Source organism: Hemiscyllium ocellatum, chromosome 24 (genome assembly GCF_020745735.1).
Source record: "Hemiscyllium ocellatum isolate sHemOce1 chromosome 24, sHemOce1.pat.X.cur, whole genome shotgun sequence".
In the NCBI taxonomy this organism is placed as follows: domain Eukaryota; kingdom Metazoa; phylum Chordata; class Chondrichthyes; order Orectolobiformes; family Hemiscylliidae; genus Hemiscyllium; species Hemiscyllium ocellatum.
In genome coordinates, this window is record NC_083424.1 from 14,746,422 (window position 1) to 14,990,239 (window position 243,818).

General features: G+C 40.7%; 1 protein-coding gene across 1 annotated transcript; it reads left to right on the plus strand.

The window, feature by feature from the left end:
• Positions 1-15,478: 15,478 nt before the first annotated feature.
• Positions 15,479-234,445, plus strand: fam222aa (family with sequence similarity 222 member Aa). Its single transcript, XM_060843494.1, has 3 exons — positions 15,479-15,686; positions 153,883-154,013; positions 232,725-234,445. The coding sequence occupies exons 2-3, from the start codon at positions 153,932-153,934 to the stop codon at positions 233,987-233,989; spliced, it is 1,347 nt and encodes a 448-aa protein (XP_060699477.1). The 5' UTR covers positions 15,479-15,686; positions 153,883-153,931; the 3' UTR covers positions 233,990-234,445.
• The last annotated feature ends 9,373 nt before the right edge of the window (positions 234,446-243,818 follow it).

The window sequence follows — 243,818 nt, forward strand, 5'->3', positions numbered from 1 at the left end:
GTTAATAAGTCATATGGGCTTCCCAAATAGAAACTTTGAATACAAAAGTAGACAGAGGTTATGATGAGCCTTTTTATAGTTACAGTTATACAATGCACAGTGGCTCAGTGGTTAGCACTGCTGCCTCACAACTCCAGGGACCCAGATTTGATTCCTACGTCGGGCGACTGTCTGTTTGGAGTTTGCACATTGTCTGCGTGGGTCTCCTCCGGTTTCCTGACAGAGTCCAAAGATGTGCAGGTTAGGTGGATTGGCAATGCTAAATTGCCCACTGTGTTAGTCAATGATAAATACAGGGAGGGGAAGGTGTCTGGGTGTGTTACTCTTCAAAGGGCCAGTGTGGACTTGTTGGGCTGAAGGGCCTGTTTCAATACTATAGGGAATCTAATCTAATCTATAACATGTCCACGTCTGGGCATTGGAAAAGATGAGGCATTGGAGAGGGTGTGTGAATGATTCTGGGGTGAAACTTCAGTAAATAGGATGCAGTGGAGAAGCTGGAACTGTTCTCTTTAGAGAGAAGATTGGGGAAAGTTGCTAGAAGTCTTCAAAATTATATAGGAAGAGAAAGACACTGTTCCTTTTTGGTTCAGAGGTTGAGAACAAAGCTATACAGATTTAACGTGAATGGCAAATGAATCAAACAGAACATGAAGAAAAACCTTCTGCTGTAACTAATAGTTGGAATTTGGAGTATTTCTCCAAAGAGCTTCCACAGTTCGCCAATCATGTTATAGCCAGTTTGCGAGTGGGAATCACCAGGAAATGAATTAACCCCCCAGGGTAATGCAGAAGGAAGCAGGATATCAATAAAGTTAAGAGGTAAGGGAGGTGGGGGTGGGGGGTGGGGGGGGGGGGGCGGCGGTGAGGAAAGGAATGAAGGGATGGGGTACAGGGAAGGAGAAATGGTGAGATATGGAAAGATGAGGTGACAAACAACAAGAAAATAGGGTGAGACACAGGATGAGAGATGGAAAGAGTGGCAGAGGACAAGGCAGGATGCCAGGTGAGAGACATGGATATACAGGTGCGGGTGGGAAAGTTCTTAACTCTTTGAATAACATCTCTTTCTTTAAAATAAATGTAAATAGATCAGTAGAATTATTTCAATTATTACATTTTAGGAAGGATGTGACAGTACTGGACAGGGTCCAGAAAAACTAACTGATGGTTTGTTTCATACAAATGTCTAAACTAAAGAAGGTTAAAAATTGACTTATCGTTACTTTTTTTCCTCAAGGCAATTTGGACTTTACTGGCTAGATGAGCATTTATTGCCAACCAACTGCCCTAGAGAAGATGATTCTGTGCTACCTTCTTGAAGTGCTACAATCCTTTGAACACTCAAAATGCTGTTAAGGGAGTTGTCAAATTTTGATCCAGCTAAATGAAGAAACAATGATACAGTTCCAAGTTAGGGTGGTGTGTGACTTTGAGGGAAACATGGTGGAATTCCCATGCATCTGTTGCCTTTATCTTCTAGGGGTAGAGGTCATAGGTTCAAAAAATGCTATTAAAGGATAGGAGAGTTGTTGTAGTGCATTTTATAAATGGTACAAACCACGTTATTGTGCCTCAGTGTAAAGGAAACAAATATTTAAGATGATGAATGAGGTTCATGGAGCAGGTTTCTTTGTCCTAGATGGTATCAAGCTTCTTGAGTGTTGTTGGAGCTGTATCCCACCGGGTACAGGTTGTTCTGGTATAACGAACATTTCAACAATGATGATGGCTCGGCGGTTAGCACTGTTACCTCACAGTGCCAGGGACTCGGGTTCAATTCCTGCCTTGGGCAACTGTCTGTGTGGAGTTTGCACCTTCTCCTGAGTCTGCATGGGTTTCCTCTCCTGGCCCAAAGATACGCAGGTTAGGTGAAGTGGCCATGCTAAATTGCCCATAGTGTTTTGGGATGAATAGGTTAGGTGTATTAGTCAGGGGTAAATGTAGGGGAAATGGTGACTGTTCGGAGGGTCCGTGTGGACTTGCTGGGCCAAAGGGCCTGTTTCCAAACTGAAGGGATTCTATATCTATAATCATTTTGAGAAAGTTGGTAGCCTTACATCTTCTGAGGAGATGCAGAAAGTGCTTAACCATGGAGGGGGCCTATTTGTTCAGAAAAGTTGGCGACATCTGTTCTTAGTGTCAGTGAATCGGTGTAAATAAGTTGATAACATTTGTTTACTTGTGGAATGTGTGGCAGTACTTCTTTCTCACACCGGCGGCTAGAGGCCTGCATATTTCACAGCGGATGTAGGATAACTAAATTGCTGGTTTATATCAAAGACTCTTAACAAAACTCATACTCAGTAGGAAAAGAGCTTGTAATTTAATAAGCTGACTAGAATATGCTTGTAATAGAATAATCCTGATACATTTTCATGTATACCACACTGAGCAGATTTGAATTTATGAAACACAGCTTCTTCATCTTGACTGTTCTGGGAAGTGAATGTCTCATTACCTTTCCAGGCTAGGAAACACGAAGGCTGAAAGTTGGAAGATGTTCATGGGCGAGTGAGAGACACAGAGAGAGAGAGAGAGAGAGAGACACAGAGAGAGAGAGAGAGAGAGAGAGAGAGACACACACAGAGAGAGAGAGAGAGAGAGAAAAAGAGACAGACCGAGACATAGGACAGAAGCTGGTGGAAAAATGAACCCTTTATGGTCTGATTTGAGTGAATACTGGCTTGTCATGGATCGAATGCATGTCCTTCCCTGGAGCACGAGATCTGGGAACATTATGAGTTTAAGTTGCATTTTGGGAACCTAAGATGATTTTAAAAGAAACAGTCATTTTTGAGGACAATGATACTGGACATGTCATCTGAGCATCTAAACTTTCTACAAAGTTTAGACCAGACTCTCATTATGATGTACGAGCCAAAGCAATTGACTATTTACCTAGCTGGATTAATGTTTTCCACTTTGATGTGCACGTAGCTTAATTGGTCAAGCATACACAGACCTGTCAATGCGTTTCTTTTCCTCTGCAAACTTTTGTAATTTTATTGCTGCTTAAGGACATGTGGCGTTTTTGTAATTTTAATACCAAATTCTGTATAAAGACAGCTTGTTTGCAGCAATAAGGGGAGTAGCCTGAGAGAGCTCTTAGGTATAGAGCTGGCGCTGCTACGCTCCTAAAAGGTTTTAGAACGTTTGCTCAAACCTGGCTTATAGGTATCTATGTTATCATGTAACATTGACGCCATTGGTAAATAAAGGTAATAATTTAAACTAAACTGTGAGAGTTTTATATTCCAGACAACCACAGAGTACGACCTCCCCGATGAACCAAGAGAGGCTACAGGTTGAGTCCATCAGGGATTCCCTGAACCATCTCGAATAGCACTTTATAGGTATAGAATTGCTAATGTGAATTGGCTATAATATAATTGACAAATTGTGGAAGCTTTTTTTTGCATAACACGAACTTTCTCCTGAACAGGTATCACAATTTTCTATAGTGATCTTCTAAGCGATTTTCTATAGGGAGAGGTTGCAGAGGAACACAACTTTTGTTGTGTTATAGCAGAACAAACTGTAAGTTAAAGAGTGTTCCATTATACACTTGATTGTGACTTGTCAATGGACATTGACAGGCAAGATGGGAGTTACTCACTACAGAATTCTTGACCCATTCTTCTAGCCATAGTAGATATAACTAGTTCAGTTTAGTTTCTGGCCAATTATAACCTTTAGGATGTTGATGGGGAACATCCAGTGATAGTAATGCCATTGAAGTCAAGCAGGATTGGTTAAAGTCTCTCTTTTGTAGGGTCCATCATTCCTTGGTAATTTTGTGACATAAGTGCTACTTGCCACTTATCAGCCCAACCTGGATGTTGTCCAGGTCTTGCTGTCTATGAACAGGAGCTGCTTTAGTATCTGAAAAATCACAAAGGGCGCTAATCATTGGGCACTCATCAGCAAATATCCCTACTTCTGATTTTATCATGAGACAAGCTCATTGATGAAGCAGCTAACTGAATACTTTAAAAATTATTTTAAAGCTTGTTTTCCATTTTCACAAGCTTTATTCATTTATCTATTGCTTAGTAGGTAGGATGCTGTGTTGCCATCTTGTAATTTTGTCTGTGTGGAGTTTGCACATTCTCCCAGTGTCTAAGTGGGTTTCCTCCGGGTGCTTCAGTTTCCTCCCACAGCCCAAAGATGTGCAGTTTAGGTGAATTGGCCATGCAAAATTGCCCGTAGTGTTAGGTGCATTAGTTAGAGGACTGGGTCTGGGTGGGTTGCTCTTTGGAGGGTCGGTGTGGACTTGTTGGGCTGAAGGGCCTGTTTCCACACTGTAGGGAATCTAATCTAATCACTGTCAGTAATGAGTGCCATGCTATACTGACATTGTTTTACATGATGCTCATGGTACTATAGGATATTATGGAAGTTATACTTGCTATGATGATATTGTCTTGCATGTTAGTAATACTATTGGTATAACTGACAACCTTCTCTGCTTTCCAAACTCAGGCATAGGTCCATACGTATAGGAACAAGCATAGTCTGTTTAGCCCCTTGAGCTTCATTATGGCTGATGCAACATTCTTCATGTCCAGTTTCCTTCATTTTCACCATAACTCTTGAATTCCTGACTGATCAAGAATTTGTCTACCTATCTATCTCAGCCTTAAATATATTCCAGGATTCTACCCCCATAACTCTCTTTGGCAAGAAACTCCAAAGACTGTCAACCCTCAGGAGAAATTCCTTCTCATCTCATCCATAAGTTAGTGCATCTTTATTCCGAGGCTATGCCCGCTGGTCCTGAACTCTCCCAGGAGGGGAAATATCACTTCAGCATTTACCCTGTTGAGCCCTTTAAAAAAACCTATATGTTTTACAGAGATCATTATTGATCTTATTCTTCTAAACTCCAGTGAGTAAAGTCCCAAGCTTGTTAACCATTGCTCATAAGACAATATTGCATTTCAGGGAACACCTAGTGAACCTTCTCTGAATGGCCTCCAATGAAATGATATCTATCCTTAAATAAGGGGACCAAACTGCTCACAGTACTCCACATGTGGTTTCACTAGCACCTTGTACAGTTGCAATAAGACTTCCCTACTCTTATACTCCAACCCCCTTGAAGGTACAACCTTCCATTTGCCTTTTGATTATCTGCTGCACTTGTGTGCTAGCATTCTGTGTATCATGCACAGGAACCCCAAGGCCTTTTGTGTTTCAACTTTCTGTAGATTTTGTCCATTTAAATAATACTGTTCTTTTGTTCTCCATTCCAATTTGAACAACTTCATGTTTTCCCAAACTATATTCGAATTGCCAACTTTTTGCCCACTCCTTTAACCCATCAACATCTGTCTGTAAAGTTCGTATTCCTTTCGCAACCTATTTTTCCATCTATTTTTGTGTTGTCTGGACATTTGGCTGCAGCATATTTGTTTCTATCCTCCTGTTCATTAATATGTATTGTAAACCATTGCAGTTCCAGCACTTATCTCTGTGGAACCCCATTGTTCACAACTCAACAACCCAAAAAAAAACCTCTCGTGCCAGCTTGCTGTTTCCTGCCTATTAGCCAATTCTCTGTCCACACTAATCCAACAGAATGGGCTGTTATCTTATGTCTTAACCTATCGTGAGGTACCTTGTCAAACACCTTCTGGAAGTCCAAATACAACTCATGTACAGGTTCTCCTCTAACCACTTTGGTCAAGATTTCCTCAAAAACTCAATTAGTCAGATAAGATTTCCCTTTCATGATACCAAATGTTGACTTTCCAAATATGCTATTACTTCCTTAATATTTGATGCCAATATTTTTCCTACAGTAGATGTTAGGCTCATCAGACTACAGCTTTTTTGCATCTCTCTTTTTGAAAGGCTGTCATATTAGCAGTTTTGCAACCCTCTGGGTATATTCCAGAATCCAAAGCCTTTTGGAAAATTATAACCGATGCATCCACTATCTCTGTAGCTACTTCTTTTAGGATCCTAGGATTTAAGCCATCAGGGCAGAGGACTCATCATCCTTTAGTTTGATTAGTTTGTCTAATACTACTTCTAGAATTTACTCCTTCTTAGTTGTTGAATGAAGACTTTGAAGTCACTGCTTCGTCAAGAACTCTGCATGTAACGAGGCTACTAAAGTAATCAACATTGGCAGTCTCTTGCAGGAGGAGTCTGTAAGTGGCTGCACAGATCAATGCAGCTACTGCAGGCTCTTACATAGGGTAGGTGGTATTCACAGGAAGAAGTGGGTGGGGCGTCATTGTTGCAGCTCACACTTTTCCATGTTTTTGCTTGGCTTTCGCTTTTTGTCAATGGCAAGTCTCAAGATGCTCTATGCCTGGATGCTGCTCCTTCACTTTGGATGGTTTTCGGCCAGAGTGGGAATGCCATACTTCACCAGTGAGGCCTTAAGGGCATCAGTGAAGCACTTCCTCTGCCCACCTGGAGATGACCTGCTCTCGGAGCTGGGAGTAGAGTCGTCTCATGTTGGACAACATACCCAGCCCATCGCAGTCGATCAAAGGTAGTCAGCACTTTGATCCTGGGGATGTTGGCCTGGTCGAGGATGCTGGTGTTAACGTGTCTTTGTTGATACCCAGGATCTTGCACAGACAGCATTGGTGGTACTGCTCCAGTGCCCTGGTGTCTATAGGAGGGCAGGAACTACCACAGTTCTGTAAACCACGACCTTGGTGTCAGATCTGATGTTGCTGTCCTTGAACACATTTCCTCAGGCGGCTGAAGGCTGCACTAGCACATTGGAGGCATTGCTGGATCTCTTCTTCAATAGCTGATTTGGCCAACAGGATACTGCTGAGATATTGGAAATGGTCAACGATCTCTCAGGTCTCCCTGTGGATCTTGATGATCAGGGGTTATCTCCACAATGCCAAACCAGGTTGGTGGATGACCTTTATCTTGCAGATGTTCAGGGCGAGACAATCCATAAAAGATGGTGACGATGGTCTGATGTACATTCTCGGAGTGCACAACTGCATAATGAAGCTCGATGACACTGGCTGAGGTGACTTTGGTTTTGAGTTGAAGATGGAGTAAGTTAAATAATTTTCCACAGGTTCGCTAAGGTAGCTCCACTCCAGTGGGGAGCTTATCGGCAGTGAGGTGAAGCATTGCAGCGAGGTTTATAGAGAACAGCATTGGAGCGATGACACAGCCATGCTTGACACCAGTCTGAGTGGGAATGGGCTGGTGGTGGAGTCATTCGTCATTACCATGACTTCAATGTCATTGTGCAGGTGAAGGATGGTGAAAACTTCATGGTGCAACCAAAGCAGAGAAGGACACTCCATAATGCTTTCTGATTGACCGGGTCAAAGGCCTTTGTAAGGTTGAAGAAGGCAGCATACAGGGGTAGGTTCCTTCCTCTGCATTTCTCCTGCAGTTGTCATGTGGTGAAATCCTGTCCATTGTACCCTTCCATGGCCAAAAGCCACATTGCGACTCCAGGAAGAGTTCTTCAGCCACAGGGAGGAGATGGTTGAGTAGGACCTTGGCGATGCTATTAACCATTGGAACAGTCAGAGAGATTCTCCTGTAGTTACCACAGTCACACTTGTTCCCTTTTTTGAAAATATTATGACTGTGGCATCTGAGTTCACCCAGAATGCTCTCCTCCTTCCCCAGATAAAGGCAGACAAAGGCATGTCACTACAGCAGACGCTTTTTGCCTTCACACTTCAATGCCTCAGCAGGGACACCATCTGCCCAAACAAACAATCACTCATACCTACATATATACATCCTAGTTTGCTTTGTTTAAATTTAAATTCTAAATTTTTGAATTGGACCACTTCACTTTCTATCTCAATTAAGAATGAAGATATGACACTGGATAGGCAATGTTTAATATTTATGGAACAAATGCATGAATCACAACAGTTATACATTCCAGTCTGGCACAAAAACACCATGAAAAGTGGCCCAACCATGGCTAACAAAAGAAAGGATAGTAGATCCAAAGAGGATTCATTCAGAGTTCCTCAAAAATTGAGCAAGTCTGAAGATTGGGAGCAATTTAAAATTCAGCACAGGAGGACCAACAGATTGACTAAGAAGGAAAGAATAGAATACAAGGTTAAATGACATAAAAATGGACAGTATAAGCTTCCAGAAGTGTGTAAAGTGCAAATTGTTAATGATGACAAATGTCGATCCCTCAGAATTCAAAACTGGAAATTGATAGTGGAGAATAAGGAAATGTCTGTGCAGTTAAACAACTACTTTAGTTATTTCTTAATGGAAGAAGAAACAGATAACTTATCAGAAATACTAGGTAACCAAGGTGCGGGGAAGAAACAAATCAAAGGAAATTAGTATTATTAAAAAGTGTTTGAGAAATTACTTGTATTGGGAGCTGATAAATCCTCAGCGTCTGATAATCTACATCCCAAGGTATTATAAATCGCCATGAAAACAGTGAATGCATTGGTTGACAACTTCTAAAATTCTGTAGATTCTGTGACTGTCCTAGAGATTTGAAGTGTGGAAAATGTAACACCATTAATTAAAAAAAGGATGGAGCAAATAAGGAATTATGGACTGTTTAGCCTAACATCATTTGTAGGGAAAATGCTTGAATATATTAGAAGGGAAGTGATAACAGGGAATTGAGAAAATATCAATGGAATTAGACAAAGTCAATTTGGATTTATGTAAGGAAAATAATGTCTGACAAGCCTACAGGTGTTTTTAAAGGACATGACAACTGTAACAGATATGGGAGAACCAGTGAATGTGGTGCATTTGGATTTTAAGAAAATTTTTGAAGCTCCATGTGAGAGGTTAGTGTGCAACATTAAAGCACATGGGATTAGGAGTAATATACTGACATGGAATAGAATTGATTAGCCGACAGACAACAGAGAATAGAATAAATCAGCATTTTCTCAGTTTTTGTGCAGCATGACAATGCTGAGACCTTTGGGAGAATGTAGTAAGATTGGGAAATTTAGTTTGTGATGTTGAAAAGAAAGTCTGATTTTCTCCTCAATGTCTAAATGACATTCTGAACAGGATACATCTCAAGACTTTAAGCTTGCTTTCCTAGTGTTCATTCGCTGTGCTTACTTGAACACTGTTAGCATCACTGTCTTGCTTTGTCTTGCCTTTTGGTGCAGACAGAAATCTTGGTGACTTGTCATGGTTGCCAGTGGGAACAGTCCAATGGGTGGACATGTTGCTATGTCAATGTCACAGCTACAGCATGTCAGAATTTGGCAGCAGGTTCTGTAGTAATCACACTGCATGTGCTTCAACCTAATGGCCATATCTGACGATCTAAGGAAAGTAGCTCTTCGTCAAGTGAGTTGAGACTACAGTCAGTTATGAGGTACTGCCACACTCAATCAAGGGCTTTGTCCAGGGGATGACAATGGAAAGTCACACATTGGTGGGGTCGGGATTAGGGACCCCAAATCCTGGGATTGGGTCATATTCAATTTAACAAGCCAAGTCCAAATAATCCAGGGTTTTCAGGTAGGGCAGTAGGGGATCTGAACAGAAATTAATCAAGGGTTTGGAATGTCCTTAATTGAACGATGAATGATTTACTTATTGTCACTTACATTTTACAGTGAATAATACGGAAAACTACACTGAAAAGCTTCAATAGTCATCACAATCTGGCATTGAATAATTTAAGAATAATTTTGGATAATTTAAGAATAAAAAGGATAAAAGATATAACTTAAAAGAAATCACATCTGCACTGCCACCCCTGTTCCACCATCTCCCTGCTGCCTTCAATGGACACATCAACATAGGAGTCGAATCACCACTGCTTTTGGGCCCACTTTGCTGCCACTGCTGCTGATGCCAGGTCCCATGCTGAACTCAAATTCACGCCATAACCCTGGCTCCACTGCCACCTCGATAACGCTAGGAATCCCAGCTCTGGACATACCATGTGACCACCACTGCAGCCTGCACCTCGCCAAAGACAAGAGTCTTTACTACTATAACCAGGGGTGTCTGGCTCTGCTGCTAGACCAAGCTACTGCTACTGTCTTGCCAAAACTAAGAGTCCTGCTCTGGCCACTGTCTACGGAGATGATGCCTTGTCAGTACTGCCACTTGAAAAGTCAGCGGCTTCCACCACATTCGATTGCTGGAGAAACTTTGCTGCCACTGCTGCTGCAAGCCCCAAACAGAGGATGTTCCTGCTGCCACCACCACCTCCAGGTACTGTGATGTGGCATGTCCATTTTCACCTCTGACTGCAAGGAGTAGCTGCCATTCCATGTACAGCCCACATTAGCTGCCACACTGATTTTGCTGACTAATCTGCTGCAGAGGCTCCAAAGAAAAGAAAAACAAAACACAGATAAGAAAGAAAAAGAAAGCAAAAAAAAGTAAACATGCAAGAACGGATGAGCCCCTGGCAAGTGTCCACACGCAGGTCTGCTAGTCTGCTGCCACCTTGAAAAAAAAACTGGGATTATCCTCAATTCAATTCATGGTAGGTGGGGGTAGACAGCACTAACCTATTCAATCTTACCTCATACCTACAATTTTTAAGCCTTGAAACGGTTCTTGTAAATGTCCTCTGTTTTGTATCTACAGTAGTCATGTCTTTTGAATAGCTTAGTGCTGTCTACCCCCACCCTACCATGAACTGAATAGAGGATAATCCCAGTTTTTTTTCCAAGGTGGCAGCAGGCCTGCGTGTGGACTCTTGCCAGGGGCTCATCCGTTCTTGCATGTTTACTTTCTTTTTTTTGCTTGGAAAGGGTGGACGCTACGAAATTGTTTCTGAGAGGCGAGGAGACTAGGACCCATGGACACAGCCTTAGAATTAGAGGGGGTCAATTCAGAACAGAAATGCGAAGACATTTCTTCAGCCAGAGAGTGGTGGGCCTGTGGAATTCATTGCCGCAGAGTGCAGTGGAGGCCGGGACGCTAAATGTCTTCAAGGCAGAGATTGATAGATTCTTGATGTCACGAGGAATTAAGGGCTACAGGGAGAATGCGGGTAAGTGGAGTTGAAATGCCTATCAGCCATGATTGAATGGCAGAGTGGACTCAATGGGCCGAATGGCCTTACTTCCACTCCTACGTCTTATGATCTTATAGTCCTTCCCACAATGAAATGAGAATTATATAGCATTGGCTTAATAATGTCTTATATAATTTCAGTCCTAGGAAGTGTTGCTGAACAAAGAGACCTTGGAGTGCAGGTTCATAGCTCCTTGAGTCGTAGGTAGATAGGATAGTGAAGAAGGCGTTTGGTATGCTTTCTTTTATTGGTCAGAGTATTGAGTACAGGAGTTGAGGTCATGTTGCGGCTGAACAGGACATTGGTTAGGCCACTGTTGGAATACTGCATGCAATTCTGGTCTCCTTCCTGTTGGAAAGATGTTGTGCAACTGGAAAGGGTTCAGAAAAGATTTACAAGGATGTTGCCAAGATTGGTGGATTTGAGCTATAAGGAGAGGCTGAACAGGCTGGGGCTGTTTCCCCTGGAGGGTCGGAGGTTTACAAAATTATGAGAGGCATAGATAGGGTAAATAGGCAAAGTCTTTTCCCTAGGGTCGGGGAGTACAGAACTAGAAGGCATAGGTTTAGGGTGAGAGGGGAAAAGATATAAAAGAGACCTAAGGGGCAACTTTTTCACGCAGAGGGTGGTACATGTATGGAACGAGCTGCCAGAGGAAGTGATGGAGGCTGGTACAATTGCAACATTTAAGAGGCATTTGGATGGGTATACGAATAGGAAGTGTTTGGAGGGATATGGGCCGGGTGCTGGCAGATGGGGCTAGATTTGGTTGGGATATCTGGTCGGCATGGACAGGTTGGACCGAATGGTTTGTTTCCATGCTGTACATCTCTATGACTCTGTCTCTACTCTTTAATTCAAGAGAGGGAAGCATCCCATTTGCCACCTTTTACATCTTTTTTACCTAACCTACCACCTTCAGAGAGCTGTGACATGATCTCTCACTTCTTCTAAAAGATTTTCAATACATTCACATTTATTGTGTATTCCCTTGATTTTTTCTTTATTCTCCCCAAATTGTGACCTCACTTCTCCAGATTGATTTTTTTTTAAAAGATTCCCTACAGTGTGGAAACAGGCCCTTCGGCCCAACAAGTCCATTCCGACCCTCTGAAGAGCAACTCACCCAGGCCCATTCTCCTACATTTACCTCTGACTAATGCACCTAACATTACGGGCAAATTAGCTTGGCCAATTCACCTAACCTGCATATCTTTGGACTGTGGGAGGAAACCGTAGCGCCTGGAGGAAACTCACGCAGACATGGGGAGAATGTGCAAACTTCACACAGACAGTCGCCCGAGACTGGAATCGAACCTGGGACCCTGGTGCTGTGAGGCAGCAGTGCTAACAACTGAGCCACTGTGCTGCTTCTATTTGCCATTTTCTGCCCACTCAAACAAACCAACAAGGATGTCAAGGAGGCCAGATTCAATAATTATTGAGATGAGCAGTGAAAGATTGTGTCAGGAAAATCACCTTAACTTGTGAAAGGAAGCCTTATTTGAAGTTGTCACAGCCAAAACGTGGGAAGATTCAGTCTAATAATTATTTTTCAGAGTGCAAGATGGTAACTAATGGGGTACAACAGGGATCAGTGGTTGGCCACAGCTGTTCAAGTATATAATCAATGATTTGGATGAAAGAATCAAAAAAGTTAATATTTTGCTGATGACATGAAGCTGGGTGGAATTAAGTGGCAGTATGGTGTTAAGACAACGAATCAGCCATGATCATATTGTTAATTTGGCCTGAACTAATATTCTCAATTCACATGCGAGCTTCTTAAATCTTAATGACCTATTCCTACTTCTATTTTGTACATTTTTAGATTTTACTGAGCTCAAGGTTCTCGGGATTAGATCATTTACGGGAGAGGTTTGGCCTCTCAACAACTCAGGCAAGCATTTGGCATCCTTACTAAAGTGTTAACCACCTCCTACCAGTGTATCAGCGATTGTTGCCTTACTTTCACACAGTCATTTGGACGATATACCTTTCTTAGCAAAATCGTATGGTATTTCTGCCAGTTAGTAGCTTGGGAGATGATTCCATGTCAGCCTCGAGAAATTTAGCTCAGATTGACAATAAGGTAAGATTCGAGTCTTTCTTTGTCTCTTGACTGTCTGAATGTGTCTTCCTATAATCCCTGACCGTCATGCACTGTGATGATGATGAATCCATATTTTCAGCTAACTCCTTAAATCCTTTGGAAGCAAATTGACTTCCATTGTGACATCATTCTTTCAGGAATTCTTTGCTCAGAAACAAACTCGCATTGCTGCTCTGATTGTAGGTCTCAAATCTTTTACCTTTCAGATGAGTGGGAAGTTTGAGTGAAAGTCTGCATCTATGAAATGTTATTATTAGTTGATAGTAAATAAATTGACTACCACAGAATGCCATGATCTAGTGGGATTTCATCTCCATTTGCTGTTGCATTTTATACCTCTGGGCATACATTGTGAGTGGATCATGTTCTTTTAATGTTTTGTAAAAGCTACCAAGTATTCAGCTAATTTGGCCTGAACTAATATTTCTCAATTCACATGAGCTTCTTAGATCTTCTAGAGAAGTTCAGTCTGCTCCATGTTGAGTATGATGACAATGCTGATGATGATTCTGGATTTTGGGCAGCAGAACATTGCCTTCTAGAAACATTTTCATAGAATTCCTAGAATTGCTATAGTGTGGAAACAGGCCATTTGGCCCAACAAGTCCTTACCGGCACTTCAAAGATGTATCGATGCTACCATATTGCTGTTTGTTTGCTTTATTTTGTTGAGCCTTGCCAGAGTCACTTACTGAGAGAGCATCCATAAATTAGAGACAGTAAAGATTAAAAGTTAAGTTTTGGTTGTGCAAAATGCTTCTTTAGATTTTTTTTATCTTGAGTTGCTCATGTGATAATCACGATAGAACATCTGCTAGCTCCACAACCTTCTGGTTTTCATTTCCTTGAATCATTACTGTGAAGACAGAAGAATGAAGAATTATCGCTGCAGTCTTGCTAGAGCCCTACATAGAATTTTGTTGTAAATCTGCACAAGGAGACAATAATCAACCTCAATAATGCACTCTCTCTCACAAAAGTGTATATGGATTTTTCACAAGAGTAACTACAACCAAATGCTCGGTTTCTCTGTAAGCATAGAGTCAGAGATGTACAGCATGGAAACAGACCCTTTGATCCCACTTGACCACATATCCTATCTAACCTCGTGCCATTTGCCAGTACTTCACCCATATCCCTGTAAACTCTTCCTATTCATATACCCATACAGCTGTTTTTTAAAATACCACAATTGTACCATTGTCCACCACCTCTGGCAGCTCATTCCAAAAACACACCACTGTGTGAAAACGTTGCCCGTTAAAGCCCTTTTCTATCTTTCCCCTCTCGCCCTAAACCTATATCCCTCTAGTTCTTGACTGCCTCACCCCAAGGAAAAGACCTTGTCTGTTTATCCTATCCATGCCCCTCATGATTTTATAAACCTCTATAAAGGTCATCCCTCAGCCTCCGAAGCTTCAGGGAAAATAGCCCCAGCTTATTCAACCTCTCCCTATAGCTCAAATCCTCCAACCCTGGCAACATCCTTGTAAATCTCTTTTGAACCCTTTCAAGCTTCATAGTATCCTTCAGATAGGAAGGCTAGAGTTGCTCACGATATTCCAAAAGTGGCCTAACCAATGTCCTGTACAGCTCCCAACTCCTGTACTCAATGCTCTGACCACTGAAGGAAAGTAAACCAAAACCCCTTCTTCACTATCCTATCTATAAGAATAGGTCAATAGGAATAGGAATGGCTAAAGTTTTTTCTGTTTTTTTAAATATGTGAATGTCAGAGATTAGATTAGATTCCCAACAGTGCGGAAAAAGGCTCTTCGGCCCAACAAGTCCACACCAACCCTCTGAACAGTAAGCCACCCAGACGTATTTCCCTCTGACTAATGCACCTAGCACTATGGGCAATTTAGCATAGCCAATTCCTTTGACCTGCTCATCTTTGGACTGTGGGAGGAAACACTAGCACCCGGAGGAAACCCACGCAGACACGGGGAGAATGTGCAAACTCCCCACACAATCGAATCTGGGACCCTGGTGCTATGAGGCAGCAGTGCTATCCACTGAGCCACCGTGCTGTTAGAGAGAAGAAAAGATTGTATACAGGGAAGATAGGGTATGTATAAGAGGAGATGCAGGAGAATAGAGAAACGGGGGGGGGGGGAGAGCGTGAAGGTAAACGAGGGGCGTAGGAAAAACGTCTGAAGACCTTGGAGATGGCTATTACCAGGCGACTTTCAAAAGTATTTCTCTACCTGCATCATTTTGTTCAAAAAAGTCTCTTCACTTTTCTACACACCATTGAATCTCGGGATATAAGTTAAGACTTCAAAGTCTACACACATACCTCCTCCACACCTGCAAATGCCCCTCAGCCGATTACAGCTTCCTCCTCTCGCGAGAGTGACCGCTCAGTCCCCGAAATAAATGCCGCAAGCCTGGGTTCCGGTGGCTTTGCGCAGGCGTAAATCAATTCTCAGCAGCGGCGCTTCATGAATGTGTGCTCTTCACTTGGCTGCGCTACGCTCAATGCAATGGGCAGCACCAAAAAGTGTCCGCGCTGCTCACCTCGCACAGCTGCCGATTCGGCGCCGCAACAAAGATTCAAGAGAGCAGGTGAGCGCGGAGCTGTTATTTCCTTCTTGTTGCTGTTTGAGCGTGCCAGTCTGGCAATGGCAGATGGGGGTTAAAGGTGTTTGACAACTGATCATCCCCATCGTCGGAGGAGGATGGCTCCTCTCCTATACTCCGGTTGGGAGAAAGTGAGAGCGATCGGAGGAGGAGAGGGGTGGGAGCAGCTTTGTGAGATGGTGCGGCGCAGGGGTAGCGCGAGCGGAGGCGGTTGTGGGGAGGGGAAGGTGGTGAGCGCGAGCGGCCGAGGCTGGTAGGGGCTGGGGGACACGCTCGAGCTGATTGCTTCAGTGAATAGGCCGGGCGGAGAGGGCAGCGCGAGCTGGAGGTGGCGGTTGGCAGGAGCCACGGGGGGAAAGCGCGAGTCAGAGTGGGAGAGTCGGTTGGGTTTGTTGAAAGGCGGGGGTGCTGGTGGTCGCTATTCGCGCGAGCCGGTTGCTGAGGTGTGTGTGGGGGGGGGTGTGGGGGTTGGGGGGGGGGGGGGGGGAGGGTTGCTGCAGCAATTGCGAAGGCGGCCCACCGGCTGGGGCTAGGAGAGATGGATGGATGGGGGAGTCCGTGCAAGTTCTCCGATTCGTAGCTCTAGCAGTTGCGGCTTGTGGAAGGGCTAAGATGTAGAGAGAGAGAGGTGAGGCTGTCAGCGAACAACTGGGTGGAATGGTTTCTTTGCATAAAATTGGAATAATAAGCGAGCACATACACAGACCTGAAACCTCCTGTCAGTTTGCACTCTTACTCCGCAATCCTTTTCAGCCCCGAGTGCTTCCATGTCTATCATGGACTTGTTGTTTCATCTAATGCATCTATGTAAGTGGGTCCGTCTTTCTCTACAACGATAGGGAGCTGTCCAGAATTAATAATAATTATTAATCTGGATGCCTTTCACTGGTGTTGGCGGCTTCATGGGCACCAAGTCGGAATCCAGAAGGAGGCAAACTGTAATTGCATTTCTTTTTATTGAATATTTTCCTCCTGAATGCTTTCGTCATGTCAGAAACCAGATGCAAAGTTTAATGGGTTTCCTTCTCCGGGTGAATGTCAAAAAAGACGAAAATTCCTCCTCTCTCTCCTTCTCCTCTCCCCTCCCTCCACCCCAAACTTAGAAGTAAGACGCTTTTTGTGAAGGTGTCTAGCATGAAAGAGACGTTTTGTTGTTTTCATACTGACAAAAACATAATTAGACATTTTTTCACATTCACACGTAACTGCATATCGGGAGACGGAAATGGTATAATTGCTAAATAAGGTTACTATCCTTTCCATTCTTGCGAATTTTTCTTTCCGCGAGGTCAATATTGATTTGATCGATGGGTGAAAGGCGGTGATTTCAGTGAAGCGTTTCTGAATCATTTTGTAAATATATTTTATGCGGCGATCGAGACCTTTCGCCATGAATGGCCAATAATGCGGACAGTTGTTTATTCTTCTTAAACGTACTTTAATTTCTATCCACATCATATTGTGTTTATTTTACCACTTTTGTCAGTAGATTTGCTGGGTTGGTGTGTCTCACTTCGGCTGAGTTTCTTATTCTCTCGGCTTTCATGTATATTTACCCCGAGAGAAAGATTTTAAAATATATATAATGCCACTGTTACGTGACGATCCGTTCTTTTGATCTAACCATTTGACTCTTGAAAAAATATTAGTTAAATATTCAAATAGATTTGTATCTTTAGAAATTAATTAATTTGCTGCATTTTCCGTTGATATCATCTTTAATCCAAGCTTACTAAATGGTTATAACTTTTTTACAGTAAAGTGTCTGTCCACATGAAAGAGGAGTTAGTTAGAAGATTTTGACCTCAGATTTTTAATTTAAGGGACAAGCTGCTTCAAAATAGCCAAGCTAAAGAATGATGAACTTTTTTTGGCACAATGTTTAGTGACTATTCTTACTATACCTTTATTTTAAAGCTATGTGAAGAATACCACAAAATACATTGTAGCATGGAATAAACATTTTTCTAAACATCTTTAGAAACATCTTTAGGATTACAGTCTGTTTATCACCTCAGTTAGTCATCTGCACAGAGCTGTTTTTGATGTAATGGATGTGCCTTCCAAGGGCAATTAGTTAGAACAGATATTAATAAGTGTCATTGACCAGATTGCATTAGGTGCTTTAAAGGGGACCTGTTGTTTCTTTCATTATTAATGAGATTTTGTAATTTTGTAAACTCTTTTCTTAAGAAAACCAAACTTTTATGACTGAGAAATTCTTACAGTTATTAATGCCACAGTGTCTTAGAAAATAATGACTTTGCAGTAGTTTTTTTATTCACTGATTTTTAATACTATCTTTAAGTTTTATTTAGGTTTATTTTCACTTTTTTTATTGAGACTGAATTATTTATTTAATCAGGCACCTGGGACTGAGTGAAATGCTGTAATTTTATCTCTGGGTTTGTTTGCTAAATGTGAACCACAAATACTATTTGCTTTTCAACTGCAGAATAGCTCATAGCGATAGTTCATGAATTCAACAGTAAACATGAATAAATGTGTCTGTATTTAATGTAGCTTAACCTTCACTTAATAATATATTTTGACCAGTAAGGTTGTGGTTTAATCTTGATTATCTACAAACCCCTCAGCTGATTTTAAGATTAAAATCATTTTGTTATTTCAGATATAAATATTTAAAATTTTCATGAATTATGGAAACCATTCCAAAGTAATAGGAATGTGCACTGTATATAACCATAAAGTATTTGCATTATTTAATCTTGGTGTTCTACCCCTACTTCAGTATAATGTTCAGTTATTCAGCTCCGAACATTAACTGGTTGGTTAGAATGTCAGCGTATTATTGAAAATCCATCTATGCCAGGAGAGCCCTCATGGAACTACATTACTGTATGTGTGGGTAGAAATGATTAAATGCCTAATAGGATATACAATATTACAAAGGTTGGAAGGTGTGTGTGCCATCTGAAGTTTCTTTGGGGTGATATGGCAGAAGTGATACATCTACCAACAACAGTTTAATTGAATGTTTTGAGAAGTCAATTTTTATCCCTTGCACTTGTTCTGAAACATTGCTTACATATTCCTACCTATTTGCAATGAAATAGTGCAACTTTTTTTCTAAAGTCCACTTTTCAGTTTTTGCATCTCAATGTAAAATGTTTATATTTTTGTCTTTGCTGTAGTCTTGACTTCACCATTAGTTGGATGGAATCATTTTTAAAAAATATATGGAGTTCAAATTTATTTTCTGTTATCATTTTAAATTAAACTCCAGAGTCAAACCTCAATGTAAACCTAAATAAAAATAACCTCCCCCACCCTGCAATTTGTTCATGGGTTTCATGTCCACTCCATGAAAATATTGAATGGAATTCATGTTTTAAGAATAATGTGGCTGCAGGCAGTGAGAGGTGGAAGAAAAGTTGGGTGGGGAATTGTGTTCATGGAATGCAGATGTGTCTCAATTTATGTCACTTAATTGATTATCTGCTGTGAAAGTTGTGCAGTATTTTTGGCGTCTCACTTAGGTAGTATGCTGGAAATCAACCCCTGCTATTATTTGGAGTCGTTTCAAAGGTTAAGACTTCATAAAAGCATGCAAAATTCCCCAATTTACCTGTGCTTTAGATCTAGGTTGATTGATTCCTCCCAATTGGATTTTTCAGCAAAAATTAGTAGCTATTACAAATAAATATTTTCTAGCTATACATAAACAATTTATGAACTGTCAGCCTCAAACTCTGTATACATATGCAGTCAGACAAAAAAACAAAACTCTGCTGTTTTGGGTAGAGAGCAAGAATAGGAAGACAGATAAATGTCCATCTCTATAGCATTTGCTGAGACTATCCTTTTGGCTTGTCAGGATCTACTGCTCCTGATCTTCCTTCACCAGGTTCCCTCACTTGCTTACAGGTGATACAGGATGACTGATTCACACAACTTACAGCAACTGACGAGGGAAATTTAACTGGCTTTCTTCAGATTTGAGGTGTTAATGAGTGACCATGAATTTTAGAGGGTTTACTTTTAAAATGTGCAGTTACCCTTTCTATAATCCTTGCTTTTTAAAATAGAGCTCTTCCTGTTTTAGTCCACAGTCAAAAATACAGAAAAGTAAAAGATAGTCTTCACAATTTATTGATCTGCACCAACAGTTCCTCTTTTTTTATTTATTCAGGGATATGGACTTCAATGTTGGTCCAGAATATCTTGCTGTTGTCCTTTGAAAGATGGTGATAAACCTGCCACTTTGAATGACTACAGTTCATTTGATGTAGGTACCTCTACTGTGTAGTTTGAGGGGGAGTCCTAGGAACTAAAAGAAAAAGTGTGCAAGCAAACAAAGTAGCACCTATCCTGACAGTTGGGATAGACACAAGAACCAACAAAGGGAGACAAAACAGGTTAAGAGTTCTAAAAATACAGCATGAAGACTTGCAAGGGATAGCAATGTAAACACCAAATATTTTTTAATTATAGAATGAGGGATCAGGAACAATACGGGCCTCTTCACACTGGCAGCCACTATGTGTGGGTGAGAGTAAGAAAATGGCGGAGCGTTAACTGAGTCAGAACATAGGAAATCCCTCGGCAATGAATGTTGAATCTGGGACTGACGAAAATGAATAAAAGCAAAGTAACTAACAACTGTGAGAAAAAAAAACACGCTAGTGTGATTTCAGCCCCCTAAAATTAAAGGAAGTAGGTGAGATTATTTCCGACATAACTTTTTCCAAATTCTTAGTTCAGATACCATCCCTTTGGATTGGAAAACGTATGCTAAATGCTGGCAAATGGAACTAGATTAATTTCGGATATCTGGTTGGCATGGACAAGTTGGACCAAAGGGTATGTTTCTGTGCTGTATATCTGATTCTGTAACACTTTAAGCATTTCACAGTATGGATGATCTGTACATCATGCTGAAATAATTCACATTTCTTAGACTTCTGTGTATTTCAGTGTCATGTGGACTTGTTTTGATAATTTCACTGATATTAGTTGCTCTGTGTTTTTAATTAAAATTTGTCACTGGACTAGTAATCCAGAGACTCTGGTTGAAGCTCTAAGGACATTAGGAGGGCAAAGAGAAGCCGTGATGTATCTTTGGCGGATAGAATTAAGGAAAACTGTAAGACATTTTATAAAGTGAAAAATCACACAACACCAGGTTATAGTCCAACAGGTTTATTTGGAAGCACTAGCTTTCGGAGAGCTGCTCCTTAATCAGGAGATTGTGGAGAATAAGAATGTAAGACACAGAATTTATAACAAAAGTTTACAGTATGATGTAACTGAAATTATTTGTTGAAAAATACCCAGATTGTTTAAGTCTCATCTTTTAGAATGACCATGTTGGTTTTGGTTCTTTCATATGTAAATTGCAAAACCTTTTTTTAAAAGTTACATTCTCAAGTGCACTTTAACTGTCCAGATGAGGAGGAAGGTGACAGTCACTTGAAAGTACAGAGGGATGCTCTCATAAGAACAGGGTACGATGCTCAACTCATCGACCGCCAGTTCTGACGTGCTACAGCGAGGAACCGTAATGACCTCAGACAGACACGAGCTGCAAAACACAGGGTACCCTTTGTTGTCCATACTTCCCAAGAGCTGAAAAGCTACGTAATTCGCAGCATGCAACGCATCCTCAATGAGGATGAGCACCTCGCCAAGACCTTCCTCACACCTCCACCTCTCGTCATGAAACAGCCACCAAACCTCAAATAGATCAGGTTTGTAGCAAAATGCCCAGCTTTCAGGACAATACCATACGCTACAAGATGTGTCAGAATGTCGACACGCATACCACCATTACGCATGAAGACACCTCCTCCCACCATGTACGTGGCAGGTACTCATGCAACTCAGCCAATGTTCTCTATCTCATACTGCAGGCAAGGATGTCCTAAGGCATGGCACATTGGCGAGATCAAACAGGTTACGGCAATGGGGATGAATGAACACCGCAGATCAATCAACAGATAGGAGTATTCCCTCCCAGTCGGAGAACGCTTCAGCGGTCCGGGACGTTTGACCTTTGACCTTCGGGTGACTGTCCTCCAAGGCGGACTTTGGGACAGGCAACAACGAAAAGCGGCCGAGCAGATGCTGATAGCCAATTTTGGTATCCACAGGGATGGCCTCAACTGGGACCTTGAGTTCATGTCACACTACAGGTGACCCCATTGCACTATACACTGACAGATGGACACAGACAGAGACACACTCAGGCCCTCTCTCATTCACTCACACTTACACTCCCACACACAGACTTAAACCTTTTTTTGCACTCACTCACACAAACACTCATATTCATTCACTCACTCACTCATAATTTGTACTTGCAGAATTGCATTTTACTTTGCTCAAAAACTGCATGAAATCATGTAAGATTCTGTAAATCTGTTTTTTTAGATTAGAATCAGTCTGACCATTGTAGCACAGAGAGCCTCACAGGGAGTTAACCCCTTCAATACTTTTTCTAGGCTGACATGACACCAATTAGATGAGAATTCCTATGGTGTGGAGACAGGCCCTTTGGCCCAACAAGTCCACACTGACCCCCCCGAAGAGTAAACCTACCCTAACCCATTCCCCTATCCTATATTTACCTCTGACTAATGCACCTAACCAACATATTCCTGAATACTGTGGGCAATTTAACATGGCCAATTCACCTAACTGACACATCTTTGGATTGTGGAAGGAAACCGGAGCACCCAGAGGAAACCCACGCAGACATGGGCAGAATGTGCAAACTCCACACAGTCGCTCAAGCCGGGAATCAAACCCGGGCCCCTGGTGTTGTGAGGCAACAGTGCTAACCGCTGAGCCACTGTGCCGCCCCAATTGTTAAAGTTCACTTGACAATGTAACTTTTAAAAAAGGTTTTGTGATTTACATATGAAAGAACTGAAACCAACATGGTAATTCTAAAAGACGCAAGACTTAACAAACAATCCAGGTCTTTTTCAATATATAATTTCAGTTATATCACTATGTAAACGTTTGCTATAAATTCTGTAACTTACAATCTTATTCTCCACAATCACCTGATGAAGGAGCAGTGCTCCGAAAGCTAGTGCTTCCAAATAAACCTGTTGGATTATAACCTGGTGTTGTGATTTTAACTTTGTACACCCCAGTCCAACACCAGCGACTCCAAATCAAGATATTTTATAAGTATATTAAGAGGAAGAGAATTACCAGGGAAAGAGGGGGGCATATTAGAGATGAATAGGACAACCTGTGTGTGGAGTCAGAGACATATATGGATTTAGATGAATATTTCTCATCTGTATTCTGAGGAGAAAGACATTATAGCAAGGGGTTTCATTTGGAGTGATGAAGTTCTAGAACATGTTAAGATTAAGGAAGAGGAGATATCAGACATCTTAGCAGACAGACAAGTGCATAAAATCCCCAAGGAGGCAAGAGATGAATTGTTGAGGCTATGGCAGATATATTCAATACTTCACTGACCACAAGGGATGTGCCAGATGTCTGGAACCTAACTAATGTGGTTCCTTTGCAAGAGTGACAGCAAGGATAGGCCAGGTATCCGAGATCAGTGGTAGGGAAATTATGGGAAAATATTCTGAGGGATAGGATTAAATCAAGACTTGGAAAAGCAAAGATTGACCCAGGATAGAGCGTGGATTTTATTAGAAAGAGACCCTGCCTGATTAATTTAATTGAGCTACTTGCAAAGGTGACTAAATATATTGTGGGTGGTACAGTTGATGTGGTCTACACAGACTTCAGTAAGGCCTTTGACAAGATCCCACATGTAGGTTGGTGCCAAAGATAAGAACCCATGGAATCCAAGGCAAGTTAGCAAACTGGACCCAAAATTGGCTTGCAAACAGGAGGTGAAAGGTGATGGTAGATGGTTGTTTTTTTTTGGACTGGAGTCCTGTGACTAGCTGTGTTCTGCAGGGATCGGTGCTGGGTTTGTCTTTTATAGAAAACAATTTAGATGTGAATATAGAAAACCTGGTTAGCAAGTTTGTGGATGACACCAGAATTGTTGGTATAATGAACTGTGAAGGTTATTTTAGGTTACAAAGATCAATTGGGCCAATGGACTGAGGAGTAGCAGAAGGAGTTTAATTTGGATAAATGTGAGGTGTTGCATTTTGGTCAAATGAACAATGGCAGGATTTGTACAGTTAATGGCAGGCCCCTGGGGAGTGTTATTGAACAGAGATCTAGGGGTTCAGGTACATAGTTATTTGAAAGTTGTCACAAGTAGAGCGGGTGGTTAAAAAGGCATTTGGCATGCTTGACTTCATCGCTCACGTTATTATTAAGTATAATAAGTTTGTACATTCTGTTGCATGCAAGATGTTGAGGCCACTTTGAGTACTTTGTACAGTCTGGTTGCCCTACTATATGATGGATATTAAATTGAAGATGGTGCAAAAAAGATTTAAGGGTATATTGCTGGAATTGCAAGGCTTGATGTTATAACGAAAGGCTGGATAGGCTAGGACTTTTTTCACTGGAGCTTTGGGTTTGAGGGTTGACCTTTTTAGAGGTTTATGAAATCATGAGGGGTGTTGATAAAGTGAACAGCAAAGGCCCTTTTCCCTAGGGGTAGGGGAGTTCAAAACTAGAGGGCAAATTCTTACAGAGAGAGGAGCAAGATTTAAAAGGGACCGTAGGGTCACCTTTTTCAGAGTGGTTCATTTGGGAAACTTACTGCCAGAGGAAGTGGTGGTTGCAGGTACTGTTAAACATTTAAAAGACATTTGGACAGGTATGTGAATAGGAAAGGTTTATAGGGATTTGGGTCAAATGTAGGCAAGTGGGATTAGCTTAGTTTGGGAAATTTGGTCAGCGAGTTGGAGGAGTTGAACTGAAAGGTCTGTTTCATAGAGATGTACAGCATGGAAACACTATAGTCCAACCTGTCCATGCCAACCAGATATCCTAGCCTAATCTAGTGCCATGGGCCCATATCCCTCTTAAACCCTTCCTTTTCATATACTCATGCAAATGCCTTTTAAATGCTGTAATTGTACCAGCCTCCACCACTTCTTCCTCTGGCAGCTCATTCCATGCACTCACCACCCTGTGTGAAAAAGTTGCCCCTTGGGTCCCTTTTAGATCTTTCCCCTATCACCATAAACATATATGCCATCTAGTTCTGAACTCCCCACCCAGGGAAAAAAACCTTGTCTATTTATCCTATCCATGCCCCTCATGATTTTTATAAACCTCTATAAGATCTATCGACTTTCAATGCTCCGGGAAAACAGCCCCAGTCTATTCAGCCTCTACCTATAGCTCAAACCCTCCAACACTGGCAACATGCCTGTAAATCTTTTCTGAAGCATTTCAAGTTCCACAACATCCTTCTGAAAGGAGGGAGACCAGAATTGCATGCAGTATTCCAAACTTGTACTGGAGAGGAGGTTCACCAGGATAATGTCTGCGTTTGATATGTGGAGACTGGACAGGTTGGATTTACTCTCCTTTTTTGAGCAGAGAAGGCTGAGGGGAAGGGATCTGATTGAGGTAGATTGTGAGAGTCTTTTGCCTGTGGCATGAGTTTAAATGAGGAGTAAATGGTTTAGAGGCGATCTGAGTGAAATATATTTCACCCAGCGGGTGGTGGAAATAAGAAATATGCTGCCTGAGAGGGTGGTGGAGGCAGATACTTCTGCAACATTTGAGATTCATTTGAATGAGTTTTAAAAATGCCAGGAAATAGTAGGTGATGGATCAAGTGCAGGTACGTGATTTGTATAGTTTAGTGTGGGCCTGTTTCTATGCTGTATGACTTTGACCTGAGTTCAAAGTCCATTTCAGCAGCTAGTGAAATTTGGATTAAGTTAATAAGTCGGAAACATTCCACAGTGACCGTGAAATTATCATTGAACTGTTCATTGCGGTCCTTTGAGGAAAGGTAATTCTGCTATGTGACTCCAGACCCACAAATATTTAACTTTTAACTAGTTACTGAAATAGCCTAAGAAGCCTTCCAGTTCAAGGGCACTTGAGGATGGGAAACAAAAGCTGGCCTTATCAATGATACCCACGTTCCATGAGAATTTAATACAAATTTATGAATTATCCTATTTGTCTGCTTTCCCTAAATTTGACCTTCCTTTCAGTTTATCTCATCAAATGTTTCTGCAACATCTTCCTATCTTCTATCTCCACTCACAACTCCCAGCCAGTAAATCAAACTATGTCTCCCATCCCTCTGTTCCATTTTTCTTGACAGAACCTTTTGGCTGCCATGCTAGGAACTCGAGGAATCTCTCTCCAGTTTTAAAAATGCTAATTTTAAATCAAGTTTCTCCCTTGGTCTCATGCTTTATCCATTGTAAATGATCTGCAAGCTTTTTCAGGTGAAGGTGTTTCAAAAGCCGAATGTTCAAGTCAGTCTGTTGTGCTTGTGTCAGCTCTTTGGTAGTGCTGCTCAATTAATCCCACTTATTTTTCGCCCTCTTAACTTTGTAACTTTATTTCTTTTTGCTATGTTGCTATTGAATCTGTTTTGCCACCTTTCAGGAAGTGCATTCCAGGTGATGCGTTTTTAGAAGATGTTTCCACATGTTGCCTCAAATTTGTGTACTCTGGTTGCTGACATTTATACCATCAGAAATGGTTTATTTCATCTGTATCAAAGCTATTCTTGAGTTTTGAATACATCTATTTTAAGAATCTTTTTAGCTTTCTTTGTTAGAACAATAGCTGCATCTTCGTAACTGAAATGTTTGCGTGTGCGCGCGCGTGTGTAATTTCAAAGTTTGCCGGTAACGTTGAATTCTGAATGGCTTCTTCCTTGTTTATTGCCGCCACAATAATAGGCTGCAGGAGCATGTAAACTAGTCAAGTGTGTAGACAAATAGCAAATTAAAATTTTAACCCAGTGAAGTGATTCATTTGGTAGAGAGAATGAGTGATTAAAATAATGTTACAGTGTGTGTTTTTTTTCTGAAGGTGTAGTGAAAAAAAGCCTGGGGTTGAATGCATATAAGCCTTTGGAAAATGCAGGACAGGTTGAGAAGGCCACTCTAAAAATACCTTAAATAAAGACAAAAGTAGGACATGGTCTGGCTGAAGTATTGACTCTTTAGGGAAGATAGAGATTTTGAGGGTGCAGAGGTGATTTACTAGTGTTTGAAATGAAAAACCTAGTTGCACAGAGGAACTTGGGGGTTGCTGTTAAAGCAGAAGAGATTAGGTGTTTTTAAGGATGTTTAACACTGACTTCTTGGGTATGGTCAGTGCATTGCTTCTTCCTTTTCACAAAAGACAAAGGGATATGTTGTGATCTGTCTTTGGGATGTATGGCTACAAATCTTGCATCACATCGAGAAGTAAACCAGTAAATGGTCAGTTTTGTGTTGACTAGAGTCATGGTTGAATATATATATATTATATATGTATATGTACAAAGGGACCTAGTTACCTGTGTCAACAAGTTACAAAAGATTAGCATGCGGGTACAGCAAGTTATTAGAAAGGGCTAATAGTACTCCAAGAGGATTTGAGTGCAGCAGTAGTGAAAACCTGGTTTAGTTGTAAAGGAGCTTGGTTAGACCACAACTGGAATATTGTGTGCGCTTTGGCCCCCATATGTAGGAAATATGTTACCGTAGAGGGAACGCAACAAAGGTCGATCAGCTTTGTTCCTAGGACAGGTCAACCGTCCTATGAAAAGAGGCCCAGATTGTCCAGTCTATGTTCTCTAGGGTTTCAAAGAATGGGTGATCTAATTGACACTACAAAATACTTAGTGGTAGACTGGGTAGATGCAGATAACATTTATCTTTTTGGGGAGCCTAGAACCAAATTACATTGTATCTCTAGTACAATTAAAAATAAGCAGGAATGCCACTTGGGTGTCTTTTTGTGATTTTTTTTTTTAAATTCTGAGGGTTGCAAAGTTTTTGGAATTCTCAACCACTTGTGTGTTTAAGGTAGAGATTGATTGATTGATTGATTGATTTTTCTGATAACCAGTGGCATACAGGATAATTGGGGATGGGTGGGTAAAAAGCATTGACGTGTTTGATCAGCCATGATTGTAATAAAATGGGAGGTTGGCTTAATGGATTGAATGGCTGACTATATTCCTATATTCTAGGCGGGTTTAGGGTTTAAAATTTAAACAAAAATGGTCTATTTAACTTCTGTCATTAACATTAGTGGATGCATTTTCTATGACAATACTTATACCAATTAGGAGAAAGTGAGGACTACAGATGCTGGAGACCTCATGCTCCCACGAGGAGGTTGAACAGTTCATCCACTTTACTAACACCTTCCACCCCGACCTCAAATTTACCTGGACCGTCTCAGACTCCTCCCTCCCCTTCCTAGACCTCTCCATTTCTATCTTGAGTGACCGACTCACCACAGACAGTTACTACAAACCGACCGACTCCCACGGCTACCTAGGTTACACCTCCTCCCACCCTGTCCCCTATAAAAACGCCATCCCATATTCCCAATTCCTTCGCCTCCGCTGCATCTGCTCCCAGGAGGACCAATTCCACTACTGAACAACCCAAATGGCCTCCTCCTCCTTCAAAGACTGCAATTTCCCCTCCAAAGTGGTCGATGTGCTCTCCACTGCATCTCCTCCACTTCCTGCACCTCCTCCCTTGAACCCCGTCCCTCCAATCGCCAGCAGGACAGAACCCCACTGGTCCTCACGTTCCACCACAAACCTCTGGATACATCGTATCATCCTCCATCATTTCCGCCAGCTCCAAACAGACCACACCACCAGGGATACATTTCCCTCCCCACCACTATCAGCGTTCTGGAAAGATCACTCCCTCTGCAATTCCCTCGTCAGGTCCACGTCCCCCACCAACCCAACCTCCACTCCCATACCTTCCCCTGCAACCGTAAGAAGTGCAAAACTTGTGCCCACACCTCTCCCTTCACCTCCCTCCAAGGCCCCAATGGATCCTCCCATATCTGTTGCAAATTCACCTGCACCTCTACCTCATCATTTACTGTATCCGTTGCATCCGATGTGGTCTTCTCTACATTGGGGAGACTGGCCGCCTACTTGCGGAACGTTTCAGGGAACACCTCTGGGACACCTGCACCAACCAACCCAACCGTCCTGTGGCTGAACACTTTAACACCCCCTCCCACTCCACCAAGGACATGTAGGTCCTTGGCCTCCTCCATCGCCAGACCCTGACCACACAACGCCTGGAGGAAGAGCACCTCATCTTCGGCTGAGGAACCCTCCAACCACACGGGATGAATGTAGATTTCTCCACCTTCCTCATTTTCCCCTCCCCCCACCTTATCTCAGTCCCAACCCCCGGATTTAGCACCGCACTCTTGACCTGGAATCTTCTTCCCGACCCCTCCACCCCCACCCTCTCTCAGGCCTATCACCCTTACCCTCCCGTCCTTCCACCTATCGTATTCCCAGCGTCCCTCCCCCAAATTCCCTACCCACTACCTTTTATCTCAGTCCGCCTGGCACACCGGCCTCATTCCTGAAGAAGGACTTATGCCCGAAACGTCGATTCTCCTGTTCCTCAGATGCTGCCTGGCCTGCTGTGTTTTTCCAGCACCACATTTTTCAATACTTATACCAACCAGAGTCCACTTGCCAACACATCCAGCCTCTCTTCTAAATCCATGTTAATGTTAGTTTGTCCCTTTTTTAATCTGCTTTCTTGCGAAAAGTCCTGATGAGTGCTGGTGTAAAGCTTCGGCAAAATGTCATTTTCCAATAACCTCTAAAGTGATTATCTTTATTGGTGAAAGTGGTTATTTTTTATTCAGTACAAGTAAAACATGTTGATATCTGAACAGCAATATTAAAGTACAACAGCACTACAATTACACTCCGTGTGGATCAGGCTTCTATCCACTCACTGGCCTCTTTAGTACAGCACATTAATGTGAGTTTTCTGCATAATCCTTTGAGTCATATCATAGACTTCCTATAGTTGCCCCTTAGGTTCCTTTTTATATCTTTCCCCTCTCCCCCTAAACATATATCCTCTAGTTCTGGACTCCTCCACACCAGAGAAAATACCTTGTCTATTTAAGACCATAAGGCCATAAGACATAGGAGTGGAAGTAAGGCTATTCGGCCCATCGAGTCCGCTCCGCCATTCAATCATGGCTGATGGGCATTTCAACTCCACTTACCTGCATTCTCCCCGTAGTCCTTAATTCCTCGAGACATCAAGAATCTATCAATCTCTGCCTTGAAGACATTTAGCGTCCCGGCCTCCACTGCACTCTGCAGCAATGAATTCCACAGGCCTACCACTCTCTGGCTGAAGAAATGTCTTCGCATTTCTGTTCTGAATTGACCCCCCTCTATTTCTAAGGCTGTGTCCACGGGTCCTAGTCTCCTCGCATAACGGAAAACATTTCCTAGCGTCCACCCTTTCCAAGCCATGTATTATCTTTGTAAGTTTCTATTAAGTCTCCCCTTAATCTTCTAAACTCCAATTAATACAATCCCAGGATCCTCAGCCGTTCCTCATATGTTAAACCAACCATTCCAGGGATCATCCGTGTGAATCTCCGCTGGACACGTTCGAGTGCCAGTATGCCCTTCCTGAGGTGTGGGGACCAAAACTGGACACAGTACTCCAAATGGGGCCTAACCAGAGCTTTATAAATTCTCAGTAGCACAACAGTGCTTTTATATTCCAACCCTCTTGAGATAAATGACAACATTGCATTCGCATTCTTAATCACGGATTCAACCTGCATGTTTACCTTTAGAGAATCCTCGACTAGCACTCCCAGATCCCTTTGTACTTTGGCTTTACAAATTTTCCCACCGTTTAGAAAGTAGTCTATGCTTGTATTCTTTTTTCCAAAGTGCAAGACCTCACATTTGCTCACGTTGAATTCCATCAGCCATTTCCTGGACCACTCTCCCAAACTGTCTAGATCCTTCTGCAGCCTCCCCACTTCCTCAGTACTACCTGCCTCTCCACCTAACTTCGTATCATCAGCAAACTTGGCTAGAAGTTTTTCTCTATCCATGCCCCTCAATTTTATAAACCTCTGTAAGGTCACCTCTCATCCTCTGCTCCAGGGAAAACAGCCCCAGCCTACTGAAAGTCAAATCCTCCTACCCTGGCAACATCCTTGTAAATTGTTTCTGAACCCTTTTCAAGTTTTACAACATCTTTCCTTCCAATAGGAACGAGACCAGAATTCCACACAGTATTCCAAAAGTGGCCTAAGCAATATCCTGAAAGGACGCAACATAACCATCCAACTCCTGTACTCCATACTCTGACCAATAAAGGAAAGCATACCAAACACCTTCTCCATCCTATCTACCTGTGACTCTACTTTCAAGGAGCTGTGAACCTGCACTCTAAGGTCTCTTTGTTCAGCAATACTCCATAGGGCCTTACCATTAAATGTATAAGTCCTGCTAAGATTTGCTTTTCCAAAATGCAGCACCTTGCATTTATCTAAATTTCAACTCCATGTGCCACTCCTTAGCCTGTTGGCCCATCTGATCAAGATCCTGTTGTAGTGGACAACAAAGAAGGTTACCTCTGATTACATCTCCAATTTTGGTGTCATCTAACTATACCTCGTATGCTCACATCCAAATCATTTATGTGAATGATGAAAAGTAGTGGACCCAGCACCAATCCTTGTGGCACTCTGCTGGTCACAGGCCTCCAAGCTGAAAAACAACCCTCCACCACTACCATCACTCTCTGTCTTCTACCTTTGAGCCAGTTCTGTATCCAAATTTAGTACTTGAGCAGATATCAGAAAGTCATAAAAATGACAGTACTCTGGCCATGAGGCCCATCATATTTGTCCATGCACTGTATGAAATAATAACATTTGTTTATGAATGTTCTCTATTCCTGCAAGTTGGTTCCCTCCCTAATAGAGTATGCTAGGAAAAGAAAATCCTGTTATGCTCACATCTAAATCATGATGATGAAAAGTAGTGGATCCAGTCCCAATCCTTGTGGCACTCCACTGGTCACAGGCCTCCAGTCTGAAAAACAACCCTCCACCACCACTCTTTGTCTTCTACCTTTTTGAGTCCGTTCTGTATTCAAATGGCTAGTTCTCCCTGTATTCCATGAGATCTAACCTTGCTAACCAGTCCCCCATGAAGAAACATCTCAAACGCCTGACTGAAGTCCATATAGATCGTGTCTACTGCTCTGCCCTCATCAGTCCTCTTTGTTACTGCTTCAAAAATCTCTATCACATTTGTGAGACGTGATTTCCCATGCACAAAGCTATTTGCATTGTAAACACCATATAGAAACATTTTAAAAATATTTTCTCAAATGCAAATTTCAGGTATGTGGTTAATACAAAGTAGAGGGGACATCTTTTGAAGGCGTGGCACTGCTTGTCTTTTAAAAATCAGCAATATTTAAAGCCTTCTCCTTTGGAATTGAATTATGGGTCTATATGGCACTGGAGTATTTAAATTCTACTATGTTGTGGTTCTGTCCGCCAAGCTGGGAATTTGTGTTGCAGACGTTTCGTCCCCTGTCTAGGTGACATCCTCAGTGCTTGGGAGCCTCCTGTGAAGCACTTCTGTGATGTTTCTAGCCACGTTACTATGCATCAAGAACATTTCTGAACTGATAGCCAGACTACTATGACCACTAGGACTCATAACAGCGCACAAACCAACAGCCACTCTCCGTCAACAACTCACCAGGTCAAAGGACCCGACACCCAGCATGAGCAAAACCAACCTATTGTACAAAATCCCATGCAAGGACTGCACAAAACATTACATAGGACAAACCGAAAGACGCTAACGATCCGCATCCATGAACACCAACTAGCCACGAAATGACACGACCAGCTATCCTTAGTAGCCACACACTCTGATGTCAAGCAACATGAGTTCAACTGGGACAACACTACTATTTGGCTCATCACTTTTTTTTTTATTTTTGACTGATTTATACAACAGCAAACCTTAGTGTTTTTCTGTGTTCTACTGCAAGCAAAGAGTTGTTGATTCCATTACCCAGGCATTAGCTGAAAATTCAAGTTTGATAACATTTTTGCAGCAATACAGTAAAATGGTCGCCAGAATTTCTAAGTGTTTAAAGACTTAACAGCAATCAAGGTTTGTTCAATACATCGCATCAGTTGTATTACGCTTTGATCTCTTACTATAAATTCTGTGTCCTATGATCCTGCTCCACTAGCTACCTGATTAAGGAGCAGTGCTTTCAAAGCTTGTACTCCCAAATAAACTTGTTGGAGTATAACCTGGTGTTGTGATTTTTAACTGTCACCAGAGGTATGCAAGAATGGCTGATTTGAATGATATGTCATATTTTAATATTGGAAATGGGGGCTTTTTGTTTTGTAAAGTACTGAGGCATTCACTTTTTCCTTTTAATTAGCACTGTCCTTTATGCCAGTGTTAACCTGCTGGATAATTCACAACAGTCTTTAATAGAAAGCTGTGCCTCCGGTCATAATATGCTCAATCCCTGGCAGTGCACTGACTGAGTCTCTTAATTAAGTTTTTAAGAAGCATTATTTCCAATTTCACTAAAAGCGAACAGTCTTTGTTTCACAAAAAAAATGTTATGACCCTTTCAAGCAGGGGTAAGTTGTACTGCAGAATGAGGAAGCTGAAAATGCAGCAGCACTTCAATTTGAATTGAAGAAATGTGATAATCCTTTCAAATGTGGTATCCTATTTGACCCTGAGCTGAGCTTCTGACCTCAGTATGTCTCCATCGCAAAGGCTACCCACACCCATCATTAGTGATATTCCAGACTCCACTGTTCCCCTGATCACATGGTACCAAAACCATCATCCATTGTCTTTTTTTTTAGAAAAAAACATATTGTTCTTACCTCTACACTTGAATATTACTAATACACATTTGGCCCTGCCACCCAACATCCACCCTCCCTAAACTTGAGCTCAGACAAAATTCTTTTTTGTTCTGTATTCTAACTTAATCCTTTAACTTTGATCAAATCAGATTCACTCACACTCTGTGCTCTCTGACCTCCACTATTCCATTATTTCACTTCCTCCAGTTTAAAAACCACCTTCACATCTCCCATTTCAATCTCCAAGTTGTTCAGCTTGTGTCTCTCACTTGCTCTTTCTAATTACATTGCTTGAAGTCACAACTGACAATAATTCAGATTGTTGCTTTTTTTTTCACTTTTTTAAAAATCCTGCGTTATCAGCTCTGGGAATTTGTAGACACAGCACTTTTTTTTTGAAAGAAAAATCTGAAAGCTTAATCGGCTACTTAGCCATTTGTAGAATGCTTTTTTAGATTAGACTTAGTGTGGAAACAGGCCCTTCGGCCCAACAAGTCCACACCGACCCGCCGAAGCGCAACCCACCCATACCCCTACATATTACCCCTTACCTAACACTACGAGCAATTTAGCTTGGCCAATTCACCTGACCCGCACATCTTTGGACTGTGGGAGGAAACCGGAGCACCCGGAGGAAACCCACGCAGACACGGGGAGAACGTGCAAACTCCACACAGTCAGTCGCCTGAGTCGGGAATTGAACCCGGGTCTACAGGCGCTGTGAGGCAGCAGTGCTAACCACTGTGCCACCGTGCCGCCCACAATAATAGTGCGCTTTGTTTAATCATATTATAAATTTGTCAGAGCAGATTTTTGAAAGATAAATAGTTTGACAAATTTGTTATATGTTGATTGTTTGGTAAGATTTCTGAAAAGCATTTAATAAAATGCTGTGCGTAAGGTTAATATTCATTGGGGGATGATACACTGGCATGGATTTGGGGTAGTTTCATGTTGTCTGGGATCTTGGGGATAAGTATTTGTGTCTCGGGTACTTACAGTCCATACTGATGACTTGGATTGGAGCACTGGGTGTCACATACCAAAGTTTGTTAATGACATAAAGCTAGGTGAAAAGGTGAGTGAAACTGCAGAGGAATGTATTGTAAGTCAACATTTGAAGCCACTATCCCTCCAACAATGTGGGTCAATTAAGAATAATTCTTTGTTAAATTTAAATTTTCTTCATTTTTCTAAACAACCTGTTCAGAGATATTACACATCTCTGGAGTAGGTGGGACTTAATTAAGACCATAAGACATAGGAGTGGAAGTAAGGTCATTCGGCCCATCGAGTCCACTCCATCATTCAATCGTGGCTGATGGGCATTTCAACTCCACTTACCAGCATTCTCCCCGTAGCCCTTAATTCCTCGTGACATCAAGAATCTATCAATCTCTGCCTTGAAGACATTTAGCAACCCGGCCTCCACTGCACTCTGCGGCAATGAATTCCACAGACCCACCACTCTCTGGCTGAAGAAATGTCTCCGCATTTCTGTTCTGAATTGACCCCCTCTAATTCTAAGGCTGTGCCCACGGGTCCTAGTCTCCTTGCCTAATGGAAACAATTTCCTAGTGTCCACCCTTTCCAAGCCATGTATTGTACGTTTCTATTAAATCTGCCCTTAACCTCCCCTTAATCTTCTAAACTCCAATGAATACAATCCCAGGATCCTCAGCCATTCCTCGTATGTTAGACCAACCATTCCAGGGATCATCCGTGTGAATCTCCGCTGGACACGTTCCAGTGCCAGTATGTCCTTCCTGAGGTGTGGGGACCAAAACTGGACACAGTACTCCAAATGGGGCCTAACCAGAGCTTTATAAAGTCGCAACGGTGCTTTTATATTCCAACCCTCTTGAGATAAATGACAACATTGCATTCGCATTCTTAATCACGGACTCAATCTGCATAATTACTTTCAGAGAATTCTTGACCAGCACTCCCAGATCTCTTTGTAATTTCGCTTTATGAATTTTCTCATCATTTAGAAAGTAGTCTATGCTTGTATTCTTTTTGCCAAAGTGCAAGACCTCTCATTTGCTCACATTGAATTCCATCAGCCATTTCCTGGACCACTCTCCCAAACTGTCTAGATCCTTTTGCAGCCTCCCCACTTCCTCAGTACTACCTGCCTGTCCACCTAACTTCGTATCATTGGCAAACTTCGCTAGAATGCCCCCAGTCCCTACATCCAGATCATTGATATATAATGTGAACAGCTGCGGCCCCAACACTGAACCCTGCGGGACTCTGCTTGTCACCGGCTGCCATTCCAAAAAAGAACCTTTTATCCCAACTCTCTGCCTTCTGTCAGACAGCCAATCCTCAATCCATACCAGTAGCTCGCCTTGAACACCATGGGCCCTCACCTTGCTCAGCAGCCTCCCGTGTGGCACCTTATCAAAGGCCTTTTGGAAGTCTAGATAGACCACATCCACTGGGGTTTCCCTGGTCTAACCTACTTGTCACCTCTTCAAAGAATTCCAACAGGTTTGTCAGGCACGACCTCTCCTTATTAAAACCATGTTGACTTGTTCTAATCAGACTCTGCTCTTTCAAGAATTTAGAAACCTCATCCTTAATGATGGATTCTAGAATTTTACCAACAACCGAGGTTAAGCTAATTGGCCTATAATTTTCCATCTTTTGTCTTGATCCTTTCTTGAACAAGGGGGTTACAACAGCCATCTTCCAATCATCCGGAACTTTCCCTGACTCTAGTGACTTTTGAAAGATCTCAACAAATGCCTCCGCTATTTCCTCAGCCACCTGTCTCAGAACTGTAGGATGTATCCCATCGGGGCCAGGAGATTTATCAATTTTAAGACCTTTTTAGCATTTCTAGCACTTTCTCTTTTGTAATGGCAATCACACTCAACTCAGCCCCCTGACTCCCTTTAATTGTTGGGATATTACTCATGTCTTCCACTGTGAAGACTGACGCAAAGTACTTGTTAAGTTCTCCTGCTATTTCCTTATCTCCCATCACTAGGCTTCCAGCATCAGTTTGAAGTGGCCCAATGTCTACTTTTGCCTGTTGTTTGTTTCTTATGTATTGAAAGAAACTTTTACTATCATTTCTAATATTACTGGCTAGTAATATTTGATCCTCTCCTTCCTTATTACTCTCTTTGGTATCCTCTGTTCGTTTTTGTAGCCTTCCCAATCTTCTGATTTCCCACTACTCTTGGCCACTTTATAGGATGTCTCTTTTTTCTTTGATACATTTCCTGACTTCCTTTGTCAGCCATGGCTGTCTAATCCCTCCCTGGATAATCTTTCTTTTCTTGGGGATGAACCTCTGTACAGTTTCCTCAATTATACCCACAAACCCCTGCCATTTTTGCTTTACTGTCTTCCCCGCTAGGCTCTGCTTCCAGTCTATTTTTGTCGGTTCCTCTCTCATGCCCTCATAATTACCTTTGTTTAACTGTAACATCATTACATCCGATTTTACCTTCTTTCTTTCAAACTGCTTCCTAAGGGTTCCCTTACTTTAAGATCTTTTATAAAGTCTGGTTCATTACATAGCATTAGGTCCAGAATAGCCTGCTCCCTTGTGGGCTCCATGACAAAGCTGTTCCAAAAAGCCATCCTGCAAGCATTCCATGAATTTCCTTTCTTTGGATCCACAGGCAACATTATTTACCCAGTCCACCTGCATATTGAAATCTCCCATGAACACCGTGACCTTGCCTTTCTGACATGCCTTCTCTATTTCCTGGTACATGTTGCTTCCCTGGTCCTGACCACTGTTAGGAGGTCTGTACATAACTCCCATTATGGTTTTTTTGCCTTTGTGGTTCCTCAATTCCACCCACACAGATTCCACATCGTCCGACGTTATGTCATTCAGTGCCATAGGTTTAATTTTGTTCTTAACTAACAAGGCAACCCCACCCCCTCTGCCCACCTCCCCGTCTTTTCGATAGGTTGAAAATCCTTGGAGGTTTAACTGCCAGTCCTGACCCCCCTGTAACCATGTCTCTGTGATGCATAGCACATCATAATCACTCACTATGATCTGTGCCATTAGTTCATCTGCTTTATTATGAATGCTACGAGCATTCGGGTAAAGTGCCTTTATGCTAACCTTTATCATTAGAGATATTGGAAGTTCTTTTTGCTGCATTCCCAGTCTGCCTTGAGTTTAAATCCGCCTGCACATATGCTATCCTGTTGCTTGTCTTCCCATTTAACTCCATACTCTCTGTCGCTTTCACTTTCCCTTCTTCCCCCCCCCCCCCCCCCCAACTTGGAAGTTTAAAGTCCTACTGACCACCCTATTTATCCTCTTCGCTAGAACATTGGTGCCTGATCGGTTAAGGCACCAGACTGTCCCAACAGTACAGAGCCGCCCCCCCCCACCGTTCCAAGACTGATGCCATTGCTCCATGAAGTGGAATCCCTCTTTCCCACACCAATCCCTTAGCCACGTGTTTACTTCCCTAATTTTCTTATCCCTATGCCAATTGGCACGTGGCTCGGGCAGTAATCTGGAGATTATGACCCTTGAGGACCTGTACTTCAATTTCCTTCCTAGTGCTTCATAATCCCCAAACAGGTCCTCCACCCTAGTTTTGCCTATGTTGTTAGTACCAACGTGGACCACAACAACTGGATCCTCCCCCTCCCGCTCCAATCTCCTTTCAAGCCAGTCGGAGATGTCCCGCACCCTGGCACCGGGCAGGCAACACACCATGCGAGACACCCGATCCAGCTTGCAAAGGATACTATCTGTCCCCCTAATTATAGAATCCCCTATAACCACTATTTGTCTATTTGCTCCCCACTCTTGAGTGGCCTTCTGCACCATGGTGCCGTGGTCAGCTAGCTCATCCTGTCCAGAGCCTTTTTCCTCATCCGTACAGGGAGCAAGAATCTCATACCTGTTGGACAAGGTCAAGGGCTGAGGCTCCTCCACTCCTGAACTCCGGTTCCCCCTGCCTGCCTCAGTTACAGTCACACTCTGTGCCTGATCACTAGCTGAAGGTGAATTACTTAATCTCCCAGGTGTGACTGCCTCCTGAAACAAAGCATCCAGGTAACTCTTCCCCCTCCTGAATGTGCTGCAGTGTTTGAAGCTCAGATTCCAGATCATCAACTCTGATCCGGACTTCTTCCAGCAACTAACACTTGCTGCAGATGTGGTCACTGCCATTCACAATGGGATCAGCCGGCTCCCACATCATACAGCTACAGCACATCACCTGCCCAGCCATCTCTGCTTAGTTAACTACTTTGTTACTTTGTACAGGTTTGAGTTAAAATACTTACTGATACCTCTCTGCTATAGTCTTTTCCTAAAAAAGAATTAATAGATGTACAAAAAGTAAATTTTTAACCAGTCACTGGTAAAGAAATAGAAAAGCCGCCTTCCTGATTTATATACTCACTGCTTTCCTTCCCGGCTGCCCCTCTGGTCGTCGTCACTTCCCCCTACTTCTCCCGCTCTTTCTGTGAAGAGAGAGAAAAAAAAACCCACCACTGCCCGCTACCGGTAAGTAATTTTAAACAAACTGTTTTACCTCAGCTGTAGTCTTCCGGGTTCATTTAAACTCAGCCGCTGCTCACACTCAAAATGACTTGAACCCTGTCCTCCAGGTCCAGGGGTAGCGACACTCCCTCTGTACCACAGGAGGCCCCTGTGGGTCAACTTGTATACTGTGGATAAAAATAAACTACTGATATGGGTCATCACTATTTTGAAATGTCCAAGTTCCAATGTCAAAGGTGGGCAGGTCTTAATCTCCCAAGCATGTTCGCAATGCAGCCTGTAGAACCTGTTTGGGCCTTCCCAGCTAAAAGGCATTGGTGCTTGAAGCATGTATTTGTGGTGTTAAAAATAAAGGTTGAATGCTAATGTAAATATAGAATGTTGTAGTTGAAAAGTGGGGCACATGTACTTTTTATATCAAAGGCATTATTTTTGGTGTTGACTTGTACACTGCAATTATGGTAGTCTAGTTTGAAGCTGGCACGAAAGTGGCTGATTTATAATGTGGGGAGTGTAAAGTTATCCTAATTTGGAAGAAAAAATGAAAAGCAGATTTATATGAATCTGGGTATCCTTGCTGTTTGAAGAGAAATTTGAGCTAGTGAGTAGTCTAAGGCTTATTCCTTTTTAATACCTCTTACTGGGAGCGTGATTCATTTGGAAATATTTATGTAGGAAGTTATTTATATCAACACATCTGTTATATGAATGGACAATGGAAATAAATTGGTATTTGTAAGAGCAGTCGTTTGTTTCTTTTTCACTCCCACCTCTCTTTTTTTAAAAGCAGGTGACTTGTGTTTTACTGCTGAGAATAGAAGTTGGGTTTTTGTCTCTACCTCTGGGCCAGAAGTTCAAAGTCATCTCCCACATGTCACATGTGCAGACATGCTACGGCACAGGTTGATTTAGTGTGTATTTTAATGAGCTCTGAATTAAATCTGAAGGCATGACCATTTTTACCCTTAATTTTGATATTAATTTTCCACCTATGTTTTATGTAAAGATTTCAAACAACGCCTCTGTGTCACCAAAATTTGGTACTTACTACATCAACTGGTCTCTTGGAGAAATTGAATTCATAATTATTTAATTTATGGTCATCCTGCTTCCGGTTAGAGCACATTTTACTCAGGATTTTAAAAAGTGTGGGAAAAAAAAGCAACCCATCTGATTTATTGTTATTCCGGTTATAATTCTTTGTGAAATTTCACAAGTATGGCGATGCTGTTTTCTAGATGGTAAATGGGTTTCTAGAGCAACTGCTGTTACGGAAGTCAGTGATCATGTAAACCAATACGATGGTAAACTTGTTGACATTTTAATCCCACACTTTGAGGCATTTTTTGAAGAAACCTATTTAGAGGCACTACTGCCAGGCTATTGACTCCATTATTTCTAAATTCATAGCAGCAGCATAAAACTGGGATGAATCCAGCAAAAACATAATTATCATTGTCTGTCTTACAAAATTGATGACAATACCTTACTGAAAGAAGGTGAAAGGTAATGGTGGAGGAGTGTAAAAGTCCCATGAAATTATAACACAATTTATGACAAAAGTCAGGCACTTCAAAACTTCCTAATTTTGTGCTATGCAAGTGTTCCTGTTTAATGTAAAGGTGCTGCTACAGATGTGTATTTCCTGAGAAAGTTTGTGCATTGATTCTAGGCTTCATGCTGTAAGTGTCACTCACCATTATGGCAGCCAGTATTACCAATATTTTCATAGATTTCCTCAAAGAAAGATGTGAAAGTATATTGAACAGTAGATGTGATCTATATGGACTTTGACAAGGTTCCCCACGGGAGACTGGTGAGCAAGGTTAGATCTCATGGAATACAGGAAGAACTAGCCATTTGGATACAGACCTAGCTCGAAGATAGACAGAGGGTGATGGTGGAGGGTTGTTTTTCAGACTGGAGGCCTGTGACCAGTGGAGTGCCACAAGATCTGTGCTGGGTCCACTACTTTTCATTATTTATATAAATGATTTGGATTTGCACTTAAGAGGTATAGTTAGTAAGTTTGCAGATGACACCAAAATTGGAGGTGTAATGCACAGCGAAAAGGGTTATTTCAAATTACAACGGTGGCAAAGTAGTTAGCACTGCTACCTCACAGCGCCAGAGACCCGGGTTCAATTCCCACCTCAGGCAACTCTCTGTGTGGAGTTTGCACATTCTCCCCGTGTCTGCGTGGGTTTCCTCCGGGTGCTCCGGTTTCCTTCCACAGTCCAAAAATGTGCAGGTTAGGTGAATTGGCCATGTAAATTGCCCGTAGTGTTAGGTGAAGGGGTAAATGTAGAGGAATGGTCTGGGTGGGTTGTGCTTCGGCAGGTTGGTGTGGACTTGTTGGGTCGAAGGGCCTGTTTCCACACTAAGTAGTCTAATCTAATCTATATTAAATTTGTGATTTTTGGTTATAAATCTGTATTATATACCCTGTTACCATGACATTCCAGTTGCATTTCAATTTATAAACAACAAGATTATGACAAAATAGATTACATTTCAGCAATTTGAATGCTTAGTAATCTCAGTTTAAACCCTATATGCGCTGGGTATCTAAAAATGGGCATTACTCTTGGGCCAGTAAACAACTCCTTGAGACTAGATGAAATTGTGTATCAGATGTGGGCTGCCTTATTCTTATGATTAAACACTTTTGTAGTTACCTTTTAGTGTGTTTTTAAATTATTTGCTCATAAGATGAGCGTCTCGCACCTCTAATTGACCAGTCACATCTAGACCAGATCAGATATGATGGCAGTGTCATTCCCTAAAGTAGACAGACAGGAAGTTGGAAGAACACAGCAAGCCAGGCAGCATCAGAAGGTGTAAAGTCGACATTTCGGGTGTAACCCTTCAGTGCTGGGGTTGGTTGTGGGGGAAGCTGCAGGTAAAGGGGAAGGCAGGGATAGGATGGTGAAGTGGGGATAGGTGAAGACAGGTGGATGGTACAACCTGGTTGGTCAATGGAAGGAATGGATCTGGTTGATGGCAGGGAGTTTCCTCAAATATTTAGGATTCTTTCTATTTCAAGCCTGTTTTCTTAAATTGATAGTATCCAATATACTTTTTTTGTATCCAATCGTCATTTCTCCTTTAAATTTATATCACCTCTATTGTGGCATTACCAGAGTTCTCTTTAATGTAAACCTATGCAAAGTACTCCTTTAGAACCTTAGCCATGCCTCCTGCTTTCACAAGGAAATCTCCTAATTGGCCCGTAGTTGGCCCATGTTTCTTTCAATGACCCTGTATTTTTGGGGGTGAGGTGTGGAGGAAGAGTCGAAGTATTGACAGCAAAAATAAAGTTTTCTTCACTGGTTTGTGTAATATTTGAAGAGAAACAAGTGCCATCTTTTGTGTATTTACAAAGAGCTCAAATTTGGACACTTTTTTTTAATAAGGTGTTTTTGTACAATGTAATTTCACCAAAAGTGATTAGAAAGCCAGCTTTAATTTTTCTGAAGGAATGATAGAGTAGTGAGAAGTAGTGGTTGAATAGCCTAGAAGAAGAACATAGATTATATGATTAAATGGAAGAATTTTGAGACAGAGCAGAAGAAATTATCTTTTTGCACAAATAATTGAGCTTATGGAAAGCACAACAGGAGTTGATCATTGAAACAAAAACCATTTCAACATTTTAAGAATAGATCAGATAAGTAAAATAAAAAGGATGCTGGATAATCCAAGATGGAGGACAGGAAAAAATTCTGGCTGTAACATCTCCTCCTCTCTTTTTTGAGGTATTTTAGGTGTTTGGAGGTGATTTCATCGAATTCCAGGAGCAGCAATTACTGTTTTATATGCTGTTGCATTGTTTTGGAACTTTGGAAAAAAAAGTCAAAACAGCACTTTTAAAAGGGAGAAGAACAAAGAAAGCACCTGGTGAAGTAATTGCAGGAGAGAGAGAGAGAGAAAGAAACCCACATTGCTAACTGACCGAGTTAGCACTTATTGCCTTTGCTGTTGAATTCATGCATTGCTGGACACTGGGAAAATTAAAAATAAACAGTGAAATTCACAACTGATCTTGGAGGAACCTGTTGAGAGAGGTCACAGCACAGAAATAGAAAAGTGGATGTTTAAGTGTGGCCTTAAAATAAGTCTGCAGTAGTAAGTAGAGTGGGTTCTTTCTTGATTTCTATTTTCTATTGAGCTATGTCTCTTGATTAAACTTAAAATATAAGACATAAATATTAATTTAACTAGGAGCAGCATTTTTGTAGAGGAATAAGGGTGCTATTTTCTGGGTCTGTAGATTGAAAGAAGCAAAAATGGCTCTTTAGTAGAGTGATATGCTCCTCTTGTCGGATGTGGTAGTTTAGGTAGAGTTTACGGGTTACTGAGGATTATATCTGCAATAAACGCCGTTGATTGTGAATCCTATCAGATCCAATGGGTCAGTTGAAGAGACAGTTAGAGGCAATGAGGAATTTACAAGAGCAAGGAGGTGTCTTGACTGGCAGTTATTGGAAGGGGTGAAAGACTCAGACACAGTCACATAGATGGGTTAACTCGAGGAAAGGTAAGAGAGGTAGGCAGGTAGTACAGGAGTCTTCTGTGGCTATCCCCATTTCAAACAAGTATGCTGTTTTGGAAAATGTAGGGGTGATGGATTCCTAGGGTAACGTAGCACGAACAGCCAAGTTTCTGGTATTGAGACTGTTTCTAACGTAATGAGAGGTATGTCAAATACCAAGCAATCGATTGTGTTAGGGGACTCTCTAGTCCGAGGTACAGACAGATGTTTCTGTGGCAAAGTTAAAAATCACAACACCAAGTTATAGTCCAACAGGTTTAATTGGAAGCATACTAGCTTTTGGAGCAACGCTCCTTCATCAGGTGATTGTGGAGGGTTCGATTGTAACACAGAATTTATAGCAAAAATTTGCAGTGTGATGTAACTGAAATTATACATTGAAAAATTGATTGTCTGTTAAGCTTTTCATCTGTTAGAATACAGTGATAGTTTCACTTCTTTCATGTGTAAATCACAAAACCCTTCTTTTTAAAGTTGCATTCTCTGGTTAGCTGCTAATAATGGTGATAGCTAGACAATATGTTGAAGGTGTTATCCCCCTGTGTTCTCTGTCTGTGACCTGATGTTTAGATTGATTCTAATCTAATAAGTGAGATAACAGTGTTTTACATAAATTCATGCAGTTTTTGAGCTCAGAGTTCTACATGAATGTATGCAGTTTTTGAGCAAAGTGTAATGTAACTGTGCAATACAAATTCAGCACACAAAATATGTGTGCATGTGGCTCTTTGTCTGTCTGTGTGTCGGTCTGGGGTGGGGGTTATGAGTGTGAGAAAGTGTGTGTGTCATGCAATGGTGGTCACCTGTAATGTGACATGAACCCAAGGTCCCAGTTGCGGCCCTCCCTATGGGTACCGAACTTAGCTATCAGCCTCTGCTCGGACACTTTCCTCTGCTGCCTGTCCCGAAGTCCACCTTGGAGGATAGTCACCTGAAGGTCCGAGGCTGAATGTCCTGGACCACTGAAGTGTTCCCCAACTGGGAGGGAACCCTCCTGTCTGTTGATTGTGGGCACCGCACAATTCATCCGTTGTCGTAGCCTTTGCTCGGTCTCCCCAATGTACCATGCCTCCGGGCATCCTTGCCTGCAACGTATAAGATAGACAACGTTGGCTGAGTCACATGCGTACCTGCCATGTACAAGGTGGGAGGCGTTCCCAGCGTAATAGTGGTATCTATGTCCACAATCTGACACGTCTTGCAGTGTCCGCAAATCATGGTTTCTGTGGCCAGCAGCGAAAAAATCAGAATGGTGTGTTGCTTCCCTGGTGCCAGGATCAAGGATATCTCATAGAGGGTGTAGAATGCTCTCAAGGGGGAGAGGGGCCAGCAGGAGGTCATTATACAAATTGGAACCAACGGCATAGGAAGGGAAAAGATTGAGATTCTGAAGGGTGATTACAGAGAGTTAGGCAAGAATTTAAAAAGGAGGTCCTCGAGTAGTAATATCTGGATTATACTCAGTGCTACGAGCTAATGAGGGCAGGAATAGGAGGACAGTGTAGATGAATGCATGGCTGAGGAGCTGGTGTACGGGACAAGGATTCACTGTTTTGGATCATTAGAAGCTGTTTCGGGGTAGTGACCTGTACAAGAAGGACTGATTGCACCTAAATTGGAAGGGGACTAATATACTGGCAGGGAGATTTGCTAGAGCTGCTCGGGAGGATATAAACTAGTAAGTGTTGGGGGGAGATGGGACCCAGGGCAATAGTGAGGAAAGATTTCAATCAGACTGGTACAGTTGAGAACAAAGATGAGTCAAACAGTCAGGGCAGCAGGGATAAAGTAGAGAACAAGGTAGGACTGATAAATTAAACTGCATCTCTTTCAATGCAAGAGGCCTAACAGGGAAGGCAGATGAACTCAGGGCATGGTTAGGAACATGGAACTGGGATATCATAGCAATTACAGAAACCTGGCTCAGGGATGGACAGGACTGGCACCTTTAATGTTCCAGGATACAAATGCTACAGGAAGGATAGAAAGGGAGGAAAGAGAGGAGGGGGAGTGGCATTTTTGATCAGGGATAGCATTACAGCTGTAGTGAGGGAGGATATTCTCGGAAATACATCCAGGGAAGTTATTTGGGTGGAACTGAGAAATAAGAAAGGGATGATCACCTTATTGCAATTGTATAATAGACCCCCTAATAGTCAGAGGGAAATTGAGAAACAAATTTATAAGGAGATCTCAGCTATCTGTAAGAATAATAGGGTGGTTATGGTAGGGGATTTTAACTTTCCAAACATCGACTGGGACTGCCATAGTGTTGAGGGTTTAGATGGAGAGGAATTTAAGTTTGTACAAGAAAATTTTCTGATTCAATATGTGGATGTACCTACTAGAGAACCTTGTAAAACCTGACCTCCTTTTGGAAAATAAGGCGGGGCAAGTGACCATAATTCTATTCATTTTAAAATAGTGATGGAAAAGGATGGACCAGATCTAAAAATTGAAGTTCTAAATTGGAGGAATGCCAATTTTGCTGGTATTAGGCAAGAACTTTTGAAAGCTGATTGGGGGCAGATGTTCGCAGGTAAAGGGATGGCTAGAAAATGGGAAGCCTTCAGAAATGAGATAACGAGAATCAAGAGAAAGTATATTCCTGTCAGGGTAAAAGGAAAGGCTGGTAGGTATAGAGAATGCTGGATGACTAAAGAAATTGAGGGTTTAGTTAAGAAAAAGAAGGAACCATATGTCAAGTATAGACAGGATAGATCAAGTGATTCCTTCGAAGATCAAGGCAGTAGAAATATACTTGAGGGAAATCAGGAGGGCAAAAAGGGTACTTGAGAGAGCTTTGGAAAATAGTGTTAAGGAGAATCCAAAGCATTTTTCCAAATACATTAAGGACTGAAGGATAACTAGGGAGAGAACAGGGCTCCTCAAAGATCAGTAAGGCAGCCTTTGTGTGGAACTGCAGGAGATGATGAAGATACTAAATGAGTATTTTGCATCATTATTTACTATGGAAAAGGACATGCAAGATATAAAATGTAGGGAAATATATGATGACATCTTGAAAAAAGTCCATATTACAGAGGACCAAGTGCTGGATGTTTTGAAATGCATAAAAGTGGATAAGTCCTCAGGACCTGATCAGGTGTATGCTAGAACTCTGTGGGAAGCTAGGAAAGTGATTTCTGGGCCTCTTACTGAGATATTTGTATCATCGATAGTTGCAGGTGAGGTGCCAGAAAACTGGAGGTTGGCTAATATGGTGCCACTGTTTAAGAAAGTGGTAAGGACAAGCCAGGGAACTATTGACCAGTGAGCCTGACATTGGTAGTGGGAAAGTTGGAGGGAATCCTGAGGGACAGGATGTACATGTATTTGGAAAGGCACGGACTGGTTAGGGATAGTCGACATGGCTTTGTACATGGGAAATCATGTCTCACAAACTTGATTTGAGGTTTTTTGAAGAAGTAACAAAGAGGATGAGGGCAGAACAGTAGGTCTGATCTATATGGACTTCAGTAAGGCATTTGACAAGGTTCCCCATGGGAGGCTGGTAAGTAAGGGTTAGATCTCTTGGAATATAGGGAAAACTAGCCATTTGGATACAGAACTGGCACAAAGGTAGAAGACAGAGGGTGGTGGTGGTGGTGGAGAGTTGTTTTTTTAGACTGGAGGCCTGTGACCAGTAGGGTGCCACGAGGATTGGTGGTGGGTCCACTACATTTCTTCATTTATGCTCCCATCCAAATCATTTATGTAAGAGATATAGTTAATAAGTTTGCGGATGATACCAAAATTGGAGGTGTAGTAGACAGTGAAGAAGGTTATCTCTGATTACAATGTGATCTTGATCAAATGGACCAATGGGCTGAAGAAGTGACAGATGGAGTTTAATTTAGATAGATGTGAGGTGCTTCATTTTGGGAAAGCAAATCTTAGCAGGACTTATACACTTAATGGTAAGGTCTTCGGGAGTGTTGCTGAACAAAGAGACCTTGGAGTGCATGTTCATAGCTCCATGAAAGTGGAGTCGCATGTAGATAGGATAGTGAAGAAGACATTTGGTATGCTTTTCTTTATTGGTCAGAGTATTGAGTACAGGTGTTGGGAGGTCATGTTGCGGCTGTACAGGACACTTGGTTAGGCCACTTTTGGAATATTGCATGTGATTTTGGTCTCCTTCGATAAGCCTCTCCACCAAAATCATTGAATCTGCTTTTGGAGTCATGTGACTGTTTGTTTGTGTTCAAATCTAACAGCTTTACTATACACACAACAGCCAGAGTCTACCTGCTTGGAGGAGCAGTCCTCTCTTTCTGTGCCACTCCTTTTTGATCACGCAAACCTGCTAGAACATCTCAGCACCAAAAGTGGAGTTTTCCTAAAGAGAAATGTGAAATCTACGTACAATCTCCAGAAAGGTGCATTTAGCCAGCCATAACTAAACAAGAAATACACCAGCTTGTTTGCAAAGTGACTTCAGCCATAGACCATCATTTTGGACAATTATTTTACCTGAATTTAACTGTTAGTTGTTTATGTATTTTTAAGATGACACCTAGTCAGGGTTTTATTTCCAGACTTAGGAGAGTGGGTGCATGCATGCTATTCTTCAAGAAGGGTAATTTTACACTTCCAATTTTAAAACTTTTTGTCTCTTCTTTGTTCAAACAATCATCTGATGTGCTGCACTTTTGTATTAACTTGTTTTAATTTTCACAACTGACCATGGATGCTTCATCATTTTTCATATTAAGACATAATAGACTTTTAGTTTCCCTGAATCAATGGATATTGGGAGCAGGCAGCAATATGGAGTTAGTTGGAAAATCAGTTGTGTATTGATAGGACAGGACAGGTTTGACAGGCTGTATGGTCTACTCTTGCTCCTATTTCTTATGTTTGACAGTGAACTTTTCCTTGTGTCTCAAAGAATGAATATTTAGTTTATTGCCATAATATAGGGCCTTTTCCTGTGTTCTGCTCTAACTGCAAGCATAGCACTGTTGTAATTCAAAAGAATGAAGCTTAGTTTGCTTATGACACATCACCTGAATTAAATCTTGTTTTTCTTCCCTCCATATACTTGATATTTTGGATTAATATGTATATTAAAATTTAATTACATTTTGCAGTTAGCAAATAGAGTTTTTTTTATTGTGGTAGGTCCAGATTACTATAATATTCTGTTTGTTATTAAATGATCCCTATTTAAAAAGTTCAAAATTGTTGTCTGCTTTTCCTGATTTTTAGCCCTCATCTACAGTCCTATCTATTGAGTGTCAGCTAGCTCAGATGGCAGAATGTGATGCAGAATGATGCCAGCAGCATAGGTTCAATTCCTGAATCAAGAAGGTCTGTCTCATTCACAACCTCACCACACCACAGCTGAGGAGAGATAGTCAGGTTTAATAAATTGAGAACAGCCTGATTTTGGTCCAGTAGAACTATGGTGACTTTCCATTGACTTGTCAAAGGTTTCTATTTCTGTACTCACTTTGACCACTCATTCCTACCTCCAAGCATTTAAAGTTATTTGCTTTCATTGTTCAAGTTTGTTAGTTAAGCATGGTTATTATGAAACTTTTACCTGGGCTATGTAACCGCGTGGTAACACGAAAAGCATGTAATTTGCTTCTGACGTTTCCAAGTTTGGCAAGAGTAATTTGGCCCAAGTTTTTATTCCTGATTTGCTTTTCATCTTTGGCTGTTAGGAGTGTAATGTGAGGGTACTAAGCAAAGTTAGGATTGGATTTAAGCCAAAGTACTAAATCTTGTTGACAATCATAATCTAAGTTCATGTCAGTTAGGAGCACATGGTATGAGGTGTATGGTGTCTGGGACTTCAAATAGGAGTCAATACATTTAGGTGAGATGGAAAAGAAAATTGTCTGGGACAGTATGGAGTGAGATGGTCATAAGACCACAGAAATTGAGCCATTCGGCCCATCGAATCTGCTCCACCATTCAATCGTGGCTGACCAAGTTTTTCAACCCCATTCTTCTGCTTTTCTCCCCATAACCCTTGATCCCCTTGATACTCGAGAACCTATCTATCTCTGTTTTAAACATATTCAGTGACCTGGCTTCCATAACCTTCTGTGGCAATGACTTCCATAGATTTGTCACTCTGGCTGAAGACATTTCTCCTCATCTCCATTCTAAAAGGTCTTCTCTTTATCCTAAAGCTATGCCAATAAGGTCCTAGTCTCTCCTGCCAAGGGAAACACCTTCCCAATATCTATTCTGTCCAGGCCATTCAGTATTCTGTATGTTTCAGTTAGATCCCACCCTGGCCAAACCTTCTAAATTCCACCAAGTATAGACCAAGACTCCTCAAACATTCCACATTTTAAGCTTTTCATTCCTGGGACCATTCTCGTGAATTTCCTCTGAACACACTCCAGGGGCAGTACATCCTTTCTGAGATATGGCATCCAGAAATGCACACAATATTCCAAACCTGATCTGACAAGAGCCTTTTAGAGCCTCAGAAGTACATCCCTGCTTTTATATTCAAGTCCTCTTAAAATAAATGGTATCATTGCATTTGCCTTCCTAACTACTGATTCAACCTGCAAGTTCACCCTAAGTGAATCCTGGACTAGAACTCCCAAGTCGCATTGCATTTCAGATTTCTGAATTTTCTTTTAGAAAATAGTCCATCCCTTTTTATTCTTCTTACCAATGTGCATGGCCTCACACTTTCCCGCGTTGTGCTCCATCTGCCACTTCTTTGCCCACACTCCTAACCTGTCCAAATCCTTCTGCAGCCTCCCCACTTCCTAAATCTTACCTTTCCTCTACCTATCTTTGCATTGTCTGGAAGGAATAAGAAGGAATATCTTAAAAAGGATTGGAAAAGAGATTGGATCCATTGGAATATGGAATGAGAAGTGATCTTACTAAAACATGTAAGATCATGAGGAGACTTGACAGGGTAGATGCTGAAAGAACATTCTTCATTGTGAAAGAGGCTAGAACTATAAAAGTTTTAAATTTAAGGTGTCACTCAATTAAGGCTGAGATGACAATTTGTCTTAGGTCATGAGCCTATGGAACTCTGTTCCTCCAAGAAGAGTGGATGCAAGATCACTGAATATTTGTTAGTCAAGAATCTATTTCTATATGACAAAAATGCAGGATATTAGGAGGAGGCAGGAAAATTGACTTGAGATTGCATCCAGATCAGCCTTAATCTTATTGAATGGCAGAGCTGGCTTGAACGGCTGAATGCCTACTGTTCCTAGTTTCCTTATTCATACAGGAGAAAGTGAGGACTGCAGATGCTGGAGATCAGAGCTGAAAATGTGTTGCTGGAAAAGCGCAGCAGGTCAGGCAGCATCCAAGGAGCAGGAGAATCGACGTTTTGGGCATGAGCTTTTCTTCAGGAATGAGGAAGGTGTGCCAAGCAGGCTAAGATAAAAGGTCGGGAGGAGGGGCTTGGGGGAGGGGCATTGGAAATGTGATAGGTGGAAGGAGGTTAAGGTGAGGGTGATAGGCTGGAGTCGGGGTGGGGGCAGAGAGGTCAAGAAGAAGATTGCAGGTTAGGAAGGCGGTGCTGAGTTCGAGGGTTTGGACTGAGACAAGGTGGGGCGAGGGGAAGTGAGGAAATTGGAGAAATGAGTTCATCCCTTGTGGTTGGAGGGTTCCTAGGCGGAAGATGAGGCGCTCTTCCTCCAACCGTCGTGAAGTTATGGTCTGGCAATGGAGGAGTCCAAGGACCTGCATGTCCTTTGGTGGAGTGGGAGGGGGAGTTGAAGTGTTGAGCCACGGGCTGGTTGGGTTGGTTGGTCCGGGTGTCCAGAGGTGTTCTCTGAAACGTTCCGCAAATAGACGGCCTGCCTCCCCAATATAGAGGAGGCCACATCGGGTGTAGCGGATGCAGTAAATGATGTGTGTGGAGGTGCAGGTGAATTTGTGGCGGATATGGAAGGATCCCTTGGGGCCTTGGAGGGAAGTAAGGGGGGAGGTGTGGGCGCAAGTTTTGCATTTCTTGTGGTTGCAGGGGAAGGTGCCAGGAGTGGAGGTTGGGTTGGTGGGGGGGTGTGGACCTGACAAAGGAGTCACGGAGGGAGTGGTCTTTTTGGAACGCTGATAGGGAGGGGAGGGAAGTATTTCCCTGGTGGTGGGGTCCATTTGGAGGTGGCGGAAATGACGACGGATAGTATGATGTATCTGGAGGTTGGTGGGGTGTTTATGGATTTCAGCAAAGCGTTCGATAAGGTTCCCCACAGTAGGCTATTGTACAAAATGCGGAGGAATGGGATTGTGGGAGATAATAGACAATAGGATCAGGAGTAGGTCATTCAGCCCTTTGAGCCTGCACCACCATTCAATATGATCATGGCTGATCATCCTTAATCAGTATCCTGTTCCTGCCTTATCTCCATATCCCTTGATTCCACAATCCTTGAGAGCTCTATTCAACTCTTTTTTTCTCTCTCTCAAATGAATCCAGAGACTGGGCCTCCACTGCCCTCTGGGGAAGAGCATTCCACACAGCCACCACTCTCTGGGTGAAGAAGTTTCTCGTCATCTCTGTCCTAAATGGTCTATCCCGTATTTTTAAGCTGTGTCCTCTGGTTCGGCACTCACCCATCAGCGGAAACATGTTTCCTGCCTCCAGAGTGTCCAAACCTTTAATAATCTTATGTCTCAATCAGATCACCTCTCAGTCTTCTAAATTCAAGGGTATACAAGCCCAGTCGCTCCAGTCTTTCAGTATAAGGTAATCCTGCCATTCCAGAATTGACTTGGTGAACCTATGCTGCACTCCCTCAATAGCCAAAATGTCTTTCCTCAAATTTGGAGACCAGAACTGCACACAGTATTCCAGGTGTGGTCTCATCAGGGCCCTGTACAGCTACAGAAGAACCTCTTTGCTTCTATACTCAATCCCTCTTGTTATGAAGGCCAGCATGCTATTAGCCTTATTAGATTAGATTGCTTATTAGATTAGATTGCTTACAGTGTGGAAACAGGCCCTTCGGCCCAACAAGTCCACACCGACCCGCCGAAGCGAAACCCACCCATACCCCTACCCTTGCATCTGCCCCTTACCTAACACTATGGGCAATTTAGCCTGGCCAATTCACCTGACCTGCACATTTTTGGACTGTGGGAAGAAACCAGAGCACCCGGAGGAAACCCACGCAGACACGGGGAGAATGTGCAAACTCCACACAGTCAGTCGCCTGAGGCGGGAATTGAACCCAGGTCTCTGGCGCTGTGAGGCAGCAGTGCTAACCACTGTGCCACCGTGCCACCCTACTTCACTACTTGCTGTACCTGTATGCTTACCTTCATTGACTGGTGTAGAAGAACACCCAGATCTCTCTGTACTGCCCCTTTACCTAAATTGATTCCATTTAGGTAGTAATCTGCCTTCCTGTTCTTGCCACCAAAGTGGATAACCATACATTTATCCACATTAAACTACATCTGCCATGCATCTGACCACTCACCTAACTTGTCCAGGTCACCCTGTAATCTCCTAACATCGTCATCACATTTCACCCTGCCACCCAGCTTAGTATCATCAGCAAATTTGCTAATGTTATTGCTAATACCATCTTCTATATCATTAACATATATTGTAAAAAGCTGCGATCCTAGTACTGATCCCTGCGGCACCCCACTGGTCACTGCCTGGCATTCCTAAATGGAGCCGCTTATCCCTGCTCTTTGTTTCCTATCAACCAAACAACTTTCAATCCAAGTTAGTACTTTGCCCCCAGTACCATGCGCCCTAATTTTGCTCACTAACAGTTTGGATCAGTAATTGGCTTGCTGAAAGAAGACAGAGGGTGGTGGTTGATGGGAAATGTTTATCCTGGAATCCAGTTACTAGTGGTGTACTGCAAGGGTCTGTGTTGGGTCCACTGCTGTTCGTCATTTTTATAAATGACCTGGATGAGGGCATAGAAGGGTGGGTTAGTAAAGTCACAGATGACACTAAGGTCGGTGGAGTTGTGGATAGTGACGAAGGATGTTGTAGGTTACAGCGACATAGATAAACTGCAGAGCTGGGCTGAGAGGTGGCAAATGGAGTTTAATGCGGACAAGTTTGAGATGATTAACTTTGGTCGGAGTAACTGGAATGCAAAGTACTGGGCTAATGGTAAGATTCTTGATAGTGTAGATGAGCAGAGATATCTCGGTGTCCATGTATACAGATCCTTGAAAGTTGCCACCCAGGTTGACAGAGTTGTTAAGAAGGTGTACAGTGCTTTAGCTTTTATTAATAGAGGGATCGAGTTCCGGAACCATGAGGTTATGCTGCAGCCACAAAACTCTGGTGCGGCCACACTTGGAGTATTGTGTACAATTCTGGTCACCACATTATTAGAAGGATGTGGAAGCTTCGGGAAGGGTGCAGAGGAGATTTACTAGGATGTTAGGAGAAAGTGAGGACTGCAGATGCTGAAGATCAGAGCTTAAAAATGTGTTGCTGGAAAAGCGCAGCAGGTCAGGCAGCATCAAAGGAATAGGAGAATCGACGTTTTGGGCATAAGTCCTTCTTCAGGAATCCTTCCTGCAGAAGGGCTTATGCCCAAAACGTCGATTCCCCTGTCCTTTGATGCTGCCTGACCTGCTGTGCTTTTTCAGCGACATATTTTTCAGCACTTACTAGGATGTTGTCTGGTATGGAGGTGAGGTCTTACAAGGAAAGGCTGAGGGACTTGAGGCTGTTTTCATTGGAGAGAAGAAGGTTGAGAGGTGACTTAATAGAAACACATAAGATAATCAGACAGTTAGGTAGGGTGGACCGGGAGACCCTTTTTCCTAGTATGGTGACGGCGAGCATGAGGGGGCATAGCTTTAAATTGAAGGCTGATCAATATAGGACAGAAGTCAGAGGTAGTTTCTTTACCCAGAGTAGTAAAGGTATGGAATGCTTTGCCTGCAACGGTAGTAGATTCGCCAACTTTAAGTGCATTCAAGTCATCATGGACCAACATATGGACATACATGGAATAGTGTAGGTTAGGTGGGCTTCAGATTGGTATGACTGGTCGGTGCAACATTGAGGGCCGAAGCGCATGTACTGCGCTGTTATGTTCTATAAATACCCTATTGCTGGTACGATAAATTAATAATCGCTGTGTAGAAAATCATTCAAAAATACTTTGCTACAAACTTCTAGAACATAAAATATTAGGCTAAATAACTGAAAAGCTTGGTGTCAGAAGGTTGGAGGACTGGGATAGGTTAGAGAAATTCAAGAAGGCCATGGAGAAACTTGAAATACTTAATAGAGGCGTACTGGACTGGAAGCCAATGTAGATAAGTCACCCGACTTTGTGTAAGTTAGGACTCGTGCATCAGAGATTTGAATCATTTCCAGTTTGTCAAGGTTGGGAACCGGTCAGGACAATTTTTGGGATAATTATAGAGTTAATAAAAGAATTGGAGGAATGTTTCAATAATAGGTGAAATAAGTAAGGAAGTGAAAATTGATGATCTTGGTGGTGGCATCAGTATGTAGTTGAAAGTTCAACTCAATCCTCCAATGAGTTTGCATGCAGCCTGCTTTTGGCCAGGGACAGGGTTGAACAGTGACTGAAGGGATTAAAGATGATGGCTTTATTCTTCCCAATCTTTATTGAAGAAAATGTCTTTTTGTACTGGATGTTGAACAAGCTATATTGTATGTTTGCATTTGTGAACTGGTTGAGAAAGGCAGTGGTGAGGTGGAGCTGTTTATCAGTATACATATAGAAATTGATGGTATGTTTTTAGATGATGTCACAGAGGAGCAGCATGGAAATAAGGAATAAGAAGAGTCCAAGGTTAGTTCCTTAGCTAATAGTGTAGGAGTGGAAAGGGAAACTGTTAGATAGCATTTTCTGGCCATGATTGGATAAAGAAGACTGGAGCTTTGTGTGTAATCCTATCCAGCTTGGTCGTAAGAATGATTGGAGGAGGATGGTCTAATCAACCATGTCAAAGACTGCATATGGACTGAAGAGTTCATCCCAGATGATAAAATGTCATTCACGTGACTTTTATTGAGACCTGTTTCAGTACCATGGCAGGAGAGACACTTGAATGCAGAAATTAAAACATGGAGTCACGGAAAAGAAAGGGCCAAATTTGGGAGGAGGCAGCAAATTCAAGGACTTTGGACAGGAAAGGATGGTTGACAATAAGGCAATAGTTTGAAAGAATGGAGATGTCAAGATTTGGTTTTTCTTTTAGCAAAGGAGTCATAATGGCAGATTTGACGAAGCAAACCGTTAACATGGGAAACCAGGAGAGGAATGAAAGTCGAAAATTCTCAGCTGATAAAGCTTCATCTGTTGCATTGACGAAGCCCACTGACTCCCAGACCTGCCTTGATGACACTCTCATTCCACTCCCTGGAAGGGCTTCATTCTGTTCTCCCAGGACATGTCTCCATCTCAGTTTGGTTCTAATGATAGCCTTTTGATATGGTCGTCTTTTCCCCTCAAAGTAAGATTCTATTTTCTCCACATCCCCCAAACCATGGCCCTTTGAGTCCTTCTCGTTTCCTGACCTCTGCTCACAGTCTTTTGATCAGTCCCTGATGCCCTTGCCTCCTGATTTGCCCTCTGCCAGTTCTATCATTTCTGCCATTTTGAATCATGCAACCACCAAACACACGTTTACTCCTGTGTCATTTCCCTTTTTCAGCCTTCTAAGGGGACTGATCACCAGAACAACCCTGTTGCATATATCAGACATGCAGCTCCCCACAAATCCATTTAACCCAGTGGTTCCGAGGCAGCCCTTTTGTAGAGCAGTTAAGTCAGCCCTTTTCCCTGCTTTATCCTCATGCCCTTGCAAATTTATTTCCCTCCAGTGCCCTTTTCACATTTAGTTTATAATAATTTGATTCCCCCCTGCTTTTGTCACCCTCATGAGTAGTGTTCCACTTCATTACCACTTCATTACCACTTACTCTTTATCTCTTAAAATGTTCTTCCCCTCAACCCATTCATCACCTGTTAAAAAGTTTATTTCTGTTGTCTCCTAATTCTTGCACATTCAACCAATGGGAATAGCTTTTTCTTGTCTACCTTTTCCAATCTGTCATAGTACTGTACACTTCTGTCAGATCTCCACTCAATCTCCTTTGTTGCACACCTTTTACTTATGTAACTTTTGTAGCTAAATCATAGAGTCATACAACATGAAAACAGACTGTTTGGTCTAACCAGTCCATGCTAACCATAATACCAAACTAAACTAGTCCCACCTGCCTGTGCTTTGCCTATACCACATCAAACCTTGCTTATTCCATGTAGTTATCTAAACATCTTAAATTTTAATTGTACCTGCATCCAGCACTTCCTCTGGAAGTTCATTCCACACACAAACCATGCTTTGTTTAGATTACTTACAGATTAGATTACTTAGTGTGGAAACAGGCCCTTCGGCCCAACAAGTCCACACCGACCCGCCGAAGCTCAACCCACCCATTACCCTACATTCCCCTTGTATTAAGAAAAAAGTTGCCTTTCGTGTCTTTTTTAAAAAATCCCTCATCCCTATAGCCACTCTGGTAAATTTTTCACTGCATGCTGTCAAGAAACCTCCCATTATCTCCAGTATGGTGACAAGAATTGGGTTTGATCTCTGCTAGTTGCTCAAATCATATTAATTTTTAAAGATCACTGACTGAAGCATTTGATTTTCTTTCTCCAAAGATGCTGCCTGATCTCCTGAGCATTTCCAAATTTTTCTGTTTTTTTTTATTTCAGACCTGCTTTTGTTTTGTTGAATGTGTTTAAATTTATTCAACCATTGTATATTCTTTGTTTTAATCACTGTTATAACTTTCATTTATTTCAGAGAAATCTAATGCATTTTGGCACAGTTCTATATTTTGACTATTAACTGAAATTTAGTTATAGAATTCTGCATATGATTCTTCCACAATCTGTTTGTTCTGAGAGACCTCTTGATTTATTGTATTGAATATATTATACAGGTGGTTCTGCTATAGCTCGTGTTTCCACAACGTGAATTGACTATAACACAATTGCTGAATTTAGACCGATATTTGTGGAACACTAACTTTCCTTACCTTTATTGATTTTATAACACTGTTCCAACCTCAGTAGTTTAAATGGTAATGGTAGTGCATAATCTTACTTTATAGAGAAAATCACATGGGAACTGAACTGTGGCATTAAGAACTCCTATAAAAGATTAGATTAGATTACTTACAGTGTGGAAACAGGCCCTTCGGCCCAACAAGTCCACACTGACCCGCCGAAGCGCAACCCACCCATACCCCTACATTTACCCCTTACCTAACACTACGGGCAATTTAGCATGGCCAATTCACCTGACCCGCACATCTTTGGACTGTGGGAGGAAACCAGAGCACCCAGAGGAAACCCACGCAGACACTGGGAGAACGTGCAAACTCCACACAGTCAGTCGCCTGAGTCGGGAATTGAACCCAGGTCTCAGGTGCTGTGAGACAGCAGTGCTAACCACTGTGCCACCGTGCCGCCCACCAAAAGTACAACCTTAAAGTGAAACAACTTTGACTCAAATTCTTTATGTATTTGCATTCAGTTCAACTTTTCTCATCTTAAAAAAAAGATCAAAACATTATATCCAACAAGTTCAAATACTGTTCAATTCTGAATTCCTATGTTTATAAATGAAATCACTAGTGATAATGAATTATGCTGACATGTTTATCCAAACTGCTTCCTGCAACCAACTCTTTCCATGTCACTTCCCTGCCCAACTCTCTTGCTTTGGTGTTCTTCAATCTTCACTGTGAGCAAGGCTTTGGACTGGTGGAAGCAGGGCTGAAGTGGAATGCAAGTGGGAGGGTTGCCAAGAAAACAGCCAACAGGCAAATGTCGGGGGGAAAGGTTATTCCAAGGTGGTGCTAATTGGTTAACTCGTGCTTCACCTCCCTGCTATGAAATGATGCTGAAGTGAAAGTCCTGATGCTAAGTGCACATAATAGCTCTAATTACACCTGCAAAGCTAAATTGGAACAATGCTGAATAAAGAACTTGAAACTGAGACTTGCTGTATTTTGGTTTCTGACTTCAGCTCATGGAAAGCCCTGCTGTCCGTATTCTGGTTTATGTTAAGTCCCATTCATTCATCTTCCACATGCTCACTGAGCTATGTTACCTTTATATTACCTTACCTCCACATGCAGTTTGGTTTCACATTTTTTTGTTTAATAATGGTGACATGAATTGGTGTTGTATAAACAAGTTTTTTTTTTAAGAGCAAGGGTGTCTGAAAATGCCAGTAATCCTTTTTGATGTATAAATTTGTTAGTATTGGAAGAGAATGGCAGCAGATGTGTTGCTCCAATATTGTCCTTTCTGCTTTTCACCTGCATCTTTAAACTGGTGGGTAACTGGACGAGCAAGATCAGATGTGTTTTTAAAAAGTCACCGTAATCAAATTGGTTTGTGGCAGTAACTGGTGATTTTTTTTGTAATACGTATAGTATCTATTGGATTTGTCTTTGTGTAGTTTGGCAAAAGTACATTTCTGCTTGTTATTGCTACACATTGAAACTGTCAGCTCTCCAATTATAGCTTTCAAATCTTTGCAAATAAAAACATTTGCTTTTTAGTTTTAAGCTCTTGAATGCCTCCTTTTGTGTGTTTTGAACTTTTTTAATGTCAATAAGTCACCTCCAACAGATGTAAGCTTTCTGATGGCTTATTTCTTGGTAACATTCTCTCATCACTTGAGTCAGAAGGTTCTGGGTTCAAATCCCACTTTAGGGTCTGAGCACAAAAAATGAGACTGACACTAAAATGCAGCACTGAGGGATTATTACACTGTCTAAGGTGCTTCCTTTCTGATGAGATACAATATTTAAACTGAGTCCCTGTCTCTCTTTTGGATAGAGATTGTATTTCAAAGAAGGGTAGTGGCATTATCTCTGGTGTCCTGGCTAATGCTTATCCTTCAGTTAACATTGCAAAAGCATATTATCTAGTTGCCATCACATTGCTGTTTGTGGGAGCTTGCTGTATGGAATGTGGCTGTATTAAATTTAAAAATATTTCAGTGGTTGTAAAACACTTTGGAATATCAGTATTTGAGAAAGAGACTCTACAAACATGAAAGGTTTTTTTTGGAAGGGTCAACAACCATCTCCAGTCATCCCATTCAAATATGCTCTTCTTCTGCTTTCACATTTTAATGACATTTTGCTCTTAATTACATAGAACATGTGTTTAAAGATGTGCAGAAATATAAACATATTTGAAGGGATCTAAAAGGACTTATGCCAAGAAATTAGTTTTGATTTGAATTCTACCATCTTCATTTATTATCTGTTTCAGCATTATGACTATGGATGTGTGTGTATGTAACTATATATGCTGGTATGGGGAAAGCAATACTTTTGTAATTTTAAAGAAGAGTTTGGGAGGCAAGTAGATCTGTTTTAATTGCTTAGTTCTGCATATAAACATTCTGTTGACAATCTTTGCTTATTCAGTTTGATATTCTGTAAATATTGCACTAGGGCTCTAGTATGTATGTTACACTTGCTGTATTCTCTGTGTGACTAGAATAACATGCACCATTTTAATCGTGAATTATCCTGGAGTCATGTGACAACGTTGTGTAGAAGCTTCCAACTAATATTCATGAAATGTAATTCAATAAGAGATTTCTATCTGCAAATGGCAGTAAGGGCTGTGCAGAATTGAAGCTGGCACACAAAGCCTCATTTTATTACCTCCTGCTTGCCTGAGAATTGCTTTTTTCCCTTGAGTGATCCTGCTAAAGCTGGCTTTATTGTGTTAACCTATTTACGTGTCAAGAGCCATTGTGCCTCTTTTTATCTGTTTGTATTTGGTAGTGCAGAGAAGGACAAGGTGAAAATGGATGGCTGGTCAGCTCTTTGCGCCTGGGGTAATGAGTGGTTGCTAAGCGATTTGCATGCGTGGTAATCAGTTTTATCTAGAAGATGTCATGTACAATTATAAGCCCGCTGACATCTTTTGAAATCAGCCTAATGGGTATTTTAATTTATTGTTGGGGAAGATTATTGCACTTCTTCAATTACAGGATGTGCCTTTTATTCCTGAGGCTGTGTGGAAAGGATTGCTACTGTGTACATAATCTCACAAGGAGAGGCTCTCAGTAGAGGTCATGGCAGGATTACTTGCTGTTGTAAAGTCGCTTCACTTCCACAGAGAGACACAGCTTTGAAAGTAGGACATTTTTGGGTTTTTTTCCCCCAAGCTCTCCCAAGTTGGCTCACTTGATGTCTATGTAAAAGGATGGACTTTTGTTGGTAGATTGTGTTGAATTCTTTATGGCAAAGAAGTGATACATTTTTCTTGTTAATCAGTTGCCACAACAACATTCAGTTTTTAAAATTGGATTTCTGCTTGGATTTTTAAATTATACAAAAGGAACATTCAATAGTTTAGAGAGATGATTACCTGCAGTATGGAAACGGGCCCTTCGGCCCAACAAGTCCACACCGACCCTTTGAAAAGTAACCCACCCAGACCCATTCCCCTATCCTATATTTACCCCTGACTAATACACCTAACAGTATGGGCAATTTAACATGGCCAATTCACTTGACCTGTGCATCTTTTTGGATTGTGGGAAGAAACCAGAGCACATAGAGGAAACCCGTGCAGACGTGGGGAGAATGTCTGTGTGGAGTTTGCATTCACCCCAGGCTGGAATCAAACCTGGGTACCTGTTGCTGTGAGGCTGCAGTGCTAACCACTGAGCCACCATGTCACCCCAGTTGTGGGTCAGTGAATCCTAGATTGCCATGTTAAAGATAAAAGATTGTGAATCCAAGTCTTTTCAGTGCTTTTAAGCCTGAATTTTAATTTCCTTGCTATCTGTTTACTGTATTTTTTGTTATAACAGACTGAAACCTACAGAACTTGAATTCACTCCTATTTCCCAAACCTTCATTACGGTTCTGTAGAAGTTTTTTGGTTCAGAAATTGAGATTTACAAATTGGCTCGCCATTTGCCAATCAAGACTTTAAACTTGTACTTTGAGCAATTAATGTTTTACTGATGTAAATTTAAGGGTCAGAATTTTTTAAAGGAATTTTATTTTCATCCCTCTCTAAAAGCTGTGATTTATGCATTACCTTGTTGACTGCCATTCTTGCATGGAGAGTGGTAGACTGACCCCATTGTGAAGGGAGGAGGAGAAAATAATCAAAGCAGAATCTGATCAAGTTGACAAACCAGTTCTTCTAACAAGGTCACAGAATAGTTCCAGGGCTTTGCTATACAGGATCATAAGTGGCATTTGTGTATTCTTACTGGGAGATGGTGATCTAATGACACTGTCAATGTAACAGTAATCCAGAAACCCAGGCTCTGGGGATATGGGTTTGGCATCATGGCAGATGAAATTTTGCCTTCAATTAATAAAGCTGGAATTACAAGTTAGGCTAATAGTAACCATGCAACAATCGTTGATCAATAATGGTTTTGTTAAGAAAAGCCAATCTGGTTCACTGATATCCTTTTCATGGAAAGAACATTTGCCATCCTAGTCTGATCTGGCCTACATAAGACTCCAGATGTACAGTAACGTATTTGAAGGCAGTTTGAGTCAAAATTTACTAGCAACCTACTCCATTTTAGTTTGAACCACTAATTTGTCAGACTTTTTAATGAAATTTGATGGCTCACCTCAGTATTGACCAAGGCATTGGAAAGGACATGAGCACACACCCCTGAAGATCCTATAAAGTCTCCCTTACTAATATCTAGGGACTCGTGCCAAAATTAGGAGTGCATTCCCACAGATAACAGACAGTGGCAGGTTATTGCTTGATAAGGTGTGGCAGTGTAAGACTATTTCCCAGGTACCACACTCTCCATCCTTGGTTAGGTCGTGTCCCACTGATGGGACAGTCAGATGTGGCTGCACAGTAAAGTTGTGACCCCACAAAGTCTTGTGGCATTACATCAGAAGTGGGCAAGGAGACCTCCTGACTATTATACTGTTATGCATATTTTCTTTCACTTCACTTCCATCCTCAGTGGGAGTGGGAGAGTGGTACTCGAGCACAATCCTGGTTGGAGTCATGCCTAGTACAAACCTAGTACAAAAGATGGTTTTGATTTATTGGAGGAGTGGTGTTCTAGGTCCAGACATCTTCAATAGGTTTCATCAATGATCTTCTGATTTTACTGATTGCATAGATGTTGAAGCAATCTGTGTGCAAATGTAGGAAGTACTGGATGACATGGCAATGCCTTTTCCAAGATGTGTGATCCAACCATTTGCCTCTTGACATGCAGTGATATTATCATTGCTGAATGCCAAACATCCTGGGGGTTACCATTGACCAAGAACAGAACTGGTTTAACCTTGTAGGATACAACTTCTCCAACGAATTATTCACTACCTGATTCTTCAAAGCCAGTCCACCATCAAGGCACCATTCAGGACTGTAATGGTATCTCTTGCCAGTTGCCTCCAAGGACAGCTCCAACAATGCTCAAGAAACTCCTCACTATTTGGTGGTTGGAGAAATTTGGAAAACCTAGAAGGTGTAATTACATGGGAATGAGAGCAGAGTTGGCTAGAGTGGACTGGATAGGGAGTTTAGCAGAAAAGAGTTGTGGAGCAATGGTAGGCTTTTAAGAAAATAATTCATGATTCACAACAAATGTATCCTACTGAGGAGGAAAGATTCTAGGAAGAGAATAAACTGATCATAGTTAACTGAAGAAGTTACAGGTACTGCCAAAGTGAAAGGAAAGAAAAGGTATGGGAAATAGTAAATCCAAAGAATGTGATAGCTTTAAAAGTGAACAAAAAATGAGAAAATAAACTGAAGGAAACTAGCAAGTAACATAATGCATGGCAAAGGTTACTTTAAATGCATGAAAAGGAGAATTAGGGCAATAGTGAGCATCGGTCCCTAGAAAATGAGCCTGGGTAAATACTAAAGGGGAGCCAGGAAATGGCATAGTTGAATAAACTCTTTTTTTCATTAGTCCTCACAGTGGAAAACACCCATAGCCTTCCCAAAATACTAAGTAGAGTGCTAAAGTGGCAAAGGAAATAAACAAAGTTATCCTTGAGGAAAAAAGTAGCAGAAGCTAAAGCCTGCTAGGTCCCCTGAACTGGATGGATTGCATCCTGGTTCTCTCATGTCTGTTAGGGAAGGAAACTGCCATCCTTACCTGGTCTGGCCTACATGTGACTCCAGGCCCATAGCAATGTGGTGGGCTCTCAACTATCCTCCTGGCAAATAGGGATGGGCAAATGAATGCTGTCCTCTCCAGCGATGCCCACGTCCTGTTCATGGAGTAAAGGATATTAAAAGGAAATAGCTGCCGTAATTAGCTGCACTGGTACCCATCTTCCAAGAATCCTTAGACTCTGGATAACTGCCAGTGTAGCACCCTTGTTCTCAAATAGAAGAAGACAAAAACACTATCTATAGGGCAGTTAGCTTATCATCTGGCAATTGGGAAAATGTTAGTGACTATTATAAAAGGATGTAATAGCTTGAATAGCATAATATTTTGAAACATAATCCAGAAAAGTCCGCATGATTTCATGAATGAAAAATCGTGCCTGACAAATTTATTGGTTCTTTGAAGATGGAATGAATAGGATAGATAGAAAGGAACCAGTCGATGCCTTTGAGAAATATTACAATCAATAGGATATTACATAGGCTCTTTTCTTAAGTAGCCTTATGTGGTCTTGTTAACATTGTCTAATCTATGTTAGCATTGATTGACTGACTAACTAATACAGTTTGGATAAGGGGCTGCTTTCTAGATGAATCCACCGACTACAGGTTAGTAATGTTTGAGACAACAACTTCTTACACTTCCATCATCCAAGTCATTCTTACATAATGAAGGCAAGATCACCAAGTTTACAGAAGATACAAAAAATTAGGTGGAAAGACAAGTGATGAGGTTAACACATGGAACCTACACAGGGATATAGACAGCCTAAGTAAGCAAGTTTTTAAAAAAAAAGGCAAGGAAACCTGCTGATGAATCTGTGGTACTCTATTTGAACAACACTTAGAGGAAACACTAAGGATGGCAAGACCACAAAATGTACTCTGGGTGAGGGATTTCAGTCTCTACCATCAAGAGTGGTTTTTGAAGCAGTACAACTGATTTGAGCTATTTGGGTCCTAAAGGACATAGCTGCTAGACTGGATCTGTGGCAGGTGGTGAGAGAATAACATACTTTACCTCATCCTTTCCAATTTGCAAAGCAGCTGACTGACCGTATCAGTAGGAGTGACCACGACACAGTCCTTGTGGAGACTAAGTCCTGCCTTCACATTGAGAATAACCTCCATAGTGTTGTGTGGCACTATCACCATGCTAAATGAGACAGACTTTGAACAGAGCTGGCAACTCCAGACTGGCATCTACAAGGCACTGTGGGTCATCAACTGCAGAGTTGTACTGCAGCACAATCTGTAACCTTATGACCCAGCATATCCCCGAATCAACCATTACCATCAAGGCAGAGGTCAACCCTGGTTCAATGGCATGCCAGGAGCAGCACCAGGCATATCTGAAGATGAGGGGTCAACCTGGTAAAGCCACTAAACAGGACTAATTGCATGCCAAACAGCATAAGCAGCAATTGGTAGACAGAGCCAAGCAATAGAAAGTTTTGACAAGATTTGTAGCTTAAGTTGAGGTTCTGGATGTAGGTTTGTTCGCTAAACCTTCCATCTAAATGATCCCCAACCAACAGATCAGACTTAAGCTCTGTAATTCTGCCACATCTAGTCATGAATGTTGGTGGATGATTAAGCAACTCACTGGAGGAGGTGTCTCCACAAATATCTCCATCGTCCATGATGGAAGAGCCCAGCACATCAATATTTTGTGCAACAATCTTCAGCCAAAAGTGCCAAGTGGATGATTAATCTGCCTCCTCCAGTGGTCCCCACCATTACAGATATCTGTCTTTTTGCCAATTTGATTCACTCCACATCATATCAAGAAACCATTGGAGACACTGGAAACTGCAAAGGCTGTAGGCCCTGAGAGTATTCTGGCAATAGTACCGAAGACTTGTGCTCCCGCACTTGCCACTCCCTTAATCAAACTGTTCCAGTACAATTACAACACTGGTATCTATCTGACAATGTGGAAAATTGCCCAGGTATGACCTCTACATAAAAAGACAAATCCAACCTGGCCAGTTACTCCCATCAGTCTACTGTATCATCAGTAAGGTGATGAAAGTGTCATCAACGATGCTACTGATCAGCACCTGTTCAGCAATAACTTACACAGTGGTACCCAGTTTGGATTCTGCCAGGGCCACTTGACTCCTGACCTTTATTACAGCCTTGGTTCAAACACTGACAATACAGCTGAATTCCAGAGGTGAGATGAGTAACAGCCCTTGACCTCAAGGCTGCATCAAGGAGCCCAAACAAAACTGGAATCAATGGGTATTGGAGCAAACTCTCCAGTGGTTGGAGTCATACCTGACACATAGGAAAATTGTTTGTGGTTGTTGGAGGGCAGACATTTCCACTCCAGGACATCTCTGCAGTTTTCCTTCTAGGCTCCACCATGTTTACCTGCTTAATCACTGACCTTCCCTCCATCACAAAAAGTCAGAAGTGAGGATGTTCACTGAGCAATGTTTTGCACCATTTGTGACTCTTCAACTACTGAAGCAGTCTAACAAGATCTGGGCAATATTCAGGCTTGGGCTGACTGGTAACATCTATGCCACACAAATGGGCTATGACCATCTCCAATAAGGAACAATGTAACCACTGCTCCTTGATATTCAATGGTGCTACTATCACTGAATCCTCCACTGTCAACATCCTGGGGGTCATCATTGACCAGAAACTCAACTGGATTTGCCACACAAATAGTGGGTATGTTAGAGAAAAATTGTAAAATTCTAGACCGAGGCTAGAAATACTACATCTAATAACTCCTCCTGACTCGCTAAAGCCTAACCACCATCTACAAGTGTGATGGAATACTGCCCACTTGCCTCTGAATGCAGCTCCAACAACACTCCAGAAGTTTGACACAATCAAAGACAAAGCAGCCAGCTTGATTGGCACCACATCCACAAGCATCCACTCCCTCTACTCCCATAGTGGCAGCAGTGTGTATTACCTACAAGATGCACTGCAGAAATTCACTTAAGATCCTCAGACAGCACCTTCCAAACGCACAACCACTTCTAGGAGGACAAAGGCAGCAGATATATGGGGACAACACCTGCAGGTTCCTCTCCAAGCCACTCACTTCCTTCATTGTCACTGGGTCAAAATCCTGGAATTCTTTCCCTAATAACTTTGCAGGTCAACCCACAGCAGGTGGACAGCAATTGTTCAAGGAAGCTCACCACTGCCTTCTCAAGGGTGCCTCTGGATTGGCAATAAATGCTGTCTAGTCAGCAATGCCCAAATCCCACAAATGAATTTTTAAAAACTCCATTTTATTGCCAAATTCTCATAACTTTATACTTTACCTTGAATCCCCTTTAATCAGATCAGCCATAAGTGCATTGTTGAAAAAGACCAGATGGACCAAATTGTTTACATCTGCTTCTTTTGTCTTACAGTATTATTTTCAGACTACATCAATGATGACTGATGGGGGCCAAATGTATGGTTTCTCCGTTTGCAGTTAACACAAACATTAATGGGATAGTAAGTTTTCAGGCAGAAGTAAAAGGTCTGCAAAGAGACATCAGTTAAGCCTGTTGGATTATATCAGAAAATGTGTCCACTTTGACAGAAAAATAGAAGTGTTATGTGAATGGAGAAAAAATGCAAAATTCTGTGTTACAGAAGGAACACGTATGACTGACAAAATTGGCATTGATTGCAAGAGGAACAGAATAATATACAATTGAATGTTTTTCACCACAGCTGTACAGGGCCTTTGATCAAGGTCACATCAAGAATATGAAGTACAGCAAACTCTGATATACACCATTGTGATAATGGCCAATATCTGGCTATATGTTATTTTTAGGGCTAAGTATTGGTCAGGGTATCAGGGATAATTCCTCAGCTGTTCAAATTAATGCCATTAGATCTTTTTGCATTTCACCTGAGAGGGCAGTCAGGGCCTCTCCTTCCAAATTATCTAAAAAAACAACTACTCCAACATTGCTATAGAAATATTTATTTTGTGAAGAGAACACTTAATATTCTGTCTGTTCAAATTAGCAGCACTAATGTGGAAAGTGCTCTCACTTGCCTACATCATGTACAGTTGGGTGAACCTAAGTTCCTTCGGGGGAAAAAACTGAGGATCTAGCTAATGATGCTTAACAATTTTTAGTATTCCGCTTGATGACAATTGCAAAAATTTACTGTTTTAGTTATTTGCATTTTTGAAAACAATACAAGATATTTGGATCAAGAACATTATTGCTTTTCACCAGAGTTTTTAAAAAATGTGATCTGCCAAGAAGAAAACTGAAATTTCAATAGATTAATTGTATTTTTAATTGTGTCCCTGGCATGTAGACAATCCTGGCACGGTAGTATTTTATTACCCATTCCAAATTGTGAAAAATGATAATGACTGGCTGTAATCTTTTGTAATCACACTGGATCTGCCATTTAATCCTTACTGCCACATGAAACATAGCTGTCAAAAAAAATTCATATTGCAGTGTCTATTTCCAACAAGACAGCATCAACTATTGCCACTTAATATTCAATTACATCATCACTGAATACCCCCACTGAACATCCTGGGGTTATCCTTGACCAGAGACTGAACAAGATCTCCACATATATACTGCAGCTACAAAAAGAGGTCAGAGGCTGGGAATTCTACGGCAAGTAACTGTCTCTTCCTTTCACCCAGTGACTGTCCATTATGTACATGGTACAAGTCAAAAAGTGATGGGATAGAGTTCCCTGGTGGATGCAGCTTCAGCAACACTCCATGTTGGACGCCAACCAGGACAAAATCTCCCATGCCTTCAACATCCACTATCTTCACCATCAATGCAAAGTGGCAGCAATGGGTACTATCTACAAGATATACTTGCAGTGAATCACCAAGGCTCCTCCGACAGCAGCTTCCCAACCAATGGGTTTACCAGCCAGGAGGACAAGGGCAGCGATGCATAGAAACACTACTACCTGAGAGTTTCTTCCCCCCTCCAAGCCATTCACCATTCTGACTTGGTACTGTTATGTATTATAATTGAGGTATGTTAGAATCATAGATTCTTGCAGTGTAGACACATACCCTTCATTCTACCATGTCTACTCTGAACAACAAACACCAAACTATACTAATCCCATTTACATGCACTTGGTCTATTACCTACAATGCTTTGACATCCTAAATACTCACCCAAATGCTTCTTAAAAGTTGCAATAGTAATCCTGGGGATTTATGCACCCGTATGTCTGCTAATACATCTAATACCATGTCCTTATTAATCTTAAGGTGTTCTCGGAACTCGCCATCCCAACTGAAATCCCTGGCTATAGTGTCTTTCTCCTCCTGAATATAGATAAGTCTTCGTTTAAGATCTCCCCTAATGTCCACTGGTTCCAGGCACTGGTTGCCTCTTGGTCTGTATTAGGTCCCCCATTCTTTCTCAGATAATTAACTTACTCTTCATATACTTGTTTAAAAAAAACCTTTTTGGTTTCCCTTCATCCCATCTGTCAAAGATACTTTGAAGCCCCTCTTTGCTTTACTAACTTCCTTTTTTAAGCAATCTCCTACACTGTCTAGACTTTTAAAGGGCCTCCTCAGTTTGTGCTGAATCTGGTATGTGCTTTCTTTATCAAACTGTCCTGTCACTTGAAGGGTTCCCTGGACTTGCTGTCCTTGCCTTCACTCTTAGGGACATGCTAGCCCTGAATTTTCACAATGCTACTTTTAAAAGACCTCTTTCCAAATAGAGCATTAACTTGCAGATAAGTCTATATCTGTTTGCCAGATCCTGTCTAATTATATTGAAATTGGTCTTCCCACAATTGAACTGCTGTACCAACCCTATCCTTTTCCAAAATAACTTTGGGAGTTTAGAGTTTGGGTCACTATCCCCAAAGTGCTTACCCACAAACTTCAATCACTTGAGCAGCTTCATCCCCTAGTATTAGGTCTAGCTCTGCCCCATATCTACTAAACTCTCTACACATTGGCACTAAAAAAACTCCTGGATGCACTTTAAAAATTCCACCCCACTGAATTCTTTCTACAAGGCAGCCCCAGTCAATGTTAGCAAAGTTGATGTCCCCTACAGCTATAACCCTGTTTCTTTCACACTTTGTGATTTGCCTCCATCTATGCTGACATTTTGGGAGCCCTGTAAATAGAATCCAAGCAAGGTAATTACCCTTGCTTTATTTTTAAGGTCTACCTGGATGGCCTCATTTCTAAGACATTCTACTTTATTAAAACAGTGATGGTTTCCTTATCAATAATGCAGTACCTCCACCTCTCATACCTGCACCCCAACCCTCACCACCACTTCAATTATGCCTGAAGTTTCTGTACCCTTGAATGTCGAGCTGTCAGTTCTGCCCTTCCATCATCCATGTCTCAGTAGTTGCAAAAATATTATTTCCCACTGGTCAATGCTCTAAGTTTATCTGCCTCACCTGTCAAGCCCCTTGCATTAAAATATATACAGTTCAGTTTTTTAGACATCTCATTTGCCTCATCTTGCACATGTCTTCACTGCTTGCTAGACAGTCCTAGCATTCCTTCTGTATCTGACTGGACCTTACTCCTGACTTTACATCTGCTGTGTGCCAAATTCTCTTGCCAAACTAGTTTAAAGCTCCCAGCAAGGATATTTGATCAACCCAATTCAGGTGCAACCTATCCAGCTTGTACAGATCCAACCTATCCCAAAAACATTTTTCCAATGATCCAAAAACCTACACCACTCCCTCTTCACTATCTCTTTAGCCATGCATTCATTTGGTCTATCTTCCTATTTTTATACTTGGCAGTGGGTGGCACCAGAGTAATCTGGAAATTACAACTTTAGTAGTCTTCCTCTTTACCAACCAACTGTCTCAATTCCTGCTGCAGGACCACAGAGGAAAGACCACAGAGGCCTCCTGTAGAGCCTGCCACACTTGCTCACCTTCCTGGTGGTCACCTAAAACACTTCTGCCTGTGTAGCGCTACTTGTAGCGTATCATAGAAATATCCATAACATCCTGACTATCACTAGTTAGTCCATCTGCAGTTTATGCTGCTCCATGAGTCAATCAAGAATTGCATACTGGAAGTGTCCCTGATTTTCCCACATATTGCAAGAGAAGCATTCCACATTCTCGTACCATTGTGAATTGTACCAACTACAAACCAACTAAGAACAAATTACACAACGTTGCCCACTACTCACTAGGTCCGATTTTTCTCTCTCTCACTTGCAGTCTTCATCATCATTTCTGTCTCTCTCATCCTAAGAAACTGTAAAACAATAATCGGGACTTTTACATTCTCTCCCTCCTGGTGCTACTTGCCCATTTTCTAAGGTTGGTTCCCAACCAGCCAATCCTCTTGCCCTAAATCACTTTTTGAAACCTGATCGTCCCTTGGGAGTTCTACCTCTGGATTCCGTTGAAGGTTCTACTTCCTACTGTCTTGCACTGACTGAGCTTGATCTGGTCCCCACTCCATAACGTTTTCATTTGGAAGCTCCAGAATTGCTGCTGCTGCTGCTTCAGCAGCAGCAAATGTTACTTTGGACAAATATTACTTTGGGGCAATGTCCCTTTTTATAATTGTGGCACAGACCGCCTCACACAGGGAAAATCGCACCTTTTAATCAGTGCTGACATGACACCAATTGTTAAAGTTCACTTGATAATGTAACTTAAAAAAAAGTTTTGCGATTTACATATAAAAACTGAAACCACATAGTCGTTCTAAAAGATGGGAGATTTAACAAACAATCCAGGTCTTTTTCAATATATAATTCCAGTTACATCACACTGTAAACTTTTGCTATAAATTATGTGTCTTACAATCTTATTCTCCAGAACCACTTTATGAAGGAGCAGCGCTCCGAAAGCTAATGCCTCCAAATAGCCTGTTGGACTATAACCTGGTGTTGTGATTTTTTTTTTAACTGCATACCCCAGTCCAACACCAGCGTCTCCAAATCATTCTTTACCGCATTGTGGTTGTCTGCGAATGACAAGGATGGCAACAGTTCAAGAAGGCTGCTCGTCACCAGTTCCAGGGTAATCAGAATGGACCGCAAATGCAGGCCAAGCCAACGGCCATAAATTTTTAAAACATTTTCTTGTATGTGACACTCACGGAAACCAAAGTTTTGTATGTGACCCCTTTTTTAAAATCCAGAGCTGTGAACACATGATAGATGTAAGAGGCTTAATTATATAGATTCATCAAGGGTGCAGTCGGTTTCTACAACTAAATTCAGCAGTCCTATATTAAAAAAAAATCCTGCTGCTTGTGGAAGAATATGATTACAGGCTGTTTTCTTTGATAAACGCACTGCTCCAGAGGAAGTATTTTAGAGGCTGTCTGCATGCTTTAATAAATGCAATTCACATTAAAAGTGCAATTACTTCGTCTTGTGGGTCGCAGAAACATAGTAATTAAATTTTCAAATGTGGCTTAATAAACAAAGTGGATTTACAATCTGCAAAGTGTACCTTTAAATAGATCTGACAGTTATTTGCTAATTTCTGCTCAATGGTTCAATTCACAGGAAACGTCTCTTTGCTAGAAATGTACAGTAAAACAAATGAGTAGTAACTGGCCATTTTCTCTTAAGCAAAATGGTTTCAGTTACTGTTTCTTAACTCTTGTTTTTTTCTCTCTATTCTTTGTGCTCATGCGCTCTCGCACATAGCCAGTTGGATGAGATATCAGACGTGTTATACTATAAACTGCACACTGCGGCATGGGCCAATATGAAAGTGAAGAGATTTTCTTTCTTTTATCATTCCTGTCCTAACATTGCTGGTTTCTGTAGACTAATTTGCAATTAGGTGTGTGGTTTGGTCAGTTTTGAAGTTGACTCTGCAATTGTGGGACGTACTTTTCTTGGTTTTAGAATAATTCCATAAATACAATAAGTGTGTAATAAAGCATTATGTAATTTATAACAAACAATCCACAGAACAAACCAGAATTGTTTGTGAATTGTTCCCAGAAGATGAATTAAAATGAAACATTGTAATGGGCTTTCTCTAATTCAGTCTGTATTCCATTATATATCAAATTTTCTGGATCTTTAGAAACAAGTTTTTGGTACTGCCTCAAGACTCCTTTTTTAAAAAAAACGTTTGTAATGTGCAACAAATCTGACTTTTAGGTTTCCTGATCAAACACTCTCCAGCCCAGATTCTCAAACCTCAATGGGTGATTACGAGTATTTTGATTCTGAAGTCAGAGGAGTGGTTGATTTTTCTCGTGGAGCAGTAGAATTGAAATTGAGATGATGCATTAGAAGCAGAATAAAAGAACTTTGGTTATATCTGGCATAAAAATACTTGCTGCAACTTCAGACATTTTTAAAAAAAGTTGCATTGTATATGGAGTTGTGATAATGAACCTGCATCTAGAATAGTGGTGCTGGAAGAGCATAGCAGTTCAGGCAGCATCCAACGAGCAGCGAAATCAATGTTTCGGGTAAAAGCCCTCTTTATTCCTGATGAAGGGCTTTTGCCCGAAACGTCGATTTTCGCTGCTCCTTGGATGCTGCCTGAACTGCTGTGCTCTTCCAGCACCACTATTCCAGAATCTGGTTTCCAGCATCTGCAGTCATTGTTTTTGCCACCATAATGAACCTGCAGTTGATTATAAACTAGTGTTAAAAGAAAATTAGCATTCATTTGTTCATTTAAATTACAGATTTAAAGATAGTGGTGCTAGAAAAGCATTTGCCTCCCAACTTTTATTCTCGTTTGTTGCAACTATTTTTTAAATAACTCTTCTGCTTGTTGTTTAAGTATTCTAAAACATCTATACATTGTGTTAATTTTTTTCAGTATATTTGATTTTTATCCATTTTGAATAAATAAACATGCAATTGCACCATGTGAGTGTCTATAAAGCTGTGTTAAAATACTGCTGAGTGCCAGAGCAAAATATTTCATGTATGTTTTCCCTATATTTCCGGATGAAATAGAATGAAATATTTCTCAATGCTTATGGTAAGAAGGCATGACTGTGATAAGCATTAAGAACACAAAAATAAACAATGCTTCCAGTTGAAAACCTAGCTTTTTTGACTCCATTCCTGACCATCTTACTAATAGCAATTAAAGTTCATTCTTCTGCCAAGATTTGCATCAATTCTGGATTCTCTCGCATAATGGATATTTATTAATTTCAGTTGTGATGAATTTTTGGTAAGACAAGTGATTGCATTTACACCACTGTTCAACGTCTGCTTTCTGCTTTATTGTACTGTTTGTTCATCAGCAACAGTTTGTGTAGTTCAACTAGCTTCTTAGGATGTGGCAGGGCATTGTTTATCTTGTCATAATTAGTAATAGACAACTGACTGGGGAAGGAAGCTCCACAAACATGCCCACCTTCAATGAAAGGGGAGCGCAATACAGTGCAAAAGAAAAACCTGAAGGACTTGCAACATCAGCCAGAAATGCCAAATGCATCATTTATTTCTGACTGTTTGACGACTCCACCATCACATCAGTCTTCAGCTCATTTGATTCACCCTATGTAATACATAATGGCTGAAGGCATTGGATACAGCAAAGGATTTGGACATAGACCAACAGTGTCCTCGTTACAACACAAACATATGAACCCAGGAATTAGGAGCAGGTGTAGGCAACTTGGCTCCATGAGCCTGCTATGCTATTCATTTTAAGGTCATGACTGATCTGATTAATTGATGCACATACCTCTGATAATCTCTTTGGTCTGTGCATATCAGTAATCTATCTATGTTTTGCCTTGAAATATTCTAGCTGACTACTACCTTCACTTTTGAGGAAGAGTTCCAAAGACTCATGACTCCCAAAAACTTTTCTTCTCATCTGCTTTAAATGGTTAACCCACGTTTTTGAATTGTGACACCTAGATCTAGATTCTAGAGGAAATATCCTTTCCACTTGCACCCTGGCAAGATCCCCTAAATCTTTTACATTTCAATCCAGTTGCTTCTCACTGTTCTAAACTCCAGCAGATACAGCCCTAGCCTGTCCAACATCCTTCCTAAAAATCACTTGCCTCATTCAGGTTTTAGTTTAGTAAACTTTCTCTGAACTGCTTCCAATACATTTACATACTTGTGTTATGATCCCAAGTTAAGTTCATCAGGAATAGGAACAGGAGTAGTCTGTTCAGCCCCTCCAGCCTTCTCTGTCATTCAATAGGATTGGGTGGCAGGGTGGCTGAGGTGGTTAGCACTACTGACTCACAGCATCAGGGACCTGGATTTGATTCCACCCTTCGGAGAATGTACAAACTCCACACGCTCTCTCCATGTCTGCATGGGTTTCCTCCGTGTGCTCTGGTTTCCACCCACAGTCCAAAGGTGTGCAGGTTAGGTGGGTTAGCTATAGGAAATGCACGTTACAGTGATCGGGTAGAGGGTTGGGTCTGGCGGAAATGCTATTTGGATGTGATAAGCCAAATGGCCTGCTTCCACACTGTAGGGATTCTATGATTGTCGGTGATCCAACATTTCTCTCATCCACTTTCCTGCACTTTCCCATAACACTTGATTACCCTGCTGATCAAGATTCTATCCCCGCTATTAATAATGAACAGGGATTCTGACCTTTCAGCTCTGTGATAAGGAGTACCAAGACACTCAACTTTCAGAAGAAATTCCTCCTCATCTGTTTTAAATTGGTGTCCCTTTAATCTGAGGTCATGCCTTCTGGTCTTAGCCCCTCCCAAGAGGGAAGCATCATCTCAGCATTTGCCCTTCAAGCCCCTTAAGAATCTTTTATGTTTCAATGAGATCACCTCTCATTCTTTTAAACTCCAGTGAGTAGAATCCCAACCTGTTCAGCCTTTGCTCACAACAGAATCCCTCCATACCAGGGATCATCCTAGTGAACCTCTTTTGAAATGCCTCCAATAAAATGACATTTTTCCTTTCAAATAAGAGAACCAAAACTGCTCACAGTCCTCCAGGTATGGTCTCACCTACATCTTATACAGCTGCAGTAAGATTTTCCCAACTTTTATATTCTAATTCCCTCAAAATAAGGGCCAACATTCTATTAGTCATCATTTTTTATCTGCTATACCTGTGTTAGCTTTGTTTTCTGGCAACATGGTGGCTCAGTGATGCTAGTGGTCCCTAGCATTGCTGCCTCACAGCACTAGGGACCTGGGTTCAATTTCACCTTGAGGTGACTTTATCTGTGTGGAGTTTGACATTCTCCATGTATCTGCTGGGTTTCCTCCGGGTGTTCTGGTTTTCTCCTCCCACAGACCAAAGAAGTGCAAGTGAGGTGGATTGGCCATGCTAAATTGTCCCTAGTGTCCTGGGATATGTAAGTTTAGGTGGATTTGCCATGGGAAATGCAGGGTTACAGGAATACGGACGAGGTAGGTAGGCTGCTGTTCTGAGGGCTGCTCATAGAGATGTACAGCACGGAAACAGACCCTTCGGTCCAACTCAATCTAGTCCCTCCTACCAGCACCCGGCCCATATCCCTCTGAACCCTTCCTATTCATATACCCATCCAGATGCCTTTTAAATATTGCAGTAGTACTAGCCTCCATCACTTCCTTTGGCAGCCCATTCCACACACACACACACACACACACACACACCATCCTTTGCGTGAAAAAGTTGTCCCTGAGGTTTTTTTTTAATCTTTCCATTCTCCCCTTCTCCCCCTAAACTTATGCCCTCTACTTCTGGACTCCCCCCACCCCCAGGGAAAATACTGTGTCTTTTACCCTATCCATGCCCCTCATGATTTCATAAACCTCTGAGGTCACCCCTCAGCCTCTGATGCCCCAGGGAAACCAGCCCCAGCCTATTCAGCCTCTCCCTGTAGCTCAAATCCTCCAACTTGGCAAGATCCTTATAAATCTTTTCTGAACCCTTTGAAGTTTCACAACATACTTCCAATTGGAAGGAACCAGAATTGCACTCAGTACTCCAACCTAATCAATGTCCTGTACAGCTGCAAATGACCTCCCAACTCCTGTACTACATACTCTGACCGATAAAAGGAAACATACCAAATGCCGCCTTCGCTATCCTATTGACCTGCAAGTCTACTTTCAAGGAGCTATGAACCTGCACTCCAAGGTCTCTCTTTATTCAGCAACACTCCCTAGGACCTTTACCATTAAATGTATATGGCCTGCTAAGATTTGTTTTCCTAAAACGCAGCACCTCACATTTATCTAAATTAAACTGCAATTGCCACTTCTTAGCCCATTGGCCCATCTGATCAAGATCAAGATCCTGTTGTAATCTGAATTAACCTTCTTTGCTGTTTACTGCACCTCCAATTTTGGTGTCAATTGCAAACATACTAACTATATATCTTATGCTCACATCCAAATCATCTATATAAATGATGAAAAGTAGTGGACCCAGCACCGATCCTTTTGGCACTCCATTGGTCACAGGCCTCCAGTCTGAAAAACAACCCTCCAGCTCCACCTTCTGTCTTCTACTTTTGAGCCAGTTCTGTATCCAAATGGCTAGTTTACCCTGTATTCCATGAGCTCAAACCCATGGAGAATCTTGTTGAATGCCTTACTGGATTCCATATAGATCACATCTACCACTCTGCCCTCATCAATCCTCTTTGTTACTACTTCAAAATGTGGACTCGATAGGCTGGATTGTAAGACCCCCAAGCCCCTTTTTTGTGTTGCTGCTTTCTGCACTTTACCTCCATTTTAAATATTCTGTTGTTCTTCCTTTTCAAAAATAAACAACTTTCACATTTTTCCCACATTTTATACTTGATTGCCAATTTTGTGTCCACTTATTTAATCTTTTTATCTTTAAACTGTTTCCCTCTTGCAACATGTTTTTGTCATCTGGAAATTTGGCTACACTACATTCACTTCCTACTTCCAAGTCATTAATATATTTTAAACATTTGTGGCCCCAGTGGAACCCCACTGCTCATGGTTTGCCAACCTGAAAAATAAACTCTTATCCCAAATTTGCTCTTTCATGAGCAAGTCAATTCTCTACCCATACCAATATGCTACCTCCTAACCCTGTGGGCTTTTATCTTCTGACTCAGCCTTTCATGACGTACCCAACAGTATAAACATCTTATCCAATAACAACACAGGGCTCTTACAGACACTTGACTGCAGTTCTATGTCCTTTTTGGAATTGATATACTTGGGTCCACTGTCCAATGAGTTTCTGACAGGTTTTCTTTAAATAAAACCTTCTCAGAACTAACTAAAATCCTTCCTTCTGCTACTATTTTGTAAATCAATTTTTTGAACTTGGATTTAATGTAATTGTAAATCTTTCATTGCTTTTAAATAAGGAGACTCTGTACTCCCAGATCTTGTCTCTCCAGTGTCCTGTACGACGAAGCATGCTCATCTATTTTTGTACTCCATTCCACACTCAATAAGAAATCACGTTCTGTTGGTGTTCCTAATTACTTGCTGGGTTTTGTTATGCTTTTGTAGATTAATACTGGACAAGCCAGATCCCAGAGTGAAACCTGGCATGATGGACATCAGTTTTATTTTTATTTTTGATTCCTATGAAGGTCAGTCACCAGAATGTATTCCCAAGAGGTTGCCAATTACTTTTTAACAAGCATCACAGTTTATTACGCAAAAGAAAATAAACTATATATTAAATGATACTCTTTTATAAGATCTCTTTGCAAGCAGAGTTTTTTTTTGTCCTTTTTTTAATTTTAATAATGTTGCAAACACCTAATGCTCAATGGAGTTTTACTGTTATTTCCATGTTCACGTTTCTTATTTATCTAACACAGCTATAATTTGCTGTAGGAAAATTTTCTGCTATTCATTCACATGAAGCTGTTTTCTTTAACTTTTCTCCTCAATAGCCTTAAATCAAGCTGCTATCTTTGCTCACTTTTATTACTTGGAATGGGTTCCTTTTTAACCTCCAGTATTTAACAGACACCGATGATATCTTTCTCTCTGACAACTTCACAGTCTTTTACTTCTGGAGATTTATTTCAATAATCTCAGGACTTCTATCCAGCCCTGGCCAATAGATTTAAAACTACTACTACCTCTACCTCTGCTAACATTGAGTTATAGAGATGTACAGCATGGAAGCAGACTCTTCGGTCCAACCCATCATGCTGACCAAACATCCCAACCCAATCTAGTCCCACCTGCCAGCACCCGGCCGATATCCCTCCAAACCCTTCCTATTCATATACCCATCCAAATGCCTTTTAAATATTGCAATTGTACCAGCTTCCATCACTTCCTCTGGCAGCTCATTCCATACACGTACCACCCTCTGCGTGAAAAAGTTGTCCCTGAGGTCTCTTTTATAACTTTCCCCTCTCACCTTAAAGCTATGCCCTCTAGTTCTGGACTCCCCCACCCCATGGAAAAGACTGTCTATTTACCCTATCTATGCACCTCATCATTTTTGTAAACCTCTATAAGGTCAACCCTCAGCCTCCATTGCTCCAGGGAAAACAGCCCATCTGTTCAGCGTCTCCCATTAGCTCAAATCCTCCAACCCTGGCAACATCCTTGTAAATCTTTTCTGAACCCTTTCAAGTTTCACAATATCTTTCTGATAGCAAGGAGACCAGAATTGCGTGCAATATTCCAACAGTGGCCTAACCAATGTCCTGTACAGCCGCAACATGACCTCCCAACTCCTGTACTCAATACTCTGACCAATAAAGGAAAGCATACCAAATGTCGTCTTCACAATCCTGCGACTCCACTTTCAAGGAGCTATGAACCTACGGCATGGTGGCACAGTGGTTAGCACTGCTGCCTCACAGCGCCAGGGACCTGGGTTCAATTCCCGCCTCAGGTGACTGTGTGGAGTTTGCACGTTCTCCCCGTGTCTGCGTGGGTTTCCTCCAGGTGCTCCGGTTTCCTCCCACAGTCCAAAGATGTGCGGGTCAGGTGAATTGGCCATGCTAAATTGCCCGTAGTGTTAGGTAAGGGGTAAATGTAGGGGTATGGGTGGGTTGCGCTTCGGCGGGTCGGTGTGGACTTGTTGGGCCAAAGGGCCTGTTTCCACACTGTAAGTAATCTAATCTAATCTACACTCCAAAGTCTCTTTGTTCAGCATTACCATTAAGGACCTTACCATTAAGTGTATAAGTCCTGCTAAGATTTGCTTTCCCAAAATGTAGCACCTCGCATTTATCGGAATTAAACTCCATCTGCCACCTCAGCCCATTGGCCCATCTGGTCAAGATCCTGTTGTAATCATGGATGACTTCCCTCTGGCTGAAATATCTTGTAGGTGTCCCTGTGGACACTGTGAAAATAAGTCCGCAAGCACGTTAGTATTTATCTCTAGGTGGCTTGCTGGTCATTTAGTTAAAATCACATGGCCTATTAAAAATGCTGTTTTAAGATCACCATTCAAAGTGATTTTCTGACCATCCTTTTATTGACAAAGTTGGATCTTCCCAGAACTGAGAACTAAAGTGCATTTTCCTTGACTTTAGAGCCATGTCCCCAAATAACAATGTTATGAACCTTCACAATCTGCAATTTAACCTTTTGTGATTCATCTACTCAGATACTCACATCTCTGCATCTTGGAGGTCTGCAATATGCCACCGTTTTAGATGTGTGTTTTTATTCTTGTGCCCAAATGGACAATTTATCATTTTCCCACATGACATGCCATTTACCATATCGTTGCCCACTTGCTTAACTTTTCCTCATGTCCTCTTTGCAGGAAAGTAAGCTTAACAACAAAAGCTTTGATCCCTTCACCCAAGGAATCTTTATAAATTGTAAGCAGTTCAGGTTCCAGCATGGATCCCTGTGTCACATAAGTAATTACATTGGTTGCCAACCAGAAAATGACCCATTTATGCCAACATTACCACCCTTACAGACGGTGTGTTCCAGATTTCCACCATGCTGTGGGCGAATTTTTTTCCCGCCAATTTTGTATAATCAACGAACTTGCTGATCAATCCTCCACCAAATAACTACTGTTTCCTATCACACAACCAATTTCATATCCATATTGCTACTGTTTTCCAAGAGCTATAACCTGGCTGCTAAATACCATACAGAGCACAACTGGGAAAGTGACCCACCATGGCTACCAAAAGAAATTAAGGAATGCGTTCAATTCAAAGAGTCTTTTACGTTGATATCAAAATTAGCAAGCCTGAGGATTGGGAACAATTTATTTTTGCTCTCTTAATCTCTTGATCCTTCTTTGCTGATTTTCAAAATTTGAAAGTAAGCTTGCAAGGAGCATTAAAAGATTTTGTTAGTGAGTTAAAAGGAAAAGATTTGTGAAGTCTGATATAGGCCACTTGCGATCCAAAACTGGTGAAATGACAGAGCAATTAAACAACTACTATGGTCTGTGCTCATTGAAGGAGACATCACTAATTTCCACAAATAAAAAGAAACCAAGGGCGCGAGAGGAGGTCTTGATTAATTTAGCATTAATGAAAAAAAATCCTCTTCTATAGAAAATGAGAATGGTATTGAAAATTGCTTGCAATTTTGGTTTTTTCTTTGTCTTTTGTACTTTCTGCCATTCCACACAATTAAGTTGATAACAGCAATGTAAAATGGTTGGGAAAGCATGAGAGACCCCTAGAAAAGTTACTTGTTTTTGAAATTTTCTTTTTTAATTTTGGAAGTGAATAATGTCCAGTTTCTCTCCTCTTGCTCTTGCGCGCACACAAACACACACATACTTCATCAGTTTTTCCATAAATTCTGATTCATTGTAGGAGTGACCGCATTGATAAATTACACATTTTTAAAACTTCTTTTTAACAAATGTTTCATTTTGTATCTGAATCTAAATTAAAGTATCTTCTGTGAGTTTAGACTTTAGCTGTGTTTTTTTACATGATTACTCCTAAGAGATATGATCATTTCTCGACAGTCTAGTTAGATCTTCATTGCAAGTACATTTATACCAGTAGCTGTCTTGCATTTGGATTCTACTGCTTACAGGTATATTTATGTATTACAAGTTTTAGTGCTATTTCTGTGAGACAACCTTCCAAAGCTGTTGCACAATTGTTCAGCTCTTGCAAAAACCTGATTTCTGGAACAGGTAGTGAATGCATGACCCTCACTGTTTCTATGCTAATGTAATCTCTAACTAGATCTTCAGTACTGTGCCTAAAATTGCTTTTTAGATTAACATTTAATTATTAACAACATTCCCCATAAAGCCTGCAGGTCATGAGCAGATTGCAGTTGCTAAGTACGCATAAAGTAAAGCTGATTGAGACATGTACCAAGTAAAGGGAATACAGGGGGAGAAGGTCATTTGGTGTGGTATGGTATCAACATGGTATTGTTTATTATTGCCTTTAGCAAGGTACAGAGAAACCTTGATATTAAAACAATCAGACTTTTTAATCTTGCAGCTTCACATTATTGAGCTTTTCTCTTCCAGTAAAGACATTGATGCAATGTTCATTTTGCACTATAATTTTGGAGGTCAAATCGAAATGAAGTTAGCTGAAAGCTGACTTAAATGGTGCTTGTTTAAATAAAATTAATTTGCGGTAATCTCATGCCAATCAGAAGTAGATTCATGAGCCAAAATACTATCCCCTGCATTGCTTTGTGCATATTATTTGACTTTAATGTTGAAGCTATGTAGATACTTAAAACAAATGTGTTTCTATGCCAAAAAATGATAAACAGAAGTTGTCATAATCACTTAAGGGGGAAAAAAAAGTGTGTTTTGAAAATACTGACCAATGGATGACAATATTCCTCCATATTGATGGTCAGTTAGGATCCATTTCCAGGAATTAATCAGTAATCAAGAAAATTTATGGAAGAAATGCAATGTTAAATACTGGTGACACTACAGCTTTTAGAAGCGAATGGTCATTAGCAAAGGTCTTCCGACCAGTTCACCTTGCCACTTTGCTGAAAAATCGCTTGAAAATCTGGGAATTTGCAAACCCCAGAAGGGACACACAGTGCAGCAAAATTCTCAAACTGACAAAGCCACTCCAATTAACCATAAAGTAGGCTGCTTTTTTTTTGTAAAACTGTGTCTGCACACAACACATAATCTGAACAAAAGAATTGGCCGATTGAATTCCGGTACTGATTTGGCACAAGTGTCTCAACTTTGGGTGAGGAGAAGCTGGGGATTTTAAGGTGGCCCTCTAACTGTTTTGATTATTGCAGTATGGAATATAATTTTTTTAATGTTTACAGTTTTGAAATCCTAGATTTAATGACATCCACCTCTGGATTGCCCCACCCCCAGACTGTAAGCATAGCGAGGTAATGAGCAGAAAATCTTTGTAGCTTGGTAGAAGGGAGTAATGGGTAGAAAATGAAAGTTTTAGAAAATATTTTAGCCCACCTTCTGTGCAATGAATTCACGCGAAACTTTTTTTATAGATATTTTTATTGGAAATTTAACATTTTTACAAGTTTACAAAAAATAAACAAAACTCTCAAGTACAAACATTGATATACAATTAAATCTTAAATAAATAATAACCAAAATTTAACAAAAGAAAAATACTGAGGGGAAAAAAAACTCCACTAACTACTAATCTAACCTACAACTAACCAGAGTGTATAATTAAGTCTCTTGCATTATTCAAATAAGAGGACAAAAAAACCAACGGATAAAACAGAAATTGGATAGTGAGATACATGCTCAGAATGTGTTAACATCAAATGTAACAAAACCCGTATTCGTGCGGGATTCCTCTCCCAAGGAGCCCCGGACCAGCCAGGTTCGCAATCTCAATTAAATAAAAGTCCTTGTTAGGATAGCCGAAATATCTGTATTTATATAATTCAAGAAGGGCTGCCATATTTTATGAAATAATTCGGTCTTTCGGTGCACCATATTTGTAAGGAAGTCAAGGGGAATACATTCCATAATTAATCTGTACCAATTTGAAAATCCAGGGGGACCCTCAGCCACCCAGTTTACAAAAATATTTTTCCTTGCACAGAAAGAGAGAATAGAAAATAATCTCTTCCCGTGCATATCCAGGGAGGGTAAGTTCGAAAAGCCCATTAGGAGAGATACAGGGTCCACTTTAATTTCCGTTCCTAAAATTTCTGTCAGGGTACTTGCTACATTAGTCCAGTATCTACGGATCTTATGACCGGTCCATAGGCAATGTACAAGAGTGCCCACCTCTATTTTACATTTGGGGCACATTGGAGATGCTCCTGCCTTAAATTTTGCCAATCGATCCGGTGCTATATGGGCCCTATGAAGTATCTTCAGCTGGATAGCCTGAGTTCTATTGCAGATGGTGATTCTTCCGGCGTTTTCCCAAATGTCATTCCACATTTCTATTGAGATTTCTAGTCCCAAATCCTGATCCCGTGTTTTCAGCAGATTGTCCATATCTCCCGATACTTCATCATGTAGTAAATGATAAATAGTACTGACGGAAGATACCGCCATTGGGCGTAGCACTCTACATTCTCTATCTGATTTATAAAGACTATCTAATAACGTAGTCGTCTTCTGTATATAATCTCGAATTTGGAAGTATCGAAAGAGGTCTCCATTAGGTAATCCAAATTTCTGATGCAGCTGTTCAAAAGACACCAGGTCCCCTAAACATGAGATACCCCTGGATCTCCAGAGTTTAAAAGTGGCATCTGTAACCCCTGGTTGAAATCCTCATGCTCTGACTATCGGAGCATAGGGGGATGTTTTATGTGAGTTGCCCTCTTTTTGCTGCATTATATTCCAAGCTTTAATTGTGTTTAGTATTATAGGGTTTTTACAGTGATGCATAATGATTTTCCTCTTGTCTGAAAATAAAAGGTTAATAAGTGGGCATTTTACTTGAGAAGCCTCGATGTCCAGCCAGATTGATTGCGGGTCAGAAAAGACCCAATCAGCTATGTAACTTAATAGGGAATTTCACAGATTTTAGGAAATATCAGTTAAGTCCAATCCTCCCCTTGCCTGTGGAAACTGTAGCAGCTTCAGCTTAATGAGGGGCCATCTATATGATTCCAGATCAAGGAACCCAACCAGCCATATAATTTATGTAGTGCCTGCCTCGGCAGCATCACCGGAAGCATTCTCATAGGGTATAGGAGACGGGGCAGGACATTCATTTTAATTGGTGCTATTCTACCCAGCCAGGAAATTGGAAGGTCTCCCCATTCCTGGAGGTCCTGCCTTATCCTTTCCAGTAAATGCACAAAGTTAGCCTTGTATAACTGACCAAATACTGGGGCAATAAAAATGCCTAAATATAAGAACCCTCCAGGGACCACCGAAAGGGAAAGTGGGATCCATCCACTAAGTGGGATATCAAAGCAAGGCCACCCATTGGCATAGCCTCCGATTTTGAGAAATTAATTTTATAGCCTGAGAATGCACTAAATGTATTAATAACTTGGATTAAGCGAGGCACGGACATCAGATTACTGAGGAATAGAAGAACATCATCTGCATAAAGGGTAATTTTATGTTTATCTGTACCAATCCTCGGTGCCATTATGTTAGGATCAGCCCGTATAGCTTCTGCTAGTGGTTCAATTATTAGCGTAAGTAACAATGGCGAGAGAGGACATCCCTGACAGCAGCCCCTATCCACACTGAAGCTATCCGAACCTAATCCATTGGTAACCACAACTGCTTTGGGATCACTATACAATGTTGAGACCCATTTGGTAAACACCTTTCCAATGCCAAACCTTTCCAATGTGTAAAACAAATATGACCATTCAACCCTATTGAATGCCTTTTCCGCGTCTAATGAGACTATTACTCCGGGTATCTTTCCCTGATGGCAAGCTTAAATCATATTCAAAACCCTTCTAATATTATTGGATGATCTACGGCCCTTAATAAACCCTGTCTGATCCTCCTTTATGATATGTGGCAATACCTTTTCTAGTCTCAATGTTAACGTTTTAGAAAGGATTTTTAAAATCTACATTTAGCAAAGATATTGGTCTGTATGACACGCAATCTTCTGGGTCCTTTCCTTTTTTAAGGATAAGAGAGATATTTGCCTCTTTCAACGAAGGTGGGAGACACCCGTGCCTGTATACGTATTATACGTGTCCATAAGTGGACCAGCCAATATTCCTGCAAATTCTTTACAGAATTCAGCTTGAAAGCCATCTGGGCCAGGTGCCTTACCGCTCTGAAGTTGCCTGTTTGCGTCAAGCATTTCTTGGACTGTTAGGGGAGCATTTTAAGACCGATACCTGTTCTGGAGTTAGGTCCAGAAAGGTCAAATTTTTAAAAAATGATTGTCTTCACAATCCTGTGATTAAATAAATCAGAATACAATTTTCTAAAGATTGCATTAATCCTTTTATGATCATGAGTCAAAATATCTGTACTTTCCTTGATAGACATGATAGTTTGAGGGGCCTTTTTTCTTTGCAAGAAATGCTAAGTATCTACCCGGTTTGTCGTCAAATTCATATAACCTTTGTTTTGCAAATAATATTTCCTCTTAGCCATTTGTGTAAGCATGGTGTTTAGAGCTGTCCTAAGGACCGTAATCCTTTGCAATTTGATAATAGAAGGTCAATCAGTGTATGCTGCTTCAGCTGCTTTTAAGCGAGCTTCGAGCAGACGCTGTTGTTCTCCCTTTAATTTTTTCTGGGTCGCTGAGTATGTGATGATCAAACCTCGCGCGTAAGCTTTGATGGTCTCCCACATCATTGATGGGTTGCTAGCCATACCTAAATTAATTTCTAAAAAAATTTTAAATTCTTCAGAAGTGCTTTACAAATTTCTCCCATATTCCTCTCCATTTATAAGGACTTTAATCAGAATATATCGTCCAGATTCATCTTTAATCTGATTTAGGATTTTGAAAGGGAAATTCTTCCGAATAAGAATAACAACTACCCTGTTTTTTGAGCTAAAAGAAGAAAAAAAAGCTTGATCAAATCCACCCTGTCATAATTTCAAGTGTTCTTTATCCACCAAGTGTGTCTCCTGTAGGAGAGCTATATCAACCCTTTCTTTCTTGAGATTTGATAATATTTTCTTCCTTTTTTGACTGGCGAATTACTCCCCTTGACATTCCAGGTGAACCACTTTAACCAACTGATCAACCATAATCGCCCGTCCGGGCAAATCCGAGACCCCTCTAGAGGGGAAACCCTATCCAAAACATCCCGAGCATAGAGCATATAAAATTCACAAAAATAAAGGCTCTCTAATACACTCACCACAGTATAATAAAAAAAACTATTTCTAAATTTTAAAAAAATATAAAACTTATTTAAATGGAGATTTTCCCCCTTGTTCCCAGGGGGTATCACTTCCTTTCCAAAGGTCCATCGTATCTTCTCCCAACCAGTGCCCCACCTTTGACCCAGGCGCTCCTCAATAGGATGAGGAAAAATACCGAGCCTGGGAAATTAAAACATATTATTTCTCTTCCCCTCTTTCTGTGTGGGTGAAAAAATAGTAAAAACCACGAAAGCTTAGAAAATTCCAACAAAACGAAGATCCATCAAAACAAATCTTGAAATGAATATTCCTGAAGTCAAAGGCACTGAGATGACTTAAATTAAATTGTAATCTGAATTTTTGGTCTTCAGAATTTTGTTTTGTCTGCATTTTCTCTTGCCCATAATACCTGTTAAACAGCCTGTCTTTTATATGTCTTAGTTTTTAATGAGTGTTTATGTAGTTGGGTTTAAGTTGCATAGTAGTAGATTTCTTTTTTGCCATTTGTTAGAATTCAGTGTGTTACTAGAAATAGTATTATTTTCTGTTAATGAAGAAACCTGACATGCATTGCTTTTACCCTGAGAAGCAGTCAGGCAGGCAAATTGGTCACCTTGGTGGCCTAACTGGGATTTTGTACATGGCTTATGAAACAGTGGGATGTGATCATCAATGCAGTCTACCTGGTTAGGTCATGACATTCTGAAGTTGGGGAAAACTTGTTTAGCAATAAATGTGGCATTTGGATGGTTTGAATTTTTGTCCTGTGATATTTTACCTGTAATGTTCATTGGTAGTAATTATTTGTTCTTTTTCAGTCACTCTCAACATTTTCCCTAACCATTCAAATTTTACCTTAACACAGTCATGAATATCTTGGCAGTGACTGGAGTTATCTGCACCCTTTCACAGATTAGATTTGTAATATGGACCTGAAAAACACAATCATGACTGAGACTTATCTAGGGCAATGAATATGCTAATTTCAATAGGCAGCCACTAATCTTCAATATGTTAAATTTGCAGCTGTGTATAATATTTTAGATTGTAAAACGTAGGAGCAAAAGTAGGCTATTTAGCCTATTGGTCTACTGTGCCATTGAGTGATCATGGCTGACCTGATAATCCTCAACCCCTCTTTCCTGCTTTTACTACATAACACTTGATTCCCTTACTGACTAAAAACTGTCTATCTAAGTCTTGAATATATTTAACAACTCAGCTTCTACAACTCTGTGGGGTAAAGAATTCAACATATGCTTCATCCTGTAAGGAAATTCCTCCTCGTCTATCTTCAATGGTTGACAGTTTACTCTAAAATTGTCTTCTGCTGCTCAACCTACCAATCTCTTCAGCTTCACTGAAGTATTCCCTCATTCTTCTAAACTCCAATGAAGTTTCAAAAACAGTTGACGTCAAAAATGTCTTTGAAAACAATACTGTTTTAAGGAATGATTTATTTATACGACTTTGGGCTCTTGCTTGCAGACTTGTTTCTATCAAAACCGGTTTTCAACTGTACTTATATAAAGTATGTTTTTTTTAAATTAGTCATTGACTTGCAGCCAGAAACTTGTATTTCACTTAAACTGCCCAAAGAACTCAACAACAGTTCATAACTTTCTCAATTAACCATTTTATCCATCTCCCAAGAATGAATCGAAACAAATTCTGGTCTTGCTAGCGATATTTTAAGAACAGTTGTGGATGCTGGAAAGTGGTGAATTGCTGCAACCAGTTTGATTGAAGGTGTGATTATGGAAATGCTCTATTTTTAATATTGTTTGGAAGACTTGTACTCTTGAAGTAATTTAAAAAAAGGTAATTTAGAAAAGTTCAGTGTTGCCTTTTAACAAGGTTTCCTAGAAGTTGCATGACTAAGATTAGTGACTGACTTTGAGAGATTCTTACACACCAGGAGAATTTAGATCTGGCAACACCAGTGGAAAGAGAAACTGCTACTTTTGCACCTGATACAAATTCTTCAGTTGACTTGAAGTAAGTGCATGGAGGCTGGTATCCTGTCACCAAATCACCCGTTATTTACATGTGCACAGTACACTAGCTGTGGCCAGCCAGCTTGAAGTCAGTTCCTGAAGTGAGGAGACTCTAAATCCCCTGTATCTGTGAGCCAGTGCTCCCTAATTTGGCCCAGGTTAACAACCCCAATCAAGGATCTTTTTGTCATTTAAGATCCACCTGGTTCCACTCACTGCAACTACAATGTTAATTCTGTTTCTTTCTGCACAGATGCTGCTATACCTGAGTTTCTCTAGCATTCTCTATTTGTTTCAGATTTCCAGTATCTGTTGTATTTGGCTTCCATTGGAGAGATTTTGTTTGATCTAGACCATTTGGCTGCCTGCCCAGAATGATTTGAGAAACTGATCGCTTCCATTTCTGAAAAGCAAAGCCTTGACAGCAGTTCAAGATGCAATTATTACTACTTTTAAGAGTGTTTGAGAACATCTCAAAATTGTATTCCTTTGACAAGCTGTGTCTGCAAGACAAACATGCATATTTATTGACTTGAATATACATGCCAGAACATCGCAGCAATAGACTCCGAAACATCCTACATTATATCCTTTTTTGCCTTCAAGAATACCCCATTGGCATTCTGGGGAGAAAAATGTTTTTGCCAATCTGTTAGAATTATATTTTGTTTTACCTGAAGATAGTGACAGTGACAGTTTCTGTGTCTTGGGACAACTTGATGACCATTTGTGAAAGTGAAATTCACCATAGTCCCAGAAGACGATAGGCAGCTCCCTAATTAAAGGGAGACAACTGGTGATTGGTTTAAACTGAGTTGCCTTGCCTCTGGCAAGGTTGAGAACGTGATATTAGCCAGTATGGGAATTGACCCCCCCTCTGGTGTCACTGTGCATTGCCAGCCATCCAGCCAACTAAACTAATTCTTCAATATTACTGATTATGCATTGTTTCAACCAGACCAAGGCATGGTTTCCAAACTTATTATAGTTCGGGACAGGATAGCCCAAATTGTCAAACTCCCATGTGAGGTTGGATGAATTTACTCCTTTCATTCACTTGCTCCCATGGTTGGTCACAAGAAGATTTAATTACAAAGGATCCCCTTCCTTGCTGATACCCTTTTTCATCCAAGCCAAAATGAATTTGTTTTAAAAGTAGCCAATTGAAGCAGGCTTGCTCAAGTTGAACAAAAGAATGAGTTTATTAGTTAATAAACACAAGACATAACACCACATAAATGCAATAGAAATCCTCCTTAAGTGCAAAAGAAATTTAAAAAAAACACTAATCACTTTGAGTCATTCATGAAGAATAGACGGTAGAATGCACCCATTATAGTAGATGATCCTAGTAACATTGATTTCATAGTTGAACATTTTTTTTGGATTCTTGACTTCATAGGCCAGTTGATGTTCTTTGTCCTTGTTTGTGTTGACAGTGGCTAGCCGGCAGCACTCAGTGAGAGTCTTTTCCCACTTTCCTGTGTTTTAATGGCTGTTTTCAAAGTTGTGACCTTCACAATACCTTCATCTAACACTGACATTAGTATACAGATGCTTACGCACATGAGTTGAAGCTTGTTTTTAACCTTTGTCCCTGTGTATTTAAAGGGAAAAATGCAAAACCTTCTGTGTTTTTTTAAAGCATCATGTTCACAGTCTGAGAAAATTCGCTTGATATTATGGTCAGTTTGTAAATCACTTCTCCCCTTTCAAGTCCATGCCTTTGATGCTTCCTTGACACCTTTTTGTCAGATGCAACATACTGGAGTATCTGTCTGTGTGCCCGTCTGCATATATATCTTATCTTGGATTAAGACAGTATATTAACAATTATTGCATCTTTAATGAATACATCTTTTGTTAAGCCCACAATTGTGTTTATTAAGATACCTGGTTGATAAACCATTTGTTTTGTTTAAAACTTGATTATCTTGGTAACTGGAAAAAGTGTTTTTTATTTTTATTGTAATATCTGCAGTAGTGGGGCTAGAGCAACTGCACTCCTGAAGTCCCTCTTGTAAGTCTACTCCCAGAGTGTTAATTTCCATTTTTATTTATTCATTGAAAGTGGGCATTACTGGCTGGATCAGCATTTATTGTCCATCCTTTAGCTCTTGAAGGTGGGGATGACCTGCTGCCTTGAACTGCTATAGCCCATTTGGTTTAGGGATAACCACAATGCCATTAGGGAAGGAGTTCTAGGAGTTTTGACACCAGCAGTACTGAAGGAACTGTGAGAATGGTGAGTTGCTTGGAGCAGAACATGTAGGTGATGGTTTTTCCTATGCATCTGCTGTATTGTCATCCTACATGATAGTGGTTGTGGGTTTGAAAGGTGCTATCAAAGAAGTCTTAGTGAATTTCTGCAGTGCATATTGTTGATGGTATGCAAAACTACTAAATAGTATTGGTGGAGGGAGTGAGTGGCACCACATCTACGCACAGTCAAGCAAGTTGCTTTTTCCAAGATGGTGTTAAGCCTCTTGAGTATTGTTGGAGCTGCATAGATCCAGGCAAGTTGGAAGTATTCCATGAGACTCCTGAGTTGTGCCTTGTAGACAATGGATTGGCTTTTGGGGAGTCGGGAGGTGAGTTACTTGCTGCAAGATTCCTAGCCTCTGACCTTCTCCTGTTTAAGTACTGTAGTTACAATGAGGAGAAAGTGAGGACTGCAGATGCTGGAGATCAGAGCTGAAAATGTGTTGCTGGAAAAGCATAGCAGGTCAGGCAGCATCCAAGGAACAGGAGATTCGACGTTTCGGGCATAAGCCCTTCTTCAGGAACGAGGAAAGTGTGTCCAGCAGGCTAAGATAAAAGGTAGGGAGGAGGGACTTGGGGGAGGGGCGTTGGAGATGCGATAAGTGGGAGGAGGTCAAGGTGAGGCTGATAGGCCGGAGTGGGGTGGGGGCGGAGAGGTCAGGAAGAAGATTGCGATGGAGCCAGACTATAACAACATGACGGTTGGAGGAAGAGCGCCTCATCTTCCGCCTAGGAACCCTCCAACCGCAAGGGATGAACTCAGATTTCTCCAGTTTCCTCATTTCCCCTCCCCCCACCTTGTCTCAGTCAAATCCCTCGAACTCAGCACTGCCTTCCTAACCTGCAATCTTCTTCCTGACCTCTCCGCCCCCACCCCACTCCGGCCTATCACCCTCACCTTGACCTCCTTCCACCTATCGCATTTCCAACGCCCCTTCCCCAAGTCCCTCCTCCCTATCTTTTTATCTTAGCCTGCTGGACACACTTTCCTCATTCCTGAAGAAATCCCCAACCTTTTTAAACGCTATCAGTTTTTTAATTTGAGTGTAACCCAGATATACCCTTAAAAAAAATGCGGAAGGGCTTATGCCCGAAACGTCGAATCTCCTGTTTTTGTAGTTACAACTAGTCAAGTTCAAGTTCTGGTCAATGGTAACTCCCAGGATATTAATAGTGGGGGATTTGGTGATGATTCCACTGAATGAGAAGGGCTGTTGGTTAGATTCTTTTGTGAGAGATGGTCATTGCCTCACACTTGTATGGTGCAAATGTTAATTGCCATTTGTCAGCCCAACATGACAGGATCTTGTTGCATTTGGGCATAGATAGCTTCAGTATCTGAGGAATGGGAAATAATGCTGAACGTTATGTTGTCATCAGCAAACATTTCCGCTTTTGAACTTTAGAGAGAGAAGGTAATTGTTGAAACAGCCAAGGACATAAGAGGAGCTCCTGCAGAGATGACTTGGAGCTGAGGTGATTAACTTTCAACAACCACAACCATCTTCCTTTTGCTGGTTAAAAGTCCTAACTGGCACAAGGAGTTCCCTCCCCCAACTTCTCATTGTGCAAGTTGTTCCAGGCTTTTGATCCAGTGATGAAGATGCTGGTGATTTATTTCCAAATCAAGATGGTGTGTGACTTGGAGATCAGTATGCATGCCTCCCTATCCTTCTCAGCAGTGGAGATCTTTGCAATTGAACTTTTCAGCACTTGCTACACGAAATTCATGTATAGCAGAAATCCCCAACCTTTTTAAACGCTATCAGTTTTTTAATTTGAGTGTAACCCAGATATACCCTTTAAAAAAAAATGTGGAATGAATAGCTTCTATTTGGTGCTACATAAATCTAAAATCAAGAATATATAATTATTCAATTTGTCATCCTACTCACCAAATCTATGTAACATTTGTGACTTCATTATCTGCCAGTGCATTGAAGTTTGGGTTATCATTTTGAGACTGCTAGTTGTGTACAGACTAGCAGTGTTTTGTAGGGATGGGTGCTCTGTCCACTTTGTTTGTCATTTAAGTAAACAATTTGGATATGGTTGAAGGATCTCCAGGTGGAAGATGAAGTGTTCATCCTCCAGTTGGTGGGTGGCTTTGATTTGGCAGTGGAGGAGGCCCAGGACTCCCATGTCCTTGGGGAGCATGGGATGGGGAGTTGAAGTGGTTGGCCACAGGGCAGAGGGTGGGGTTATATGGTGCGCATGTCCCAGAGATGTATCCTGAATTGCTCTGCAAGTTGACGTCCTAACTCCCTAGTTTAGAGGAGATCACATCGAGAGCAATGGACAGGAGACCACATCGAGAGCAGTGGATGAGGTGGGTGGATATGCAGGAAAATCTCTGCTGGATGCGAAAAGATCCTTTGGGGCCTTGGATGGAGGTGAAGGGGGAGGTGTGGGCACAGGTTTTACACGTCGTGCGGAAGCAAGGGTAGGTGTCAGGTGTGGAAGGTGGGTTGGTGAGGGGGACATGGACCTAACAAGGGAGTATTGGAGGGAATAGTTTCTGCGGATGACAGATAGGGCTGAGGAGGGAAATATATAATGTTTGGTGGTGGGGCCTGATGTAGGTGGCGGAAATGGTGGAGGATAATGCGCTATATCCAGAGATTAGTGGGGTGAAAGGTGAGGACCAGGGTGTTCTATCCTTGTTGCAGTTGGAGGGGTCGGGTTCGAGGATGGAGGTGCTGGAAGTGGAGGAGATGCACTGGAGGGCATTGTTGATCAGGTGGGAGGGGAAATTGCGGTCCCCGAAATAGGAGGACATCTGGGATGTCCTGGAGTGGAATTGCTACTCCTGGGAGCAGATCTGATGGAGGGGGAGGAATTGGGAGTATGGGAGTTGGGATGTTATGTTGTGATTGTACAGGATGTTGATGGTGCATCCTTTGGACTTCTGATCATCCAGTTATAGGAAATTTTCAGGAAATTAGAGAAGGTTCAGAAAATATTTACCAGGAAGTTGCTGAGTATGGAAGATTGAGTTATAGTGACAGGTGGGGACTTTTTTCACTGTAGCAGAGGATATTGAGGGGTGACCCTGTAGAAGTTTACAAAATCATGAGGGACATAGATAAGGTGAATAGCAAAGGTCTTCCCACAGGGTAGGGTGAATTCAGACCCTAGAGGCATGTTTTTAAGGTTAGAAGAGAAAGGCAACTTTTTCCCTCCAAGAGATTCATATGTGGAGTGAACTGCCAGACGAAGTGTAGATGCAGGTACAAGTACAACATTTAAGACATTTAATTAGGTACATGAATAGGAAAGGTTTAGAGGGATGTGGGCCAAATGCAGGCAAGTGGGACTAGTTTTTTTTTGGGAAACTTGATCAGCTTAGACGACTTGAACCAAAGGGTCTGTTTCTGTGCTTTATGGATCCAGAACTCTGATTCTAAATGGCTATCTATGAAGTCGGTGTGATACTTGAATTTGATCACCTTCATTTGGGAGAATTGTTGTTCTCACAGAAGTAGAAGTGCCAAAGTAAGCATTCATTTTATAAGCACAGAATGACAGAAGTGGATATTTTACCAAGTCCCCAAAATTCAGTCCTTTTGTTCTGACTTTTGGATCCACACTATTTTGCTTAGTAGTTATCTCCATATCCACTCCACTGCATTGTAAATTAATACACATGATGGAATTCGGTAGCCAAACCACCAATGTCTACTTGAACTGGTTTTGAGACAAATATGACCATTTGTTTCATAGCATCTAATTGCCTGTTGAATTCCTCTAGATTAGAGAAGTGCTGGAAAAGCACAGCAGGTCAGGCAGCATTCGAGGAGCAGTAAAATCGACATTTCTGGCAAAAATCCTTCATCAGGAATGAAGGCAAGGACTCTCCGGGGTGGAGAGAAAAAGGGGAGGGGGGTGGGGCTGGGGAGAAGGTAGCCAAAAGTACAATAGTTGGGGATGAAGGTGATAGGTCAGAGAGGAGGGTGGAGCGGATAGGTGGGAAGGACGATTGGCAGGTAGGACAGGTCATTAGGATGGTGCTGAGCTGGAAGGTTGGAATTGGAGTAAGGTGGGGGAGGGGAATTGAGGAAACTGGTGACGTCCACATTGATGCCCTGCGGTTGAAGTGTTCCAAGGTGGAAGATAAGGCGTTCTTCCTCCAGGCATCGGGTGGTAAGAGAGTGGCAGTGGAGGAAGCCCACACCCTGCGTGTCCTCTGCAGAGTGGGAGAGGGGGTTGAAATGTTGGGCCAAGGGGCGGTGGGGTTGATTGGTGTGGGTGTCCCGGAGGTGTCCTCTAAAGCGCTCTGCGAGAAGGTGTCCAGTCTCCCCAATGTAAAGAAGACTGCTTCGGGAGCAACGGATACAATAAATGACATTGGTGGATGTGCAGGTGGGGTTTGAGGGCAGAGGTGCGGGACATGGATGAGATGCATTGGAGGGCATCTTCACCCACGTGGGAAGGTAAATTGTGGCCTTTAAAGAAGGAGGCCATCTGTCCTCCAATGCATCACATCCACATCCCGTCCCTCTGCCCTCAAAACCACCCCTCCAACCACAACAAGGACAGAACCCCCTTGGTCCTCACCTTCCACCCTACCAACCTTCACATAAGCCGCATCATCTGCCGACATTTCTGCCACCTCCAAACAGACCCCACCACCAGGGATATATTTACTTCCCCACCCTTTTCCGCTTTCTGCAATGACTACCTGGTCAGGTCCACACCCCCCAATAACCCATTCTTCCCTCCTGGCACCTTCTCCTGCCACTGCAGGAATTGCAAAAACCTGCACCCACACCTCCTCTTCCCAACCCCCACCTCCATCCAAGGCCCCAAAGGAGCCTTCCACATCCATCAAAGTTTCATCTGCACATCCACCAATGTCATTTATTATATCCGTTGCTCCCGATGTGGTCTCCTTTACATTGGGGAGACTGGACACCTCCTCGCAGAGCGCTTTAGGGAACATCTCCGGGATACCCATACCAATCAACCCCACCGCCCCTTGGCCCAACATTTCAACTCCCTCTCCCACTCTACAGAGGACACGCAGGGTGTGGGCTTCCTCCACCGCCACTCCCTCACCACCCGATGCCTGGAGGAAGAACGCCTTATCTTACGCCTTGGAACACTTCAACCGCAGGGCATCAATGTGGACTTCACCAGTTTCCTCAATTCCCCTCCCCCACCTTACCCCAGTTCCAACCTTCCAGCTCAGCACCATCCTCATGACCTGTCCTACCTGCCAATCGTCCTTCCCATCTATCCACTCCACCCTCATCTCTGACCTATCACCTTCATCCTCACCTCCATCCACCTATTGTACTCTCGGCTACCTTCTCCCCAGTCCCATCCCCCTCCCATTTATCTCTCCACCTCAGAGGCTCCCTACTTTCATTTCTGATGAAGGGCTTTTGCCAGAAATGTCGATTTTTCTGCTCCTCGGATGCTGCCTGACCTGCTCTACTTTTCCAGCACCACTCTAATCTAGACTCTGATCTCCAGCATCTGCAGTCCTCACTTTTGCCTTGTTGAATTCCTCTACTTAATTTCTTAGATGTGCACTTGAGGTTTTTCAGGTGAAACAATTTCTTTGTCTTTTTAATTTATTTTTCTAGTCTTTTTCCTCAGACTCAGGAAATGTTGCAGCAATTTAGTTTTTAATTGGGAGGCTCTCCAGATGTGGTTTCAGTTTAAATGCATTCATAGTGCTGATCATATGTGCTAAGTTTTTGTTGCTTCCCTGAGGTCACAGGTAGGCTATTCAATTTTGACATCTTGCCTTTAGGGAACGAGAACTTGAGCAACCTCACTGAACAACTAATGTCTGATTTTTAAGAAAGATGATGAGTTTTTGCATTAGATCTAAAACCTTTGCAGGACTTTCCCTCAACTTGACCACATCAGTATGGAGGATTAGTCCACCACAGGTAGTGTTGCATTCATATTGTTAGCATTTAGTGAAGTGGTTGAAGGACTGTTAATCAAATTTAGGTTATGATCTTAGCATGAAAGTCCATAACTTTGCTTGCTATTACTTCTTCGTGCATTAAACAGTAGAAATTAACAGAAGAAGGAAAATCAGAATCATTTCTGCATAACTCCACAAAGCCCACATTTCCACCAAGCATGACTGGTGCACCATCAGTTATGATGGAAACTAATTTCTTGATTGGAATGTTTTTTCCCAAGCATGTAATTTTTGAATTCATTGTAGACATTTTCTCTCCTTTCTCTCCTTTCTCTTCTCTTTTTCTCTTTTTCTCTTTCTTCTCTCTCTCTCTCTCTCTCTCTCTCTCTCCTTTTCTTTCCTTCTTTCTTTCTTTCTTTCTTTCTTTCTTTCTTTCTTTCTTTCTCTCTCTCTCTCTCTCTCTCTCTCTCTCTCTCTCTCTCTCTCTCTCTCTCTCTCTCTCTCTCTCCCTCTCCCTCCCTCCCTCCCTCTCCCTCTCCCTCCCTCCCTCCCTCTCTCTCTCTCTCTCTCTCTCTCTCTCTCTCTCTCTCTCTCTCTCCCTCTCCCTCTCCCTCTCCCTCTCCCTCTCCCTCTCCCTCTCTCTCTCTCTCTCTCTCTCTCTCTCTCTCTCCCTCTCCCTCTCCCTCTCCCTCTCTCTCTCTCTCTCTCTCTCTCTCCCTCCCTCTCTCCCTCTTTCTCTTTCTCTCTAGTGAGCAAAAGGGGCTTCGATTGTTTATGTCCTTAAAAGCTACACATAAAATCAGTGGGGTTGTATCAGACATGTAATGGATTTGGCAAACTGCAGTGAGAAGCATTCACAATCCTTTAGATCCTGTTGCAATTGTTGTAAGATGCCTTTGAACCAAGGCTTATCTTGTCACTTGATGCTTCCACAGCGGTATGCTCTGGATTGCTGTTATTATTTCTTCTTTGCTCTTGAATAAAGTCTTTGAATAAAGAGTCAGTGGCCACAGTAATTACTTTATCATCTGTGAATGATTTCTTGTAGTTTTCCAGAAGCTGACAAATCTGAAGGGATGCTTCAGTGCAGGCCTTAACTTTGCTGCTCATTTAGAAAATTTACTGTTAAGTTTTTAAAATGGACTCCAGTTAGTCAACTTTATTCATCTGAAGCATGCTTTCCAAGGGAAAGCTCTCCTTGAAGTTACAGTATGTCATTGTGTGGTGTTATTCTAAATTCCTTTTTTCTTACAGTTTGAGATATAATAAATGAAACATCATTTCTCTTATGAACAGATTCATTTTCCCATTTATATATTGTTATTTATATGGTTCAAGTTGGTCATTATTATTATTATTTTTGCTTTATCTTGTAATTTATGATCCCATTGTGCTATTGATGACTCTTCGGGTCTGCCTCTGAAACACACAGAATTTTGTTGATGGCCGTCAAGTGTGGAGACACAAGAGGTCACTCCCATAATAGCAATTTGTTCCCAGGGTTCTTGGTCAGCTTTTCTTGCTCAGATATTGGATGTGGGGCACAGCAAATTTGCCCTTGATTTTTCTTTGTCCTGCGCAGACCTATTAAATAAGCAGTTGAAGAAAATGTAGGTCAACAGAGATCAGTCATCAATGATTTGCTCAGTGAGGGATTGTCTTGTGAGATTGACTTTCAGATGCACGCAGCAAGCTAACACGGGAGGCAAGACTGACTGACTGTCGAGACTGACTAATCAATCGCAATGTGTATTAGAAACCACGGTTGTGGAGGATACCCGTACTATAGACATGCCACGGTTGGAAAAACAACATTTGTAGAGGTGTTTGGAATTCTGAACAAACAGGCTGCTTTATTTTTCCTGGTGTTGAGCTTGGATGTTAAGTCTGCTTGTTATCTTAGTGCTGTAATCATCCAGGCAAGAGGAAAATATTCCATTACACTCTTGCCTATCAGCTACAAGGCACAGGTCAAGTTTTAGAGTCAGGAGATGAATTACTCGCAGCAGAATTTCCAACTGCTGACTTGCTGTTGTAGTTGCAGCATTTCTACGACTAGCACAATAACAATTTTGGCCCATGGTGTCCGGCAGGATGTTAATGGCAGGGCATTGAAAATGGTAATGCCGTTGGATGTCAAATGAAGGTGATTAGATTCCCTACAATGTGGAAACAAGCCCTTCGGCCCAACTAGTCTACACCGACTCTCTAATGAGTAACCCACCCAGACCCATTTCCCCAAACTAATGCATCTAACTCTACGGGCAATTCAGCATGACCAGTTCACCTAACCTGCAAGTCTTTGGACTGTGCAAGGAAACCCATGCAAACACTGGGAGAATATGCAAACTCCACACAGTCATTCACCCGAGGCTAGAATTGAACCCGGGTCCCTGGCGCTGAGAGACAGCAGTACTAATAACTGAGCCACCATGCTGCCCTTAAATTCTGCCTTGTTGGAAATGATATTTGTGTGACACAAATTTATTGCTACCAGTAACCCAACCATTATCCAGGCCTTCATGATATGCCTATTTACACCACCCACAGAGTTGTCAATGTACTGAATGTTGTAAAGTCATCAATCATATTTCTGTTAATCTGGAAGGAAAGTCATTGTTGAAAGCGCAAAAAATACTTAGCGTAGATTATTGCGCTGAGGAGTCTCTCTAAGAATGTCTTGGAATTGAGGTGATTGGCTTCTAACATCTGTCTCTTTTGTGCTACGTAGACTTCAGCTTGAGATGCATTCCCAACTGTGTGTATGTGTTTTCTTTCTTCTTGATGCCACATGGGATGTTGCCTCATTGTCACACACCACTGTGCCTCATCTCTGGAATTCAGCCATTTTGTCTCTGAGGCTGAAACTATGGAAGCTCTGTTATCCAAAAATGAATGTTCTTGAGTAGAATTTTGATGAGAATGCAGCTCAATACCACTGTTAAGGCTCCTTCCTCATTATAGTCAGTTACTGCGATAATGTCGTAGTTGCATTCTCACGCAATCCCGTGTTATTAAAAAAAATCACATAATAGCAGCACTAGTTAAACAGATGTGGTCAGAATCGCATTATGAGTAGTACACCCTTTTTTAAACGTTCACACTTCTGAAACAGTATCCCCAACTCATCAGTCGTGTTATAAAGAATTTGCATTAATGAAACAAGCATTGTAGCAGAATGCCTTTGATTTTAGAGTATACTAATAGGACATTAATGAGTTTAAAATTAAATTCATCCTACTTTGTGTGGATAGGACAAATCTGCTCTACGCAAGTGACAGTGTTGTAACTGTAGGAATAGCTTGGATAGAGGTGCTACTTGTTCTGGAGTCTTCAGCATTACATCCAAGATATTATCCAGGTTCATGGTCTTTGCAATATACAGTGTGCTGTCAATCTGTTTAGTGAATTCAATTGGCTGTGACCTACTTTAATAATGGTGAGGACCTTTAAAAGGAGACTGAGATTGATATTTTATTCACTCAGCACCACCAACTGAAGATTGTATCAAATGCTTTAGACTTGTCTTTTAGAACTTGCTTACTGAATTCTGCCGTTGTTGAAGATGGGGATGTTCATGGACCCTTCCTTATCCTACTCATTGTTCATTAATTCAGAAACTCCTGTGTGGAGTTTGCACGTTTTCTCCATGTCTGCGTGGGTTACCTCCAGGTGCTCCAGTTTCCTCCCACCATCCATAGATGTGCACATTAGGTGGATGGGCCATACTAACTTGCTCCATGGGGCCCAAGGATGTGCAGACTAGGTGGATTAGCCATGGGAGATGTAGAGATGGGGTTGGGGGGTGGGGATGCGTTTGGGTGTGATGTTCTTCAAAGGATCTGTGGCACCTCGATGAGCCAAATGGCCTGCTTCCACACTTTAGGGATTCTATGACTCGAAGGAAATTTGATCTGATCCATTGTGGAATTACTTAATCCATATAAATTTGCTTCCACTATTCAGTGGTATTCATACTAGGAAAGGAGTAGCCCATCAAGTCAGCTCAGCTGTTCAATTAAATTATAGCTGGTCATTGACTTCAATCTCACTCTCTTGCATGAACTCCATATCCCTTTCTCATTAGTCTCCAAAATTTACTGACCTTTTGTCTTGAACGTACTCAATGATTCATCTTCTGCAGCCCTTGAGCATAAGGAATTTCACCACTGTCTGAAGATATTCCTCTTTTCAATTATGGCAGCAAAAAGGACTTGAGATGTAAAGTAGAATTCTGAAATAGCTAAAAAATTATTCAATGATTGGATCAAAAAAACTAGTTTAATATGTTTGGGTCAACATGCTTTCATGACTTAAGTCATGTTCATCTAGCAACACCAGATAAATAGATGTCTCAACAAATTCATAGTTACCCTATTTGCCACATTTGTTAGATTACTTTGTCTTTGGAAACTGGCACCAAAGGCGTCTCAGTAGCTTTTAAGAATCAGGACTCAGTCTCTAGTATGGGGCTATGTTTGGAAACTGTTGCTCCCGTGACATTACTTTCTTAATGCACATTGGCTAAAAAGAAATCTTTATCCAGTCACCCCATGATTTTGATCGTCCACCTTTACAGAGGAAATTTACCAACCAATGCTGTCCATTCCACATTATACCTACTCCCATTCAAGGTTGCTTAAAGAGCTGTCTTTGTGTTTGTCAGCAACTTCATAAATTTCTTTGCACCTCTAGCAAGTATTTAGATAAGCAGGTAAAATCTTTTTTTTTCAAGCTGCTTCACTGTGTAATAGTATTGACTAGTTTTTCAATGAATTGTCTTATTCCCTTTTTTTATTATTACATCTGGTTCCTGCAATCTACCTCTCGTCTACTTGTTATTAGAACATCACCTCTATGTTTTCTTTGCTAATTGTTATCTTTCGATAAGAGGAAATTATGTTGCTAAAATGAATGTTTAGTCATCAAAGCTATTGGTTTTCATGTTAATTGCCAAGCTAATCATGGAACTGAAGTTTGAAAGTCATTAAAATCTGAACAATGTGGAAGCAGGCCATTCAGCCCAGCAAGTCCACACTGACCCTCAGAACAGCATATCTCCCAGACCCAACCCCCACTCTATCCCTGTAACCCTGCATTTCATGGCTAACCCACCTAGCCTGCACATCTCTGGACTCTGGGAAGAAACTGGAGCATCTGGACGAAACCCACACACACATCTGGGAGAATGTGCAAACTCCAAAGTGACAGTTGCTTGAGGGTAGAATCAAACCCCCCCAACTCCCTTACAGAATTCCAATAAAACTGTAGATGACCTGATTGAAGTGGTATATATCATATGGTTAGAGTTTCCTCTGACTCTTTATCATGGGATTTCTGTAGAAACTTATGGATGCATGGAAATCATTTTTAGTTTTTCCCTTTTGCACAGTCTGTGGGATTGAGTCAACAGCCACTGAACCAATTATTCCTAAGTAAAAGACTGTCGACAATATCTCAAAAGTAGAAAGCAGTCATTTTTTTTTTGAATAGCAATTGTCCCAAGCACCACAATGTTCGACCAAATCCTTTTTATAGCAGAAAAACACAAGAGGTCTGGTGTTTTTCAATGACTGTTTTCAGCCCTGGTAATATTGCTTGTATTCATCTCCAAAGTATTCTTGACCTTAAAGGTAAAGCCAAGAATCCCAGTTCCCTTTCGAGCGTTGTGATATCTGAATGTAATGCAAACTGTGTGGACTGTTAAAAATGATTTTAAACAGTGGTGTTTCTAGAATTTTGGTAAAATCTTCATGAAATTTTAATAAATATGTTCCTTTTTAGAATTGAGAGAAATTTAACTGCATAAATAGACAAATATTTGATTTTCAAAATATATTGTGTCTAAAAAGTATTTTCAGTTTTGAAACATTGGGGTGAAGTGTTGTTGTTTTCTGGCAAATTTGAGCAATTTAAGGTGAATTAGCAGAGTATACTCTGCACATTGGAATAAGATTGAACTGTTCTAGTTTGTGTTTTTGTTTAATATTGAGTAAATCTTGTGCTGAATAGGTTATTAATCAACTTATTTTTGACTTTGAATTGAAGAAAATTCCTAAATTTCAAAATAGTTAAGAATGGAGGATTTGTTCATCGGCTTGCTGTGCACCTCCTTGCTAACATTGTCCTACAGTGTTAAAGAGAACACTTCTCTATAAGCTTTCCTTTTGAACTTGCACTTGCGTTTTCACTAACAAAATGAGAAAAGTGCTAATATATCCCAATTGCCTAACAAAATAACATTGCTGTACTAGTTTTATTCTCTCATGTGACATGGGCATTTCTAACTGGCCAACATTTATTGCCCATCCATGATTGCCCTTGAGAATATGGTGGTGAGCTGCTGCCTTGACCTGCTGCATATGATTTATAAATCCTACAGTTGCATGAATGAAATTGGATGATTTTAGAATACATGTGCATGCCATTTACTAAATTGTATCTTTAACGATCTTGTGTAGGTCATTAAAAAGATCTCACTGTATGGCTATTAATTTTAAAAGTTAAATGTTGATCATAAGACACAGGAGCAGAAGTTAGGCCATTCAGCCCATTGAGTCTGCTCTGCCATTCAATCATGATTGAGAAGTTTCTCAACCTCATTCTCCCACTTTCTTCCTGTAACCCTTGATCCCCTTGATACTCAATAACCTATCTATCTCTGTCTTATCTATATTCAGTGACCTGGCCTCCACAGCTTTCTGTGGCAGCGAATTCCATTGATTCACCACTCTATGGCTGAAGACATTTCTCCTTATCTCCATTCTAAAAGGTCTTCTCTTTACTCCAAAGCTATGCCCAATGGAAGAACTTTCCTAACAGCTATTCTGAACAGGCCATTCAGTATTCTAAGTTTCAGTTAGATACCCTCCATCCTTCTAAACTCAAGTATAAAGCCAGAGTCCTCAAACATTCCTCATATGTTAAGGTTTTCATTCCTGGGACCATTCTCTTGAACCTTCTCTGAGCATGTTCTATGGCCAGAACATCCTTTCTGAGATGTGAGTGCCAAAACTGTGCATGTTACACAAATGTGATCTGACTATAACCTTATAGAGCCTCAGAAGTGCATCCCTGCTTTTATATTCAAGTCCCCTCAAAATTAATGGCATCATCGCATTTGCCGTCCTAACTACTGACTCAACCTGCAAGTTTACCTTGAGAGAGTCCTGAACAAGAACTCTCAAGTCTCTTCGCACTTCAGATTTCTGCATTTTCTCCCCAGAAAGAAAATAATCTGTGCCTCTCTTCTTCCTACCCAAATGCATGACCTCACACTTTCCCACATTGTACCCTATCAGCCACATCTTTACGTACTCTCCTCTCCTAATCTGTCCATATCCTTCTGCAACCTCCCCACTCCAATTAGCATTGCTAATCAGAGAGTGCATCACAGCTACAGAAACTAAGGTTGTTGAGGAAGGTTTGTCTACTGAGTCAGTATGGGTGGAAGTTAAGAACAGCAAGTGAGCAGCCACCTCATTGGAGGTTTTCTACAGGCCCCCAATAGCAGTAGGGAGATTGAAGAACTCATAGGCCGGCAGATTTTGGGAAAATGCAGATGTAGCAGCGTTGTTGTTATGGGTGACTTTAACTTTCCCAATATTGACTGCAACCTCCTTAGTGCAGATGGTTTGGATGGAGCCATTTTTGTCAGGTGTGTTCAGGAGGGTTTCCTTATTCTGTATGTAGACAGGCCAACAAGGGGAGCGGCCATTTTGGATTTGGTGCTCGGCAATGAGCCAGGGCAGGTGTCAGATCTCACAGTGGGAGAACACTTTGGTGACAGTGACTACAACTGCCTCACATTTACCAGACCCTTGGAGAAGGAAAGGAGCAGTTACCAAGGGAAGATATTTAATTGGGGAACAGGAAATTATGATGCAATCAGACAAGAGTTGAGAAGTACAGATTGGGAGCAGTATTTCCACAGAGAGGACACAACAGACTGTTTAAGGAGCAGTTGTTGGGAGTGATGCACAAATTTGTTCCTCTGAGACAGGCAAGAAAGGCTAACATTGAGGAGCCTTGGATGACGATAACAGAGGAGCTTCTCTTCAAAAACGAGAAGGCATCTTACATAAGGTGGAGGAAGCAAGGATCTAGCACAGCTTTCAAGGATTACAGGCTTCCTAGAAAGGAGCTCAGAAATGGACTGAGAAGAGCCAGGAGACGGCAAGAAAAAGGCTTGGCAGGAAGGATTAGGGAGAACCCAAAGGCATTTTACTCATGTGAGGAATAAGAAAGTGATCAAGGAGAAGGTAGGGCCAGTCAGGGATAGCATTGTGCGTGGAGTCTCAGGCATGTAGGGGAAGCCCTAAATGAATTTTTTGCTTCGGTTTTCACTAAGGAAAGGAACTTTGTTGTGAAGGAGAACTTTGAGGAGCTGGGAAACAGGCTTGAAGAGATCAAGATTGATGTGCTGGAAATTTTGGCAAACATTAAGATTGATAAGTCCCCAGGGCCAGACCAGATTGCTCCAGGAAGCAAGAAAGGAGGTTGCTAAGTCACTGGCGAAGATCTTCGCTACCTCATTCTCCACAGGAGTCATACCAGAGGATTGGAGGGAGGTGAATGTTGATCCTCTTTTCAAGAAGGAGAATAGGGAATTACAGAGCAGTCAGTCTTATGTCTGTGGTCAGCATGGTTTTGGAAATCATTCTCAGGGATAGGATTTATGACTATTTGGAAAAGAATAGCATAATTAAAAGTAGTCAGCATGGCTTTGTGAGGGGCAGGTCATCCCCCTCAAATCTTATTGAACTCTCTTTGAGGAGGTGACAAGAGGACGAAGGTTGAGCAGTGGATGTGGTGTATATGGACTTCAGCAAGCCATTTGTAAAGATTCCCCGTGGTAGGCTCATTCATAAAGTCAGGAGGTATGGAATACAGGGAGATTTGGCTGTCTGGATTCAGAATTGGTTGGCTTAAAGAAGAAGAGTGTGGTTGTAGATGGAAAATATTCTGCATGGAGGTCCGTGGTGTCCCGCAGGGCTGTGTTTTGGGCCTCTGCTCTTTGTAGTTTTTAATAAATTTTTAGATTACTTACAGTGTGAAAACAGGCCCTTTGGCCCAACAAGTCCACACCGACCCGCCGAAGTGCAACCCACCCATACCCCCACATTTACCTCTTACCTAACACTACGGGCAATTTAGCACAGCCAATTCACCTGATCCGCACATCTTTGGACAGTGGGAGGAAACTGGAGCACCTGGAGGAAACCCACGCAGACACTGGGACAACGTGCAAACTTCACACAGTCAGTCGCCTGAGGCAGGAATTGAACCCGGGCCTCTGGTGCTGTGAGGCAGCAGTGCTAACCACTGTGCCACCGTGCCGCCCACTTGGATAAGGAGGTTGAGGAGTGGGTTAATAAATTTGCAGATGACGCAGGTTGGAGGTGCCGTTTATAGTATCAAGGACTATTTGCAGGGTGCAGCGCAACATAGACAGAATGCAGGGCTGGGTTGAGAAATGGCAGATGGAGTTCACCCTGGATAAATACGAATTGATACATTTTGGACGGTTGAACTTGAATGCTGAATATAGGATTAAAGACAGGATTCTTGGCAGTGTGGAGGAACAGAAGCATCTTGGTGTTCAACTGCATAGATCCCTCAAAGTTGCCACCCAAGTGGTTCGGGTTGTTAAGAAAGCATATGGCGTTTTTGGCTTTCATTAACGGGGGATCAAGTTTGAGAGCCGCAAGGTTTTGCTGCAGCTCTACAAGTCCCTGGTGAGACCACACTTGGAATATTGTGTCCAGTTCTGGTCGCCCTATTATAGGAAAGATGTGGAGGCTTTGGAGAGGGAGCACAGAAGGTTTTATCAGAATGCTGTCTGGACTGAAGGGCTTGTCTTACGAAGAGAGGTTGACCGAGCTCGTACTTTACTTTCTGGATAGAAGGAGGAAGAGATGTGACCTGATCGAGGCATAGAACTTAATGATAGGCATGGATAGAGTCAATAGCCAGAGACTTTTCCCCAGGGCAGGATTGATTTGCACAAGGGATGATAGTTTTAAGATATTAGGAGAAAGGTATAGAGGGGATCTCAGAGGTAAGCTCTTTATGCAGAGAGTTGTGAATGCACGGAATGCGTTGCCAGTGGTGTTGGTGGAAGCAGAGTCATGAGGGGCATTTAAGCAACTGCTGGACATGCACATGGACAGTAGTGAATTGAGGGGTGCTTAGGTTAAATTATTTTATTTTAGATTAGGATTAATCCTCGGCACAACATCATAGGCCAAAGGGCCTGTTCTGTGCTGTATTTTTCTATGTTCTATCTCCTGCTCCCTGTCTCTCTACTTATCTTTGTATCATCTGCAAATTTAGCCAGAATGCCCTCAGTTCCTTGATCTAGATCATTTAATGTATAAACTGAAAAGTTGTAGTCCCAACACTGAGCCCTGCAGAACACCACTTGTCACCGACTGCCATCCTGAGAAGGCAGGATACTTTTATCCCCACTCTCTGCTTTTTGCCAGACAGCCAAGCTTCTGTTCATGCTAGCAACTTGCCTCTGACACCATGGGTTCTTTTCTTATTCAGAAACCTCCCGTGCATCACCTTGTCAAAGGCCTTCTTGAAGTCCAGGTAGATAACATCCATTGGCCCTCCTTGGTCTAACCTGCTCATTTACTTCCTCAAAAAATCTAGCAGATATGTCAGGCATGACCTCTCCTTGGTGAAACCACGCTGACTTTGCCCTATTTTATTATACACTTTCAAGTGTTCAGAAATGTCATTTTTCACAATGGATTCCAGGATCTTACCCACAACCGAGGTTCGGCTGATTGGTCTGTAATTTTCCATCTTTTGCCATACTCCCTTTTTAAAAGCGATTTTCCAGTCTCCTGAGACCCCCTTTGATTATAGCAATTCCTGAAAGATCATCACTAATGCCTTCTCTATCTCTTCTGCTGTGTCTCTTAGAACTCTGGATGTAGTTTATCTGGTCCAGGTGATTTAGCCACCTTCAGGCCATTCATTTTATCTAGCACCTTCTCCTTGATGATGGCCACCATACTCAGCTCTGCCCCATTACTCTCTTGATTTTCTTCTGTTATTACCTGTGTCTTCCACTGTGAAATCTGATACGAAGTAATTATTCAGTACTTCAGCCATTTCCTTCTTCCCCACTACAGTCTCTCCAGCGTCATTTTCCAGAGCACGAATGTCCACTTTTTTTTTGTTTCTCTTTTGCCCTTTATTTATCTAAATAAACTCTTATTGTATTCCTTTATATTATTGGCTAGCTTACCCTCATTTAATCTTCTCCCTCCTTTTATTTTTTGTTGCCGTCTGGTCTCTCACTGTTCTTCACAACATTTATATGCTTTCACTTTTGCTTTTATACTATCCCTGATTTCCCATGGTTGCCTCATCCTCCCTGTACCATGCTTCTTTTTTCCTCAGGATGAGTCTCTGCTGTGTCTCCTGAATTACTCCCAGAAACTCCTACCAAATCCTGTTCCACTATCTTTCCTGCTAGGTTCCTCTCCTGGTCAATTCTACCCTGCTCCTCCCTCATGCCTCTGTAGTTGCCTTTATTCACCTGTAATACCATTACCTCTGACTCTGTCTTCTCACTCTCAAATTGCAGAGTAAGTTCAGTCATTATGATCACTGCCTCCTAAGGATTCCTTCACAATAAGCTCCCTTATCAAGTTGTGCATGATTTATAGAAATTAGTGAACCTTCCTGCTTCATTTTATTTGTGTTCCAAAACTTTAATGTGTGGCTTATAATAGTGTTTGCCTCAAAAATTGATAATTAAGACCTCCAATTGGTATTATAAGGATTTGCTTAGTCTGATGGGTTGAAAGAATGTATAGAACTGTTGCAACACTGGGTAAACCCCTCTGCTAATTTAAAGCTGACACACAGAGAAGCTCACCTCACGCCATAATCTGTAATAGTTCAAGAGGCAAAGAACTATCCTAGATTTCACTATTTAAAGGAAAAATTAACAATTTTATTCTTTGTCCAACAGAGAACATTAAAACCACAACTATTTGCAACTATCTTTTACCCTCCATTCTACAATACTAGTCTGATAAATTCCATCTTAAATTTATAGCAAATCAATTTCAAACCCAGTTGTCGTCTTCGGATGTCAAACTTTTTTTCTGTAGCTTTCTCTAGGTCGGCTTAAGTCTTCTGCACAAATTTCTTATGGATAGGTACCTTTCAGAGAGCTATTCTGCTAGCAGTCTTTATTTGTGAGTGCTCTTTACTGTTCTCCCCCTAACTGTTCAATATGTCTGATTTTATACCTCAAAACATTGGATCATTTCATTGGTTTGATGTCATCCCAAACAGTAAAGTTCAAGTTCAATTGTATTTTGGTGTCTGAGGAATAATTTAAACTGGCCGAATATGAATTTGTTTTTGTTCTATGGCAACACAACTCCAGCTATTGTTTCAACCAAATGTTCCATTTTTAAGTTGTTCAGCACACTCTGTGCTTTCCGTCAGTCCATACCAGTTTCCTCTCTCACCTACACCTTCATAACACCTCTCCACTTAAGAAAAAAATGAACCACCATAATGAAAAGATGGCTTCACTTCTTTTTCTATTCCACAACTACATTACCATGGCATACAACTTAGATTAAAGTTCATCTTGATGTCTTCCCATTGAATAGATACTAATCTCATCTATACTTTATCGGCTAAATCTGTGATACTGCATCTCAATTACATTCTTACGACCCACAACATGTATGATTTTAAAAGTCTGTAACATATGACTCCAATGAAATAGTCTCATATTCTTGTCTTTAAAGTATTCCAAAAATGTCAGAGGACTATGATCCATGTACACAACCGTCTTCAACACATTGTTCATGGCATACACATTAAAATGTGGTAAGGCCAGTACAAAACTCAGTAGTTCTTTTTCAATCATGGAGTTATTTCCTCTGGTGGATGTTGAGTTTCTTCAATAAGTAACAAACTGGCAGTTCAGTCCCATCCGCAGCTTCCTGTAGCAGTACAACTCCCAACTCCTATGTCACTAGCATCGATGGTAACTTTGAAGGGTTTCAAAGTTTGTGGTAGCAAAAACTGGTGCAGTGGTTAATAATACTTTCAAATGGTCGAAAGCCTCCTGGCATTGTTCTATCCACCGAAACTTTGTGTTCTTCTTCAGCAAATCGGTTAATGGTGCCACTACACTGCTGAAGTTTGGAATAAACTTCTGATAGAATCCGCTAAGTCCTAAGAATCAAAGCACCTCTTTCTTCTAGGTTGATCGTGGAAATTACTTGATGGCCTTCATTGCCTTTCATGGAGGCAACCAACCTTCCATGGCTGATGTTATGTCCCAAGAACATCACCTCTGCTTTCGCAAAGTCAGTTTTGTTTAAGCTTATTACCAAATTTGCTTCTCGTAGTCGTTCAAAGTGCTCTGCCAAGTGATCTTTGCAGGATTTACTTAAGATCACTATATTATCCAAATAGACTGCACAATTTGTGAACCCAGCCTCTGTTCAAGAGTCTTTGGAATATGGCAAGTGCATTCTTCATTCCAAAGGGCATCACTTTGAATTGGTACAGCCCATTTGGGGTTACAAATGCAGAAACTTCTTTCACATCTCTGATAAAGATACCTGCCAGTAACCATACAGCAAGTTCAACTTGGTGACGTAACTGGCTTGTCCAACTTTCTCAATACAGTCCTCTAATTTTGGTATTGGATATGAGTCCGATTTTGTAACTGCGTTGACCTTCTGATAATCAACAAAATTGTTGAGTCCCATCCGGTTTGGGAACTAAGAAGATCAGTGAACTCCACCCGCTCTGGCTCGGATCAAAGATGTCCTCATTGAGCATGGCCTCCACCACCACCTGGACCTGTCTGGCTTTGGAAGGATTAAGCCAATAGGGGTGTAGTTTATTGGGACAGTATTCCCTACATCTATCTCATGCACAATAGTATGAGTTCTCCCATCTGATCCCTACGTATGTTCTCATACTGCAGTAACAAACTTTCAAACTGTGTTCTTTCTCCTGAGACAGATAGGTTAGTAACCTATCCTCAAACTCCTCTAAGACGTCCTCGTTTTTTAACATATTTTGACACACATCAAAATCCTCAGCTCCTGGATTTGATTCCTCGCTCTGCGGGGCAGTATCTAACACCTGTTTCTTTCTCTCTAGTATAATACGGTTTCAACATGTTCACATGATATGATATACCCAATACTGTTTGTTTTTTTTTAACTATCTGGTGTCTTTACTAGATAGTTCACCTGACTCAACTTTTTCTCAATCTGATCGGGACCACTAAACCTGGCTTTGAAGGGATCTCCTGTCACTGGTAACAGTATTAGCACGTAATCCCCTCAGGAAAATGTCCGAGTCTGAGTTTTTATCTACCACCTGCTTCATTCGATGCTGTACCATCTTTAGGTGCTATTTAGCTAACTCACCTACTTGATTTAATCTCTCCATGCCTCTGATACATAATCTAAGTGTGAGATCTCAGACTTTGGTCCTGTCAATTTCTCTTTGATTAATTTCAAAGGTCTTCTCACTTTTTCTTGTTCGAATATTAACTCGAAGGCAGTAAACTGAGGAGATTTGTTTGGGGCATCTCTAATAGCAAACAATATGAATGGGATACCTTTATTCGGGTAATCCTGACTGTGTGCTCTCAACATAGTCTTCACAGTCTGATGCCACCTTTCTAAAGATCCCTGGAATTCAGGATGATATGCACTTGATTTAAGGTGAGTGTACCTAAGCTATTCATGACCTCCTTAAATAGCTTAGTGATAAAATTCAACCCTTGGCCTGACTGACTCTCTCTGAAGAAAGCTACTGAGTCTTCTACCACCCTTTTTACCTTGATGCTCTGTAATGAAACTACCTCTGGAAATCTGGTAGACCCATCCATTATGATTAATAAGTACTGTTTCCCACTTTTAGTTCTCCGGAAGGGATCAACATGATCAATTTCAAGTCTGTGGTATGACATTATTGACAACTCTTTAGATTCTTTCATCCCCAACATTGATTACACTGGAGATATCAAGTCTTATCAGAAGTAGCTCCTCTGTTCCTTGTTACATTTGGTGTGAGCTGTTTGCTTGAAACAGGCTGTCCCCCAATTATGCCTTTATTTCAGGACATTCCTTCTGCAAGCAGTCTTAGTTTCCCATTTGTAATGAGACAGCGGGTTATCTCATCTAATCTTGTGTATTATATTCTCTGCACCCAATGTGGCCTACTTTACATTGGAGAAACCAAACACAGACCCAAATGAAAGGTTCTTCAAATGCAGGAGTTGACAATAAAGGTGCTGGTTTTATTACGCCTGTGGCTTACCTACCATTTGGTATGCATGCATGTACGGCAAAAGTTAACCACATCCTTGCACATTCTAGGCCAACAAAAATGTCTTTCATACACCCAAATGACCTCCTACAGGTAAGTCATGTGCTACTGGCAACACAATCTGGTGCACTTCAGTCCCCCATTTCTCCTCTGCACTAACCTGCCGTGGTCTCCATTTCTGTCTTAGGATCTATGTTCTATCTTTCAGGTCATAACCCTCAGGAATATTTTCTGCGTCCTTTTCGGAGTATGCATCCACATATATATTTTTTATCGTCTTGATTTCCTGTTGCAAGTTCCTTAAACACTTCTGTCTGACACTCTGCCTGTTCAGGTTTTTCCTGCACCAACACATCAAAGGGGGTGTCTGCTAACTGAACCTCAGCTCCTTCATCTTTCTCTTTTAGTTGTTGGTTCATGCTGTGACTTATGTTAGTGGGATTTTGTTACTACACAGTCTGGGAAAATACCAGGATATTTTTCTTTTAACTCCTCAGTTTCTTGGTCTTCCTTGGGCTTCTCCACAACAAGGGGTGTCACTCCCGCCTTGGACCCTGCTAAATCATACCCAAGAACAAACTGTGTATTCCTGGAACTGACACTCTGTCAATCACTCCCAGTGTAACTCCCCCAGTCTTGGGTTGGCACTGATCTTGCATAGGGGGAATGCTAACTTTTTGTCCATCTATCCTACAAATTACCACACTTTGGGTAACATCAGAAAAAGTGGAAATTTGCTCATGTCTTCCTATTTGACTCGTTACATCCTGTATCTCTCAAAATTATAACTTCTTTCCCTTCTCCCCCAATCTTTTTGAGTAAACTTCGCCCACAGAGGCAAATTCTTTGTAGAGATCAGACATTAACTCCATATCCAGCCCCTGCCAAGACTGCACTCTCCTGCAGTTCCTTTATTTTTCTTGGGGTTTCCTTTACTACTTTCACTAATGCCACTAGCTTAGCTTCTTTTACCGCATCTTTTCCCACAATGCTTTTCTTCAATGACCAGCACTGTGACTTTACATGTCCCACTTTACCATAGTGGAAACACCTGGGGCCTTTAACCTCCTTTCCACCCTCTTGGGCTTCTGTTTTAACCTGCGGTAAACATTTATCAATGTTCTCTACTCTTTCTTTCGTAGTTTAAGATCTCCCCTTCTCCTACTTTATCCCTCACAGGATGAAATTCTGTCTGGTCTTATGCACCAATATGTATTCATCTGCTAATTCTGCTGCCCTCTCACTTCCTGAACTTTCTGTTCATCCACGTGAATTCATACCATCTCTGGAGATGAGGTTTTAAGCTCCTCCAGCCGAGTAGACTGCCTTAGAGCCTCATAGGTCTTCTACATCTTTAAGGCTCGCATCCATCAATCAAAATGACAATGTTTAATTCTTTCAAACTCATCATAATTCTGAGCAGGTTCCTTCTTTATGAACCGCTGTCTATATGCTTCTGGTACCAATTTGTAAGCACTTAAAATAGCCTGTTTGACCTCTTCTTAATCTCTTGACCCCTCAGCATGGCAAATACCTCACCTACCAGTTTAGTCTGAACTAGCATTACCCATAAATCTTTAGAGCACCCCTTCTGTGATATATACCTTCTCTTTTAATCTCAAGTCCTGTAAACTTGACTTTGCTGACGAAGTTGCAACTTCACCAGTTTAAATTCTGATTCTCTCTCTCTCTCTCTCTTTCTCTTTCTTTCTCTCCCCCCCCCCCCCCACCATTTTCTTTCGTTTCTATCTCTTTCTGTCTGTTTTCTCTCTGTCTCTGTATGTCTCTCTCTCTCCCCCCCTCGTCTCCGCCTCTCCCTCTCCCTCAGTGTTTATAATCTGACTCCATTTTCCACAATTGTAACTTACATTTTTCTGTCTGTTTCGCTGACACCTCTTTGTGTTTGAGTAATTCCCCGACAATTACAGCTTTACTTTTGTCCTTGGTTAAACCACAATTCTAACCTCTTTGCTAATTCTAAGAGTATGTTTTTTTATCTTTTCTAAACTTTCTTTGCAAATTTGGGAGCTATCTTCAATTTCCAGAACCTCTTCAGCAATTTGAAGAGCCATTTCTCCACTTTTTTAATTTAACCAACCACAAGTAAATGAAATTAAACAAATTGTCTCACCTACATTTTATTTAAAGATCTAGGACACCAACTGGCAAGTGTTTAAATCTAGCGAGCTTTTTCCTTATCCCAAATCTTTTCGAATCTGTCCAAATCTCAGACTGGATCTGTGTAAGCAGATCACAAATCCAAGATTGAAACAGTTCAAATCCTGGCAACAAGCCCCCAGACTGTTACGACACTGGGTAAACCCCTCTGCTAATTTAAACCTGACATACAGAGAGCTCACGTCACGCAGTAATCTATTAGATTTTGCAAGGCAAAGAACTATCCCAGGTTTCTCTATTTTAAAGTAAAAATTAACAATTTTATTCTTTCAGTCCAACAGAGAACATTAAAACCAGAACCATGTACAACTCCTTTCTCTTTAAACCTATTTTTTTTACCTCCGGTTCTACAATACTGGTCCGATAAATTCCCTCTTAAGTTTACAGCAAATCAATTTCAAACCCAGTTGTTGACCTCAGGTCAAAATTTTTGTGTAAGTTTTTTCTAGGTCGGCTTTGGTCTTCTGCACAAATTTCTCATGAGTAGGTACCTTCCAGAGAGCTATTCTGCTGGCAGTCTTTACTTGTGGGTGCTCTTTGTTGTTCTCCTCCTACTGTTCAAAATGTCTGATTTTATACCCCAAAACATTGGATCATTTCATTAGTTTGTCGTATCAAACAGTCAAATTCAAATTCAATTCTATTTTGGTATCTGGACATAATTTAAACTGGCATAATTTGAATTTGTTTTTGTTCTATGGCAATGCAACTCCAGCTATTGTTTCAACCAAATGTTACATTTTTAGATTGCTCAGCACACTTTTCAGTTGGTCCATATCAGCTTCCCCTCTCTCTTAAAGGTACAGTACACCTACACCTTCATAACACACCCACGGTTGTGATTACTGCAGTGTACATTGCTTTTCGTTGATTGGAACTAATGTTCAGACTTATGGAATAAAATTGCGGATGTGCAAATCAAAGTTTTAAATTGTTATTAAACTGGAGTGTTCAAAAGCTTTAATTTCTTGCTATGGAATCTATTTCCTTCCTTTGACTGCAGAATTTGCAGCAGACTTCTACTTCAACTTAAATTTAATTTCACTTTTTGAAATATTATCCACACTCATCCTGTCTTCTACAAGCTATTGTCAAAAACTTTTCCATCTTTTGTCATCCTTAATGTCATCTACAAATATTGCATATTTTTATTTCCACCTTCTCTCTGCAGAATAGTTCAACTTTGTCATCCTCTGATTCTTTGACTCTTAAATATCTACACAGGCCAATAGCCCATCACCAAGTCAAACTTTACTTCCATGTACACTGAACAAGGACTGTAACCAGCCAGCTCAAAACCTGTCCTTAGACTGAGGAGACCTGCTAAATCTCATGTTCATATTTGTCAACCAGGGCTCCCTGACTAAGGTTGTTAACCTGCTCCAATCAAAAATCTCATAGCCAATGAAATCAACCTGGCCATGGTTCCAATTATTCCAAATCCCTCGTGCATGTGACCCTTACTCTGTATCACTATTTAATGGGGCATAGCCTACTATCCAGAATTCCTGCTTTAAACTCCATGTTTTGTAAGACTTTGTCATTTCTCCAAGGAAGGCTCAACATTCATTTATTTCTTCTTTTGCTGCAAAAATTTTTTTTTTCTCTTCTAATATAATATTGTGTTTAAATACAAGATGACAGAAGCTGGTGACTTTGGCTCCATGTACAAGCTCTGCTCCCTTGCTATCTATTGGCAACTGTTTTGAAGTTGAATAAATTAGTCGTGACATCTGCTGTGATACTCAACCTTTTGAGTTTTTAATCCCATCTCTCTATGGCACAACTAAAACTGGTGATTCTACCTCTATTTCATTGCCCTTCTCTGCCCACCTTATCCCTTCTGTTGAAACCCTCTGTCATGCTTCTTCATCACCTTCAGAGTTGACTATTCTAACTCTGTTCTGGCTAGCCCTCCAGATTCCAGTTTTTGTAAAGTTAAAGTATTCTTAAAAATTGGTGTTTTGTCTCCTAAATCTCACCAGACGTCATATCATTTGTGCTTGCAGATCTACACTGATTTCTGGATTAACGATGCCTCTATTTAATCATCCTTATTTTCAAAAACCTCCAAGGTCTTGCCTTCTCTCAATCTCTGTAATCTGCTTCAACCTTGTATCCCTCTGAAATGTCTGTGCTCTTCTAATTTCAATCTCTTAACCATCTCCGATTCTTCATTGTTGTATTGTTTTGGCTGTGTCCAGTCCACTAGGCACCAAGCTCTCGGAATATTTCCTTTTTTAAGACACTCTACTTAATTTCCTCTTTGATCAAATCATTCCTTATCTTCCCTAATATATCCTTATTTTGATTTTTTTTAAAAAGATCATTCATAGGATATGGGTATTGCTGGCTAGGTCAATGTTTATTGACCATCACTAATTGCCTGAAGAGTAGTTAAGAGTTTGTCACATTGTTGTGGGTCTAGAGCCATGTGTAGGCTAAGACACAAGTAAACCACGTGGGATATTAAAGCAAATGATAGTAGTACTGACACCCTTTTAAATTAGCTTTTCATTTCAGATTTTTATTGAATTCAAATTTCACTATTTGCCATTATGCAAGTTAAACGAACATTATTCTGGTGTTCTTTATCAATGACTTTATATCTCCTCTCCCCCCCCCCCCCCCCCCCCCCAACCAAAGCCCTGCCTTCCCATGTGTGACCATTTATTTTATTGTGTTAAAGGTCCTATGTAAAGACAAGTTGATTAGAGTTGGTTACATAACTAACAAAACTGGCAGCCTTCAACCTACCCACATATCTAATTGAACAGTAAAACAGTGTTGCTTTATTTATAAGCTAGCTAAATATGTGTTTAATTGTAATAATAAGTAATTTTAATTCTAATGAACTAACATGCTTGATAACATGTACATTCACTTAATGGATTGCAGTGCAAGCGAAGAGCTGCTTGGCCACTACTACAAGGACAAATCTAGAAACTTCTGATCCCTGTAATGAAAAAAAGACCTAGATTCTTTGGAATAAAAAAAATCAATAATTTGCATTCATGCAAGTCTGAACAAAAATGACAACTGGATGTAAATCCAAATCAGAATGTTAAAGAACAATAACAGGGGACTAGACAGGAGATGGAGGAGTCCAACAGGGAGACCAGATGAATATAGACAAATTTGAGGGTTTGAGGGCAACGTTGAAGGGGATAAATATAAGGGAAATGATAGAATAGGGGTAGAGATATTTCATTTTAGAAATAATGAAAAAAGGAGTGAGAATCTCAAATTAGGCGATTGGAAGAATAGGGGAAATGACCATAGCAGCAGCAGCAGCAGCATAGAAGAGTACTATCAAGAGAAGAAAAAATTAAGCAAACTTAGTCATGGGGAGAATGTGCACACTCCACAGAGTTAGTTGCTTAAGGGTGGAATAAAACCCAGGTTCCAGGTGCTGTGAGGCAGCAATGCTAACCACTGAGCCTTCATGCTGCCCAGCAGACTTTGATCATTTGAAGCATCAAACCTAACAGAAGTAACTGAAGACTTGGTCTCCAATGGAATTTTTTTTTTGAAAGATTTGAGGATGTAGCATGTTGTGCCACAAAATTGGAGCATGGAGATGTTTGAACATCAGAACGTGGCAAATGTGCGAGACTCTGGAAGGATTTGAAAACCTTGGAATGAGATATATTTAAAACAAAAAGATACCAGGACCAGCAATTTCTTCTCTCAAATGATTGATTCCCAGAATAGTAAAATAGTGGAAGGGAGTTGCAGGTGGTGGTGCTTCCATGTATCCTTGTCCTTCTGGTTGGTAAAGATTGCCAGGTTTGAAAGGTGCTGTTGAAGGAATAGGAGATGAAAAATAAAGTAAAATCCCAAGAGAATTTTAAGTTGAGCTAAAACGATTGCATGTGAATTAGAGTTAGATTGGGCATGTATGAGAGAAAATTGGATGTATGTTTATGTAGCTGTTTGGGAAGATGGGAAAGCATTTAATATGAGAGAAAAGTATGGAAGAGAATTGTGGAGCCCATTGCCTACGAGATTGATAGTAGAAACTCTACTTCAAAAAAAAATTGGATGGCTCCTTTAGAGGAAAAAAAATCATAAGAGTTACAGAAATGGAGTGGGAGAATGGGACTGACAGTGGTTTCCAACCGTCTCATTATTATGGCACACTTCAATGAGACAAACTGTTCCATGGCATACAATTTCTTTGTCTTGGCTGAATTGATTGTTCATAAATGTCACATTTACTTTCATTTAAAATGGTACATTTTTTCTTGAGATTCACAAGGATCAAATCCATTAATATTTCACATTTCATAATAACGCATTTTTTCTAAATCTGCTCAACTCAACTATTCAGGAATTTAGGAACAGGAGTATGCTATTTAGCCCTTGAGCCTGATCTGCCATTTAATGAAAACATGGCTGATCTATAGTCTAACTCCATACACCTGCCTTTGATCCATATCCTTTGATACTTACGCTTAACAAAAACTTATCTACCTCCAATTTTAAACTAACAACTGAATTAACATTAACTACTGTTTTATGGAAGAATGTTCTAAATCTCTATCACCCTTTGTGCTTCCTAACATTGCTGTTGAATGTCTTGGTCTAATTCTCAGACTGTCCATCCTTGTTCTAGTATCCTCAACCAGTAAAAATAATTTATTTACCCTGTCTTTTTCCTATTAATATTCTTGAAGACTTTGATCAGATCACCTTTAATCCTAGAGGAAATTGGCTAATTTGCATAATCACCCCTCCAGAGTCCAGGTACCATTTCTTGCAAACCGACATTGTATTCACTCTAAGGCCAATATATCATTCATAAGGTGCTGTGCCCAGACCTGTGCTCAGTACTCCAAGTGGGGTCTTACTAGGATTTTGTATCACTGTAGCATGACTTCTGCATCCTTATACTCCAGTCCTCTCAGTAGTTGTAGTCAGACTGCATGGAAACAAACCCCTTGGTCCAGCTCGTCCATGCCAACCAATTCCCAAACTAAGCTAATCCCATTTGCTTGTGTTTGGCCTATATTCCACAGACGAACCACCCTCTGAAAACATTGCCCCTCAAATCCCTTTTTAAAAATCTATCCTCTCCTATTTTTAAAAAAAAGCCCTCTAGTTTGGAACTCGCCCTATCCCAGGGAAAATATATTTCCTATTCATCTTATCCATGCCCCTCATCGTGACTTTAAAAACCTCAGTAAGGCCACTGCTCAACCTACTACGCTCCAGGAGAAAAATGTCCTAGCCTATCTAACCTCCTTCCATTTCAAACCCTCCAGTCCCAGTGACATCCTTGTAAATCTTTTCTGAACCCTCTCCAATTTAATAATATCATTCCTATAACAGGGTGACCAGAACTGTATGCAATACTCCAAGTGGCTTCACCAATGTCTTGTATAACCATAACATCATGTCTCCACTCCTGTACTCAGTGGTCTGAATAATGAAGGCAAGGGTGCTAAACACCACCTTAACCACTGTGTCTATCTTTGATGCAACTTTCAAAGAACTATGTACCTGAACCCCTCGTCTCTCTGTTCAACAACACTACCCAGAGCACCACCATTAACTGTGTAAGTCCTCCCTTTGTCTTATCAAACTGGTCATGGCACTAAATCTCTTCCCCACACTGCATTGAGCTAATATGTAATTGAAATCCAATGAATTGGAGCAAAACGCAAAATACAGTAAATTGCAATTTATGAGGTTAGTGAGAAACCTGGGCCTGCTGGTGTGGGCAGAACCTTGTGGTCTAAGGAAGAATTGATGAGAGGGCAATCTGTAATTCTCCACTGCAAATGGCTCCCTCTACTCATTAGCTTGATTTATCTCATTTCATCAAAAAGGTACACCAGTAAGGTAGTGAGCAATCATGAGGTCTTGATTTTTGCCATTTAGAATGTTCGCACATTTTAGAATCAAGAGACCAATACTTGACATCTAATTTGATTTAATTTTCATAAGCTTTCATTTAATTGTAGCTTTAGTTATTTCAGATGAAACTGAGAATTTGCTGACCCAAAAATTTTCATAGTATGCCAGTGTGCCGTGGCATATATGTTGAAAATGAATGTTCTGTGGTATAGTGACTCAGTATTTCTAAGTGCAAAAGTGCACATATGTGTGAGAGGAGTAAAGTATGCAAGACCGATGCATGAGAGAGAGAGAGAGAGAGATGTGTGCATATGTTTGTCAGAAGTAAAGTTTTAGGCTGACATATGTCACCTGAGAACAAGACGGCAAGTTTGAGAAAATGAGATGAGGGTATTTTTCCAAGGGATCAGGACTGCTTAAAATGGTGTAACATATCAAATTTGCTCTTTCTCAAGTTTATTCAGCTCCTCAAGTGTGACTAGTTAATGCAGTCACAGGAAACAGAATAGTGTAGAAAGGAAGGAGTAATTGAAAGAGACAAGTGTGGCAGGGAAGGCAAGAGAGAAAGCTGGGCCTGCAAGAAAACCGTGTACACAGCAGAAAAAAAGGAAGAATGTTTCCACTGAGAACAACATTACATATGGATTAAAGGTGTGTAGAAGTACATATGTAAAGGCTAACAGTCGAGTTGAGTAGGGCCCATATGAGAGCATCCGTTTGTAGTTTAATAAAAGTTGAGTAAGTGGGTGAGAGAGAGACAAAAGTTCAGAGAGATGTGCAGAAGCACAGAAAGGTTGTTGAATGAAGAGACCAAGTAATTTTGTTTGTGTTGATTCAGGATTACATGTTGGCCAACAGAGGATAGCTGCCCTACTGCTCTTTGAAAAAGTGCCATGGGATATTTTCACACCTACTTGAGAGACTAGATGGGAATGGGAACTAATACATTACTCCGTCTGTATTGCACTGGGGTGTTAGCTTTTACTGATGAGCTCAAAGTCCAGAAATGGGCTTTAAAGTTGGTTTGAGAGAGAGGTTACAAGAAGTAGAGGATGAATTGTGATCATTTCTGTCCTTTGTTTGTTTGGGATGGGGGTGTGGGGGGTTGCAGAATTCCCTGCAAGGTTTAATTGTATTTTTGGGTGATGCTGTTTGCATTGGTCAAACTATATAGTTTTCCCCAAACAGACAATGTAATAGTTTCAACAAAATGGTAGAAGCAATATTTAAGATTCTCAATGCCATCTTTTTTATGTCTCATAATACAAGCCAACTGTCAAACAATCAGCAGACCATCTGCCATGAAGATACTTGTAGCTAACTGAAAGTGGCCTATCAACACCCTATAGTGCTTTTGTAGCGAAGCTTTTCCTGAGTACTTTCCCTTCATGACACAGCCAATATTTACATCTGGAATATTTTAAAATGCTGCAAATTGCTTTTCAAAGCTGTAGTGTGTGTCACAATAGGACACTTTCAAGTGGAAATGATTCGCATAAAAATTCTGTGGTGGCATTAATCAACATTGTCTTCAGGTAAACAAAGTAAAACATCCCTTATGTACCTTCACTTTTGCATTTCAATTAACTGAGATTAAAATATAATTGTTATACAAATGCTCAGAATTACTTAAGCTTCGTTTTCTCTGGTCACCTTGAGTCTCAGTAAAGATTTTGGGTGAACAATAATTTTCTTCCTCTGTTCTGATTTCTATTTGTTAGCGCATTCAGGTGCATACCCTATTCACTGCAAATGTCTCATGTCTTGTAATCGGATCATGGGAGATTTTGTGCGCACTAAAAAATTCCCAAAACATACCCCTGATAAAGCACTGCTTATCTCAATCCTTGGGCATGGCAGAACATTGACTGCTGTGAAGTAATTACATTGTAAAGACATTGATGCAGAGGTTACTTAAGTTAAGGACTATACTATCAATACTTTGGTAAAGACTACTGTGTATAATGTTAAACTGTCTAGTGTGCATTGTTCCTGGAAGTTATGCAGACCTTGGGCTTCTCCTTTTCTTTCCCCCCTTATTTTTATAATTTTACTTATTGATTTTTTTTTGTTTCCGTCCCCAGTAAGCATTTACCCCATTTGGCTTATGTTCCTCAGACTGTTGCATGCTTTCTCTGAACTTCATTGTATCTGGCCAAGAATCAATGTTGGATGTTGACCAGGGACGTTCACATCAGAAACTGAACCACCCTCACTTGACGTAAACAGGAAAACAGGCCTTCAGCACCCCACATTGTGGGTGATTGATCCGGAGTGGTCAGTGTACCAGGGTAAACAGGAAAACTTTAACCAGGATTGCTGAATTGAAAGATTGAAACTGGCCAATGGGCAAGTCTTGACTTTCATTTGGTTAAAAAGATTGAACCATGCCACAGTAAGATTATCTATCTATATTGCACATTATACAAGCAGTCCCATCTGTTATGACATAGGGTAAACCACTCTGCTAAATTAAACATGCAACACAGAAAAGATTTATCCCGTGCAGTAATCTGTGAAAATTCGAGGGGCCAAGCACTATTTTAAGTAAAAATTAACAACTTTATTTCTTAAAGTATAAGAGAATAATTACTAACATCTATTTAAAAGTCCTTCTTCTAACCTATCTTTTACCTTCCCCTTCTACAATACTAGTCCGATAAAACTCCAGATTATGATGTACAAAACAAAACTACTTACCTCAAAACCAGTCAGCTTTCAGTTTTCTCTGTATTCCTGTCTTCTTTTTGAGGGTTCTGCTTCACAAGTTACTGATTGATAAAGATATGTTTTGAGAGCTATTTATCTAGGCAGTGTGCAGATGTCACACTGATGAAGGCCATTTGCCTGAAACGTCGATTTTCCTGCTCATTGGATGCTGCCTGACCAGCTGTGCTTTTCCAGCACCACTCTGATCTAAACTCTGGTTTTCAGCATCTGCAGTCCTCACTTTTGCCTAGTGTGCAGATGTCGTTGACTTGGCAGTTCTCCTCTCAACTGTTCAATTTTCCCCGGTCTTATACCCTCAAAAGTGTCAGATTGTGTCATTGGCTTTTAAAATTGTCAATATACTAAATTCAAACTGGATTAATTTTTTTTATTTTGAGGTATAATTTAAACTGATTGGCCTAATTCAAGAATGTTTTGTCATTTTCAGGCAACTAGCTACCTGAGTAGCTGGAGCACATGTTACATTGTATCTTTTTTTCAGAATGCTTGGTGTTGTCAGGTAGTTTTTGCTAGCGTTTAACACGCTCTCTCTTAAAGGTACAGTACACCCACATCTGCATAATATATCCATGTGATCTTAAATATGCAGTGGTATTCTTAGCTCGAGATGTGAATTTGTGCCAAATGTTGATTGCATCTATGACATCAAACATGTTGAGCTTCAGATCTGTTTTTTATAACCATACAACAGAAACCATACAACTTCCAAAGTATTTCCTTAGCTAAAGAAGTGTGTTCGCTCACCCTGAAATTATGAAATGTGATATTTTAGCAGTGGGATGTTTCCAGAACGCTGATCTTTGGCTAAAATCAAGACACCAATTCTTTCAACCATTGAAGTGCTAAAATCACATGGTTAATCAAGTGAATCCTCATTGTAAACAAACCAAACAGGAAAGGCTGCTTTGAGCCAAGTAAACTTGACAGGAACTATAGAGCCTGATGGTAAGAGGATATCTTGCAAATTGTGATAATGTTGACTTTTGTATGGAGTTTGAGGAAGGAAGGAGAAAATCACAAGCTACAGTTTAAATTGACCAATTTCTTCATTTACGTTAATGAGAAAATAAAATGTAAAAATAAGAAAGATTGAAAATCTGTTCTTTGTACATGCCGACATTTTAAAGCAATTGGAGTTAAATAATTAATAAAATGCAAAAAAACCAAAGACAAAGCTGAGATTTCATTTTGAAGTGTTTCAAAGAATGGAGATAGAATGTCATGGGATAGACAGATGAAATCAGTTCTACTCATTTTGACCAAATATTTTGTCTTTCGTATTGAAGAAAAAGTGACAATGGGGAAGAGTGGCCTATTGGAGAATGATGTAGGTGAGATTGCAGTGGATAATGAGGAAATAGCAAGTTTGGAATGTAAGTGAGTACTTTATACCGATAGAATGATAAAATACCAGTAGTATAAACTAATAATGAGTCCAGGGTCAAACTTGAGTAGATTTAGTATTTTGTTTAAGAGAAACAATAAATAATCAAAATTGTAATACCCAGCTCTGGGATCTAATAGTTTCTGCACACAGAATTTTATAAAAAGCAATTGAATTTGCAGATGCCAGAAGACTGGAGATTGGCTAATGTGGTACCACTATTTAAGAAAGGTGGTCAGGACAAGCCAGGGAATTATAAACCAGTGAGCCTGACATCAGTGATGGGCAAGTTGTTGGAGGGAATCCTGAGGGACAGGGTTTACATGTATTTGGAAAGGCAAAGACTGAATAGGAACAGTCAACATGGCGTTGTGTGTGAAAGATCATGTCTCATGAACTTGACAATCACCTGATGAAGGAGCATCAGTCCGAAAGCTAGTGTGCTTCCAATTAAACCTGTTGGACTATAACCTTGTGTTGTGATTTTTAAATTTGTACACCCCAGTCCAACACTGGCATCTCCAAATCGGAACTTGATTGAGTTTTTATAAGAAGTAACGAAGGGATTGGTGAGGGCAGAGCGGTGGACGTGATCGCCAGAGTAAACTCTCTATTATCCAAGCATTATTTCATTCGGATAATTGATTATTCAGTTAATTGATTTCCTCTGGGGCTCGGAGATTTTTGTGAAGTCTGTTCCCCATTCAGGAGACGCGGCAGCAACACACTGCTCGTGACACCCTGCCACCTGCCTGCCTCTGCCAACCATCCCCAACCCCATCCCGACTCCCTCCCTGACTGCCCCAAGCCCACCTCCGTCCACCCGCACCCAGTGTCCAACCCCCAGCTGCGCGGTCCGCCCCAGCCGCCTTTGTGGGGTAAGTCTCCAAACAGCGCACGCACACGCACACACCTTTTTAACCAACCTTTTTACAGGTTCCACTGCCCTGTACAGGACAATGTTGGAGGGATTATCTTGGGGAGAGGCCAGGAGGTAAGTCATTTGGAGACGGTGCCTCAACTGTACAGGACTGTTCTTGGCAGCATTTCAGTGAGCCGAGTTCATTTTTAATCATTGTAATCAAAAGATGCAATCAGGGTTGAAACAGCTCTTTGACGTAATGTTGCTATCGGGACCTTGAGATTTTCTTTGGATAATCCAATATTTAGATAATTGATATTCAGATAATCAAGGTCCCTCTGTATATGGACTTCAATAAGGCGGTCGCAAGGTTCCCCATGGGACACTGGTTGGCAAGGTTAAATCTCACGGAATACATGGAGAACTAGCCATTTGGATACAGAACTGGCTCAAAGGTAGAAGACAGAGGGTGGTGGTGGAGGGTTGTTTTTCAGACTGGGGGTCTATGACCAGTGGAGTGCTACAAGGATCGGTGCTGGGTCCACTACTTTTCATCATTTATATAAATGAGTTGGATGGCAGCATAAGAGGTCTAGTTAGTGAGCTTGCAGATGACACCAAAACTGGAGGTGTAGTGGACAATGAAGATGGTTACCTCTGATTACAATGGGATCTCAATCAGATGGGCCAGTGGGTTCAGGAGTGGCAGGTGGAATTTAATTTAGATAAATGCGAGGTGCTGCGTTTTGGGAAAGCAAATCTTAGCAGTATTTATACGCTTAATGGTAAGGTCCTAGGGAGTGTTGCGGAACAAAGAGACCTTGGAATGCAGGTTCATGGCTCCTTGAAAGTGGAGTCGCAGGAGAGTGAAGGCGGCATTTGGTATGCTTTCCTTTATTGGTCAGAGTATTGAGTACAGGAATTGGGAGGTCATGTTGCAGCTGTACAGGAAATTGGTTAGGCCAGTTTTGGAATATTGCATGCAATTCTGTTCTCCTTCCAATCGAAAGGCGGTTATGAAACTTGAAAGGGTTCAGAAAAGATTTGCAAGATTTGCCTGGTTTGAGGATTTGAGCTATAGGGAGAGGCTGAATATGGTGGGGCTGTTTTCCCTGAGGTATCAGAGGTTGAGGCGTGACTTTATAGAGGTTTATAAAATCATGAGGAGCATAGATAGGATAAATAGACAAGGTATTTTCCCTGGGTTGGGGGAGTTCAGAACTAGAGGGCATAGGGTTAGGATGAGAGGGGAAAGATATAGAGTCATAGAATCATAGAGATGTACAGCATGGAAACAGACCCTTCGGTCCAACCCGTCCATGCCGACGAGATATCCCAACCCAATCTGGTCCCACCTGCCAGCGCCCAGCCCATATCCCTCCAAACCCTTTCTATATATAAAAGAGACTTAAGGGGCAACTTTTTCACGCAGAGGGTGGTGCATGTATGGAATGAGCTACCAGAGGAAGTGGTGGAGGCTGGTACAATTTCAACATTTAAAAAGGCATCTGGATGGGTATATGAATAGGAAGGGTTCAGAGGGATATGGGCCAACTGCTAGCAATTGGGACTAGATTAGGTTGGGATATCTGGTTGCCATGGACAAGTTGGACCGAAAGGTCTGTTTCCAAGCTGTACATGTCTATGACTCTATATCTAAAGTCACAATGTTGTAAAGCTTGCTTGTTTCAGAAATTATACTTTTTAATTGGAAACTGTAAATATAACTCCACTATTTTAAGAAGTGATGGTGGTTAAAACTAGGTGGCTGTAGATTTCAGTTTAATCATACATATAGGGGAAATTATTAGGACAGACTTTGATGTTAAGTAAATATTAGTTTCTCAAGTAGCGTCAACATGAGTTTGTGAAGAGTGTGTCTAGTTTAATTAATCCATCAACCTAAGCACATTAAAACAGAAACTAGAAACAGGAGTAAGGCATATAATTCATTTAAGTGTTTCAGTAAGATCATGACTGAACATTTACACCAGCTACACTTTCTCACCTATTACCATATCCATTGATTCCCTTAGTGTCCAAACATTTGGCAACCTTCATTTTGAATGCACTCACCGACTTAACTGACCTAGTTCTCTTGGGAATAGAATTCCAAAGAAACTTCCCCTAAACTTAGTTCTGCAAAAACTGACTTCTTTATTGGTTCAATTATATCATCCCAATCTTTTAAGTTCCAGAGATTTTAGGCATTTCGTACTTGATCATTCCTCACAAAACAGACCTCTCTTCCCTTGACTGTTAAAGTGTGGCTGTAGTGTTTACCAGCACCTACAGGAAATACAGTAATGTCACTTAGTCTCTTGGGCAGCACCTCCCAAACACCTGATCTCTACCACCAAGAAAGAAAAGGGCAATTGATTCATCGGAATATCCTCACAATTCTCCGAGTCGTGCACCAATCATTGCTGAATAAAAGAACTGATACTTAATACATAATGTTTCAAGAATTACATCGGTTCCAGAGGAGAAGGTCAACACTGATTCGAGAACAACTAGGCGTTGGTAAAACATTTTACTTATGATCCTCATTTCCCTATCATGATAAAATATTTTGTAAAACTTGTACTCTTTTAATAAGTTTGCCATTTCCTTTTTATTAATTTAAGTTTCACTTTCAGTAGTTTTATGAGTCTTATGGACCCTTAATCATGACACTCTTTTTGAGGAACATATGAACATAGTGTTTATGGATGTTGACTGTAGATTTCATTAAACACTTAATAAAATGGCTGTAATGAATTAGAAGAATTTTTTCAGTTATTCAAAATTAAAAAGTATTTTGATAGAGTAGGTGGTAGGAAACTCGTTCACTTGCAGGAGGGAGCAACATTCAAGGTAATTCACAAACAAGCTAAGGGAAATGAGGACTTTTTAATGCAGCAAGTTATGATCTAGAACATATTGTCTTGGAAGCGGAGTGGAAATAGATTCATTTGTACTTGCAACAAGGATTGGATAAATGTCTGAAGGAGAAAAATTGCCAGGCTAGGAACAGAGGTGGGTGATAAATTGGTATAAACAATTGAGAACAAGAACAGGCCAGATGGCCTAAATAGTCTCTCTTGTGTTGTTCCAAGATATGATTATATTAACTGTGCAAAGTTTTGAGACACTGACATCTTTTGGGGAGCAGTACCTGTAATATTGATGAATGCCCACTATCCTCCGTCAACAATGGCCCACTGAAACTGTGGACATCCAGTTTTCCAAAACTAACTAACTGTCTATCCATCTCTTCTTTCCTTTACTTGAAAGATTTCCTCCTTATTTTCCTCATTAATTGTTAACTTTTTTTTTGTAAAATCATCATTACTGTTCATGTTTCTTTTGAGATTATCATGTGCATTTGTTTTTACAGAAGTTTTTTTGAAGTTTCAGGTCATAGTCATACAGCATGGAAGCAGACCCTTTGGTCCAACTAATCCATGCAGAATATAATCCCAAACTAAGCCAGTCCCATCTGCCTGCTCCTGACTCATTTCCCTCCAAAACTTTTCTATTTCTGTACTTGTCCAAATGTCATTTAAGCATTGTAACTGTACCTACATCCATAACTTCCTCAGGAAGGTCATTCCACGTGAACCACATTCTGTTTAAAAAAAAATGCCCCTTATTATTTTAAATCTGTCCTCTCACCTTGAAAATGTGCCCCTCCTCCAATCCCAGGAAAAAGACAACTTCCATTTTATCTATCTATATCCATCATTTTATAAATCTCTATAAGATCACCTGTCAACTTCCGACGTTCTAGTTAAGAAAGTCCCAGCCTTTCTTTATAATTCAGACCTGTCATACCCAGCAACATCCTGGTAAATCTCTTCCAGCTTGAGAATATTCTTCCTATAACAGAGACCAGAACTAGACACTGTATTCCAGAAGGGGCCTCACCAACATCCTGTACAATCTCAACATGAATTCCCAATTCCTGTACTCCAAAGGCCTGAGTAATGAAGACAAGCTTGCCAAGCACCTTTTTTAACCACCCATGACTGTGTGTGACACAAACTTCAAAGAATTATGAACCTGCGCCCCTGGTATTTCTGTTCTACACTACACAAGGCCCTGTCATGAATTGTATGCATCTACCCTTGTTTGTTGTACCAAAATGCAATACCTTGTATTTATCCACATTGAACTCCATCTGCCATTTTTCAGCCTGCTGACCTATTTGATCAAGATCCCTTTGTAATCTTAGAAACCTTCACTGTCCACAATGCCACCAGTTTTGGTGTCGTCTTACTAACATGCCTTCTATATTTTCATCCAAATTATTTAGAAATGACAAACATAAGAGGAACCAGAACCAATCCCTTTGGAACACCGCTGGTGACAGACCTCCAGTCTGAAAAGCAACCCTCCACCACCACTGTGTCGCTGTCTGTTAAGCCAATTATGTATCCAATTAGCAAGTTCACCCTGAATTCCATGTGACCTAACTTTACTAATTAGTCTATGTCGCAGAAGGCTTTAGTAAAGTCCAAGTTAACCACGCTTACTGTTCTGCCCTCATCAATCATTTTGGTAACTTCCTCAAAAAAACTCAACCAAGTTTGTGAGACATGATTTTCCTTGCACAAAAACATGCCTATTATCCCTAATAAATGTTTTCTTATCTAAATGTCCATAAATCCTATCTTTTAAAATCACCTTCAAGAATTTACCCACAACTGAAGTCAGACTCACAGTTCTATAGTTCAGCAATTTCTCCTTACAACCTTTCTCAAACAAAGGTACAATATTAGCCACCGTCCAGTCATCAAGCACCTCACCTGTAGTTGTAGATGATGCAAATATTTCTGCAAAGTGTCTCTCAATTTCTTCTCTTACTTCCCACGATGTGTTGGGATACATTACATCAGGTCCCAGAGCTTTTTCCACCTACATGTTCTCGAAGACCTCCCAAAATTCCTCTTCCGTACTGTGAACTGTTTTAAAACATCAATTTATTTCTCAGCATTCTCTAGACTCAATTTTATTCTCCACGGCAAAAACTGAAAAAAATATTCATTGTCATGTCCAATTAACTATTAACCCTTAATCATAGGATCCCTACAATGTAGAAACAGGCCATTTGACCCATTAAGTCCACACCAACCCTCCAAAGAGCATCCCAACCAGACCCACCTTCTCCCAGTAACCCAGCATTTCCCATGGCTAATCCATCAAACCTGCACTATCCTGGATACTATGGGCAATTTCATATATCTTTGGACTGTGAGGAGGGAAACTGGAGCACCCAGAGAAAACCCATGCAGACAGGAGGAGAATGTGCAAAGTCTACACAGACTGTGGAACCCAGGTCCCTGATGCTGTGATGCAGCAGTGCTAACCGTTGAGCCACGGTGCCATCCTGGAAGTGGTCTGGTTTTGGAAATCATTTTTAAGTGAAACAATACAGATGCTTATAGGTAGATTGCATGGTGATTGTGGGTGCCAGTAGTGATCTCTTTGAGGCCATGATTGGTCCAGCATTTCTGCTTTATTTAGACTAATAGTGAAGCCACAGGCATTTACTGCATCAGACAAACTTTGCAATGATCTTCATTGCCTGCTCCCATGAAGGGCACAGTTGTCAGAACAGAAGTTCCACGATACATTTTCTTGCGATTTTAGTTAGTGCCACAAGTCACTGCAGATGAAGAGACCTGCTTTCTCTTTAGAGGCTAAAGTATAAACTTTCCAGTTTTGTTAAGCTATGATAGTTTTCCTGCAAGCTTCACTTCTCGTGTCATCCCTTTCTGATAGGAATGAATGCAACATGATAATCCAATTTGTTTTTCATTATAATGCACTGCCCTGATCTGCAAAGTACAGTTGTAGCTTATGTGTGTTCAGAGAATCTGTTAGAGTGATATCTGTGATAACTTGGTTTCCCAGCATTACCAAGAACCTAGGAAAGAGATCACTGGGTTGTCTATTTTCTTTTCCTCCCCAGTATATTGCAGAGTTTTAGTTGGGACTGGTATTGTGTCACAGCGTTTTTACCCAGGTTGGGTGGTAATTGATGCATAATGGACTGAATCTCCAAAGAGACAAGGGACTAATAATGTTCTGCTTATTGTAGTGAGCTAGCCTTGCTCATGATATATGCTCAATCTTACCCACAATGGAATTCTTGATTATTGTAGCCTTTTGAGTTGCCAGCAGCTGGGTGAACTATTACTTAATGTATGTAAATCTGACTGTCTTCCTCTTTCTTTTGCCTTTTTTATCTTTTTGCTGGTGCTCCATCCACAGTTGGCATCGTCTTTGTGTTGCTTGCTTGGGCATTTTCAGATTTAATTTCATATATACTGTGATCGTAGTGTTGCTATTGTTGATTGCTTCCTATCTCTCTCTAGGTATCATTGTCTAAATAGTTTGCCTGTATTGCTGCCATATCCTTTAGTTTTGTTAGCCTATGTGTCACCTGTCCTGAACCTTTTCACCCTCTATTTAGTTAAAGACATCAGTCATAAAAACTGGTTACACTGACCGTGTCCCCCACTCTGGACATCGTTGATATGGATTTCCTGACCCTGAACTGCACAAGCAGATGGCTGAGCAGATCCAAGCACTTGGACTGAGATTGGATTCTGCCCTTGAATGACTATGATATGACCTCTGACTGATAACGGTCCCCTTGAAATCACAAATGTAATTGTGACAGTATAGCTTGCTCTGACTTTTATTTTGGGAATTGTCACTGTCTACTTTCTCTCCACCACATGAGAGAATAGCAAACTGCATAGGGGATTGGGTGAGAATATGTAACAATATGTTGATGAATGAAAATGGGCTTATTGCTGCTCAGTAGCAATACTCTTATCTCAATGTTCAAATGTACAAAATCAGACTTTTTCCTTCTGTTGAGAATCTTCTTCTTCCAATTTGTCCTCTTTTCCCAATTGACAACTATTACACACATCGTTCAGGGAGAAAGTGAGGACTGCAGATGCTGGAGATCAGAGCTGAAAATATGTTGCTGGAAAAGCTCAACAGGTCAGGCAGCATCCAAAGAGCAGGAGAATCGACGTTTCGGGCATGAGCCCTTCTTCCTGAAGAAGGGCTCATGCCCGAAACGTCGATTCTCCTGCTCTTTGGATGCTGCCTGACCTGCTGCGCTTTTCCAGCAACACATTTTCAGCACACATCATTCAGGGCCTGGGGATATTGCCCGAAATGTCACCTTCTCCTGCTCGTCGGATGCTGCCTGACCTGCTTTGCTTCTCCAGCACCACACTCCTCTGATCTCCAGCACCTCTGGCCCTCACTTTCTCCCCATTGTCTTTGGCAGCTTGTCTTTCTTCTGCTTAGCCTGGAATCATTGACATTGGTGTAAAATGTGGATAGAATAAAGTGTTATTCTCCTTTTGGACCTGCCCTTTGTGAACATTAAACTGAAACAGATTGCAAAATAAAATATATAACTTGTCACTTTAGTGATTGTGCTATCCTGAAGTTACTTTTTGGGTACAAAGAAAGAAACTAAAGTGGCACATTGAAATCAGTCATTAACTTTCAGGTAATGATTGACTCCAGTGTTCCCTCTAAATGTTCTTGTGCACACACTGTTTTTTGCATGATACAATTTTTCTACTGTACAGTTTGAAACATTGATTGCAAGGAATTGTTTCTAATCCAGCTCAATGATTGGTTTAGGATAATTTGCAACCAAGTTCCATCTGATGGATTTACTACTCAATTTAACAAATGCTTGTTTGAAGAAAAGTTACATGGGCAGGATCCTTTAGGTAGTGAATGATGCTTTACAAATCCACATAGTTCACAATCAAATGTGCTTAATTGGTTATAGTCACTGGAAACAAAGCAACACCCCTTAAAAAGTGTTGGATAATGGCCAAATTAGCTTCTCTTGGCCATGTTTAAGAGATAAATAATGGTCATAGCAGTGGAGAGAATTCCCTTTTTCTTCCAGCACTAATGCCATGCAGCCTTTCATATCCACCAGAAGGAAAATACCTTTTTCAAAAGTGAAAGGAATAGAGTCATTTGGCCCATATCCCTCTAAACCCTTCTGATTCATATACCAAGCCAGATGTCTTTTAAATGTTATTGTCCCAGCCTCCATCACTTCCTCTGGCAGCTCCTTCCATATGTACAGCACCCTCTGTGGAAAAGGTTGTCCCTCAAATTCTTTTAAAATCTTTTTCCCTCTCACTTTAAACCTATGCCCTCTAGTTTTGTAATACCCCACCATCAGAGAAAAAAAGCTTGCCTATTCACTCTATCTGTGCACCTCATGATTTTATAAACCTTTTAAGGTCACCCCTTCCAGCTCCTGACATTCCAGGAAATAGTGACCTAGCCCATTCACCCATTCCCTATCATTCAAATCCTCCAGTCCCAGAAATATTCTTGTAAATCTTTTCTGCATCCTCTCAAGTTTAACACCATCCTTCCATTTAGCCAACCATTTATGCTGGCTCCATTCCCTGTAGTTTGCTCACTTATTATTCTAAAGTGACCATAAAATCTCATTCTGAAAATGTTCATCATCACTGCTTCCACACCTTTTTTTTAGGCAGCGTGATCCAGGACATTTCAATCCACTGCATTGAAAAGTTGTTCGTGGAATAAAGTATATAGTGGAATTCTCTAAGATGCAATATTAGGATCACTGTTTTATTTTGATATATATGAATTACATGTGCTCTGCAAGACAAATTCAGAATTTGTACATGATGTGAAACTTTGAAATAAACAGTGAGGGAGCACATTTATGGGTTGGTGGAATGGGTGGGCATCGCGATAAAATTCAGCCCAGTGTAAGGGGCTGCAATTTTTAAAAATTCTTTCATATAATGTGGGCATTGCTGGCTAGGCCAGTATTTATTGTCCACCCCTAATTGCCCAGAAAACAGTTAAGCGTTAACTACACTACTGTGCACACACCAAGCCAGATAAGGACAACAGATTGAAAATGTGTTGCTGGAAAAGCACAGCAAGTCAGGCAGCATCCAAGGAGCAGGAGAGTTGACGTTTCGGGCATGAGCCCTTCTTCAGGAAAGGCTTATGCCCGAAACGTCAACTCGCCTGCTCCTTGGATGATGCTGCGTGACCTGCTATGCTTTTCCAGCAACACATTTTCAGGTCTGATCTCCAGCATCTGCAGACCTCACTTTCTCTTCCAAGGACAACAGATTCCCTTGTCTTTTGGGCATTAATGAACCAGATCGGTTTTTCAAGCAGTCAACAATGGCTGCTTGGTCATCATTAGACTCTTAATTCCAGACTTTTATTGAATTTAAATTTGAACCCAGGGCATGATGTGGTTCTCTGGATCAGTAATTTAATGGTAATACCACTAGGCCCTCCCATTCAGCAGGAAAAAGATGAGAGACCTTACGTACTAAGTGGTATAACTCTAAGAACGCACGAGAAGATAGGCCTGGAATTGTTAGTGCATAAATTGCTGAAGATGGCAACCTGAATAAAATACAATAATAAGCCATGTGATATTCCAGATTTCTTAAATAAAGGAATTGTGTACAAAAACCAGTAAGTTGGAAAGTATAAAAAATGTTAACTTTGCCTCAACTCAATTCTTGGTAATATACGTAAGGAGTTTATCAAGTCCTTGGAAAGGTGAAGAAGAGATCTATTTGAATGTTTCCATGTTTGGTAGATTTCAGTGCATGGATGCAAGTTGTTCGGAAGTGGAGACTGCACAGATGATAGATGGTACAGCTTTAAGTGTAAATAAATACAGAAAAATTGTTTTCAGTGGTTGAAAGTTTGACCTGAGGGCAGACGTAAGGTGGTTAGCGTAGAACCAAGATGCAACATAAGGCATAATGTTTTTATGCAGCAACAGATTGGAATTTGGAATGCAAAGTCTGAGTATTAACCTTGTAATGGGAATTGAATAGCTGAAGCAATCTCTTCTGTGTTTTGGTTTTCTGTAATCTCTTTTCATGTAGGTACAATAGTGGAAAGCCTTGAAATAGTTTCACTCCTTTCTTATCATTATCTTGCTTAAGGAAACAAACTGGCCCGTTCAATATACAGTTCCATTCCCATCGAACACTAAAATGATTTAGTAAAACATGACATGGAAGTCAGCAACAAAGGGTGGGGTTTTTTCTGTTTTAACTATAATAAGCTGTAAAATACAAAATAAGTCAAATAAGATTCTGGATCTCCAGCTTTTCAGCAATACCACAACTGCCAAGTAATATTGGGGAAGTAACATGTTTTAACTATTGTACTTAGATTGAGCATAGTTGAAATGAAAATCCATCCTTATTTCTCTATGGCATATGGTCCTTTAAATTTTTTTCTTAGCCTGGTAGTTGTTGTCTGAGTATGATTGCATAGCGCAAACTGCTCAGTATTAGCACTAAGTCAGCAATTCTGTTCAGAAGATCTCACTAATGATGGATTAATGGAGAAATTTCTCCTGGCATTTTTTAGGAGTTCTTTGATTTTTGGCTAAGTTCATTTTTGAGCAGAACAGAGGGAACTTTGTTCTCTAACTCCTCCTCAGGAGGAAAATGTGCTCATAAGCTTAGGCTTAGATGAAGCCAGAAAGGTGGAGGTTCATGTGGAGCATAAACTAGATGAACTAAAGTATTTGTTTTTTTTTGGGTTGTTTAATGTTACATAAATATCTGAATACAAATGCAGAAAATAGCTATTTTTGGGGTGACAGGTTTTAATTAGCAGGATACTACATGGTACAGTACTTGAGCCTGAGCCATTTGTGTTTTATTGATGATTTTGAATGAGGGCAGTGAGTGTAATTTATCAAAGTTTAGTGACTATATGGATTTGAATGGAAAAGTGAGTAGTGAGAATGCATAAGGATTATAGAGCACTTGGATGAGTGGTTAAGAATTTGGCAGATGAAATTCTGTCTATTGGTTTGTAAATCAATGATGAGACTAAAAACGTTTTGTTTTATTGGGATTTGAGTATCCTTGCTTATAAATCATCAAGCTGATATAGTAGGCAATGAGGAAGACCAGTGTTTGCTTTTGTTACAAAGGTATTGGGGCATAAGAGTAACTAAGTAATCATCTTATGCAGGGCATTGGTAAAGGTGTACCTGGAGCATTCCCTAAGGATGGACATACAGGTACTTGGCCTAGAGGGACTGCAAAGTTTTGCAGGACTTTTTGTAGAAGTAAAAATTGACTAGAGTATGTTTATATTTCCTGGAATTTAGAATGCGAAGTGATTCAAGTTTAAATTTTTTATGGGACTTGAAGGTTAGATGCTGTAAAATGTAGAATGTTGAGTCACAATCTCAATAAGGAATTGGCTGTTTAGGTCCGTGATGAGGAAAAATGGATGTAGGCTTGCCTGTTGAGCTGGAAGGTTCATTTTCAGACATTTCATCAGCATACTAGGTAACACCTTCGGTGAGCCTCTGAATAAAGCACTGCTGATGATTCCTGTTGTCTATTTATATGTTTGGGTTTCTTTGGGTTGGTGGTGTCATTTCCTGTGGTGATTTTCCCAGGATATGTGAACATCAACTAGCCACAAAATGACATGGCCTTTTCACTAGTACCCTTACATACAAATAAGGAAGGACACCACTTTGACTGGGATTGCTCACGCTCCTTCTGAATGATAGACCAAGCCTGAAGGATGAAGTACCTTGCTTCAGCTCCTATGTCTTATTTTTAAAATTTTTTCCTGTCATATGAACCGATTTTTAAATTTTATCATTTTGTGCATTGAGCTTTATTGGCAATCTATTTGATTCATATCTCTTTAGGGAAAATATTAAGAACTATATTAATTCTTTTCTCTATTCCTATTCTCAAATACCAATTAAAAGCCCTGTTGAGGGTATGGATTAATTCAAATTAATGTCAGTTGGCACCCTATTAAAACAAAAAATAATCACAAACAACCAGATATGTTTATATAAAATGGAGCTTTTGGCTTTGAAGGAAGCTGAGATAGACAGTCCGGTCTCTGGGATTCTCAGCTTTCTTATAATTCCAACTTTAATAAGAGTTGGTAAAAGCTTGCCAATGTGAGACTGACTAACTTAAATTTAAACTGAACAAGTCTGTGATTTGATCTGCCATGCTTGGCATATTTTCTTCAAGAAAAAAAAATGATTTTTTCTATTGTGATAGTATATGAATTATTTTTTAAGGTAACATATTGTCATTTATAATGTGAAACGCTAAGTGATTTTCTAACAGTTCCATGCTGAACTACATAATTAACTGAAACCAGAAAATAAGAAGTACTTAGGAGCTTAGGGACCATACATGGAAAGAGGATGGTATTGTTAATGTTTTAAGTCTGCGATATTTCTCTAATCAGATGTTGTATGAGAAGTTCTCAATTTCAGTTGGGGTTGCATTCCTGAAAGTCATAACATTTAAGTGAATCAGTGATCTAAAGGGGTGACATGGTGGGTCAGTGATTAGCACTGCTGTCTCACAGTGCCAGTAACACAGGTTCAATTCCAGCCTTGGATGATTTTCTACGTGGAGTTCACACATTCACCTTGTCTCTGCATAGGTTTCTGCCAGGTGCTCTAGTTTCCTCCAACAGTCTGGTTAGTTGGATTGGCCACGCTAAAATTACCCCATGGTGTGCAGGGATGCACAGATCAAGTGGATTAGTCATGGTAAATGCGGACTTATGGGGATAAGGTGAGTGACTGGGTCTGGGTCTGGGTTTGGCTTGTTGGCTTCTTCTAGCCTCCTGCTTGTTGACCTGGGATGCTGTTTGGCAGGTCAGTGCAGAGTTGGTGGGTCAAATGGCCTCTTTCTGCACTGTAAGGATTCTGAATTCTATGAATTGATGCTAAAACTGAAATTGGGTTCTGCAGGAAGAAAAAAATAAAATGTTTCCAACGGTCTCCTTTATGTTCAATTACAGCATTTTGGCTGGATTCTTAAGTTGATAAAGGAAATAACTGAAAAATAAAATTCTGTTTACATTTGCAAGTAATTACATTACATCCAGTGTAGTTTTGGGACACTGCTGCTGAGGTCTCCACTGATGACCTTTGCTCAGACTTTAGGCTATCGTCTGTATGCTGGCTAGGTTATGACCACATAGGATGATGGTGCTATTTCTTTCCAGCCTCCACAGTTCATTTTGGCCACCTTGTGTCAGCTGCTCGCCTCCTGCAGTGAAGACATCCCTCCCCACCCTTCCTCATTTTGTCCATTTAGAGAATGATGGGTACTTTAATGCAATTGAAGTTCAGCAGCTCCTTCAAGATGTTCATTTGACTATGAGCTGCTGAGACCTCTTGGTTCCCCCTTGAGCAGTGGTATGGCATATGAAGAGGCCACAGGTTGGAAGGCTCGGCACGGAATAGCGTCAAAGCATTGGGGATGTTCTAGAACCAAGATCTGGGGTACAGATTCATAGTTCCTTGAAAGTGGAGTCACAAGTCGACAAGATGGTGAAGAAGGCTTTCAGTATACTTGCTTTCATCAGTCAGAGCAGTGAGTATAGGAATTGCATTACCTTGCAGCTGGACAAGATGTTGGAGTTGGTAAGACCATATTTAGAGTATCGGGTGCAGTTCTGGTCACCCTACTATAGAAAGGATATAGTTAAACTAGAAAGATTGCAGAAAAGATTTACTATGATGGTACCTGGACTAAAAGGTTTGAGGGATGTAAGGAGAGGCTGGATAGGCTGGGACTTTGCTCCCTGGAGTGTAGGAAACTGAGGTGGACGGTGACCTTTAGAGGTTCATAAAATCATAAGAGGCATTGGTAAGGCTGGTAGCCAAAGCTTTTCCCCATGATAGGGCAGTCTAAAACTTGAGAGCATAGGTTTAAGGTGAGAGGGGAGAGATTCAAAAGGGTCGAGAGGGTCAGTCTTTTTCAGAGGGGTGGTGAATGTCTGGAATGGGCTGCCAGAGGTAGTGGTAGAGGTGAGTATAATTTTGTCATTTAAGAAACAGGTATGTGGATGGGATAGGTATGTAGGGATATGAACCAAATGCAGGCAAATGGGACTATACTAATAGCGAAAACTATTAGTAAGCAGTTTGAACAGGTTTGGCCAAAGGGTCTGTTTCCATGCTATAAAATTCTGACTAACTCAGACTCTCTGCCAAAATGACAACAGTCAGATCAGGTACCACAAACAACATTGAGTATCACGAGATTCATTTTAAGACTTCAGGTCCCAGTAACCTATTGATATTTGAAGCAAAACAACAATGCATGGAGCAATGTTGAACAAGGACAAATTTTTAACACTATCCTCCTCCTTTCCATAGATGTCATCTTAGCTGAGTGTATTTCAGCATTTTCTGTATTAATTATGGCTAAAATCTTGTTCTCTCTAAGTAGATCCAAGTTTTGTTCTACATTGCAACATAAAACAACATTCTTCCGCATGCATGTTATATGTGCATTCAAAATGTTATGTAACAGTTGACAGGCATTACAACTGGGTTATTAATCTGCACCATGAATGTTAAAATAACTTCCAGTATTCAATAAAAATGCCTAGATGTATGTAATACATCATATTGTTGAATTCAGTAATTTCAAGATGATGGTGCTTTTCTGCTTTGACTTTTGAAGTTGCAAAGAGCACTGGCCATAACCTCTTACTTGCAACATTATAGCTTGCTGCAAATGTAAGTAAAGGAGAAAGCTTAATTTCCGGGGTATTTGTTATGCAACGAGCAGGGAGGGATTAAAAAGGATTTTGTTGCTTTGACAAGAGTTCTTTTTGCATAAACAGGATTAGCTCTTTTTTATTTTGTCTGGTGCTGCTCACACAGCATTTGTGTGCTTTGACCTGGTCTTAACAATCAGACATTTTGTGGTAATTGACCAGCTGAAGATAACTGAACTCAGTTGGTTGACCAGAGTGACTGAAAATATAGGACTGGAGTTCAGTGGTTTAATTGCATATCATAAAATGATAGGAAATATTGAGTACTGATATTTTTATATGTCGTTCTGCTTTGAAGCTGAAGACTAATGAAAGAGTTAGCGTCTCTGTTTCTTTTTGAGTCAGATGATACAGGTAGTTCTTCCATAACGAGATGGTTGCATTCTTGTGCAACCGCGCACTATAGAAAAATTGTAATTTAGAAACTATGCTTAAAGTGTTGGCGATTGTAATCATGTAACAGCCAACACGTTTTAAAAGTTTGTGCTTTAGCAACAGTGTCCCCAATTCAGCAATCGTGTTTTAGCGAGTTTACGTTAATGAAATGTGCATTAAGGCAAAATGACCTGTGTGCTATTTTTGTTTGCCAGTTTAGAAACAATATATCTGTAATAGTCATAGAGCCATTAAGCACAGAAGCAGATCCTTCTGTCCAACTTGTCCATGCTGACCACGTTTCCCAAACAATACTAGTCTCACCTGTCTCCATTTGGCCTATAATCTTTCCCATTGACATATCTAACCAAATGTCTTTTAAATGTTGTAACTATATCTGCATCTACCACTTCCTCTGTCAGCTGTTTGCACAAACGAATCGCCGTCAGGTCCCCTTTAAATCTATCTTCTCTCACCGTAAAAAATATGCCCCTAGTTTTCAACTCCCCCACTCCAGATAAAGTACCTTTTGCTCTTCATCTTATCTATGCCCTTCATGATTTTACAAACCCCTTTAAAGGTTACCCGTCAACCTCCTATGCTCCAATGAAAAAGGTCCCAGACTCTCCTTATGACTCAAATCTCCAGTCCCAGCAACATCCTGGTAAATCTTTTCTGAACCTCCTCCAATTTAGTAATTTCCTTTCTATAGCAGGACAAGCAGTGCAATCAGAACTGTACACAGTACTCCAAAGGTGGCCTCACCATCCAGATTTGAATAATGGATCTTTGATGCCTAGCTTATACAATAAATAAAAATTAACAATTTATTATTAATACTATAACTTTAGCAGAGCAAACAACAACGTAATCCAATTAAGATCTATGCTTTAAACATAATCTTCTTTGCACCTCTACTCTCAAATGTAGACAGACACAGTTCAAGGGTAAATTTAAAGAAAATAAAGGAACTGTAATTTGCCAGTTCAATAATCATTTCAGCAAATGAGAACCACATCTTTATGGAGTCTTTAAACCATGCATTATATCACTGGTGCAAGGGATTGTATCTTGCTTGAATTCTGAAATCACTGGTTAATACAAACAGCCTGCAGCAGATACTGAGGAATATTCTCTTCACTTACTACTTTTAAATTGGGATAACTTTTTTTTCTGAATACCAGGTGAGGCTATGGATGATTTGAATACAAAGGTGAAAATATTAAAATAGAAATGCATTGCTGGACCATGAACCAGGTGAGGTCAAGAATATGTGGTCAGTGACTATTACAGACATGGTTGCCAGTTGCATAGTTGTGTGCAGCTGTGACACTATTTCCCTATTTCTGGTGCCCATCACCAGGCTCAATGTCCACCCTTTTTTTTACAGCAGCATCTTGTTGATATACGACATATTGCAGCATACATGCAAAATTATCTGACAACCAAAAGGACAAGTTGTACCCCTCACCTGACCCATGCTACATTCATTCATTTACCTTAAGCACTTATCTTCTCTTCATAACTGTCCAGGGGGCTTTGGCATCTTTTAAACTGTTTACTTACTGGGATACAGCAGTTAGTTCCATAAAAAGAAGGCTGGTTGTGAGTTGCTTCTGCAAAAGTTTTGACGTGCTGACAGTTTGCTGTATCTAGTCTGTTGGGATGAAACCTGCATCAGACGTTTGGCCCAAAACAACCTAGGCATATGTGGGTAACCTTTTTGTTGATTCAAGTAAAAAATAGAACTAAGACCTGTATCAGTAGATTTGGGATATTATTTTTATTTTACTTGCTGCAAAACATGTTAATAGTGCTAATCAACAACTCTATTGAGACATTTAAGAAACATTGAACATGTACAAGATGAAGTCAATATTAATTCTGGCTCTGCTTTTTATGTCAGTAGGTTGTATCAATGGGATGAACTGCATATTCAGTAGTGCTTGAATTTATCCAAATGATTGAAATATTGTGCCCAGGTGGTTGTAGCTACTTGCTACTCAGTTGGACCCAACTTTTGTTGTTTAATCATACACATTATGACTGATATTGGCTGCTGTGTCATTAAATCTTTATCATTTAAATTCCCCTATCTTTTTAATCCTATCAGAGCTTCCTTTTTCTGTTCTTCCTGCCCCCCCCCACCCCACCCCTTTTCACTGGCTTAAAATTGTTTTCTTTCTATCTGTCTTCAGTTCTGAATAATCACTCTACCTGAAACGTTTAATTATGCTTCTATCCATAGTTGTCACTTGACCTCAGTTTTTCCCCAGCATTCTTCATTTTCATGTCAAATTCTATAATCGCAGTATTATTTGACATTATTATTCCATTCAAGTAATAAATCATGAGGCATTTGGGTGAGAATTGTGGTAAAGGTGTATATTATGATGTTGGAAGTTTGGACTTGAAGTAAAAAAGATATGTGGTTTCAGTTCTGTAAAAGCTTTCCTAAAATAAAGGTCAAAATCATTTGGAGCAATGAATTATACATCATTATAATGTGTAGTGAAAACAGACCAAGGGCTACTAGGATTTGAGTTCAACTCACAAGGATCAGGTTTTCGGTGTGGCTGAATTGTTCCATCATTGCAGTTTTAGTTTATGAAGACTCCATATTGTCAGAGATTCTAAGGGAGTGCAAGTTGTCAGAATGGAAGAGGTTTAGGTCATCAGAACTAAAAGATGTACCTAGGGCATCAAACTTGAAAAGAGTCTGTTGAATAAGAAGTTATAGTTAAGATAGAAATGACACTCTACTGGGGTTGAATATCTGTAAAGGTATTCAAGGCCACAACCTCACCACCACAGCCCACTCCCCACCAAACCTTCTCAAATGCAATAAAAGGATGGTCAATTTAGTGTTGGGCCTAAGACACTACCCTGAGAAACTCCTGCAGTGATGTTCTGGAAATGAGATGATTGATTTCCACCAACCACTATTATTTTGCCTTTGTACTGTGTATGATTCCAATCTGCAGAGAACCTTTTTCCCTGATACTTATTGGCTTAATTTTACCAGGAGTCCTTGTCCCACACCTGGTTAAAACCTGCCTGGATGTCCAGAGCAGTCCCTTCTGGAGTTCAGTTCTTTTTGCTTATGATTGGACCTAAGCTGTAATGAGGACAAAGCCCAGATGTGCTCCGCAAATGAGTCATTAATGAGTCATTTTTTAAAAAAATCTATTTTATTGAAAAATAGATCTTTAAATATTACAACAAATACAAAACTATGCAATTCAAAACATTACAAAGAAACCCCCAAAAATGTTTAAAAAAAACCCAAACCGCCCTCAGTACAAATATATAAATATGTATTAAAAAAATTTTTAAAACCTCAACTAAGTACTTAAATAATAACTGACAAACTAATAAATAAAAATAATACAGCTCAGCCAAACAAAATACTAACTCTCTAATATCAAGAGTATTAATTTTCACCTATTCATACATCTGCAGTTCCCCCTGTCAGGATATTGGACTCATAAAACACAATCGTTATGGTTATATGAAAGCCCTTGTTTGTGTGGCAGACAAATCTGTATCAAGGTATTCCAAAAAGGGCTGCCATGTCCTATAGAAATTCTCAGTTTTGTGGTGTACCATACCTGTGAGAAAATCCAAGGGGGTATGCTCCATAACTATCTTAAGCTAACCCGACTGGCCCGGGGGATTTTTGGACACACAGCCTAACAAGATATTCTATCTTGTGCAGAAAGTGAGGAAGCTGAAAAGTTTTTGTTTCTAATGTGCATCTACAGGGAACTGGGCAGGCCAAGAAGAGGAGAGTTATCCACCCTTACATCCAAAATTCCTTCCATTGCACCCACCATACTGCTCCAGTATGTTTGAAGCCTACTACAGGATCAGAGACAATGGGCAAGTGTGCCCATACTAACTTCACACTTGGGAAGTGTTGAAGAAACCCTTGTTTTAAATTTTGACAAACAATCCGGAGCCAAGTGGACCCTGTGGAGAATCTTCAACGGTAAAGCATGGCTCCTATTGCAAATTGATATCTTTCTTGCATTTTCCCAAATATCTTCCCATGCCTTTTGAGGGGACCTCCATGCTTAGCTCTCTCTACCATACTCTGCAGAGTCGATCAAACTCATCTGAGGGGTCACCTCCAGTTAATGATATAAAGTGCTAACAGAAAGTGTACTCTGAGCACTGAGTACCATCCTTTGTCAGATTTCTAGGGATCAGTCGAAGTGTAGTCTTTTTTTTAATAAAATCCCTAATTTGAAAAAAAACAAAGGAGGGGGCCCCTGCTTGATATCTCGTATTTCTGCTAACTGACAAAAAGACATCATTGTTTCCCTCAAATAAATCATCCATGCAAGACACATCCCTAGCTGCTCAATGTTTGAATCCTAAGCCATCATCCCCCATTGAAAACCTGGTATACCCACTATAGGTATAAGAAAATTTGTTTTGCCAATATTGCCTTCCCTCTGCTGAATTGCTCTCCGTGATTTAACAGTGTTGATAGCTATTGGCTGATGGAAATATTCCTTAACTGTCCTCACTTTGTCCAAAAGCAGCAAGCAAAGTAAGGGCGCACTTTGCCTGAGAGTTTTCGATATCTAACCATATTGAAAGAGAGTCCCCACAAGCCCGATCATTCACGGAAGATTAAAGCGAACTTAGTTTATAATGTCCAGGAGATCCACCTTCCCCAGTCTGTGAGGCAATTGCAGTTTAGTTAATTTAATAAGGGACTGCTTATGATGACAGATAAGAGCTGAACCAACTGTTCAGTCTCTTGAACGTTTGCTTATTGAATATCGGGGTGCACCCATATAGGGTACAACAAACTGGGGAGAATATTCATCTTGAGCACTATCCAACCTAACCATGAAACCAGAAGTGCCGCCCATCATACAAGGTCTTATTTGATTTTGTTGAATAATTGAACAAAATTAGTTTTAAACAACCGATCAAGAACTGGAATGATGAATATGCCCAAATACATAAAACCTCCCATGACCACTTAAATTGGAATTGAGATTCGCCCTCAAGACGTGGCACCTTTGTAAGACCACCCATAGGCATAGCCTCTGACTTTACAAAATTAATCTTGTACTCCGAAAAGGTGCTGAACAAGCTGATGCGTTCTATCACGCAAGGCACCAAAACTGCTGGATTTGACCAAAAAATGAGAACATCATCCGCATACAACAGTATCTTATGTAATTTTGACCCCACTTCTGGGGCAATATATTGGGATTTCCTATGACTGGCCTCTGCCAACAGATCAATCACCAATGTAAAAAGCAATGGAGACGGAGGGTAGCCCCTAAAAATGTTAAAGTTGCTTGATCAAACTCCACTAGTAATGACTGCAGCGAGAGGGTGACTGTAGTGAACCTTTACCCGTCTTATAAAGGCTTTGTCCAAGCCAAACCGCCCCAGAGTATAAAAAGGGTATGGCCGCTCAACTTGGTCAAAAGCCTTCTCTGCATCTAGCGAAATCACTACTCCCTGTATTGACAATTGTTGACAGGCTTAAATTACATTAAGCAGCCTCCTAACATTATTGGAGGATCTGTGAACCTTTATGAAACCTGTCGTGTCGTCTTTAAGAATGGAAGTCGAGAGTGTGTTGCTGGGAAAGCACAGCAGGCCAGGCAGCATCCAAGAAACGAGAGAATCGATGTTTTGGGCAAAGCCCTTCATCAGGAACGAGGCTTATAAGCCAGGACTGAGAGATAAATGGGAAGGGATGGGGTTGTTGGAAAGGTAGCTGAGAAAATGATAGGTGGATGAAGCCAGGCGCCAACTCGCAGGCACCACCTACTGCCCCCTTGATCATGACCTCACCTCCCATCACCAAACCATCATCTCCCAGACCATCCACAACCTCATCACCTCTGGGGATCTCTCATCCACAGCCTCCAACCTCATTGCAGTGAAACCCGCACTGCCTGATTCTATCTCCTACCGAAGATCCACAAACCTGACTGCCCCGGTCAACCCATTGTCAACAGCCTGCGCCTGTCCCACCTCAGTACTGTCCTGTTCCCCTTAGTCCAGGAACTCTTCCACCTACATTTGTGACACTAACCACACCTTTCACTACCTCCAAGATTTTCATTTCCCCAGCCCCCAACGCCTCATCTTCATCATGGACATCCAGTCCCTGTACTCCTCGATCCAAGCCCTCCATTTCTTCCCCTTGCGCCGTCCCAACCAGTAACCTTCCACTGACCCCCTTATCTATGTGGCTGAACTGGACTTCACCCTCAACAACTTCACCTTCCAATCTTCCTACTTCTTTCAAACCAAAGGGGTAGCCATGGGCACCTGCATGGAACCCAGCTATGCCTGCTTGTTTGTCTGATATGTGGATCAGTCCATCTTCCACAGTTACACCGGCACCACCCCAGACCTGTTCCTCCACTACATTGATGACTATATCATCACTGCCTCGTGCTCCCACAAGGAGGTTGAACAACACCTATACCAACACTTTCCACCCCAAACTCGAATTCACCTGGACCATCTCAAACACCTCCCTCCCCTTCCTGGACCTCTCCATCACTGTCTCCAGTGACTGACTAACCACAGACATCTACAACAAACCCACTAGATACCTGGACTACACTTCCTCCCACCCTGCCTCCTGTAAAAGCATCATCTTTATTCCCAATTTCTCCGCCTCCGTTGCATCTGTTCCCAGGATGACCAATTCCACCTCAAAGTCCCAGATAGCCTCCTTCTGTGATCGCAACTTCCCTTCCCACGCGGTTGACGATGCCCTCCAGCACATCTCCTCCACTCCATGCACCACCGCCCTTGAACCCCACCCCTCCTAATACAACGAGGACACCTTCCACCCCACCAACCTCTGCATACATTGCATCATCTTCCACCACCTCCATCGGGGCCCCACCACCAAAGATATATTTCCCTCTTACCCCATTAGCATTCTGGAGAGACTGTTCCCTCCGCGACTTCCTCATCAGGTCCACGCCCCCCACCAGCTCTCTCACCGCTCCCGACACCTACCCCTGCTGCAAGGGATCCTTCCACATCTGTCAGAAATTTACCTGTACCTCTACCAAAAAGCACATGAGATGGGTTTCAGTTGCCTATCCCATTATTATGTAGATACGAGCAGGAGTAAGCTGTTTAGTGCCTTGAGTTTACTGTTCAATAGGATGATGGTTGGACCTCAGTCTCAATTTAATCTTCCTCCATTAATTCCCTTAGAGATCAATAGGCTTTGGATATCATTTTGAATTCACTCATTGGCTAAGAATCCACTGAAGTAGCAAATTCTGAAGGGTAACAATCCTTTTGAGTGTAGAAATTCCTCCATCTTAAGTGACTACCCACCTGCTCTGAGATGGGCCCTGTGTTTTAGATTTCCCAACCAAGAGAAACCTGTAATCATGACTCTTTCCTGTCAAGCCCCTTTGCAACCGAGTCTGAAGTGCTGTGCTGACCAATTATGTTGATTATTGGCACTCCCTTGGTCAGAATAGCACCTGCACCCCCTATCTGTGTCTCTGCTTCTCCAGCACTACTGTTCTGGTTTCTGATTGCTGGACTTTGTGTAATAGGCCTGAACTCCATATTGCATGATTAAGTCCATGGTTACTCTGCCAAATAGACCCTTAGCCCGCTGGTTATCTAACTAGTATTTGGACGGCCAATTCTAGTTACCCAGTTAACAGGGCTGTCAGGAGTATGGCTCAATTCATGAATGCTGCCAGTGAGTCTTACTTTTCAACTTGTATTCAAGTATGTTCTTGTTTAGTTTTGACAACTGAATGAGATGTGAAATTTTTCTGACTTTTACTGTATTGATCTATGTGCAAAATAAATTGCTGGTCTCCTATTGTGTTGTTTGAGGAAATTCTTTCAAATGTCTAACTTGACAAATTGATCCTTCCTGAAAGTTTCTTAAAATCGAGTGTATTTCACTATTCTTGGGCAATCTGATCTTACCATTGATTGTGATACCTTCTACTTAAAAGATTTTCTAAAAATAAAGCACTGCAAAGATTGAAATGTGGCAAAGACTTCCAGCTGCCTTGCTCCCACTCTCTGAAATTCTCCCTCAAAAACATGTTACAATTCAAGTTCTTTGATTTTCTAGAATCCCTTAAAACCCATCCATGCAATTGGCTCCTTCCATAAAGAGATTTATTTTTTACCTCTGATTTGTCTTTTTGTTTCTTTATTCATTTTAAAATACTATGTGAATGCAAGCCGCTAAGCAATTAACTTTCACTGGATAGTTAGACTTGCTTCTAATGACTATCATTGAAGTATAGTTCCATAACTTTACCATCTCTTCTGCATGATAAACTGTCCATTTCACCATGTGTTGTGCAAATTTTGACGATTAACATTTCTTCGGCTTTGGTATCCAGACTGTAAAGACCATTTGTCCTCTAATTGCTTCCCAGAAAGTGGAAGGCTAAAAAAAATTTTCTGCCTGGATTTATGCTAAACTATTTGACTTTGAATGTATGAATTGAAGATTTTTTTAGAAGAGCACAACAGAACCATTAGTAAAGTGATTAATTATCTCCAAAGATGAGCAAAGCAGATGTGGAGCTGACAGCAAAACATGAAAAGTGAAGGACAGTAAAAGAACTTGTGACCATGGGATAAAACCCTAAATCATGAAGGACGTTTTTAACTTGTTGTTCCAAAATTTCTTCTTCAAAAGAGACTGGTGCTCCCAAAAACAGCTGTAAATGCATGTTTTTTGGCTGTTTGGAGAGAAGCCCATGGAATGCTGCACATTCAGATGTGATAGGTACTTCAGCAACAACTCTTCAAATGGGAAAGAGGCAAGTGAAACAGACTAGATTGTGATCTCTTGTGACTACAAAGATAATGGCAGGGCTGACAATCTTGTTCAACAGCAAGCTATCCCTGCAATTATGTTTCAAACAGTAAACACATTGTCTATTTTTCCCTTTTGAAGAATATGCAAGGACAGAGGTTAAAAAGCCAGTTTCAACACTACTGGCAAATGCTTGTGGGACTAACCTTCTTGTATGTGCTAATAAGCTAAGATTGGTTTGGGTTCAAGTGTAAGTTGGTGTGAAGTTCCAGTCAAATTATGTCCCCTAGTCGCACCTGTGCAGTAAAGGGATACTCTTACTGAGTGCTGGAATCCAGCTAAGCAGCAAGCCAGACAAAAGGAGGTGACACAACAAAAGTTCAGTTTCTCACGCCATATGCTGGAATTCAGTCACAGTTGAAAGGAATCCAGAACAGAATCTTGAACAGCCTGCTAAATTAAGAATCTTGAAATTGACTGTTTAGTTAGCAACATCTTCACTACTGGTAACCTCCACTTCAATGGCTGCAGCGTTCAACTACTGGCTGTTCAAACAATGACAGATTCATATAACTTTAGTTTATTGGACTCTCCTCTTATTTCTAGTTCGTGTGCATGTCTGCATTTATTAATTCTCGTGTTTAGTAATTAATGAACAAACACTCCAGTTTAGAAAGCCTGTTTAAGTTTCATTCCCACAAAGGAAGGGTCCATTTTAATTTAACTTTTTATTGCAACTAACTGAGGGGCTGAGGTGAATAAAGTTGAGTTAGTCCATCCTGCTTCACAGATGAATTTAACAATTTAGAATATTCCTGTAATTTAATGAAACTTGTAAGAAATTGGGGAACCTTGCCTGGGGTCTAGGCATAACAGCCTAAAGTCTGAAGAGATGGGCAGAGAGGCAAACATCTAAGTTTATTAACATGCATATTAATGAGGAAGATCTCTACAAAATGAATCCTCTTTAATAAATCAAAAGACTGCAGAAGCTGAAAATCTGAAACAAAAATGGGTTCTCCAGCTCTCTTTAATAAGTCTGACAGCATCTGTGGAGAGAGAAACAAAGTTGACATTTTAAGTTTCACTTCTCTGGAGCCTTTGAATGAATCTTTGTTGTGCTTCTGGACTTTGTTGTGCTGAACTTAGGAGTGCCCTCCAATGCCCCCTCTAACTGTGCCCAGTACTTACTTTGTTTAACACTTTTATAACCAGTTTTGTTGGGATTTGGTATTCTCAATTAATTTTAGTATTTGGTATCTAAGAATGCTATGTCCCAGGTATTAGAGAATGACCATGGATCCTAAAATACTTGTTTATGCATAAAGAAAAATGCCCCCTGTTGACAATTCTTCACTTTCCATTTCTGAAATACATATTACAAATGCAGGTTCTCATTTTTTACAACTTAAAATTGTTTACAAAGTGCACTTCAATCACTACTACGTGCCTGTGGTTACAGCATACTAACAGATTTATTTAAAGTAGTTGATCTAAACTTGCAGCAAGAAAAAATGGAAACATAGCGAAGTATTAATGGCTTCCAGTAATTCAGGTTTTGGTGATTCTCACAGTTAGTTATACATCTTGTGCAGTATTATCGAGTTTTGAGAAGATTTGTAGCTCAGGTTGAGGTTTTGGATGTAGGTTTGCTCGCTGAGCTGGAAGGTTCATTTCCAGACGTTTCCTTACCCTACTGGGTAACATCTTCATTGGGCCTCAGGCGAAGCAATGCTGAAAATTCCTGCTTTCTATTTATATGTTTGGGTTTCTTTGGGTTAGTGATGTCATTTCCTGTGGTGATGTCACTTCCCGTTCCTTTTCTCAGGGAGTGGTAGATGGGATCTAACTTGTGTTGGTTGATAGAGTTCCGGTTGAAATGCCATGCTTCTGGGAATTCTCATGCGTGTCTCTGTTTGGTTTGTCCTAGGTTGGATGTGTTGGCCCAGTCAAAGTGGTGTCCTTCCTCATCCTTATGTAAGGATACTAGTGAGAGAGGGTCATGTCTTTTTGTGGCTAGTTGGTGTTCATGTATCCTGGTGGCTATTTTGCTGTGTCCAGAAACCCTAGCCACTCTCCCCTTCATCAATGGTGTCTCAGAAATAACTGCCAGACTACTCAGACCCCATGGCATCATGGTAGCCCACGAACACACTAAAACAGCAGCTAATGAACTTGAAAGACCCTATACAGACAACAGGCAAAACCAATGTCATTTACAAAATACTGTGTAAGGACTGTAACAAACGCTACATTGGACAAACAAGCAGAAAACTAAGCTTATGAGCAAGATAATTTGATAAGTAGATATCATTAATTATGCATTTACCAATGATTTGAAGTCAAACATAGTTGGGCCTGGACTAACAATCCAGATAAAAGTTCACAGTCCACCATGGTAGTTAGAGCAATGACAGCATTCTGTATTTATATATTATTAGCATTAGAAGCATCATAAAACAAAACATAGCCTTACAGGGAACTATTAGAATAGATGTCTAAAAGCTTGGTCAAGGAGGTAATGATGTATTTAAGGAAGGAGAGAAAGAGAAGTGGAGAGTTCTGGGAAGGGAATTCCAGAGCTTAGGGTCTTGCAAACCGAAAGCAAAGCTGCATGTGGCAGGATAATTGAGATTGGGAGTGCTCAAGCAATCCAGATTGGACACGTGCAGATGAGTTGTAGGGCTAGAGGAAATTCCAGAAATGGGAAGTTGAGACATGAAGTGACTTGGTTTCAAAATTTATCTCCATATTGATTCCTATTTAAGGATTATATTTGATAAAGGTGAATGGGTCTTAGTGTAACTTCAGATGACCTTGAGTTTGCAGACAAGATGGGATGTTAACCAGGAATGCATTAAAATAATAAATCTAAAGTTAATAAAAAGCTTGCATAAAGGTTTCGACAACAGTGGAGCCGCAGTGAGGTGAATTGGATGATGGTATGGAATTAAGCTCGAGACATTGCATCGATTTATCTTTATAATGGCACTATCTTATTGTCAATTATGACACCAAAGCTGTTTCAGCCTTGGTTACCAAGCAAGTTAATGGTTTCAGCCAGCTCTGTCTATTTAGTTGAAAGAAGTTTCTACTTATCCAGGATTGGATGTCAAACCAGAATCTCAACAAGTTTGAGAGAAAAAGACATTTTGAGAAATTGTATTGAATTTTTTCGTTAAGTCGTGGGATGTTGGCTTATGAGCATTTATTACCCAGCCTTGAGAAGTTGATGGTCAGCTGCTGCTACTGTAAATACAACTGAGTATCTTGTTGGACCACTTTTAAAGAGTGCTTGAGTAAATCACATTGCATAAATGGCAGATTTCCTTCCAAATGGACATTAATGGATTAGATCATTTTATGACCATCCAGTGGTTACGTTTTTTTTAACCATACTGATGATATCTCTAAATTCCATATATAACTAATTTACATTGTTCAGCTGCTGTAGTTAAATTTGAACTCTTTTTTTTCCTCTGGATCATTAACCAAGATTATTGGATCTCCAGTCTAATAACGGAATCGCCTCTGCTGTTGTAGCCTTGGTGTTGTGAATGTATATCTGGAAATTATTGCATTATCAATTTATGTTGCCAAGGAATTCATCTTCAGTATAGAGGGCTAGATATAGACCTTGGCAGGTGACCAGAGGTAACAGCCCAAGAATAGGATATGACCAATGCAGGTGATTCACTACATACCATTGGAATGATCAGGTTGCACCTAGACCAGTTCTGCAAAGTTGTTTGATGTTTTTTGTAGAATTACATTTAATTTTACTCAAAAATTGCATGAATCTGTGTAAAACTCTGTAAAACTATACAGAGGGTTCGTCAGTCTGACATAGCATTGGGACATCGACCGACTTCACACTTATTGTTTAAAAAGCTGAGCTGTCTTGAGAATGTAATTTAAAAGAAGTTCTGGGATTTACATATTAAAGAACAGAAACCAGAAAATCCCATTATGAAAGTTTTAATCTGGTTGTTTATTGTATCACATCTCCATGACACTGGACTCCTTTGGCTATAAATTCTGTGAGCATGATCTTAAACTTCACAACCACCTGATGAAGAACCAGTGTCCGAAAGCTAGTGCTTCCAAATAAACCTGTTGGATTATAACCTGGTATTGTATGATCTTTAACTTTGTCCACCCCAGTCCAAAACCAGCACCGCCAAGTGAAGCTGTATGATAGTGGAGAGGTGTTCAAAGAGGATGGCGTGATCATGCTCACAGAATTTATAGCCAAAGGAGTCCAGTGTCATGGAGATGTGATACAATAAACAATCTTAGATTAAAACTTCCATAATGGGATTTTCTGGTTTCTGTTCTTTAATATGTAAATCCCAGAACTACTTTTAAATTACATTCTCAAGACAGCTCAGCTTTTTAAAGTTAAATGATTTATTTCTGATTGCAATTGATTACTAAATTGATGAAATCTTTAGATGTCCATTGATTTTAAATTTTAAGCTAATTTCGTGGCAAGGACATTGGAGAATATTATTCCAATAATTTGATGTCATATGGTTAAATGACTTGAACAATTGAAGTATTAATTTTGAGAAATTTCATTAATTTGAATTAGTTGGCCTTTAGTTCCTTATCTAAATAGAATTATGCATCGGTATCAATTTCACTGAAATATTTAAATCTTCCTTTTTCTTACATAATTGGTTCTTATGCTTTTTTTTCTTTTATTTAACAGCGTGATAGTTGAAGGCATTGACTGCGGGAATAGTCGCAGCTCCTCCACCATGTTGGCCTGCCTTCAGCGAACACAGAACCCACCTTCGCAACGTTTATCGTGTCCCAGTAAAACACTGGAATCTATGAAATGTGAGTAGAATTTAATAGTTGGGGGTTTATATCAGTACAGCCATACTCATTCTGATTGTGATGGGGAGATGATTGTCCTTCATATCTTGCCTTAGACCTTCCCTGTATATACTGCTACAAGTCTAAATAACAACAAGCAAAATGAAAGTGTTAGGTTTTCTATCTATTTCAAAGGACAGGAAAGTCAAGCAGTATATATGTCAAAACGAAAATGTATGAGAAATATGTAATCTACCTTCCTTAAAATGGATATGTGAGGAAAGTGAATCTGTAAATAACAAAATTAAAAGCAGAAACTATCTGAACTGCACAGCTGGTATTATTACCTGAAGTGAGAATTGTTTGCTGTGTAAATACATCTTCAAAAGTGAAAGGCAAACAGTCTCCTTTTGTCAGGTCATACAAATAAATTGAGGAGGGAAAGATACCTTGTGTAGATGCAGGAACCTATTACATTATATTAATGAGATAACTGAAAGACCTTAGAACAAAAGAATGCACATAATTTAAATGGCAATAACACAAAGCATGAGGTCCAAAATTAATTGGGACTTTATGAAAACATACTGCAGATGTACTAGCCCTGAGAAGTGAGGGAAAAGAGGCTATCACACTCTGCACATACCACATAAGAATATGTTGTAATTGAGAGTCTAGACCTGCAGCATCAATTTACCTGATCAATCCAATCAACCTACAGAATACTGGTTCAGAAGTAAGTGGGAGATGTTGAAATCTGAGGTGATTCAGGTCAAAGAGCTGTTGAGTGCCTTGGGAGAGAGATTGATGCAAGCTACAGAATATTATATAATCTTGCTTGAAATTATAAGGAAATCTAAAGTGAAAATGAAGAAGCCTTGCATTTGCTGGAGTATTATAGGAACATGCTACAGCAAAGTAGCTGTAGGGTGAGATATTGGAAGAATGAGCAGTAAAAATATCTGAGACAAGTGATGCCTCAAGGAAGGAGTAGTGAAACTTCGGTAGGTAGTCAGTGTAGATGGTAAAAGGTGAACTGTAGAAGGTAGAAGCTAACTTAATCCATGTAGTTACTAAATGAATATATGCAATTGTCTATTTGCTTAATGTTAGAGATATACATTCATTATGCAAGACCAAATGATACTTGAGAACACTCTAATATTTATCAGAGATGCAGCTGAAAATGGACAGCTTGTCAATGAAATAAAAAAATGAATAAACTTCCTTGCTGCTTGTCCAGCCTGAACAAAAAACTGCGATAGTGAATTTAGTAGAATCATGTTCTGAAGTCTTGCAAAGAGGCACAAGTGGAGAGAGAAACAGAGTTAACATTTCAAGTTGAGAATGACCATTCTGCAAAATGAGCAGTAGCTCTGAAAAAAATCATTTTTATCTCAGTTTTAATACTCTCTTTCTCCACAGATGCTGCTAAATCTTCTGTATATTTTCAGCACTTTGTGTTTATTACAATTATTTGATCATGCTTTTGGCTTTTTTTTTTAACTGTCATGAAATAGGCTGTTTTCAAAAGGAGGAAGAAAGCTTTTGGGGTGCATTTTGATGGCTGTATGAGAGGAGATGAAAAGGAAAACGTTGAGGGAAAGAAGAACAAAAATATTACATTGAACATGTTCTGCCTTTCAGTTAGGTCATGAATAATCAGTGCTCAATTCATTTACCCATCTTTACTTTATTTCTTTTCGATTCCCTGGTGTGGAAGTAGGCCATTTGACCCATCGAGTCCACACCAACCCTCCAAACAACATCCCACCCAGACCACCTTACAATATCCCTGTAACTCTGCATTTTTCTTAGCTAATCCACCCAACCAACACTTCCCTGGACCTACGAGCAATTTAGCGTGGCCAATCTACTTAACCAGCACATTTTTGCTCTGTGGGAGGAAACCCAAAGCACCCAGAGGAACCTCATGCAGACATTGTGAAGAACTGTGCACATTCCACACACAGTCGCACAGGGATGGAATCGAATCTGGGTTCCTGCCACTGTGAGGCAGCAGTGCCAATCACTAAGCCACTGTGCTATTCCAAACCCTCACTTAATAAATAGCTTTCAATCTTGGTATTAAATTGCAATTAACCAAACATCATCTGCTTGTCAGGGAATAAGTTCTAGATTGCTACTCTTTGTGAAAAGTGCTTCTTGATTTTGCCTTTAAGTAGCCTAGTTCTAATTTTGATGATGCTGTCCTTTTCTGGATTCCTTCACTGAAGGCGATTATTTTTCTATATGTACTATATCAAATCCCTTTATCATTTTAATCATTCAATTAAGTTAGCCCTCAGCCCTAAACTCAAGGGAATAGGAATTGGTCTACATAATTTGTTCTCATAATTTTAACTTTTAAGCCCTGGTATCATTTTGATTATGTAATGGGCACCAAAATCCCTGTACTCTATAACTCCTAATATTTCACTATATACTAAGATTCTAAGATATAAAATATTCTAAGATTTCTAATTTTGGTCCAAACTTTGCACTTCCTTACATTGATCACTGTTGTAGATATGCCTTCATTGTGTCCATGTTCTTTTGTAACTCCCTTCCATTTGCACAATTTACTGTTTCTCCTTAACACAGTCAGTTACAAACTTTGATGTGCAATACTAGATACTTTATCAATTATTTGGGCGAAGGTGTTTTTCTTATAATATATCTTTAAAGTAATACAGACAACACAGCTGCTGGGATAACACAGTCATAGAGATATACAGCGTGGAAACAGACCCTTCGGTCCAACTTGTCCATGCCTACCAGATATCCTAAATAAACTTAGTCCCATAACCCCCTCAACCCAACCTATTCATCCAGATGTCTTTTAAATATTGTAATTGTACCAGTCTCCATCACTTCCTCTGGCAGCTCATTCCATACATACAGTACCCTCTGTAAAAACAGTGCCCCTTAGGTCCCTTTTAAATCATTCCCTTCTCTGCTTAAACCTATGCCCTCGTGTGTTGAACTCCTCCACTCCAGGGAAATGGACTTGTCTTTTACCCTGTCCATGCCCTTCATGATTTTATAAGCCTCTTATAAGGTCACCCCTCAGTCTCTGATGCTCCAGGGAAAATAGCCCCAGCCTATTCAGCCTCTCCCTATAGCTTAAACCCTCCAGGTCTGGCAACATCCTTGTAAATCTTTTCAGAACCTTTTCAAGTTTCACAACAGTCTTCCTATAGCAGGGAGATCAGAATTGCGCACAATATTCCAACAGTGGCTTAACTGCAACTTGACCTCCCAACTTCTATACTCAATGCACTGATCAATAAAGGTAAGCATACCAAATGCCGCTTTTACTATCCTATCTACCTGTGACTCTACTTTCAAGGAACAATGAACCTGCAATCCGTGGTCTCTTTGTTCAGCAACACTCCCCAGGAATCCTCATGTTATTCACTAAGAGAATTTGCCTGTTATTAATAGTGGGCGGCATGGTGGCACAATGGTTAGCACTGCTGCCTCACAGCGCCAGAGACCTGGGTTCAATTCCCGCCTCAGGCGACTGACTGTGGAGTTTGCACGTTCTCTCCGTGTCTGCGTGGGTTTCCTCCGGGTGCTCCGGTTTCCTCCCACAGTCCAAAGATGTGCAAGTCAGGTGAATTGGCCCGTAGTGTTAGGTAAGAGGTAAATGTAGGGGTATGGGTGGGTTGCGCTTCGGGTCAGTGTGGACTTGTTGGGCCGAAGGGCCTGTTTCCACACTGTAAGTAATCTAATCTAATCTAAACTATTTGCTATCACAAGAAAGCCTCTAATTCTATGAACTTGTAATCATTTGCGTGTGGTATCTCTCTTAATGCCTTCTAGAAGCCTGCATAAGCAAGATACATAGACAGTTCCCTATCCACCTTGCTAGTGACCTTTAAAAATTAGTTGGATTAAACAAGCATGACCTACCTTTCAAAATTTCATCAGAGTTTCTCCGATCAGCTCTAATTTGTTGGTGTTCATTCCATTTATTGAGAGCTCAAAATAATGTAACCATAATGTTAAACAGATTTGATTCCCTCCATTCTCTCCTTAAATACTAATTGTTCTAAATCTTCAACTTTTCATAACTCATGCAATGTCCCTTGAAAAGGAATCTCTCCATTTCATATCACTCTCTTTTGCCAAATGTTAATTTTCCTGATCTGTTTACTTTCTGTGCCAAGTTGCAATGGCTCAGGCAGTCTTCCAGAAATTATTACTCAAGAGGGCTTACTTTTTAAATTTAGAGCCTAACACCTATGAGAAAGACAAATGATATGTTGGCCTTCATGGCAAGAGGATTAGAGGATTGGGGATTCTAGCTGTAATTGTCCAGGCCCTTGATGAGACCATATGTGGACTGTTGTGTGCAGGTTTGGCCTCTTTGACATAGAGTCATACAGTCATAGAGATGTACAGCATGGAAACAAACCCTTCGGTCCAACCCGTCCATGCCGACCAGATATCCCAACCCAATCTAGTCCCACCTGCCTGCACCCGGCCCATTTCCCTCCAAACCCTTCCTAATCATATACCCATCCAAATGCCTCTTAAATGTTGCAATTGTACCTGCCTCCACCACATTCTCTGGCAGCTCATTCCATACACGAATCACCCTCTGCGTGAAAACGTTGCCCCTTAGGTCTCTTTTTATATCTTTCCCCTCCCACTCTAAACCTATGCCCTCTGGTTCTGGACTCACTGACCCCAGGGAAAAGACTTTGTCTATTTATCCTATCCATGCCCCTCATAATTTTGTAAACCTCTATAAGGTCACCCCTCAGCCTCTGACGCTCCAGGGAAATTAGCCCCAGCCTGTTCAGTACCTTCCTGTAGCTCAGATCCACCAACCCTGGCAACATCCTTGTAAGTCTTGTTTGAACCCTTTCAAGTTTCACAACATCTTTCCTATAGGAAGGAGATCAGAATTGCACACAATATTCCAACAGTGGCCTAACCAATGTCCTGTGCAGCCGAAACATGACCTCCAAACTCCTGTACTCCATACACTGACCAATAAAGGAAAGCATACCAAACGCCTTCTTCACTATCCTACCTACTTGCGACTCCACTTCCAAGGAGCTATGAACCTGCACTCCAAGGTCTCTTTGTTCAGCAACACTCCCTGGGATATTAGCATGAAGTGTATAAGTCCTGCTAAGATTTGCTTCCCCAAAATGCAGCACCTTGCACTTATCTGAATTAAACTCCATCTGCCACTTCTCAGTCCATTGGTCCATCTGGTCCATATCCTGTTATAATCTGTGGTAACCCTCTTCGCTGTCCACTATACTTCCAATTTTGGTGTCATCTGCAAACTTGCTAAATGTACCTCTGATGGGAAAAGTATTTTGGCTATGGAGGGCCTGACTGGACTCTGGCAATCTGATCTCAATATATCTTGAAGTAATAATCCAATGGCTCAATGAGATGGTACTCTACTTTTTTTACTTATGCACTTCTGGTCAGCTCATCTAAAGTGAAGTATTTGATTTCAGCTATCGAGAAATAAATGAAGAGTTTTCCAAAGAAGGCCAGCAACTCTGTTCTTACTCAAGATAAGGATAGTGATTAGTATAAGATTTTAATTTGGAAAAGAAGCACAGTTCCATAGCCTTTTTTGCTTTTTTATAAGGAAAGTTGTCAACCACAACAATCAGCTTTGCTTTTAACAAAAGATTTCTTCAAATATTTGTGGCAGATATTTATAGTATTATGCTATACATTAGAAGACAATCAGACTGACATACAAGTGTTGAATACTGTATGTAATAAATAAGTACAAAACTACATACATTTATGCAAAATTATCATTCATCTTATGCACTTTTCAGGCTTCAACAGCAGTTAATTGAGGAAGGAAAGGATAGCTTTTGCATTACATTTTGTGACAGGCACCACTGTGTCTCCTGTGCCAATCATTTTTAAGTGTTATTATTCAGTTCTCCCTTGTCCTCATTTACGCACAACTCCTTTTCAATTGCTGATTGTCAAAGGCTTGGAGAGAAGAGGAGATTGCAATGAATTGTATCTCTAATATTACAAGCAGTTCATTCATGATACTATATTTCATTATATGCTGTAGTTTATGAAGCACAAAAAAATTGGATTACAACTACATAAATAATTTAATATTTTACTCTGGAGGAGAAAGGAAGGTTCAAATGAAGTGTAGCTTATACAGAAAGAATTGAATATTTTTGACAGTTATATTTTAAATTTCTTGCTGCTTCTCCTCATAAGGGAATATTAGACATCTTTGTGAGACACTGTTCATGTTGGACAGGTAAAGATGGATGTATTTTGACCCTATTGCTGCCACACTTTTTCAAATAAGGAAGCAGAAAATTAGGAAGGGTCCTTTGCCCCACCTTTTCCAAGGCTATATATAATTCTGTAATGGCTTCCAGTGGACACTAACCTTCTCGAGGGAGGGTTCGTTAAATGAGTAATCTTTACCCCTCATTAATCCCCAGAGCTGTGAAGAACACAATGCTTCAATCTCTGTACTCTATTAAAATGTGGATGTTGCTGACAAGGCTAGAAATTATTGCCCTGCCTACTTGGCCTGAAAGGTGAAAGTGAGTGGCTTCTTTGGGAAATGCATGAGCCATTTATCCAAATTCAAAGCCATATCTGAAAATCCTGATAGATGTCACAATCCTTTGGAATAATCACTACTATTGAACTGCTGAAACGTGACACAAAGTGTATTGATCTTTTTTGTTAAAACTTAATTATAGGAAAGTCTCAATCTAGGTTAAATGTTTGTATTAAAATATATCAACCATTCTCCTTTGTGATTCAGACCTAACAGCCTAACAGAAGAGCTTCTTCTGACCATATGCAGGATCTAACTTCAAGCTGCAAATGGTACTATTATCTTGATTGGATAAATAGCAAGCGTGTTGTATGCATGGTTTCATTTGTTAGTCCAGCAATTACCTTTGGTGGACTTGGAGGTGTCCAATTCTCACATCAAATGCAGCATCCATTTGAAATCCATTTCAAGGCAGTATACGTATGTTGTTAAGTTATGATATGTAGGTTTTGCAAATGGGTTATGGGCTTTTTCTTACCTGGAAAAGTATTTTACACAGAAATCAAAGCAGCAGATTAGCTAATTTGCTTCTTACGAGCTCACTAATTAGCCTGATGTTTAGCTTGGCTTCTGGCTTTCTTTTCAATTCAGAGTAAATGAATCCACTTCATAAGTAAGCACCAATCTGGCTAACATAGCAGTGAATGCTATTATCCATAAATTGGTGAGTTTTCGAACAAAAAATGTTTAAAAAGGTGAGGCCAAAAAATCTTTAGGCCTGCGATGAAGTTACATGTTATTGACACTTCTTAAAAAAAAGTTTATCCCCTCCATATTCTCCATTTTGAATTGGAACTTTTCTTTGTGACATCTGTAGGCTTTGATTAAAATCTTCAATGACTGTCTTGTTTATTGTAATAATGTGATCTATTTTGCTCTATGACAAGCAGAATGTATAAGGGCTTAATCAGTTTTATTCTTCAATTATTTGAAAATCTCTGTAGTATTTTGCCTATGTGGACAGGGCATGGCTAACATTCCAGTTTGAGTAGTGGTATTAGTTTCATGGCTATTTTAATTGCTGTATACCTTCATTGGCTTTTTCTCTTCTAGTTGGTGCGTACTATAAGTTCGCTTCATAATTGCTTCCTTTGAGATCCATACAAAAATTGAATTTTAGAGAATTCTCCAATTGAATGGAAGATCAAGTTGTAATTATTTGGAGAAAGATTTTTTTGTATTTCAAGAAGAAAGAGAGAAGACTGAATTGAAAATTGAATTCCGTGCACTCTATTGAAAGGGTGGAATCTTGTGATGCTCTCAGAAGCAGGAAGCAAGGCAAGCAGGGGAATTCAATTGTGTAGGAGACAAAAAGGCAAGCTCTTGACAGCAAGCATCAAGAAGCCTCTTTGGATGTATTTGCATGTTATTCATGCTCATTAAAAGGTAATCTCGTTGAATTAAGTAATCTTTTTTCTGATTTAGTAATCCATAAATGAGATGTGTGCCCCAGATTCACCATTGCAATAACAGGGTTTGCAGCAGGTTAAAAATTCCTAAGTATATTTGGAATGAGTAGGATCTCTTTTTCTTCTGGAGAATGTTGCTTAATAACTGGCAGTGATGATTAACATTGGATGGTAGCAGTCAAAGGGAAAATTCTGAATGAGAAAGGGAGGATTCAGGAATATGTAGAGGAAAGGAGGTCCTTTATGTCCTGATTGTGGTGATCCTCTTCTGGGAAAGGGAGGGTGCACTTGTGTGCAGAGGAGGGATGGGCCTGATATGGGTGTGATCATTCCGTTGAGTGGAGTGGTAACATGGTGAGCTTCCCAGTGAGGAATGGTTGAGGAAATTGGTGCTGTCACTGGTGGGATTTGATGAACTTGAAACTCTGGCTGGCACAGGGAATGATCACAGTTGGAGGAGGGACCCTGCAACGCGGAAGGGATGGCGACATATCTAACTCAAGATAGTTAGTCACTTGGAGCAGACTCTACAGATGATATCAAGCTGTCCTTGTCTTTCTAAATGGTAAGTGCAGTCAATAGAGCCTTGGTGAAGAAGGGGAAGAACCTAATCCACATGAAGGAGTGGTGGTGCAGCTGCAGCACCTGCTAGAGTACAGGAGCAGCACAGCAGACATTTCCCTGTAACACCCTCATTGTGTTCATATTCCAGTCAAATTGAGGCCCTGCAACATCTCTAGCTTTGCTCCTCAGTTGAAATTTCAGTTATGATGCCAGGAGCATCTGGAGACCACTGTACATGCATATGGGTACATTACCAGGAAGGTCTACGTAGTTGTTCAAAGTTTGTGAGATTTGTAGCTCGGGTGCTCGTTGTTGTGTTTCTGTTCGCCAAGCTGGGAGGTGCAAACGTTTCATCCCCTTTCTAGGTGACATCCTCAGTGCTTGGGAGCCTCCTGTGAAGCGCTTCTGTGCTGATTCCTCCGGCATTTATAGTGGTTTCTATCAACAGACGCATCGACCTAGACCCTATATACCGGCCACTGCAGCGGACAGCAACTGACAACCGGAAGCGGCAGATTCAAACCACTATAAATGCCGGAGGAATCAGCACAGAAGCGCTTCACAGGAGGCTCCCAAGCACTGAGGATGTCACCTAGAAAGGGGATGAAATGTTTGCAACAAAAACTCCCAGCTCAGCGAACAGAAGCACAACATGTCTACGTAGGTTAAGCAATTTTGCTGCTGACAAACCTTGATTTATCAAATCTGTGTCATATGTTTTAAAAAAAGGTCTTACATAGAGAAAGAGGAATGAGAAAAGACTATGGATAGTCATCACATTTGGAGTAACTTTATGTGGAAACCTTCCTACTTGTAATCTTCCATTCCTGAAGGAATCAGGAAGGAGTCAGCTTAAAGAGTTATTTAGGCAGCAAACCAATGTCTCTGAAATTTTAGTTGCACTTTTAATTCTGATACCAAAGATTTCCCTATTCCACTTTATGACATTGTTGGTTCATGATTTGCACATTACTTAATGCTTTTGCAATCCACAATTTGAATGTCCTATAAAAGTGAAAATTGTTACTGACTTTTTTCAATCAGCATAATGCAAATGTTTCCAAAACCTAAAAAGTCTTCATGGAATCCATCTGAATTGTGTTCCATTGCAATGGGTATAGTTTGGAGTGTTACGACATTAAAAGTAGACAAAGGACTTTCAGCCAATTAAGTCAGCTTTGCTATTCCATGAGATCAGAGCTGATTTGATACTCCTCATCCCCAACTTCTTGTCTTTTCCCTCAAACCCTTAATTCACTTACTGATTGAAAGACCTATCTTGGTCTTGAATATAGTTAACAACCCAGTCTCTACAATCCTTTGTGATAGAGTTCCACAGATTTACTGCCCTTTTGAGGGAAAAAGTTATCCTCCTCTTCTGTCTTAAATGGAGAATCTCTTAGTCTGAGATTGTCGTCTAGTTCTATACTCTCCTTCAAGGAGAAACAGCTCCTCAGCATTTATCTAGGCAAGCTCCCTGTCGATTTTCTGTGTATTGATGAGGTCACTGCCCATTCTTCTAAACTCACATGGGTACGGGCCCAACCTACCCTCCTTACCTTTATAATCCCACCATACCCAGAATTAACCTGGTCAACCTTCTCTGGGCTGCCTCCATTGCCAGAATCATTCCTTATATAAGTGACCCAAAACTGCTCACAACATTCTAGGTATGATCCAATTAGCAAGACTTCTCCCTTTTTATCTTCCTTTTCAAAAAAAAGACCAGCATTCCATGTGCCATCCCTGTGACCTCCTGAACTTGCATACTAACCTTTGTGACTTGTGCGCAAGGAATCTCCAGTTCCTCAGTACTGCAATTTTCAGCTGTCTTTCTCTATATTTAACAAATATTTTGCTCTTCTATTCTTCTTGTCAAAGTGCATAACCTCAGTTTCCCAAATTACATTCGTCTGCCAAGTATTTTTTGCCCACTTGTTTAATCCGTCTAAATTCCCTCTGTAGACTTTGTCATCCTTGCTGCTTGCCTTTCCATCTATGTTTTGTCATTTGCAAACTTGGCAAAGGTACATGCATTTCCCTCATCCAAGTCATGAATATAGATTACAAATAGTCATGGCCCAGCACTGATCTCTGGCACTCCACTAGTTATTGTTTACCATCCTGAAAATACCCTCTTACCTAATTCTGCCACCCTTGTCCTTCTAAATGGTAGTAGTCATGTGTTTGGAAGGTGCTGTCTAAGAAAACGGTGCATCTTGTAGATAGTAAAAACTACTATTACTGAGCATTGATGATGGAGGGATTGAATGTTTGTGGATGTGGTGCCAATTAAGCCAGCAGTTGTTTTTTTCCTGGATGGAGTCAAGCTTCTTGAACATGTTAGAACTGCACTCACCCAGGTGATTGAAAAATATTTGATCACAGACCTGACTTGTGCCTTATCAGTAGTGATCAGACTTTGGGGAGTCAAGTGAGTTACTTGCTGTAAGATTCCTAGCCTCTGACCTGCTCTCATAACCGTACTGAGGTTACGACACAGGGTTAACCCCTCTGCTAATTTAAAACCCGCAACACAGAAAGGATTTGTCCTGTGCAGTAATCTGAAAATTCAAGAGGCCAAAGTAAAAATTAACAACTTTATTTCTTACAGTATAACAGAGAATAATTAAGTAACAACAATTTACAATTCCTTCCTCTAACCTGTCTTTTACCTTCCCCATCTACAATACCAGTCCGATAAAACTCCCGATTACAATTTGCAAAACAAAACTCCTTGTCTCAAAATCAGTTTTCTCTGTATTCCTGTTTTCTTCTTCTTGGGGATTCAGCTTCACAGGTTACTGATCGATTAAAGGTACCTTTTGAGAGAGCAACTTCTTGGGCAGTCTGCATGCTGGTAGCTTGGCAGTTCTCCTCTCAGCTGTTCAATTTCCCTCAGTATTATACCCCCAACACATCGGATTGTATCATTAGCTTTTAAGATTGTCAATGTACTAAATTCAAACTTGATTGGAATTTGGTATTTGTTCAGAGTAGAATTTAAACTGATTGGCCTAATTCGAATCTGTTTTGTCATTTCTGAGTAACCCAGCTAATCTAGCTTTTGACCCAGTGTTGCATTGTTTGTTATTGAGAACACTTGGTGTTGTCACATATTTCTCCTAGTTTCTAACTCTCTTAAAGAAACACTACACCCATGTCTTCATAACAACACTTATGACCAGTTCACTTCAGTTTCCGGTCAATTGTAATCCCCAGGATATGTATAGTGGGTTTAGTGATGGTGTTACCCATTCCATATCAAGGGATGATGGTTAGATTCTCTCTCATTAGAGATGTTCATTGACTCAGTCCACAAATGTTGCTTGCCATATCAGCCCAAGTCTGGATATTGTCTGGGTAGTGCTACATTTGAGCATGAGGAGTCACAAATGGTTCTGAACATTCTGCAGTCACCAGCAAAAAGCCCTATTTCTGACCTGATGATGGAGGGAAGGTCACTGATGAAGCATCTGAAGATGATTGGACCAAGAACAATGTCCTGAGGAACCCCTGCAAAGATGTCCTGTAGTTAACGTGACTGACCTTCGAGCACCAATATGTGCCAGGTGTGAATCTAACCTGTGGAGAGCTCCCCTCCCCCCCATATTTCCATTTGAATCCAGTTTTGCTAGAACTACTTGGTGCCACACTCTGTCAAATAAGTCACTCTCCTTACCTCCCCTCCTGGAATTCAGTTGTTTTATCCATGTTTTGGATCCAGGCTGTAATGAGGTTGAGCTGAGTAGCCTTGGTGGAACCCAAACTGAGCATAAGTGACCAGGTTATTGCTTGGAACATGCTGCTTGAAAGCACTGATGATCCCTTCAACCACTTTACTGATATCAAAAGTAGATGGGCAATACTGTCCTGTTCTTTCTGTACAGGACATCTCAAGGCAAGTTTCCCATGTGGTCGGATAGTGCTAATGGTTAGAACACAGAACGTAGAAAAGTACAGCACAGAACAGGCCCTTTGGTCCACGATATTGTGACAAGGATTAATCCTAATCTAAAACAAAATAACTTAACCCACACGCCCCTCAATTCACTGCTATGAGTATGGATGTCTAGCAGTCGCTTAAATGTCCGTAATGTCTCTGCTTCCACCACCACCGCTTGCAACACATTCCTTGCATTCACAACTTTCTGCGAAAAGAACCTTTCTCTGATGTCCCCTCTGTATACCTTTCACCTAATATCTTAAAACTATGACACCTCTTGCTTTTCAATTCTGCCCGGGGAAAAGTCTCTGGCTATTGATTCTATCCATGCCTCTCATTACCTTGTACACCTCGATCAGGTCACCTCTCTTCCTCCTTTTCTGCAGAGAGAAAAGTCCGAGCTTAGTTGACCTCTCCAATCCAGGCAGCATCCTGGCAAACCTTCTGTGCACCCTCTTCAAAGACTCTGTATCTTTCTTACAGTAGGATGACCAGAACTGGACACAGTGTTCTAAGTGTGGTCTCACCAGGGATTTGTAGATCTGTAGCAAGACCTCGCAGCTCTTAAACTCGATCCCCCTGTTAATGAAAGCCAAAATACCATATGCTTTCTTAACAACCCTATCCACTTGGGTGGCAACTTTGAGGGATCTATGCACTTGAACACCAAGATCCTACTGTTCCTCCAAACTGCCAAGGATCCTGTCTTTAATCCTATATTCAGTATTCAAGTTCAACCTTCCAGAATGCATCACTTTCATTTATCCATCCGCCATTTCTCAACCCAGCTCTGCATCCTGTCTATGTTGCACTGCAGCCTGTAATAGCCCTTGATACTATAAACAGCACCTCCAACCTTTGTGTCATCTGCAAATTTATTAACCCACTCCTCAACCTCCTTATCCAAGTCATTTATAAAAACTTCAAAGAGCAGAGGCCCAAGAACAGAGTCCTGCAGGACCTCACTCAACACTGACTTTCCAACCAAAACCACTCTTTACCTTCTGTCAGCCAACCAATTCTGAATCCAGACAGCCAAATCTCCCTGTATCCCATACCTCCTGACTTTATGAATGAGTTGAAAAATGTGGTGCTGGAAAAACACAGCAGGCCAGGCAGCATCCGAGGAGCAGGAGAATCGACGTTTCGGGCATAAGCCCTTCTTCAGGAATCTTTTTTTTTTGTAGATATTTTTATTGAAATTTAACATTTTTGCAAATTTACAAAAATAAACAAAACTCTCAAATACAAACATTGATGTACAATTAAATCATATATACAATAGTCATAATTTAACAAAGAAAAGAGAAAGAAAGAAAACAAAAAAAGAAAAAAAAGAAACGAAAAAAGAAAAAAAACCTCAACTTTCTACTAATCTAACCTATAACTAACCAGAGTGTATACCTAAGTCTCTTACATGCTCGGAATGTATAAACATCAAATATAATAAACCCGTATTCGCGCAGGATTCCTCTCCCAAGGGGCCCCGGAGCAGCCTGGTCTGAAATCTTCACTAAATAAAAGCCCTTGTTAGGATAGCTGAAATATCTGCATTTATATAATTCAAAAAGGGCTGCCATATTTTATAAAATAATTCAGTCTTTCGGTGTACCATATTTGTGAGGAAGTCAAGGGGGATATATTCCATAATTAATCTGTGCCAATTTGAAAGTCCAGGGGGGCCCTCAGCCACCCAGTTCACCAAAATATTTTTCCTTGCACAGAAAGAGAGAATAGAAAATAGTCTCTTCCCATGCATATCCAGAGATGAGAGGTTCGAAAAGCCCAAAAGGAGAGATACAGGGTCCACCCTAATTTCCATTCCTAAAATTTCTGTCAGGGTATTTGCCACTTTAGTCCAGTATCTGCGGATTTTCTGACAAGTCCACAGACAATGTGCAAGAGTACCCACCTCTATTTTGCATTTGGGACACATTGGAGATGCTCCTGCCTTAAATTTTGCCAGTCGAGCCGGAGCTATATGGGCCCTATGAAGTATCTTTAGTTGGATAGCCTGAGTTCTGTTACAGATAGCAATTCTTCTAGCATTTTCCCAAATGTCATTCCACATATCCTCAGAGATTTCTAGCCCCAAGTCCTGCTCCCATGTTTTAAGCAGGTCATCCATGTCTCCTGAGACTCCATCATGTAGCAAATGGTATATAGTACTAACGGAGGATGCCCCCGCTGGTCGTAAGACATTACGTTCTCTGTCTGATTTATAAAGACTATCTATTAATGTAGTCTTCCTCTGTATATAATCTCGAACTTGGAAGTATCGAAAGAGATCCCCATTAGGTATTCCGAATTTCAGACGCAGCTGCTCAAAGGACATCAGGATCCCATCTTTAAATAGGTCCCCTAAGCATGAGATGCCCCTGGATCTCCAGAGTTTAAAGGTGGCATCTGTAATCCCCGGTTGGAATCCCCATGCGCCTACTATTGGTGCATGGGGGGATGTTTTATGTGAGTTACCCTCATTTTGCCGCATTATATTCCAGGCCTTAATTGTGTTTAATATTATGGGATTTTTACAGTGGTCTGTAATGATTTTCCTCTTATCTGAAAATAAAAGGTTAATAAGTGGGTATTTTACTTGGGAGGCTTCGATATCCAGCCAAATTGATTGTGGATCAGATGAAACCCAATCAGCTGTGTAACTTAGTAGGGAGCTTAACTGATATTTCCTAAAGTCTGGGAAGTCCAGTCCTCCCCTTGCCTGTGGAAGCTGTAGCTTCTTCAGCTTAATAAGGGGCCGTCTATGGTTCCAAATAAAGGAGCCCAACCAGCCATATAATTTACGTAGGGCTAGCCTTGGCAGCATCAGCGGGAGCATTCTCATAGGATATAAGAGACGGGGCAGAACATTCATTTTAATTAATACTATTCTCCCTAGCCAGGAAATCGGAAGGTCTCTCCATCGCTGGAGGTCCTGCCTTATCCTTTCCATTAATTGTACAAAATTAGCCCTATACAGCTGATCAAATACTGGCGTGATAAAAATACCTAAATATAAGAAGCCCTCCAGGGACCAACGGAAGGGAAAAGGGGATCCGTCCATTAAGTGGGGTATCATAGCCAGACCACCCATTGGCATGGCTTCCGATTTTGAAAAATTAATTTTATAGCCTGAGAATGCACTAAATGTATTAATAACTTGAATTAGACGAGGCACTGACATTAAAGGATTACTGAGGAATAAGAGAACGTCATCTGCATAGAGGGTAATTTTGTGTTTACCTGTACCAATCCTCGGGGCCGTTATATTAGGATCAGTCCGGATGGTTTCTGCTAATGGTTCGATTATCAGTGTAAACAACAATGGTGAGAGAGGACATCCTTGACGGCAGCCCCTACCCACACTGAAGCCATCCGATCTTAACCCATTAGTAATAACAGCTGCTTTGGGGTCATTATACAATGTTGAAACCCATTTGGTAAACACCTGTCCAATGCCAAACCTTTCCAATGTGTAAAATAAATATGACCATTCAACCCTATCAAATGCCTTTTCCACATCCAATGAAATTACTACTCCTGGTATCTTTCCCTGATGACAGGCTTGGATCATATTCAAGACCCTTCTGATATTATTGGATGATCTGCGGCCCTGAATAAATCCCGTCTGGTCCTCCTTTATAATATATGGCAGTACCTTTTCTAGTCTTAGTGCTAACATTTTTGAGAGAATTTTAAAGTCTACATTTAGTAAGGATATTGGTCTGTAAGATGCACAATCTTCTGGGTCTTTTCCTTTTTTGAGGATAAGAGAAATATTTGCTTCTTTCAGCGTGGGCGGGAGACAGACCTGACTATGCGCAAAATTATACATATCCATAAGTGGGTCAACCAATATTCCGGTAAATTCTTTATAGAATTCAGCTTGAAAACCATCCGGGCCCGGTGCTTTTCCGCTCTGAAGTTGCCTAATTGCCTCAAGTATTTCTTGGACTGTTAAAGGGGTATTTAGGGCCGACACCTGTTCCGGAGTCAGGCCCGGGAAGGTCAAATTTTTAAAAAATGACTGCATCCTCCTAATCCTATCTTCACAATCCTGCGATCTATATAGTTCAGAATAAAATTCTTTAAAGGTCGCATTGATCTTTTTATGATCATGAGTCAGGGTACCTGTACTTTCCTTGATGGTCGGAATAGTTTGAGGGGCTTTCTTTTTCTTTGCAAGAAATGCTAAGTATCTACCCGGTTTGTCGCCATATTCATATAATCTTTGTTTCGCAAATAATATTTCCCTTTTAGCCGTTTGAGTAAGCGCGGTGTTTAAAGCTGTCCTAAGAGCTGTAATCCTCTGCAATTTTGTGATAGAAGGTCTATCAGCGTATGCTGTTTCGGCTGCTTTTAGGCGAGCTTCGAGCAGACGCTGTTGCTCTCCCTTCATTTTCCTCTGGGTCGCTGAATAGGAGATGATCAAACCTCGTGCATAAGCTTTGATGGTCTCCCACATCATTGACGGATTGCTAGCCGTACCAGTATTAATTTCTAAAAAAGTTTTAAGTTCTTGGGAGAAGTACTTTAAAAATTTGCTATCTTTTATCAGGAAGGGGTCCATACGCCAATGCCGAGCAGATGTCCCATTGTTCTTTACCTTAGTTTCCATGTATACAGCGGCATGGTCAGAGATTGCTATAGTACCTATTTTACAGGTTGCTATAGAGTTTAGAAAAATCGATGGGGCAAAAAACATATCAATTCTTGTGTGACATTTATGTGGATTAGAGTAGAAAGAAAAATCTCTACCCTGTGGATGGAGACATCTCCATACATCTACCAATCCTAATTCTTTATTCAGGTCCACCAGTTGTCTAGATCTGGGAGATACTCCAGCGGCACTCTTGGGAATCCTGTCTATTTCCGGATCCATAATACAATTAAAGTCTCCCCCTATAATTGTATGGCGGGCACCAAAGGCCATCAGTTTTGAAAAAGCTTCCGTTATGAATTTAAAGGGGTGTGCCGGGGGGCAGTATACATTTAAGATCCCATATTCCTCTCCATTTATGAGGGCTTTAATCAAAATATATCGTCCAGATTCGTCTTTTATCTGATTTAGAATTTTCAAAGGGAAGTTCTTCCGGACAAGGATAACGACTCCCCTGCTTTTTGAATTAAAAGAGGAAAAAAAGGCCTGATCAAATCCGCCCTGTCGTAATTTTAAGTGTTCTTTATCCGACAGGTGTGTCTCCTGTAAGAGAGCTATATCAACTCTCTCCTTCTTAAGATTTGATAATATTTTCTTCCTTTTAACTGGCGAATTACTCCCCCTGACATTCCAGGTGCACCACTTAACCGACTGTTCAGCCATAATCATCTGGACAGATCCGAGACCCCTCGGGAGGGGAAACCCTATCTAGAACATCCCGAGCATGGAGCATACAAGATTTACAAAAGTAAAGACTCTCTGATACACTCAAAACAATATAACAAAAAACTCTTTCTAAGTATAAAAAATATAAAACATTCCGAATTGGAGATTTTCTCCCTTGTTCCCAGGGAGCGTCACTTCCTCTCCCACAGTCCATCTTGCCCTCTTCCAACCAGTGCCCCACCCTTGACCCAGGTGTTCCTCAATAAAATGAGGAGAATTCAAATATAATATAAAGCTAGAGTTAACAGTGAACACCCCACCCCCACCCACACCCACATCTAAATATATTTGGGAATATTAATACCATATATAACTATAAGATTACAATCTCAACATGTAATACTTAAATATAATACCACAAAATAACAGGGGAAAGAAAAACAACCCCGCTCCTAAAAACAGAAGTAAAATAGAATAAGGTAACCACCTCTCCCCATCAACATTGACCAAACGCCCCAACATATATATATATATATACATACACACATAGGGGGAAAGATAAGAAAAGATGAAGGGATGTAAACCAAAATAATGGGAAAGGCAGACCAGCGTCCACAATCTCTTACAGTTTATTTAAGAGAGTCCAAGAATTCCTTAGCCTTCTCCGGTGATCCGCAGTTATATATGGATCCTTCGTGGCTAAGGCGTAGCGTCGCTGGATATCGTAAGGAGTACTGGATATTTAAGTCCCTTAAACGCTTCTTCGCCTCATCGAATGCCTTCCTCTTTCGGACCAAAGCTGGGGAGAAGTCCTGGAACAGCATGATCCTGGATCCTTTGTGGGTCATAGCTTGGGGATCTTTTCCCAGATTTCTTGAGGCTTCCAGGAGCATCTGCCTCTCCCTATAGCTCTGCAGCTGGAACAGGACCGGGCGTGGGCGCTGGGTTGAGCCGGGCCCACGTACTGTGACCCGGTAGGCCCATTCTATCCTTACCTGGCCTGATCCATTATGCAGATTTAAAAGTTGTGGCAGCCAATGCTCTAAGAATGCTGTCAGCTGACCTCCCTCTTCCTGCTCGGGCAGGCCCACCAACCGAATATTTTTTCTACGACATCGATTTTCGAGGTCATCAATGTGGTTTTCTAGGTTCTGGATTCGATTCTCGAGAAAACGGATGTGGTCGGCTGTTGATTTTATCCCAGTCTCTGAGGCTGCGGCCTTCGACTCCACCTCTCTGACTCAGCACTCCAGTTCCTGAATGTCTCTGCCCTGCTTCTGCAGCTCGGCTGATAGTGCTTCTCTGCTCTGCCGAGACTCATCGATAAAAGCATCAATCTTCGCCTCCCACCTGGCAAACATCTCCTCAAAGCTCATCTTCATTGGTAAATCTCCTGAAGTAGCTGAAGACACCTTTGTTGCAGCTGAAGAGGGAGAGGGTGGGGGAGGGGTCCCTGCTTTCTTAGAGCCGCCTGTTCCCTTCCCTTTACTCATTTTCCAGCTAGTATTAGACTATTTAAATGTACTAATAGGTAACTATTTAAGGTTAACAACTATTATAAATGGTTTAGTGAGTGTGGTGGGGGTGGATAGCCCACTTTTCCCAAGTTTTGGGTAGAGCACTGTGGACTCAGTCTTGCTGGGTCGCCGCCATCTTGGATCCCTCCTTCAGGAATCTTTATGAATGAGCCAACCTTATCAAATGCCTTGCTGAAGTCCATATACACCACATGCACTGCTCGATCTTCGTCGACCTGTCACGTCACCTCCTCAAAGAGATTCAATAAGATTTGTGAGGGATGACCTGCCCCTCTCAAAGCCATGCTTAATCCCACAATGCTTTTCCAAATAGTCATAAATCCTATCCCTCAGAATTATTTCAAAAACCTTGCTGACCACAGATGTAAGACTGACTGCTCTGTAATTGCCAGGGATTTCCCTATTACCCTTCTTGAAGAAAGGAACAACTTTCACCTCCTTCCATCCTCTGGTACAACTCCCGTGGAGAGTGAGAAAACAAAGATCTTTTCCAGCAGCTTAGCAACCTCCTTTCTCACTTCCTGGAGCAGCCTAGGATAAATCTGGTCTGGCCCTGGGGACTTACCAATCTTAATGTTTGCCAAAAGTTCCAGCACATCAACTTATCAATCTTGATCTCTTCAAGCCTGTTTCCCAGCTCCTTAAAGTTCTCATTCACAACAAGGTCCCTTTCCTTCGTGAAAACCGAAGCAAAAAACTCATTTAAGGCTTCCCCTACTTGCTCAGACTCCCCGCACAACTTCCCTAAGCTATCCCTGATCGGCCCTACCTTCTCCCTGATCATTCTCTTATTCCTCACGTATGAGTAAAATGCCTTTGGGATCTCCCTAATCCTCCCTGCCAAGCCTTTTTCCTGCCCCCTCCTGGCTCTCCTCAGTCCATTTGAGCTCTTTTCCAGCTGTAATCTGTAATCCTCTAAAGCTGTGCTAGATCCTTGCTTCCTCCACGTTACGTAAGCTGCCTTCTTCCTTTGACAAGAAGCTCCTCTGTTCTTGTCATCCAAGTTTCCTTAATCTTACCCCTTTTTGCTTGTCTCAGAGGAACAAATTCGTGCATCACTCGCAACTCCTTAAACAATCTCCATGTGTCTGCTGTGCCCTTTCTGTGGAACAATTGCTCCCAGTCTGTACTTCCCAACTCCTGTCTGATAGCGTCATAATTTATTTTTCCCCAATTAAATATCTTCCCTTGGTCACTGCTCCTTTCCCTCTCCAAGGGTCTGGTAAATGTGAGGCTATTGTGGTCATTGTCACCAAAGTGTTCTCCCACCGCAAGATCTGACACCTTGGCCTCTCCAAATTGGCCTCTCCCCTTGTCGGCTTGTCTACACACTGAGTAAGGAAGCCCTCCTGAACACATCTGACAAAAATGGCTCCATCCAAACCATCTGCACTAAGGAAGTTCCAGGTGATGCTGGGAAAGTTTGAAATCACCCATAACAACAACCCTGCTACATCTGCATTTCTCCAAAATCTGCCAGCCTAAGAGTTCTTTGATCTCCCTACTGCTATTAGGGGGTCTGTAGAAAACTCCCAATGAGGTGCTGCTCCCTTGCTGTTCCTAACTTCCTTCCATACTGACTCAGTAGACAAACCTTCCTCAACAACCTTTGTTTCTGTAGCTGTGATGCAATCTCTGATCAGCAATGCTATACCCCCTCCTTTTTTTTCCACCCTCCCTGTTTTTAAACGTTCTAAACCCTGGAACATCTAGCAACCATTCCTACCCCTTTGAAACCTGCGTCTCTGATGGCCACAACATCATAGCCCCAAATGCGTTAAAGCAGACACACTTTAACCGATCCCTTTGTTTCATCACGTGAGAAACCTTTCTAATAGATTCAGTACATCCTGTCACAGCCACCCTCTCATATGTAGCTCTGATTCCCGCCCCCTTACCAAACTAGTTTAAACCCTCCCGAAGTTTACTATAAAAGCTTGGCTAGGGGCCTGACAAATTCATTCACTCACACATCTGATTGAAGATTGTTGCAAATGCTTTAACCTTATCTTTTGCATTGACTAGCTTGGTTCACCCATTATTGATGGTGGGATTATTTGTGAAGACTCTTACTGAGATATTTGTAACATCGATAGTCACAGGTGAGGCGCTTGAAGATTGGAAGTTGAATAATGTGGTGCCACTGTTTAAGAAAGGTGGTAAGGACAAGCCAGAGAACTATAGAGTACTGTGCCTGACATCGGTGGTGGGAAGGTTTTTGAAAAGAATCCTGAGGGAGGGATAGGATGTACATGTATTCGGAAAGGCGAGGCCATGTTGATTAGGGGTAGTCAACATGGTTTTGTGCATGGGAAATCATGTCTCTCAAACTTGATTGAATTTTTTTGAAGAAATAACAAAGAGGATTGATAAAGGCCGACAGGTAGATGTGGTCTATGTGGACTTCAGTAAGGTGTTCAACAAGGTTCCCCATGGGAGACTGGTTAGCAAGGTTAGATCTCATAGAATACAGGGAGAACCAGCCATTTGGATACAGAACTGGCTCAAAGGTAGAAGATAGAGGGTGGTGGAGGAGGGTTGTTTTTCAGACTGGAGGCCTGTAACCATTGGGGTGCCACAAGGATCTGTGCTGGGTCCACTACTTTTTTTTTCATTTATATAAATGAGTTGAATGGCAACATAAGAGGTCTAGTTAGTAAGCTTGCAGATGACACTAAAATTGGAGGTGTAGTGGATAGGGAAGAAGGTTACCTCCGATTACAACAGGATCTTGATCAGATGGGCCAATGGGCTGAGAAATGGCAGATGGAGTTAATTTAGATAAATGCAAGGTGCTGCATTTTAGGAAAGCAAATCTTAGCAGGACTTATACACTTAATGCTCATGTCCTAGGGAGTGTTGCTGAACAACGAGGCCTTGTAATGCAGGTTCATAGCTCCTTGAAAGTGGAGTCACAGGTAGATGGGATAGTGAAGAAGGCGTTTGGTATGCTTTCCTTTATTGGTCAGAGTATTGAGTATAGGAGTTGGGAGGTCATGTTGCAGCTGTACAGGATGTTGGTTAGGCCACTGTTGGAATATTGCGTGCAATTCTGGTCTCCTTTCTAATGGAAAGATGTTGTGAAACTTGGAAGGGGTCAGCAAAGATTTACAAGGATGTTGCCAGGGTTGGAAGATTTGAGCTATGGGGAGAAGTTGAATATGCTGGGGCTGTTTTCCCTGGAGCGTTGGAGGCTGAGCGGTGACCTTCTCGAGGTTTATAAAGTCATGAGGGGCATGGATAGGATAAATAGACAGTGTTTTCCCTGGGGTGGGGGGAGCCCAGAACTAGAGGGCATAGGTTTAGGGTGAGGGGGGAAAGATATGAGACCCAAGGGGCAACTTTTTCACGCAGAGGGTGGTACATGAATGGAATGAGCTGCCAGAGAAAGTGGTGGAGGCTAGTACAATTGAAACATTTAAAAGTCATCTGGATGGGTATATGAGTAGGAAGGGTTTGGAGGGATATGAGTCACGTGCTGGCAGATGAGACTAGTTTGGGTTCGGATATCTGGTCGGCATGGACAAATTGGATGGAAGGGTCTGTTTCCGTGCTGTACATCTCTAGGACTCTGATGTCTCCTGCATTGTGTTCTTCAATTGTCCATCATTCACAACTAGATATGGCAGATGTACGGAGCTTGAATTTGAATCATTGTTTCTGGATTCACTTAGTTTTGTCTATCACGTGCTGCTATATTACATATTTCTCAATGCTGTTATTATATCTTTCATAATAGACTCTTAACATTTTCCCAACAACAGGTGTTAAGTTTACTGGCTATAGTTATTTCTGTCTGTTTTTTTTGTTTTGTTCCTATTTTCAATGCGGATATTCCATTACAAATTTTCTAATATTCCAAGCCGTTTCCAGGATTTAAGGTTTCTTGGAAGATTAATACAAGTGTGCATCCACTATCTCTACAACTACTTCCTTTGTTAATATCCTAGAATGCAGGGAACTTGGTGGTTTTTAGTCCAAATAGGTTCCTAGTAAATTTTCTCTCGTGATCGTTTATTTTGCATTTAGTTCTTCTTCATTCAACTTTGATTATTTGGTATTTTTGGAATGCTATTATTGTTTCTACCCTGAAGCAACCATTTGGCTTGCTCTTTTGTATCGGATGTCTTTCCCCACATCTTGACTATTGCTCTCACTACTCCCATCAAGTCTTTTTTTCTTCTTCTGCCCCCACAGGTTCTATGCCTTCCAACTGTTTACCACTTTCAATTTGTTTCATTTCTTACTAACAAGGCAACTCTGTCCCTTCCTTCTGACCTGCATGTCCTGTCAATGGGACTATGTCTGTGATAGCCACAATTTCATACCTACCAATTTAAATTTGTTATTTACCTTGCAAATCCAAGAAGTCAGACTCCAGTTTAGCATTGTATCCATACATTAACTAGAAATGCAAGTCCAGAAGAAGAGCAGTTGAGCATGGGTGAAATGGGACAAGAAAGAGGGAGTGGACTGAGTAACTTGGAGGTAGGAGAGTAGTGGAGCACCAATAGGATCTCGCAGAAATCTACATTAAAATTAATCTCATGATAGAGTCATAGAGATGTACAGCACTGAAACAGACCCTTCCATCCAACTTGTCCATGCCAACTAGATATCCCAACCCAATCTCGTCCCACCTGCCAGCACCCGGCCCAAACCCTTCCAATTCGTATACCCATCCAGATGCCTTTTAAATGTTGCAATTGTACTAGCCTGCATCACTTGCTCTGGCAGCTTATTCCATGTACGTACCACTCTCGGCATGAAAAAGTTGCCCCATAGGTCTCTTTTATATCTTTCCCCTCTCACCCTAAATCTATGCCCTCGAGTTCTAGACTCCCCCACACCAGGAAAAAGGCTTGTCTATTTATTCAGTCCATATCCTCATGTGTTTATAAACTTCTGTAAGGTCAGCCCTCAGCCTCTGAAGTTCCAGGGAAAACAGCCCTAGCCTATTCAACCCCTCCCTATAACTCAAACCCTTCAACTCTGGCAACATCCTTGTAAATCTTTTCTGAAACCTTTCAAGTTTCACAACATCTTCCCGATATGAAGGAGACCAGAATTGCACGCAATATTCCAACAGTGGCCTAACCGTTGTCCTATACAGCTGCAACATGACCTCCCAATTCCTATACTCAATACTCTGACCAATAAAGGAAAGCATACCAAATGCCGCCTTCACTATCCTATCTACCTGCGACTCCACTTTCAAGGAGCTATGAACCTGCACTCCAAGGTCTCTTTGTTCAGCAACATTCCCTAGGACCTTACCATGAAGTGTATAATGCTAAGCTTTGCTTTCCCAAAATGCGGCACCTTGCATTTATCTAAATTAAACTCCATCTGCCACTTCTCAATTGGCCCATCTGATCAAGATCCTGTTGTAATCTGAGGTAACCTTCTTCGCTGATCACTACACCTCCAATTTTGGTGTCATCTGCAAACTTACTAACTATATACCTCTTATGTTCACATCCAACTCATTTATATAAATGATGAAAACTAGATGACCCAGCATCGATCGTTGTGGCACTCCACTGGTCACAGGTCTCCAGTCTGAAAAACAACCCTCCATGCTCAATGAAATTCTCTAGATTACCAAGATTGAAACAGAAACAATTAACCAGAAGATTTTAAATATGACTTGACTATTGAGAACTGGCAGGAACATTTTTGGTCGAAACTTGAGTTTTATAACATTGTCGTTTTGGGAGTTAATTGCTGCACAGTGGCTCCCCAACCATGGAAGAACTTATCTTGTATGAATAACCTTACAAGTAGTTTATTTTCAGGAAGAATCTCTTCTTACTTCCACTCTTTCAATTCCTATGCTTGAGAATCAGTTTTTAATCACCTAGTGGCAAGGGCGAGCGGTTGTTTGTAGAGATGTACAAAAGATTTAGATTACTTAGACTCCTTGAAGGGCACTTAATGTTGACTTATGTATTTTTCTTTGTGTCCATGAAATTACCATATTTTCTTGTATTAAAGTAACATCAGTTTCCAACATATTGAAGCTCCCTTGTCCCTTTTGCTGCTCTTTATTCTTCATGGAATTCCAGCTGTAAACCCATAAAGAACAGACTGATTATTAACAGACTTCTCTCCACAGATGTTAAGAAAGCACGGCGTGTACTGTAGAACTTTGACAGAAATACCAAGCTGGAGTTTTGAACATTCAAACTAAAACAGGTTCAAGAAGTCCAAATGTATCATCTTGAATTTTTATTTTTGTCATCCTTTTTGTGTACATTTCAAGTGAAAATATCTTTCTATTTACAAACTAATTTACGTTTCTTGGAAATGATAACCGCACCAACAAAATTTTCTTCCTGTTAACTGAAATATAAGTTGTTTAAGATCATGTACCCAATTGCTTCCTATCTAAGAAAGTCTCTACTAATTAACTGGTGAATCTAGTGCTCTTTGTTTTCAGAAATTGACATTTAAGATTACACCATGAAAATTGACACCACATTTCAGTTCTTGATCATCCTTCCTAGTTTTGTGGTTTGATGTCACCCAAACACCTGAGCACAATGCCTTGAAAGCACCAAATTATCTGTTTTTCCCATGTGTTTCTCCATCAATTGTTATGCAGATAAGTAAAATTATTTTCTCTTAATTGCCTTTTGACTTTCCATTGATATTGTTTTCTAGTAATTTCATGGATTAACTGATGATTATTGACCATCTTGTTCACTTTGTTTTCTACTTGGCTGTTGGAGATAAACCATAATCAACATAAGAATATTCAGATTAAGATTAATTTTAATTATTGTGATATAATTCCATGAAATCGTGTTCCAGTTGGTATCTCCTTTTCTCTACACAGCTGTATAGAGCTGAGAAACTATACTATTAGCTATCTGTTGACTTTAATGCTTGTCTTACAATAAGCAGTCAATTTTTTTTCTCTAGCTGCAAATAATACAATTAATTTAGTTATAGCTCATAAAGGAGGATTTCTGCCATAGCTAAATAATAGAGGCCAGATGAACAAAGTTGGTCCACATATTTTAAATGGATTTTAATGTTAATAATTTATTTGCTGTAAAGAATGTTTAATTCATTCATTGGAAATATTACAAGACTATACTGGATTGGCAGTATGTCATGTTTTTGATTGGTAATCTTTAACAGAGATAAACTTCATGAGAAAGTTTAAACTTTTGCAGGCTTTGATTTTGCCGTTATACTGACAACAAAACATATCATTCACTGTCAGAATAACTGTCACTTATAGAAAGTTTAGGTGTCATGCCCGCATGCATTTATATATTCAAGTGGAATTTGCTGTTAATCATTTGCTGCTGTCCATGGGATGTGCTGTTGAAGGTCTGCCAGATAAAAATATGCTCTCACACTGACATTAATTTGCATGTTTCTGCTACCTTTCAAGAAAAAATCTTTGGAAAACATATGCCTGTGTGTAATTCTGGTTACCACACCGGAGGAAGGATGTAATTACACTAGATTAAGTGCAGAGGAGATACACCAGAATATTACTCGAGATGGAGCATTTCAGCTGAAGAAAGGCTAGATAAATTTGGGTTGTTTTGTTTGGAACAGGGAAGGTTGAAAGGAGATTTGGTGGAGGTGTAAAACATTGAGGGAGATGGACAGAGTAAAACAGCTGTTCCCTTTAGTCGAAGGGTCAAGAACAAGGAGGCACACTTTTAAAATGAAAGGAAGGAGGTTTAGAGATGTTTTGAGGGCAATCTTTTCATCCATCGGGTGGTGGGGATCTGGAATACACTGCCTAGGTAGTTAAGGCAGGTAACCTCGCAACCTTTAAACATTTCTTGAATGTTATGCCACTTCAAACATTCGTCTAAGGCTATGATCAGGAAAGTGGGATCTGTGTAGGTAGTAGCTGAAAATGTGTTGCTGGAAAAGCGCGGCAGGTCAGGCAGCATCCAAGGAACAGGAGAATCGACGTTTCAGGCATAAGCCCTTCTTCAGCCCTTCCTCATTCCTGAAGAAGGGCTTATGCCCGAAACGTCGATTCTCCTGCTCCTTGGATGCTGCCTGACCTGCTGCGCTTTTCCAGCAACACATTTTCAGCTCTGATCTCCAGCATCTGCAGTCCTCACTTTCTCCTCTGTGTAGGTAGTAGTCTATTTTTGGCAGGACAGACTCAATGGACCAAATGATGTCTTCTGTACTGTATAATTCTATAATGCATTGTTGAATGAGGTATAATTTGATGGCAGGACAGAGTGCACAGCCATGAAGCTAATTCTATATTTATGAAATATAAAATTTTACTATAAAAAGACATATATTTTAATGTAAAATTCTGTTTTAATGTTGAAATTTCATGTTCCACCTTAATCCCTAGTATATTGTCCATTGCATATTGCACTTTTTAGCTCTATAAAATTAGAGATTAAAGGACAATGTTATGGACCAGACCAGAACCCCTTAAAACATGTCAGGAAGGTAGCCCAGACCATAACGTTTCTGGTTGTTTTAAGCAGGTGTCAGGTGGATATCCCAGGAGTGATGTAGCTGGTCGAACCACTCAATTTAAAATTAAACCATTTATTTACACACAAAGAAAAGAAAACTGAATTTAGAATAACATAACTTTTTAAAAATGTAACTTAACCAAGAGCTGTTCCAAATACCTGCAACATCCCATAAACACACCCTTTGGCAAAAAGGTAAATACAAACACATGTTCTTACCAGCATTGGGCTTTTTCTTTGGATCCAGCAGCTTCTCTGGATTCCCAGCTGTAACTTGACCAACAGCTGCAAACAAAACAGCTTGCTAAAGCCAAACCAAACCAAACCTTGAATTGGGAGAACTGGCCACTCCCCATTCATCGCACAAGTGTTTTTAATAAATACTTCAAAGCTTTTTCTAGTAGATATTTCCACCCATATCTGAACCTCTGCCTTTATGACCCCTCTGGGGAAAAAACAAGGACAACATAACCTTGTTAAAGGAGCAGCATCGTCACAGCAGTCGTATTTTCTTCCTAATTTGTCTGAGAATATTTCACTATCATTGGCTGCCAATCCAGTTCAATCACATCACTTGCTACCATCTGACAACCCTGTGTTTGCTGCCAGAATCAAACATTGAGAAAGGCGAAATCTGTTCTACACAATTGCTAGAGCTTCATAGGATTTTTTTTTTAAAATGGCCTGGTGGTATTATATTTGAACTGTTGAACCAGAGACCCAGGTAAGAGTCTAATGATGACCATAAATCTGTTGATTGTTGGAAACATCTGTCTCGTTCATTAATGTCCTTTACTCTGGCCTCCATGTGACTCCGAGCTACAGTGGTTGACTCATAACTGTCCACTGGATAATTAGGGATGGGCAATAAATGCTAACTTCAGCAGTGATGCACATCCTTTGAATGAATTTTTTAAAAATGTACACTGCGGACAGAGGCCAATTGAACTGTCTTCCTAGTTTTGTTTTCCCTCCACTGATAACACAAATTATTTTTCACCATCTGAATGTTTGTGTAGAGTGAGTTTCTTTATAAGGGGTTTAACAAATTTAAGTAGTACAGTCATGTCATTAGTTGTTGACCTGTAGCTAGAATTTATTTATTGCTAATGAATAGTAATTCTTGTTTATTACATGAACCTAGTCCATGCTTTCTTTGAACCTGGGTCTAAACAGACAGATAAATTGGAAGGTTTTTGCATAATTTGATAAAATCTTATTTTTTGTGAACAAGTCTCGGAATGGCAGAGCTTGATATCTAATGTGCTGCCTCAATAAGGTGTGACAATTGTAAATCTCCTCCTCTGTCCTCTTCAGAGCTTGTCACCATAGTGTATTGTGTTGAAGTTGGGGACATTTATCACTTTATGAAGTCAACTATTGATGTCATGATATAGTCATATCAGACCTTAAGATACAGGAGCAGAATTGGGCCATTTGGCCCAACAAGTCTGCTCTGTCATTCAATTATGGCTGATACATTTCTCAACGTAATTCTCCTGTCTTCTCCTTCTAACCCTTGATCACCTTACTGTGTATTCCACATGCAAAGTAGAGAATTTGTCATGGCTGCAGTGTGCATGTACAGCCTTGTACTTCAGGGAACACATTTTGTCTCTTGTTGAAAGAGACTGGTGGTGGAATAGAAATGTTAATTTGGAAGATTGAATATGTTACATTTGCTGTCCAAACATCAGACAAAAAACATGTTGTTTTGGTATGACCATAGATACTCACATGGGCTGCAGTAATGTTTCTTTGTGGGATATGTGGAACATTCCTTGTTATAATCCTACCCATTCACTCCCACAACTTTGTCTCTGGTATTTTGATGACATCATCAGTGTTACTGCCCTCTCTCATCTGGCATTGGAAAAGGTTTTTTCTATTTTGCTTCCAATTTCCACCCTACTGTCACTTTCACATGGTCCATCACTGACTGCTCCCTTCCCTTCCTCAATATCTGTTTCTATTTTTGGGGATAGGCTGGTGACCAATATCCACTTCAAACCCACTAGCTCCTACATTTACCTTGACTGTACATCTTCACGCCCCACTTACTATAATGATTCTATTCCTTTCTCTCAGTTTCTCTGTCTCCATTACATATGTTCCAATGATGCCAGCTTCAACAAGAGGGCCTCCTGAATGTCCACTTTCTTCCTCAACCAAGGATTCTCCATCGCCATGTTTAACAGGCCTTCAGCCATGTCTGACACATCTGCACTTGCCTATATCTCCCTTCCCTCCCACAATAATGACAGGGTTCCTCTGGTCCTCACTTACTACCCCACCAGCATCCACATTCAACGAATCATTAACCAGCATTTCCACCGAGACATTTGTTAACTTTCCATAGAGACCATTCTCTCCAGAATCCTGCTAACTCCCAACAGCTCCATAGCACCTTCCCATGCAATCACAAAAGGTGTCACACCTGACTGTTTGTTTGTTTGCTTTTCCTTTCTCCTCACTATCCAAGACTCAGACATATCTTCAAGATGAAAACAGAAATTTACCTGCACTTCATTTAAATTAGCCTATTGTATTCACTGCTTACAATGTGGTTTCCTCCACAAGGGAAGACAAAACACAAACAGGCAACCACTTTGTGGAACACCTATGCTCTGTTAATAAAAATGACCCTGAGTTTCTTGTTACCCATGACTTCAACACACTACGTTTTCTTGCCAACATCACTCACTCGGACTTGCTGCAGTGCTCCAGTGAAGCTCAGCACTAGCTGGAAGCACAACATCTCATTTCAACTTGGGGACTCTGCAGCCTTCAGGACTCAATATCAAGTTCAATAATTTTAGGGGCTAAGCAACTTCTATTTCCTTATTCCAATCCCCACACACCAGGCCTTGTCATCATATGGGCTGCTCTCACACCATTGCAATGTCAGCTACCAATGCTCCCAATTAACAGTTATTGATTCTCTCAGGATGACCTTAACCCATCCTTTGGGTAAAGGAAAAAAACAAATTGTTGGAAAATTCAGAAGACTAGGCAGCATCTAATAGTTTCACCTTCAAATCGTCCCATTTCCTCCAGACCAAAGGGGTAGCCATGGGCACCCGTATGGGCCCCAGTTATGCCTGTCTCTTTGTTGGCTACGCAGAACAGTCTATCTTTCGTAGTTACACTGGCACCACTCCTCACCTCTTCCTCCGCTACATTGATGACTGCATCAGCGCCACCTCGTGCTCCCGCGAGGAGGTTGAGCAGTTCATCAACTTCACTAACACATTCCACCCTGACCTTAAATTCACCTGGACCATCTCTTGGCACGTCCCTCCCCTTCCAGTACCTCTCAATCTCCATTAATGATGACCGACTTGACACTGATATTTTTTACAAACCCACTGACTCCCACAACTCTTCCCACTTTACCCCCTGCAAAAATGCCACACCATAATCCCAACTCCTCTGCCTCCGCCATATCTGCTCCCAGGAGGACCAGTTCTACCACAAACACCAGATGGCCTCCTTCTTTAGAGATCACAATTTCCCTTTCCACGTGGTTGAAGATACCCTCCAACGCATCTCATCCACATCCCACACCTTCGCCCTCAAACCTCACCCCTCCAACTGTAACAAGATCAGAACCCCCCGGTCCTCACCTTCCACCCTACCAACCTTCGCATTATCCACATCATCTGCTGACATTTCTGCCACTCCAAATGGACCCCACCAGCAAAGATATAGTTCCCTCCCCACCCCTTTCTGCTTTCCACAAAGACCGTTCCTTCCGTAACTATCTGGTCAGGTCCATGCCCCACCCAGCAACTCACGCTCCCGCCCTGGCAACCTCCCCTGCCACTGCAGGAATTGCAAGACCTGCGCCCACACCAACTCCCTCACCACCATTCAAGGCCCCAAAGGAGCCTTCCACATCCATCAAAGTTTCACCTGCACATCTACCAATGTCATTTATTGTATCCATTGCTCCCGGTGTGGTCTCCTCTACATTGCGAGGAGGCATCCAGTCTTCCCAGAGCACTTTAGGGAACATCTCCAGGATACCTGCACCAATCAACCTCACCGCCTCTTGGCCCAACATTTCAACTCCCCCTCCCACTCTGCCGAGGACTTGCAGGTCCTGGGCCTCCTCCGCCGCCATTCCCTCTTCTCCCAACGCCTGGAGGAAGAACGTCTCATCTTCTGCCTCTGAACACTTCAACCCCAGAGCATCGATGTGGACTTCACCAGTTTCCTGATTTCCCCTCCCACCACCTTACCCCAGTTCCAACATTCCAGCTCAGCACTGTCCTCATGACCTGTCCTACATGCCACTCTTGTTTCCCAGCTATCCGCTCCACCCTCCTCTCTGACCTGTCACCTCCATCCCCACTCCCATTCGCCTATTGTACTCTTTGCTACCGTCTCCCCACTACGCCCCTCCCCCCCCCCAATTTATCTCCCTACCCTGAAGGCTTCCTGCTTCTATTCCTGATGAAGGGCTTTTGCCCGAAACGTCCATTTACCTGCTCCTCAGATGCTGCCTGACCTACTGTGCTTTTCCAGCACCACACTGATCCAAAATCTGTGGAAAGAAATCAGAGTTAATGTTTCAGGTTCATTATTTAGAAGATGGGTCACTGGACCTGAAACAACACATTCTGCTTTCTTTTCACAGATATCACCATGCTTGAGTTTTTCCATTAATTTCCTTTTTCTTTTCTGATTTCCAGCATCTACAGTTCTTTGGATTTTTTAAATGTACTTCTGTGTTCTGTGCAACCTTCTAAAATGCATGGGCTACTAAATGTTTTCTTTGGCACTGGACCAGCACACTTACTTGTTAATCTTTACTGTCCATGTACTTGTGTTACTACGAAAAATAGAATTCTCTGAGACTTTTCTTAATTATCTTTATCCTTGGATTTTTCTTATTGGTTGGAGCCCTAAATATCTCTGTATAGATGAGTCCATAACACCATATTGAGGGAATTTGCTCAAAGTTATTCAGCCTGTTCATGTACTGGAGGAGTATTAATGTCAAAGATGCGGTCATTAATCTCGTAACAGTTGTCTTCTGTTCTTAACTGAAAGGAATTTGTTTTTTTTAATGGTGTAAAAAATTCCCAAGCCAGCTTTTCTTTAGTTTTCCCCAGAGCCTCCAGGCATTCATTTAACGATTTTACTTTAACCAAAATTGTTCTTAGACTAAAAACTTACAATAAACCTAATACTGTTTTTTTTTACACGTAGAGTAGATACTCTATTTGCATTACAAATTGATTTTCTCTGATTTACTCTAGAAAATAAAGTGTTGAAGTCACAGATTTCACAAGTGGATTGACTGTTGGTATATACAACAATATTTGCAAGTCTGATTTCCAAGGTGATTCTTGAAGTTAGTGTTTTCCTTTTCTCAACTGTATTATCCATACAACATTAGTAAAAATATTGTGATCTTCTTGCAGGTAATTCAAGTGGAATGGGGGTATACAATGGCTTTATGGGTTTTGACCTTGCAAGAAAATGGATAATCAGAGATTGCTTTCACAGTGTAGAGATTGAGTGCAGGCTTGCATTAATCAATACCTGAAAACCAGTCATCTTATAACCCCAAACACCACTTGGAAGGAGAGAAAAAAGGAAATAAATTAAATTGCAAATTAATTGATCTAATTGAGGGAGGGGTTTTTCATCACTTGTGCTGATGTATAAAACATCACGTTGCTAAATATGGACAATTTGTTCAAGTATTGGTAACAATTGTTCATAAAAGACTGGTTATGAAAATCTTAGAAATTATTTTTGTTTTAATAGGAATTGTCTATTCTCATTCAAATGTCTGAGTAGAATGATTATTGTCTGCTTTTGTTGCATTTAAATTTGGTTTAAGAAACATGATTCTATCTTTGTGCTGAGATCTTCACCTGTGAGTATTAAGTTTTTGAGTGCTTCCCATACACCAGCCAGAGATTGATGGTTGTACTATTTGCTTTCCTTCAAACTTAAAACTTAGAAGGAAACTAGAAAACCATGTAAAAATGCGAATTGGAAATGCATTATTTTTCCAGCTTATTTATTTTCCATTTAGTCCTCTAATCGCTGCTGTTTGAGTTTGTCTGCCTGGCTGCTGCCCTGTTAATACTGCTGTGTGGAGACAAATAGAATGTGACACTTCAGTGTGTAGAATGGTATTTGTGGTGACGCTTTGACTACAGATAATAAACTGCTTGCCCTGAGGTAATCTAATTCTGCAAACGTCTGTGATGAAACCAGCTTATTCAACATATAAAAGAAGCATAACTGAATGACAGTAGGGCTTCTTCCTTTTAGATTTATTTTCTGAAAAACTAAATACATAAAATTATGTGATTATAGCAGCCTTGCAATTTTAAAAAAACTATTGCCTAGAGTAAACGTTTAGACATGCTAGGGATAGCTGATGATTCTTTCACTAATTGTCTATTGTCAGAAGATTTTATTTCATGTTGTGATAATGTGTCCTGACAGAAAAGCTCTTTGTTGGTTTCCCCCTTTGAAAATTAATTGTATATAATCAAAATCCAATGCAGTACAGTGACTAATTGTTTATATCACTTGTGGAGAGACTCTTTTGAATAAATTTGTTGTTCAGTAGTTTTATTTGCATAATATATTCAGTTGCTGAGACTGGGATGTCTACCCTACTACAGTCAACAGAACAGTTAGCTGTGCAAACAGTATATTTCAACATTTTGGATTAATTTCCGTTTCAAGGTCTGATATATTGGCACACTGAATTTTATATTTTTAGTGCATAATAAATTATTAGAGAAGCTTCAAAATGACTGCCTTGTTGCTAGATCTTGAAAGCTGAATAATGCTGTTTTAAATAATTCAGGTTATTAGTTTTATTCTGGAATACAATCATAGGACAGCAATTACAAGATAGTATTATTTATTCTCTGACTGCATGTTTACTATATACTTTTTTTATTATATAGAAGTGAATTTGTAGCATTAAAATGTATTGTTTGGATGATTTTAAATTGTTTGGGATTTGGATGCATATGCCCATAAATGCTGCACATTTTGTTTTGAGCATTCTTTCACCAAATTCTTAAGTCTGGAAACTGCAGGGACCGAATTGTTGATTTCTATGTGAAATATTTTATGCTGACCAATGTAATCTAATGTAGAACTTCATGACTCCATAGGACAAAAATGCAATCCATGAGATTATCAAATTTTTAAATAAGATTGGTTTGAGAATGGCTGTTTATGTGTGGGTAACCAGTTGTAGTGTTTGAGAGAGAATTATGCAGATAATTCTAAGTTGTTTTTGCACAAAAATGCATAAAATACAAAAAGGAAATAGCAAAGGAAGGTTAATGTAGTGCTTAAAAGCCTTTTGAATTGTTAACATAATTTACATTGTGGTTTCTACTTTATTTGCTATATAGATATGTACAAATATGTTGGTATGTGCATACATTTCATTGTGAAAAGAACAAACAGGATGTACAACACAAAATATTGGAATCAGTGTTTGGAAGGCTGTTAATTCATTTGAACAAAATAAATCCAATATTTTAATTTTCAGCTTGAAAAGCAATTACCATTTGAATGAAGTTAGCAATGTTTACTTAAAAATTGGAACTGGTTGTCTTAAAGGGGTATACACTTCCCTGAAGAATAATGTATTAGTTTTGCATAGACTAAACCTGACCTTAGCATGAACATTGTCACAGCAAAGAAAGCTTTTACAAATAGTTGTCATTGTACTTTGGCGCCATACGCCGGTGGTGCACTTTATTGCATGCAAATTTTAATGACATACTTGCAATTGAAAGACTCAAATTCCATAATCCTAAAGAAGCATCAAACTGAACAAGTAAAAAGCATGCCAATTAATAGGCAATAAGTAGGAATGAAAATCAATCATTACTAACTTCTTAATTACTACAATTTGAGAAGGGAATGGAGTAAACTCATCAAGAGAAGGTAGGAGGAGGCCATTCAAGCCTGCTGTCCCATTCAGTATGATCATGGCTGATCATTGAGTTCAGTACCTAATCCCCAATATCCATTTAATCCCTTTGACCACAAGAATTATATATCCACCTCCTCCTTGAGAGACCACAATGTTTTGGCCTCAACTACTACTTGTAGTGAATTCCACAGGCTCACCATTCTGGGTGAAGAAACCCCTCATCTCGGGCCTAAAGATTTACTACTTATCTTTGAACTATGACCCTTGGTTCTGGACCATCCCACCCTTGGGAACATCCATCCTCCATCTAATCTGATTAGAATTTTATAGATTTCAATGAAACTACCCCATCCTCCCCCCAATTCTCCTAAACTCCAGTGAATACAACTCAATTTCTCCTCCTATGTCAGTCCTGCTTTCCTTGGAAAAACATGTAGCAAATCTTTGCTGTGCATCCTCTATAGCAAGAACATCTTCCTCACATAAGGAGCACAAAACTGTACACAATATCCCAGGTATGGTCTCACTACTGAGGCCAAGAGAAAAGGGAACCAAGGCGTTACATCTTTTTCCATCTTTTTAGTTGCTATCTTGATGTTAAGATTAGATTACTTAGTGTGGAAACAGGCCCTTCAGCCCAACAAGTCCACACCAACCCGCCAAAGTGCAACCCACTCAGACCCATTCCCCTACATTTACCCCTGCACCTAACACTACGGGCATGGCCAATTCACCTAACCTGCACATTTTTGGACTGTGGGAAGAAACCGGAGCACCTGGAGGAAACCCATGCAGACACTGGGAGAATGTGCAAACTCCACCGAGGTGGGAATTGAACCCTGGTCTCTGACGCTGAGGTACAGCAGTGCTAACCACTGTGCAACCATGCTGACCAGAACTTAAGTCCTTGAGAATTGTAAGACTAGAATTTCTTCCCTAAACATTCCTTCTGTTGCTGCCCTGCTGGTTGGGTTCAGCAGGAGAGGATTGGAGTAACCCAGTCTAAATGTGATAATAACATAGATAATGATTCCAGGTAAAAGAGTTGTAGCAAAGGTGAAGTTGGAGCATGTTTTGCATGTGGAAACAAGCAAACAATACAACAAAGGTGGGACATTTGAATATTGCTGCTTTGAATTGAACAGGGTACGAAAGGTTTGAATTGTATGTGCAAGCCAGAGTCAGCAACCAGGGAGCAGCATGAAATTGTGGTAATACAATGGAGTTCAGGTTTGAGTTGAGAGAGGTAGAAGGTAAAACGATAAATTCAATCTCGAGTTGAAGTAAATTACACCTCATTGAAGACTCATTGAGCAGCCAAGCAGGTTGTGCTTTCAAGGGCAATGTTGTCATTGATGTAGTTTGGAAATTAACCCTCTGACTTTCGGGTTAATAGTTAGAAAGGGGATTGCTAAATGAATAATCTTGATTTAAATAAATGGGAAAGAGAGCAAGAATACCTTTCACAATACAGACAAATGAGCGGAGGCAGAAATTATACATGAACAAAGTGTCATGGAGACATACAAAACAAAGTTACAGCAATGTGTGGAAGGAAGTACAAATAAAAAATGTACATCAAAGTGGGAAAAGATTTTATAATTAGGCAGAGTTATTGATATGCTCCATGAAAATGACATGCTCACATTGGAAGAGAAACAGATATGCATGCTAAAGTGATTCTAACAAGGTCAGCCAGGTGGACCTCATAGAATGAGTTTCCTGATTGGGGTTGTTAATCTGGTCCAATTAGGGAGCACTGCCTGATAGATAAGAACAGGTGTGGCAAGCACTCTATGATCTGACTCTGAGGGAGTTAGATCAGTGTCAAGGACTCGTCACAAGTATATAAAAGGATGCCTTGATGGGATACAGGCCTCTGTGGTGGTGTTTCACTCACAGGTCTAAATGGAAAGATGATCTGTGAGTGGAAAAAATTATGAGCAGAGAGAAGTTTATGCAAAGTTATAAGCATGCAGAACAAGTTACCACTGAGGCAAATAACATTACATTTGGGGTTGATAAGTACATGAGGAAAAGTCTAATTGAAGAATGTGTTAATAGAATGGGATGAAATAAGATGGGGGCATGTGTGTTTGTGGCATAAAGACAGTAGAGTAGAATAGTTGTGGTCTCCATTGTATTATGGTACCCAAGGACTAAGGCTGATCTGTGCAGTGACATTTGATACAATCCTGGTAGAGGCCATAAACTTTCAAATTTGAACTTTTTATTTCATAGCTGAACAGATTCCACAAGAATTCATGGGCATGTTTTGAGATTTACTTAATAAGCCAACTAAAAATGCTATTAATATTTTTGTAAACAGTGCTTTAGAGTATAGAATAGAACTTTTAGTCAACTGAGAAAACTTCCCATCAGTTATGCACTAAATCTGTCCTTTAAGTGGACATTAAACTTGCCCCAAAATCAGTTGAAACATTATTTTTGACTATTGGGGAATTTACTTCCGAATTCTCTCTAAACTTGGAAGCTACTAACTGTCTTTTACGGTTTTTTATCTTGGAGATGTTCCCATTAGCTAAAACTAGGTAATTTTTTTTTCCCAGTTTCATTTTAACTTGCCACGCACTTGGTCTTTCCAATCCAAATATGATCTTCTACTTGCGCACACCGTCTTGCTACTTATTGCTCCTTCCCCCTATCCTGGATTTTGGCAGTCTGACCACATTTCTAAGTTTTCAGAAATATCTTAGAAATCCTTACCCCTCTCTGTCTGGTTCCATGACCATGTGTACTACATGGACTTTGTATTCAGGTAGAAATAGTAGTTAGTTGTTCTTGAGAGCCCAGTAATTTTTTTATCTTGGAAGTAAATGATCAGATTAAAGCACAGCTGTTTACAATCCAACATTCTCCTCTGTTTCCTGGAATTTCTGAGGTTCAAAGTCTATTTAGCACACAGGTTGCTGTCATTGCCTCAGTGTCCCAGTGCAACAGTTTAGATCCCTTTAACTTCTTTCAATCCAACTACCTGACTTGCTTCAGCAAACCAGGAGGCAGTGAGGACTGCAGATGCTTGAAGTCAGTCAGGTAGATGTAAAGTTGTAAGATTACAGCAGGTTAGTGACTGAGGAGCAGGAAAGTCAACATTTTGTGCCAAAACATTGGCTTTCCTTTCCTCAGATACTGTCTGACCTGCTATGCATTTCCAGTTTCACATCTATTGACTTTACCTTTAGTTTTGCGAAACATGAAATGGGTCATTTGACCCATTTGAACTGTGCTAAAGGCAATCTCCTGAGATATGACAATTTTTAAACCTTAATTCTGGCAATGAAATGGAAGATGAACTCTGGTTCAACACCAAGAAATAGAAGCAACAGAGAAGCCAAGAAGCTTCTCTCTTTGCCTATCTGGATAAAAAGACTCAAAGAACAGTGCATACAGATTAGGTTATGTGTGGGAAGTGGGAATTGAAGGAGTCGCACATGACCAGCGCATTTGTGATGAAACAACATAGATGCTTACAATGACAGGAATGTGGAAAGAATGTCACATAAGGGGATGTGCACAGAGAAGCAGCGAGATGTGGATAGGTGGGACTAGATTGGGTCGGCATGGACGGGTTGGACTGAAGGGTCTGTTTCCATGCTGTATATCTCTGACTCTATAACTCTGTACCTATAGTGTAAGACTAACTGGTTTACCAGGAAAATTGGGTAAAAAGAGCAAAGAGCCGCATAGAGAGAGCAAGAATACATGTCCCTGGATAGAAAGTTGAGAGTTCAATGTTAATATCACTGCTTCGTCATGTGCATGCAAGCATGAAACATCTCAAGCATGGCTAAATGTGATTTCTTTCATTTTACCTGGCTAAAAGTGGTACAGATTCACTCATGAGGTTTTCTTGGAAAATATTTATCATTTTCCTATTTTTTCAAACTCCAATACTGTTGCAGTTCTGATCCCCACACAGTGCAAGGATATAATTGCATTGGAGAGGGTACAGAAAAGATTTGCTTGCGTGTTGCTTGGGGTGCAAGGTCTCAGCTATGAGGAGAGACTGGACAGGGTGGGTTTGTTTTCCTTGTCACATTGGGGTGGGTGGGAAGGGGGGTTGTTTCTAATTGAGATGTACAAATTTATGAGGTATAGATCAGGCAGATCATAACAATCTTTTCCACATGGCAGCCATTTTTAAGACCAGAAGATCGAAATTTAAAGCGAGGAGTAAGTGATTTTAAAGGAGATTGGAAGAAAATTTTATTTTGGTAGAAATATGGAACCCACTGGTGGAGGGGGTGGTGGAAGGAGGTACTCTGGCAACACTTAAGAAACATCTGGATGAGCACCTGAAATACCAGGATATAGTAGCCTCTGGGCCAATTGCAGGAAAATGGGATTAGTATAGTTTAGTGTTTGTTGATCAGCATGGACATAATGAGCTGAAGGGCTTGTTTCTGTGCTGTACTATTATGAAGAATAAATAGTCAGCAACTACAACCAAATTTTCAATTTGGGGTTAGAATTGCCAGTTGTCAAGGCTGCAATCTACTTTTGTTGATTGACAGCAAAACTGATGATTTGCTGAGTATTAATGTTTGTAAACACTACTCCTTTGTTGCCATGAAACATGACTAGTGAAGCTGAGTTCCTTTTCTAAAAAAAGTAAAGTCAATACAAAGCACTAACCACCTGTACGTACTGGTGGTTGTGGACTTGACTGTGATGGTAAGAGGGAACAGAACGACCCATGTTAATCAACAAAAAACCTCATCAGGATAATGCATAAGAGCCAAACTCTGGTATTGCTCAGGAGAAAACTTGAAGGAGGATGGACACAAGTGTGAATATCTTGGAGATAACTTATTAAATATTATAAAAATAATAAATAATTACTTCAAAGTAACGTTTTGTTTGATTTATCAAGTAAAATGCAGAAAAGCTCTGTAAGCACACCACCATCTTTCAAATTTGTGAATGGACTCTGAATTTAAATATTTGTATAGCTTTAAGAAATTTGGTGAAGGAGGAAATATGCATATTGACTCCCATAATTACTGTACATGGAAACTTATTAAAAAGAAGGGAATATATTTTAAAGTATCGAGTACAAGCCTTTGCAAGATGAATACTTGCTAGAGTTCATCATGGTACAGATTTGCTGCTACAATCCTGTTTCCTGGTAGGGGTCTGCAGAGCTAGCTCTTGTCTGGTTGAGGAAAACCACCTAGTGGTCTAGTGAGAAGAAGCTTTTGTCTTTAAAAAAATTATTGTTTATTAGGTGGTGGTAACTAGGTACAGGTTACATTGGTATAATAGACATTGCTGATTTTTCCCCCATTCCTGGAGAAGGGCTCATGCCCAAAACGTCGATTTTCCTGCTCCTTGGATGCTGCCTGACCTGCTGCGCTTTTCCAGCAACACATTTTCAGCTTTCATTGCTGATTTTTGTTAAAGTTCAACTAAGTATCAGTTCAGGAATCTGAGTTTCACAGAGAGTGAGAATTCTAGTGAGTTATCTCATGCAATTCTCTGCTGTTCACCTCATTTATGTATGCATCATGTTTTTATGGTGCTGTAATCATATGCTCACTAGCAGCAAAAGGACTTGCCAGTCCTGAGCCATTCAAATTTCCTATACTGTATCTAAAACCCAGCTGTTCCTCGGAGATGAAAACTTAAATGAAAGAGTTGGGTGGGAATATGTGGAAGCTTAGAACTGAAAAGGTTGACAGGGTATGCAAGCAAGAAAGGAACATGAAGGTTTGTGGGGTCCAATAGGTTAGCAGGCTGAGCCTGCAACTCACTTTGTAAAGCATGACCTTGTGGCCTTGAATCATTTGAATCACATGCACAATGGAAGTTAAAAGTGCTGCCATTTTTAATGATATAAAATGAAATGACAAACCACAGCCAACCACAAGTAGACTTTTATAGAATTTGCATTACGAGGGAAATGAAAAAAACACTTCTGAGGGCACATGGGTAGCACGGTTAACAATTCATCTCAAGTAGAAGATTGCGTTTGTACATATTACACTACTTTTCATCAATTTTGTGATTGTCATAGTAACTGTAGCTAGAAGAATAGAGTTACACAGGCTACCTACCTTAGTGCCATACTATCTTATAACTTAGCAAGTGTTTTTTTTCCCCCTAATACCCAGCATACCATAAACATTTCATTGTTTAATATGGGAGCTTGTCATATTGGGAAGCCTTCAAACAGTTGAAAAATGAACTTTTATTGGACAGGAAATGTGAGGAAAAAAGCCAAGGTGCATTTGCTTCTGCATTTGAACAGTAGCAAACTACCATCAATAAATGATCACCCAATTCAGATCTGAATTTGTTTTCTGTTATAGCCACAGATACAGCCTCAAAAGGGCAAGGAAGCTGATTATAACGATGAGCTTTTGCATGCTCTGATCTTCCCAGGTTAGAAGAGGAAATACTTGCAATGTCTTGTTTTCGGTCCACTGTTGGACAAGACATTATAAGACCGTTGGCTATGGCACTATATTCAAGGAGAGCTAACTACCTTTTGTTCTCAATTTCCAGAGAGTGGCAGGTGGAACAAATGTGCACTTTATTCGGATTGCAAGTTTCCCTGTGACATAGGGTATGCCACAACAACCTAAATGTTTTCTGGACACCACATGGCAACTAAAGGGATTTACTCCTTCGACGTACAGCTAATGTGTAACTATAGGCCGTGAATTAGGCAAGGTAATGCCCAGTATCCTAACAGTAATCACGATGTTTGCATTCATACATAAGAACTAGGAGCAGGAGTAGGCTATCTGGTCCTACGTGCCTGCTCCGACACTCAATAAAATCATAGTCATAAAGATGTACAGCACAGAAATGGACCCTTCAGTCCAACTCGTCCATGCTGATCAGATATCCCAATCTAATCTAGTCCTACTTGCCAGCACCTGGCCCATATCCTGCTAAACCCTTCCTCTTCATATACCCACCCAGATGCCTTTTAAATGTTGCAATTTTACCAGCCTCCACTTCCTTTGGCAGCTCATTCCATACACGCACCAGCCTCTGCATGAAAATGTTGCCCCTTAGGTCTCTTTTATATATTTCCCCTCTCACCCCAAACCTATGCCGTCTAGTTCTGGACTCCCACACTCCAGGGAAACACTTTGGCGTGGATAGGATAAACAGACACTCGTGATTTTATAAAACTCTATAAGGTCACCCCTCAGCCTCTAAAGCTCCAGGGAAAATAGCCCCAGCTTATTCAACCTCTCCCTATAACTCAAATCCTCCAATATTTCAAAAGTGGCCTAACCAACATCCTGTACAGCCACAACATGACCTCCCAATTCCTGTACTCAATACTCTTGCCAATAAAAGAAAGCATATCAAACACCACCTTCACTATCCTATCTACCTGTGACCCTACTTTCAAGGAGCTGTGAACCTGCACTCCATGGTCTCTTTGTTCAGCACACTCCTGAGGACCTTTCCATTATGTATACAAGTAAAAAGTGAGGTCTGCAGATGCTGGAGATCAGAGCTGAAAATGTGTTGCTGGTTAAAGCACAGCAGGTTAGGCAGCATCCTTGGATGCTGCCTAACCGAATTTCCTGTTCCTTGGATGCTGCCTAACCGAATTTCCTATTCCTTGGATGCTGCCTATCCAGAATTTCCTGTTCCTTGGATGCTGCCTAACTGAATTTCCTGTTCCTTGGATGCTGCCTAACCTGCTGTGCTTTAACCAGCAACACATTATGTCTACAAGTCCTGCTAAGATTTGCTTTCCTAAAGTACAACACCTCACATTTATCTAAATTAAACTCCCTCTCCTCAGCTCATTGGCCCATCTGATCGCGATCCCATTGTAATCTGAGGTAACCTTCTTCACTGTCCACTACACCTCCAATTTTGGTGTCGTCTGCAAACTTACTAATGATACCTCCTACGTTCACATCCAAATCACTTATGTATATGACAAAAATAGTGGATCTAGCACCGATCCTTGTGGCACACCACTGGTCATGGGCCTCAAGTCTGAAAGGCCACCTCTCTCTCTACCTTTGAGCCAGTTCTGTATCTAAATGGATAGTTCTCCCTATATTCCATGAGATCTAACCTTGCTAACCAGTCTCGTATGGGGAAATTTGTCAAACGCCTTACTGAAGTCCATATAGATCGCGTCTACCACTCTGCCCTCCTCCGTCCTCTTTGTTACTTTTTCAATCAAGTTTGTGAGACGTGATTTCCCATGCACAAAGCCATGTTGACTGTCCCTAATGAGTCCTTGCCTTTCCAAATACATGTAAATCCTCCCCCTCAGGTTTCCCCCCAACAACTTGCTCACCACTGATGTCAGGCTCACTGGTCTATAATTCCCTGGCTTGTCCTTACCACCTTTCTTAAATAGTGGCACCAATAATAGCCAACCTCCAGTCTTCCAGCACCTCATCTGTGACTATCTATGATACAAACTCCTCAGCAAGAGGCCCAGCAATCACTTCCCTAGCTTCCCACAGTGTCCTAGGGAACGCCTGGTCAGGTCCTGGGGATTTATCCACCTTTATGCGTTTCAAGACATCCAGTGTTTGCTCCTGTGTTATAGACATTTTACAAGATGTCACCATCTATTTCCCTACACACTGTTGGTATGTTGCCTCCCAGATGCAAAGGTCTGTGATGTCTCAGATCGTATCTTTGGGGTCCTGAAGGGAGAGGATGACCAGCCTCATGGTCCATGTAGGTAGCAATGACATAGGTAGAAAGAGGGATAGGGATGTAAAGCAGGATTTCAGGGAGTTCGAGTGGAAGCTGAGAGCTAGAACAAACAGTTGTTATCTCTGATTTGCTACTCGTGCCACATGATAGTGAGGCAAGGAATAGGGAGAAATATCAGCTGAACACGTGGCTGCAAATGATGGTGCAGGAGGGAGGGTTTCAGGTAATTGGATAATTGGGGCTCATTCTGGGGAAGGTGGGACCTGAAGACAGGACGGTCTTCACTTGAACCAGAGGGGTACTAATATCCTGGGTGGGAAATTTGCAGGTGGTATTTGAGTGGGTTTAAACTAGCTCAGCAGGGGAATGGGAACCTGCGGTGTAGTTGCAGTGCCCAGAAGGATGAGAGTAGAGAGGACAGGGACAGGATTTCACAGTCGCAGGCATGTGCTGGCAGACAGCAAGCTGGTTTCAAGTGTATCTACTTCAACGTCAGAAGTATCCAAAATAAGGTAGGTGAGCTTGCAGCATGGATAGGTATCTGGGACTTCGATGTTGTGGCCATTTCAGAGACATGGTTAGAGCAAGGTGAGGAATGGATATTGCAGGTTCCAGGGTTTAGATCTTTCATTAAGAACAGGCAAGGTGATAAAAGAGGGGAAGGTGTGGCCTTGTTAGCCAAGGATAGTATAACGGTGGCTGAAAGAACTTTTGACAAGGACTGTTCTACAGGGGTAGTGTGGGCTGAGGTTAGAAACAGAAGAGGAGAGGTCACACTGCTTGAAGCTTTTTATAGACCTCCGCAGAGTTCCAGGGATGTGGAGGAGAGGATTGGCAAAATGATTCTGGGTAGGAGTGAAAGGAACAGGGTGGTCATTATGGGGGACTTTAACTTCCCCAACATTGACTGGAAATGCTATAACTCTCATACATCGGATGAATTAGTTTTTGTCCAATGTGTACAGAAGGGTTTCCTGACGCAGTATGTTGAAGGGCCGACAAGAGGCCACACTGGATCTGGTGCTTGGTAATGAACCAGGCCATGTGTTTGATTTAGTTGTAGGTGAGCACTTTGGAGACAGTGACCATAATTCAGTTACATTTAGTTTAGCAATGGAATGGGACAGGTACATGCCATAGGTCAAGAGTTATCGATGGGGCAAGGGCAATTATCATGCAATTAGGCAAGAATTAGGATGCATAGAATGGGGTAGCAAAATGCAGGGGATGCAGACAGTGGAAATGTGGAGCTGGTTTAAGGAACAGATATTGTGTGTCCTTGATAGGTATGTCCCTGTCAGGCAGCGAGGAAGTGATAAGATAAGGGAATCGTGGTCTACTACAGAAATTGCATCTCTTTCTAAGCGGAAGAAGGAGACTTATGTGTCGATGTGGTAAGATGGTTCAGATGAAGCGATGAAGAACTACAGATCAGCTACGAGGAACTTAAAGAGAGTTAAGAAGAGCAAAGAGAGGACACGAACAGTCTTTAGCAACTAGAATAAAGGAGAACCCTAAAGCTTTCTATAGGTATGTGAGGAATAAAAGGATGACTAGGGTAGGAATAGGGCCAGTCAAAGACAGAAGTGGGTAGTTGAGTGTGGACCCTGTGGAGATCAGAGAGGTGCTAAACGAACATTTCTCATTGGTTTTTACTCAGGAAAAGGAGAATATTGTAGAGGAGAAGAATGCGGTATGAGATATTAGACTAGAAAGGATCGAGGTTAGTTACAAACAGGTGTTATCAATTCTAGAAGGAGTGGAAGTAGACCAGCCCCCTGGGCCAGATGGGATTTATCCGAGGATTCTCTGAGAAGCTAGGGAGGAGATAGCACACCACTAGCAACTGATTGCCAATCAGAGTAGCACTCATTATCCCCACACGTTACTTCCTGCACGTTAACCAATCTTCTATCCATGCTAATACTTTACCTATAAAGCCATGCAACTTAATCTTATGCAGCAGCCTCTTGTGCAGTACCCTCTTGTGCAGCACCTTGTCAAAAGCCTTTTGGAAATCTAGGTACACCATATCCATTGGGTCCCCATTGTCCACCATGCTCATAATGTCTTCATAGAATTCCAAAAGATTAGTTAAGCATGGCCTGTTCTTCATGAATCTGCCCTCACCATAACAATTGCTATCTAGATGCCTTGCTATTTCCTCCTTGATAATAGACTCAAGCATCTTCCCCACTGGAGCTCCCCGAAAGCTAGTGCTTCCAAATAAACCTGTTGGACTATAACCTGGTATTGTGTGATTTTTAATTATGAAAGGACAGCACTGCCACTAGTTATGCAAGAAGGTAGTGGTGGGGGGAAGCAGAGGAAAAGACTTTTCTGTCTCTGTAGTGCTAATTGGATTGTAATACCTGTAACCCACAACTTCCATTTCCTATTCAATAACACTTAAAACCCCTTTGTTTTGTAGTGACTTGTTTTTTAATTATGGCCAGCTACAAAGGGAAAGCAAACACATCACATTTATATATAGAATCATTCCATTTTGCATAAATGAACCACTTTTGTTTGTTCCTTTATTCCCATCTTCAATGTGCCCTTGCCGTCTCTGTAGTAATAGTATTCCCATAGCTGCAGGAAAATGCAGAGTTTCAATGGAGAAGATTGCAGATGACTTTGGAGGATGACCTGGAGCTGTTCTGGCTGAGAATTTGGACTGTCTTGGAATGAGCAGCCGTAATCTAGGCTACCAAAGACTCAGGTGTTGGCTCAATTAGAGGACACAAGCTTTTATCTGGAGAGAACAGGTTAATGCTCCATGGAACCACTGCTGCTCTCCTAGAGTAGTGCTTCAGCCTTTTTGATCATCTTTTGCAGGTGAGATTGCTGTACTGCTCTGACAATCTACAAGCCTCTTTTAAGCACTGTAATCCAAAACCAGAAGCCAGTCTGAGCTTCTACTGCAGTGGTGTGATCTTGGCTCACTATTGCTTGTGCTGAATGGAAGTTGACATTGCACATCAGAATTTACAAGCAGGAAAATGGAGTTGGCCACCGCTTTAAATACTTGAAAGGATGAGCTCTGTGCTATGCACAAAGGTGCAAAATTTCATCCGTGGATGCTTAACTGCAGTCTTTTTGTTGGGCTTTCCCAATCACCAATTATTTTGGTGTGCATTCCAAGAGCATTCTTTTTCCAAGCTGCCCTGATCAAGGTTCTAATTTGACTAATGGCTAAAGTAGCTCTGACAAGTAATGAAAACCTAATATTTATTCTGTACTTGTAATATGCCTTTTTAAGCAAATTAAGTGATAAATCTATACTAATCTATGCATTATTCAATCACCTGGGTACATTCAAAGCAAAATCAGTTGATGTTTAGACTGAAAGCAAATGAAGAGATATGACACGTGGGTGGGATGGTGGTGTTGATTGTAGAAGATCAGTCAAGATCTCCTTTCTTGAAAGGCAGAGCAAGCTGGAGAGGCAAGATAACCTCAGCCATCATTTCTTACATTCTTCTCTTCTCATTATCATTTATTCATAGGGCCTTCATTAGATTTATAAAGATAATCCTTTCTATTTATGCAATAGGCTTTTTGAACATTTACTCTGTTGTTTTCTTTCTTGTTAACAGTAATTTGTAGTTTGGTTTTAATGGCATCAGACTTGTGTTGCAATGGATTGGCAATAGTTTTGATCTCTACACCTTTGTCATCAATATATGTAACAATCGTTTTAGGCATTTTGGTATTTTCAGATAATTACTCATCTGCTTTTTAAAAGCCACAATTAATTCAATCTTTTTCAGACTCTCCAGGTGTACATTTAAGATCATAACCATTCTCTGCATAAAACAACGTTCCCTCAATTTGCCATTGCTTCTTTTACCGATCTTTTTAAATTGGTGTCCACTAGCTCCTGACCCTTTTGCAAACACAAACAGTTGATCCAAGCTTCCTATTCCACCCTGTATCACGCTGAGTGATTATGGTTAGTGCCCCTGCAATTTTCAGTCTTACTTCCCCCTCTATGCTGCAATGCATCACATCTGATCCTAGTGATTTTTTTTTCTTTAAGTATATCCATTCTATCTAATATCTCCTCTTGGTAGCAATTTTTAGTGTACCCAGTATCGCAACTCCTTCCTCTTTGACTTGAAGAACATGTCTTTGCTAAAGGTAGGTTCAGAGTAGTTATTTAAGTATCTCAGCTATACCTTTCTCCATCATATGCAGGGCCTCTAATCAGGCTCCTTGCTCCTTTCCTGATGAAGGGCTTTTGCCCGAAATGTCGATTTTCCTGCTCCTCAGATGCTGCCTGACCTGCTGTGCTTTTCCAGCACTATTCTAATCTCGACTCTGGTTTCCAGCATCTGCAGTCCTCACTTTTGCCTAGGGCCCCTAATCAGCCCCACTTCTGCTTTCCTGACCCTTTACTGTTCACATGTTCAAGAAGGAGTTTTAGATTCTCTATTTACTGGTAGTCTTTTCTCTCACTTAGCTGCTTATTTATTTTCACTTCTCCTTTTAATCCCTGTATTTTCAAGAAAAATTCTCAATTGTATTATCCACCTAACAACTTTCATGTGCACACTTTCTCAGCTTCGTTTTAATCTTGCCTTTTCTGTCGCTTGGGGGTTCTCATTTTATTTACTTTGCCTGGCCCTAATGATCATGTGCTTGACTGTACCCAGAATACCTTTTCTTTACAGGCTTTGACTCCTGCAACTTAAGAACTTGGTTACTAAGCAAGTTCAAATTTAGTGGTAATCCAGTCTCCTGGTTTAGGGAATGAATGTATATCATTTGGTTTTCATTTGCGTGTATATTCCTTCATCAGAACTTTTGAGGCTGGATTGTCTTTTAATATAAGAAATTTTCCCACTTCTGCAGGTTCACTGGTCTCTAATGAACATGTCAAGTTTAAATATACATTACGATGGGAATTGGCATTTGGATGTTTGTGATTCTTGAGGGTCTCTAAGTGTAATCCGTGCTAACATGAGGGGGAATGCTGACCTTATCTTCTATATTCAGTTTTTTTTTGGAAAGGCCAGTCAAACTGGAGTGGGTCATTGAAGTGGAGAAGGTGCTTAGTCAAATTTTTGGCTCATTGCCAAATAATTTGAAGCCACATGGTGGCTCAGTTGTTTGCATTGCTGCCTCACAGTGTCAGAGACCAGGGTTCAATTCCAGCCTTGGCCGACTGTCTATGTAGATTTTGCACATTCTCCTCGTGTCTGCATGGATTTCACAGAATCAGAGAATCCCTACAGTGTGGAAACAGGTCTTTTGACCAAACAAGTCCACACTGACCCTCCGAAGAGTAACCCAACCAGACCAATTCCCACACCTACTACATTTACCCTGACTAGTGCACCTAATCTACACATTCCTGAACACTATGGGCAATTTAGCTTGGCCAATTCACCTAACCACATCTTTGGACTGTGGGAGGAAACCAGAGCACCCAGAGGAAATCCACGGGTTTCCGTCAGGTGCTCCGGTTTCCTTCCACAGTCCAAAGATTTGTAGGTTAGGTGAATTAGCCATGGGAAATGCAGGGTTACACGAATAGGATGGGGGGTGAGTGTGGGTAGGATGCTCTTCTGAGGGTCGGTGTAGACTTATTAAGCTGAATGGCCTATTTCTGTGAATGAATTGCCAGGACCCACCAAAACAACTCCTAATGAGTAGTTTGTATCAATGTTATTTACTTCAAATAGTATCCAATTGGCAAGCCAGCACAAGAATTTTGTAATTTGTTTGAGACTGATCAAAAGCAGTTGACTCATGCTTTCTCTGATTAACTGACAACCTGAAGTGGCAGGTACAAATCACTATAAATGCCGGAGGAAACATCACAGAAGCGGTCCCAAGCACTGAGGATGTCACTGAGACAGGGGACGAAACATCTGCAACACAAATTCCCAGCTTGGCGAACAGAACCACAACCAAACCATCTATGGAACATTGCTTGTTTTCTATAGTAGGGTTGGAGCGGTCATTAAAGAAAGAGACACAGCACTATTTAGTTCATTAAAACTATGTGATTTATAAAATAACAATCCAGTGCCTTAAAAATCTGAGAGCAAGTTACTAAGAATTAATTTACTGCTCTCAAACTTTATTGCTTGTACATGCCAATGTTGTTAAAAACATCTGGTCCAGTAACTGAAAAGCAATGAACAGTGAGAAAGAGAGAGAATTACTGAAAGGAGTAAATCGAGGAGGTCTTGAAACACAACTAGTAGCATACTACCTCCGAGCCAAGTAGGGTTTGGGGCCTGGCTTTGCCTCTCCTTTGTAAAATGCTGTTTCTCTGTATGCAGCTGTTAATGTTACTTGTTTTGTAAATTGAATTGTTTGATAAAATAAGAAAAAGAATGTCCTTGCACCCAGATGGTGACTTTCTGCCTTCAAATGTTGCAGCATTACCTTTATGTCGTTCCACTTCCTAAGTGTTTTTTCTGCCAGGTGCGTAACTTCAATTATGACATGCAGCTCCTGTTCATTGACTTGCGAGGGTTTGCAGGTTGCCCTCAGGACTTGATCAATGTTTGTGACATGGTCGACTCATGCACGGCCTATCGGCCATCAGGAGTGACGGCTATCGTCAGAGAGCTGTTGCTCAGGAATCTGCACCTCCACCGTTGCAGGATTGAGTGGTTGGAGGGTAGGGCCATGGAACATACTGGGTGGCAGGGGTCTGATGGATGCAGCCATAGAAATTCAGATGCAGGGCAGAGGTAGATATCCAGTTCACAACCACTGCCATCCAACGTCTTAAAAAAGTAGTGCTCAGATCCAACATAGTGCACCAGTTAGAGGATGCTCAAGAGTGCAGTGGAACCCATCTGTGAGTACCCCTGCTAGGACAGAATTTCATATTGACCCCAAGGTCTGTACCTCCCCCAGATGCTTGTACCCCACAAGCTAAGCAGCTGCCAAAGCATAGTAGGGTTTTGCAGGGGCAAAACGGTGAGCCCTGCAGAGACTGCTGCTACAAACCATCCACCTCTTCTCCTTCATTCATCACCCAGACATGCCAGACATTTACCATCAGGCAGAGGAGATTCCCAGTGGAGGGCTCTCTACGTGAGAGTCCTCACTGTTACCCTGTGGGATCTGTGGTAGAGAGCGTTGCACACAGCAGTCCTGTGCAACTACAGTTCGCAATGGTTCACAGACTCCCAGCCCAGCTGTTTATTTTGCGGTGCTGTGGAGTCCATGGACCATGTGTAAATATATTGACTGTGGGTATTTGCATTCCTATTTTCATTATCTAAAAGACTTTCTCCTACGCTTTTGGTTGCACTTCAGCACCACACTCCTGATCTTTGGGCATCCAGTGGAGAGGGGAGGGCAAGTCAGAGGATTTCCTCGTGGGTCTGCTCCTGGGTCTGGCCAGACTGGCGGCTGACAGGTCTGTGCAGCGGGTTGTGAAGGGGGTCATTCCTGCCAACTGCTTGCCCCTCTTCTGCGGTTACATTCGAGCCTGGTGCCCTTGGAGAGGGAGCATGTGGTGTCCACCAACAGTCTCTTAATGCCTGTAGGGAGAGGTGAGCACTGCAGGAAGTGGAGTGCTTTATTTCCCACTCCAATTCTATGTTGATTTGATATCTACCCTCCCTTTCACATTTTCTTTCGTGTATGCATTGCTTCTACCAGGCTTTGCTTGCTACTGGTTTCCTGGCCACATGGATATTTTTCCTGATGGTGGAAATGTTGAATGAAATGATTTCTCATATGGTATTTTTACTGACTCCTGCATTTTCTCACTTGCGTGCGCTCGTGCGCACGCACACACAACTGCTGTCTGTAGTGTAAACAAAAAAATATAAATAGGAGATTAGAATCTCCTCAGATCAACTGACTTCCAGCTGGCTAGCTGCACCACTGTACTGTGGGGGAGGAAGCTTGATTGTTGGATTGAGCTATTGACTTAGCTCTTTTTGGCTGTGTTAAGCCCTTCTTCAACTTCATCTGCTGCTGTAGCAACTGGGCCTAGTTCTACTGCTGCTGCTGCCTGGGTTTTCCAACTCTGCTCTGCTGCTAAAAAAACATAAACTGGAGCATTCTCCACACCCAAGTGACTACTGTCTTCAGACCTTGTATGACATCTTTGTCGAGTGTCTTCCTAGGTGGTGTGTGCTGTCCACGTATTTTTTCTGTCCGGCGTGTTACCTCAGTTACAGAGTGCAGCTGATGTTCATTGCAGGTCACCCACAGGATGCTGCCTGTCTCTTACTGGAACCTGATCAATATCTGGGCCATGGTCGGCCTGCTGTCAGGAGTTGCGGCTATTGTCAGAGAGCTGTTGCTCAGGAACCTGCACCTCACCTGTCGGTTCGAGTGGTTGGCGAAGGGAGGGCCGTGACTGAGGGGGAGACCTGGTCTGGGACATGCTGGTGGTTGGGGCCTCTGCTGGATGCTGCTGTGGACAGTGGCAAGCAGAGTGGCGGTGGAAGTCTGGCTCGTAACCACTACCATCCGATGCCTTAAAGTGGTGATGCTTACACCAGATGTCGAGCACCAGTGTAAGGTGTATGTGGAATTATATCCCTGCTCGGATTCTAATTTCACATTGGCCACATGATCCTGTACTTCCCCTGGGCACCTGTGCCCCACAACCTGAGCCACACAACCCTTCCCCCCCCCCCCCCCCCCCCCCTCACCTTTTCCACATAATCATTGTTCTTTTCAGACTTTGCTTGTTATTCCGAGATACATGTTTTAGGGAAGCAAAATGGCGAGCTATGTATAGACCACTGCTGCATACATCAACCTCTTCTCCTTCATCTACCCTGGACATACCCTGTCAGGTGGTGGGGATCCCCAGTGGAGTGCTCTCCATGCAAGAGTTCTCCCTCTTTCCCTTGGGGATCTGGGGTAGAGGGTGCTGTACAAGGATGCTTGCAACTGCGGTGGTTCACACTGTCCCAGCCCAACTGTTTGTTTTGCGATGCTGTGGAGTCTATGGACCAGGTGTTCGTTGATTGTGAGCATTTGCACTTCATTTTTAGTCACCTGAAAAACCTGCTATTGTCTTTTTGGATGCACTTCAGCCCTATGTACAGTGTACACAAATGCTCTTAATGCCTTTAGAGAGAGGTGGGCACAGTGAGATATGGAGTACTTTATTTCTCCCTCCAGTTCTATTATGATTTAATCCTTACCCTCTCCCTTCACTTTTTTTCCCACATAAGCATTGCTCTTATCTGGCTTTGCTTGTCACTCATGCACTGGTCACATGAGTTTTTCCTAGTGGTGGAAATATTAAATAAAGTTCTTACACAATGATGTTTTTTTTACTGAGCTACTGCGCGCGCGCGCACGCACGCACGCACACACACTCTGAATCCGCTCTTTATTTTGTGTTTTGAGTCTCCTGAATTTAGGAACTGTCCCAAGCTGCCAGCCACAGCAGTGTACTGTGCCCAAACAAAATAGGAATGTCAACGGTTCTGATCACTCAGAGCAGACTCTGAGAAAGCTGGATCAGTGTCAAGGACTTTCCACCTTTAAATAAAGGATGAGATGGTGACAGCATGCCGGACTCTCTCGAGTTAATTCAGTAGTGCCAAGAGAAAAGTGCACGCCCGAAGAAATTTGGTAACAATAGTCTTTGAGTTGGGGTAAGCATTTCATGCATCATACTGTTATTTAGGAAACTTGACTCATTCAATCCTGCCATTGAAGACTCGGCTGTATGTGGCAAGAATACATTAACTGTAGCTTTTTTGGTTGTTAGGAGCCCAGATACTAAAACCTTTCAAGAGTTGACAGATTTAATAAAGGAATATTATGACCTCAGGCCTCTACTTCTGAGACACTTGGTTTTATTTGGTAATTCAAGAGCCAGGGGAATCTGTACTGGGATTTCTTGACTAGGTTAAGATGACTTGCAGAGTATGTGACTTCAGTTTAGCCCTTAATGAGATGCTAGAGATGGTTTGGTATGTGAAGTTAATGATGGCGCTTTTGCATGGTGACTACTAACAAGAGACAGCAAAAGAGTCCCACTAGACCTGAACTGAATAAGAGAATGCATAAGCTGATATCCAGGAGAGTGTACACTCCGAAAAGTCCACTTGCATTTGGTTTGAAATAGTTAAATTGCTCAGCAACATCCAAGTCAAAACCAATCAAAATAAACATCTGGTTACATGGTCACCTGGTTCTAACGGAGGTCAGTACTGGTGCAGCCATTTTAGTGATCGCGGAACCAGTCTTTAACAAAATTCACTCTGGACTCCAACCATTAAGATTGCGCAAGCCCTCAGCTGGACTGAGAACCTATACCGAGCAACTTTTATGGATTAAAGGTACAACTTCGGTTCTGGTCTCTTACAAGAAGCAGTTGGCTTTAGTTACCACTGATTGTAGCAGAAGGCTCAGGCCCAAGCTTAATGGAGCAAATTGGTTGCGAGATTCACCTAGAAAGATTCGACATTTTTCAATTAGAAAATGGCTGTCTGAGTGAAGTCCTAATTAAATACCGAGGAAGATCGAGGGACTATCAAAGGGGCTACGGCTACCTTACATGTTGACCAGGAAGCAATTCCACAAATCCGCAAGGCCTGTCCAGTGCCATTTACCTTGTTGGCAAAAGTAGAGCAGAAATCAAAAGGCTGGAATGCGAAGCAATCATCAAACCAGTCCAGTTTGCAGAATGGGCAGCACTGGTCGTATTAATTGTGAAGCCCAGTGGATTGGTTCACCTTAGTGGTGATTTTAAACGAAGAGAAAACTGTTTTTCACAGCTGGATTAAGTGTGTGCATAGTGTTTATACACAAAGCTGGCATTGGGGCTGTGTTTCTGGAAACGGGACATAATCCATTCATACTTGCAATTACAGTTAGATGAGAATTCCCAGAAGTAAGCTACAATTGGTACCCAATATACAAGACTGTGCAGTTTTACAGTAGTCGATGGAGAATATTTTACAAGATCTGCTCCAAGTCGCCATTTATAGAGATGACATGCTAATGACAAGGCAAACTATTAGGGTTAGACCACTTAGAAAACTTGGAAATAGTATTTAGATGTTTCCCCAATGTGCATGCAAACCTTAGAAGTGAAAAATGTGTGTCCAGGCATCCCAAGTGACCTGGGATACTTGGGCTACGGAGTCAACAAGACTGGGTTATCCCCATTAGAAGATAAAGGAAAGTGGCCCAGACCCTAACTTTGCTAGTTGTTTTAAGCAGGTATGAGGCAGATATTTCAGGAGTGATGCAGTTGGCCAACCCATTTAGTTTTAAACAAAATAGAGTCATAGAGATGTACAGCATGGAAACAGACCCTTCGGTCCAACCTGTCCATGCCAACTAGATATCCCAACCCAGCACCCGGCCCATATCCCTCCAAACCCTTCCTATTCATATACCCATCCAAATGCCTCTTAAATGTTACAATTGTACTAGCCTCCACTATTTCCTCTGGCAGCTCATTCCATACACATACCACCCTCTGCATGAAAAGGTTGCCCCTTAGGTCCCTTTATTCTCGTTCTTCTCTCACCCTAAACCTATGCCGTCTAGTTTTGGACTCCCCCACTCCTGGAAAATACTTTGTCTATGTATCCTATCCATGTGCCTCATAATTTTGTAAACCTCTATAAGGTCACCCCTCAACCTCCGACACTCCAGGGAAAACAGCCCCAGCCTGTTCACCCTCTCCCAATAGCTCAAATCCTCCAACCCTGGCAACATCCTTGTAAATCTTGTTTGAACTGTTTCAAGTTTCACAATATCTCTCCGATAGGGAGGAGACCAAAATTCACGCAATATTCCAATAGTGGCCTAACCAATGTCCTGTACAGCCGCAACATGACCTCCCAACTCCTGTACTCAATGTTCTGACCAGAATTTATTTACTAGAATACCAAATGAAGCACAAATAAAAGAGAACAGAATACAGAATAACTTAACTTATCCAAAAACCCAATAGATCATCCCAACTTAATGATCTTGTTCCAAATACTTGCAACAATCCCCATAACCACAAAGGGTAAGGTCAAACAGAGGTTCTTACAGGAGAGAAGTCAGAGTGAGATCAGTGTGGACCTGCTGCTTTGGAGTTCAGCAACTTTTTCAGTACTACTATGCTAAAAGCAAATCAAACCAGAGAAGAGCTGAGCTGGGAGAACTGGCCAATCCCCTTTCATTGTACAAGCTTTTTTAAAAAAACTTAAAAGCCTTTTGCCTGAAGCAATATCTGTTAGCTATAATCTGTCAACCCCAGAATTTTGGAGTCTGTGTCTTTTACGACCTCTCTGAAAAACGAAAACCAATCACAGCATAACCTTGTTAAAGGAACTGCATCGTCACAGTTGGAACACCATCCAGGAGGCCAAGTTGCAATTGTGGATGCATTGAGCCACCTCCTGCTAGCAGATATACTGCCGGTGGTATTGCCACTGGAAGAATCTGTAATGGTTTTAAATTTTCTGGACATACTTCCGTCACAGCTGATAAAGTCAGACTTTGTATGCAGAAAGATCAGGTCCTGGCAAAACTGAAACAGCTGGTGGTGATGGAGGAAACCAAAGGACTGTCACAACTTGAATTGAAACCTTTTTGAACCCTGAGAGACCAGATCACAAGTAGAGATTGGCATATTATTATGGGGAGTAAGCATGATTGTCTTCAGCAAATGCCTCCAACAGATACTGGCTAAACCCCTCCAGGGTGATTCAGGGGTCCAAAATGAGGATGTTGGCAAGAACTTTTGGCTGATGGCCAGAATTGGTGAGGCAGTGATTCGAGTGCCAACAACGACAAAAATTACTGTCAGCAGCTCTTTTTACTTTAAAAAGATTTTTATTCAAAAAGTGTGTGTGTGTGTGTGTGTGTGTGTGTGTGTGTGTCTTTCCCGACTGTACCTTGGCAACCGCTGCCCCAAGTTTTAGTCACTTAGCACATAGTCCTAAACCTTGGAATGTGCTAGTCTGCTCAGCTAAGGACAGCTCCTTGTTCTGGGAAGACCAAGTTTTGGGCAGACCAAATAATGTCTTTCACGGAGTTGATTGTCCTCCAGGTGCAGTTGATGTTTGTCTTTGTGTGTGTCCAGGGCAACAGACCTTAAAGCACAGTGTCCTGCATCACTGAGCTGCTCGGGATGAACCTTAACAAAAACCTCTGCATTTTTCTCCATTCTTCCTTTGCAAGGGCACGTTCCAGAAGGAGATGTGTGACAATGTTGGAGCTACTTGGAGTGTTCAGTGGCAATGAGGCCAGTCCATCCATCACAACACCAGAGACAAATTACTGCCAGCAGCTCCCCCACATTTGTGGGAATGGTTGTGTAAGCCCTGGACTCTATTGCATGTGCAGGTCCGCAGGTCCTATTGTGGGCTCAATGTTCTTAGTCATTGTGGACAGCCATTCCTGATGAAGGACTTTTGCCCGAAACATCGATTTTATGCTCCTCGGATGTTGCCTGAACTGCTGTGCTCTTCCAGCACCACTAATCCAAAATCTGGTTTCCAGCATCTGCAGTCATTGTTTTTACCTAGCCATTCAAAGTGGCAGGATGTACTGTTATGGACCAAACCAGACCCCCTCAAAATATTTTTAAGTAACCCAGACTCTTTACTTTTTCTTATTTCAAAGGTAGATGTGAAGTACTGTGTTCCAGATGTGATGGGACTGACCAAACTACTTGATGTTAAAAAAAACACAATTTATTTAAGCACTATAGTTAAAACGCAAACACAAAAGAGGGATTTATAATAATTTAATTATTAGAAAACTCACTCGAATAATCCCTATCACTAATTAATTGTTCCAACATGGTATCCCGTGAACATATCATGTGGCAAAAAGGCAAATTCAGACATATTCTTATATGCAGTTCTCCAATCAGGGGGAAGAAATGCCAAGAGAAAATTCGGTGTGTAGCAGTCAAGAGACATTCACTGAAGCTTCCAACTTCTTTGAGACCACAAAGTGCTTCTGATTAAAACTCAACCTAAAAGTCAAAGCAACCTAGAAAGTCTGGTCTGTGAGTTTGTTCCAACATTTTTAAAAAAACATAAAGGCCTTAAGTTGCTTATTTTCTTAGAGATAATCTGCACCTCTACCTTACAACCTCTCTTTAAAAATAAACCAGGATACAATAATCTTTTGAAGTGACAGCATCAACACACCTCTTCTCCCCTCCCCTCCCCTCCCCCTGCTGTCCCACCCTTAAGTAATCTTTGTATATTGATAGGGCTTTACAAATGAAAAATAACTTAGTCTTACTCTACTGGTAAATTACAATGTATATACACTACATTGACTCCAAGCATGCAATCATTCACTCTACAATCTATTTCAGTCCATTTACTCCCATCACCAAGCGCCTCCATCTGTCTTCAAAGTTGTGACGATACTTCAGCAATTACATTTTCTCATCCTGCCAACGTTTATAATTTTCAACTTGAATGGCTACAATAAGCTCCATCTAAACAGTCTGGAATTTTTCTCCTTAAATTTCTCTCAAAGCTTTGATGAGTTATAATCAGTATATACAATTGTCTCAGACACATTACTAACGATATAAATATTGAAATGTTGTAACACCAACATCAAGCTCAAGAATGCCTTCTCAGTCGTGGAGTATTTCTGTTGAGGAGTATTCAGTTTTCCGGAAAATTACCCAATAAGGGTTTCTATCTACTCATCGTTGTCTTGTAACATCCACTGACACTCGCATTACTCACATTGATAGCCACCTTGAATGGCCTTGCGTAATTAGGTGTGGCTAACACTGGGCAGTGGCTAACACAGCTTTCAGGCTGTCAAATGCCTTCTGACAGTCTGCCATCCACTGAAATTTTCTGGACTTCTTCAATAAGTCAGTCAGTGGAGCAACCACACTGCTAAAATTTGGTAAGAACTTCTGATAAAATCCGCTCAATTCCAAGAATTGTAGTACTGACCTCTTTGTTGCTGGTATAGGAAATTCTCCAATGCGACTAGTCAAAACTCCTCGCTGTTAGGCAAAACAATTTATTTAAACAGTACAGTTAAAGTACAAACAAAAGAAGAATTTAGAATGACTTAACTATTGGAAAACTTAATCAAATAATAAATACAGTACCCATTGCTAATTAATGTTCCAATATAGTAGTATCCCATAAACACACCCCTTGGCAAAAAGGCAAATTCAGGAATGGATTCTTATTTGCTGTTCTGTATTCCAGGACGAGAAAAAATCAAGACAAAATTCAGAGAGTGTAGCAGCCAAGAGACATTCACCGAAGCTTCCAACCCTTTTGAGACCACAAACAGCTTCTCATTAAAATTCAATCTAAAAAAAACCTAAAAAGCATGGTCTGAGAGAGCTGGCCCACCACAAGGTTGCTTCCATTGGTCAGACTTTTTTAAAAGGCCTTATAAATTGTTTGCTTTCTTAGATACAGCTCAGCACCTCTGCCTTACAACCTATCTTCAAAAAAAACCCAAGACACGAAAGCCTTTTAAAGTGACAACATCATGGTGCATGCAGTTCATTTGTCAAATACAGGGATGACAGTAGAAAAACTGCCCGCATCTTTTGCGATGCACAAAATCTTCAGAAGTGTTGATCACAAATAATAGGCCATCATTTACCAGCAGGGAATTTGAATATTTCCTGAACTTGAATAGTATTCATTATGTAAGGACAGCTCCATAACATCCATCATCCAATGATCTGACAGAAAAAGCAGTCCAAACTTTCAAGACAGGCTTAAAGAAAAAGCCTACAGCTTCACCAGATGCCAAACTGTCCCGGTTCTTATTTGATCATAGGATCACCCCTCATTCAACTACAGGGATAGCTCCAGCAAGTTGCTAATGGAGCAAAGACTCCATACCAGGTTTAAATCTGATATACCGGGCCTGGGGAGGGTTGAAACAGCATCAGGAAGACAAGACTTGGTTAGACGAGAGAGACAGCTGAATTTAGGGGTTGAAGTTTGGTTTAGGAGCCACAGGAGTGAAATGAAAGGTCAGACCCAGTGATGTATAAAGTTTGGGTAGGTACAACAGTTCTGAACAAGTACGTGGATCATATGAAAACTGCAAACTTGACAAGCATGATGGGAGCTGAAAAATGTGTTGCTGGAAAAGTGCAGTAGATCAGGCAGCATCAAAGGAGCAGGAGAATCTATGTTTCAGGCATAAGCCCTTCTTCAGGAATGAGGAGGGTGTGCCATGCAGGCTAACATAAAAGATAAGGAGGAGGGACTTGGGGGAGGGGCGTTGGGAATGCGATAGGTGGAAGGAGGTTAAGGTGAGGGTGATAGGCCAGAGAAGGGTTGGGGGTGGAGAGGTCGGGAAGAAGATTGCAGGTCAAGAAGGCGGTGCTGAGTCCGAGGGTTGGGACTGAGAAAAGGTGGGGGGTGAGAAATGAGGAAGGTGTAGAAATCTGCATTCATCCCTCGTGGTTGGAGGGTTCCTAAGCGGAAGATGAGGCGCTCTTCCTCTAGGCGTCATGTTGCCATGGTCTGGCGATGGAGGAGGCCAAGGACTTGCATGTCCTTGGCGGAGTGGGAGGGGGAAGTCAAAGTGTTCAGTCACGGGGCAGTTGGATTGGTTAGTGTGGGTGTCCCAGAGGTGTTTTCTGAAACGTTCCGCAAGTAGGCGGCCTGTCTCCCCAATGTATAGGAGGCCACATCGAGTGCAGCGGATGTAGTAAATGATGTGTGTGGAGGTGCAGGTGAGGTGCAACCACGGCCTCCTTGACCTGCAATCTTCTTCCTGACCTCTCCGTCCCCAACCCCTCTCCGGCCTATCATCATTTTTCAGCTCTGATCTCCAGCATCTGCAGTCATCACTTTCTCCCAGCATGATGGGAGCAAAACATGCCAAGCTCCTCAACTGCCTTTCCTACTGTTCTAAAACCAGTGGGTTCTCCCTCTCTGTCAAGCATTGAAGATACTTCAGAATCTGAGAAACCCACAATTAATATCATTGCCCACAACATCTTTGCCTCCTGGAGAGGGGAATTAATTTCTTCCATGACGATCCACGTGCAACGGATGAGCCACTATGCATTACATACCACAGGTATTAGAAACAGAGTTGGAGGAACCTGACCAGGTGCTAAAGCGTCCCGGAAGGAGCTACTAAAAAGGAAGAACAGGCCCACGTGCTCGGACACTGAGGGGCAGGGGTGTAGCAATTGTAATAAGGTTAGCCAAGTGGGTATAGAAAATGTGTTCCCTGATTGGGGCTGTTAATCTGATCCAATCAGAGAGCCAAACTGACAGATATATACAGAAATGTCAGAGGTTCTGTTCCCTCTGATCCAACTTCCTCAGATCTAACTCTCAGTTCGAGGACTTGCCATGTATAAGTAAAGAGCAACTTGGTGACTGCCTCGGAGGAGTTATTTCAAAAAACTTTTCAAACAAAGTTACTAGTCCATTTATGGATTCTGTTGCAAACAGGATTATATTGACTTATATGAAAATTATTAACCAATCCAACTTTTTGGTTGGATTTCCAAAGCCTGATTCAAGCGTAGTTCTTGTTTCTGTTCAGATCAAACTGACCTCCCTCCCTCCTTTCTAACACCGTAAGTTAATTGGGTCCTTCTGCCCCTCCAAACAGCTTATACTGGTAAATCACATCCCTCCCACATAATCCTTAACTCCATCTCTACCACCATAGATGATGCTGACACAGCTTCCTCCTCCTATAATAAAATGTTACTCTTGATTTCTGGCAAAATAACAGCAGTCAAGAAATGTTTGTGTTGAGTTTTTATGATTCTCTGTTGAAAAGGTTTGTTGAAGCAGAGGTCTGTTGAAAGTTAGAATTGAATGAATACATGAAAAGGAAAAAGAGAGAAAAAGATAAACGGTGGGGGACTAAATTGGATTGTTGTTTCAGATTGCCTTAAAGACATGTATCTTCATAATTCTGTGGCATGTTAGGTAATCTTGCTCAGTGGTTTCATCAGCAAAGAGACAGCTCACAGATACATTGCCCCATGAGGGAGCAAGAAGACTGTGGTTGCGTAAGGGTAACTGATTTACTAAAATTCTAATTTGACAGAGGTGTTCAAAATGTTGGCTGATTGAAGCATCAACTTGCTTGCTTCAGGCATCCTTGACCTCTGATTGGAGTTTTCCTTCAAATCTCTGTGACTCTGACAGATTCCTCATGTCTCCTTTATTTTGTGGTCTGCACCCTTGTTATTACATAATTTATCTACTGTGTTTTCAGAATTTCCAATCTAGGTAAGCCTTTCAATCCTATCATAGAAAAACTTATGCAAAGAGTACAAGAAAAAGGTAACAACGTTCTCACAAAACTCGAAGTACTATTTATCCTATTTCCTCCCGAATGCATGTTACACATTACGTATATTTTGCACACAAATGATTGTTCATTATGAGTGTGTTTTTAGTTGGCAACTTCACAGGGAAGATAGACTCAGACTCAGACTCAGACTCAGACTCAGACTCAGACTCAGACTCAGACTCAGACTCAGATTCAGACTCTGTTTGTAAATATCTCATTTTGGAAATAATGTTGCATAATAGTATATAAGAAATAACAATATCCTTTAAGTGATAACAATAATGATAGTGTAAAATTGAGCTAAACTTCATGCATCCAGTGATGATTGAAAGATTTTAGAGTACAAAGAGCAAAAACACATCTTTGTTACACACTCAAACCATACATTTTCTGATAGAATCCCTACATTGTGGAATCAGGTCATTTGGCCCTCCAGTTCACACCGACACTCCAAAGAGCATCCCACTGAGACCCACCCCCTTCCCTATCCCTGTAACTCTGTAGTCCTCATAGCTAATCTATCTAGCGTACACATTCCTGGACACTATGGGCAATTTAGCATAGCCAATCCACCTAACTTGCACGTCTTTGGACTGTGGGGGGGAAACCGAACGGAATGTGCACGCTCCATGCAGACAGTCGCCTGAGGGTGGAATCGAACCCAGGTTTCTGGCACTGTTAAGCATCAGCGCAAATCACTGAGCCACTGTGCTGCCCCTAATTCTATGGCAGAATTTTGCAATTTTTTTGGCTAAGTGTGAGTTTCATCAAATTTGGTTGAGTAATTCTTGCCTCAAGCCTGAGTGGATTTTCTCACTGTATGTTGTCCACTCACTGCTTTAAATGCTGTTTGAGCCCTCGCAGCAAGAATCACATCCTGTTTCCACTCCATCTTACCAGAGCAACTAGCTAATAGCTGTAGACTCCAGAATTGACTGATATTTCTGGCACTAGTAGCATATTTTAAAGGCCTTTGTACATCAGGCAAGCAGTGTCAATCTGGGGGCTGCCTAACACAGTTCCTGACATTTGCCCAGGCATAGCAGACAGGGAGAAATCATTTTCCTGCTTTCTGAACATGGTCCTGAAGATCCTGCTGGATGGAGTGGTGCATAAGTGGGACTTCCTTTTCCCCCAGGACCAACAACAGAGGTCATGACACCAGAGGATATCATCCTAGTCAGAGGTTGCCACCTATTTGAAGCCTGGAGGAATGCCTAGCACTATATGAAGAAGACCAAAGTCATTCTCCATTCTGGAAGTTTAACTGCCACTATTCTATCCAGTACTTTCTCACACACTCTATCTCTACTAATGCACTCATCTCCTACCAAAGTTAATGCTCTACCTCCCTCAATGATGCAAGCAATGCCTTCCCTGATCATCCTCACCCACTGTAAACTGACAGCACTTACCCTATAGTCCCTCTGCGTTGCTTACTTCCCACCTACACAAGTAGTAAAAGCTATGCCACCCATTTTCAGCTTCTGTAATACCTGTATGACTGTCATTCCATGATCAAAACAGCCCACAATAGGGCAAAAAAAGTCAAGACAGGCAGTGTGGTGTGCTGCCCGTTGTTCAGCTCCTTGCTCTGAGCAGATAATCATCATTCTGACTGCCCCTGGGAGACGTGGACAGGTATCAGAGGCCATGCCTGACTTACTGTGCTTGGATTGCCTGAGTTGAAAATCAGACAACACAAGGTTATAGTCCAGCAGGTTTATTTGAAAGTACAAGCTTTCGGAGCACTGCTCCTTAATCAGATAGCACAAAAGCTAATCTCCTTAATTAGACTGAGGCCAGCTGACAATTGTGACAAGCTTCTTTGCTTTGTCTTGCCATGCCATTTGACAAAGACACAATGAGCCAGGTATCCCTAGCTGAAGGGGCAAAGTGCACAGAGGCAAAGCAGGGAAGCTGTGGCCAGATAGGATCAGAATGAGGAAGCCCTATGACAGCAAGCAAAGTGTCCAAAGATCCGACTTTTTCCAGTCATGAGCTGGATATATGTCCCAGAGCACAATGTCCCTGCAACATAGCAATCATAGTTGCTAGTGCAGTCCAAGATGCATTAAACTGCAGAAATGTCATGTAAGTGGATTGGAGATGTGCCATGAGGATTTGTAGAAGCTGACATGTCAGGTGCCAGTGTCCTTGGTTGTATGTATATGTGGACAGTGCTTTTGCAGCATGCCCAAGATATTAGCTTTCAATGCCTAAAGAGGAACTCTTTTAGAGCCAGCAATGAGTTGGATCTGCCAAGAACCTGTTCTGGTTTTCATGTCGAGTTTTCCCAATGCAAGTTTGGTAAAATCACAACCCTTGATAGAACAGCCTGCTGTTGACCCTTTTAACAAGTGGGAACTCACTGATCTTAGCTGAGGATCTTGCCGTGCTGCATGAGCAAAGCAGGGAAGTTGCAGCAACATCATCTCCATCTTGACCTCAAGACAATCATCTCAGCTGATTCTACTACTCATCTCGTTATTGTCCATATCGCTCAGATTCTGATAAGATTCTGCCCTATGTTTTCAGTTCAGATTAATCCTGTTCCCTAATTGTAGCAATGTTGATTACTGTGTGACATGATGAAGGGCTCTGGCCCGAAACGTCGAATTTCCTGTTCCTTGGATGCTGCCTAACCTGCTGTGCTTTAACCAGCAACACATTTTCAGCTCTGATCTCCAGCATCTGCAGACCTCACTTTTTACTTTAACTGTGTGGTATCAAGGAGCCTTAGCAGATTTGAAATCGATGGGATTCGGGCATTAGTGGCGATGAGCGGTGTGTTCAGTTTGGTTATCTTCAATTACTGTATCAGTGACCACCCCACTTACTTGAATGTGTACAGCTCCCAACAACACTCAAAGCTCAAAACTATCTGGACAAAGCAACCATCTTGATTGGCACACCATTTACCAACTGCATTCACTCCCTCCATCACTAACACAGTGGTAACAGTGTATACCATCTACACTATTGCAGCACATCACCAACTCTCTTACAAAGTACCTTGTAAATGCATTTCCATACCACCAGCAAGAACAACATCATCTGGAACATTCCCTGCAAATCACTGACCATTCAGACTGAGAGTTATATTAAAATAACAGCAAAATACTGTGTGGCATTTTGAAATCTGAAAGAAATGCATAATGGTGGAGAAACTCAGCAAGTCAGGCAGCATCTGTGGAGAGAGAATTGGAGTTAACATTCAAGTCCACTATGACGACTCAGAACTGCTAGACCTGCTGAGTTTTTCCAGAATTCTGTGTTTATTTTGAATTGTATTTGCTGTTACTTCACTTTTGTCGGGTCAGAATCCTAGAATTTCTTCTCTAACAGGACTATGGATGTATCTGCGTAACTATTGTGATTCAAGAAGATGGCTTACTACCATCTAAATGGCAATTAAGAATGGGCAATAAAAGCAGGCTTTGCAAATGATGCCAACATTTATTCAAGAACTTTTTTTTTCAAATGGTCTGATAAATGCTTTTGAGTTGATATGGATTTTGAAAATGTTAGAGGCAGACTTCGTCATGGATTCCTATTTTTGAAGTTACTGGGGTTTTAATTACAAATCTAGATTAGACGTACTTTTTACCAGTATACATTCTGAGAATGCAGTGAAAATACAGAACCTACCATATCTCTCTCAATAAGTACAAGAAAAGCTCCTGACTCCCCAGTACGTCCACTTGTACAAGACAAAAGTCAGGATTTTGGAACACCCTCTATTTACCTGGATAGGTACAATCCACTCAGCCTACTGAACACCATCCAGGACATCAACAGTCTTCCACATTCTATTCCATCACTACTGAAGCACTGTGGCAGCAGTGTATACTATCTGCAAGATGTACGCAGTGACTGACTATGGCAGTGACATAGTTCTTCTAGTAATACCTTCCAAATGCAAAACATCTAACAGCAGATGGACAAGAGCATTGGATACATGAGAATTCAGCCACACACCATCCTGATTTGGAACCATATCCACCGTTCTTTTATGCTTGCTGGATGAAAATCATACAACTCCCTCGCTAACAGCACTATGGGTATACCTATCTTCCAAGGGCTACAGTTCAAGAAGGTAGGTCACCATCAGATTCTCAAGGACACTTGGAATTGAGCAATTAATGCTGCCTTCACCAAAGTCACCCACATCCATGAATGATTTTTTAAAAAAAACGTTCAGGTAGTACCTGTGGAAAGATTTGTTAGGTAACTCTTACAAAGCATCCAAATCTATGATTTCCAAGTTCTATCCTAAGTAGAAATGTCGACTACATTCCTGGTGAAATGCTCATTTTCGAAACACCGACTCTCCTGTTCCTTGGATGTTGCCTGACCGGATGTTCTTTTCCATCACATTTTTCAACTCTGATCTCCAGCATCTGAAGTCCTCACTTTCTCCATGTCAGCGCACCTGCTTCCAAATGAACTTACCAACTAGCAAGGCACCTATACAAAATCTACAGTAAGTAGGCTGTATTCCAGTAGTTTTATATGCCACTAAACCCACTTGATCAGGTTTTGTTAATCAGCAGCTGTTACAATTACACTGACAGACTACAGTCTCTCTTATGCACAATTCCTGTTCATTTTCGAAGACCGGTTTGTACCATATAGCGGCAGTGACACTGAGTATCAAACTCCAGAGATGAGATCCATTGATTTTTTTTGTCCCTTCGAGGACAATGGGAGGTAAACTTGTGATTTTCCTACAAGGATAATTGTAGCAACTGCTGCAAATAACTTCTAAGAGTATTTTGGTAAGATTGAGGAGTTGCTGAAGTCTTTAATTATCAGCACAATCTGTTTAAAAAAAACAGAATCTCCTGTATTTATTTTTACTATGCAACTAAAAGGTCTTTGTCATGGAACAGCAATAGCCCCAGTGTGCTATGGTAATTGGTTTTCAAGTCCCTCTGAGACCAATTTACTCCTTCAAGGAAGAGGTGTCTTAGCTTGATGAGGAGTGGGAAGCAAAGTTAAATACTGCACATAATATCCTTCTGTTTAAAATTTAGATGGAGGTCACCATCATTACTGGAGGATATTTAGATTGATCTCTAATGGGTAAAGTGGAGTGGATTTTAAATTGACTCACAGCAGAAAATGACATCGGTTTTGGTTGATGTTCTAGAAAATTAGTCATACCTCTTGACGTCCCCCATTCTGATATTTGTTCAAAAGCAGTTCAAAACCACTTTCATTCAGACAGTAACCATTTCAGCTATGCCCCTCCTGTTAATTTGTTTTATTGAGAAAAACCCATTTCAGGATCTTAATTTAGTTCTTCAACATAATTTATTCTCCATTTGAACCTGTCTGATTGAGAATATGTTTATGCATAAAATGGTATTATTCATAAATGGATCTCATATTTGATGTTCTGATGGTGATATAGGTTCAGTTGATAGTTAGGAAGGCAAATGTAATGTTGGCATTCATTTCAAGAGGGCTAAAAAGCAAGAACTGAGATGTACTGCTGAAATTGTATAAGGATGTAGTACGATGGGTTGTTTGTCAGATTGGAGTCTTGTGTCCAGCAGTGTTCCACAGGGATTGTTGCTGGGTCTACATTTTGTTTGTCACTTATATAAACAGTTTGAATGAGAATTTGGGAGGCATGGTTAATGAGTTTGCACGTAACACCAAAATTGGTGGTATAGTCGACAGTGAAGAAGGTTATCTACTATTACAAAGAGACCTTGATCAATTGGGCCAGTGGGCTGAGGAGTGGTAGGTGGAGTTTAATTTGGATGAATGAGTTTTTCATTTTGATTAAACAAACAAGGGCAGGACTTGTACAGTTAATGGTAGGGACTTGGGTAATGTTGTTGAACCTAGGGGTTCAGGTTGATAGTTCTTTGAAAGGTGCATCAGAGGTATACAGGGTGGTTAAGAAGACATTTGGCAAGCTTGCCTTCATTTCTCAGACCATTGAGTAGAGGAGTTAAGGCAATCATGTTGACATTGTACAGAACATTTGTGAGGCCACTTTTGGAGTATTGTGTACAATTCTGGTCACTCTGCTATGGAAAGATATTATTATATTGGAGAAGGTTCAAAAAATATATACCAGGATGTTACTGGGACTGGACAGTTTTTGAGTTATAAGGATAGGCTGGGACTTTTTTCACTGGAATGGAGGACGTAGAGGGGTGACCTTATAGAGGTTTATAAAATCATGAGGGGCATAGAGAAGGTGAATAGCAAAGGTCTTTTCCCTAGGGTCGCTGAATTCAAAACTAGAGGGCATATTTATCAGTAAGAGTATCTTCCATGGTTGCCCTGATAACAACTAGTTACCTTCGCCTGTATTCAGGTTTCAGATCCTCTCAATGACCACAATTGCTCTTTTCCCCCACTATCTCTTCTGGTACCCTGGGAATCATTCCATCAGGGCCAGGAGATTTGTGTACCTTTCGCCCTATTATCTTGCCCAACACTATGATTCCCATCTAGGACCTCATCTGTGGTAGCCTCCTTGTCATTAATTTTTGGCATGTTATTTGTATCTTCCCTTGTGAAAACCAACATAAAATAGCTGTTCAACACCTTGGCACTTTCCTCATTTTCCATTATTAAATGTCCCTTTTCATCCTCTAAAGGACCAATGTTTACCTCAGCCACCTCTTCTCATTTTATATATTTGCAGAAACTTTTGTAATCTATTTTTATATTCTGGGCTAGTTTGCTCTCATAATCTACCTTATCTTTCTTCATAGCATTTTTTGTGGCTTTCTGTTGAGCTTTAAAGGTTTCCCAAACCTTTGGTTTCCCATTAATCTTTGCCACTTTATGTGTATTAACTTTCAATTTGCGACCTCCTTTATTTCCTTAGTTATCCATGACTGATTATCCCTTTTCCTATAGTGCTTCCTTTACACTGGAATATACTTTTGCTGACCACAGTGAAAAATTGCTTTGAAAGTCCTCAACTGTTCCTCAATTGTCCCACCATATAGCCTTGGCTCCCAGTCTATCTTAGCCAACTCCTCCCTAATCCCATTGTAGCTTCCTTTGTTGAAGCACAGGACATTGCTATTGGATTTTACCTTCTCACCCTCCATCTGTATTTAAAATTCAACCAACTTTGATCGCTTTTTCTGAAAGGATCCCTAAGTATGAGATTGTTAATTATCCCTGTCTCATTACACGGGACCAGATCTAGAATAGCTTACTCCCTCATAGGCTCCAGCACCAAGAAAGTTTGAAGCATAATCACAATCAACTGCATAACCCAGCAAATTAATGAAATGAGTAGGTCATGATCATACAATTGTTAAATTAACACTTTTTAGCTTTGCCTGAAATTTTGGCAAAAAACTTACAAGGTCACAAGGTGGAAGGAGAAAGTGATTGTTGGTTGGTTTTAGTTTGAAGACCAAAATTAATGAAGTGAGTCCTGTCCAAGGCAACATCTCTCCAAGGTGAGACAAAGTCAAGTAATTCTTATATGGCACTAGCTGTAGTCATATTCATAGAGAACTTTAGAAGGTTGATTTAGCCAATCCTGGTTCAACAGTGGGACTTGGAGGTATAATTTTGCATCAGAGCTAGGATTTTCCTGTGTTGTCAGGTAACCCTACATGTCAATGCCCTAAGGGATAAGTTGATCCTGGCTTGATATTTAATGTTAAAAATCACACCAGGTTATAGCCTAACAGGTTTATTTGGAAGCATTAGCTTTTGGAGTGTTGCTCCTTCATCAGGTGGTTGTGGAGTCTAAGATTGTGTGACACAGAATTTATAGTAAAAGTTTACAATGTGATGTAACTGAAATTATATATTGAAAAAGACCTGGATTGTTTAAGTCTCTCATCTTTTAGAATGACCATGTTGGTTTCAGTTCTTTAATCTGTAAAACTTTTTTAAAAGTTACATTCTCAAGTGAACTTTAACAATTGGTGTCATGTCGGCCCAGATAATGCACTTAAGGCGTGAGCTTCCCTGTGTGAGACTGTCTGTGCCACAATGGTCAGACTGATTCTAACCTAAAAAACAGATTTACAGAATCTTAAATGGATTCATGTAGATTTTGAGCAAAGTAAAATGTAAATCTGCAAATACAAATTCATCCCACAAACTTGTGTGTGGGTGGGTGGGAGGGGTGCGGTAGTGGGGATTATGAGTGTCTGTGAGAGTGTGTGTTTGTGTGTAAGTGTGAGTGTAAAGGGGTATAAGTCTGTGAGAGGCTGTGTGTGGGAGTGTATGTGTGAGCATATGAGAGAGGGCCTGGGTGAGTGTACAGGTGTGTGTGTGTGTGTGTGTGTGGCAATGAGATCACCTGTAGGGTGACATGAACCCAAGATTCTGGTTGAGGCCATCCTCATGTGTACTGAATATTTTTTTTTATATAGATATTTTTATTAGAAATTTAACATTTTAACAAATTTACAAAAATAAACAAAACTCTCAAGTACAAACATTGATATAGAAATAAATCTTAAATGTACAATAATCAAAATTTAACAAAAGAAAAGTACCGAGAAAAAACAAAACTCAATTAACTACTAATCTAACCTACAATTAGCCAGAGTGTATAATTGAGTCACTTACATCTTTCAAATAAGAGAAAATGAGAGAAAAAAAGAAGTGGGGGAGAAAAAAAAACCCCAACGGTTAACATAGAGGTTGGATATTGAAATACTTGCTCGGAATGTGTTAACATCATATATAACAAAACCCGTATTCGTGCGGGATTCCTCTCCCAAGGGGCCCCAGACCGGCCATGTTTGTAATCTCAATTAAATAAAAGCCCTTGTTAGGATAGCCAAAATATCTATGTAAAAGGGCTGCCATATGTTATAAAATAATTCGGTCTTTCAGTGCACCATATTTATAAGGAAGTCCAAGGGAATACATTCCATGATTAATCTGTGCCAATTTGAAAATCCAGGGGAACCTTCAGCCACCCAGTTTACCAAAATATTTTTCCTTATATGGAAAGAGAGAACAGAAAATAATCTCTTCCTATTTGACATTCCAGGTGCACCACTTAACTGACTGATCAACCATAATCATCCGGGTAAATCCGAGACCCCTCGGGAGGGGAAACCCTATCTAAAACATCCCGAGCATAGAGCATATAGAATTTACAAAAATAAAGGTTCTCTTAACACACTCATAACAGTATATTAAAAAGGAAACTATTTCTAAATAATAAAAAAAAACATATTTGAATGGAGATTATCCCCCTTGTTCCCAGGGGGTATCACTTCAATTCCAACAGTCCATCATATCCTCTCCCAACCAGTGCCCCACCCTTGACCCAGGCGCTCCTTAATAGGATGAGGAGAATTCAGATATAATACAGAGCTAGAGTTAACAGTGAGCACCCTACCCCACCCCCCCCATCCACACCTGAGTATATTTGGTAGTATTAATACCATGTATAAACATATATAACTATAAAATTACAACTTCAACAAATTATAATTAAATATAATAATATAAAATAGCAAGGGAAAATAACCCCACTCCTAGAGACAAAAATAAAATAGAATAAGGTAACCGCCTCTCCTCACCAACATTAACTAAACCCCCGGCTTATATATATACATATATACACATACATGCATACACACATATATGTACATACACACATACATACGTATAATATAAAAGAACCCTAAGGGAGGGGAGAAAATCGTTAAATGGAGAGCAAATAAATAGTTCCCTCCCCCCCCCCCCCCAAAGATGATAATAAACAGTAAGATAAGAAAAAGAAAAAGGGGGGGGGAATATAAATCGGAGTGGGGAAAAGGCGAGCCAACATACATTGTCTCTTACGATTTATTTAAGAGAGTCCAAAAATTCCTTAGCCTTTTCTGGAGATCTGAAATTATACCCGGATCCTTCGTGGTTAAAACATAGCGTCGCTGGGTAGCGTAAGGTGTATTGAATATTTAAGACCCTTAAACACTTCTTCACCTCATCGAACGCGTTCCTCCTTCGAGCCAGAGCCGGGGAGAAGTCCTGAAATAACATGATCCTGGATCCTTTATAGATCATGGCTTTGGGATCTTTTCCAAGATTTCTAGAGGCATCTAGGAGTATCTGCCTCTCCCTGTAGCTCTGCAGCCGGAACAGGACCGGGCGTGGGCGCGTATTGCGACCCGGTAGGCCCATTCTACCCACACCTGGCCTGATCCAGCCCTCCAGATCCAAACATTGTGGCAACCACTGTTCCAGGAATGCTGTGAACTGGCCTTTCTCTTCCCGTTCGGGAAGGCCCAGCAAATGAATATTTTTTCGACGATCTTGATTATCGAGGTCGTCGATGAAATTCTCTAAGGTCCGCACTCGCTGTTCGAGAGTCTGGACCTGATCCGCGGCCGATTGAGCTGCAGTCTCGGAGGTCGCGGACTTTAACTCCGCCCCTCCGACTCGGCGCTCGAGTTCCTGGATGTCTCGGCTGTGCTTTTGCAGCTCGGCCGAGAGTGATTCCCATCGATTTCGGGACTCCTCGATAAATGCGTCGATTTTCGCGTCCAGCTTGGTGATCATCTCCACAAGGCTTGTTATTGTTGGTAAGTCCCCCAGGGCGGCTATGGACGCCTCAGCTGCAGCTGGAGAGGGTGGGGGAGGGGTTCCTGCTCGCTGAGAGCTGTGGGCTCTCCTCCCTTTAGTCATTTTTCCTAAGAGATTAGATTATTTAAATTTAATACTAACACTACCAAACAACTAATTATATTAAATAAAAGCTATTTTAGATGATTTGGTGAGTGTGGTGGGGGTGGGTGATCCACTTTGCCCAAGTCTTGGGAGGAGCACTGTAGACTCAGACTTGCTGAGTTGCCGCCATCTTGAATCCCCCCCCACCGTACTGAATATTTAATGGTCTTTTGTGGACTTAAGTTGTGAGTTTACCTTGCTGAATTCAATTGTATCCCAGTGGACATTTGTGTCTTCTCTTATTGGTCTCTACCTTTAATTCCTCAATTTAATCTCTCTCTTTGTGTAAGTGCCATAAACCCATTCATCTGTATAAACTTTTTGGTTTTCTCTTCAGCATGTTAGTGTATTTTCGTACTTACCACAAAGAAACTAGTCCAATGCAAAAAATTGGGAATGCACAAGAAGAAATGCAAGAGTCTAATGGATGTACCTTGAAGAAATTGTAATCCAAAAGTAATATAGACACTGATCCAAACATATCGTCTTAGCAAACAATGATTATGCTGTTGTTAGCCACAGTTTGATTATGCAAACCAGCTATTTTGATGCATTATGAATATATAACAGACTACAAATCCTTATGTTACATTGCAGTACCCTTAGCAATTAATTTATTTAACAGCTAACTGCAGCTACGTAATTTGTTAGAAAATTACAAAACATCAGACGACTGGAAAGCATCTTTAGGCACTTTGGGAAACATGGCAAAGCCTATTTCCATTAGTTAAAATTTTGTAAATGTCTTTATATAAAATTTCACTATTTCATAGCTTTTAAATGCAAATGCTGTCATCGTTTTAATTATTATTTGTGTGACAGGGAAGTGATTTCAAACAGAGGAGCACTTTGGAGTGCTAACTGAACATTGACCCATTTCAATCCTTATTCTCTACCAGTCTGTGCTCAATTTCATGGAATTAATTGCTTTGCATTTTTTTAAAAACAGCCGAACATTGGCATTACAGAATATTTTGATTTCATAATGGCACCTGGTGTGGTGGAATCTATATTAATCATGAATTTGCAACTGTTTCTTACTATTTTTCAGTTATATATTCATGCCTAGAGTTACATAACTGAAGACATAGGGGCATAGGTCTCTCTGTTTGACAACACAACTCGGGGTCGTACCATTAACTGTATAAGTCCTGCTCTTGCTTGTCTTACCGAAATGCAATACCTTGCATTTATCCAAATTAAACTCCATCTGCCATTTCCCTGTCCATTGGCCCAATTAGTCAAGATCCCTTTGTAATATCTTAGATAACCTTCATCCTCTGCTATATCACCAATTTTGGTGTCATCTGCAAACTTACTAACCGTGTTTCCTAAATTCTCATCCACGTCATTTATATAAATAACAAACAACCCTGGACCCAGCACTGATCCCTGCAGAACACCGCTGATCACAGGCCTCCAGTCTGAAAACCACCCTTCGTTACCATCCTCTGTCTCCTACCGTCAAACGAATTTTGTATCATTTACAAGCTCTCCTGAATCTCTTGTGATTTAACTTTACTAACCAGTCTACCATGTGGAGCTTTACCAAAAGATTTACTAAAATCCATGTAGATAACATCTACCACTCTGCCCTCATCTATCTTTTTGGTCACGTCCTTAAAAAAAACTAAATCAAGCTTGTGAAACACTATTTCCCACACACAAGGCTTTGAAATTAGACTTGAAATACTGCTGTGATAACTGTTGACCAAAAGTGAAACTTTGCTGAATCTATTTATGGCATTTCTGCATGGTGATTAAATGCTTAGATCAAAGATGTATCAAAGAAGGAGGAGGGAATGAAGAATCAGAAGTTCATGTTGGGAAATCCAGACTTTGAGGCTGAACTTAGAAAACGATTGAGGCCATAAAGGGATTTGAATCATGTAGATGAGAATTTTGGCTCTAAGAAATTTAAAAACAAGCAACAAGTGTAGGCCAATGAGGATAGAAGATGAGTGACTAGATATGCTATAGGCAGCAGAGTTTGGGATGATTTGAAGTTTAGAAGACTGAGGAGGCTGGCCAGAAAATCTTTGATATAGTCAAGTTCGGAATTAACAAAAGTATTTGAGAGAATTCCAGCCACTGTTGGATTAAATTGGGTTGAAAGGGGGCAATATTAATGGGTGGAAGTAAGCTAACCTTTGTGATAATTAAGATGCACATCCACTTTCATAACTAAATTTTTTTTAAAAAAAGCATTAGTTGTGATGAGTTTAACATGGTAAATTGGTGGCATGCCTTTTTATAAAAATAATTATCTGTGTAAGGCAGAAAACTGTGTGATTAATCTTGCTGAATCACAAAGAATATTCAGGGGGGATTCTTGGAAATTTAGATCTATTGAAGCTGTGCCTTTTAGTCTCTTATACACTGAGTCTTCTATCATAAGTTCCAGGAAACAAGAAAACTCGAAATCACCATCTAATTTTATTCTGTACCAAATGTCATTCTGGATTAAAGTTACCACATACTGGTCTCTTAGATAAAGGTATTGTACATAATAGCACTAAGTCATACATACTAAAAAGCCTCATGCTTTTTTCCTATTCTGTATTAAGTCTGCAAATCTTAAAAGCAACATTCGGAGACCACAATTTGCCTTATCGCCTGTTTGAAAGGGGGACAAAACTGCCAGGGCTCCTGCTCCTGTTTGCTCTCCACTGAATCCTGCTGAGCTTCAGGCATCAGGCAAGAACAAGATTAAAACAAGCAAAAATAGAAATTGCTGGAAAACCTCAGCAAGTCTGGCAGCATCTGTGCAGAGAAGACAGAATTAATGTTATAGTCCAGTGATCCTCCTTAAGACCAGCTTGAGTAAGCTGTTTTCTCCTGTCAAATCCTGCTGACATTGGCCTTAGGCCCTGTTTTGTGTAGTAATCACTTCAGCAGGTCATTTCAAAGTTGCTGGTATCGACAAGTTATAGCACACTCAGAAGGATAAGGGTGAAAACTAAACAGGAAGAGAGAATTTTAAAGAATAAAACAATGACTTGATGGAAATATTTTAAAACACTGAGTAAGTGAGTTAATGAATTAACTGGTTCGGAGGAGCTGCAGAGACTCGTGAACAGTCTGATCAAAGAGTGATTAACACAGAAGTTTTAGGGATTGTGTTGTTGTTGTTTGTCTTCTGCATGGAAACTCCTCTAAACAAATTCACTAATGAATTAGAATTAGTTTTATTGTCACATCTATCAATGAGTACAGTGATGAGTTTACAAGTCACCACTTGTACATCTTAAGTACAAAGCTATCTAGGTACAGGTTCCTACGAACAAATTCTTAGATAAATATTCAAAGTAAAGAAATAAAAAGTCCAGCATTGCAGACCTTCACGCCAATTTAGATACAAAAGTACAAATCAAAGGAATAAATTTAGAAAGATTAAAGATATAAAATATTCCAAAAAACACTCTTTCCAACCCAGTCCACGCTGTCATCTGGCCTCCAGTGCACACTGGTCCTAACCTCCTGACTGCACTGGACTCCCCTCGAGGGCAAGGAGACTACACTGGTTTCACCTCAAGCTCTTGAAGCCAGGAGTCCATACTAGGCTGGGAATCCGCACTGACTTCACCTCAAAGCTTTCAAGGCCAGGAGTCCACGCTGAGGCTGGGAGTCCATGATGACTTCACTTGAGGCTCAAGGATGGGAGGTGGGTAAGAAGAAAGAAGGGGAAAAAATGCATGAAACAAGGAAAAAAAATAGAAATGAATGGAGCGGACAAGCTCCAGCTGAGGAGTCCTTCTGTGCCATCACCTTGGACTTGAATGAACTCCAAATGAAATCACTTTCCAAATCCTTTCCTGAACAAGTGGGTAAAATATTAAGTTTATCACTGTACTTCAACTTTATTTTTCATAGCATTGACATTTTAGCTTTTACATTTTCCATTTTATAATCTGTGACTGACTCTTGGCCAGTACCAGATCCTGTAAATGTATTCCACTGCAAATATCAGTAACCATCTTTAAAGCAAAAAGAAATTCAAAATGTTTCTCATTTTAATTACACAAGAATACAAATATATTTTTTGCAAAATTAGTACCTGTTTTAGACAACAACTGCTAGATTGTACAGTTCCTGACTTTTTTAACCTCTAACAGAATAAAATCTTTTTTTTATTCATGCATGGGATGTGTGCATCACTAGCTAGGCCAATATTATCTATCCCTAATTGCACAAAGGGCAGTTAAGAGTCAGCCACATTGCTATGGATCTGAAATCACATGAAGACCAGACCAGGTAAAGATGGCAGTTTCTTTCCCTAAAGAGCATTGTGAACCAGATGGGTTTTCCCTGACAATCAGCAATTAATTTATGGTTATCATCAGATTCTTATTTCCAGATTATTATTGAATTCAAATTCCGCCATCTGCCATGGCGGGATTCAAACCCACGTCCCCAGAATATTACCTGGACTGATAGTCCTGTGATAATGCCACAAAGCCATTGCCTGCCGATAAATCTCACACCCATAAACTCGTAAACTTTTTCAATTGAATTGAATTGAATTAGATCTATTGTCACGTAGTCACATGAGTACAGTGAAAAGTGCACAAGTTGCCACTTATGGCACCATCTTAGGTACAAGGGCACCTAAATGCAAAATCTTGGGTACAAAGCAGAAAAAAAAGAGAAAAAAGAAGCTTAAAAGGAGAAACTGCAGTCGTTATTACTAAAAAAGTGGAAAAACAAAGAAACACAATTAACAGTTCAACACCACAGTCCATAAGCACCTGGCCAAGCTGGGCTTGCACACCTCACAATCGCTCAACCTTGCTCCCATTGCTGTCCTGGACTGCCTACTCTCACCGCCTTGAGCCTGTTCCTGCTCCTGCCACCTCGAACTGCTTGCTCCCGCTCTCACTGCGGGCCACCCCAGGCTGCCTGCTTCCATATTACCTCTGGAGAGTGAATCAAACTCAATGTTATTTTGAGGCCATTAGTATTTTGGCAAATATTTCATACATCCTGCTTCTTGCATAACGATTAGATATTTTGCCATTTAGTTACCATCTCTTACTTGGTAGATGATCTGTTCCCAGGCTGCTGCTTGGTCTTAACAATTGTATTGCATAAGCACATCAAAATAATATGATTGCCAAGTTTTGCTTTTCTTTGATACATTTTGAAATCAGGAATTTATCATCTCAGCTGCATATTGATAAGATTTTAACTTAGTAAAATTGTCATGTTTGTCTTTCCAAGTTCCATATGTGTTAATAGGTGTGTCAAAAGGGAGGTACCATAAATGTGACTTCAATAATTTTCCTTTTTATTCTAATTTTGTATATTATATTCTGTTTCAGGTGAGTCAGTCGCACCCACGCATTCTCCAAGGTATCCTAGTCCAGCTGAACTTGATGCTTATGCCCAGAAGGTGGCTAACAGCCCACTAACAATCAAGATCTTTCCTACAAATATCAGGGTTCCTCAGCATAAGCACCTTAACAGGACTGTAAATGGCTATGACACAACAGGACAACGGTACAGTCCATACCCTATACACTCTGGAGGATATCAGGGTCTTTTAGCAATTGTGAAGGTGCACAGTAAAAGTGTGGTGAAAAATACAGATGGCAAGCGGACACGAATGTCCCCAGCACAAGTCGGAAATGGCAACATCGGACCCTACCCGGTGCCAAGCACTTTAGCGCAGAGTCAATCGTGTACTGGGCAAGCAAGTTACCACAACAGCCAGAAATCTTTGGAAGGACCTGCTCCACCTAATGTAACTGTTGCTACATCTGTTATTCCAATTGGAGGACGTAGCTTGGCTCTACAGCAGTCAAATCTCCCCTCTATTCAAAGTATCATCTACCAGATCAACCAGCAATGCCAGGCTCAGGCATCACAACAAGCTTCAGCTGCAGTCTGTCAGGGCTCTCTTGTCACCAATCCAAGCCCAATCACAGTAGCCAGCCGCAATACAGTCAACGGCTTTACCAGCATGATTAATGGAAGTGTGATGTATGCTGGAAATGTTGTGTCTGAATGCCGTGGAGGAGCAGAGTTGACAGCTGCTTCAGGTTTAGCTGCTGCAGTAGGTCCTAAACCCGGGGCCTATCCAGATGGAATGGATTATTTACTATGGCAACAGAAACAACAAATCCGTATATATTCTGGCAGTGGTGGTGGGGGAATAATAAGTAAATCACCAGAGGTTTGTGGTGCTCCAAGACAATACACTTTGGCACCTACTGTTGAAAAAGTTCCTTCATCTCCCTTGAACTGTGTGGGCATGCACTGCAACTTTTCAACGGGGCAGTATTTGGCTGCCCCTTGGAACAGCGTACTGGTGACACCAGACAGTGACTGTTATAACCCACAGGACCTCACAAATGGCCACCGTGACCTTGTTCATCCTTCAGATGGGCTCACCACTGTCTCAAGTAGAACGCTATGTAATACCTCTATCCTCAGCAGTAGTCTGCAGTCACTGGAATATTTGATCAATGACATTCACCCTCCCTGCATTAAAGAGCAAATGTTGGGTAAAGGATATGAGACTGTATCAGTACCTCGATTATTGGACCACCAAAATGCTCACATTCGGCTACCTGTTTACAGATAGAGAATTGCAGTTTGGAAAAAAAATAGAATGATGGTGTTAAATCTTTTATAGATATACACAAGCCTCCAGCCTCAAAACAGCAATCAAAGGCAAATGAAGTCGAGTGTTTTAAAATGTCCCAGGGATTGCAAGATGCTGAAATGAGTTTGGTTTGGACGAAAGTATCGAATCTACTGGTGTTAACAATGAAAGATGGCTTTTTAAAATTCCATTAAAATGGGGATTGGGGATTAGCATTGGACATCAGAGGACAAGTTGCTGTCAGAAATGTGCAGAAAGCTTTGCCGTGTGTGCTGATGAGTCTGCATGCAGAAAAATTTAAATTTCCAATCCTGCACTGAATTCTGTGAACATGTAGTCCTAGGATCCTCGCCCTGGTTGCTTCGTCATTGTCATCTTCAATTTGCTGTGGTTTCAAAAGATGAGCTACTGCCAGATTTCCTAGTGGAGAATAGTTATTGCACTGTATTGGAATAAAGATAAACATGGGGACTGACCAGAAAATTATAAAAGAAAGTAACTTGGAAAACTTGAACCTAATTCTTTAATTCTTATTTGAAATTTTCATTGTGTTGGCTGCTACAACAAATAACTTATACTTTTAAGTTTAAAAATATTAAGGTAATTTCACTTTAGGGAATTGCTAGTTTTAAAGTTTTTTTTGTAATGAAATATATACCCACATTGTGCTAAAATAGCATAACAAGCTGTGAGAAGGTATAAGGGTTGACAGTCTTAATAAATGCACTCAGAAGAATGTGCTACGCATTTATTGATATTTCCATAGGGCGAGGAAACATATTAGATGTAAATGAATTTGTAAGAGCACATACCTACAAAAGCCGATTGTGTGTGTGTGTGTACTGGCCCTTTTGTTTTAACTTTCTACATTGGAGGGGAAAGAAAAGAGGCCTCTTATGTATTGCAGAACATCCTGATGTGGGGTGTTGCTTTACTGAGAAACTGTAGTTTTTGGCAACTGTAAAATTATAGCAGGCTATACCAAATTACTGCAAATAGCCAAGCTGGCAACGATACCAAGCCTACGTTGTTATTTGTTGTGGACCTCACAATGGTCCACCAGATAATGTTTTATTTTTTTCTTCTTCCACTTCCTTCCCATCATATAACCTTTGCTGCTCCTAGTACTTTCTAATATTATTATTCAGTTAGCTACTAAGCACTGCATGACCAGGACGCTAGTGACTCAGAGGGCCATTAATACTTTTAAAAGTGTAAACTCCCTCCCCAAACCCCTTAGAATTCGCTTGTAGCCACCACTCAGCAGCTATCTTAAACCAACAGTAAAAGGAATCTTAACGCTACATCTTGTGTTGGAGCTGATAATTCATAATCAAATTAACATAATTACGAGTTCTTAATTCCAAACATCAATTTTTAATTTCATAGAGTTATCAAAAAGTAACTTTTCACTTAACCAAAACAAGTTACCTAGAAAAATTAGTCAGTTATTTTAACAGATTGTATTTTAATCCACAAATATTGAAGCACTGTAATAAGCTGTGGCTTGCAGTTCCGTATATATTGCCAGAAAATACACATTTTCCTTTAATTGTTCAATATCTTCTAGGCTGTAAGTATTCAGATCACCACTGCAATTGCGTAACCGTTTATTTCCTGTACTATTTAATGTCTGGCAAGATTACTTTGGATGATAAAAGCTTTAAGTTAATTGTTACACATTAATTCATGCAGTTAAAAAGCTTCTAATTGACTATCTGCAAAAAAGAAAACAAAACAGGATTTTATGCTGGGTACGAAGCATCTTCTGACAAGAGAATTTCACCCTGCCATATGTGGAGTTAACAGGTGTCCAGAATCTCTGAAGTATTATTATATTTTTGTTTCATTTTGCGGTTCAATGGGAACAACAGGCTCTGGCATTCTTTCCAGTTTTTCTATTTCTCTTTTTTTTTCACCCACCCTCCTCCTTTATCACTCAGCACCCCCCATTCCCACCACCCCACCCCCAATTCGACGAAGTCAATATCTTTTGTTCATCATCAATATTTTCACACTATCTTTATTGCATGTTTTAACCCAGAAAATAAGGAACAGGAGGCTGCAGATTTATTTATATCTGTTTTGTTAGTAAACAACAGGAGGGCAGGCAGAAGATAGTTGGATGGTTGTATTCTTTCCTTTTTCTAATTTTACTTCCTCTACTACCACCCCTCACCATTTGGAGTCCTTGTCCTTCTGGATTGAAGTATTAACTTCTACTTGATTCAATCCAAATGTGCACTGCTTCAGTCATGTTTTGGATGCTGCTATTTCACAGCTTGTTGAAACAAAAGGTAGATAGATCAGCATCTGTAAGATGAGAATTCGAGATATATATTTCATCAGACCCACATAATTATCTTATTTTTTGTTACAGATGTTGTTGGACCAATTGTAGATTTCCAACAATTTCTGCTTGTATATTAGCATCCAAAACAATTCATGTTTCACGAAATTTCCATCTTTTCTATTCTTTCTAGTTAGTGTAGAAACCACACCACAATAGGTCCATGAACCTTACTTTTCTATAACTTGAGATTTTGGATAGAAATGAGAGTAAACTTTACAATGACTACAAGTACTTCCCATGCTTGTGTAACACCCTGGAAAGATCTGATGAAATTCAGCCACCAAATTTCAGTAAGGTTCAATGCATAATTCATAGTCTAGAAATCAGATGCTCAATTTGAATGTGATTATTTGAATTGGCTTGCACAGAAGTTTGCTGAGCAATTTATATGGCAACACATGCAACAAATATTCAATACTTTCAGAAGTACTGGATTTTACAAGTTGTGTTTTTAATCTCTGCCTAGTTCTGTTAGATGCTGATTGTTTTAATTTTTATTTCATTAGTTGATTTCAAAATCTGTATATATTCTTGTTCTGTTTTATCTACTGTGCACACATTATGTATCTAGCCTTTATTTAGTATGAGAGGAAAAATAGCAATGGCAATTGCCTTGCACAATGCGACTAATAGTATAGAGACTAAAAGGAATGTGACATCAAGAACATTTATGTTCCAAAAACTGAGAGAGAGTTGGATATTTTACCGCATTTCTGATCATTGAATCACTTGATTTTCACATGATTAGTAATAGTGTAGAAGTATGTTCAACATTGATACCTGTCAAATATGTGAGTGGTAGACACTGGGGATGTAACAATTCATTATCACAAGGGCATCAAAATCCATATATTTTGTACCAGCATAACTTAGCAGTTACAAACCACAAATGGTCTATTTTCCACTTTAGCCACACTGAATAAATTCTGGGATGACTGATCTGGCTAACCACCTGATGTGAAAAAGCTCGTTAGGATGGTCAGTTTATACATTGTCTTTGCATGCCTGGACCTGATTTCAGCTGCATTATGGAATGACGTTTGTCCAGCCAACTGACCATGAGAACCCTGTATGCAATCAGTTTAGAACGCAGCCTTATTTCTAATTTTATGTGGGTATAAGACCATCGTTCAAAATATTCTGACATTCAGTTGGATGTGCAAAAAAACTAATGTTGAAAGATCCTTTAAGTCTTGCGTTTTGGTAACATAAATGAAGGTTCACTCTACATCTCTGACTTTGGAAAACATCGTTAACCATTGGTGTAAAAATTGAAGAACATTCCAACTGCTTAGTAAATACATCCTAACCTCAGTAAAACTTTACACTGATGTGTCAGTGATGATATTTTGTATCTTTGCCATTTTCCAAAATATTGGCAACAGTGAATTTATAAATTAATGTGCCAGCCTTTACTTTATGACATAAGTATTTGGTGCAGCTAGAAATCTCATGAGTTATAAGGCTGCACAGGATGTGGACTTCATTGGCTAGGCCAGCAATTGTTGTCCATCCCTAAAGGCCTTGAAAACTTGGTGTGCACCCAACCAGAACTACAGCTATCCTTAGGGTAGTAGGTACACACACAACATAGAAAAGTAATCTTTGCATTTAAGAAATTGGATCAGGCTCAAGCGAGAACTTGTTTGTGAGAAGAGGACAAGTGAATTATACACTGCCCATCATTATGCTTTGATCAGATATGCATTTGTACATATCTGATCTTAATCAGGGTTTTAATACAGTAAAAGTTTTAAAAAGATACATCTCTTCCTACCCAATCCATTATAGCCAGGAACAATAGATGAAAACCCTCTAGTAAAAAGTGAGGTCTGCAGATGCTGGAGATCAGAGCTGAAAATGTGTTGCTGGTTAAAGCACAGCAGGTCAGGCAGCATCCAAGGAACAGGAAATTCGACGTTTCATGATGAAGGGCTCTGGCCCGAAACGTCGAATTTCCTGTTCCTTGGATGCTGCCTGACCTGCTGTGCTTTAACCAGCAACACATTTTCAGCTATGAAAACCCTCTATCCAAGAATAATTATTCTGTAGTGAAACTCCTCAATTACAAAATATCCTGGCTTGTCAGAATATAATTTTTAAGTACCCCCCTTTTTTCCCTCTGCCTTCATCTCTCAAGAAGTGGAGGTGCTGGGGTTGGACTGGGGTGGACAAAGTTAAAAATCTCACAACAGCAGGTTGTAGTCTGGCAGGTTTATTTGAAACTACAAGCTTCAGGTAGCTACCTGAAGAAGGAGCAGGATTCTGAAAGTTTGTGGATTCAAATAAACCTGTTGAACTACAACGCTGTCCTGTGGTTTTTGACTTCACCTCCCAAGCTGTCTTTCTCCTATACTGAAACAAACAGAACTTTGCTTGCCATACAATTTCAGAATTTCTTGTTTCAAACATTGGAAAAGAAATTAGCACAGCCATTCAGTGTTGAACTGAGTGCCGTCGTAAACCATGATGTCAAATTCTTCAGCACTATATTTTCCAGAATTGTGATTTTTCCTCTTTTTACCATCCAACAAGCAAAAAACCTAGGCATTAGATTTTAGATTGAGTGCAGACATGCTTGTATGCTTATGTAGTATAATTGATGTTCAGGCTGATGGAGTACTTGTAAAATTTGGAGAGAAGAGTAAAACAAAACCATCTGAATCCAACTATTTGGTACCTTTTAGTCCATGTAATTCTATTTCACATCCATGTATACATCTTGCAGTAAACTGCAATAAAATGGGTTCAATAAAATTGAGAAGTTTTTAACATTGTGCGAACGATAAGTTGGATGAAGAATTTTTGGAAGTAGTAATAATCAAATATGTTCAGATACTACTCATCAGCTAATCAAATTCTAATTGACTAAAATGCAGAATCTGTTCAATCAAGACTGACCCCGCCCGACACCCACCTAAGGTGGATAGATCCTGACAGTCAATTCCATTTATAAGCAGTGTACTTTCTAAGGCGCTTCTTTGATTAGCCCAACTTAAATCCTTATGTTGTTCTCATGCATTGTCTGCAAATACATAGATCGGTAACAGGCCATTATCCTTTTGTTATGACACTGGAGCTAAACATAGTTGTTAACTAAAGTAAAATTATACTGATACCAAAATTAAAACTCTGGCATTTGCTTAACCTTACACCAGATATGGAAACAATAATTCAATTTTCTAGTTTCAGCTGCTACCTCTTGATCTCTCTTTTAGGGAACTATACGGAATTTCTTAAACTGACATTATAAGGGAAAGTCCTAAATATCAGAGCTGAAGTCGGTTTGATAAAAACTTTATTCCTCAGATGCCGGAGTGTCTGAATAGTGAATAAACATATACTAGAATTTATTAAGGGAGAGAAAATAAAATGTGTCCTGACAGGCTGGTACTATTACTGTTTGAAAGACACAAAGTGACTCTAAGTTGGGGATTTAGGAAAGAAAAGTGTTGAATTCTCCTCGGTCTGATAGTGACTTTACATCTTCATTGATACTAATAGAGCTAATCCAGAAAATATTACACCCACGATGACCCTATCAACTTTTAAGCAAGCATATCCTTAGGATAATGGTATTAAAGTCCAAATTGGATTCTGCTTAGACCATTCAGTCATTCTACTTTTCTTCCTTAGCTGTTGAGACACTGCAACATATGGTATGTCATTAGGTTGATTCACTGAGTGAAAAGCAAGTCTCCCACATTATTTTCCAGTTGCTGAGAAAAAGCAAGAGAATAACATCTGAAGAATGGAACTTGTTTGTTTAAATAAATGAGCGCCTTCATTTAAAGAATTTGAGAAAATATCTTATGTTTGTGAAGAAAGAATGCCCATATTTTTGTCCTCCGACTCATTAATCAAGTCACTAATCAGATTTGCTTCACTCCTGGTGCGTTCTGTTCAAGGACTTGTATCAAAATTTTCAATAGTATCATGGAGAGAATTCATTCTTGGTGATCAATATGGGAGGGAGAGGGTGGGCCATCTTAAAAGGTGAACATAGACAAAAGTGCAACAAGGTGACTGCAGTCTGTTCTTTCATAATTTTAGGAGCAATGTGCACCTGTAGCAAAATTGATTGGATGCTGGAAATGAAAAAATTGTGGGTAGATTTTTATGGTTTTCTGTTTAGGAAACGTGCAAATAACAACATTTTTAAAGGTAGAGGTTCTTCATAGCTCTTGTAGTTGAATAGACTATGTTTGGAGAATCTGACAAATACCTAATGTGAGTAAGGGTGACTAAAGGACTGATTTTGTGCTGATACATGAAAGATGTGGTGTGAGTTGCCCAATTTAGTTTGCCAGCTTTTAACACATGGGAAGTTACAAATGGTGAATTTCAAAACAAAACCATGGGTTGTATAGGTTCCTTTTTGAAACCCAATTAGCATTGCATTTAAATAATGAGTTGGATGCTGCTGTGCTGGCAATTTGCTCTTGCTGGATAAGCCCAACCCCAAATTGCTAACATAACAGACATCCAAACTTTGATATCCTCTTCTTCTCTACCAACAACAACACACGTTTCCGCCCCCCCCCCCCAAGAGAATTTCTGGTATTCTTTTTATCATGTCCAGCTTAAAAGGTGAAAAAGTTATAGTCCAAATTAATTTTGGTCAATTTTTGTCTAGAATTGCAAGCCAAAGCCCACCTAAACAAGCAGACTAATTCTGGTAAGTAGGTACGTATATGTGCAGCTGAGGAGAGTGAGCTACCTGTGTTGTGCTTTAGTTTCATCTAAAATTCAGTGCATCAGGTATAGATCACTCTGCAGGCAAAGCAGCACTTACTTGATGGAAACTTACTCATCATAAACATCGACTTTAAATCTTTCTTGAAATAGTTCAATCTGTTTTATTCATTGGAAAATCAAATTGTACAAATGGTTTCTCAAGTCTGGAAAGTGTTACATGCAAATTTTTTTAAGTTGCAATTTTGGTGCCAATGAATATACAGTTGGCTCTACGCAGAGACCCACTGATACTGAAATCATTCTCTTTGCACTGGTTATTCCCTTGAACTGTGACCCAGCTTTCTTTATTAGGTTTTAATAGTCTCATCAAATGTGGTCCCAGAAGCTGCAATCAGGTTATCTTGCCACCTAGAGTTCCCTAACGGCATTAGTAGAAATAGGTGATCAGTTAGTTAATGACTACAATTAAGTAGTTTTGGAAACATTATTTCAATTTTTCTTGATTTCCATTTGAGTCTCAGCCAGAACTCTTATTAGTGCCCATTTAGGAGAAGGAGAAGAAAAGCAGAATTCGTAGTCTCAATATTTTTACCAACAGATGTCCAGTTTAGTTATTCAACAAAATGTGCTCCCACTTATGGTCAGTAGGAATATTGCATATCCTACAGTTGTTAATTTCATGATGGAAAGTACTGCTGATAACTCCTTTAAATCAAACTTATTTTCTCAACAACTTGCTTTAATGTATACATGCCTTCAATGTGAAATGTCCGCAGGCTCTTCACAGGATATTTAACAGGCAAAATCTGACATCAGACTACATGTAAGATGTTCGTATGTGTAACTAAAAGGTTGGTCAAAAAGATAGGTTTTGCATAACATCTGTGGATTTGATAGAGAGAATTCCAGCACTTAGGTCCTAGACTGCTGAAAGCACAATCTCACTAATGAGATAAGTCTGAACGTTTGATTTCTAATTGGGATTACATCAATAATGGGTTAAGTAAAGCCATTAAATATTATTTTCTGTAAGTGACTTACTAAGAGCAGGTGCCAGAAAAATATGTTTCTTGGCAAGTTAGGATTTGGAAATTAAAAGTTATATGTTCTTGCTGTATTTCAAAGTTTAACCAGGGAATAGTATTACAAAAAGGGATGTTCAGCTGTGAAGTACCTAGAAACCTCTATTGTGGTGAAAGAAGCTGAAACATGTCATAAGTCAAGTATTAGGTGTATGAGAAAAGTGAAATGTTGGCATTGTTGAAATAAACATATCTTTGTTTTTTTAAGTCTAAATCTTTATTGATTTATTCACTTCCTGGATATTTATTGCAGGAATTTCATTACTGAAACCAAAATGTTGCTGCATTGTACATGAAAATCTAACCAAATAATTAGGCAATATTGGTGCAATGCTGACCCATATCTATCTTACTGGAGGGTGAACATGAGTAAGAAAGATTAGGACCAGGAAGAAAAGTTTAAAAACTCCTGTCTTTTCATTAAAATGTCAACAACTCAGCCATGCATTGCAAAAAAAAAAGCTGCTTGGAATAGGTGGTGATTTTTGTCAATTCAAATTCTGTTAGTTGTTTTGGTCTGGGCGATTATGCTAAATATGGTAGAAATTTTGTTCAGCTGAAACTTAATCAAAAATAACTTGAGTACCAAATGTAATTTTTAGATTTCTACATTCAAATTATGTACATATCTATAATATGTATGTGTATAATATACAGCATATATATTATCACTACTTTTAGAAATTAACATATTATCATGCAGTGTAAATGTTATTGGGCAGCAATGACACAACACTGGCAAGCTTTTAGTGTTATGAACAATTGCAAACAAAACCTGCAGCAAGTTAAATCACCATTTGCAGTATATATCTCATACTCAATGTTATTATAAGGCAATAATTAATCTTGGGGTTCTGATGATTACAAAGTAGGTTTTTTTTCTTGCAGTTCCTTGTTATCTGGACCTCCTGATTCATTTCCTGTCTTGTAATTAATTCCAAAAATCCATCACTTAAAATAGTAGAAAGTGCTTTTGTAGCTATGCCTTCAAATACTTTTGGGAAAAATAGCAATTACTCTAATTTCAAGTACCGTGCAATAATTTTTTTTTGTACAGGAGTATAAAGCATCTCATTGATATAACTAGCAGAATAAGCTCTACGTTGTTGATTACATTTCTAATTTAGTGTCATAGAAATAGGCATCAGGGAGGGGCTAAACTTTCGTATTCATGAACGGTTACCTCGTATTGAAACAGATTCCACTGACTTGCTTGATGATTTATTTTAACCTTGGATGGCTGCAGCCCAATGAAGCCTTTGGCACAATCTCATTTTAGATAGCATTCTAAAATATACTTTATTTCAGACCTTTTCTTCCTTTAAACTTAAAGTTGTCAGTTTAAACGAAAGAAAAATTGCAATTATGAAAATTTTGGACCCGATTATCTAATTTTTATGTTCTAAATTTTAGTCTGAACAAATTAGTACTTTAAAAATAGCTTTGTAATTGTTCTAACAAACTGGAGTAAACCTCTTCTTTTAAACTTTTTGCTTCACACAGATAGCAAGGTTGTAGTAAAATCAGTTGAAAATTCTTTGTGTCCTTGGATAATTATTCAGTACTACTGCCCAGCCATGGGGATGAACGGAGCAACACATTCCATCTAGCCCTAGTTTTATATGTGAAGTATATGGGGAGAGAAACCATTTCATAATTACCACCTAAGGTGCAC

Bases quoted from the DNA above. Each gene is read 5' to 3' on its own strand.
- fam222aa (XM_060843494.1), top strand. From the start codon at position 153,932: ATGTTGGCCTGCCTTCAGCGAACACAGAACCCACCTTCGCAACGTTTA. The intron at 154,014-232,724 runs GTGAGTAGAATT...ATTCTGTTTCAG, and splicing joins AACACTGGAATCTATGAAAT to GTGAGTCAGTCGCACCCACG.